The 230,622-nt window shown below is 38.1% G+C and overlaps 9 protein-coding genes across 17 annotated transcripts; 6 read left to right on the forward strand and 3 right to left on the reverse strand.

Annotated features, from left to right (window-relative positions):
• Positions 1-452: 452 nt before the first annotated feature.
• LOC121644522 (collectin-12-like) lies at positions 453-49,338 on the forward strand. Its single transcript, XM_041992523.1, has 23 exons — positions 453-913; positions 5,782-5,832; positions 23,478-23,600; positions 26,804-26,890; positions 27,031-28,074; positions 28,265-28,831; positions 28,920-29,062; positions 29,154-29,263; positions 29,376-29,454; positions 33,336-33,429; positions 35,042-35,126; positions 35,337-35,412; positions 36,448-36,543; positions 36,668-36,814; positions 40,592-40,682; positions 40,881-41,076; positions 41,446-41,540; positions 43,452-43,540; positions 43,728-43,815; positions 43,906-43,960; positions 44,088-44,241; positions 44,617-44,738; positions 46,631-49,338. The coding sequence occupies exons 1-23, from the start codon at positions 907-909 to the stop codon at positions 46,860-46,862; spliced, it is 3,831 nt and encodes a 1,276-aa protein (XP_041848457.1). The 5' UTR covers positions 453-906; the 3' UTR covers positions 46,863-49,338.
• A 1,431-nt stretch (positions 49,339-50,769) lies between these two features.
• Positions 50,770-54,775, forward strand: tmem236 (transmembrane protein 236). The gene is made up of 4 exons (XM_041993122.1): positions 50,770-51,023; positions 51,420-51,492; positions 53,032-53,155; positions 53,914-54,775. The coding sequence occupies exons 1-4, from the start codon at positions 50,770-50,772 to the stop codon at positions 54,549-54,551; spliced, it is 1,089 nt and encodes a 362-aa protein (XP_041849056.1). The 3' UTR covers positions 54,552-54,775.
• A 5,225-nt stretch (positions 54,776-60,000) lies between these two features.
• On the forward strand, positions 60,001-102,642 carry cacnb2b (calcium channel, voltage-dependent, beta 2b). Of its 4 annotated transcripts, XM_041993322.1 has the most exons (15): positions 60,001-60,399; positions 60,626-60,814; positions 89,480-89,545; positions 93,278-93,400; positions 93,793-93,932; positions 94,879-94,940; positions 95,031-95,056; positions 96,090-96,170; positions 96,261-96,319; positions 96,435-96,544; positions 97,480-97,488; positions 98,810-98,961; positions 99,063-99,158; positions 99,514-99,687; positions 101,394-102,642. In XM_041993322.1, exons 2-15 carry the CDS (start codon positions 60,767-60,769, stop codon positions 102,096-102,098), a joined length of 1,851 nt encoding a protein of 616 aa, XP_041849256.1. In that variant the 5' UTR covers positions 60,001-60,399; positions 60,626-60,766; the 3' UTR covers positions 102,099-102,642. The 4 variants fall into 4 exon arrangements, with proteins under 4 accessions (XP_041849256.1, XP_041849255.1, XP_041849257.1 ...); XM_041993321.1 differs by having other exon boundaries at positions 60,001-60,814; XM_041993324.1 differs by lacking the exons at positions 60,001-60,399; positions 60,626-60,814 and adding an exon at positions 73,145-73,848.
• Positions 102,643-104,523: 1,881 nt separating this feature from the next.
• On the reverse strand, positions 104,524-122,733 carry LOC121644726 (macrophage mannose receptor 1-like). 2 transcript variants are annotated; one of them, XM_041992884.1, is made up of 32 exons: positions 122,544-122,733; positions 121,590-121,946; positions 121,153-121,323; positions 120,779-120,934; positions 119,623-119,733; positions 118,022-118,159; positions 117,724-117,900; positions 116,768-116,922; positions 116,089-116,202; positions 115,783-115,898; positions 115,517-115,665; positions 115,226-115,425; positions 114,815-114,930; positions 113,936-114,013; positions 113,539-113,614; positions 113,265-113,418; positions 112,547-112,585; positions 111,650-111,813; positions 111,468-111,529; positions 110,532-110,632; positions 110,277-110,419; positions 109,223-109,328; positions 108,786-108,913; positions 108,603-108,647; positions 108,394-108,496; positions 107,994-108,226; positions 107,638-107,803; positions 106,105-106,269; positions 105,856-105,972; positions 105,522-105,677; positions 105,345-105,374; positions 104,524-105,140 (listed from the first exon to the last, which is right to left on the reverse strand). In XM_041992884.1, exons 1-32 carry the CDS (start codon positions 122,653-122,655, stop codon positions 104,899-104,901), a joined length of 4,380 nt encoding a protein of 1,459 aa, XP_041848818.1. In that variant the 5' UTR covers positions 122,656-122,733; the 3' UTR covers positions 104,524-104,898. The 2 variants fall into 2 exon arrangements, with proteins under 2 accessions (XP_041848818.1, XP_041848819.1); XM_041992885.1 differs by lacking the exon at positions 113,936-114,013 and having other exon boundaries at positions 122,544-122,732.
• A 2,808-nt stretch (positions 122,734-125,541) lies between these two features.
• On the forward strand, positions 125,542-152,598 carry si:ch211-106h4.4 (MAM and LDL-receptor class A domain-containing protein 2). Its single transcript, XM_041993245.1, has 51 exons — positions 125,542-125,569; positions 125,720-125,848; positions 126,076-126,204; positions 126,349-126,451; positions 126,548-126,716; positions 128,228-128,441; positions 128,656-128,787; positions 128,892-129,016; positions 129,125-129,362; positions 129,474-129,742; positions 130,425-130,515; positions 130,622-130,762; positions 131,248-131,379; positions 132,202-132,335; positions 132,439-132,610; positions 132,804-132,923; positions 133,192-133,346; positions 133,428-133,523; positions 134,034-134,124; positions 134,205-134,324; positions 134,509-134,611; positions 136,256-136,406; positions 136,537-136,756; positions 137,900-138,023; positions 138,481-138,610; positions 138,706-138,784; positions 138,868-139,023; positions 139,470-139,595; positions 139,689-139,901; positions 139,983-140,102; positions 140,282-140,443; positions 140,572-140,663; positions 141,248-141,415; positions 141,534-141,725; positions 141,800-141,908; positions 142,911-143,033; positions 143,169-143,268; positions 143,465-143,624; positions 145,499-145,613; positions 145,783-145,926; positions 146,460-146,647; positions 146,987-147,152; positions 149,463-149,681; positions 149,828-150,006; positions 150,759-150,996; positions 151,094-151,253; positions 151,334-151,448; positions 151,827-151,932; positions 152,084-152,180; positions 152,266-152,341; positions 152,416-152,598. Exons 1-51 carry the CDS (start codon positions 125,542-125,544, stop codon positions 152,512-152,514), a joined length of 7,218 nt encoding a protein of 2,405 aa, XP_041849179.1. The 3' UTR covers positions 152,515-152,598.
• A 2,801-nt stretch (positions 152,599-155,399) lies between these two features.
• Positions 155,400-159,021, forward strand: LOC121644107 (peptidyl-prolyl cis-trans isomerase FKBP1A-like). The gene is made up of 4 exons (XM_041991824.1): positions 155,400-155,582; positions 155,675-155,722; positions 156,232-156,344; positions 157,818-159,021. Exons 1-4 carry the CDS (start codon positions 155,546-155,548, stop codon positions 157,941-157,943), a joined length of 324 nt encoding a protein of 107 aa, XP_041847758.1. The 5' UTR covers positions 155,400-155,545; the 3' UTR covers positions 157,944-159,021.
• A 307-nt stretch (positions 159,022-159,328) lies between these two features.
• On the forward strand, positions 159,329-167,351 carry LOC121644106 (plexin domain-containing protein 2-like). Of its 3 annotated transcripts, none has more exons than XM_041991820.1 (13): positions 159,329-159,660; positions 161,301-161,482; positions 161,732-161,875; positions 162,430-162,499; positions 162,624-162,746; positions 162,854-162,972; positions 163,045-163,144; positions 163,230-163,325; positions 163,494-163,575; positions 164,584-164,644; positions 164,764-164,992; positions 165,924-166,081; positions 166,969-167,351. In XM_041991820.1, exons 1-13 carry the CDS (start codon positions 159,573-159,575, stop codon positions 167,182-167,184), a joined length of 1,668 nt encoding a protein of 555 aa, XP_041847754.1. In that variant the 5' UTR covers positions 159,329-159,572; the 3' UTR covers positions 167,185-167,351. The 3 variants fall into 3 exon arrangements, with proteins under 3 accessions (XP_041847754.1, XP_041847756.1, XP_041847757.1); XM_041991822.1 differs by having other exon boundaries at positions 165,927-166,081; XM_041991823.1 differs by lacking the exon at positions 165,924-166,081 and having other exon boundaries at positions 166,969-167,149.
• Positions 167,352-167,801: 450 nt separating this feature from the next.
• On the reverse strand, positions 167,802-194,471 carry LOC121644105 (rab effector MyRIP-like). Of its 3 annotated transcripts, XM_041991817.1 has the most exons (17): positions 194,119-194,471; positions 192,650-192,822; positions 186,129-186,350; positions 183,961-184,097; positions 180,026-180,106; positions 179,128-179,225; positions 178,369-178,449; positions 178,038-178,178; positions 177,550-177,691; positions 176,044-176,597; positions 173,250-175,163; positions 172,723-172,779; positions 172,273-172,452; positions 170,861-171,022; positions 170,580-170,678; positions 170,353-170,413; positions 167,802-169,707 (listed from the first exon to the last, which is right to left on the reverse strand). In XM_041991817.1, exons 2-17 carry the CDS (start codon positions 192,757-192,759, stop codon positions 169,691-169,693), a joined length of 4,056 nt encoding a protein of 1,351 aa, XP_041847751.1. In that variant the 5' UTR covers positions 192,760-192,822; positions 194,119-194,471; the 3' UTR covers positions 167,802-169,690. The 3 variants fall into 3 exon arrangements, with proteins under 3 accessions (XP_041847751.1, XP_041847752.1, XP_041847753.1); XM_041991818.1 differs by lacking the exon at positions 167,802-169,707 and having other exon boundaries at positions 170,330-170,413; positions 176,044-176,585; XM_041991819.1 differs by lacking the exons at positions 167,802-169,707; positions 172,723-172,779 and having other exon boundaries at positions 170,330-170,413; positions 194,119-194,470.
• A 115-nt stretch (positions 194,472-194,586) lies between these two features.
• On the reverse strand, positions 194,587-212,613 carry LOC121644865. Its single transcript, XM_041993109.1, has 3 exons — positions 212,390-212,613; positions 195,927-202,003; positions 194,587-195,743 (listed from the first exon to the last, which is right to left on the reverse strand). Exons 1-3 carry the CDS (start codon positions 212,442-212,444, stop codon positions 195,660-195,662), a joined length of 6,216 nt encoding a protein of 2,071 aa, XP_041849043.1. The 5' UTR covers positions 212,445-212,613; the 3' UTR covers positions 194,587-195,659.
• Between the last annotated feature and the right edge of the window lie 18,009 nt (positions 212,614-230,622).

Below are 230,622 nucleotides of genomic sequence, written 5' to 3' on the forward strand. Positions count from 1 at the left end.
CAGTAGCTACAAAAACAGTAACACTGAGAATATCCTTTGTTATAGCTTTTCAGACCCAGCCGACTCAACTCATTTTTTAGATTAAAAGAAAACCCGACGGATGGGATCACATTTATATTGAGGTACAGCTGTAGACACATTTAATATAATTTATCTTATGTTCACGTGTTCATGACTGTGAAAATTTACCGTATGAATCTCCAGTATCTGCTGTGACAGGGATGCATTATAAGTTTGGACCCATCAAACCCAACAGCTGGCCGGTTGTTCCTCTTTATGCGTGTTGATTTGTGCTGAGCAAATCAATTTATTATTATTATTATTATTATTATTATTATTATTAATTGTGCACACTCATAAAGAAATAAAGGAAGTAGAAAGAGGAGCCAGTGCACACACAGAACCACCAGGGAGAAGAAGGTGCGCACAGATGTGAGGAACACGTGGTTCCTTCCAGCAGCTCTAGGGGTACACAACTTCCTCTCCAGTTTGGATTCCTTCTCTTTGAGCTTCTTCTGTTGCTGCTGTGGGTACCACTACAGTACTGAGCTGGAAAACGATACACTTTCATCTCAGCATCTCTCCAAACTGCAGACGAAGAAGAAAATTAAGTCAATAACTCTGCATCTCCAGTTTTCAGTGAATTACTTTTTCTTTCTGTTTTTTAACCTGCTGCACAAAAGTTACCTGCGCTCTGAAGAAGAAGGTCTCTGGCTTAAAAGTTCACGGCTGGACATCAGACTTATTTCACCAGCGCCACCAGCCCCTCTACAAAGTGAAAATACTGGGATACCCGCAGATTCAAGGTGCCTTGGAGCTCAAAGGGGGCTTTGTGGCAAAAACCAGTGCGATGCTGTGGATGTGACTTCAAACAACGACTCACATCTGAAGATTCCTGAAAGCACAATGAAAGGTAGGATCAATTAGACGCGTTATGACCACAAAAACAAAAACAAAAAAAAAAATCGTCTTTGGCGCACAAACGCCACGTGTCACCGATGACAATCTGGGCTTTTTTCTGCTCATACAACATCCATTTGGCTCTTTCTTTGTCATTTTTCTACACTCTTCTCTTGGTCTGGGACATGAGGAATGTGTGGGCTACAACTCTCACATCTGGTTTCAATTACGGCGCTCTGTTTGAGATTGTTTTGCATCTGTCTACCGATACACATCAGACAGCAACCTACATTTTTAAAAAGCAATACTCCAAACACATGCATAAGACGCATGATTTATTTATGTTTTTGAAATCGTTTTTTATCTTTTTAAATTCCCACGTTGGGTTCTTGTGCCAGCATAAAAGTTTGTCTTGGCTGAAAACACTGGAGGAACTACTGAGTCAGACTTAACTGTCGAATAAAAGCTTTATTGTGGTTGAACTTTTTGCACGCACTTGTGCACCCCGCACTCACTAACTCTCACCCAAAATGCAACGAGCTGCTACTTTTCAACACATTGAACGAAAACACAACAGAGGAAAGTTTATGAATCATGGTGGTCAGTGGCTGACAGCTCATGGATCTGAACAAAAGTTTACACCAAGCTTGCCCGCATCTGAGACGCATGTGGTTCCCTGATGTTTTGAACTTTTCTAAATTAAGACTGAGCATGTCATTCTCAGTCTCAAACAAAGGCCACGCTCCAGAGGTCAGCAGGAATAAAATAACTGACTTCCGCCACCATGTGGTCAATTTCAGACACTGAACTGTGAGCAAAATTATGAGCAACTCTGTGCTCAAATAACTAAATCCTGGATGTTGTTGGCATGCAGGTCATCTCCTGGAGCTCATGTTATTGCAGTAAGAGCGAATGGGAATCCAAGTAGAAAGCACACATGATTTCGGTCCAAGGGTATACAGGTCTTCACTAATAATGTTTCAATTTGTTTATGTTGGGGAGCACTGTGGGAACAATCCTCTCTAGGACTACAAAATATGTGAATTTTAATGGCAACAATGTGAAATGAATTATCCAGCTAGGTTTTCTTCCAGGCTTTATTTTTACTCCAGAACATGAACATGTTTTTATTTTCTAACATTTTGGCAGGACAATGTGTCAGTATTTCCAAAAAAGTTAGCTCAGTCCTTTAATCCATTACAGCCAAAGGCTTTGTTAAGTTATATACTCAAATTATGACTTTTTCTTAATAGGTATATATTTTAAATGACTAATTAATAAAAAACAACAACTAAAAAAGACAAAAAAAAAAAAAAAAACCCCACATGATTCACTACTGGACAAAATTTTCTTTTAGGGTAAAATAAGTCATGTCATAGTGAAGCTAAATGCATTTATATTTTTAAAGTAGCACTACATAACTGAGTTTGAAAGTGTGATTCAGACCCATTTTGATGGTACAATGATATTCATTATGTACATTCCTGGAGGCACTGTCACCCTTGTGCATCACTTTATAGCAGCCTTTCACTTTACAGCATGGCATCACATGCTAGTAACTGGATATCAACACATAGGCCATTTTGAACGCACACTGTGGCTGATTAGTAAAGAAATCCAAGAGGACATTTTTAGAGGAAGTGAGGAAAAGAAGGAATGAAAGGGACAACACAAGAGATAAAACAAGAGTCATCATTGGATTAAACTCTATTTTCTGGAGAGAGCTCAGAGAAGAGACAGTATGGAAGACAGATGCCTAATTAAACGTCATTAGGGGGCACCTCAGTGAGACAATCTGCCAAAGTTCAGCCATTGTGTGCATTCAGAGTGGTATGCTGGCATTCAGTTACTTGTGTGTGACACGGTGCCCTAAAGCAAAATGCATCAGACTAATTTTCCCTGTAATATTGATATATTCTGATAAATATATTTCTTCTTCTGTGATACAATATTTGTCTCAGCAACTCTTTTGTCATCACTATTAACAACTACCTTCTTTCTTTACTTGTCACCAGCCTTGTTCTTTAAACTGTCAAACCACCACCACTTTTTTTTTTTAGGCAACAGAGCATAAACAAGTCCACACACATGCAACCAATGGATGCATGGTATGTTATGGAATAGTAACCATGGGAAATATAATGACACCACTGTCGGTATAAATAACTGAAATGATTTACTTTGTTCATCACCTGCAATACTCAATGATACGTTTTCATTTACACTCACCTAAATTAATTTTAATCATTCAGTTTAATCATTTGGCAGGTGTTAGAGCTGGTTATCAAATCAAATCAAATTGTATTTATAAAGCATTTTTCATGCACAAAGCAACACAAAGTGCTTTACATAATAAAAACAAATTTTGCATATTAAAAACAAAATTTAAAGAGGCGTTCACACACCAGAGTATATAGCTGTGTATCTTGTAGTCTCTTCTCACACAAGCACCCACACGCAATAACACACATACAAACAAAGCACATGTTCACCCACCCACCCACCCATACCCCATTCTACACAAACATGAACTCCCATCCCTAGTTACTGTTGCTTAACTAAATGTAATTATAAAAATATCAATCGAATGAAAACATCTGACCTGATGCTGATGTGAGGAAACTGGATCTTGGGGCTCCAGTCACACTGGAAGCCAGCCCACCCATGACCACAGAGGGTGCCACCACAGGAACCTCCCAGATCAGGGCAGGCCAGGGTCCACACCACAGCCACAGGGCTGCAGTGCAGGACCCCCAGCCACCCAGACAAGGACAGTAACTATGGCAACAACCCTGCAGACAGAGCAAGCAGTGCTACCGGTGTGGACGATGCCCAGGAGGAAAACACTGGAGTTAAAAATTAAAAACAAGACTAAACAAACTTAAAAACAACAGCAACTGATGAGAGTGACAAGAATAAAAGTTAAATAAAACTGTGTACTTGGGTAGAACAAAACAATAAAAACTAAGAGCCACATAAATAGGTGTTATTTTAAAAATAACTAGAAAAGTATATAATTAAATAAATGAAAATCTAAAAGAAAATTATAAAAATTATGATTAAATAAATAAGATAAAAAAAGACTAAAACAAAATCAAATAAAATTGAGCTATAAGCTAACTATAAGCTAAGTTGCTTGAGTGTACTTGGTTTCTAGAAAAGAATAATGTTGACATATTGCCTAACTCAGGTGACTACATGACTTTAACTTTCATTTTCAGATTAGGTTATTTGGTTATGTTTAGGCAGAAAAAAATAATAGGTTGGGGAAATCGTTATAGTTAGGGGTCAAATACAGACCCTTTCCCAAAGTTAACTGCTCCATTTTTAATTCTCCAAATACATTTAATCCCAACAAATCGATTAAAACCCAAAAATGTCACAAATCGTTTAGCAACTTTTAATGTAAAGCAACCTTATTTTGTGCTGTGGACTACTTGATTATAATGAGACTAAGATGTAGACAACCAAATGGACTGTACTGTACTTATATAGCGCTTTTTTTAGTCATCCTGACCACTCAAAGCTCTTTAACGGTACATGTTATATTCACCCATTCACACCCACAGCACTTCTATTGTTATATACTAAGTGTTTTGCTCTATCACACACATTCATTCCCAGATAGACACATCAGGAGGCAATGTGGGGTTCAGTGTCTTGCCCAAGGACACTTCGGCATGTGGTCAGGGGAAGCCTGACCACATTATGCATGCTGTCGACTTTCAGATTTGCCGACAACTGTTCTTCCTCCTGGGCAACAGCCTCCCTTTATTCATTATTAAGCATTGGATGTATGCATGCATAGTCTGACTTTTTAATATGAAGCAGACATCTACATCTTTTTGATCAAAACCAAAGGGGAAATTACTAAACCTGTGCTCTCTGAGATTACAATCAGATCTAAGTGATTCTAAGTATCGCAGCCATACTCCCTACAGAATCCAAATACACTCACTCACACCCACACTCACGCTGACTTATACACTTTTGATCAGTTTCTTGGGTCCCATATGGAACTGCTTTCCCCCGAATAACTCTAGAGCAACCATGTGAACTTAGGTTAACCCAACCTGTGTGATAAGACATGGTTATGTTGCTTGAAAACATAAACAGAAAACAGTTTGTTGGGGTGGTGGGAAGCCTGAATTCCTCTAGTAAGATGAGGTTTCAGATATTTTACGACAGTTTGAATGGTTCTAGTCATCGCTTAACTCACTTTGTTCTTCATTATGTGGTCTTTTCAAAGGTCACCATGTTTAGTTTTAAGGCCATCACCTGGACCATATTTCTCCATTCTTCTGTTTGAAGCTGAAGACTAATTTTATACTTCTTTGGTAGATGGTCATTGCTCATGTCTCCTTATATCCCTTCACTGCTTTTAAACCTAAAGGACATTTTTTTGTCCTGAGATTTTTGAGACATATGGGGTTCATTTCAGTAGCTTGACCTCAGATGTTTGACAGCACTGAAAGGAGATGACAAAGAGGGCTTGTGGTCAGATGGATGCGATCAGAGATAATTTACGTTAAAGAGCTGAGATGATTCAAGTGAGACAGTTTGAATCAGATGTTCAGGACTGAATACAGGGTTCAGATAATTTTTGTATTGTTGTGGAATCAGGTCATTAGGATGACCCGCATGCTCACTGTAGGCTTTCAGAAACATTTTATACTCAAACAACATAAATCTTCAAGAAATAAGGCTAGTAAGTTTTTTTGTTGTTGTTGTTTTTTTTTTTTTACTTTAGTATTTTCATGATCAATGTACTTTGGCTCTCTTGTAATAAGGTAACAAGTATTTATTTTCCCAGTGCTATTCACCTGATTTTTGTCAAAATATTAGGTTCACAACTGATTTATTTCTGTGTTATTCTTTCAGACGATTTTGCTGATGAGGAGGAGGTCCAGTCATTCGGTTATAAGAGGTTTGGTAAGTATCAGGTGACTTCTTAATTTCCAGTTGTGACCACCATCACTGCTACTTCTTCCTAATAGCACACCAGTGATCTCATTCCAAGTCATTGCATATCAGGAATATAGTATTTTGCTTGGCTGAAACCCAACTACAACAATGCTTGAGGTTAAGCGGAGGCTGCGCCTCATTTCCCAGAAAACCTTATTTTTGGCTGCTGCTTTCACTCTCATTTTTTTTGCCTATAACAACAGTAGACGCAGTAGAAATGTAAAACACAGCATCCTGGGTGTTCCTGACCATTTGATGACTTTGCAACCTTATCGGTGGATCGACATGCTTTTGTTTCACTCAGCAAGAAACTCGTTCTTGAACAGAAAGTTGTGTTTTCCAATGGGTCTAGTCATTTCCTTTTCTTTTCTTGAGTGTTGTGGGATTTCACAGCTGTAATTTCTAGACAGATGCATAATATCACACACTCATGAGTTCATAGAAGTTATACCCTCTGATCAGATGTAGGTAGACTATATGGGACATATTCAAGAATGTTAGATTAACATAGCTGTCCTGATATAAACCATGCCCCTCTCCACTAAGCAAGATCAAATTAAAATATGCTTTTAAACATGCTTAAAGAACAAACAGCTGTTGACATAGACTGATCATATGTGTTTAAGGGCATATTATCAGAATACTTTAGTAGGTATAGAGTTGTTTGCCAGTTCAGACACCATAGTAAAAGTGGCAGCACAAATATGGCAGCTGCCTTGTATGTGGACCCACTGCAAATAGATATAAATGACTTATTCTAAGAGAATAAAAATGCAACAGTTATTTTAATGAAGCGATTAGAAACCAATAGAAACTGTTTTTAATGATATTTAATTTTCTTCTGTCATTGACATTACGCTGACATTATTGTTACACATCACACCTTTAATAGTACAAGGTAGGATCAATTCTTCATTTCGTAGATTTACCAAAGTTCTGGAAATATTCCTCAGAGGTTTAGGCCACATTGAGAAGGTCTTCATACAGTAGCTGCTGATTTGTGGGCAACACCTTCCCACTTCACTACACCTAAAAAAACTGTTAGATTTCTATCTAACGACCATTTAACCCATCTGAGCGGATAGATCTGATTTCCAAGAAAGCAGATTTAGCATCTGTAAGTTTTTTTGATACAGGGTTACTAAAAGAAGCCATCAGATGGGTATACTGCAGTTATAAAGAGATGGATCTGATCTGCAGGGTTGTTTTTTAACTTATTCTCAGTTGGTAGTGGGAGGCTAAAAAGCATCCAGCACATTTAAATGGCAACATTAGTTTGAACTGGGGACATAAGGTGGGATGGATTTTCTGCTTCTTGTTGTTTAGACCATTTATGATCCAGGTTTCAGCATGTTCCAACAGAAATTCAGACTCATCAGACCAGTCTTCCGTTGTCTGGTATTTGTGAGGTGTAGCATGTCTGGTTCAAGGTTCAACATTGTGATGCTCTTGCACTAGCTAGAGTTCAAAAGCAAGGGCGCTTAAGCCATAAATAAGCCATTCTTACCCAGAAAACAGAAAAATATTTTTATTTTTTGTAACCATTCAGTGCTTCAACCGTAATCCAAACGGTGCTGCAGTTTCGGAAATACGCCGCCTTTCTGGCACAGGCAACTATGCCATGTTCAGAGCCACTTAAATCATTTATATTCCTTACTCTGGTGCTTGTTTGAACTTTAAATGCTCTGAGTTTCTGTCATGTGACTGACTGATTGCATGCTGGCTTTAACAAGCAGTTTTAAAAGGTGTAACTAACAAAGAGACATCTTTTAGATTATCTCAGGTACATGTAATACCAGACATAATGTGATGTTTTTATGCTTTACACCACTGAAACATCTATGATTTGTTCAAATTACATAAAGCTGTATTTTTCTCTTACTTCAGCATCAGTGTGATGTATTGGCAGCTCCCGTCCCACTGCAACTATCATATTGCATCACTTTAGGTCATCTGGTTTACGAGGTGTTTTAGTGCACTTGTGTGTGTCGTCCAGGAACTCTGCAGCCATTTGTCAAGAGGTGTGATTGTGTCATCACAGTCAAGTTTGTGCACACTTCTTACTGGCTTGACATGACTGCATGCCGATCCACTTCTGTTTACAAGAAGATAGTTTGGATTTACTTGATTCGTAAACCAAACTCTTTTTTCTTATATATGTCTTTGTGTCATTAAAAGAAGGTTTATACAGCACATTATTTATGTCTGTGCTCAACTTCTGGCTACTACACAACTGTGCAGGATCAGAGTTACAGAAACAGTCAACAAAAATGCATATTTTAAGCATCATATAACCTGTGCTTTCAATCTGGACTTTTACATTTCTCAAAACATTTGCACAAACTACTTACTGTGGGAGACATGATATAGGTATTACGGTCAATGGAATACTGTAGATACATATCCCCAAATAGTTCTACTGTAAGGAAAAATAAATTCTCATTAAAATGTGGTTTTGCTGCTTCTCATCTCTTACTAACCAAAGGCGGCTTCTAACATGTAGATCTAATTTTTTAACTCACTGTCCTGCCCATTCTGTGTGTCTTTAATGAAGCAAGGATTGAGCTCTATGACTCATTTTGACATCTGCTGTCAACAAGGGCTCTATTATTCCACTGAGAATCCAAACCTGAGAACTTGCTGATCTGCTTCCTGTGTGCATACTGGAAGTTTATTCAGTGCAAACCTATATAATCAGAGGGAAGGAGTATGTGAGGGGCCTTCAGGTCTGCACTCTGCTGTGTCAGCAAAATTCCAGGGTATTAGACATTCTACTACTGCTTCCCTCATTATTTGGTGCCCCATGGTTGTTTATGCTTTCAGTCATTTTATTTTTGTCTGATTCAGAAGAGAGACATTTGTCAACAGTTTTATTTTGAGCTGAGGAGCTGCATTCCTTGCCTGACTTATTTTTGGGAGCAAAACAGCGAGTGGTTTTAATTTACAGGGACTTTATTACCAGAAAAGAATGTTTTCAGAATGCTTGCCTGTTACTTACAACCCCCTCCAGGGCACGCATGCAGTTTGTGCTCTGTTATCCTAATGAAAGATTACGTGCTCATGTTTTCAATAAAGAGCAGAGGGATTCAGAGGAGAAGGAGAGAAGGCATTAAAGGTTTGCAGAGAAGTGGAAACAGTTAACAACAAGGGCTGATGACAAATGGCAAATGAAAGTAGTACACAATGATAAATAAAGTAGTACAGAACACTGCAGCAGTGACTTGTTTTCCATCATTTCTAAGACTTGAAAAGTATATAGAATTGCTCTGTGACTGGTCACAGGCTGGAGGGCCAGTCCTGGACTGACCAATGAAAGGCAGGTAGGAATGAAGCAGAGACTGGTTGCTTTATCCTGCCAGGGACCAGTGTGAAGCATGCAGCAAGAATTTCTTCTCAGAGGACAACATGCATGGGTTGGCTGCAGGTCAGCTGCACAGAGCTCTGCACTCAAGAGTGTATGAATTAAGGTCAGACTTAATGCAGATATAAAAATGATGCAAAGTGTGCTGCATCACATCTTACAAATCATGAGTAATTTCTTTAAGATGATGGACTATGATGGAATTGGAAAATGATTGTGTTTGTTGGTGAAAATTTGACAAAGTAAACATTAAAAAACATCGAATGGAAACACTACAAATGTTTTTTTTTTTTTTTTGTGTATTTCAATTGAATTAGATTTTTTTTATTACATCATTAATTGTACTGCATCCCAGAATCCCTACAAATTATTATTCATGTTGAAAAACGCTGTTGTATCTGCTGCCAATGTTGGCCCTTAGATTTATAACGGCACGTGACCAAGTACTTTTCCAAACCTCAGACAATCTTGGTTTTATGTAGTTGAGGAGGTAATTACTAACTTCAGGTTCACAAGGACATTGATTTAACTACTATTAGTTCTTGCCATGCTGTTGGCCCAGCTGTTACAGCCATTTTATCATTCATTCATTTCCTATACTGCTTAGTAAATCTCAGGGCTGCAGGGAAGCTGGGGCCAATCCCAGCAATTATCAGGTGAGAGGTAGGGTACACCCTAGACTGGGCCCTGTTACCCATCGCAGGACCCTGTTATAGCCAGGGTAATATACAAAATGCAGTGTGAATTTCCAGATCTTATTAAACAAAAATATAACAAAATTACAATGATTTTTTTTATTATCTATTTAGTCTGTATTTAGTGCAACACTTTTGAAGTAAAAAGCAGAAAAATCTGAAATGAAATCTTGAAATAAGCCTATGTTATCGAAAAATAATTGACTTGTGAAAACATTAAACGTAGTGTTTTGAGCCATGATGACACTAAACACAGGTAATTGTTTCAGTGGAATATGGTACGCTGTCACTGATATTGGTGAGCTGCACCTGTTTCATCCATGCTAGGAAAGTAAATGTTGTTTGTGCATTATTAGTGACCTTGTTAAAAATGGCTTAAGCCTTAAGTTATGTTTGTGTCTACTTCGAGAAAATAGAAAATGTGAAGCTGACATCACATGTCAGATTGTGGTTGTAAATGAAGGTAATGAGAGAACATTCTTTACAAAATGTTCCTTCACATTATCTATTAGCCAAGCACTAATGATTTTCCACTGAAAACTCCCATCAAGGCTAACAGTTTGTATGTCTTCAGTGGTCCTGTGATCATTTTATAAAAAGCTCTCATTGTGAGCATAATCCAATACTTGAGATAAGACAGGCACCTCCTTAATGTTTCGTTATGGACCAACAGATAATTTTGGATTTTCTTTAGTAGCCAAACCTCAACCACCACCTTAAATTCACCTAAGCCATATTTTAATCCTCTTTTAGCTTCTGTCTCTAAATAAATTCTCCTGCAGTGCTTGAAACATTTAAACAAATATGAATACATATTAAGGAAAAAAAAACTAATATATGTAAATCGGTTAGATGTAAGGACAGCAAGATTTGTGTATGTAGGTAAAATGAGAACCAAATTGATGATACTGATTTATGTGTATCAAATGTGTCCCACCTTCTTTGGCTTCCATGTTAATAGTACAGCAGGCTGTTGTAATTCAGACATTGTAGACATTAATGGCAGAATTCCACTTAATGTAAAGAGAGAGGATCTCAGACATAAAATATAACATCTCTGAAGTTGCAGAGTCATTTCTGTTTGTGGGTGGGTTTATATTTAGATCTTGTTGGTTTCACTGAAATCACTTTAACCACCTCATCAAACTTCTTCACACCACTTTGTGTTGCCTTCCGTGGGATACATTGGCCAGCTTCAAAGACACGCCTGTAACCAACTGTCATCTGATAGAGTGTCTTCCCACACATAATGGATGTTTTTCAAACTCTACATTCACACCAGGTCCTGGCTCAACCACAAGATCAACACTCACAATATTGGAAGTGTCTCACTTCATTTTCAGTTAACAGTCTCAGACAGTCTGGGTAAAGAAGTTCTACATGTGTCTGAGCATCAGTGCTAAACTTAATGGAAGTCTTTTGGGCCCACAGAGGGCCGACATCAACCTCCCTGCTTCCTCTCTGAAAAACGGCACAAAGTGCAGATGAAAAATGTGTACTTTCCTTTGTTTTGCTTTGAGTCATAGTTCTGCTCACTATCCGACTCCCAGACCTGGCTGTGCTTTTACTGGCCCACAACCAGCACACTGTGAAGTGTTTTTCTTGTTTATGCTTTGATGCTCATATTTTTGAGATACGGAAAAATATCTGCCATGTAGAGTTCCTTCATTTGCTCAGTTTTCAAGTGTTTCAAAAGATCAAGTCAGACATGTTTGTGTATTAACATCTGTACAGCTGCTGCAAAGGAAAATATTAGAGCCACTCACTCTGCCAGAACAAACGGCTGCTTTTATGTTTGCAGGATTGACTGCAGTGTTCAGTTCAAAACAACATTTCCTCGTTATTTCACCCACAGATTCATAAGATCAAGTCATGTACAGTTGGCTTTGTTTTATTTTTGCCAGGTTTTGGAACATAGACTGTCTTAGTGTTTGGAGAGACTTAAAAGCCCAACTGTACTTTTCAAAACTATATATATATTTTTTAACTCTTGTCTCTTTAAGGCTGCCAGTTTTGATCTTTTTCATATTTATTATTTTGGAAAATTATACGTGCAAGTATTCTTTTTGTGCTTTGGAGAATTTGTACACTGTAATGCATCTGTTAATTAAGAAATCAATTTTTATGATACACATACCTCCTCTACTATAGATCACAGTAAAAACGGCTGTGAGATACCATCTTCTCTGTGGTCAGCATCTTTCCCCCACTAGTAAAGTCAGATTTGGCTGGATGGCTGACTAAACCCACACTTCGTGGTTTTATTGGCTGTGCTGGGCGATGAAGATTGAAAGTGCTTTGTGGGGATGGGATGGAGTACAGCACAAACTCTGATCCACATCAGGCCAGCCGATGAGTGTTGCTGATTCAGTACTGTAAGTGCTTCCACGGCCGGCCACCCAGCCAGCAGGCGTACCCACACAAAAACCCAACTTCACAGATGGTCTGTGGAGTTAACTGCAATATTCAACTGGGCACCCCCGCAGTGGTTTTGGGCTTACGTGAGAATGTAATGAAATATTCTCAACCTACGTGACAAAATATGTCTCAGTTTATTTGTGTGCATGTAGTTGCGGTGAGGTTGAGATTAGTGGGGTTCTGATTTTGAAATGTCTTCCAGGACATAGTAAGCTGTCTGTGAGGGATCTATTATAAATACTAAAATGACCTTCTTCCCAGAATAATGTGGTTACAATTAAAGAATTGTTTGATATTGAACTCATGGATGTATTACAGATTTAATAAACAGAATTCTACACATTTTTCCTGGAAAAAGAGAAATGATGAGATCAGATTTACAGAGGTTTTTTTCTTGTCTCTATGCCAGTGCATTTTGATCTCCATCTTTACAAGACTTTCCCATGATTTGGTGTCCTGTCAGGTATTTTTTTTCCCTATAATGACATAAAAGTAAACATAGACTGAGCTTCAAACCAGAATCAGCATGCGCTGGTATATTATATATAGATGCCACACTAAGTGCTGATTGCTGATGTTTTAGCTTTGCATGCTTATTAATTAATAATTCACCATTTTTCCAGTTAGGGCTTTGTTCATTCATCATCAACGTTACATTTTTTCAGTTTGGTTTTTTTTTCCTGACATTTGTACAAATCCAGGTAACAAGTGGAACCAGATAAATTGTCATTAGTACAGTGGAAGAGCAGTTCTACGTAACTGTAGATTTAGCAAAAACATATACTTTAAAAAGAAGGTTCTATGGTAAATGGTCTGCATTTATTTAGAGCTTTTACCCAAAGCACTTTATCATAGTGGAAGCTGCCATGCAAGGTGCTCAACCATGACCCATCAGGAGCAATTTGGGGTTCAATGTCTTGCTCAGGGACAGTTCGACATCGAAATGGCAACCCTCAGGCTACAAGACAACCACTCTAACCACTGAGCCACGCCGCCCCTAAATATTAAATGCAAATCAATGCAAATTAATGTTGGAGCTGATGTTTATTTTAATCTTTCGTGCTTAAGTTTAATCTTTGTGTTTTAAGAGACATTTAGTCTTGTATTGAATGTCTTTTCTAGGCTCTGCTGTTGGTGAAGGCTCAAGCAGTAATTTGTTTTTGACATTTTGAAAAGTGAAAGTCACAAAGCTGTGACACTACCATTGATTCATTGTATCTTGATCACATTATGACTTATTTGCTGACAAAGAGCCCACAAGGGGCTCATATAAGAAGGCAGATGGTGACCCGCCAACTTGTGAGCTTGGAGCTACAGTACGTTTGCTGGCTGAAAGTTTTGAAATTCTTGTTAAATGATTGCAAAGAAAGGAAAACATCCAGTTCGTTGACTTAAGTCATAACACTAAAGTGTATTGAATTTAATTAGCTTCTCAACAGCAGTTTCACATTTAGACAATAAACTTAGACATTTCACATAGTGTTTTCCCCCAAACCTAACAGTATTTCACAACCAGTTTCCTGTTAATGTTTTGACATTCCCACATCCACACAGCTTACCTTCATCAGGGGTTCATGCTTAATCTAAAGGCTGCTTCTACTGTCAGTGTAATTGTGTCTTCTTTCATATTGTACTCCAACTCACTTTTGCACAAGCTGTAGCTAAACTCTGTTGCATGATAACTTGCTGATTTTTAATCACTATCATAAAATGTGTTGTGGTGTTGCTAGTCATTCTTATAGAGCAAACCTTAAAACAGACTTGCAGTGTTGCTTTCCATCCATTTAATTCTTTTTTCTTTGGACCTCTAGATTAGCAATCTTGGTTCTTTGGAAACCCCAAAACATTAAAAATAAGGGTGAGCTTTCTCTTAGGGGGAAACATTATCCTCCGAGAGAGTTTTGGGGTCAAAAGTATTTTTTACTTGGTCAGATTTTGAGAGGCATTCTGAGTGGGTGGACAAAGGAGAGATGCTGACTCGTGAACATGCAACACTTGCGTTACAAGTCAGCAAGAGACTGGAGTGGAATAGGAATACTTTTGAGAAACATGCAATTTTCAAGCATTGCATGACCTTGAATTCAGTCGTCTGAGTCAGAATCAGATCGAGAATATAAAGTTGAAAAGCCCATCTCCCCACCACTTCCAAGATTACAGTAGGATGTCTCTGTTTGGTAAACATTTTCATCCCCTGCGGCTTTGCAATATTACAGATTATGCAGTCTTTCAGTTGCTCATTGTATTTTTCTTCGACCCCCTATGTTAATAAATGCAGGTGTTCTAAAAGGTTCCTGTTTATACTCAATGTGTGAAGTGCACAAGGGTAGATAAATGCAAACTATGATTGCTTGTGTGAATTTTGGTTACCTAATTAACAAATTTACCAACACATCATACGGTTAGCTCCCTTAGCTGTCTTTACGCTGTTCCAAAGGCTACTCAGCATAATGTAAAGTGTGTGCTGGTGCAGACTGTGGGGAGTGGTGGCATGGGCTGGCCATGTCTGGCTGCTGCTTGCCACTTAATCACTCGACTCCATCCAGTTGGTTTTCAACTTGTGTCCACTTATTTAGTGAGTTCCAGTAACTATTCAGTAACTATTAAGTTAAGTTACTATTCAGTAACTTCTAGTGTCTCCTTGTTCGACCTGCTGCCATCCATCTGGGCAGGACTTTGTGGGTGAGCTGCTAACAGTAGCCAAGAACTGATGTGAACCACTGCTGATGCCTGCATGCTGTCCTGGCTCAGTCCAGATAGATCCTAGCTAGCACCTGCTCATTCAACCCCGTACCTGGAAGAAAAAATAATGGATTTGTACTCTGGATGTCCAACCTATTTTTTATTCTCTTTTCCTCCACCAAAAATGCACTTATAACATAACATAACATAACATAACATAACATAACATAACATAAGAGAGACAATATTGGTTAATATAGGGATATTGTTTTTGAAACTCCTATTTTATTGGTGGTCTACACAAAGATGCCATCTCAATGCATTTAATGATCCATAGGAAATATTGTAAAAATGGAAGTATACAGACAATGTGCTGCGAACAACGTGCCTCTGGGACATCGTATGGTAAACAGGGCAGTTAAATAAATAAATATAAAATCACAACTTCAGCATACTGCTGTAACTTACAGGTAAAATAAGTTTGTGTTTGGTACAAAGGTAGTATAGATCCAGACATAACCATAGTAGAGAAAAGAATGGAAGTCATGCAGCGTGAAAAATTACAGCTTGACATACTCCATGGAAAGAATAATTCCATAGATCAGTATTAGGAACAAAACTTTTGAGTTCAATTTAGCCCCCTTTTAATGTTGATATCATTGAGCCATTTGTCTCTTTCAGACGTCTTTGTTTTCTTTAGTCCAATATAATTCTTAATAATTTGTGCAAATTTCTGAGAGTATCAATATTTATTTCATCTTTATATTTACACTGGTAGCAGTACTTAAAGAAAGCTAAGTTGTGGATCAGTTTAATCAGTGTTTTTGTGAAAGTGAAGAAAAACAGAGGCAGACGATCAGGAAAAATAGCTGAGAGAGAAAGCTGGGGGCCATCCAGTGTGGTATCTGTAAAACAGCTGCACTTCATTTGGATTCTGACTCAGTCGAAGAAAGAAGAAAAAAAAAAAAAGAGGGGAAAAAATCAACCCCCCTTCTATGTACCTGCCATTAGACTTGCTTGCATGCACCATCTCATTCCTGGCTGGCAGTGGAAATTTCCATGGCAACACAAAGAAAGCCTGTACAGCCTGGAGTCTTTTTGGTTGAAGAGGCTTTGTGCAGTGTTAATACTATGTCATATTCAGTAACTGGATGGCCACCACAGGAATCCTTTGACTTTTGACAGCCTTATATTTTGTGTTATGTGAAAGACGAATATGGTCACAAGCCAAATACCAGTAGTCACACAGGCAGGCCATCTGTGTCTGCTCCACCTAGATGAAGTTTGATAGGTTATAATGCTGCATGCGTTTTTCTCTCACATTTCCAGAGAGAAGGCAAATATTTGCCTTTTAAGTAGTTAAACTACTCTGTGGTATCCATGAACACATGTAAAAACCATGATTACATCTATTTGTGGTTCTGTAACTTCTATGATCAGTGTTGTACTGAAACAATTTGGTTTAAAAATGGCTTTAACAAGCCAGAACATACACAAGTAAATGCGCAGAAGTAAATGCCCCTCCTTTTCCTTAGGTCTCTATCAGACATTCCAGCAGACATTAAAGGGTGATACGCTTGGGAGGAATGAAAGATGGGAAAACAAAGATGGTTCCAAGTGACACAAATCAATACGGAGGATAGAAGGTGCATCTCCCCTTTGCTGCCCTTGTCAAATCAATGGATGGCAGAGGAGCTAAAGAGTAGTTGGATCACTAGTTGACCAAATTACTGTGGTTGTGCAGCCTTGACATTGAACTGTTTGCGATGAGGGCTTAGTCCACACAACAAATAGCCAAGATGTTGTTTACAACCCTTCCTTCACCAGTCAGATAACAGCTTATTGTTATCCATCCTAGATGAAACTCTGCATCACCATACTGTTGTAGCATTAGATGTTCTTTATTTTCCACTTTGCAACAACTTTACACATCAAGTCTGACCTGAAAATATGAAAATAGCACAACTCATTAGCTTTTTCCAGTCTCACCTTGCTATCATTAAACACACTAAACAGAATTTTCCCACATATGATATCCTAGCCCGGATAATCTCAGAGATGAGAGCAGTTTCTGAAGAAGAACTATCTTTCTCTTGTGGATGCCCCAGCAGTTGTTGCCTTCTATATTCCTCAAAGTTTGTTACCGGTAACAACAGTTACTACTTGTTCTAAACTTTAGCCCCTGGCAACATTATCTAAAGTATATAGTGCCTTTTGTACCTTGATTTTAATTAACTGAGGAGTGCTGCCTCTGACTCCATTCTTGAGTCCATCTTGAACCTCTAACTGGGCTTAAAAGCTATGCTGGGGTTGTAGTGTCTCCCTCTGGCTCTTACAGTTAACAATCACCAGCAGGAATGTTAACAAGTAAGCACTGTCCAACAGGGGAAGTTACCACTGTGACAAATTACTAAGACATTAGGTTCCTTGAATTGTTGTGCCAGCCTAGTATGCCTGGGCTTTTTCTTACTCCTCACTAACAGGTTTATAGTTCTTTAAAATAACCCCAGTCCTCTGGCACATCTGGACCTTGTTACAGTGGAGCCAAATCAAAGGATGCATGCAAACATTTGATACATCATCCCTTCATGGCAAGCATCATAAGAACAAGGGTCTGAGTCTTGACTTTGCCTTCATTGGGGCTATTTTGAGTGATTTTATAAGAGCCCTTTCACTTCCTCACACTATGGAGATCACTGGTTTAAGCCCAGCTGTGTATTCATTGAGCTGTTAAGAGGATAATAACTTATAAATGGCTGCATATTTGAACGTGACATACACAAATACACACCCACACACACACCCCATACTCACAGACACACGCTGCCAATAGCTGTCAAGGCTGAAGTGGAGTCCAAAATAAGAAAAGGAGTAATTAAAGCTAAATGATTTTTTTATATTAATCATCTTCAATGCCCCTTCTCACCCTTATACATTTATATATGTTGTTTCACATACTTTATAGGAATTAAATGGATTTTGTGAGTTTGCTCTTTTCATTTAAAATCACTTCTTTCATCAATTAAAGCCACAGCAGCAACCACAAAAATCTGTTTAGTTGCAGGTCCATTAAATACACCAACATTTGTAAGAATCCCTTAGAAACAACAGGTAATAGGGTGAAAGAGTCATGCCTTAATTAGGGCCAAACTTGATTTTTAGGCAAAATTTTGTGGAGCATTTATTGTTCCGTGGATAGCATGATGTGCTAGTGTTAAAGATACAAACTGCCCATTTAATTGAAAAACAGTTAGAACCCCTGTTAAAAGAGATTCAGATCCAATGAACGTGGAATTGATTAAATCTCATTTTGTCATCCCATCTGTGCTTTGTTAGAAACAGACAGGCTGTGACAAATGGGTCATATATCGCGATGCTGTGAGACAGACCACGTAAGTTTGCCTCATTAACAAAGCGGAGCCACTGTGTTAGGGATATTTTATGCTGCAGGACTGGATATCAAATAGTTAACATTTTTTTTTAGTTCCATTTAGTTTAGTTTCCACAAAAATCCAGGGACAGCTCTTCTATTCCCACAGAGAATGATGAGATCAGGAGATGTGACGAAGCACAACTTGTGCACTGTAGTGTGCTGGCCAGCGCGGATAAAAGTTTTTTTTTTTTTTATCTAATTTAGATTCAGTGTTCCCAGTGAAAGCTGTAAAGTGCAACTCAAACACCAACTGCATCTCCACCATTTAACAGGAATTTTGAAAAAGTAAGCTTGGACATGTATGAACAGTACCAGTCAAAAGTTTAGACACACCCACTCATTCACGTTTAATAGGTAGGTATGAGCTTTTGACTTGTATTGTATGTTTATGGGCATGAATTAAGCACTAAGAATAACTGATGCAAAACATTTCCACTTTTCTTATATTTAGTCATATTAAATTCATAAAGAAATTTAAACATTTGAAAGTCTGTTTATGTTCTATTTAACAACTAACTAAAAATGATCCTAAATCCACAAGAAAACATTTGCTGTTTTCTTGTGTTGAGCACGAGCAACTTAACATGAACATACCATTAGTTCACTCACATGGCCTAGATAGTCCAGTCCAGTCCAGCCAGGTGATTTATACGAGCACAATCTTGTATCTTAGAAGAAAGAGATTTTTGACAAAGTATTGAATAAAGAATATTGACTGCAAAGCATTATGGTTCAGGCATTTCTTATCTGCAAACACTTCATACTTTATCAATGTATTTCTGGAACAAAACAAAGTATTTAAAAAAAGACATTTTATGTGCACATATTTAGAAAAACATGGAAGCCATAAACTAACTTTATTGGCCTTAGTGGATCTCTGGAGACCTCCTGTCTCCTCCTGCTTATGTTCCAGTGGTGGCATGTTGGAATGAAGTCATTCTCAAGTAAAACAGGACCATGTGAACCTCAGTGAGAGGGAGAGGAGGCTGGTCATTGATCCTCACTTTCATTATGTTACTCTGACCAAACGGGTATCCATTTTCTGGGCTTAGACTAATGACTTGTTAAAATGTAAGTTCGCCTGACCTCACTATGTATGTGTGCAAAGCTATATGTGCAGTAAATATTAAAGACAGAAGAAGCCTTTAAAGGATCCATGGCATGTTATTCAATGTTTTCTGGCTAATCTGTGAGGTAAAACTGTGAGATCATAGTAAACATCACCAAAAACTAAAAGTAAAAGCATGCTTTGGTATTTTATGAAGAAGGTAGAATCTATCCAGCAGTCTCAGACTTTTTTCAACACCCTGGCTGCTATCCCCTCCAAGGCCGACTGCAAATACAAGGCCTGTATAGTTGAATTCTCCAGGCAGAGTATGTTTTTAACAGACACACAAATGCTTGTATGCTCTGAGCGGTGTGGACATGTAGTGGTAAGGTATTCCTCAGTCTTGGGGCTGCCACAGCGAACGCTCGGTCACCTCTGCGTTTTAACTTTGATCTTGGAACATCGAGGAGAAACTGGCTGGTTGACCGGAGTGCTCTCATAGGTGTGTGGGTGTTGAGTAGGTCATATAGATAGGGAGGGGCAAGACCATTTAAAGCTTTAAAAGTGAGCAGTAAAATTTTAAATGAACAGCCGGTGTGTTTATATCCACCTGCTAGAGTACACATTGTTAGGGGGGCAGCTCACTGAGAAAATCTGCAAAAGTTCTATTACATAAGAATATACAGGAAAAAATATATACAGTGAGGAACTAAAAGATGACATAATTAATGTATATACCTGCACAACTGCAGGTAATGAGCATATTTACCAAACAGAGACGTCCTTCTTCTTTGTATTGGCAGTTTGTTATGTAATAGTAAAAGTACAATAAGACTTGATATTATCCATCACATCTCTCATCTTTTAATGTTTTATTGGACACTAATAGTCCTTTTGGGATCATATGGTCCAAATTTAGTCTGTTGATCGAACGGCTTGGCCAACATCCAGTTTTTCAACTCTAAACAGGTCAGTCCTCCCTTGTTCTCCACCAGGCCTTGTATTTCCAGTCAGCCCATGACATGCATGTGTCAGCATCTTCATGAACTGTAAGAGTTTATGTGTGGAAAGCAAGAATTCCCAGCTGTACCATGAAACATGAGCCACTTGCTGAACGAGGGATGTCATGCAGGGGGCTGTAATCAGAAACTCAGAAAGCAGTGGGTGCAAAGGAAAAATGTGTGGCGATTTTTTGGATTTTAGGGCGTATTTTCAATTTACTTAGATCAAAACAGAGCATCCCATTCACTGATAGATTTTCCATTCTCATTTCGTAAAGACTATACATGAACATTGGGGCTGTCAAAGTGTTTTTGGATTAGCATTATCAAAATGAAAGACAGTCCTAGTACAAATTTTGTGATTTGAACCACATTTTTTTTAAATACATTAACAACTTATGGGGAAAACAAGCCACAATTATTTTCCAGAACTCTGGTGCTCATTTTGGTTGCACAAAACACCAAGTAGTTTTATTTTAATTTTGGACTCCATGTAACAGAAAACTGCAGCTTTACTCATCATATTACCACTTAAGACAGAATTGTTGTTAGAGTGAAACTCTTTACAGGAATATAGACAGCATGTCAGGAAGCAGCAGCAGGAAAAAGTTACAACTCTGGAAGCTCTACAGTCACATTGCTCAGCCAGAATTTCCATGCTAGTTCAATGGAAGTCTGACCACTGAGTGAAAAACATGGCAGTCGGGGTTTGTGAGCTCCTGTCAGGTTATATAACGCATGTGTTAAACAGCAATAGTATATTCTGTAATTCTGACACTTTTTTTTTCCTGCTGTCTTTACATAATTTTTCAGTCAAAGCATTTTTCCCTTTGTGAACAAACAGCTTCAACACCCACCCTCTAGGCTTAAATCCCAATGATGACTGAGCATTTTCCATATCTGCCCCTTCATTATAGAGAAGTTTATAAATTTAAGCTTTCTCATATTTTGAATATTTCACATCCTGTCTAGAACTACATCGTTTTGCTTTTGAGTTGTTACTCCCACTTTTTCTCTTTAGCATTTTGAGTTTTTTTTTCCTAAAAAAGAAAGTCTGATTGTCCCCATGATGTTCATCGGTTTGGTGTCCAGCAGGTTTAATGTTTTAATGTTTTAAAATTTTAAAGCCTAACAGAAGGAAAGGGCTTTAATTGGTACAAAGTATACATACCCTGCAAGCATGAGGAGCAAACACGGATACTGCCAGAGAGCAGTTTAAAGCACAAAGGAGACAGAAAAACCTCCCTTGTCTCGCTGCTGACCCAGAACTTGTTTACATGGTTCTATGTTGTACTTTGAGTAGCATGTGGTTAGGACCAGTGGGGGGTTCTCTGTCCATAGCTCCCCTCACTTGTTCCCCACATGAGGCTCTTGGTACACATAAGGACAGCAGTGGCCTGCGTCGTTCACGAATAGGCCCCTTTGGGGTGGCCAGATGTGTTGTTTTCACAGATGTGCGGGTCCAAAGCTGAGAGGCCAAACCCCTGGTGCCCCTCTGGTGGTCTTGGCCCACCACAACAGTGGGAAGGATGGAGCCTTATTTGGCTTTATTCAGTCCCATAACGGGTGACATGACCTAAAGGGACAGAGCTGGACCTCTGGTTCTGTTTGACTGAGGAGTCAGTGAAGATGTCATTCCAGCTGTGTTGTGTTTTCTCCAGTGGAAACAGTTGAACTACCCGTAATGCCAGGGGGTGTGTTTTGAGCAATGGATGGCTTTTCTCAAAGGCATTATCTACTCTACACATTTTCTATTTTCAGATTTAAAAACCAATAAGAACTATTTTTTTCCAGGAAAATGATTATTATAACAAAGGTTATAATATATATATATGTATGTATATATATATATATTTTAATTTCTAAACATGAATGTTTTGAGTAACAGTAAGAGTAAAACATTGAGTTCAGGTTATCAGGAAATTTATGAACAAACTGAAGTTTATCATACCTGAGGGGAAAATGTTAGTTAGGTTCTCCCAAATAATCTACTATACACCTATAAACACATGTTTCACTGGCAAACGTCCTATGTTTTAATTACAAGCATCCAGTTTTGACCTTTGACCTTGTCCGTTTGTGAGATTCCTCTTATCTAAATCTTTTGATGATATTATACACCGTAGATCTTCAAAGTCTTCGCATTTTTTATTTAAAAATCTTTTTCAGAAATTGTTTCATAATTTTTAGATACACTGTGCCCATCTTCACATCTGAGAGGCTCTGCCTCCCTGAAATGCTCCTTTTATACCCTGTATGTTATTGACCTGTTGTGAATTGATCTAATCAGTTATGAAATGCTCCCCCCGTTCTTTTTTTTAATTGTGCCAGATACTTTATTTTTGATTTATAAACTTTTTCTTTTGTAAGTTTTCAGATGTTTTCATATATTCTGACATTTCAATCAAAGACCTTCATCGCCTGTAGTGAATACACACCAGCTGCTCTCTTGCTCTGCTTGCCAGAAGCTGCTTGGTTAGTTTTAATGAACTCAAGTTAACATCTTGCCTTATGCTTATCATTGCATCACTTGATGCTGTTGAATTTGAAGAAATATTGGTGAACATTTGTAACGCGAATGACCAAAAGTTTCACTTCTCCCACGTTGTTGGTCGGACAGCAGTGAGAAATGGTCGTATGGATAGCACATGTATAATGTTTTCAGAGTCTCATAGTGAGTCAACTATGCTGCTCATGTGGCCAAATATTTTCAGTTGATACTTGGCTGACAAAAGGTACAGCATGTCCCTCAGTAGGCTTGCTAGACTAAAATTAGTTATGAAATAAAAGAAAGGTCCATGTGATTTTACTTTTCAATGAAAACTTTGTTTTTCTTTACTTTTGTTTTCCTCTGACAAGTAAAACAAAACATCTTTCAGGAATGAATCACTACTAGCTTTATGTTCTGTTAATATGACTAAGCTGACTTACTGCATGCCATAGACTGATTTGTGACACAGTTCTGTTGTATTTGCAGGGATTCAGGAGGGTACAGAGTGCACCAAGTGTAAAAATGACTGGGCGTTAAGAGCAGCTATTGCTCTCCTTTATGTGCTCTGTGCACTGCTCACCATAGCAGTGGCTGTCCTTGGATACAAAGGTAAGTCAAAACAGAAGTTAAGTTACTTTTGTTATATTACTTTACTTTTTCTATTCCTGTTACAAACCTGACTGGCCTCTTACTGTTGATGGCACACATCCAGGTTTGCCATCTTTTTACAAAAAATAATCTACAAGATTTCGCTTTAACTGCCTGGTGTAGATAGACCATGAGGCAGAACAAGTTGAAACAATAGGATAAAACACAAACAAAACAAAGGGCTTGGTTATGGTTATGGCAGGTTTGTTTTCCATCCACATTTGATGAAACATAATGGCCAACTGACCTGGATGTGGGTGGAGTTGGATGGTCCAACCAGAGGTCTTGCAAACCTTGATGTTCACAGTTCATAATTTGATTATGCAGTTTATAGTGTTTATAAGTTTTCACTGATTCAATGCAGGATTACTTCAGTTATTTCATATCAGACAGGAAAATACTACTTTCTGCACAATAAACCTCTTTCATATTGTACAGTTTCAAGGTTACAGTGTATTGTCAAATGTCTTTTGAGAGCATGATGAATTATGTAGTTCCCTAATTATAATTTAATCAGAAATGTTGACATTTAAAAATAGTCTTTAAGGCATTTTTTAGGTTGTCTGGCAGTAAAGTGGAGCCTAAATATCACTTTCCAATGTACAGACAGTCTCCACCATAGTTCCATAATTCCTATCTTGTTTCTTATTATTAAAATAGAAAATAGAATAAATAGACCAAATTTTTAAAATAAGTACTTAAAAGGTAATTTTCTCTTGTCATTTTGAAAATATTGTTTTTAAGTATTACAGATCATTAAAAATACAATCATTATGAATGTTTTATGTAGAAGAAGCATTATTTTGTGTGTATACATAAACTGATAAAAACGATTTATTCCACATTCCATTGTATGAGAGTAACATACAAATCTAATACATTTAACTCAAAATAATGATAGTAATTTAAAATAAAGAAATGTAAAAGAATACTACTTTCACCATAAAACTTAAACTAATTCCATTATGTTTTTAGAAATTATTTAACACTGCTGCTCTTTTTAGAATTTTTTTCCATTATGATATACTTAATAAAAGTCATGGAATACTTATAAGTCGTTCTAAAATTACTATTATTCTGATTTTGAGTTTGATTAAAAAAAAGCATGTTTTAGTAATATGTGATGCAAGTTTGTATATTTTATTTTAAGCCAACAGGAAACACATTGTGAGACATTGTCCTTACTGCAACCCATTTTCGTGGCTTGAACCACAGTAATGCAAAATAACCACACTGAGAAATTCCAGTTGTTTCAGGTGCTACTGAAAAGGAATGCATTGTGCATATTGCCCAATATTACACATTTGTGGCCCAAGTCGATCATAAGAACCTGTCAAAAAATCATTAGGGAATATTTTGAGAAGTATTACCGGCTCCACAGGCAACAAAAATCTCACTCTGCCAACAGGGAAGAACTTTCTTAAAGTTTAAATTTAAATCAAAATTATGTCTGTCAGGAATATTTTGGTTTCCAGCTTTGGGTCTGTGTCAGCACAGAGCCCATGTGATTTTGATGGTTTGGCTCTAATGTCTACCAGATGACCGTAAAGCAACAACTTTGGTTTAACAACCTTAAGGAGGTTTTACGACTTGGTTGCAATTTGTTGTCTCATGAACCACAGGTTGACTTGAACGACTGCAAGTGTCCAAACAGTTTGAGTTTGCAGGAAACTAGTGCGTGTTGGATTCTTGATTTAGTTTGTGTTTCCTCCATCCATTACATTGCATATACTGTTTGTTGGCCGTAAGATGACCTATTCTGAGGTCTAGAGCTCTGTTTGTGTTACCTGCTGTGTCACTAAGTTTCTGCAGCAGCTCCAGTCTGGATAAGTGTTATTCTCACAAGGCTCAGGTTTGCTAACTCTGCTCCATAATCAACTGCTCATATGCTGTCACAAATAGGCAACCAGTAAGCCTTATTTAGATTTGTGGTCTTAAATGACTTGTATTACTTTTCTAGTAGAGGAATGTTGGTAGGTTTGATCAGGGAAGACAGTGTGGCAGATATTTTTGTTTCATGTTTATTTTTATTTATTTAACCTTGATGTTGTCAGGGAAGTCCCACTGAGATTACAAAACTCTTTCGTTCAAGGGAGCCCTGGCCAAGACAGCAGCAGTCCAGTTCCATTAGAGACAGTGATCATTAAGAATTAAGAAATTAAGAAAAAAAAAAAAAAAACATTAAACAAACAACATAATGTAAATCTATGAGGGCAATAGAACATGAAAGAAAAGTTAGCTGGACAAGCAGTTGCAGACACCCTTTGAATCAGCCCCCCTGCTCTTTAAGACATTTTAAAAGCACTACCTGAGATCAGCTCCTGCAGTTTTAAGTCAGTTTGCAAGCTGTTCGACTGCTGCAGGGACAGAGAAGTTAAAGGCCTTTTGGCCAAGTTCAGTGCGATCTTTGGGGACTGTCAGTAAAAGCTGTAACTTTTTTGTTATTGTTATCAATGATTTAATCTTCAATATTTAAACAAATGTATGTAATATTTCTGTTACAACTGCCTTCACTCCAAATTTAATTAGAATTTATAAAATATCTGTACTTTGTGGGAATAAGAAAGAGCATAGTCTTAAGTTACATAATCCAGCTCTCAGCAGTTGGGCAACAGCTCTTTTAAACTGGGCCCTTGTGTTTTTGTTTGTCCCAAGTACATGTTGTTGCTGCATGTTTTTGTCATTTCTGTAATGATAACATAGAAAGCTTAGGATGTTTTCCAATAGAGGTTTTAGACGCCCACCTACAGGCAGAAAAGCAAACCATGGAAAAGAGGAGTTGGGCTCTCGTTGCAGATCTAAGGAGAGAAATTGGAACTGGAGTTGGAGCCTGTTAGTGTGATATTTGTTATTCAGATTGCGTGCAGTCATGAAGTTTAACTCATGAATGTAGTCTAGACATTTAGATATGTATCAACAGATGCACAGTTGCCTAGTTACAATAAATAAAAGATTATGTGCTCAGGGCTGCTGTTTGACTGTCCAGTTATTTGCTGTGGAGAAATTTACACAGTGGCGCCATCTGCTGGTCTGAGTAAATCCTTCCCTATATAATAAGAGTGTTAGTGGATTCCTCCAAAATGATTGATTGATAAATAAATAAATAAATAAATAATCACATTTCCTTGGTATCTTGTCCCACCTTCTCTTTGATCTTTTCTTAGTGGTCCAGAGGATGGACAATGTCACAGAGGGCATGCAGAATTATGGAGGCAAAATCAATGATGTGGAGACAGATTTAAAGAAACTAGGTAACACCTTTTAACCCAAGATTGTTTCATAAACATGGATAGTTTTAGCGTTGTATAAAATTAGACTGTTTTGCTGATTTGACATTTTTTAATATTTATAAGTTCTGCTGACATGCACATTTTTCGTGTCACCTTTCCAGGTAACCAGGCGGGGGAAAAGTCAGTCAATGCCACCAGTGAAATTAAGACTTTCAAGTCAGATTTGGAGGTGTTGCAAAACCAGCTGAAAGATATTACTGTCAAGGCAACAAGCAACAGTGACATGTTGGAAGAACTTATGATCACAGGAGATGACTTGCAAAATGGCCATGTTTCCCTGCAGAGTTTTCTAGAAGGCAATGCAGCCACACTGCGGGGGGTCAACCAGACATTGGCCTCCTACAGTGGAATCATTGGGGACCTCCAGACCGATACTGCACGACTCCATTCTGACATACAGGGCCAGGTTGAGGTGCAGAGCAAGACCCAGGTTACTATTAGTGCGCTTAATATTACCCAATCCCAGCAGCGCAATCTGCTCAGCACTCTGCAGAAGACAGTTGAAGACACAGGTCAGGCAGTTCGAAAGCTGAAGAATGACTATCAGATTCTGCAACAGACAGCCAGACAGACACAGTCTGACACAGAGTGGCTAAAAGAAAAGGTCCAGAATCTTCAGGTCTTGGCAGCCAACAACTCAGCACTCACCAGGTCCAACGGAGATGCTATTGATGACTTGGGAGCTCAGCTCAGCACTCTAGCTAACCAAATCCAGAATACTTCAACCCTCACTGAGAGCCATGACCAGAGTCTACGTGAGCTGATGGATCACCAGCGAGACCACGATAATGTCACCTCATCAAAGTTTGATGACATGGAAGCAAGATTAGATCAACATGAGAATGACATGGACCGTGTGACTGGAAATGTAAGCTTTGCTGCACAGATTCTAGGGGTCATAAGCACTGACCTGAATGGCCTGAGATCCTGTGCTGAGACAGTGATGAAACACTCAGACTTGTTAGCAGGACTGAATAGTAGTTTAGAAGAGGCCAAGGCAGACAGCAAAGAGCTGCGCACCCAGCAGGATGAGCTGGTTGCCAGGTTGGACAAAGAGGTGAGCAACCTGTCTATCGTGATGGAGGAGATGAAGCTAGTGGACAGCAAGCACTCACAACTCATCACAAACTTCACCATCCTTCAGGGTGAGTAAAACAATATGTGGTTTGCAACTTAAAAATATCTGAGCATATAGTATCAGTTCATTTAATTTCATGATCATGATCAACTGATTTAACTTAATGCTGTCATAAATTACATGCATGTAATTTCCCTGACACTCACGTAACATTCTGTCACACACAGTTTCCTCTTCTGCTCATTTTTATGATTCAGGTCCACCAGGTCCAAAAGGTCCAAAGGGTGACAGAGGTCCCCAGGGCCAAATGGGAAAGTCAGGACAAAAAGGTGATAAAGGAGACAGAGGGACGCCTGGATTAGTGGGCTCAAAAGGAGAGAAAGGTCCTGCTGGACCACCTGGCATGAAAGGTCCAAAGGGTTCGAATGGGATTCCGGGGTATCCAGGACCTAAGGGATCAAGAGGGTCTGGAGGTCGACCTGGAAGCCCTGGTGAGAAAGGTGACCCTGGAGTTCCTGGGCTTCCTGGTAAGGATGGATACCCAGGAGTGCCAGGACTGCAAGGACCTCAAGGGACCAGAGGAGAAGTAGGACCTGCAGGTTTAGAAGGGCCTCGTGGGCCTGCTGGGCCCATTGGCCCTCCTGGTCCACCTGGCCTTCCAGGGTTACCTGCACCAGTGCCTCCTGTAATTATAAAGCAACATCAGCCCCCTCAGGTCCTTGTCCCCACCCTACCGACATCAGCTCCGATACCCACCAAAAAGCCAGATGGTTCTGTGTCCCGCCAGGTCCAGCCCCCACCTGTCACCACCTCTCAGACACCAGGTGAGTTCAGTGAGTACATAACTGCAGAAACCTTTAAATGAGTTCACTGAAAAGTATTTCACTTAAAGTAGGTGTTTAAATCTTCCAGATTGTCCATCTGAGTTCAGAAAATTTGGAGACAGCTGCTATTATTTCTCCTCTGCTTCTCAGAGACTCAACTTTGATGAGGCAAACAAGTTTTGTACCAGCAATTCCTCTCATTTGTTAATTATTAATGACAGTGAGGAACAGGTAAATATAATCTTAGACTACAAACGTTTAAACCAGTTATTTATTTGCTAAATGTCTTGTTAAATATTAGGTTTTTTTTCTATGTCTGTAGCAATTTGTGAGAACTGCAGTAGCAGGAAAAGGTTATTTCTGGCTGGGACTCACTGACAGGGAGGAGGAAAATGTCTGGAAGTGGGTGGATGGAACCATACCAGTTTTCAAGTGAGTTATATGAATACATTTCATTGATGTCTGACATGACTTTTTTGCTTCTCCCATTTCAACACAGATATCTCTTCTGAGTGTAGCTAATTATCCTTGTGGTTGTTATCAGGAAGTGGAAGCCTGGCCAGCCAGATAATTGGACTCATGGCCATGAAGATGGCGAGGATTGCGCTGGCCTCATCCATAATGCCTACTGGAATGACTTCTACTGCACTGACCGCATCGGTTTCATCTGTGAACGTCCAGCTGACTGTCAGTACCTACTTAGTAGAAAAACATTTTTGAATATTATAATCACTTAGTTGTGTGCAGTACCAGTCAAAATGTTGGACACACTTTCCCCTTAGATTGGTGGTAGTGTGTGTCAAGGCAGTGGTGTCTGTTTTTGATATTTCCAACAAATCCAGCTTAAACAACCGAGCCCTTTAACTGTAACATTGGAGTTAAAGCTTCAGTCTAAACATAAATCTTAAAAATGGGCCAGAGTGGTTTGTTAAGCGACTACGCAGTTTTATGTCTTTACATGAATGTGGACCACAACATCATCAAAGGTTTTACACAAGTTCTAATAAAAGATTGAGTTTAAGCAAATAGACTAAATATTTTCATACTTAACACTTTTAAAAAAGTCAGTGAGTTTTTTTCACCTAATATATTAAATACAAATACTTTAGTATGTTTAGGGTTGGGTCAACTTAAAGTTCCTGTTCTCTGTTTAATCTGTTGGTTTTTCCATTAGCTGTTGAATGAACCAGGGTAGGTTTTATGGGGTTTTCTCTCTGATCAGTTTTGTTGTTTGAGTTAGATGTTTTAAGTTTTTCAACAAAACTAACAGAAAAATGACTTCATGCTGAAATAAAGCAATATAATTTTTGTTCAATATGTTTATGTTCTTTTAACAGTTTTTTTTAGTGTGTTTACTGAGAAAATTTTAACTATACCACATATCTGTGAGGGTCTAACTGTATGGGAACCTTTGAAACTAACTGTTCAGTTGAATGTGAAATTAGAGTTAGGTGTTTTCAGTAGATTGTGAAGTTCATTTTTGGTTATTGGATTTTTTTTTATGTGCCAACCTGGATCTCGCTAGCACAGGGGTTGGTATGCAGATACCCTTCTTATAAACCTTCAAGCTCATATGTGATGTACTTAATGTGAGACTATCCTCTTAAATGATGTTTACGTAGTGCTTCAGGTACAGTAAGACAGTCCAGCATATTGATCTGTGCAATTTAGTACTCTCCAAATGGTCATTTTTCCTCTCTAAATTGCAGAATGTATTCCTCACAATATCAGTGTGAACCTAGGCTTCTATGTTATTCCACTAAAGAATGATTTAGTAAAAATGAAATCAGTGCTTGGAAATGTATCAGCCAAAGTCCAAATCTTAATCCAAGAGAAGCAGATGGACCTGCAATAAGCAGTTCCTGTTATGAAACCCAACAAGCACCATCAATAGCACTGTTTGTGCCATCGTTCCATTCTTTTTTTTTTATTTTTGTCCTAATAAACACATTTACTTGCTGCAAAAAGAAAATTCAGAAACATTAATATTGAATCTTTTCTATGAAAATAAACAACAATGCATGAAAACACTTGTAATTGTAAATGTATCAGCTGGTTGGTTCATCTTGTAGGTGCAAATTAATAACTTATGTATTATATTTTTGTATCTTTCTCCACAGTGACGGTTCCGGTTTTATAGCATCTGTCTGAAATGGTGTAAGTGACGTCCAGGAGAAGATGGTGAAGCTGAGGCTGAAGATGTGATAAAACACAGGCCAATTTCTATATAAATGAAGAGCTCGGAAGTCAGCCCAGTTGGGCATAACTGACACCTGGACTGATCTTTGTCTTTAGAGGCACTTTTACTACAGTATAAAGCCCTAAGACTGAGCAAGCACAGAGCCATCCCACCATAGTGCCAGTTTCGATCCGGTTCTGAAGTAACATGAGACTGTAGTCACGTATGCAAGCTGTGTAGGTGCAGCCACTTTTGTACATGTGTATGTGTATATAGTATTTTACAAAGATACGTTTTTGTTTTGGATTTCGTATGAATGAATTTCTTGACCATTTTTAAATCTTAACTGAAAAAAGATGAAAAAGAAAAATATCAGATGAATATTTTATTAATGAATGGGAATTAGTTTGTATTTCACAGATTCAGAAACTGTGACCATCTATAAGCTCCCCACATGAAAATAAATAAATAATCCAGCACCTACTCATCATCAGCAAACGACTGCAACCTCATTTTAAGTAAAAGTAATAAATAATAATTATTATCAGTATCAATGGTGCTGCTGTGTTCTCATGGACAGTATTTTTTAGACTTAAGCCCGCTAGTATGAGTTTTACTCACAGTACACTCTAACAGTGTGTAAATGTTTGTAATGTAGCCTCTTTAAGATGATTTATCAGATATGCTGAATACAATATGTGAAACATGTTATATGTTGATAATTTCTATAATCAGTCATTATAGTTGTATGATATGTCATGTATTGCTAAAGGACAGAATAGCAGTGTGTAACCAGCCTAAAGACTGTTGTATCCTCATTAAGTCATGAAACTCCTATGAATCAGGCCAGAATACTCATAATAATAATAATAAAATGTGAAAGCTAATGTATGTGGACTCAGATTTTTTGTTTTATATGAACTTCAGTCAACGCTTTTTCATTGAGGTATAAAAAACTTATAACTTTAAACTTGCAACTCATTTAAAGACTTTCAAGTTTTTTTTTCTCTTTATTTTATGTGTAGTCATTTATTCAATTTTCATTCTATAAATTAATGCAGTTTATGAAAAAAACAAAAGCTTTGAAAAAGAAGCAATCAGAATAACTTAAATTTTACAGAATCACATTTTCATATGTTAAAGGATTTAAGTGTTATTAAAATATACATTTAAACCATATCATTTCCAATCTCTTATCTCAATTATTTTAGTCAAAGTAGATGTCAAAACAATGTTAGAAACTGTATACTGCAACTCTATTTTAACTGTATATTGTAGGTAACAAATTGTTCTTCTAAATGGTTTCAAAACATCAAGAAAAACATGTATTAATTCCTTTTTCTAATTTCTTACTAAAATAAAAAAGTGATGTTCTTGGTCGCTCACAAAGTTCTTTCATTTTATTTTTATTCAGTAGGCTACATTAGTCCAATAAATGAGTCATGAAAATAACAAAAACATAGTTTAAAGCTCTGCAACTTATTTATATTTTGCACTTATATTAACACGCACACACACACACACACACACACTATAACCAAGATATGTTTTCACAGAGTTGTTGCTGAAATCTTTTTTTTTTTTTTTATTCTCCTTCTTCTTTTTTTAGTTTGTATTCCTTTAGGTGCTTCTTCGGATTTTCTGATTTGTTTTCATATAGATATCTTCTGTTTTTTCCGTTCGTGTTTCGATTGTGCATTTGTTTTCTTTATTTGTCTCTAATGTCTAACGTTATAAATTAAGTAGTGATATGGCTGCATCATATTTTGAGAACTCATAACTTGCCTAGAATGAAGTGAACACAGTTTTAAGTAGTTTCCTTCTGAGACATTTGTAAACATTTATCAAGTCATGAAAGTATACAAGTAGGCTACTCGTTGTGACCGTATTAATAAATCAAATAATTAATAAATCAAATCTAAATTCCATAAATGACATTGAATTTTTCAACCACTAAACACGGAGGCAGAACCCAAGGGCTCTGCACGGGGTTTAAGGCGTCATGTGACTAACGTCACCTGACGATGACATATATAAATATATATATATATATATATATATATATATATATATATATATATATATATATATATATATATATATATGTATATATTTTAATTTTTATTATTATTATTTTTTAACTGCATGGTTGTCGTTGACAGAAGTATATTCCACACCGAACTGTCTACTTCAATTACCCAGCATGCCTCGCTTGTTGCCGTCTGGCGAAAAGGAGTGACTGTGTAGAAAAGAGTCAGCTAGCTATATTTGAAACCCATCAAATTGTTGTTACTATGTATTTTTATTGTATGAAATAAGTATAAGAGGAAAAGAAAATATCTGGAGAAGGCGGAATCTGTTGCTGTTAACACATCAGCGATGCCTCTCTTTACGACCAACCCCTTTGACCAAGATGTTGGTGAGTAATCAGAACTAGGGGGCTATTGTAGCAGGCTCGCTAAAGTAGCTGTGTCCAGACAGCTTTGTTTTTGTTCCCCCAGCGCCTTAGTTAGCTTAGGCTGACATAAAATGTTATAATGTAATTAACTAATATAGAAAATAGCTATTAAGTCCAAATACAAATATAGGTTATTTTATGGTTAGTTAAACTGTAAATAGACGTTTGATACAAATGCTGTCATTGGCTAACTATAATAGCTAGTAAGCTTTCTGCCTAATCATTAGCATTGCCTTTCTGTATCCCACCCTCGATTGACTAACCATTTTAATGAGCCTGACATATTCAAATTTTGTGGAAATGAAAGAGGATGTGGTGTTGAGTAAAACCATGAAGTAACGCCTCTACTCTTTGTTCTGTTTCGAGTGGTTAACCACCTTATTGGCATGTACAGTGTGCAGAGGCGGACAAAATACACAGACGCTTCACTTAATAACATCATATGAAGTTAATGTAAAGCACTCAGACCCAATGCTAATCTAGTAAAAGCTTTTATTGGGTGTGTTAACAGGCTGTCCTGCTCGCAAATGAACCTGGTGTAAGGTGTCTCTTTGTCCTGAAGGGTTGCCATCTTCTAACCTATATAAAGTTCCTAGTTTGGTATTTGTGTCTTGACATTGCTATTTATCTAAAGAACTTGGACTGTATTACATAATCACACTAATAGCAGCATTAATCAGGATGTCCAGATGCACCAGTAGATGTTAAACAAATGAATGTCAAGTGTATGGCAAGTTTTTTTTTTCATTTTCACACCAATCATCATAATTTATAACCCCCAAAGCATCTGTCAGTAGAGTTTTCTGGTCCATGATCTATGTTAATATAAGCATCCACAACAACTAGCTGTGCTTTTAAAATCACATATTTAATGTTGCTGACAGAGCAGCTCACAGACCATGGGCCATGGACCTCTAGGGTTTGCATGAGGTATCACAGCTGATCGCTTGAGTGTTGTGGGTTGCAGGTTGGGGCCTCCCTGGACTGGTTGTTCCAAGTGCATCCTCCAGATGTTCTCTTGGATTAAGATTTGGAAAGTTAAGAGTCCTTTGGCTCCATTCTCAAGCTGTTCTTGGGGATTTTGTTCTTGTGTGGCTGAGAGCATTACCCTGGAAGTGGTATCTGCCATCAAGGAGTGCTTTTGGTCATTGGGACTGTGTCTTCAATAATATTAAGATGAGTGTTACATGCTGGCACATCCCAAGGATATCCAACAGGACATTGTATTGCAGTTGGAACATGAATGAAATTTACTTAATTTGTCAGTGACTTTTCTCTTACAGCTAATTAGATTTCATAATTGTGGTTTAAAATACCTATCAGGCTCCATATTATGTTATGATTATTTTTTTATCTTTGGCACAGAGAAAAATTTAACAAATTTAATAAAATTGTTTTAATTTCTTTCCAAAAATGTTCTTACTTCACCCATGCATCAGATTTCTCGCACTACAACTTTGTGTCATCTTGTTAACCCCACCTCCCAAAAAAAGAAAGAACAATAAAGGAAAAAAATGCCGCAGATATAGTTGAGATTTCTGCTCATGCTATCTATTGTGTTTCTTTCCTACAGAGAAAGCAACCAGCGAGATGAACACAGCCGAGGACTGGGGCCTCATTCTGGACATATGTGATAAGATAGGGCAGTCACGCACTGGGTAACTTAGCCGTCATCAATTCTGAGTTGCTGACAAACACATGTTTGAGATTTTTAGTTTTCTATATTCAAAAATCTGTTTCCATATTTTGATGATTTAATTCAGAGAAATTCAGGTTTTTGGAAATTATAAGAAAATATCTGACATTATTGTCCTTACGTTTTCAGCATATATTTTTTTTTAGAGTTTTCGTTTCTCCTCTTGTTACAGGCCCAAAGAATGTCTCCGCTCTATAATGAGAAGAGTGAACCATAAGGATCCCCACGTAGCCATGCAGGCACTGACCGTAAGTGGATTACAAACACAAAGACATCTTTTTTTATACACTTAAATCTAGAAGTTTTTGGACACTTATTTAATAATTTTTATTTTTGTCTGCTTCCATAAACAAATCCAAATTAAACTTATGTAATGAAGATGCTCTTAAAGTTAAAACTTCAGTGTAAGTTTATAAATAATCATAGAGGAAAGAGTTTTGGAATTAAGACTTAATATCTTCTCTAATAGTAACTCTAATATGTTGCATATGTTTGTTTTTTTATAACAAAAACAATGTATTTAAAAGTTGTTTCTTTTATTTCACAACAGCCAGCCTAGTATAGAACACTTTCCAGGAGGTAGGCATATTAGTATTCACAATTAACAGGAAGAAAATAAACACAGATGGCTCATAAGATAATCTATGCACCAAATTTTAGTATAGGAAAGCTAGACTTTACCCCTGAAAAACATCTCTAAAAAGACATTGCAGTTTGAAAACTTCATTCAGTTGACAAATGAAGCTAAAATCAACTCGTATCAAGGTGACAGTAAGAACCAAAGAAGGCTCAGAGCAGCTCATCACCCAAAGAATCACCTGTTAATTACCTGGAGGCAGTGTGAAGTCATATGCTTCCTCTGGTATCGTCTCTGGAGCTTTTATTTATAATATGACAGAAGCACAAGAGCATCTAGATGAATTCTGAAGTGTGTTAGGATTCACAGTTCAGCCTCAAGGTACAGAGCTGACTGGCTGTTAGGTATTTTTTTTTTATGAGGTGGAATATCCTGCTTTTGAAAAACTCATATTGATTAACATTTAAGTTAAAGCTTATAGTCTGTCAAGCCCATTTTATCTATGCATTAGCAATTTTGTTTTGTTTTTGGTAAAAGCTTTAGTAAGAAATTGTCTAAGTCTACAAATATTTCCTGATCTTGCTAAAACTCTTTATTCAGTTCTTCAGTGCACTGTGCGGTAACTAAGTGATAAGTTTTGTCCCAATAAGTGCTTCAAATGTTTCATTGAGAGCTGCATAAATACTCTGTTCCTTTCTCCTCGCAGCTTCTCGGTGCTTGTGTCTCAAACTGTGGGAAAGTATTCCACTTGGAGGTTTGCTCCAGAGAGTTTGCAAGTGAAGTCAGTAATGTCTTAAACAAGGTTTGTTTGCAAATTTTATTGTCCATATGTTACTCCATGCTTGCCACATTATTTGTGATGGGTTAAATAGCCTCATACTGTATCTTTGCTTTTGTAACACCTGCCTGTTAATGACTCTCTGCAGGGTCACCCAAAAGTGTGTGAGAAGCTGAAGGCCCTGATGGTGGAGTGGGCAGAGGACTTCCGCAATGACCCACAACTCAGTCTGATCTCAGCTATGATCAAGAATCTACGTGAGCAGGGCGTTACTTTCCCTGCTGTGGGTTCCCAGGTAGGTTTATCAGTAGTGCAGTTGACTGGTTTTAAAGTGGACATATGCTTTTAAATCCTTCCATTTCACATGTAAATCATTAATTTATGGTCAACATAAAGTAGAACCGCAATGCTTTGGTCTGAATTCCTGGTTCTTCTAGCTCCACACACCCCTCGTCAACCCCTGTTCTGAGGCTCGTCTTTAGAGTGACTTGCTTTGGTGCGGTCTCTTTAAATGTGAATGAGGCATTTAATGCCCCACCTCCCTCCAGGTCGCAGAGAGTTCCACTCCAACCCATTCGGCTATTTTTGTAGTTTGATAGCAGCAATATGATTATCTGCCGGCACGTTTACTAGAGATGTCAACGGAAAACGTGTCCTTCCAGCCTTACATATTTGAGTCCTCCTCTCTTCCTTTCCGTTCGTCCCTCACTGATAAGTTCCCCAAACACTTCCATGTATTTGTCATCATCCCATGCCGTCTCTACCAGTTGTTGTCTCCCCACCCCCAACACTACTTTTTCCACACTATCACAATATGAATAAGATAAACAAGGCCTTGACATTGTTAAGGAGTTAGCCAACCCGAGCGTCAAGAAAGTCACTGAATGCATTTGGATAATGTGTTCCACTACACACAATGGCAAAAAAAAAAAAAATTATTCCAAGCACACGTTATGACCCACTATAGTGGTATGAGAGAGTGTAACAAATAAGAGTACTGTGGAAAGATATTAATAAAAAGGAAGCTGGAAATGGGGAAGTAACAAATGGTGGTAACAGATAAATGTTGGGGTGAGCGGAGCTGCCCACATCAGAAACACAATATAAGGCAAGGCAAGGCAAGGCAAGGCAAGGCAAGGCAAGGCAGTTTATTTGTATAGCACATTTCATGTACAGGACAATTCAAAGTGCTTTACATAAAACAAAGACATTACAGATATTTAGAATAGTAAAAGGCATCAACACATAATCAACACATAATCACAATAAAATAATAAATTACATTAAAATGATTAAAAGCAAGATATGTTAAAAAAAAAGTTACCGTGCAGATTTCATGCATAGGCGCATGAGAAAAGAAAAGTTTTTAACCTGGATTTAAAAATGTCTACATTTGGGGAAAGTTTAATCTCCACTGGCAGTTTGTTCCATTTGTTTGCAGCATAACAGCTAAATGCTGCTTCTCCATGTTTAGTCTGGACTCTGGCCTGGACTAGTTGACCAGAGTCTTTGGATCTAAGAGCTCTGCTAGGTTTATATTCTCTGAACATATCACAGATGTATTCTGGGCCTAAACCATTCTGGGATTTGTAAATGATCAGAAGGGTTTTAAAATCTATTCTGTGACTGACTGGAAGCCAGTGTAAAGATTTTAAAACTGGTGTGATGTGTTCAGATCTCTTAGTCCTGGTTAAAACTCTAGCAGCAGCGTTCTGGATGAGCTGCAGATGTTTAATGCTCTTTTTAGGAAGTCCTGTTAAAAGACCATTACAGTAATCCAGTCTACTGGAGATGAATGCATGGATGAGTTTCTCTTGGTCTTTCTGGGAGACTAAACTTTTAATTCTGTTGATGTTTCTGAGCTGGTAAAAAGCTGTCTTAGTGACAGCTTTGATATGGCTGCTGAAAGTCAGGTCTGAGTCTATCAACACTCCCAGGTTACGAACTTGGTTGGTAATTTTAAGAGCCCGAGTCTCCAGGTGTTTGCCAATGCTGACCCTCTTCTCTTTGCTACCAAACAGAATAATCTCAGTTTTGTCTTCATTTAATTGTAGGAAATTCTCCCTCATCCAGGTGTTTATTTGCTCCAGACACTGACACATTAAGTCTATTGGACTGCAGTCATCTGGTGACAGAGACACATAAAGTTGTGTATCATCTGCATAACTTTGATAACTAATACTATAGTTTTGTAATATTTTACCCAAAGGGAGCATATACAAGTTGAACAGAAGAGGTCCAAGGACTGACCCCTGGGGGACTCCACAAGTCATGGCCACTCGCTCGGATTCATAGCTGCCGATCGTAACAAAATAACTCCGGCCTTCTAAATAGGACCTGAACCAGTTAAGGACCGCTCCAGAAAGTCCAACCCAGTTTTCCAGCCTGTGCAACAGGATTCTGTGATCTACAGTATCAAACGCAGCACTGAGATCCAACAGAACCAGGACTGATACTTGACCAGAATCGGTATTCAACCTAATGTCATTTAACACTTTGACCAGAGCTGTTTCAGTGCTGTGATGAGGTCGGAAGCCGGACTGAAATTTATCAAGATTTCCACTTTCATTTAAAAAGTCATGAAGCTGGTGAAATACAACTTTTTCAATAATCTTGGAAATAAAAGAGAGGTTAGAGACAGGTCTATAGTTGTTCATTATAGAGGCGTCTAGAGTCCTTTTCTTTAGGAGTGGCTTAATAGCAGCTATCTTTAGTGACTTGGGAAAAATGCCTGATATAACCACAATGGGTGTCTCAAAGTCAGCCAGTTGAAAACAAAACCCAGGGATAATCAAATTAGTGAACGAAAACTGGCCTACTAATCTAAGATAACAAAAGGTGAAGCAGCGCCAATAACTGTGCTCATGTAAAAATTATATACAATTAAAACTACAAACTAAACTAGCCCAACACATTCTAACATTAACAATTCTAAAGTACTTTAACTATACAAAACAACTTAAAGAGAAGCCAAAAGAGCTTTTACTTGTTATCAAAACCAGAAAAGAAAACAAGACTCCTAATCAATAAACTAAACACAAAACAAAGCCAAACAGTTGTAACACTGCTGGAAAAGTACTAAGCTGTCTAACAAAAATACCACCAGCTAAGCACACAATCAAAGTCACCAAGTTCCAACAAGCCAAGGGCAAACTGTCTGTGCCAAACACTTGCCAAATAATTCACAGCTCAGCCGGTTTATATTTCTCCAGAGTGTGGCTGCAACGTTGAGGATTGGCCAGGCAATTAACCAGTCAGCTGGTAGGAGGCAAAGGTGTAATTGGATGGAGTCAAGCCTCAGCAGGCAGAAAGTAGGGTGTTGGGCATAACCAATCTCCAGTGGGTGGTGGCACACAGGCATTTACATGCAAAATGAGAGAGTCATTAGAGAAATGACAGTCAGCCGTAACAACACAGTACAGTTATATCCTCAGGTAAGAAGCTAAAAGTTAGCACACAGCACTAACAGAAGCAGAATGCACAACGCTAATACTGTCAAAATAACGGCCGGTAAATCATATCAACACACAAAATGCATGTCTAAAATAAAGCTTGACGTAATTTTAGCGTTATTTGGAGCTTACCGCTTTGATGTGTCTGTCGTTTCCATAGAGAGAAGAAACTCACCCCTCATTCAGACGCAGTCTTTCTGCAAATCCATCTTAATACTGGTGGAGGTTGCTGAATCACTCATCCTTAAAGTGCTTCGTGCAAACAAAAAGGACTTTTCCCACTGATGTCAGTACATTTCCGTGAAAAATTAAATCCAACCAGGCACCTCGAAGAGGCTCTGATGCCGGGGGGCGATGATACACCCAACAACCGCACATTTTGACTTGTCTACTGGTAACTTTGGCATAAGTAAATGTGGACTACAAAATCGCTTTGAGTAGAAAAAAATTAATATTAATGAAATAATCTAATTTCTAAATCTAATTTTAAAAGTCCTAAAAAAATTAATAAAAACCCACAATAGCATAGTTAAATAGGAAATTCATCCTGTACCTTTATTTTCACCCCTCTATGTCAAACATCATCATAATTTATCTGATTAATAATTATTTTCTTACAGGCAGCAGAACAAGCAAAAGCAAGCCCAGCTTTAGTTGCAAAGGATCCCTCCACCTCGACAAACAAAAAAGAAGAAGAAGACTTGGCCAAAGGTAAAAGAACCTCTAAATATCTTAGCAGTCTCTGGAAATGGCTAACCTGCCTGCAGATGCTTTTCAGTTTCCTGGTGTGCATACCCTTTAGTCATTACTAGTTTAGTCTAACTTGTTACTTGCACTGGATAAATTAATTACAGGCATTTAAGATCTGTAAAATGCACAGCAAACCACATTTGTCCCTGTTGAATGCAGCTATCGAGTTGTCACTGAAGGAGACACGTCAGCAGTCACAGACCTCCTTGTCCAGCCTTTACCCAAACACCTCCAACCTGCTTTCCACACACAAGCCTGATGGCAGAAAAGTCCGTGCCATCTACGACTTTGAGGCTGCAGAGGACAATGAACTCACTTTTAAATCAGGAGAAATCATCACTATCCTGGACGACAGGTGCGCGTTTCCACAAATAGAAACTGTTAATTGTCAAATAATTGTAATATATTATAGATGTTCTTAGTTTTAGTTACATTTCGTTGTGAGACCTGGTTAAATAAAAAAAAAAAATTGCATATCTTCCATATGAAAGCATCATGAACTTAAAGCATCACTGTGTCACATCTCAACCGTGATTTAAACCTGGCCATTTCTGCAATGTCTTTTCAGGATTTCATTAACATTTGGGATGTTTACCTTCTTTAAACTGTCAATATCTGAACTGCTTCATCTTTAGCATGGGATCTGTTTGCATCTCCTGTAAGACGTCTGGCTGCACAGTAGATTCAGTTTCTGCTCACATTTTTGTGGTTTGTTGTTTCTCAGTGACCCCAACTGGTGGAAAGGGGAAACATACCAGGGAATCGGGTTGTTCCCTTCCAACTTTGTCACTGCGGATCTCACTGCAGAGCCTGAGATGAGTGAGTAAAAGCAAACACACAATCAAAACACACACCCCTTTTTTAGTCATGAGTGATGTAGCTTTATAGCTCCTGGACTAAAAGATGTTTGAGTCACTTATGAGCTGGGAAAAAAATAAAGTGCATCAACAAAGACAGTTAGTCAAAATATTGTTGACATCAACAGGAAAAGAAAGACTGGTTCTTACTTCCTTAACAGCTACACTATCTGATAACACTGTCTTTCACTAGAAAAAGCTTCAGACTTAATTTTATATCTAACTTTAAATATCTGCAGTATTGATAGATAACCTTTTTATCTATACAGATTTTTGACTTATTGGTACTGTGATGTGAATGGACCCGTTTCATTTCTATTTTCTTTGCATAATTTCTTTCTCAGGTCAGTATTTCAATTGCTGCCACAGAACTAAAAAGAAATGCATGCACATGTCTACACACGCACACACACACACATTTTTGTTTAAAACTGATGTGTGTGGTAGTTAAATAAGATGTGTAAAGAAATTGCCAAATACTCAAGAAAAGTTCTTGGAGTTAGTCCATTTTCATCTAATTCTTTGTTGTACTTTGTTAATCACTTGCTGCTGTATTTTATCCATTTAAAAAATTACACTAAACAAATACCCTCTAGTTTTTTTGTTTGAGAGTAGACTTCTTGTTTTTCCACTCAAAATGTTCCTGTTTGCAAACAATTATGTTGTGCTCCAACAGAAAACTGTGCCCTTTCTCTCAAATGAAGCCAGAGCAACAGTCCAGTGCATTCAGAAAAACTCCACTGATGAGCTCTGTAACACAAAACTACTAGATATATACTGAAGAAAGCAGGGGTGTGTGATGACGGGATCTTTAAATGGTGAAGAAAAACCTCTTCCCAACAGCCAGCCTACTATAGAACACTTTCCAGGAGGTAGGCATATCAGTATTCACAATTAACAGGAAGAAAATAAACACAGATGGCTCGAATAATATAATCTATGCACCAAATTTTAGGATAGTGAAGCTAGACTTTACCCCTGAAAAGCCTCTCTAAAAAGACAAAGCAGTTTGAAACCTTCATTCAGTTGACAAATGAAGCTAAAATCAACTCGTACCAAGGTGACAGTAAGAACCAAAGAAGGCTCAGAGCAGCTCATCAAACTAAAACTCTAAAAACGCTAAAACTCTTTATTCAGTTCTTAAGTGCACCGTGTGGTAAACTAATAGAGTAACCAAATGACATCAGTGATAAGTTTTGTCCCAATAAGTGCTTCAAATGTTTCATTTAGAGCTGCACAAATACTCTGTTCCTTTCTCCTCGCAGCTTCTCAGTGCTTGTGTCTCAAACTGTGGGAAACAGTGTTGCAGATGCAATTCTCCTGAACTCAAGCGTGAAATTTTATCCTCACACTCAAGATTCCTGCTGTCCTCTCTTGAAGCTTTGGCTCTTAGATATTGTTTTTTCTGTGCTCTTGGGTTGTTGTGAAAGGATCATTAAACTTGCTCCAGCCAATAAAGTTTTTAATCACAACAGCATGTAAGCAAAAACACTTTAATATTTGAAAGAGGGCAGTTATTATTTTTCAGTATGAAAGCAAGAAAGTCTGCTCTCACATCGAAAACCACACTCTTGATTATTGATAGGAGAAAAACACCAATATCCTTCACAATGAAATACTTTGCTCGGTACCGCTTTGTCTAATCCATGTCTCGTGTTGTTGTTTATCAGGTAGCTCAAATTGTGCAGGTGTCTATATACATGTATTTATGTGTGATTAAGTTGTAAGCTGATACAAGCTGATTTCTGCACCAGTGTTCTTTGCTTCGATCAGACCATTACTGGCGATGGAGTCCACTTACTTTCATCTCTCATGTGCTTCTTACTGATCACTGGAACTGTTGTTTTTCCTGCTGTTATCTACACATTTGTAGTGAAGACAGAGAAGAAGACAGTACAGTTCAGTGAGGACATCCAGGTGGAGACAATAGAGCCTGAACAGGAGCCTGTGTATATAGATGAGGTAAGTTTCTTTCTGTGTGCATTTTCATACAATTCAGATAATTCAACATATCATGGTCACATCTATAGAAAACGACCTTGTTTTGATATAATTTAAATGCTTTAACAACTTCCTAACCTAATTAGTTATACCAAGGTGTATTTAGAACAGTATATAATTGAGGCAGTACTTTATTGAAACCTTTCAGGATAAAATGGACCAGCTACTGCAGATGATTCAAAGTGCAGATCCAACAGACAACCAGTCAGACAGCGTTGAGTTACTACAACTGGAAGGTAAACTGAAATTTAAGTGGATATTTTAATGAAAGATAAAAGTTACAAATCTGTTAAGTCTTTCCAGATGAAAAATATTTCCCCCCTCAGGTGCCTGCAATCAGATGGGCCCCCTCATTGATCAGAAGCTGGAGGATATAGACAGGTACATAATGGGAATAATTGAAAACAGTATTTTCTAAGCTCTGATCTGGAATTTTGAAAGATGAACTTCAAGAATTTGTTAAATGTCCTCTGAGGATTTTTTATTGGCTTTATTGTTGTATGATCAGGAAGCACTCTGAACTGTCAGAGCTGAACGTGAAGGTGATGGAGGCGTTGTCTTTGTATGCGAAACTGATGAATGAAGATCCAGTTTATGCCATGTATGCCAAGCTGCAGAGCCAGCAGTACTACATGCAGCAGCCTGCCAGCGCAGCACAGCAGGTGAAGCCAACTCAGCATGAATATGACTTATAAAATTTTCACAGGATTTTGTTTTGGGGTATTTCAGATTAATTTGTGGAATTACGCTGGTGTGAACTGTTTTGGTGTTTAGTGTTTCCTCACACCTAACAAATTAAACTAAAATTGTCTAGTTTTTTAATGGCCTTCAGTGAGGAAAAAACAAGTAGATTCCAGTGTGCCGCCTTAGTGCTGTGGGTATAATTATAATTCAGTGTCTTGCATGTGTTGTGTGGTTTATGTGAACTTTAATACTTGACTTAATTTTCCATTTTTTTAAAATGGTGTTACTGGATTAAATTGACATCAGTTAATCATCAGCTCATAAAGTATCTTTGTTTTCATTTCATGATGAAGGTCTACCCTGGTCAGCCTGCATCAGGTTCATATGCCATGGGTAGTACAGGGGTACAAGGATATACTGTTCCTATAGAGCAACTTCCTACTGGAGCCCCAATTCCTGGTCAACCAACTCCCAGGTGAGTTTCACATCCCCACCGTCTTAGTTTTTTGGTGCACTAAAGCCCTTTACAAGCTGTTAATGCTAATCTTTGCCACCAATTTCTTCGTGTCCCTTTACAGTATTTCCCCTGAGTTTCAATTCATTTTTCTAGGTACTATTTAAGGAGAAAATGGAAAATCATTTAGTTTGTAATTTTTTTTACACAAAAACATAAAAGTAAAACATGTGTTCCCTTCAATGTCGTGCCAAGCTAAAGCAGATTTAAAAATCCACATCAGTTACAGATTCAATTGACTCAAGATTAAATGGTGATTAAACACTGAAAAGGTGAATGATAGTGGGTTTTTTTTTTTTTTGGCCAGTGTAAAACGGGGTTTTAATTTTTATTTATTTAGAGTTTATCTACCCTTAATGTTGCATGACTTTTTGTTGTAGCTGTAAATGGTTTTGTAAGTGGCTTGTGAGATAAAATCAGCCATTTGTCAAAGACTGATCTCTCCTTTTTAATCTCTCACATATTGTGTGTGTGTGTGTGTGGGGGGGGGGGGGGGGGGGGGTGTATTTGAAGAAGTTTGGACATGGTTTATTTTTGTATTTCTTCTCTGACTTTTTGTGGTCTGTGCAAACTTAAATCTTTTCCACTGGTCTAAAGGAAGTCAGTGTAATCGGACTTTGAATGCAACATTCTCACTACACTAAAAATGTCAGTGCCTCTATTACAGTTATCCAGACCCCAGGCAGAGTAGCTACCAGCTTAGTGGCAGCTAATGGGGATGCAAATTTTTCACAATGTTTCAAAGAACTTTACATTAAGAAAAAAAAAAAGATGGTTGATAAAATGAAAACATGACCTACAGAACAGGAACAGAGGAGCAAAAGGTATTAAAATGTGCAAGATGGAAAAAAAAGCTGATATTTCTGTAAGAGTTCACATAGTAAAAAGGGTTTAAGAAGAGATTTTTTTAAGACCGGAGACCGAGTGTGTGTGAGTTCAGTTGGCAGAGCTCCATTGTGTTGGGGCTTTAATGGCAAGAACTCGGATCACCCTGTGTCACAAACTGGTGTGGGAGTAACCAGCAGGGCTCCGTCTACACATTTCAGCAGTTCAAAGAGCTCATAACAGTCCAATAAATCAGAGACATATTTAGGAACAAGTTCATTTAAAGCCTCAGAAGTGAACAATAAAATCCTAAAATATTGACAGAGACAAAATAACTCAGTAACTCAAAACCAGCTGAGTAGCAATTTGTGACTTTTGCTCCTTTTTTTTTTAAATATGGAGTTGCAGACTACAACATTAAATAATCTCTGTCTGAACTTTACTTCTTAGTGGTTCTTTCTATCTTGATCAGGGGCAGTTTTTTAAAGCAATTATGCCAAACAAATGGAAATGAACTACATGTTGTCTATTGTCTTTTGGTTGTATTTATGCTTGAGCTGCAGTCTCAAGAGAACCAAAGCAAAGGGACAGTTGCAACTGATAACCATGCTAATTGTTGTTATTCAGGGCAGATGACTAAGATTCTTTTAATACCACCTATTAAACAAGCTACTACATATAGAAAAGACTTATTTGCAACTGCTATCATCCACTGCAGGTGTGTTGTGTACACTTTGTGGCTCTCTAACATCATGCATATGTCATAGTATGCATGCATAGTATTATACATATTTTTCTAAACTTCAGTGGTGCACAGCAAATGTTGTATGTGAATTGTGGCCATATGTGTCATTGTAATCTATATGAAGGGGATTATGTGCATGAAAGCGACCTTATCTCAAGTGACAGAATGCTGTCATGTGGACTGATCAGTAAAACCAGCAATATCTTATGTCTGAAAACATCCCCTTCCTATTTACTATTTAATCTCAGTAACATAATAAAAACTTCTTCCTTTTTCTCCTCAGTGACGTCCATATGTACATGGGCCAGCCACCAGTCTACACTGTTGCTCCAGGCACTATGGCTCCAGCAGATGTTCAGTCTTACCCCAACCCGGCTAGTGGCTCATGCCCTGCACCGTGCACAACTCCTGCAGGCATGACGCAGACGGCAAACTACAGCACCCCTTCTGGGACGAGCATAGCACCTCCATCAGACGCCCCGCAGGCCCCTTACTCGGAGAAAGCCTTACTATAGGGCCCCTACAGTTAAACTCACACATACAGTATATATACACACAGACACATACACCACACCTGATCAAATAGTTCTTGTAGATTTTTTTTTTTTTTATGTCTTGATTTTTGTTTTTAAATCAAAGAGCATCAGATGGTTTAAAATGCAAACAGAATAGACTAACACTGACATTTGGAGTACTTTGTGTTTAAATTAAGTAAATATACATTGACATATACATTTACTTCACCCCTGGTTAAGATGTGTTCATGGAGCTGACCCATAGTGGGAAAGTATACACCTTATTTGATTAATTACATTTTTACATTTTCACTCTTGTCCTCAGTGTCTTTGCTGTCTCAGATGTTAGACACAGAGCAGCTTTTAGTTGCATACTTCATGCATTTATATGTTGCAGGACTGACATTTTTGAATTATACTGAAAATTTTGTGGTAACATTTGTTTTATGGGTCTGAAATTTCTTAAAAAATGTCCTCTGAAACTTCCTGGAAAGAGCTGCCTGATTTGGTACTAAACATAGCTCTTACAGTTGTAATTTAGCCACACACACACAATACAGACTACAAGCAGGTGTACAGCAGTGGATGCAGACACAAACACATCTGCACTACTTGCTTCACACATTCTCAGCAGTACGTGATAATTCACCCCCATCCACACAGAAACCCAGAAATCCACAGCATGCCACAGCCTTCTCACACGCTAACATCAACTGCGTTGCTTTTTAATGCAGCTGACTCAAATGTACATTTTATTTCCGTTATTTAAATCAAAAAGAGGATTTTGAAATAAGCTGAAAACTTGAGGTGACTGCTACTTAGACAGACTGCTTCACCCTTCACATGTCAAGTTTTAGAAGTACTGAAAACTGAAGCCACTTTGTTTTTTTGGGAGATAAAAGGAACAAGAGGAACTGAAGCATGCACATCACTCTTGTAAATACTGTACTGAGATAATAGTGAAGCCACAGGATGACCTCTTGAGGTGGGTTGTATGTTAGCACAGCGCTGGGTGTCTGTCTCAGACTTTAAAGCAAACTTTGCGGTCAGCATGCTTGCAGTGTGAAAGCCAAAGAGGACAGAACGGAGGCGGAGGGTATGCTCACCTTCCTGGAAAAGTCTGTTTTTCTCTATTACTGGGCCTTTTCTTCATACTGCAGAGTTTGTTTTAAACTGAGAAGATTTGCATCCTGTTGTGGTGGATGCAGGGGTCACGCCGTCTCCATCAGAGCTGTACTAACATGCTGGTACCACAGACTTTGCTACAAAGGGGAAAATTCTCTGAGAATTCCAGTCTTTAAAGCATCTTTTTATTCAGTGTTAAAAAATAAATGTTACTTTTTTCTTTTGGTAGTGCATTTTAATTTATGCTCTGATAATTGTTATATTTTAAATGGAGAAGCATTGCAGGATGTATGTATTCAGAGAATAATGCAGGATATGTGATATCCTGCTGAACTTAGTTGTATATTTAAATTGCTCCCATGCAGTCATGGACATTTCTCTGTTAGATACATTCTTATTGTACTGTAGGGTTAAATGGTAATGTGAGAACTGACTGAACCCCCACATATTTTAATCCTGTCCTTTCTCAGAGCCGTGTGAACACTAAGATGAGTTCAGTTCGAGCAGAACTGAAAATATGTTGCTATGATTGTGGACAGTTAACTTTGGGATTTGTAAACAACTTTTGACCAAAGTCTCCTTAAGTCAGTGTGAGGTGCGAGGCATTACAGATCAAGTTTGGTTGGTGCTTCTCATCATACCTTTCACTTAATTTATTTTTGAGTCTTTGGGAAAGAGCTGTTTACAAAAATTGATCAGATCACATGAAGCTGATGTTATGCAAAATAAATATGTTGTGTATAATACTGAACGAACCTACATGAAGGAATTTTTGAAGTTTTCAAGATGATTTGGGCAAATTTTTGTGTTTGTCTGACAGATTTGTGTCCATAAAATTTCTCTTCAGGTTTTGTGTTTCAAATGTGCTACATCTTACCACCCCTGTGCTGCCTTAAGAATATAAAACCGCTCTCAATTTAAGCTCAGTACTCGGGCACCAAATGCCTCCAGAGATTGATTTTAAGCATTACCCTGATGCCAAGATGGCAAGTCATTATTTTGCTTCCTTCAATTTTAAGTAGGAGTGAAATAATGTTAAAACGTTCGTTTAAAGAGGGTTAAGTAATAATAATAATCATATAGTCAAAGCAGCAGCTATTCTGGGACCATGGGACAAGGAGCCAGTTAATCATCGCACATCTAAATGGAGAATCATGTTGCACCACAGCTGTGGACTGAAGCCCTAATATTACTTTTTCTTTTTGTACAGGATTGACATGCTGCCTGTTTTTAGGTTTTCAGCCAATATTGTAAAGGTTCTGTCTAAAGTTGTACTCTGCTGTTTCTATGTATTCTTTTAACCATACTTATTAATTGGTATTCACAATAAAACAAGGCCAAATGTACATAATAATCTATTTGACATCCCCTTGCTTGATTTTTCATCAACATCTGATAATGTGGTGTTTTAAAACGTTTCATTAGTTAGATCATATTTCAGTGTATTTTACAGGCTTTGGGGTGGCAAAGCTTGGGGATTGAAATGTAAATATAAAAGAATGATATACAAATAATATAAACCCTATAAAATAATAAGATGCCATATCAAATGTTGGAAAAAAAGAAGTTTTAGTCTAATTTTGGATCGACACAGCAAAGAGGAAACGGGAAACATGCGGTAAATAGACTGGGGTCCGAATCAAAACCAGACCTGCTGTGTCAATTACTCTGCCTCTTTACAGAAGGAGCTCACGTTCAGGTAAGGTTTGGAAGCTTTTTGCAAGTGAAAGCTCTGCAAAATCCAGAGATGTTGCTGGCTTTTCTGGCCCTGAGCTAATTTAAGATGAATCAAGATTTAAAATTCTTTATGTCCTCCCATTAGAAAAGAGCCGTTCAAGTAAAGGTGGGGAGAAGTAATTTAAATAGTGGCATTTATTTTAAACACACTTTGCAACCATCTGAAAATTAGTATCTATCAATGAACATCAAGATTCTCCACTTTAGCTTTTGATATTTGTCTTTACATGACTGTAATTTAATATAGTGTTCAGACTATTTGTAAATCATTGAATTATTTGGTGTATTTGTCCAACTGGCAATTTCCAAAACAAATCATTTTCAAACATTTTTATTAATTTACTCTAACTTCTTTATTGGGAACTTATGAGTCTAAGGATATGTAAATCTTTCAAGTTTTCTCATCACAGTTTCACTAACCTATGACAACTAGCAGTAAGGCATAAGAGAAAAGTTTTCTCTTTCACAGGTGAACAACAATAACTTAAAAATGATTTCTTACCCAGAAAACTTTTCTTTTAACAAGTGTTAGACTCTGCTAGCACATGTATTAGTTTTCAAGAGCTTCAAAACTCCTCTTCCTTGCCACTAGATGGAGATCTATGTATTAGTGTAAACATGACAGCTGTAAACGAAGAGTTTATCACTTTGACTTTTAAAGCAGTGGAGCAAAAAGAAACATTTTTATTGACATCCTAACGTTGGCTTTCTACCAACTCAAACTGTGTATTTTGATTTATTCTTTTGCTCATCTGTACACCATCAGAATGTGTGGTTGGTCTTATTTGAACTTTTTCCAGGAAATAGTTGAGACCTTCTTGAATTCTCTCCTTGAAGTTATAGAATAGGAATGCTTTTCTGTCTGTGCTCATAAAAAGATGAGCATGACCACCTCATTACTTCAGTAATAAAAGAATACAGCCTCCACTGCAGTGTAAGCAATGTTAGTGTGCAGAGTCCAACAGCCCTACAGGCTCATTTTGTGGGAGATGATTGTCAAATACTTTAGCTCCAAGTCCAGGGCAGCCACCGGTGTTCAGGGACAATGCTCTCGGGGAAGACGGTCAAGCTCATCCTGTATGAGGTGCTGCAGTTTGCAGCTCTCATTGTGCCCATCTTTGTGGTCATGGAGAGATTTGCCAGTGTCATTCGTGATGTGAGAGGATGGGATGTAACTGCTTACTGGCTCGTGGTGGCAGCTTCTATCGCCTATGTGACCTCTGCGACCCTGCTGGTGTGGGTTCCTCTAAAGTATGCGATCCTAAAGCAGCGGAGGTTCATCACAGAGATCACACAGTGGTGAGTTTGCTGTCACAGTGAAGTTCTGCCCGTGCCATAAAGAGTATTGTAATAAGTATGAGATGACATCACCCAATCAGACACATGTAAATATCAATCTGCTTCTCTCATTGATTTGACAAATTCCACAAAGGCCTCTTTTCGTCAAGTGTAAGATGGTCTTGCTTTATTCAAAAAAGACTGTATGAGCCATAGACAGATGAATGATGAATGTGGTTTAAACTGTAGATTTTGCCTTTGCAGTGTTGTCAAGGACGATTAGTAATTTAAATCTAATTTATTTTTCTGAATTGTTTCTAAGAACGTGGTAATGAGCATATGAAAAGCAGTAGGCATATGTAGGCTAAGAAATTGCACGATCATTATAAGATTAACTTTGTTTTGTTTTCTTTCTAGGAGACCAGTAGCGCTGGCATATCTCATCCTGAGTACTTTGCCATGTTTTGCCATTCTAATAGCCAGTTCCAAGGTAAAGCCATCAAGATAGATTGATCCTGTCAGTAAGGCGCACCTGGTGATGTTTTGTTCTGTCATGCTTCAACGGGGTCCTTCAAGAGGGTTCATACTTATTCTAAACAAGCCATTTTTGGTGTGTAAGGGAAAAGCGTTAAGACGCTGTAATTATTTACTGAACAGCAGTCAACATGGCACATTGCACCACAGAAGAAGAAAAACATTGCTGTTACTGGCTCTACACATTCTTTCCAGCTTCACTGAGAAGCATCCAGATCTTTCTATCTTACTAAAGTACAGAAGCTCTGAGAGTCAAAGCGATTAATTGAAGTAAAATGGATATTTGTTAGATGAATGTTCATTTTTTTAGCCACTTTTTTAGGTAAATTATTTTTTATAAACATAGTTCTTATATTTGGAATTCAGTGTAATTTGTGAGCAGGGGAGTAAATTCTGTTATAATATTTCATATTGATATTTAAGGAGCAACCAGCTGGTGGGTGACAACTTTTTAAAAGCCAAGCATTACAAGCCAACAACAGCAATGTGTTTTTAAGTGAAAAGTAGCAACCATCAGAAAAACAGAGGGCCACGAACAGGATGGTGTATGCTTTGTAATTGTACAAAGTGGTGTACCTATTAGTATTTTGAATTTATACTTGAGTAAAGTATTTGAACTAAGCTATTTAGTTGCTAACCACTGTTTCTAGTAAGAAGGACTTTGACACTGTTATATTTAAAAGGAGGAGGCAGAGAAAATGCCATCACGAGACCATGCTGTCTGTCTGAGGTACTCAGTAACCCACAGTGAACATTATAGGTTGGCCATTAACCCAAACTTTGATAGAATACAACTAAAAACTAAAAAACTACTTGCATGTTACACTGTCCTTGTTCATATTATTCTTAGTCACAGAAATGGATGAAAAACTGTATGTATCTATTGCAAATGCTTCTAACATATATCTAATATTTCTTGACCACATTTTAAGTGCAGTCAGCAGCATTTATTATCATAGGGAAGTAAAATTTAAATGGATTCATAAAACTTAGAGTACTGGAAAGCCTCTTTCTCCGTTCAGCTAAAATTTATAATGAACAGGGTTCAGTTTTGTTTCCTCCTTCCTCATCCTTCATGATTTCAGAGTCAGGTTGGTTTGTTTTACTAGTAAGTTTAAAGTGTAGATCCTCAGCTATTTCATTGAAAAGCCTCTGATGGCTTCAGCCTGATCTACCTTCACTGAGGAAGACATTTGGTGACGTCTTTATCCTTTCCACCAGACCAAGGAGAGATTGACAGTCAATAACTTTAATTTCACTAAATCAAAATAAGTGAATCCCAACAAAGACTCTTCATCATTGATATTATTGAGACTGCAGGTCGGTTGATTGTGCTGCAACAGGAATGTAGAACATCAAATACAACATACATTGTTGTCATTGAGGCATCAGGCAGCTGATGCAGTTTTAATAACTAATTCACTCAGAGACAATTGTGGTGTTTTTAGGGTGGCTAAGGTAACATCTCTTGTTTCCCATTGTTGTCAAACTGCAGGTGCAGTTGGACAGCGGAAAATGGTTCGATCATTTCACAGAGTTGCCTGTTTCCTTGGTGCTTTTCTCCCTCATCTGTGTGGATATCATAGAGAGGATACGTCCCTTCAAGCTCATAGGCAAATGTAAGGTTTTATCTTGTCAAGATCAAGTTTAAAAATAGTTTTTCATTTCTTTAGAAGTATACTTTTCTTTAATAAATCTAAATCCTAGGTCTGATCCGCAGACCTTTTATGGATGTTATCAGGAACTTTCAGATCTGTAAATAACTTCTTTCTCATTGTAGCAGGATTTTGTTTCTTAATATCACATTAATTTAGACTTCATTCCCTTTCATGAACAATCCAAGAGCACCTGCTTTTAAACATAACCACTCTAAAATCATCTTTAAAGGCCACACCTAACTTTTTGTTACAATTCTATGTAAAATGTAACTGAAGATAAAAAATACAATGACTGGCAAGTTATCTGAAGCCTGTATTTATTCATTTTAAAGCAGAAAGAAGAGGATTAGTTTGCAACTGTTAGATTTACATATTATGTGCCCCTCTGAAACATCTGTATGTGGAATTTTTTTCTTACTAAATGCATAAAGTATTTAACAGTGACTAAAACATTATCATACTTTATTATTAAAAATGTGGCTTTTTTTTTCTTTTTAAAGCATAGTCTTTTGGGGGAGAGGGGTAATATTGGTGCTGTTATGCTGATGGTACTACAGGTGCACGTGCCAACATAGCAGATAATCATGTGGTCTTTACATCCTGAAAGTTAGATACCCAATTTTCTGTTTTGATTTACATGACACAAATGTATTTTTTATTAAAAAAACATGGCAGTACCATAACACAACTAGCATAACATCTGGTGTTGTCACTTGCAGCTGTCAGCCTGGATCCTGATCTTGACATGTCAAGCCCTGTATTCACCCACCTGGAACAGGTGAGCACAATATCTGTCCAGGTGCAAGCTGATGAAGGCCAGAACGGTTTGACCCAAGGCCAGCCAGAGCCCAGAAACGGCAGCATCTCTGGCAGATGGCAGGACCACGCTGACACCAGACGTTCGCCTCCCGGCACACGAACATCCAGTGCTACCTACCTGTACTCCACATCCTCACAACCCTGGACTTACTCGGGTCCCCTGAGCATCCTGTGGAAGAAAGATAGAAGGTCAGAGCTTTTTGTGGAGAGTTTCCTCTTCTGGTTAGACACTGTAGAGATGGTGAGAGTTGCAGGAGAGCCATTAGTCTTCTACTCAGCCTGGGTGTTCCCAGTCTACATCTTCGCCTTCCTCTCTGCTCTCCGAATGATCGTAACTCCTCACAGCCCCTTGTTGTCTTTTACTGGAGTTGCTCTGCAGGATCTTCCTTTCTTCATAATTCGGGTTGCTCTCATCGCTGTGTTTGGTTATGTCACACCTGTGTTGTATCCACTGAAAAATGTCCTGGTAACCCTGACTTATATCTACTTTACTTTATTGTCAAAGCTGAGAATTTTCAAAAGGCGCAGCATGTTTTGAGGAGGAGGGATGCAGTCTGTTGTTGATGAAGGCGCTGTTTGGAGTGAGGATGTTTGATCAGTTGGTCTTCATGATCAGAGAATGGCACTAAAGTAAATTCAAGCAGCATGTTGAGAATTTTGCTGGATTGTAATGTGATGAAAAGCATTAAAATCAAACAGTAGAAGTTATTCAGGGTTTAAACTAAACATCCCACGAAGGCCCAATCTAAATATATTTATTAAGTTTTGTGCTACACTGTTTTTCTTTTTTTTCTGTTCATTTGTAACATATATAAAATTGTAATAAAAATTCTTTTTAAAAGTCTTTTTAAGCTGGTGTAAATATCTTGATGCTTGTTATAGCTTCCTTTAGCTTTAATTTTTCACAGTGGGTAAAATTTCACCCAAATAAACCACTTAGCTGTCCAGTTCCTCAAAGATATTAAACTTGTTACAACCCACAACTTCTGTTTTGGTTCAGTTGGTCCACCCTCAAACTCATATGGCCTGATATGAGCCGAATCATATGGTCAAAATGACTTATATTTTCATACAAAGAGTATGCAAACTTTTGTGACATGTATCATGTGACATGCCAAAACAAAACAAAGAAAAAACAAAACAGGTGTCCTTGTAGCTCATGTTGTAAAAAGAAGGTATTTTAGGCCTAACTATGACTGTTTTCTAACCTTGTAGCTTTGATTTCTGTCCAACCAAGTAATGAAAATGTGTTTGAGTAAAGTGCTGTGTTTTTAACTGAATGGAGGTCGGAAATAAAAACCCAGTTTTCACATGTTGGTCTTGATCTCACAAATACATAATTAATTTAAGGTGCTCTATGTTATCACACCACCCAACCCCACCTATAACCTGTGTAGGAGGATTGTGCGCCTTCTTAAAGGGAAAGACTTGAAAATCTGCTCTGATGAGATGTTTGTATTGGTTGTACTTCTCCCTTGCTACCCTTAGGAGGCAGTACTTTACAGGATGCTGTTATGAGTCGTATTTGGGAGTTGAAAAATTATCAATATGATTTTTTTAAAAGGGCTTGAAGCAAAGTTAGCCTGTTAATTAAAATAGTGTATGATTACACAGGATTTCTAATTATTAAAAATAAATGTAACTTAAAGCCAAGGTTTCTAATATCAGGAGGGTACAGGAGACCCCAAGTTTCAAATAAGAAAAACTTCCCAAGGTAGTGGAGAATGACTGAGCTAAAATCTTGTTGGACCCCCAGACACAGACCGACAAAATGATAATGGCCAACCAACTGAACATTGTGATTATTGGTGAGAAGCAGGGGAAAGCCATGATTGATGTAGCAACAGCAACATCAGTAAAAAGGAGCACAAGAAATTGGTGTTTCCCAGATGTTTTTCGCAGCCACCCCCAATCCCATTACCACATGCATCCTGATGGTTACACAAAATAATCTTTAGTTTTTTGGCTGCTGCTTTTTAGTTAAAACCATATCAGTGGCAAATGGAATTATTAATTCCTCTGCTATTGTGTGAGGTATTTTAAACCAGGAACTACTGTAATCAACTTCAGGTGATTTGAGGTTTTGATGAGACAGATGCTGCTTTAATACAACAACTCTGTCATATAAAACAGTTGAGTAGTTTATTTCTAAAGTCATCAACAGACTTTTCTTTGTATTTAGGATAAAAAGTCCCCAAGTAGCGTTAGTACTTGCTTGGCTTCGTACTGTCAGATGTTGATATATTGAGACATACAACACACTGTGGTCTCCCATTACTCACCATTGACCATTACCAGCCTCTAGCTCAAAGAAGAGCTAGAGAAAGCCTGGAAAGTGAAGGCTGCAGTAGTGGCTGTGGTCAATGGAGCACTCAGGACAGTGATCCCCAAACTGGAAGTGACTCCAGGAGATACAGTACCTGGAGTAGCATTAGGGATGTATTTCCATTCCCTGAATATGGCAAACACCTGATGCATGTAGATCTGAATAAGATTCAAATGATGTTTTTAAAAAACCTGCTTGGCCAAAGCATCACAAAACCTGGGGGTTTAATTTTCTCATAAACTAAATAACAGACTATATAATGCCCCTGACTAAAGGGATGTTAATAAAAGCACAGTTAGAACACATACACTCGGTCATCCTCAGAAGTCTTGTTTTTGTAAACAAAAGTCATTTCCTGAAGCGGTTTACTACCAGTATGTATGAGACTCACTGGTCCTGTCTCAAGAGAATGGCCCCACATTTACAACAAATAATAAATATTGTGCAAGCAAATAGATTCATGTTTGCAGATAAGTAGAAATCACCATTCAAAAGAATTTACGTCTGCCTCTAGAACATTACAACACTTTAAATATATGTTTTGGAAGGAAACACCAGTTTTTTTCATAGTGTGAGATTATAGCAGAGTTATGAAAGTGGCCATGCAGAACTCTATTTAGCACTTTTACATGAGTCTATTATGGTAATAGTTGAGTCATTTTACTCAAAATTTTTAATGATCATAATTCTCATTTGGGTTGCGTTTCACAAAAATGAAAAATTACACAGAATATTTTCTCCCTGATTTCAAGCTTATAGTGGGATAATTGGACTCAAACCATATCTGAAAAAAGAACATTACAGGGGCATCTACAGCCTATAGAAAAGAAAAATAGATGTTTCTTTATGTGCTAGAACTTCTAAAACCCCTGCAGTATCCTTGGTTGTTGCATATTAATATCTTGCCCTCATCTTTTGCCTGTATAAAACCATGGAGGTACAAGTCTTTGAACAGATAATTCACTGAACTGTAATCTTGTGATATGAGTGTTACAGTGATGCCAGAGAGATGCTGTAATCTGCAATCCTCCTCCAGGACATGTCTGACAGATTTATACCCACCGTGGAGTGGTCTTTGTTCCCATGATGGATGAGCTGGGTCTGTGGGACAAATCGCTTCAAGGAACTGCCAAAACCAAAAAGCATGAAGGAACTTGAAAAATAGCACCAAACATGTTGATACACTGCCGGTGATAAATTCAGTTAAACCCAGACAGAAATTTATGTTAGAAATTGATTTCTACACTGAGAGGAAATATTGGTTACAGGTCTTATTAATAATGTGAGTAAAGGGATAACCAACAGGCAGCTGTAACTCAAAGTGAATGATTAAAACTGGCTTTGTTTCATTTTCTGGTATGAAAACTAAAATGAACTTCCCATAATTTCCCCACAGCCACACTCATCTGTCTCCTCAATGATTCATATTGTAATCTGCAAAAAGACATTAGTGCAGCTTGAGAAATTATGGCTGTTTTTGCAGTGCAGCATGCTGGTGTGATGAAAACACTTTTTCATTCTTGTGCCACAAGCTAAACACTCTAAATGATCAAAGGAAAACACAACGATCTGCATCCAGGTCTCTTCATGTGATCTGTGTTCAACTACAAAGAGTTCTCTGAGGAAAAGACTCTCGTTCACTTTTTTTTTAAATCATCAAATAAGCCTTTCATGCATGCTGACAGAAGCTCTGAATTAAATCCTCCACTTTTAAATTCCTATTCATGTTAATGAGTTAAACTCTCTTTTCATCATCTGTTTGTCTGCGTCTGAAGTGCTGTGCTTAGCAAGAATATCTGTTCTTGATTTTTCATGGTTAAAACTGAATGAGAAGACTCCTTCCTCTACAACCACTGTGATGGTGACACTGGTTGTGATGATGATTGGCTTGTAACAACATGCAATTAATTTAATTTATGTAATTAATTGTGATTAATGTGCTTGTGCATTCAAAATATTATCACAATGGATTTGGTTATCCTTAAACCTGTTTCCAAAGTTATCAGCAGAATAATCACTCACTTATTTGATGATAGTACACATGTCAGCACAGAGATTTAGTGTTGCCAGAGGATGAATCCCAGTGGGCCACTTGAAGGATGTAACAGCAATTGGATTTCTTGTAATAAAACTTTGGATAGACACATCTTCTGACTTTTGTTTTTTAAATATTTAATTCAGTATTTTTTGTTGTGACACTGAACATGGCTTATAGATGAACATATTCCATGGGAAACATCTGTTGTAGCTGCACCACACATTGTTATATTTATCTTGTTAATGGCAACAACAGAAGATTGCATCAGGTGTCGCTCCTGTCAGCTAAGAATGAGAAATGGAGGCTACAATTCACACAGGCTCACCAAAATTGGACAATGATTGGAAAAATGTTGCCTGGTCTGATGATTTCAGCTGTGACAGTTGAATGGTGGGGTCAGAATTTGATGTAAACAATATGAAAGCCAGGATCCGTCTTGCTTTGTATCAATGGTTCAACTTTTGATTCAGATCCATCTGCAGCAACTGTGTGATGCGAGGAAAGTTTACCTTGTTGAATCTATGTCACAATTACAATGAAGGCAGCTTTGAAGGTAAAAGGTGTTTCAACATGGTACTAGCAAGGTGAGTGTGTATATATGTACATAAAAATCCATTTTCTCACCCAATGTGGATGGTTGCTCTGCTTTCCTCTACCAGAAACATGGAAGCTTGAGAGTTTTGAACTGAACCAGGTCAAATGGATGGAGATCTCTGACAGTATTCCTGGGATCTGTCGCAGCCACCTTCCCAGCTTGGCGATCGCAGCCCTAAGATCTCTGATAAACATTGCCATCAGTCATCTTTTCAACTTCTTCCTTCAGCCCTTGGTATTTTCTGGCTTCTTGTGTTCCTTCTTGATGTTCCTGTCATTAATGATTGCTACATCTACCTCTAATTCCTTCTTCTACCACTGAGTCTACCACCATGATATCTTATCTCTGAATAAAACTACCTATTAGAAATAATGCAATGCACCCCTTTGGCATTACCAACCTTATGTAGCATATCATTGTTTTCTATAAACAATATGAAGAATAAAGACATTACGAGCTTTTGTCCATGTTAGCTTGTGAGGAGTTATTGACTCCTATTTTTTGCTAGCCTGTGTGGACAAAATGAGAGCTGCAAGTTTTAACAGAGAAAAAAATATTTTTCCTGCTACATTATAATTTATATTGGGAAGTGTATTGGAAAAAAAAACTTTTTGAAAGTCTTAAATACAGGCACAGTAGTGCTCAGTTCCCCCACAGACTAAACGAAGAGAAAGCAGGGCAGTAGGGAGAAGAAATTACAAAAAAAGGAAGCAACAGCAGAGGCACTTAGAGCGGACAATATAGATTTAGACGAACAGAACAAGATAGAGGGATAACAAAAGATGTGGAGGAAGAGGAGAGGTGAGGGGGTGCTGTTGAGAAGGGGAGGAGGCTTTGTAGATCTAAGGCTGGAGGCGCATTTAAATTCAGCCTGTGTGTCTTCTGCGCTAGCTGAATGTTACCGGCTCTAGCATGGCAACAGAGAGGGGCAGAGCTTCAGCTGCAGCCTCCACACACACACACTGACACACACGTGCATGCACAGTTACAAGGAGTGACTCAGGTAAGCAGGAATGCGTCTGATGAGACAGGACCTTTGAGACAGGGAAACAGCATGTGTACACAAAGGGAGAGAGAAGAGGAGGAGGAGCTACAGGGCTGGGATTTTTAAGAAGGAGGAGAAGAGGAGTCACAATGAACCTGAAATTCTCCTATTCTGGACTCCCAGGGTGGGCTTACAAGAGAGAGATAGACAGGAAAACAAGCACAATGGATGTGGAGTGATGCAAGGGCTCTGATTGGACAAATGTAAGAGACTACAGAGCGCTGAGCGTTTCAGAGAGAAGAAAATGACATTTAGTTGTAACAGCAAGACTGTTCTGGGGTTGTAAGCTGGAAGGGAGGCTGACAGGGGGAATGTGGGGATTAGTAATGGAAGGACAAATACACAGAATTACAGATGAACCACCTGTCATTTTAAAGATGAGGTGAGCACATACGCACATCAACACAAATAGACACAGAAACCTCGAGCACTCAGACTTCAGGACAGGAGGTGGATAGATCGGATCCGGCTCCCTGCAGAGCACATGATCTTTGAAGATGCTGTAAAACGTCTGCCTTCACGATCACCTAGACCTGGAATCTAGAGAGAGACCAACCTCTTTGCGACAACCTCTGGATATTGTAGATTATATTCTTCATCTTCTGCAGGACCCCCAAACTCCTTGATGGGCTTGGGATCAGGTGGATCACCTGTGCCATGAGGTGTCTGTTTATGAGCCTGTGTTGAAGCGACCCACCCCGGAGGCTCTGTCAGCCTATGCCTTCTTCTCCCCTCAACTTGATGTCTTGATGTATTGCTGTGGGCTGGGACACTGGCGGAGAGTGCAGTCCACCTATGTAAGTGACCATCGCAGCATCCATCCACATCTTTCTCATCCCATAGCAACAGTGGAGTTGTTTAATAGTAAGGGGGGAGGAGGGAGCTCAGTGAGGGATATAGCAGTCATAATTATAATAATAATTTTACATGTGTATTCTCATGTATCACATGTGTATTCAAGCATGATTTTTAACTGCATGGAAACATGCTTAACAAAACAGGTAGTGCATCTTGAGCGTGACTCTTGCAACCTGTTCACTTGCTGCTGAGCTGACTTCTCAGCAACCATGTGAGTTTTCAGCTGGGCTGAGGTTTATCAGGACAGCTTGAATTCAGGATAAGCCTCCCTAAAAACATCAACTAAAACAACTGTTTGATCATCAAGTGAGTGAAGTTTACCATTTTTAATAATAGGTTTTTTTTTTGTTTTTTTTTTGGGAGGAGGATTTGAATACAAGGAAAAGATTATTAAAGAGCTGCTTGCCTCACATCCTGTGTCCTGGCTGAGAAATTGGAAGGAGGAAAGGAGCAGTGAAGGACAGAAGGTGGTTGACTGTCCTCTCAATGACAGAGGGCAGTCTCACCCCAGTCTTCCACCTGTTTCTCTTTATTGTCCCCTTAACTCCCTTCCTTCCCCCTCTTTGCTGCTCCATCACTATTTTCCTTCAAGATTTTTGCTCAGTGTGTCTCCACACATCCTCTGTTAAGAAGCTGATCTTGTGATATTAAAGCTGTGCATTGTGTGATGGCGCTGACTGCAGTGGACCTTATTGTAACCACATTCCCACATGAAATAGGCTTACTGTCAGCCGTCAACACTCAATAGGCTGTCAGTGCATAGCTTCACAGATTACCACATACTGTACTGCTGCATGCCATGCGTGCCCACCTCAGCAACAAGCCAGGAAAGGAGCTTAGAGAATCAGAACGGCTAAAAGCAGTGACACACACCAAGAAGTGGGAGATGGTGGTTTTATCTATGTGTGTGTGTGTGTGTGTGTGTGTGTGCTGGCGTGCATTGTATGGCACAAGTAAAGATCTAGTGTTGAATATAAAAAGTAAAAGCAATTCTGCAATACAAAAATGTAACATTTATATGATCTTTTTCAGCCTAATACCCTTTAAGTCAGGGGTGCCCAAGTTCGGTCCTCGAGATCTACCATCCTGCAACTTTTAGATGCAACCCTTCTCCAACACGCTTGAATCAGATGTCATCTGCATGTCATTCAGCTCTGCAGAGGCCTGGCAACGAGCCAGTCATTTGATTCAGGTGTGTTGGAGAAGGGTTGCATCTAAAAGTTGCAGGATGGTAGATCTCGAGGACTGGACTTGGGCACCCCTGCTTTAAGTGCTGCTGTATCTTGGGTCAGGTGATGTGGGAAAAAATGACTTTCAGGAAAAAACGTCTCCAGACACCAGCTTCATGTATAATAAAAAGATTTATTACAAAAAGTCAGGCATTAAAAAACAGATCTGCAGAATCTGTGAGGTCTCTGGCCAGTTTCTGAGAATCCCACAAAAATATGTGTGAAGCATTTAAAATAGCTTCTTCAGACAAGGACATTCCTCAAATTCCCTGAGTTAACCAATCATGTGGAGACACATATGTTTACATATATTATGTTTGTGTACTGGAGTCCGGTCTCTAAGGCACCTAAGACACTAAGAACCTTATATGGTAAAAACCTGAGTGTACCTTATAGAATTCTTATGCTTGGACACCACAGTACAACAATCATAAACTACTTTGACACATTTGGTCATGTAGCCAAATACAGATGATCATCAATGAAACCCACCCAGGAAGCAGTGAGCCACTTAAAAAGTGGTATCTTTAATTTAAAGCAAGGATCTCAAACTCTTGTCCTCGAGAACATGAGAACAAGCTGTTGGATCTATTTCATTTGAATCCGGCATGTTGTAGCATCTAAAACCAACAGGCTAGGGGCCCTCGTGGTCCAGAGTTTGAGCTAGTTAACTAGTTTATGAACTGATCTGAAAATAATAGTAAATAATAAAATGTTTACAAAAAGATTTTATTTCAGACTTGTTTCCAGTTTTGGATTCTGTATTATGACATACTGGACAGTTTTCTTTCCTCATGATCTACCAATGACATTCATTTTATTGATTCAACTTTTGGTAGGAGGACGATAACAGTTAAATCTAAAGAAAATCTAAAATAATACAAAAACAACATATCAAATGTTGGATTTGGGAAACTTCTGAATTTTTCAAAGAACATATTTACTCAATTCAGATTTGATGTCAGTTACCTGTCTAAAAAAATGGACTTGCTGCATCACTACTCTTTTCTAATGCTCCATAAGGGTTTGGAAACTAAGAATACATGTTGCTGTGATTTGCAGAATGAATTGTTTCCTTATTGTTGTTTTATAATGTGTCAACTGTCTTCAATTGTGCGGATCTGGACTACAATCAAGACTATTTTGGACTCTGGGCTCTTTTATTATAATTATGCAGGTTGAATTGGTTAATTAGTACAGAATGTGGTTTGTATCTCGCAGAAATAAGCAATAACTTCTCTGAAAAAGATGTTCGTATGGCAGCAAATATTGTCCCAACCCTGTACATGTCACTCAACTTAAATGGCATCTGCTGTTGCTTCTTCTTTTTTACCAAGAGACACAGCATCAGTGATTTGCAAAAAGAATAAAAACTGTTTTACGTTGTGACCACATGACAGTCTTTCACTCTTTTGTCCACTTTAAGGAATTACTGAGCCCAGACAAAGTGCTTACTGAAATATATAATTGTATGTCCTTGTAAGGCAGCAATACAGTACCTTAGTTTTCTGAACATTTCAAAGATTCCATGAACTGTAAATTATGTAAAAAACAAAACAAAACAATTCATTACTAACTTAATTGTAAAAGCATTTGGTTTCCACATCTTTTCTTGCAGTGTACAGTTTGATGAACTCCTCTGTATCTTTACTTGTGATGTGATGTTCTTTTTATACCCAGTCAAGTTACTGACCAGTCAGTCTGCTCAGTTGATGATTCTTATAATCACACATTATATATATATATATATATGGAGAGAGAGAGATTTTTATTTATTTATTTTTTTTTACCTTTTTTTGGTTTTTGTTGTTTTCCCTGTTACAGATTTCTGATTTCAAATGAGCATATAATTTGATCCAGGTGTGGTTTATGCTGACAGAGAACAGAGCTGGATTACTTTAAGCCCTTGTCTGGCTCTGAGAGAGCTTTAGACCTCAACCTGTTTTCTGCTTAGGTGTTGCTGTTTTCATAATGCTGAGTGTCCAAACTGCTCAGCTGACAGGCAAAGGGTGGGACCCAGTTATCCCCATCATTTAAAGGGGATAAAGCCTAACAAACTAGAAATGTTCTTGTTGTTGACCTTATAGCTCTTAATTTTATTATAATTGTTGGTTGTCAAATCCATTGAAAGTACATACAAATGCACATGCATTTCAACACATGTACAGTGTATCTATGCTATTTAGATTTTTAGTGAGCCTTGACAATAAGTAGAAGATGATGATAGTTTATTTTTATATTTCTAACAAACATATATAAGCAGGGAAACAGAAAATGTGTTTTTCCACTTTATGTTTGATGATGCATAATGGAAATTTATTTTAATTAGAAGTCAGGGAGAAAGCATAGATCTTTTCCCCTTCAATGTACATTAACTTCTCATTCCTTAAGCATGTACAGTAATACTCACTTTACATCTGCAAGTTTGCAGCAACTTGAGCTTGGCGTGTTGTCTGACTTCATATTGATTGATTGCCATTTATTCTTTTGGAGGATTTTCTTTAGAGTTTTTGTACATGTCTTTAAATGTAAAGCTTATTTTGGCATAATATGAAGTAACACATATGGCTTGTAACACTAGTGAGGAGGGATTTCAACAAGCCATCAAAGCTTTATGGGAAGGGTGTTACAGATTCACAGCTGTGCCTCCCTGCATGAATTCTCCTGCTATCAAAGCTGATCACTTAGTGTAGAGTCTAACTACCCTAACTGCACTCACATCTCACAGGAGAGTCCAGAATAGAGGATAAATTTATCTCATTTCCATTTTAGTCCAATGGTTTTTGGACTGGTACATTTTGCCTTCAGGTTTAGCTCATGTACAGGTTCCTTTTATACCACACAAGTGAATCTATAAGGAGCACTGCATAGATCTGTGCAAGGCTAGAGTTGACATTGATTGTAATGCTTGATCACAACTTTGTGGATTTGGTAAACACACCGCTTGCTGTGGTTGGTATCGACTTGTGTCCACACAAACGCTCACACTGCTATTTCCTACTTCACCGGAGGCAGTGGGATTGGGATGAGTATCTCTGTAGGTATAAAATAACCCTGAAGTTCTTCTCAGTCCGAGCTATTAATATTTAACATATTCTCAACATTTGTAAGGACTGAAAGAAGCTTACATGACCCTTCTAATGTAGACTCATTTAAAGCCTATGAAGGAAATTTGGAGCTGATTTCTGCAGCATGACATATCTGCTGCTTTCTCTAAAAAACTTTGTGATATAGAACAAACATTTCAGCTCAAAAATACACCCTAACCGCCTTCAACAAACACACGGCAAAGTATCTGTATGGGGTTTTAGAAGTAGTTTCATGGTGTCATCAGCAGTTGTACATACACCAGAGGACTGTGGGGAAACCAAGCCATAACTATTTTCAGAGATTGTAAGTCAGTGATTTCAACTCAACTAATCAAAATTTTCACAATAGAGCTTAAAATAAGAGTACCTCAGGCTAACAAGGCTGCTGAAGTAAGATGGACAAATAACAAATCTAACTCTGTATAGGATTAAATATTAATGCAAAGAATGAGAGATATTCTGACTATTTGTAAAGAAGAAGGACACAGTTTAGGCCAAGATAATCCCAAGCCCCAAAGTCCGCAGACCGACAGCTCCCCCACTCAATACCCACTGCTTTAATTTCCTTTGAGGCTTAGCAGGTCCCTTTGTTTTTCAGCACTGAGTTGCAAAGAGTCATAGTCTGGGTCAGTTCTGATGTTAGTGCTTTAATTCTTGGTAACATTAAATATTTACAATTATAGTCCATCCTTTATGTGCTAACTGCTGCATGACTGGAGCTGGGAGCTTGCCTTATCTAATGTGTGTATGGAATATGAGTAAGTGGATAATTTATGATTTTATCAGTGTAAGTAAATGAGCTGCAGGGTCACCAATAAGCCGTAGTCAGCTGGTTAATGATCTGACAGTGAGCTTCAGCATCCCACAGATGCCCTTCACATGCTCTGCCTGCCTCTTTTCTCAGTACCAGCTCATCAGTGCAGAGCAAGCAGTCAGGTTTAAGTCTTTTAAAGTGTGTCAGAAATTTCTTAGGAACATTTATCTCTTTGGCCCAGCCTCCAGTCTTGTGCTTTCTTCAAGATTTGCTTTCCTATTTGGATTTTGGTTCAACTGTGGATTTGTTCAAATATTCAAAAATTATTTTTTTTTGCTAATCTTGACCCTAGTGTGATCTGTTTTAACTGAGGAGTTTAAATGTCCACATTCCTATTAGGGAAATTAAATGATAAACTAGAACGTTTGTGAATTTCTATCTCATTCAGTTGCAAACAACCTCCTTCAAGGGACAGTTTATTAAAGTGTCTGTATATCCAAACAAAGTGTAACATGTTATTATGAGCTATTTTGGCAAATAAAACTGTAGTTAGACCAGTCAGTGATATCCACAAAACTGCAAACGGATATCAAGAGATGTGAAGATTTTATTTTCAGTGTAAATCATTGTTTACATGGACATAAATCAAGCAAACCTCATTTATGAAAAAACCTCATCGTGGTCTCTTGTTTTTGTCAGTGTGTTAATATGTTCTGTTTCTTTTCTTCACCATGACTGTGAGTTCACACGGCAATTAGGTGGTTTCAGAAGAGACACATCAGAGAGCCAAAGCAAAAAGATAATTACCCTTCATGTTTGGCTCCCTCATTACTATGAAAATCACTGCAGGTCTTAGAAGAAACTCTCCTTCAGTCAAAATTTGACTTAAATGAAGGTTATACAGCTTGAAGTTGACTCTCCTACCCACAGGTTAATATAATATTATCTTCTGTTTTCATTCAACTAGAGGAGAGTTCACCTGTTTATTGAAAAACTTAAACAAAGTTCTGACAGAGAATCAGACTCCATGGATGAGAAAATTTTGATTGGAGCAAATCCTGTAGAGCATTTTGAAAATGGACGTCTGATGCAAGATGGAGTCAAGATGATAGTGGGTGCCTGTGGGATGGGCAAGAAGGACAACAAAGGAGAAGGCCTAATGCAGGGGTGTCCAAAGTTGGTCCTTGAGGGCTGCTGTCCTGCAAGTCTTGGATGTTTTCCACTGCAGCACACCTGAATCCAAATAATGGGTCAGCATGCTTGGGCAGAACGTGACAACAAGCTCTTGAGGAGAGCCATATGATTTGATTTGTGTTAGATCAAGAAAATGCTCTGGTTGAATCATTGAGAAAGAAAACAGGATCATTAACTACATGTTTTATCAATATGAATAGCAACTCAAAAAGTAAATTTTGTCCTCTTCCTTTTTCAAATATAACAGTTTCTTTTTCTGACAAAGTTAAGGTGGAAGATGTTTGTTTTACCTTGACATGTTTCGACTGGCAAAATACAAACGATGGATCAAGGAGGTCATAGAAATCAGAAAGCGGGCCAGGGACACCATCAACTGGGATGAGGTAGCCTACGCTCACACACCTGGGACTTTCCTCCAGAGACCATCAAATGACAGGGGGCGTGGCCAACCAGGGGAATCTGTCAGGTCCATGAGGTTGGCCACGCCCAGGAATAACAGCTGATAAATGTAACGCCACAGGGGTCGGATGATGCTTCTGAGGAAGACTGCTGACAGCTGTTGAAACTTGTCAAGGTAAACAAACATTTTCCACCTTAACATTGTCTAAAAGAAGAACGTCAGGAAAGAAACAAGAACAACAGGAAAGTTGACTCGGATGCTGGTTCAAATTGAAGTGTCTTGCATCATAACTTGTAGAGTTTTGCCCAGTACCCTCCATCCTCCGCACAAGGGTTTATTGAGGATACTAAAAAGTAGTAAACATTACTACCTCAACAGTTTTACATAATAAGAGCAGTTACGTGTTCTGGAGTTAAAATGAGTTAGTTTAGTTAGAATTAGTTTGATCCAAACCATCTCTGCCTGTAATATACTCCTTATTGCATAGATGTTAGAAGGAATCAGTCATATCATCATTATTATTATATCACTGTGGCTCCAAAAAGGTTTCCATTGAAACTAAGTTTGGGACTAGCAGAAATAATCTGTAATATTGTCAATCTCTCATTCTGCCAATCCTGCTCTTTGCCCTTCTGACCAATCAGAAACTCACCATCCAGATTATGATCAAAAACTCATAAGCAAGTGAACATAAGCAGGCAACCAATCATGCAGGCTGCAGAGGACTAACCTCTTTTTTTCTTTTTGACTTTGCAGGAAATTAAGGAACAAGTAATAGAGAAAAATACAACATTTTATAGCAACCAGTTTAAAGTATTAAGCTATTTTTCTTTAATATCATGTTAGGGTTCAATGACCTGCCCTCCAATCTGTGCTGATCTGGCGTGTCCTCTGCTGACCAGCCCTCACCCGTTTGTCTCACCTCTCAGTCCCTCTTTTTCCATTTCTTTGCCTCAGCCCTACACTCTCACTATTCTCCCCCTTTCCTACTTTTTCTCTGCTCTACCTCCCCCCACCCTTCCTTTCGCACCCCCTTTCTCGCGCAGATGTTAGGACGGCAGAATTGGCTACTTGCTGGCTCCAGCCTCCAGTGTCACAGAGGAGGGGCATCAGCCAGATGTTTAGCTTCGTATTAGTCTGAGGAGAGCAGACAACCACTGACAAGGAGGAAGAAGAGGATGATTCAGATAGACGACTGACACAACTTTCTGCAAGTTCTATTTTTGCCTCTGACGGGCATTTTTGGAGCTTATCTTTGCTTCTTTCTGGCTCCCACTCCTCCTCCTCCTCCTCCTTGAGTGAGTTTTGGAGCATGTTTAGTCGGGTGTGATGGGCGGGCAAAGCTCCAGGCAGATGTAAATCTGGTGAGGTTTGTTGGCACGGGGCAGACAGCGAAGGATGGAGGATGCTGCTGCTGCTGAAGGTGCTTTGGAATCTTTACATGTACAAGGATACTGAGTGTATCAGGAGCCGGGCTCTTGGCCTTTCCACCAGCAAGCAATGTCAAAAGTGCCTAAGACTAAAAATGTCTCCTGGGTGAGTACTGCCTTTCTGGCTGCTTGATATATTAAAATAAGACTATTAATATATAGTCTTATATATTCCTGTCAGCGCTATATGCTTTGAAACTCGTCCTTGATTCCAGTTTTTTCTAAGGACACTCATTAATTTGAATTACAACATGAGCTATCCTTAATCAAAACACACTAACTCCGTTTTTGGGTCAAATAAGAAACATATGCTAAACTCAGGATTCCAGATTGGAAACATAACAAATAAAACCATTGTCTGTAATGCTTCATTTGCACATCTACTGCGAATTGTCCAACAGCTGTGCTGTCAAAACTAACCTAAAGCCATTTCTGCTGCTCTCAAGTCTGCTCAGTCAGTAACATTTACAATCACATAAAGAAAAGGCTCACATCAACAGGTAACTATTACTGTAAAAATAGTTAAAACAGTTATTCTTAGTTTTCATGGTTACATTTTAAAGTTAAAAATTAAACATACTGATTATATCCACTTCCTTTCAATAGAGATTTCTGAGTCTTTTCTGCTTTTTTTTTTTATTTATTTTTTTATTTTATTTTTTTAAGATCAAGACAGATGTGTGCTTTCCAGCTGTGTGGACACAGTGCATGGCAGAGTGGTAGGTCAGGGTCTGGAGCCCTGCCTGAAATTGTGCGTGCCTTCTCTGGCCTGGCAACCCTGCCCTGCACTACTGTCCCCAGCTGGCAGAACACACACATATACACACACTGGTTGTAAGAAGCTTAGGGACAGATGTTTGTTTATGAATGTGTGAGAACACATGTGCATATGAACACATGTGAGGGGGCGTGGATGATCAGAAAGACGGGAGGCGTGCTGTGCTCATATGTCATAACGGTAGAGCAGTGGAACATAACATTAACACACCTGCAGTCAAGGTGCAGTTACTCCATATTTGAAGCTTGAAACTCAGCTTCACACAGTCCTCATCAACAGATCTAAGAAAACCAGATCATGCGACACATGAATGTAAAAAAGAAGTAGAATTTGGTTCCAATTTTTCTTTTGTTAATTATCAAGCTAAGGAAACTAAATTATTTGTGGAGCTAAATTAATTATTTTTCACACGTTTAATCAGAGAAACTGCTCCAACATAAACAGGTTTTTTTTCTTAATTATCAAATCTATGTTTGTCCGTTTTGAAAGTGTTATACTTGGTCTAAACCTATGTATCCAACAAAATTTAACTACATACTGGCCCCAAATCAGCAGCCTGTGGAAAGAAATCGGTTCAGATATGGTATTGTTGGTACATCACAATAAGCCCAGTGCTTACATTAGGTGTTGCCCAAATTCTGGTCACCACACATGTTCCTATAGATCCTATAAATTAGACAACTGACCACTTCCTACAATTACCTGGAATCCATTTACACTACAGAAATAAAAGCTGAACATTGTGATCAAGAACACAGTTCCTCTAAAGTCCCTCAGTGACTTTTAGGTACGGGAAAGTCAGTCACCTTAATGCTCAAAAACATTTTACCTAATCTTATGTTTGTTATTGCTTATTTGATCTCTTCATTTGTTTTTGTGGGTTTGTGAAGGATAAACTCAGCCGTTCAAATAGCACACACTGCTTCTGACATTTCCGTTTGCAACAACTGGTTTGTTTATTTGGCAACTTTTGAGACAACATGTAGAAGAAGAAAGGATCATTTCAAATATCTGTGCACCATTTGTCATATAGTCATGATTTGTTAGTTTTAGTCTTATTTATTTGTTGTAGTGTTGATCATGTCTTTTGGATTTCCATATTTGGCATTCTAATCAGTTTTGCTTTGACTCCTGATGTTCTCCTGATTTTGATTAGTCTTTGTTTCCTTGTACTGTAATTGTTTCTGTACAGTTTTTTCATTATTTATTCATTTTTCTGTCAGTTTATGTTTTATTCTTGCGCCATTTTGCAACAGCTGTTCCTTTGTTTACTCCTTTTAGTTTTACTTCCTGTCCTTGTTACTCAGGTGGTCTGAATATACTGATTTCTATATATCTGCCTTGTTGCTATTGCATCTCTCATTATAAGTGCATGCGTTTCTTGGTGTTCTTATTTAGGACCTCAAAGTTTTCCTGCATTTTCATTTTGTCTTCTGAACTTGGCAGGTTTTTCCCCTTTCCCATTGGTACCTGTGTGCAGACTCATTTACATTTGGAGGATATGATATAAGCATTTTCCTGCCTTGTAGTACTTTAAATTTAATTTTTTATAAATCCTTTTGTTCATTTTACCTGACTATGTTTGGATCCTCCATCATACTGTTAAATATAAATCAGTGAGGTTCAGTTAGTGCTGTGATTGTAACATTAATGTATGCCTTGGTTGTTTCATATTGTATGGTTCTTGTCAGAGAATAAACAAAAGATCTGCTCCCTTCAAACCAAACGTTCTGTGTGTCAACCTATATGAGAAAATTTGTTATACATTTAAGTCAGGAATAAATATCCAGGCGCATTTTCAGGGAGAAACGTGGATGTAATAGTTCCTTTCAGCAGGAATGGGCAGAATGCTTTATATAACAACTTCACAGTTGTGCTTAGAGGGTCTCAAGTCTGTTTATGTTTGGTTGTCAGTTGTATTGCTGGAAGAGACTTGAGGGGTCATGGAGCAGATTATGGAGGGATTAGTGAATGGCCTGTTGGGCACAAGCTCAATGCCCCAAAGAGCAGAGGCATTTGGTTTAGAGTCTGTTTGAAGGGACTGTAAATACGTCTTGTTAATCAATAAAGCTACCAGAAGGAGAGACTAAAGAAAACTATTACCACAAAAAAAAAAAAAAATCCTATAACTGAATAGCACTACAAAAAAAACTACAAAAAAAAAAACTACAAAATATAGATAATGACAAAGACAAAGAATGACTTTAAACTTTGACTACGCATCTTCAGAAGTTTGAATAACCAGAAAAACACATAAGTGACAGAAAAAAGAAAAGAAAAATAAATCTAAAGAGCCTGAAATTGAATCAAAACATCCAAAATAAGAATCAATGAAACTGCTAAGAAACTCACAGAAACTAACTGACTCAGAAAAATGACAATGACAATTAAAACTAAAAACAAAGATTCAAAAAACATTGTTGGAGGCTTTGACAGATATAAATGACATCCCAAGTCAACTTCAATCCCTGGTTTTAGTTTGAGCATCGTGACTTACAGAAACATTTAGATCTTGTGTCCTGACCAGTAGTCTTAGCTCTGATGGTGATGTCTGATTCCCAGGACATGTGAAGTTCTCTGTCTGTAGTATGTGTGCTCAAGCATGCAACTGCATGAACTTTAGGTCCAGATGTGTGCCTGGCCCAGAGGTCACAGCCAGGCCCGACTCACAGACCCGCATTTTCTCTTCCATTCTGACTTATGTAACACTCTCATCTGTGTCCTTCACCTCCCAAAGCTCTCCATAGAGATTTTGGTACTGCATCATATCGTACATCAGCTGATGTCTCCGGCCTGGTTGTCCAGGTTATAGGTCATAGTGAAGAATGGGTCATGCTGCACTTACCATTAAACAGCTGGGAAGCTGCTAGATCATTTATTTTTTACAAAATCCATAGTATTTGTAATTATTATCATCACTATTACAAAAGGCATAGTATTTAAAATGATCATCAGTGAGATAATCATAACAGAGAAATTGCATATTGTGCAGGAGGTGTCCACTGAGAGTGATGAGCACCATGTGAGCAGCAGGTCTTTTCTTTATATAAAAACATGTTTTCCATCATTTAGTTTTACTTTATTTTTATTTTGATTTATGAAATTACTTCAGTGGAGTTTTCATTTACTATTTTCATTCAGGCAGATTTTATTGAATTTCTACTACAAACACAATAAACTCAGAATCTAGATGTGAGCATAGAAAAGGTTGCTGTTAGATTTATTTGTTTATTTATTTTTTGCTTTTTGTCTCAAATCAGGACTTAGGTTACTAATATCCCGCCACGTGCCGCCAGTGTGGGTGTAACCTGTGGCACAAGAAACAGCCTGGGCTATGTGGCTTATTCTTGGTATAGTTTTAGCGGTGACATAATGACAGTGATCCAGCGTGGTGAGAAAATCTCATGATTACGCTCTCTGGATGATGAATGCTAGGTTTATCTGTAGTTCTGTACTGTAAATCGGGTGCACAAAGGCATTATGTCCTGCTTGCTTTTTAATTCCATCTTTCTTTTCTGGAGCCAGGCCAAAATACTCTCCATTTGTGCAGCCAAACCATGGGAAGTTGTTTTGGATGCGCAAACACAATCATCAGCCATCACAAGCTGTGAGGATGGAATCTGGTCAATGAAGGTTTCCTAATTTTTTTTCAACGACTGGGACTGATGAGCAGCGCAGGCGGGTTGGACAGCCTCTTGGTGTGGTCGGTGCTTGAGGTCAGAGTGAACGGTGTGCGGAGCAACAGATGCCGCACCGAGAAATAAGCCTTTAATACCCATGCGAGTCAGGAAAGGGTAACTACATTCAGCACACAGTGCAAGCTTGAGTAGAACTCATTGTGCAACTCTGTCTCCGGTGCTGTCCTGCACGTCGCGGTTCTCTGGGAAATATCTCACCTTTACGCGCAAAATATCGCTCAGAGAACGAGGTTTTCATTGTTATCAACAGCATCCTGGGATTTATCCACTTGACAACCTTAGAGGTGAACTAGTCTCATGCCATGCTTCAGTCACTGGAGCCAGGTGAACGGTAATTTCAGCTGAGAGCCGTGGAATAACACAAGAAGACCCATTTAACCACAATGCCGCCCAAAAAGAAGGTAAAATAAATTATCTTGTTTTTCTTTTTGGTGTGTTTATGTGTGTGTGTGTTGAACAGGAAGCACAAGAAAATACACCATCTGTTGCACTGGGCGTTAATCCTTGTGTGAGGCCTTTCCACATCATTGCACTCACTATAGCGGGCACAACGCGCAGGGCAGGCGGAGATGCATATCCACATGCTTGTATCATGTCATGTGTTCAGCCAAATGACAGGCTTCAGAGGGGGTTACATAACTAATAGTCTGTGAAGATCAGATGGATTAAATCTCTTTTTTCTTCTTCTCACATATCATGGACATGCAAAGAACTCTTATAACTGTATCTACCTCAGGTAAACTGAATGTGTTAGGCTGATTTATTTCTCCATTTCTTTGTGACGACTTCAGTAATATAACAGCAACAGATTTAGTCAGGTTTCCTTTTAGAGATGGTGAGCAATGCGTAGTTTCAGTGTGTGATTTGCTAAAATAAACTCAAACTCATATTTTGGAATTCAAGTAATGTGTCCACACATTCTCTGGCTTGTCTTGGAAAAATAATTATAATGATTATGAATATCAGAAAACATATTAAAGCCACATGAAGTGAGAACAGTTTTATACTTTGTTACAGATACAAGCTGTCATTTGTGACAACAGTACATACCAGAGCATTCCAAGAATCTGTAAAAATAAAAGATAAATAAATAAAAAATCCATGAAATAAGATAAGCTTACCTATCTCCTCCTTCTACCATGACAACATGAAAATAAATAAATTAAAAATATTCATTTCATTGGTCATGACCTACGATAATTGTTATATTTTCGAAAGAAAACAGGGAATTCCATGAATTATGGCTGAAAGACTTTCTTCTGCTTTGCTTTTTCTCTTTCAGAGGAGTTTCTAAAGCAGCTGTCTGTTTATATTTGAGTCTTTTAGGTTATTGCTGTAGCTAATTGTTGTATTGTTTGGTCCTATTTATATATGTATTTATTTACATGTTTTGCTCAACCCAACTGTTTTAAACAAAAGGCAGAAAAGGTTCAGGGAAGACCTTTAGAAGAGGAAAGTCAAATATTTTACTAAGGTGTTTGTGGAGACAGAAAACAGCAAAAGGGCAGAAAAATGGCTCCCTGAAGGCTGATGTTTCAGTGAATGTTGGTTTCTGATCAGGGAATTATTCACCCACAGGAACCATTATGTATATGAAGCAGCCTGCTTTATCCACTAAAACTACATAAAGACTAAAGAGAAAAAATATAGATATATAGAAAAAGAAATAGATAATATCCCTGACCAAATCTGAACAGCACTAAAGTTAAAGTGCCATTTTAAGTACTTAAACCACTCTCCAATTGAGACTCTAGAACATGTTACAGTACTTTTAACTTTTAAAATGTTTCTCTCCACACTTTTCATTAATAGACATTAATATATGATGGTAAGCCAGGCAGGATTATATGTGGGGTCATTGGAGACATTTTTCAGAATTACCCTCTTACAAGTCATTCACACATTATACAAAAAAAACCCTCTCACAGATCATACTGCAATCATTCGTACATTATAGTGAAACCTCCAATACACTATACTGAAATACTCGTATACATAACACTGAAATATAGTAATTATAATTAAATTTCTGAAATCACATTTCACTAGTGTGTATGAAAGGAATTTTATTAGTGTGTGTGGGAGACCAATTTTACTTGAAAAGGAAGTGGAAAAAAAATGTGCTAATTTTCAAAACAAAGTGAAGAGGAAGAAGTTGGAGAACACTGAAAAATGTTTTACGAAGACTTATGCTATTCTGATATCTGCTTAGCCGACTGGAAGTAATCTCAGTGAAGCTAGGAATGGTGAAATCAAAGCCTCATAAAATATTGTGTCACTGTGATACGACTGGCATGAGATGGACTCATTGCATCAAAATATTAAAGCATTAAAAAAGAGCTTCATCTGCTGGCTCTCTGCGTGTGATGTGTTTTAAGGGAAGTGTTAACAAAGCTTCATTACTCTATTATCTCATGCAGCTCCCTGCCTCGCCTTGACTCAGTGTTTGATAAAGGAAGTTTTCTACCATGTGTTGCTGTTTTCAGCTGTCAGTGTTTGAGTCAGTGTTAAAGCATTCAACTTTTTTTTCTTTCACTTAGGAAAAGTAGGAGAAAAAGAGTGCTTATGCAAGGGAGATAGTAATTGTGTTGCTGTATTCATAAAGTTATATTAAAATTTGTGGCCGGGACACGGACATTTTCAACTTGTCATCTTGTTTGCAGAAAGCATAGTAGGTGTGTTCACTGGCAGTGGAATTTTTTAGTCCAGCTGATGTGGTCATGAGTTTATGATAACTAAGTGAAGCAGCTGGCTTCTTCAATACTATACTGGCCTCAGCAGATGCTATTCTAAGGGTTAGGTCTAACTCGACAGCAACCGGATAATTGACAGAACAAGTCTGAATGAGGACACGCTAACTAGCCACCTAGCTTAGCTTGGCCATTAAGATATGCAGTGCTGTCAAAGGAAGACCTGGACAGCACTGGACAACATACTCTTCATCTGCGTTTGGCGTTTTCTCCAGGATATGACTCACAGTGCTGTCCAAGTCTTTATTTGACAGCACTGCATATCTTAATGGCCGAGCGGCTAGTTAGCATGTCCTCATTTAGACTTACTACTGTCACTTATCCTGTTGCCTTAACCCTTAATAGTCTCTGCTGAGGCCAGTATAGTATTGTAGATGCCAGCTGCTTCACTGAGATTACTTCCAGGGGGCTGAGCAGATATCAGTACAGCATAAGTCTTCATAAAACATTTGTCACATTTGTTCTTCAACTTCTTCTTCTTCAGTTTGTTTTAAAAATGCTCCTTTTTTCTGCTACGTGACTTTTGTTTTAACTAAAATTACTTCCTTTTCAAGGGAAGTTTGTCTCGCACACACACTAGTAGAATACCTTTCATGCATACTGAAACCCGCTCTCTCCTGTTGGACAAAGAGGCCTCGGAGAACCCCCTCTGGCCTCTTAATGTGGTTTCTCTGTGTGTTTAGAGCCAGTAAGCAAGAACTTTGAAGGGAAAATAAACTATGTTAATACATAATAAAATAATTACCCGCATAATTATATTATTGTGCTTTGTATACATAATGGTTCCATATATATATATATATATATATATATATATATATATATATATATATATATATATATAGCATTTTTTACTTTTTACATATTTGTGTCTACAGTCTACATCAGGGGTGCCCAAATCCAGTCCTCGAGATCTACCATCCTGCAACTTTTAGATGCAACCCTTCTCCAACACACCTGAATCAAATGACTGGCTCGTTACCAGGCCTCTGCAGAGCTGAATGGCATGCAGATAACCTCTGATTCAAGCGTGTTGGAGAAGGGTTGCATCTAAAAGTTGCAGGATGGTAGATCTCGAGGACCGAACTTGGGCACCCCTGGTCTACATAATCATTAATATCTGACTGTGAGTCTGGGCAGGATCAGCCAGTGGCAGCTTCCCTCATTTTCAGTTTGGGTGTGGAAGAGATGACATCTCCTACTTTAAGTATAGCTGGGAGGGACTGTGGCACGAGGACAGATGTGCCAAAATAATCACCTTTGCTGTGAAAAACATTGTGTTTTTCATAGAAAGAGTACTTACATCGGCAGAATGCAGAGCCTCATGTATCTGGTTTGAGAGGAGGGGCCTATGACATCACTGTTCATTAGTAAGAGTAAGAGTGAGACATGCTTTCAAGTCAGTCTCCATAAGTCTCTAATATGGACCAAAAACGTTACTTATATGTCACTACTCACTTCTTTGAAAAATAGTTGGTAGAGAGGGTCTGAATTCTTGTTAAATAGTGTAAACAGCAAGGTCACTAAGTTGGCGACACTATCATGGGAGAGGGCCTATTTCCAGTATGTGCCCAGTGGAAGTGTCTATACAATTCTGAACACATGACAAAATCATATCATAGCGGAATTATTTAAGTAATAATAATTTTTTTTGTGGATATCACTGTTTTTGTGATAGTTTGGATCCAAAAAGTAAATCAGAATTTGATATATTGCACAACCCTAATTCAGAATTACAGTAACCTTATGGAAGTGTAATGCTAAGACATTACAGGGAGACACTAGACAAGAAGAAACTCCATAGTCTCTGGATGGCCAGCCGTCTTGGACTGCGGAGTGCTAGCCCACTGCTTGTTACCTAGAATAGGTAAAGCCTCTTAGTAGTTGTTACTAGGGCATTAACTACCTGCTCTACTGCCAAGGAGGAAGTGGAGCAATAAGGTTTCAGGGCTGTCCGGAAGGTTCTAGAAGGTCTCTCATCGCATTTGTTCAATCAGCAATTAGGAATCTTTCCAAGTACACAGCTATGTTGGCTTTAGCAGTATATGTTCATAAATCTCTTTTAATTTTATATTTTTCAAACATGGCAACACCTTTCTGTGTTTTACACTAGGGAGTGATAGTCAGTTCCTGTGACTGGTAGTTCAATTGTGAAATAAGGGAGAAATGGTCACAACAGTATTGGCCGGGAAAATACTTTTTTATAATCCCCATGCCCTCCCCCACCCCAATAAATTGCAGAGCTGCAAGACTTCTGTGGATGAAATGTATCTATTACAGTTGTCAGACAAGTCAGGATTTAAGTCATATCAATACAATTAATGCAGCTCTTGTATCTCTGTCTGACAGTGAAGCTTGAGCTTGAGCACATACAGTCTAAGCAGCAGTGTTGGCTGTCTGAGGAGTTTGCATTTGTCTCTGTCTCTAAATCCTGGATTGACGCATGCTATCTTAATCGCCTTACTCAGAGACAATCATGACCCAGAGAGAGGGAGAGAGCGAGAAGGATCCAGATAGGCATAGCTTTTCTTCCAAAATTTTATTTGCTTATTTATTTATTTTTTAATTCAGTTTCTGGTACTGCTGCTTGTGTTGAGGCTAATACATTTTAACACATCTCTTTTTGATCAATGAGTAGTTTTTAGTAGTAAAATGATGAGGAAATGGTGAAATTGCTTTTACATGTGTCATTACATTTTTAAGCAAAGTACAAAATGGCTAAATAATTGAAGGGGAAGTGCTTACTCCTACACTGTTGTATACTCATTCTTTGGAAGCAATAAAAAGGGAATGTACACTCACAGCCCTGTTTTTTTTTTTTTTTTTTGCGCTGTCTCCTGCGAGTTTATCATTGTAAATGAGAATTTCTTTCTCAATCTGAATTCTCCTCAAATTATCTAATTAAATAAAGGTATTGAAAATAAAACATTGTATTTTTAAAAGTGAGATTATGTTAAGATTACTAAATATAGTAGTTACTCGTCAGCTTCAAAATGTTTGCCCTCATCCACTGTAAAAGGAATCACATGTAGTTGTCACATCATCTGGTTTATTGGTTCCTGTTTGAAATACTTGGATTTAGTATTTTTATTGCCATTTTGGCTTTTGGACTCTCATTTGATCATAAAGTGCTTTAAAAGCTGAACTTCAGCAGATTTACCCCCTTTCACCCCCTAACAGAAGTTAATTTATCATCCTTCTTGCTTCCCGTCTCTTCTCTGAGCTCTCTCTCCAGCCAGTAAAAGTCAGTCCAATGTAGATGCTTGTTTTATCTCTTTCTCTGTCACCTTCTCTCTTTCTTTCCCCGGCTTCCGCCTATAATGTCCTCTTGTGTTTCTTTACTGAATAAGCCATGGTATGCATTCAAATTGGCCAGTATGTTGAAGAAATATGAGGTTTTTTATGATTTTTTTTTTTACTTGTAAAAGCTGTAAGAAATTCTCTACTGTGTTTCTGTACGGGTGTAGCAGTTGGTTGTCTGATGTTAGGTTGAATTGAAGGTTCGTTGCTTCACTCTACTGTATCTTTGTCTCCTCTTCCTTTTTTCTACTTTCTTTTCTACTTTTCTGCATCACTTTCCTTTTTTTTCCTGTCCCCTCTGGTCAGGTCCAGGTGATAATGAAGTTTAAAATAAATTCCATAATTCAAAATAAATAAGTTAAAACAATTTATTTAAAGAAAGAAAGAAATTTACAAATGAAATTAGCAAGAGGAACACATTTGTTCGGCACAACACAGCAGCCAGACCATCATTCTGTTTGCTATAATGCTGGACAGGACAAGTAAAAAAAAAATAGAAATACGTTTTGTTCTATTTATCTAAAATGATGGAAAAACTGTTTAAAAAATTACTGATTTATCTGAATGGTAATGTTGTCATAGTTATTATTTAGAACATTTTGATGAGAAATTTTGTTGATATTTTTTGTGGATGCGTGTATAAATGTCTGTGTTAATAATAGAGCGACTTGCGAACATGTATTATAGGTGTATCATTCAAAGCTCCAGTTTTCTCTCCTTATATGAGGGGAGAACTGTAACTTTATATGGTAAAGTGGAAGGTGGTAGAACGGGATCCTGGTCATCGAACAGTTATGTAATTTCCCCCTTAAACATAAACTGACAGCATCAATAATAAAGACAAAAATATTAACATACTGTATAAAATAATTTACATTTAGTGTGATGTAGATTTAATGCCTCATTCAATCTATAATTCAAGAGCTAAAGAGCTGTGATGCAGCTTGAAACTCCCAGAGTCTTGTGCCAAAGTAAAGGTGGCAGTGCCAACCCGCCTTATCTGTCCCATGGTAGCATCAGTCAGAGGGCACAGAGCCAGCATCTTACAGACAGATGATGCAAAGCAGCTGATTAGACAGGGTTTGGAGAAAAGTGGATTGGCACACACAGAGCATGAAAATGAACAGACTGTTAATGGCCAAGAGACAACATAGCAAAAAAAAACATCTCAGCTTACAGAATAACTCATCAATGTGAATGAATGGCAGACGAGCTGTAAGCGGTTCAACATAATCAGATAAAATTCCAGTATTCCTCAGCAGCAGCGAGAGCCAGTAGAGGAAAAATACTGGAACCTACAAACACCTGGGCTCAGTGCCAGCTGATCGTTGGTGGGGAGACAGGAAATAAGTCACAATTAGGTTAGTGACTCGCTACAAGTAAATGAATGAATGCAATGAACAAATGAATACATAAATGATTTTATAATATAGTTTTTCTGAATCTTTCCCCATATTTTGTAAAACTTGAGCAATACTGTATAACAAGGCTGTCAAAAACATGGCTGTCCACGGCTTTCTAGTAAATTTAGAGAAGGATAAAATGCAGTCTAATTTCCCAATGAGGATTAATAAAGTAAAAATGATTTATTATTCATCATCTTCAGCTAAGACAGATGGGACAAATTAAATCAGTGGTTCTTATAACATTTAACTGCATTTAGTTCCAAAACATATTTTGTTAAAGTCATTTCTTTTAGTGGATGTTTGATGATAAATGGGGTAACCTGGAACGATGTGCTGGCAGCTTTTGAAACTCACAAACTACTCTCTTGTACAATATGTATGTAGTGTTTGTAATGTATCTAACAGAATATTGAAAAGCTTAGAAAATATTGTTGATCCTAGACCGAAGTTAAGGAGAAACCAAATTAAGAGAAAAGTGTGTGATGAAACATTTTTCTGCTATAGCACCACAGAGCTCAGTAGTGAGAATGGTGTGAGGGGACTTTTATTTTTAATTGTTTTCCATCTATTTCTACAATACATTTGTGTTGTCAGCTGTTTCTTGTGTTCATATATCTTTAAAAGTCTTCGCCTCTATAAAGGAGGTTGTGTTTTACACCCGGTTTTAATTGTTTCTCTGGTTGTTTGGAGGATTACTCAGAATGTTAAGGATGGAGTTCTACCAGAGATGGTGCATGGTCCAGTTAGTTAGTTTTAATACAGACTAAACAAGGAGAAGCAGCATTTAGCCGTTATGCTGCCAACAAGTGGAACAAACTACCAGTGGAGATTAAACTTTCACCACATGTAGGCATTTCTAAATCCAGGGTAAAAACATTTCTTTTCTCATGCGCCTATGCATAAAATCTGCATGTTAACTTTTTAACTTATCTTGCTTTTAATCATTTTAATGTATTTTGTGATTTATTGTGATTTTTGCTATTTGTTGCTGCCGTTTACTACTTCTGAATGCTTTCTTTGCACCATCTTTAATGCTTTTAATGTTTAGAGTACTTGTCATGTACATGAAATGTGCTCTACAATAAGCTTGCTTTGCCTTCAATCCATCTTGGATACAGGAAATAGGAATTCTTATTCAGCTTTTGTGAAATTGTCCTGCAATGCAAGATCATGGAAAGTGTCCTACTGTCATATTCATTCGGATGAGAGTTTTTATTTAAATCACTACTGCGTTAGCTAATTTAAATGATTACTGTGTTAGCAAAAAATAAACCTAAGTTTGGATCAGTGGTGAGAAACCTGTGGTGTTTCCAGAGGTGTGCAACACACAAGACGGGTTAAAAAATATCTGCAAACATGATATTTTTTTTATTTATTTTTTTTATGTAGCCCTTGTGTGTTTCTGGTAGAGGTTTATCTCTATATAATAGTTCAAAAGCTGACGCTGCTGTTATTTCAGAACCATGTTTAAGGCCTTAGAGTCTAACTTTCACAAGTCATAAAGATCAGTGAGTCAGATGAACAAGAATAACTTATTCTAACAAACAAACTTCTGCAGGCAGATTTTTCAAGCTGTCCCACTTATGATGTCCCACCCATCTATGTGGACCTGTCAGTTTATTATTTTTAGATCTCATGTTGATTTTAATGTACTTCTCAATCAATGAGGATGGCACTGGGATGTTTTTTTTTCTTCTTCATAGTTCATGAGGATCATGGCTTAAAGGTTAAAATGAGAGATGTATTTTCATCACTGGGTTTTAGTTGTGTTTAGGTGGTGAATTTCTCTCAATGGTTGCTATGGAAACACCTTCCCATTTGTAGAGTGTGTTGCAGAAATCTTTGAACTGATTTCTGTAATAGAGGTTTGCTAAGAGAAATTTGGACTAGAAGATGTTGTTTGTCGTTAAGATCACAGACTGCAGGCTGTTTCTGCCACAGTGAGAAGACAGAGTGAATCATCACTGTTACGGCTAAAAAAGCACCAGTCATGTTTATGTGGCATTGGTCTGATTTGCTTTATAGTTTTTATCATCATAATTATATTGATGGGGAATATAATCTGATTACTGACATTTATACAAATAATGATCAGTGATCTAATGAGGAAGGGAGTTGTACGGGTATGTGTTGGTGCTCAGTGTGCTCTAAAAAGTGACATAAAACTGAGTTTTGACATAATCAGAAGGACCAATTGAAAAAGCTGGGCAGTACTTTGGAATATTGACTTTTTCCCTCCACAGTAACATCTAAGGGAAAAACACATATAAAACCTCAAATAAGCTATTAAATCTTTGTTTTTTTCATCCTTAAACAATAATATTGTGTTTTATAAGAAAAGTTGGACTACATGTAGTACTAGCTTTTATTAGGGAGTTTGTCTCATAGAACATATAAGACATTTTGTCTGAGCAAATCTGGTATCAATGAATAGTGCAACCTGAAGGTTCCTGTAAGTTTTAGATCACCTGTGGATGAGCTTTCTTTATCGTTACAACTAGTGTCCCTACAGGTGACATAAGGCATTACACATCTCAGTATTTTACCAAAAAGGATGTTTTTTACTGCCTCAAACTATAGCAACCGTTTGCACATTTCTAAGTGTTTCCTTTAACAAACCACAAAGTCCTCCAAAGGAGGTGGGAAAGCGAGTGGGGGTACAGATGGCATCATTATGCACAGCACTTCCAGATATGAGATGATTAAAGTTACTAAGTCTACTTGGCAACTTGATTATTAACAATTATTATTAACATGAAATCAAATGAAGCAAGGCTTTGAAACAGTTGGCACGTTGGCACATACTTAATGGGTCATATTACAGTAGAGCTCGACTTTAAAGTATTTTGTTCGTACCAGATCCAAAGTGACAAATATCAGTCACTGTACAGCAAAAATACTCAAATCCAGTGATGAATAAATCTAAAAACATTTGAACATACCACTTCCATTATATAGTTTCTCTACATTTCTTTAAGACCCAGTCCACAGTTCATTTGTACTCTGGTGAATCACAGTTATTCAGGCCAAATGGCTCCTATTTCAGTGGCTTTGATGATTTCAATGTAGGGACAGTGTCCATCTCAACGATCAGAGGCTTCTTTCCTAATGCACTCCCTTAGCACTTGTTGAAAGAGTTGTAGAAATACTTTTGAGCAGGAATAAAGTCACCTTCAGGTAGCATGTGAGAAAGCCAGCCTGCCTTTACTTCCACATCATCCTTGTCCTCCAATTTCCTTTGCCCACGTATTCATAGTAATGGGCTGGTGAAGAGCTAGTAGGAGGAGCACTGGTGACAGGGTTGAAAAGATGGAGGGCCTAATGAATAAGAAGGTTTTGGATAAAACAATACATTAGGAAATAAAACTTAAAAGGAGCTGTTTTGATGGCTGGGAAGAGGTTATTTTATAGAGAAGGGATTTCATGTGTTATTGGTTAGTAAAGTGGAAATGTCACCTTATATCATCACAGAAGATGCTTTGTGAAGCAGTAGTAGTGATCAATTACAGTTAATCTGCAAAATGTTTTCATCTTTGTCATGGCCAGAAAATGGTTGGTTTGAAAAAGAAGGAACAAGAAATTTAAAGTGACTTTGTGTTATGTCCGAAGAAAACAGTCCCAGTTTCCCAGTTGATTGACCACTTAACTAATTGTTTATGCTTTTTTATTAAGATATAATGGAGAAAAGCTAGCACTACAAACTATAATGTAGTTTTTTTTTGTTGTTTTGTTTTTTTTTATTAAGTATTTTGTGAGTATGCTGTTGAAAAAGCTGCTTTTACACAAAAAGCCATTGAGGTTCAAGGCTTAACCCAGCCCAGAAATATTTCTGTTTTTTCAATGAATAATTGTACAATTGTGAAGTTATGAGTAAGTCTGGAATAAGATTAATATTTGATGTGACATCCAGAAAAATATAAGGATTAATATAATGTATGGCTAGTTACAAGGTGCTTTATTCTTTTTTGTCTTAAACCATCCAGTTAGCATATTATTTTGTAACTTTGATGGATTCCTGAATGTTAAAACAACAGTATGTGGCACCAATCAGTGATGATAGTGGAAACATAAATTGGACCTGTGGGAAAGTTGTAATGTGAGGAATTCTCTGCTGGATTCTCAGGATTAACGTGGGATGGTCAGACTGCATAACTGGGCCGATCCAACACCTAATGGCTACATAAGTGTTTTGATTTTTTAGTCAGGCAGTTAAAGACAACTATTTCATCAAATCACATGTAGTATTTCATGTATAAATTTGTGCCCTTTTCTAGCTTCTTCTTTTAATGATTGTTTAATTATGGTTTGATTTTTTTTAAAGATTGGATTGTTTACAAAAAATCAAGGGCTTCAAGGCTTCTTGGGATGCCAGTGTAACAAAACTAATGCATACAGAGTACCATAGCTGTTTTTTTTTTATTGTATATTAAAATAAGATTCGCCTGCAGTAGCTCAACATTGTTTAGTAATTCAGCGGGGGCGTTTTGTACCTTTGGCTGGGTGACATTGGCTTGCAGGAGAGGCGGGTGCTGTGAGAACAGATGTCTACACCAGGCATGGGTAAACAAAAAACCCATGCCTGGGCATTATTGTGACCCCAGGAGATTTACTTCCTTCCCTTCTCAGATTCCTTTCTCATCATATTAAATTCTCAGTTTTGACATCATCTCAACAACATTTGCACATGTTCCAAATACCAGTATCATCCCAGCTTGTCGCTTTATTATGTTTTTTTTTTTATTTCCTTCTACCCTTATATTATTTGAGGTATAATTTTCAGTTTCTTTCTATTTGTTTTTCTCTCAAAACGTTTTGTTTTCAGTTTATTTGTTTAACTTTTTAAACTATTGCATCCTTCTTCTTTTGTTCTAATATTGTCTAATTCTGAGTTCAAGCAGCACAGCAACACAACCAACATTCAACAGTGCTTCTTCCTCTCTGCCTTCTTTTTCTATATTTTCTCCCTAACACATAAAACCTACTGTATGTGGGTTGGACATATTCCCACATATCCAGCACTTAGACTCCCAAACTTGAGGCTGGGCAATAAACAAGTTCTTATTTTGTCAGTTTTGCTAGTTTTCTCAACCTGGAGATGAAACTGGAATCCCCATAAAAACATTATAAATATTTTCTTTCCTTCTTGAAAATGATCACTGTATCTCCTTTATGGAGGTTTAGACTACTTGTTTAAGTTGCATCTCTTTCTGGTTTATACAGTGTGTCTTGCTCTGAACAGCTGATTCACCCACTGTGCAGATTTTACCTGCAACCTAACAAGCAACAGATGTACCAGCTGTGCCTGCTTGTTGTGTTCAGCTCAGTTTCAGACTGAACTCCTGATCTTGTCAAACTCCTGCTTTCCTGTTATCTCCATCCAGCCTATCTCATTGGACTTGTATCCTTGTGACAGAGGTTTACAAATTATGGAGACAAGTGCAAGTGTTTTACTAAAACTATGTTATCTTGTGGAAAGGGGGACACATTTTTTTGTGCCATTATAGTTTCTGATTTGGTTTTCTTCTGTCCTTATCCCTAATTTTCCTCTGTCCTCATACATTTATTTTTCTCTTTGTCACCTCACTTAAACTTCAGTTCTTCCTCCTGCTTCACCAACTGCATTGGGGTCTGAGTACATCATATCTATTGGCCTTTGGTAATGTCCATAATAATCCATCATTTTCAGTGTCTAACTACTGTCAGGCAGCACAGTGTGCACTCATGAAGGAAAGGAGTTAGAGGGAACCTGCTTTCTACTGAACACAGTCTGGAGTGACATTTATATTCACTGAGTATATTCTTATTAGTCCCATGAATGAACATAAGAGTTACCTTAAGTGTCGTCTTGTCTTTGACAAAGATACATTATGGTGTTTTGCTCTGTAGCGACTGTAGCGTAGACATTTTTCCACAGATGTAGCTGCATCTTTATTAAGAGTATGAGTATAAGCAACAGCTAAAGCTTTGGTGAATGTCTACAAAAGAATGACTTTATTCACATGTAAAAAAAACAATATATATAATAAAAAAATCCTATTTTGATTCTACAGTTAATTTTTCCTATACAGTCTTTCAATAAACCTTAACCTGGAGCTTGTATTTAACAATATCTGTAAGAGGTAACACTGACCCAGAAATTCAGCCACACACAAAAGTAAGCATTTAAAAAGGAACAGATTTATTCAAAGGATAGTGAGGATGATGGTTGGCAGAGAATCTCTGCAAAGATGGCCTGATCAATTAGGGAGGAGGTGAAAGTCCAGTGAAAGTTGAGGCACCAGTCCAAAATCCAGAAGCAAGGTCAAAAAGAGGCAATGGTCAAACACAGACTGGCAAATGTCAGGTTACTTGGAGAGTTTGAGGAGGATTGGTGGTCCAGAAACAGAGCATGTCCCAATGTCCTGATACCCAGAAAGGCAAGAGTGGTCTGTTGTGGGCAAGGCAAAAAGTGAGTAAATCAAGGGACACATACTTGGTCGGCAACTTGGAGTAAACATGAAAAGAATGCTGGACTTCAACTGTCACAAGGCTGTCAATAATATGGCTGCGAGACTGGAGAGAGCTTAAGTTGTGCTGCGCACAAGCGAGACAGAGAACGATTGGGCTGAATGAGGCTGATAGCTGAACAGTTAAAACAGACATGGCAGAAATGAGAACCATGATAATCATCGTTCAGCATGCCTTTGTTGCCAGGAGCTTATATGGCAGAAAAGCAAATGGAAAACCATGGCTCTTAATGATCTGTTACTACATTCAATGTAACCTCTTCCCTGTTGTGTCGTCCTGACTCGGCTACAAATCAGTGCAGTCAGCTTTGCCATGCTTCACTAAAACTATCTGATATCTGATTTATCTTCTTGTCAAATACTGGTGACATCAGGTAATCAAAAAGTCTGTTGAATTTGGAACCTGCTGTTTAGTCAATGTGATTTTTTTAACTGCATTGTGAAGAAAAACAGTCAATAATATAATAGTCTATAACATAATTTGATAACTTATAACTCATGTAACGTAGTGTATGAAAACAATGTGAACTAATTATGCCCTACTTTTTTTTTTTTTTACAATCTCTGGCTTTTCAGGTAGCACAAAGCAAGACACTTAAACTCAAATCAATAGTACAACTTTCCAGTCAATACATGCAGCAAAGATCATATCTTTGCAAGAATAATGGTGTATTGTAATAAATGTCCTATTTTGTAAAGCAAAAACAGCATTGTAAGTAAACATTACACATTACAGTAACACGAAACACTTAATTTAAGATGAGATGTGACCACCAAGAACTCACTCTTTTTGTTGAAATGCAACATACTGAGCTGACTGTCTGCAACTAGAGAGCTGATTTGTGACTTTGGGATGCAAGTGTTTATCTTAAGAGCCAGACTGACGCAGGGGGCTGTGCTATCTCCTGGCTATGACACAGAGGGCATTAATTACCATGTCTTTGAGGGGACAATCTAATCTCAGAGACACATGGCACACAAACTTGAATGTCCCAGGAGGCATTTGCAACACTTTCCAACAATTAAAAGCAGGGGTATACTGAAAAAAAAAGGGACAATACAATCAAGCTGAACAGTAGTGTTCTGAAATTCACCAAACTTTTTAATTTGGTTAAGGCCCTGCATAGGATCAGGTTAACCCAGTCTCATACTTTATGCATTCATTGTACTCAAAGGAGGATATGAATTATGCATTTCTTTTCATTGCCGTCAGCACAGTATTGTAATAAATGCATTTGGTGGGTTTTCTTTGTGCCTGCACCAAATTCTGTGTTATGTGTAGGAATAAGTGGCACTTGCCACACAAGCAAGTTTAAAAAATGGACATTTTTAACTTGAAGTTGAGAAACATAGTCAGAGGGTCTATTTTAGGGCTACATAAGTTACATTTTAATATAACTTTGCTGTGCGAATAAATTTTGTGTTCATGCTACGGTTAAAAAATACCCTCTCTCTTTTTTATTGGTCATTTCAGCTTACCTAAGCTGTTTGAAGAGGTAAATCATGGGTCACTGTACAATGTCAAAAGTTTTGGGAACTCTTTCCTATAAAATCCATTGGGAATGTTTCCCAAAACCCGTGACCGGTAGTGTAATAGGAATTGCAGTGGGTTCAAATGTTCAACTTTGAGTCATGTCTCTTTCTGCACACTGCAGCCTGGGATAGTTGGTATGGATAGAGAATTTTCAGTATTTTATTGTATTTTATATTATATTTTAATTTTCTGTTTTTCTAAAATTTTATGAGGGAAATAGCATCTGATTTGCCTGTAGATTATACATGTGGATTTTGCTAAGAATCTAGTTAAAAAAAAGAAAAAATTATATCAAGGCAAGGACCTTAGAAGCAGAGGAGAGTGAGTTGTGCCTTTACCATCCTGAATAAAGCCTGGCCATTAAAAATGGCATTTTTTTAACTCCACTGAGACAAGTAAGATAATCAGCATAGTCAAATGTGGTTCAAAGTCTAACCTGAAGAAAATAATGAGAATATTTTGGTGAGATCTTTATGTGTTTAAGTTTCTAGGCATAGTAATGATTTAATATTGTGTTGCTGCTTTGTCTCTTGCAGGGAGAGCGTCAGGACTCGGACGTTGTTGAGGAAAGAAATGCTCAGGTGCAGCTGGAGAAGGCCAAGGTACTTTTGCACTGTTGCATCATGACCCACAGCAGCAGAGAGGTTGTTCTCAAGGACACGATTACATCACAGCAAACACACACCACAGGACATCGGATTAGTGGAGCAATATTCTGCTTTTAAAACGAGTCATAGCTGACTTTTTCTTTGTTGCACTCCATTCATGTGCTCAAAGAAGAATGTTGAGTTTTCCAGAGTCAGTTCAAGTTAATTCTGCTACCTTTCTCAGTGGAGGCAGTTTGATATATTTTTAGTGAAGGAAACCAGAGTCTAATGCAACAACATTTAAATCAGCCAACTTGAGAAATTAAATCTGGTCAATAGTTTTTCTCTTGCTTGAGCCACAATAAAGATTCAAAGACAACAATCCATAATAAATCTGCAGATTCCGTAATGGAAATCTCTTTAACTCACTTTCCTAATTGTTCTTGCACAATTTTAGTCAAAGTTATCATAATTATATATATATATATATATATATAAGTTTACTGTAGTTTAAACGCTCAAAATGAGTGATCATAACATTATGTTATGTAATGACTAGCCTTTCTCTTAACATACTGCAGTCTTTGCTAATAACTCGCTTGTTAATTTGCAGCATTTGCACTGAAGCTTATAGTATTTTGTGTTATTACTGAGGTTTAGTAATTAATTTGTTTGTTGCATTTACCTTTAATTTTTGTTTTTCAAAGACACTATCAGCAATGTTGCATGTCATGTGGATTACCAACATCTTTTGCTGAATAAAGAAAGTACCCTTTTGGATAAATAAATAATAATAAAAACTGTATGAAGGAAATCAGGTTAAACTATTGTTACAAGTTGAATTAAACTTGTCAGCTTATTGACATACATACAAATGAATGTAAATACAATATGCATTTTTCTGAATGCATGATACCAATGAAGGTCACTAAAAGATTATATAAAAATGTTGTAGCTGATCTCAGACTCCTCGTCTCCTTGCATGTAAAGCAGTTCCTGCTGATACGTACCGTTGAATATTGAATTAAATCCTCCCCCACAGATTTCATGTACTCCCATTGCTGCTGTGTAATTAAGGCAGTAAACATACCCGGCTTGTCCCCTGCTAAACTCATAGCTTCATCTCTCCGAAGTGGAGTAATTAGCAGCTTGAGCAGCATGCCACTGACATTTGACTCTGATAGGATTATAGCACCAGCAGGCATTCAGTGAAGGGGATGCATATAGTGGCTGCCATGCAGCAAAAGAATCATACAATAGGTTCTTTCATAGTGGAAATATTAATTTGTCACAGGGGCAAAAGGACAGGTTAGCTAACAACTTTAGCCATGCCTGAACTGTTCTATTAGGTGAAAGTGAAGTAGATAAAATGAATTCAGCCTTTATTAAGTTAATTATCATGGCACTTCTCCACCCCATGTCCGTGTAGTGGAATTGGTCGGTTTTAGACTATGGATGGATGAATGGTGCTTCTCCAACTCCTCCAAATTATTAAATATTATATAAATATATGTATTTTAAGAGCTTATGACTATATTTTGGATTACAGTATGTAACAGTAGGAATACAGCATGTTTAAAGTAATTTTACAGTTTTTATTCATGTACAATTTCTGAGGGATTAATAAAATCCTCTTTTTAAAAAAAAAAGCCATTTTTTTAGTATAATTTACAACAAGTGGTGGACAACCATGGCTTAGTGTTGGGAATGCCACAGCTAACCAGTTATTTTAACACCACTACACTGAGTTGTAATGGCTGCTCTAATCTATTGTTTATTTCTTCTTCCCTACTTCCTATTGTTTTTGCTGCTTACAGACTTCTTTTGTTATTCAGTTTTACATGTGAAGAATGCACATTTTACTGTAACTTGCTGGTGTACAGCCAACATAAATCTGCAGCCATTCTTAATAGTGTACATGGCATTAGGCCCTAATGGGTTGTTGAATGTCATATGTTACACCACGCTTATGATTAATAAAGTTTGTTTATAGCCTCAAAGTTAAAGTGCTCAGGTATATGCACATTAAAACGTTAAATCTGACCCCTGGTGTTGCCACAATGTTTATAAGAACATCCATGAAAACAAGTTGTAAAATGAGCAACCTTAACTAATGAATTCTTAAGTCTAATGTTATAAAGTTTGTGGAAAGGCTACACCTGTTCACATTTCAGTTGAAAACAGTCACAAACACTACACACTAAGTCCACAGAAGTTTGCAACTTTCTGCCGTCTTTTTAGGCACAGACAGCTCATTGTATGTAAACTGCATGGATCTAATGTACGGTGGCCGGGAAGTGCAAAACAATATTACATTAAGTGAAACACTTTAACATTACACAGTTCATTATAATGCAGACACAGTAAAGTAACACGTTCTGATAACTATCAGAAATGTGTTTTCAATAAAATGGTTCAAGACTTTGCTTGTCTTCTAAGACGTACGTGCAGAGGGCTTCCTGCAGTTACAGATTCTGATGGGTCACAGAGTTTGGTGAAACACCTATCTTTGTACATGTGTTCGGTCTTGTGAACTTGTACACATGCAGAGAAATGTACACTATCGCTCCCCTGTGATCACAGATTCTGATGGATCACAGATTTCGGTGTACAGTAACACATATATTTGTGTTTTATGTGTTGCAGCAAATTTGTGAAAGTGTTTCACTCTAAGTAATATTGTTTTGCACTTCCTGGCCACCGTACTAATGCAATTTGGAGTTTTTATATGCTTCATGTTTCATGATCTTTTATTTTACTTATTTTACTTAGAATTTTTAAACATATAGTTTCCTTTTTTGTTGTTTTGTTATTTATATTCTTTTACAGAGAAGAATTTATACTTTTTCATTGTTTTTATAATTGTTAATATCATTGTTTTACAGTTGTTTTTATAGAAAGTCTTGGTTATAAAATTTTTTTGTCAAGTTTGGACTATTTTGTTATATATTTAGGTGGTTTTAACACTTAATGTAACTGATGCACAACAAAACATTTATATACGTTACATGCAACCCACAGATTATGCATGTATAATACATACACATTTTCCAGGCTGCGCTCACAAATGGTTCGTATGGTTTCCTATGGAAAACGGTGCAGGGATATTTGTACATTTGTCCACGAATTTCTGACCCAGTCAGTTTCCAAGTTACTGATGCTGTTGGCAGCACTTTTCTGGCTCATAAACGTCAACAAAAAAAGCAGAAAAATGTTTTTAATTACTTTTTCATAATTTTACTGAATTAATTGTGGTACACTATGAAAAACTTTCAATAACGTTGAAATAATAAAGTTTTTTCATTATCAGATAATGTTCAATGAAACCTACTGACTCTTGGATTATTGCATTTACTTGACTAAAAAAGATCATTTTATCCTCCTATTATCAGTTCACCGCTAATATTGGACATAACAAGACGTATAGTTGTACAGTGGACACCTAATGAGGCGCTCGCATTGGATGGGAGGCCGATTCAGACATTCTCATTCGACTTAATAAACATTATCATTTTTACATGCTTTGTAGTATTTACCTTTGTCAGTGTTCATGTAGTCACTTGCTGTCCATAAAATTATTTGGTAAAGTACAAGAGCAACTTTCTGTCAGGCAAGTCTTCCTCAGGATAAAAAGGAGGCATATTTTCTCACATACACTTGGCATACATATTGTGATTACATTCTCACAATATGGTTGTGTTGGTGTCACTAATTTAAAAGAAATTAACAAATGTCCTGTGTTCCCAGTACAAGCCTGTGGCATTTGCTGTACGTTGCAACTTCTCTTACACACCAGCTGACGACGACAACGTCCCTGTACCAGGTCAGGCCGTCACCTTCGAGGCCAGAGACTTCCTGCACGTCAAAGAGGTCTGAAACAAACATGTGTCATGCACCATTTACACAAAGATGGTGCCGTGGCGGCTGGTGATGGCATGATACATGCTTAATTACTGCAAGGGTTTCATAATTGCTAGGTATAGATAATACAAAAAAAGATAGATTTTCTTTTTGTAGCTTATCTTTTCTCGGCCTATATTCTTAGCACCTTACTGAACTTGCACCTGCTCAGAAAAAACTTTAGATACAATAATATTTGTACTGAATGTGGGTAGATAAATGGTACAAAAGATGTTATTTATTTAATTAATAATAAATATTATATTACCAAGTTGTGTAATGAATGTTATCAGATTAAATATTGTGAGCCACATGAAAAAAACAAGCTTGTTAATTCACACTTTTTGAATTTCACACTTCAGAAATTTAACAACGAGTGGTGGATCGGACGGCCGGTAAAGGAGGATGGTGTGGTGGGGTTCGTCCCTAGTCCAGTTAACCTGGAAACCATTCTCATCAGAAGGGAAGTTCAAGCAAGGAAAGCTGCCAAGGCCTTAGCCAAGTATGTACCCCTTACTGCTCCCTGCATGCAGGTGTTTTGTTAGTTTTTGTTTTTATGACTTTAAGAAAATAAAAATCGTTCAGATGATAGTAGGACTATTCAGTTGGCTGCTGTGTACAATTCTACTTCATTTACTCATTAGGCCTTCACTGGCTCATTGGGATTTTAAAAGTAGGTTAAGAGCCGTCATTAGGAGTTCACTGACTCTTCAGTCTGTTTGCCAACTATAAGCTCCTCTTAAGCAAATGATAGAGGAATAAGCAAATTAAGCTAACTAATGCGTACAAAGGTCAGGATGCTAAACACCAATTTTCAGCTTGTGGTTTATACTGACTGAAATGTCCGTAAAAAGTGGCCATATTCCCCCACATTAAAAGCAGAAAGTTTGTATATCTATGGACTGGAAAGCTTCCAGCTGAGCCATCCTGATAATTCTACAAGCAGCAACCTTTCAACAGCTGATCTGGATAAACTAGCGTAGTTGGAAACGGTGCTACAGCTCTGCAGGCTATTTACTCCTGTTTATATTTTATATGTTTGTTTCTAACTAAATGTATGCTGTCAGAATTAGTATGAAAGACAATATGTGTGTGCATGCATGTGTGTGTATATTAGTTTTGGCCTGCGATATTTTCTGTTTCTTTTTCTACTGTTTTGAATTGAAATGCAATTAAAAAATATTAGATACTGTATATGGCTGCATGGTGGTGTGGTACAGAGGGAATGATATATATATATATATATATATATATATACATAAAAGTTTGGGGTCACTTCCCTATTGAATCCCATGACAAAGTGACCCCAAACTTTTGAACGGTAGTGTGTATATATATATATATATATATATATATATATGTACATTTTTGTTTTTTTATTAAATTTTTTTTTCCCTAGATTTCATGCTACAAAACCAATTTTGACCAATTTTATCATTTTATTTCAGCAAAGCAGCTTCACAGGCGGCTCAAGATATGAACTCAAAGAAATATACTCCTCCATCACAAGGTCAGTTTGTGTATCAAAACATGTAAAATATATATTTCTGACTTGGATGATCGGGGAGTTAACATTTAGCTCTGTTCTTTGTACAACCAGCCAATCAGCAAGTGAAAAAGAAACCGGTAAGTGACTAAATTTTTACCAGGTTATTGTCTTTGATATTTAAGCCTTTTTGTGCTGCATGCGACATGTGCACATACCTTCTGTAATCTTACATTTTTGCCTTTATTAAGTAACCCTTTATCTATAATAGACTTTAATTGGAGGAAAAATGTGAGATAACTCCACACCACATCATTTTAGACAGATTTAGGATTGCTTGATGCTAAACTAAATACATACAGTAACTGTGACTGAATTGCAGCAATGATTTTAATTCAGTTTAAACTATTTAATCTAGAATTAAATATTCTTTTCACTGTTAAGTAAACTGATGATTTTCTCAATTGAAAGTAAAATATAGAGCATACTGAGGTAAGAACACATCCACTGCACAAGTGCTGAAATCAGATTTCTTTACTAAAACAACCAGAACCAAAAAGAAGGGAAAACAGCTGAACTTTTGTTTATTGTCCAGCTGCAGAAACAGAATGATATGCATGATATGCAACTATGGTTCTATACATAATCCCTGATTATTCAATAAAAATCTATATATTTCTTTTTAATATGGAAAGAGTAAGGCAACGTTACTGACCAAATGATTACATAAAAAAGCTTTTTAAAACCTAAAGCCCTACAAATAAGGACTAGAAGCACTTAGAGAGTGCAGACCTCTGCCAAACCACTGTTATTTATTTATTTATTTATTTATTTTACCAGTGATTGTGGGCGTTATTTTTTTAGTTTAAAACTTTAATGTCAAAATTATCCCTATCTCCCCATAGTTAAGAATCCTTTAAAAAAAATCTCCTAGATCCAAGTAGTGATCCGGATCACCCCCAAAAATCTAATCACTCGTTTCTTATTTTATTTCTGAGATTTCTGGAAAATTCAATCAAAATCCGTCCAAAACTGTTTGTGTTATGTTGCTCATAGACAGACAAACCAACGCCGCTGAATATGAGACCTTGGATTACAGACTTACGGTCAGATATGAATGCTGCTTATTAAAGCACCTTATACATTTTCTCTATTGTTTCTTTGTGTCTACAGGGAGAGCAGGTGGTCATGTATGATGTAGTGCCTACAATGCGTCCTGTGGTTCTAATGGGACCATCGCTGAAGGGCTTAGACGTGAGTTTCATTCAACTTTTGAGGGCCTGCAATACGATTCTGTTAAACAATGTTTTATTTGTACAAAGACATGTTTTTGTATAATTTCAGGTCACAGATATGATGCAAAAAGCATTATTTGACTTTTTAAAACATCGATTTGAAGGCAGGTAAGTAATACTGTAATTCCTCAGTGACACCAACTATTGAGTACTTTAAACTTAAATGAATGTTTCGGGAAATCATAACTGTTAAACAGTGCCTGTTATATTGTCTCTACTCCAGAATTACTATAACACGAGTCACAGCTGACATCTCTTTGGCTAAGCGGTCCATCCTCAATAACCCTGGTAAAAAGGCCTTAATGGACAGGTCCAACACCCGTTCTAATTTAGGTATGCATTTTATCATCCTGCAAGTTTTCTGGCTGATAATCCATGGCGATTCTGTTTAATCACTGAAAAATGTTTGACGTTGACATCATAAGGACAACTAAAATAGCATCAATCACAGGATAGACTACTACATCAATTTCTATTTATCTTCTTATAATTGCTTTGTGGCCCATCTGTTGTCCCTGGTGATAAATGCTGCCTACTTGGAACCATAATTAGGTTAAACTGATACAATGCGACCCAGGTTTAAAATAGATGTGTCACACTTGTAGTTTTCTTTATCTCAACACATTTGTTTGTGCTCACAGGCTTTTCTTGTTTACACTGATAAGTCATCTCATTAAAGCAAAACAGTTCTTACTGTCTTAAGGCCAAGATCCCAAGGTTCCCTCATTGATCTTAGAAATGTAACAAGCTCATCTTAGTGGTTTTATATATGCTACACAGTTATTATCCATCTCTATAGTATGGGGTAAGATGGCCAAAGTGATCAATTAAATTGTCTAAACAATGCAACAGTAAGTAGAGAGCTAAGCCACCAGACTACTAATTTATACCCTTTGTCCTTGTTCAGTTCAGGCTGGGTATTTCCCCCAGTTTACATTTCTTATGTGAGCTAAGCTAGTTAATCAGTGCTTAAGCTAGGTTAACAAGTGACTACAGTAGTTTTGTATTTACAAAACTCTTGAGGAACACACTTGTATTACCTAAAACTATTACTTGCTGGTATTTTACACAACTTAGCTTGGTGATCTTTGTCATTATGACTAATCCCTGGTGACTTTGTACAGTAGGACAGTCAGCCCTCCCACCACTACTCTACCCTATACCTACTCACTTCATTAGAAGAAGGAAAAATTGGTATCAAACAAATAAGGGATAAGTTTTATTTGGTTTTCTCTACTCTTGTCTCTCTCATTGCTGTCTCATCCCAGATGCTGCCGGTACGTATGACTGAAAGCACTGGTAGTCCTTGTGGTTTTGAAAGCTCCATTTCCCTTATGTTCATCCTTTTATTATCTTATAACCATACCAACAACCAAAACTCCTCCAGTCTTATGTACTGTATGTAATATATCTCAGGAACAGCTGACTTTCACTCTGTGCATCAGTTGCATATGCACCTATATAAGCAGGTTAGCAAATATGTTGTTTTTTTTTTTTTTGTGAATGATGTTTAGATGCGAGTAATATAACTTGCTTTAAAACAAAATCTCAATGTCCTGCTTTTATGTGCTTCCTCCAGTGGTCAGTCTTTTAATAACTCCTCCCATGACAGCAGTAAATCTTTACTCACCTTAACTACTATGCACAACAGAATAAAAGTGCATCATTGCATCAGAATGCGCTCTCTATAAGTCTTTGTCACAGTTACAGCTTATAATGTGTTGAATTGTTTTGTGTAGTTTTTCATGTTGTGTAAGTCATTAACAGGTCTGTGCACTATTTTTTTTTTTTTTTTTTCGTCCTGTGCTCATTTGTTTTATGCTTTAACAGTAAGACAGCAAAGTTTACAGCATTTCAAAGGATTTCTGGAACTTTCACTCTGATACAGTACGAGATATGAGATGTGTTTCAGATCTTCAGACAAGTTCATAAAATGTGTTTATTTAGTTGTTATTGTTATGATCTTTTGTATAACAACACAAACAGTGGAGGAATTTTAAATCTTTTTGGTAACTGTAAATTAGTAAATTTCTGAATTGTTGTCATGTTATAGTTAAAAAACAAATATATCATTTACCTGGTTTTTAAAAAAAAAAAGAAATGTAAACTCATCAGTACATTCATTTCTACTGCTGTGCTTATAAAAAAGAAAACATTATTATAGTTTTAGTAGTAGTAGTAGTAGTAGCAATAGTAATGGTGAAGTTGTAGAAGTAGTGTCAGTAGTAATAAAAATAAGATTAAAAATAAGAATTGTAAATTAAAGGACACATGTACAAATTCTCCACTGAAGTTAACCGTGATCTATGATGACATTAAAAATGGCATGTGTTTTACGAAATAAAAAGTATAACAACAATTGTCAAATTTAGAAAATTATTGTAGAATAGTAAGATCAAATGAGTTGCTTTATTTTTTCTTTCTTTCTTAGATTTTTTTAAACACAATACTTAAAGATTTGGTAATATTTAAATTATTTTAAGTGTCTACATACAATGTAAAAAAAAAAAAAAGAAAAGAGAGAGAAAGGGAGAGAGAGCGAGAGAAGAAAAACATCCAGGAGTCTAAAAATCTAGTTTTTGCTACTTGTTTTTACAGCCCAGATCCAGGGGGAGGTGGAGCGTATCTTTGAGCTGGCCCGCAGTATGCAGCTGGTGGTTTTAGATGCAGACACGGTCAACCACCCCCTGCAGGTGTCCAAAACTTCCCTGGCTCCAATTCTTGTCTATGTGAAGATCTCCTCACCAAAAGTAAGTTTAATCAAAAAAAAAATGTGCATGACATGGAAATAAGGTTCTTTATTTTTCTCTACCTTACTTGTGCTCTACCTTTTCCTCCCCGTCATATGAAGGTATTAACGAGATTGATCAAGACCAGAGGGAAATCTCAAACCAAACATCTTAATGTTCAGCTTGTAGCAGCAGACAAGCTTGCTCAATGTCCGCCGGTGAGCGCCATCTAATGGAAATTGTAAATACTGCACAGATGTACTCTCTTTTCTGCTCCTTCTCTTTTTCTGGTTTCAGTCTTTTGCAGATGAATGTAATGTTTTTTACTGTTTAGAACCACTAAGAAATAACTTGAATGTTTTGGGGCTTTAAAATGCCTTTAAGATTTTTCTTTAATGGGGGAAGTTTGTCAAATTTGCTTAATTCTTGTGGCAGTGCATTCCATCCACATTAGATTTACATTACTTTACCTCTAATGTATGAATTTCAGAACTGCCTGCTCACACATCTGCTTTCAGTAACATCACTGTGTCTTGTTGTCTTATTCTTTCCCTTATTTTCAATTTCCTATAGGAAATGTTTGATGTCATCTTAGATGAAAACCAGCTAACAGATGCGTGTGAGCACATTGCTGATTACCTTGAGTCCTACTGGAGAGCCACTCACCCACCTGAGATGGAACCTACTAATGCAATGATGGCACAGCTGGCTGAGAACACGCTTCCTGCAAGTCTGACAGCGACACCGGTGCATAAAACATAGAAGCATTTGGGAAAACAAACCTAAAAAAAAAAAATTAAAAATGATAGGATGTAAAGTCAACCTTTCATCTCATCTCATCCCACTCATGTGTACAGATGTGTGGCTGGATGTGAAAAAAAGTAGTAAATCATCAGCTCTTCAGGGGTGATTCTGTTTGTTTGTAGTGGAATTGTTCACATTGTGCTGCATCTGTTTTTGTTTTCACTGCTCCATCTAACATTTCCATTTCATGTCCTCTCATCCCACCACTCTGCAAAGGTGAGGAGGAAGTGAGATAGGCCTTTCACTGGTGAGTGAGACACTTTCAAAGTCTGCTCCATTTTAGTGTGAATTAAGACAAGTTACAGGACTGAAGATCCAAAAATGATCCTGTGATCCATAAAGGCAAAAACTAAAAAAAAATAAAGAAAAACTAACAATAAAAATTTACACTGACATAAAACTTAGTTACTATATTCTCTTTTTCAAACACATACAAAAACAAAAGAACAAAAACAACATCGACCGGTTTGAGAAAATGTTGGAAATTGAGGCAAAACAAGCAAACATGCAGCTTCCACTTATCCAACTTAAAAAACTTCTGAATACATCATTAACAATCTCCATTAACTTAATATAGTGAATTCACAATACAAGAAAATCAGCAAATATCCACCTTATTAAATTACATCAAATTTAACTTGGCTGTGTTGGAAAAGGAAGCGAGAACGAGGCTGAGGCTTTCAGTAAAGATATGGAGTAGTTCACTTTTCCAAATAATCATTCATAAAATTGCAAAGGATTTTACCATCTACAGTATAGAAGATGAGTAAAAGATACACAGAATCAAGAAAAGCCCTGCAATAGACTGGCAACCTGTCCAGGGCATACCCTGCCTCTCGGATGGATGGATGAATGAATGGATGTATGGATGGATGGATGTATGGATGGATGGATGGATGGATGGATGGATCGATCAAGATAAATCAGTTGGGCTGACAGAAACTGCCCTTTAATAAAAGCAGAAGAACTGAGGAGTTTTCTGTGTCAGCTCAGAGTTCAAAAGCCAGCAAAGCAGACGTAGTGGGGTGCATTAGAACAAATGGCATGCAGAGCCTATACATGATTAAAGCTGAATGATAAATTATCCTTTTGGAGTAACTATCATATGCTGCCATTAAATACCTTTTTCAAGGAAGGCCATACTCAATCAGCAAGATAATTCCAACAATTTTTGTTCATGTATTATAGCAGCATAACTCCGGAAGTTAGATCAGCCCACCTGCAGTTTTTGACATTCTACATTAGTAAGCTTTGTTTTAGAAAAAACTGTGTTTGGTCAGAACGAATCTCGTAAAAGAGGCAACAACGGACATAAATGCACAGACTGGAAGACTTTTAAGACTGGTCTACAAGAAAGAATGAAAAGCATTAAATTTAATTTACCGCATTATCTTTATGTTTACACCTGTGACCACATCACACTACAAAATTTCATTTCTGCATTTTGAGCTGAAATCCAAGTTTCCATCTTGGCATATTGAACATTTTCCACCTACAGCTTTTGCAATTTCTACAATGTAGTCAATACACAGGGCTTTGACATTGATCTGTTTGTATGATCTCCAGAGCCATTTGGAAGCATGCTGTATTTTTAGAGCTTGCAATGACTATTTGTGTGACATTATGCCATTCCTCTTGTTTGTTCCAAGGAGGAGCAGAAGAGTAAAAACTCAGCAGCTCCAAAGAGGAAGGGCTCCCGTGACAACCATCTAGACAAGGAGCCCCCATCAGCCCCAGCTCACGAGCAGAGACCCGAGGAAGGCCAAAGAGAGGATGAGGAAGAGGAGCATCTTTTGAAGACTGAACCAAAGAGACCACAGCATACACACCACCATCATCGCCACCATCACCACCACCGGATGGAGCACCACACTCAGCACAGCCAAACATCCGGTGGGGGAGATATACAATCAAGCAGGGATTACAGCCAGAGACTTTCACGGAGGCACTTCCCTGAAGAGAAGGAGGATGAGGTGGAGGATGCAGCGGAGGGGGATGAGGATGAGACACGCTATAACCACCGTGGCCACAACCACCACCATCATAACAGCAACCACCACCACCATCACCACCACCACCATCATCGTGGGAACAGCCAGCTACATGACAAGGACGACTATGAGCAGGAGCACAATGAACGCAACCGGCAACAAAGACATCACCAGCACATTCCACCACGGACACATCATACAGATCACTATGCTGCACACAGTCATCACAGCTACCACCATTACCACGGCAGAGACAGGGACCGAGATCGAGAAAGAGAAAGACACAGGGACAGAGACAGAGATAGGGATCGAGTTAGAGACAGAGATGCAAGACAGTGGCACAGAGATTCCTATATACACTAACAATGACTTGTTTCCACTGTGGGTTGGCGCACAGTTTTATGCTGCTCATTTTATAATGCACTTATGGGAGCAGATTGTGTCTTCTTTGCAAGCAATTTGTCTCCTCATATTGTTTCCAGTCCTTTTACATCTTTCCCCTCTGTCTCACACACACACTGTCTTTTTCTTGTGCTTCACCAAAAATGATTTAAACAGTTATAGGTTAATCTTTTGTCGTCCGATCCTCTTTGTATGAAAAGATAGATTGCTTTTGTTTGGTTGCATTGTATTGTGTTCTAAGCTAATTACTTCCTTTGCAATTTTCTATGAATCTTTCCTCTTACAATTTCCTACTTTCCAACATTACATCCTTAAAAGCCTGCCATGTTTGTCTATAATCTAATATGTGACATATCACAAATCTCCCAACTCTTTAAAAGAACCATGATTCTGTACAGGAAAAAAAAGTAGATAAATTGAATGAAAACAAAAAAAATAATAATCAGTATCTAAAATGCTGAGCATTTTTCATTCCAACTACAAAGCCAAATGTTTGGCTTTGTAGCTTTATCATGGACTGTGGGCCAAATTTATTATTATCAAATAAAGTGAATTTATTTAAGCGATGGATATTGCTTTTTAATCTAATTAGACAAAAGCATGTTTAGTCTGTTCAGCCATGGGGAGCAGCTACTTTTCTGTGTTTCACTATCACGTCCTCATCTTCCTCTCTTGTGTTTTAGATGGTGCATCATCAAAGGCCAACACTTTCTCTGGAACAGTGGTGTAAAGGGTCTAATTATTTTTCTACATGACTCCAAATGGAAGTTGTATTTTGCTTCCTACTTTTTAGACTGATAATTAAATATATTTACTGACTTATTGACTTGGTCTGTCTGGAAGCATGAAACTCCTAAGGTGACACTGACTTATATGCTGGATATTCTATGCATCTTCTTGTGCTTCTTCTTGGGATAAAACACATTGCTTGAAAAATATCTATGCATTTGTATATACTTCATAATTGCCTTGTTATGTAAATGTAAGGAGAACCAGAGAGTCTGTTGCACTGTTTGGTAGACCTAATATGTATGATTGCTTTGATTTAATAATGTTTTGTACAGCAACCAAAGTTAATTTTGAAAAAAAAAAACTTTCTGTTGTTGAAAATAATTAAAATATAAAATGTTTTTTGGGGGATTTTATTTGAGAATGTCAACACCTGTCTCTCATAATGCTGCAAAGGATTTTTCTGGACATGTCCTCCTGGGAGGACACCCCAGGGCTGACCCTGGATTCACAGCAGGGCCGCCTTAACCTACTGTTAGGCCCCTGGGCTGAGAAGTTTTGTAGGCCAATAATTGCCATTGTCTGCATCTCCAAACCTGTGGCTGTCACCCCTGAAAGCTAGTCCCCGTTCAGCCAAATATTTCACAACAGCAACAACTCTTTGTAGAACCTGTGTCCAGTATTCACATTCTTCATTGAACTGTTTCTTCAGTTCAGAGTCCACTGTCCCACAGTCAGCTGCTTGGTTGATGTAAGCAACCATGGCTTTTCTGTGGATGTCACTGCCTTCATGTTCTGCTAAACGATCACCTGCATGTTTCCAGTCAGAGTAACCCCCATTGACAAATACAGACTTTTCTTTGTTGTCACCAAATATTTTGCATGCAAAACAAAACACACATCCTGCTGATGGTGAGTAACTAAGCCATTCTCTATCCACACACTCTCCATTACTCAGTTTGCGGCTGAAATATGTTTTTGAAACATGTGGTTTTGCATGGTAGCAACTGGTTAATTTGGATCAATCAGCCGTCTCAAATTCTCATACAATGTGATTGACAGGAGAGTTGACAAATTACATAACAATCTCAGTTTTTATGATAATTTAGTCCCAAAATGATAGGCCCATAAACCCCGTGGGCCCCTGGGCTTCAGCCCAGGTAAGCCCGTGCAATAAGGCGGCCTTGATTCACAGATATGATTATAATGTATATACCTTCTAGCCTGGAAACACCTTTGGATCCCCGGGGAGGAGTTGGAGAGCTTCCCTGGGAAGAGGGTGTCAGGGTCTGGATTTCCATCATGAGCCATTTGTCTCAGTGACCCAAACTCAGAGAAATAGAAGAATCGATCTATATATATATATATATATAGATCGATAGATAGATAGATAGATAGATCTGTAACCTTTCCATCTGTAACCTCATGTTAGTACGCAAAGTGACGACATACATACATACATATATATATATATATATATATATATATATATACACACACACACACACACATAGGAATAAGTGGCTCTATATAATCTATAAATGGATGAAAATTAAACAGCGTTAGGGCTTTTGTTTACAATTATCAATTTGACCTAAAGCTTGATGCTAAAGAAATTGATCTTTATATCTTGCATAATGGAGACTTGAGCCGAATCCTTTGTGCCAAGTTTAATGTTTATTCAACAGTGATAAGCAGTGATCTTTTTACACGTCTCAAGAGTACAAGCAATGACCAGCATCAAGGGTATGAGCACCACATTTAACAATTATTTACATTCAATTGTAGGTATAAAGACAAATCCCATGCTAATGATTCCTACTGAGACATCCTAGAGCCTAAATTGTGCTGTTCCGTGAGGTTAGACATTTCCAACGTCGCTGAAACTCAAACTTAGTGATATGCTGTTAAATAACAGAATATATACTGTATGTAGTAAAAAACAAAAAACAAACAAAAGCACTGAAGCATCAGAGTATAGTACATGAGTGTAGTAAATTTCATCTCCCACTAGTTTTTGCAACTTCATAAATCACAGAGTTAGTATAGGCTCAGGGTTTTCTGCATTCTCAATCAGTTTGTTGGTGTCAACTACATCGGGTGGAGATTGTTCGCTGTTGAAGTAGAGTGGATTTTCAAAGGTGGGGAGAGGAAGAGGAGACCTCTTGTAGAGGAAGAATGCAACGACAATCAGCGTGGAAGTTATTGCGATGAGCAGCACAACTATCAAACTTGTGTGGACACGACTGCGATTCTCCGGATCTACCTGAGGTTCTGCACATCCAACAAACAGACGGTCATCAATTATAATATTTGAAAACCAAAACATCTTTTTTTTTCTTTTCTTTTTTCTCTCTTTTTTATTTACTTTAAATCTAAGCACACTGAACTTTACCGCTTTAGATTTGACTTAATGCTGCTAAAGGTGTAATGATGCATGAACTATACGGCTTAAGGAGCTAAAAAAGTTCAACTTACCAGGCTTTGATTTTTGATCTGTGATCGTCACTGTTGGGAAAGAAGGAAAATTGGTCGCATAAACAATTGTCATTTGTTTTCAGTACTGACACACAGTCAGTAAGACTCTAGTTTTAACTTTTTTAGAGATGTTTATCAAGTTACACAAAATGCTTAAGAAGTGATGAGGCATCTTACCTTTGGGTGTTTTACAAATATATGGTCTGTCATGCCATCTGCGACCTGAAGTCCAAGTCCCATCTGAGGTTCTGACGGCTCCATAGTCAGAATCAGGCTCATCTGCAGCCCAGTTAGTGTAGTCCACTACTGTCTTATCTAACCACAACCATGTCCCTAGAGCCAAACAGAAATGCGGCATGACTTTCACTTTGATAGTTAGTTAAAGACTCCTTTTTACATTCTTTTTTATTTGCAAAAAAAAGTTTTATATATATATATATATATATATGTATATATATATATATTTTATTTATTTATTTTTTTTTTTTTCTTTTAAACATTGTGGCCTTACCTTTGTATGTTTTAAAAAAGCCAATCCAGAAAGATCTGTGGCTATCTTGGAATACTTCTATATTGCTTTTGATGAATTGTTGCTCAGATGGTTCTTCTATACTTGCCAGGATTCCGCCTTCAAAACAAAAAGGGAAGATGTAACCATTTATTAGGGATACTTGGTGTTTTTTTTAAGTCATAATTACTGACAATACAGAAAGTTTACAATGGACCCAGAATGGAGTCCATTTTTAAAAGTGTCTCTTACCGTGCCGTACACAGCTGCTTCCAGCATCTGCCCATTCAATTTCATCTGTGATAAACAAATAGCAGTAACCCTTAAATGGCAGCCATGTGTAACTCTGCTGGTACTCCACATCAGTATCTTCTGGACAGCCTCCAGGAAATGTGGTGGATTCTGTTGGTGGCATATCTGTGGAGGACAGTGACTGTTGTGATTATATAATAACAGTATAAAACAAATTAATTGTTCCGTTTTATTAAATGTAGTCACAGTAAAGATTGATATTCTGTGAAACACAGTGTTGTGCTTTAATCCAAATCCTGAATGATGGCCACACTGGGGAATTGTGGGGCCAAACTGAATAGCCCAGCTCTGGAGGAACAATTTGATAGAACAGAGTAACGACTAGATTTTGATGTCATATGATAGCCAGTCATCATTGTCAGCATCGGACATGGTTATGAAGAACAATGTTATACATCTCAATTGAGGATCTATGCAGGGTTTTTAACATCCTAATTTGTAAAATCTGAGCAGACTAAAACTGAAGGCTTCAAGTGATACTTAATGAAGAGCTATATCCAGGGGAAAATGGCTAAACCTATACATTTTTCTATTGACACTTCTAATGTATTTATTACACAGGAAAAAGAAAAACACAACCATATAATTTCAAAATGTGAGGTTGTTGGGTCAAACATATTGTAGCACAGATGAAACCACTGCCCGTGTGTGATGATCACACTGGTACACCTAATCAATTATGTATTGTTGTCACTTTATCAATGAGGAAAAAACTAGTCTGTAGCCTTCTCATTTACTTAGCCCAGAATAATCACAGAATTATTGACCAAGATGTTGGCAGTTATATCTATGAGCACTTGTTTATAGATTCATAAGGATTCGTGTTACAAGGCACACAACAATCAATCAAACACCGATTATAACATTTCTTTACCCGTCGCCATGTCTAAATTCAGGAAATGGAGGCTGAATAAATCTTCATAAACTTCAAAATAACCAAAAGGGGGATGTTTTTTTTGTTTGTTTGTTTTTTTAAATTATATTAACAAACTACGATTGAAGAAAATTTTTTTTCTGTTTCCTAGACAGTCCTTTGTGTAATGTTGCAGTAGTTAAAACAACTTCAGCTAAAGTACCAGATATTTTAACTGATAGAATATAAATACATAAATAAATAATCAATCAATCAATCAATCAATCAATTGTGATGGTGATGAGAAGTAGCTTCCCTAAAGCATCTCTGTTTCGATATGCTAACTAGCCATGTGTTAGTCACTGTACACTGAACACTACGGTTCTGACTTTAAACAACAGAGATTTGGAGATAAGATGTTTTCAGTGGCCCCGATACTGATCATTTAAATAAATCCTGATTGTGAGTCCAATAAAATACTCGCAAATTTGTAAAAATTATGATGCAAGTTAACGTTTCACCCAAAATATTCCCAAGAAAATGACAATATAAACCCAGTACGTCCACTTAAGTTTCAAGAGTAAGTATTATTGATGTGCTTTATTCTTTTCCAGCCATACCTGCTGACCGCATGCAAACGCTGTTCATGGTCTGGTTGCAGAAAGCAGTCCTCCATTTTCCCTCCAAATCTATGTACACACAAGGTCTTTCTCTATTTGGTTCATTTCCAGCCCAGTTGGCCGAGTTCAAGTGCCAACCATCAATATACCTAAAAATGCCATTAGTCTGAAAGCAAAGAAAGGTCACATGAAACTTGTGTGTTGTTTTCAAAATTGCTAAATAAATAAATAAATAAATAAGTAAATAAATACATAAATAAATTTAGTATACTTTTCTGAAACTATGCAGTCCGAAATCAATATTTTTAACAAATGTATTAAGTGTCATGCCACAGTAAGTGGTTGCAGTCTTCTACCTGATTTTTGTTAAGTCCAATCCACAGAGGCGCTTTAAGATTCAAAGCAAGCAGCTCAACATAAGCATGCGTCCATTCATTTCGTAGATTTGCCAGTTTTGCCTGATCCTGTTCACAATGTCTTTTAGCATCATCCCAGGTTAGATTTTGAGTCACAGCTTTGATGCTGTCATTTCCCAGACTTTTGTAGATGTTGGGGTCTATTGGTTCCGGTTGGTCCTGGATAGATGTGTCTGTCCAGAGCAAAGTCAAACAAAATATGCCATGTTTTCATCATTACTGACATTTTTTAAAGGTTTACTAACTTCATAGTAAGACTAGTAAGAAATACTTTACTTAAACATTGTATTGTCTGCCTCTTTTTCTTAGCTTTAACAGAACTAAATAAAAATGGACTCACCAAGATTTTTCTGACAGATAAACCCACTGGTGTCATTGCAAGACTTAATTATCCATTTACCCATCCCATAAACTGAACTGCTGGTCATCAGCACACACTCATCCTGGTAGGGGGTGATAAGATTTTCAGCATGCCATTCAGATTTTTCATTAAGAAAAGTTTATGTTTTCTAATGCAATAATTTTTACAAAAGACAACGTAATATCCACCTCATTCCATCTTTGATAAAATGACCCAGGACGACGCTGGCTTTTCTAAGAAGCAAACCCAGAATAAATAAATAAACAAATAGATAAAAAGCTCCTGACCACAAGATGCAAGCAAAAACAGCATTTACAGCTGGAGGAATCTTTGTAATGAATTTGTGCCACATTTAAAGTGAATCTACTTACAGAATAACCCCAGTTGGTATATTGCCTGGATTTTCCATCAGCCCAGTAAAATCCATCTTGTTTCAAACTGCTCAAACCTATCCACAGCTCTGTAACTGATAATTCGGCCACTTTTGTAATCAGAAATGCTGAAAATGCCAAAAACAATAAATAAGTCACAATTTAATTTCACTTAAATATACAAATTTTCTATTTTCATTTGTTAAAATTCAATCATGCCAACAGAATTAAGTAAAAACTAAATAAACCAACAGCTATGTTAAAACAATTAGATACAGCTAACCAAGGACTGTAATCTTTTTTTGCTTTTTACATTTTATAAATAATGATTCATACCAGTTTGAACAAATTATTTTTTTTTTTTATCATTTTGTGGTCATGTGTTATTTACACTGTACACATGTTAAGTATAATGTACAAAGAGAAGCAGAGCAAACCTTGAACTTGTCTGTTGAGAATGGAGGCTAAATGGCCTTGCATCCCTATGCAATTTTTCCGCGCTTCTTCCCAAGTGGTCTTACGTTCAGTAATGATGTTGTAACACTGTAAGTTAGAAATTTTATATTAAAAAAGTGTAAATAGAGTTGTTGTAAGTTCATATGATTCATCGTGCATGTCCGATATATTCACTAACACACACATTTCCTGCTTTAGCTAATTGTGACAATGCCCTTCACCAAATATGCAACAGAATCCATCCATAATCGACTTATATGTTTAAATGTGGTTAATCAGGTAACACTTATCCACCAAGCTGTGTACAAGTAGTCATGGTCTTGGATTAATAGAGCTGTACCATTTATATTATATTCATGCAATTCATGAAGAGACACCTATGTCAAATGTTAAATTTGAGTCTCTTAAATTCAATTCAGCTTTATTTGTATATCGCCAGCTCACAACAAAGTCATCTCAGGGCACTTAACACACATAATTAATTCAAGCCAGTTCACTGTGATCCCAAACAAATCCACATTAGTCCTATTAAAATAACATCGTCCATGCAAGCCAACTCATAAAAAATAATAGCCTATCTAAGGAAACCATGCACTCACTTACTACTTTATTGGGACAACGTTAGATGGTGGTCTGACTATGTTAAAAAAAATTCATACAGAACCTTCAGTTAATTTTTGCCTGGTTTCATAACTTGACTTTTGGTTGACGCTTTCAGATTGACAGTCACAATTTGATGTCAACAACATGAATCCACAGACCTAAACTTGACTAAAATGTATTGTCTTTTATTAACTAATTGTGGCATGACAATGACATGTCATAAAAGAAACACCTCAAAAATGACCACAATGACTTCAGTGGACATCAGTGGCCTCCACCTGAATCAAGCAGATGTGATTGAAAGGAAGAGTTTTAGCATGAATGTGCAGCAGGCAGATCAGCTGAACTTATCATGGCATCATGTTTACAAGGATAAAAATCTCAGAAAAACATGCAGGCATCTATGTTTATAAGCTGATTATGATTTCTGACCTTTGTGCCAAATTTAATCCATGGTGATGAACAGCCTCCACGAGGAGGAGCTGTTGGGGCTGCGGTGGCATTGACTGGTGGCGAGAGGGTTCGTTTACAAATAGATTGAAGCTCTTTTCCGCAATTAGATGTACGCCAAAAACCTGCAAAAACAAACAAACAAACAAACAAACAAACAAACAAAAAACAGTATTTATCTTAGATGTGCTTGGGTTAATCCAGTTTTTAATCTGTGTGCATGGCCTGGTTGCTCACCCATGTGATAAGTCATAGAAACACAGTTCTCATCATAGACCTCAGAATTAGGCTGATTCTCATCCCACCTTTGAAACGATACAGGAGTGCCATCCATCCACCTTTAATACAAAATAAAATTAATTTGAATTATAATATGCAATTATAAAATAATGTTTGCTTGACATCAGACTTTTTCCACTTTGATGCATGTTTTTGTTTCCGGTGAATAAAGAGAAGACAGATGACAATAAATGCAGTTAAAATGTCTACAATAAAATAACTGTTTTAGATATTTAAAAAACTTTGCACAGTTAAGTGCCCAGTTCAGTCAAACTATTGTGAACGTTATTTAATGCTTATCCCAGCATGCATCAAGAACCGAAGTACATCCACAGTGCAACACCGTAGTCTGGGTGAAAGAATGCTCATGATATTTTGCCACCGATAACTTTCTTTGTGGGAGATTATCATTTATGTATGTATGGCCAAAATCACAGCACAGATGTTGCCTTGAAGATATTTGGATGCTGATTTTGACAGACTAAAGTCTGGATTTTATCAAGCAGAAGGTAACTCTGGAAATACTTTTACCCGTTGGACAAAACAAACAGAATGTGAACAATAGCAATTTTGTTGGCAATTCAGATGTATTAATATAGATTAATTCATCAGTGTTTTTACATGCAGATGGAACTTCAGAGCATGTGCAGAGCGTTTAGGCACCAGTATAGTTGAGTGTTTATACTGTATGTATGAGTGATTTAATCCCAGTATATATAAGTGTGTTAATCATGATTTGAGAGCTTTGATTTGATTTTGTACAATTTTAGTTGGACTTAAATTGACTTGCATGCTGTGACCCAGCTTGAAGTCCTTTGCATTAATACCTATTTAACTAATTTCTCTTTTCTACCCATCATTAAATTGTATTTCCTTTGTAGTATTAGCACTTACCAAAATGATCCATCAAGATCCACAGACAAACCTATATAATATCCCCCATAGCTTCTGGATACCTGTTAAGAAAAAAATATAAATGAAAATAATAAAAACCTTTCTAGCTAATAAACTGTGTCTATGGATCAAACCCTAAATGTGTCCCTTGGCAAGATAAAAAAAAACAAAAAAACACCTACCTGTTTCCACAAGAAGATGCTTTCATCTTTACTGCTGATTGATGCTAAGTCGCTGTGCCTCTGCTGGCAGAAGTGACGAGCTTCTTCCATGGACTTTGACATTCTGTTGATAAAATACTGTTTTCCATTCCACACAATCCAACCATCTGCAGTAACATTATAGTCTGTAAAAGTTTAGAGACATACTGCATTAATGTTTAAATTCCAAAAACTGTTGCATGTTATTAGTTTGATCAGGACATAAAAAAAAAACTACTATCTGCATTTTATTATAGAAATATGAAAACTTTTTGTAACTGGTGTTGTAACATCACATATGCATAGATTCTGTGTTTCTCTGAGTTTTATAACCAGTAACATATAAATATAAACTGATCTGAACTATTTATACACAGACAGAAAATACATGCATTTCTTTAGTTTAATGAGACATTCAAATAGTTTTTGTCTTTAGGCAACAATTTACCAAATCTGTCAGGTCCATTAGACCATTAGATGTATGTCTTAGCAGTACAGTGTGGTAAACAAATTTTCTCTGATTATACAGAAAAAAAGATGAATACGTTTCTTGGATAACTCTTGGGGTCAGAGAAGGAAAATTGTCACCTGTTTTTTGTATTTCATCATGGTTATCCAAAAAATGAAAAATAAATTCACATGAAAACTGATTAATTAAATTGTATAAATAAATAAAAGAGCTTGTAAAATCATATCATCAGCAATGATCAACACTTGATCACATCTACGTATATGATCAAGTGTTGCTCAATAAAAGTATGTAAACTCTCAATATCTTTTCACCACAATCTCAAGTCCTTAGAAAGGCTATTTGTGACGTTCCAGTTTAATTTGAGCTATTCATTTCCTTGAAAGCGTCATCAGTCATTGTGAACTTACCGGCTGCTGTATCATTAGGAGGTGGCTTTGGAGTTACTCCTGTAAGAGTACAAAGAACAGACTTGTGATTGAAGAAAGAAATTTCTTATTAACAGCTGAGTACACACTCATACTGCCAAAGAGATTCTTGTCCAAAATGTCCTCCATTTGTTAGATACTAATTCTATACTGAGTATAAAAGGTAAAATAAATTAAAATTGGAATAAAATTGTAATAATATTTATATGAAATTATTTTTCAGAATTAGTAAACTTGCATCAAATCAAGAATCTTTTCTGGAGATGTATTTTTAACAAAATAATGCTTTTGGGAGTGCTTTGCATTAAAACTTTACAGCCACACATAATTGGTAACCTGCAGTAAACAGTAATACACACACATATTTTATATTTTGTTTTGTTTTCATATAGGACTTGTTTGTTTGACATTAATTTAATTTAATCAATAACATGACGCGTAACCTAAAATTGGTGCATATTTTGGTTTATATTGTGGTGTTATGATTTTTTTGTTTTTTTTAGTTGTTTTATTGGCTCCGTTCCTTGGCTTGAACCTGCAGGTGGCTACGAAGCAGAGCCAGCTAAGTGGAGGAGATTATACTCCAGCATCGATGGCGGGGCGGGCTTGTAAGTTTTCCTTTGTTAGCTCAGTTAGGTTTTTGTGTGTTACCCCTTGTGTGTCTTTTTGTGAGACACAAGAAACATTTCCTCAGCTGTACCTGCTCGGATTTGACACAGCCAGTCATTGTAACTTTCACAGTTCAGGTCGTTCCAAGAGCCTTCCTCGTCCCAGTCGTGTATCACAAACTCAACACAAGATTCAGCATTATTGAAATTGTTCGGTTCTCCGTCCTGCCAGTGCTGGTAGTTAAACTATAAGAAAAAAGAAAGAAATAATTCCATTTTATTTTATATATATATATATATATATATATATATATATATAAATACTAAAATAGGAGTAGAAGATGTTTGCAAAACTGATCAACTAACCGGGCTTCCATCACTCCATGCATAGCCAACGTTTGATTCAGGGACATGAAGTCCTATCCAAGCTTTTCCCGCTCTTCTGTATATTAAAGAAAAATTAATAATACAAATTATCACATGCATATATTTCTTTGAAGGCACAGTGTGCAGGATTTAATGACAATAAGCCCTCAAATGGCTGAATAGGTCTTGTCTCATCCTTCTCTTCCATGGATGTGATAGAAACTGTGGAGGCTGCAACAAGCACCACAATAATAGAAAAAAAGCTATGCTAGAAAAAATGTTCTCTGCTCCTTTAAAATGCACACACATACGTACATAATCATTGCCTTTCACTAATGTACATAAATTATTAATCGCAGGCTGCAAGGTGGTGTGGTGGTTATCATTACAGCCTTACAGCAAGAAGGTCACTGGATTGAATCTTCGCAGGAGGGAGGTTCGAAGTGTGGATTGTCTCAGGGTACTCCGGTATATCCTATAGTAGATATTTATCAGAAATTATAAGATGTCTTTCTTCTAAAGCTCTCGTAACATTTGTGGCTCTAAACATGTTTTATTTTGCTTGGCTAAGGGAAAATGGGTCTTTGGATTGTAAAGGTTGGACACCTCCATCACCTCTACAAGATTCTTCAAGATGTTTTGTGTAACTGGGTGTCACATTAAGCTGCAGACTCTTGACTCAAAAACAAACTTAGCCAAAATCAAAAAGGAAATCTCATTTTAAGAAAATAGTTCACAAGTCCCCATATCTATGGGGGAAAGTATTTCTTCTAATCTTTGGGTTATCTTTGACCATTCTAAATGACCCAATTTCTGTGAACTATTCGTTAAAACGTGTCTGTCTTCTTGTTAAGTTTAGGATGGAGGAAACAACAAGTCCATAATTAATACATAAAAAAATAGACAAAAACTGGCAAGAGCTTGTTTGGATAAAATGTTTGCAAAAATGAATGCTTTTTTCACAGAGGCAGTGGCCGACTCATTACTGTGAAAACCAAAAAAAAATGTTGATTTCTGTGGAGGTGAAATATAATGTTAGCCTCCATAACATAACAAAGTGCATGTTTGAATTGTTTGAGTGTTTTTCTTCCACCTAAAGTGGGACTTCATTAAGTTTTGTTGTATAGATGCCAATGTTGATGCAGAATGGTGTTTGTCTTTTGTTGGTTGGTTTGTTTCTTTCTTTTTTGCATATTAATTAGGGCATCTTCTTTTCTTTTTCTTTTTTTTTCTTCTTTATTTGGGCATCTTTAAACAGTATTTAACCTGTACTCACCGTCCCACATTCAGGTCAGATGCACCATGCATACTCAACAAATCTCCTCCTATGGCTCTGCAGTAATCTCTGGCTTCAAACCAGGTCTTTTCACTTGAGCGAGGCCCTGTGAAAAACTTAAATGGAAGACCAAATATATCTCAATATGAAAATGTATAGTTTATACATTTTTACATACAAAAATAAGTAAAAAGAAGAGGGTGCCAGTATTTATGGATGTATACAGCATACACAGCATGACCAACCACTCACCACTAATTTCTCTCATATAAATAAATCCACTCTTCACTATTTAAAAAGCACTAATATAAAATGGTGAATGTGATGGGACAGTGGTAGAGCAGCAGGTAGGTATTTTGAATATTCTAAATGTTTTCATTAATCTTGATTCAAGTTGATCCTTTTTTGTACCTTAGTGCAGATATTTCTTGTTCCTACTCGAGTCCAACCCGCTGCACACTGGGGAGGAGTTTGGGTTGGTGGTGGTACTGTGGAAACTGCCCCCTCTGCCAGGTGTTTGCAGATGTATTTCTCCTGATTGGTGCATGGCAGCAGATCCCAGAGTCCAGCTGAAACCCCAGTGGCCATGGCAACGCAGCCTTGTCCGTAGCCTTTACGTTTAAGGGAAACAATAGTTAAATTTCAATAGATGGCTGCTGTTTGTGCTTGCACTGAAGGATGGAATTTCATATCTTTGCACACCTGGCATTCCAGCATTCCAGTGAGTAAATCTCACATATTCTGCATTGGTCCATGAAAAAACATCAATGTTATTCATATTTGACAACCCGAGCCAGAAGTGTTTCTCTGGTCTCAGTCCCACCAGGCTCACGAGAAAGGCGTTATCCACCCTGCAAATATTAATACAAATTAATAGGTGTTTTGTTTAATTCAAATTAATATACTCTACATTACGTTATTGTATTTGCATGTGAAGATTTACATATTAACTCATTAAATATTCTTACCCATTAGTTACGTCAGCTAGGTAGGACTCTGACGTCTTGCAGTCCTCTTTAGCCTCATCAAAAGTCTTTGTCTCAGTTCCTACAAAATAGCAATAGGAACCATGTTTTCTCCAACCCTGAAAATAGAATAAACACAGATAAGAACCAAATAGTTTAAATTTAAATTTAACATAATTCATTTCATGTTATTTCTCTGTATCTCTTGAAATTACAAATATTGATTTTTTTTATATTATTTTTTATGTGTCTGTGCGTAAAACTACTTTTAGACCTTAATGAACACAGTTATCAATTAATTTTACTCACAGCTTTGCAGCCAACATCCAGCTCTACTTCATCTTTAGTTCTTTCAGTGGCACTTTGCTTCATACAAATAAATCCATGTTTCTCATCACACAGACGATCTGCCCAGTTCCCCTTCTGCAGGACAAAAGAATATCATAAAAAGCTTATAAGGGTGGACTGGACACTGCAACGTTCTACCTGTTATTAATTTTATGTTTTTTTCTGTTATTTCTTCTCTTAAATTGACTCACTTCATCATTGTACATGCTTTAAAATGAAGCAAAAACATTAATAAAAGGATGTAAAATTATGTTACAACTGCCCTATTTCATGACAGCAGTTTTCTGGGTGTCATGTCTTCGTGGAAAATGACGTCCAGTGAGATGTAAACAAATGTTGTAGTGGGTTCCGTTTTTGGCATATATAAGCAGTGATTGGACAGTTATCTTTTCAGCTTGACTTTGAATTGACTTGAATTCTGTAAAGGTGAATAAGGGCAATCAACTGACCTACTTTGTAAATTTCTAAACAGTTCAGTCTTCTCTCATGCCATGTAATATCAGGTATGTTAAAAAAAAAAACTATGGTACTGACTCTACTGATGGCATCATGAGCTTTAAACAAAGTGACTATAATCAGATTCATTCACATGTATATCTAGGTAGGACAAATAAGCAAATCATATTCACAGTGCTCTTACCTCCTCTCTAATGAGAACACAGTCTTCTCCGTCTGAAGAGACAGATGGTTTTCCAAACTCCCAGCTGGTGAAGCTTACAGTTGAGCTGTCACTCCAGTCAAACAACCTCTCTGTCCTCCTGTCATTCAGTCCAATCCACAGCTCATCAGTGGATGCTGCAAACACAGGCATTTAAAAATGTCCCTTAGCAAGCTGCTTTGTGTGCAGTAGAGTTAAATTAGTTATTTGGTATCATTTTAACATTGCTAGAATCTATGGAAAACAACAAGACATACAGCAGTGTGCAGAGTTCATTATATCTGTCAGGTGTTGTCTGAATCCTGTTTATGCAATTATGGAGAGATGTACTGATGAACTGTATTTAGTCATAATTGCTGGGAACATAATTACAGACTATTATTTTCTCTTACTTATTATTGTTTGTTCTTTTCTCACACAAAATACAAAAAGTATATTTAGGTTGGACTAGTATAAAAATATGATGCAAACAGCTTGTTCTCCTAGGTTTTTCTAGTATATATATTATTAAGAATCAACATTTTCTGTTAAATGAACACATGGACAATTTATAAACTCCATCAGAGTCAGCTGGAGCTAGATAGTGAATGCTCAAATTAAACTAGGCTTTAAAATTCATTTAGTTCAGATAAAAGAAAGATAACAGTTTTGATTAATTGCAAAAAAAAAAACAAAAAAACATCCTGCATCCAGGATCAGTCTGAAAAAAGTTTCAAAATGCCCGGAATCACCACAAGTGGATAACGTTCTGGAAAGTTAAATATTTTGCCTTAAAAGTACAGCATTTTATTGTCAGTAAGCAGCTTGAGGAACAGTAAAAGAAATGGTATATTCTATATATCCATCAGATAAGTTCTTGATACCGACCAATACATGGCCATCCGGGAAAAATCTATAATTTTCTTGTATTTTTTTCAAGGAACGAGGTTATCACAAACCATATCCCAGCTGACTGATGACAAAGCTCTGGTCCTCAATATTACGGATGCTGGCAAGGTCCCCTCCCTCTTTGCGACACTCAGTCAGAGCGTTGGGCCATGTCTGAGGAGAGCGCTGAAGGTGGAAACAGTGGCCATTGTAAGGAATCCATGGATCTGAGCAAAATCCTTGTTCAGCTGATGATGAAAAGAACACACACACATAAATTGTATGGCAGATATCACCCACTAAAATAAAGAGACATTAAAAGTAACCAAATAAAAGTTAAATATCAGAGTAAAATAGATTTTTCTTTACTCTGTGAGGGAGCTGGTTGAGTGCCGCCTTTGTAGCAGATGTAGCCCAGTTTCTTGACACAAGATGAACTCTGCCATGAGTGCTGGTAAGCAGTGTCAAGAAGTGCACAGTTGTGTCCTGGATTTGGAAGGGGGTTAGCTAAAACAAAATGTTGATTTCAGTCAGATTTTATGCTTCGATAGTGGAGCATTCCTGTCATATTGGACATATTGGATATTGGATATCATATTGGACAGTGGAGCATTCAGTCATATCAACATTTTCATGGCAAACAAAAAAACAAAGACAAAATGATTAATATAGCTTTGCCACATCATGAAATATCACAGCATGTAATATTTTAAGTAAAATAAGTTTAAACTGTTCATTTGAATAAACTCAATTTGAGATTTATTGTTAAAAAAGACAAACTGATTGATAGAAAATAGTGTTGGCAGTTATAAAGAAGGTTTTGTTACAAAGAGAAAAATACATAAAACTAAGTATAATGTCACTTTGTTTTTGGCAGTTTGGGTGCAGTAAAGTTTTAAAAACAATACATGAAATATTTCAGGCTTTGACGTATTCTCCACTAGTTATAAAATAAGTGGTATTATTCTATGCATGTGGGCTGAGGTATGCAAATAATAGTGAATAAAGGGATTTGGAATTGTTTTTAAGAAAGAAGGTCTTGAGGATTTTAGTGTTCAAGTCAATGCCTATCTCCTCCAAATTCCACCTCAAACAAAACTACACTGAATCCACAAAGTACTCATTTTCAAGCATTAGCATTCAGTTGAACTATTGTTTCGTGCATAAATGTCAATAATATATTATCGGTTCACAAGCTAGTCACTTACTTTGGCTTAGCATAGCATGTAAGGGTTTTATGTGAGCTTTTCTCTGAATTCAACTTGTATGTAGAAATCATAAATGATAACCTTCCGACTGCAACAAAACAATGTAGTACATGTAGTTTATGCCACAGTCCCAGGGTTTGGGGGTCCAATGTTTCAGTTTCTTAGACTTTAACATAATGTTTTCTCAACTTCTTCCAGTTTTTATTGTATTAGTTTTATTGTAGCTGTACTCCTGTTCAATTAGTGTTTCCATTCACCTGATGCCCAGGTGGCATTAGTCCCTAAGTATAGCAGCTGTCTGTTTTGGTCTCTGCAAGGTCATTGTGCCAGTTTGTTGTAGTTTTTATGTCTCATCCTAATTTTTGGATTTGTGTTTGTAGATTTATTGAATATAGTGGCAGAGCTTTTCGTTCACTGATAAGTGACTTGCTTAAAACCATCTTTTTACTTCTTTCCTTCCAAGTCCTGCATTCAGGTCCTCCATCTTACACCATGTCCTTTAGCTGCCAGTTTCACACTCATGCTGTTGTGTTCATGATGACCCATAATAAAAACATTGTTTTTAACTTGTATGTTTGATTTTGTGTTCTGAAATGCATCAAACAGCACTGTTTTTGTCATAGAAAAAGCTTCAAGAAATCACAGTTACATTATATGTAAAGACCTAGTTACAGAGCTGTACTTACACTGACCCCATGAATTTTTTCTTTTACTTTGATAAATGTTTGTTCTGATAAGATGTTGGAGACAGTGAAAACTTACATGCTGCCCAGTTTAGGTAGCGGAAAGGTTTCCAATCAGTCCACTGCCAGCCATGTTCTGGGTCCAAAACTAGCCCAATCCAAAGTTTGGTTTTGCTTGAGCCCACAAGTGCTGTGGTAGATAAATGGAGACAAAAGGGGAAGAGTAGAGAGTAAAGACTTTGTTCCTCTTTTTTGTTGCTTAATAAAAGCAACAGCAACAAATAATACACCAGGCTAGGGGCAGAAGTTCCTAAGTAGAGAGTGTATGCAGCCACCTAGATGAAAAGCTCTGTTTTTGCATCGCCGCTTTTGGAGCTTCTAAAGTTTCTGTGAACTTGAAACTAACTGAAAAATGCAGGTTACAGCCTAGCATGTAGCACTTAACAGAGTCCTACTTAAAATCGTCCCTTGTTTAACTTAAAACAGACCATGCTCCTTCTAACAGTAACTCTTGCACAAGACTTTAGCATTCATTGTACTGTGACCTCTGGATTGTGTCATATGCTGGCTTCTCCTTGCAACTGTCAGACTGAGCTGTGAAACATTCACCCACTGGCAGTATAAATGGTAGTTATTCCTTTGCAGACACTGCAAATTTGAATGAAGAAACATTTAGCTGCATTTATATTTTAATTAAGAAAGCAATAAGTAGAAATATCAGGCCGCCACATGTTGTCCATCCTAAGGAAGGAAAAAAATGGTGCAGATGCATCTGCAGTGATGAGAGCAGACGTGTGCTGCAGATTTATGTGCTGACTAAGTTGGAGTGGATTTGACTGAAGTGTTTTCTCTTAGTGCCAGAGATAATAAGGAGCAGCTGACAAGGATGTGAAACAGCAAACATGAAGACACTCTGTAGCCTCTTATATCATGATGGCTTCTAAAAAAGATCCCTAACTGTAAGTAAACATCAGTCAAATTCACATTGACCTCTTTTATGATGCTTTTTGTTTAATTAATGATATTCTGAATCATCTTCATTTGATTCAGAGAATGAAACTATGCTTTCTCCTCATTTGCTCTGCTGTAACTGCATCTTTTTAACTCTATGGCTTCATTTGACTCATGACTGTGTTTGCAATGGTCAGTATTTAATAAAAATTATTATTGTACAAGACAATAGACTGAGTTGTGTTACTTTTGAAGTTGCAAGTATCCAGCAGGTGGCACCTTACCTGAGATAAAAGCCTGCTCGTGTGGATCGGTGATGCTGACTAAGGTGGCGGCCTGCTGTTTGCAGCTGATGTCAGCTTGTGTCCAAGTCAAGGCCGATTGCATGTTCACCTGGTAATAGGCTCCAGTTGCAAAGTTTTTGGTCCAGTGGTCTGTGGCTGTACAGTCAAACAAAAAAATTGTGTCTCAAGTCAATCAAATGTTTTATTACTACGTTCTAGCATTGTGTTGTTATACTGTTTGCTTTGTTTAACATCTCGTTTAAATAATTCCTTGGATCAAAAATGCTGTGCATGGTTTGTATCTACAAGATAATATAGGTCATGTTAAGATGGTTCTTATTCACTGAAGTGAAATTTAACATAGACAAACTTACAAGAAGTTGGGCAGTATCCCCACAGCTCATGCTCATATTTGGTTTCAACTGCACACCAGCTGCGCTTTGATGAGGCGTCAAATAGAGTGCAGTCTCCAAACCAGCGGTCTTTGTACATGAAGGGAAACATGCAGGTCCTACCAAATGCATTTCCACCGATGGTGTAAAGCTCTAGAGAGGAAAAAAGGAGGTTGATGATCTTAAATCACAACAGAACTTGTAAAAAACAAAACAAAACAAAAAAATGCCTAAAAAGACTGCTTTACCAAAAACTTCCTGAACACACAAATGTCACTGTAAGAGTTGACCTGATGTTTAGATTCAGTAGATTTTCCCAAACTGCCTCTGATGTGAGTCATCTTAAAGTAAAAACTTTCCTTTATCTTTAGATATATAGAGGCTACATACACACACACACAGCATGTGTTGTTCAGTACCTCTGTGTGTTCTTGTACAGGCACCACTGGATGTTCCTGTGATTGTGAGGTGGTTATTTGGCCCAACAGTTTTGGAGAGAGCGATCGACTCATCAGCTTTGAGTTCAATGTAGAGCTGTTGGCCTTTGAGGGCGAGCAGCGTTCCGTTCCTGCATTCCCACTTCTGGAGGTCGCTTTTTTCATCACAGTCATATTGGTTCACTTCACTGCCCACCGTCTTGCCCTGCGCTCCAAGGCACTTTTTGGTCAAGACAACAAAAATGCGGTTCTTGGATGTCCAACGCATTTCAAGGCAGCGGATAGATCTTTTCATCAAGCAAAATCCAGTGGCTTTGTTAATGAGTGAAAATTGGGAATCTGTAGAGAGAAATACAAAAGAGAAAAAAAATTCTAATTACTAAAAATTACTAATCATGTTATTGGACTGGATCTTTGAGTATAACATTTTTAAGTATCTTTGCTTCAGATCCTGCTGTGAAGGTTCTTCCTTTATCCTGCAAATGAAAACTAACCAAAACGTTTGTTGCTATTATTTATTTCTATACTTTCTCTAATTGTTGATGTTTCTTTTTTACATTTATTTTTTTCTTGCAGTTCTTCTCCCTTCAATACACGTTTTCCTGTTTAACTCAGAAAAACTAAAATTGTGATAACATATCCTTAGAATTACTTTTTAATATAAATGAATGGTGCCAGAAATTAATTGTGAAAGTTTAGATTTTGAAAAAAGAATCTAGAAATATTTTATGATATTTAAAGTAAGCCTTTTTTTTAATCTTTGCATGTTATTGGTGTTTAAAGTCATTAAATAAGATTATTAAAAAGAGTGTGAGAGTAAAAATTATAAAGCTAATAAGGATTGTTGTAATAAATCAACATTAATATCTATTGATGATTTTAAAAAAAATGTTTAATAATATTGTGACGCAAAAAAAGCACAAAGTTATACTTTACCATTTTCTGTTGCTGTTGAATACTGAGGTGCTGGGATAAGGAGCACAAAAGCTGCTAAAGTTATCCTTGGTGTCAACATTCTTCTCATAAGTCTCAGGGTAGCAGACATCATTCCCGCATTGCAAGCGGAGGATATATGAGCATCAAAATGAAAAAGGAGGGAATCTTAATAGCACACTGACATGCCTTTTATTCTCTCTCTCTTCCTTTTCATTGAAAAAATGTCCTGCTTCAGATTGGCATATTTCAACATTTTGGTTCAGGATTGGGTGGGTGGAGTGTGTTGTTGGGAAGGAAGTAGTGGCAGAATGCACACAAACACACACAAACACGTGCTTTTTTGCTCGCACGGATGTCACTCTACAGAAGTAAAGGCGCCACAGTTACTTCCCATCTAGTGAAGAAAATTCATGCTGTATAGGAATCATGAAACATATCTGATGTATCGCATTCACCCTCACAGCTTTGGCATATAATAATGATTCATAATAGCCTATAAGTCAAAATACACAAGATTTTACTCTCTAGACAGGTAGATACAGTGGTCTACCTGTGTAAGTGTACATTACTACACAGTAGGATACATGTAGACAGATACAGCACAAAGATAAATATGGCTCAAAGATAGATTTATATACAAATAGCTCAACAAAGACAATTCAGGTCTCAGGACAATATCGTAACTTTAAGGCAGCATTAACATAACCTTTTCATTTGGTTGTGTTTAGGTTGTTTTTGGTTGCAGGAGCACTCCCCAGGAGATTATATAGATTGTCATATAGTTCATCAGAAAAGCTTTTGTCATAGAATGTTAATTTAAATTCAATGCTTTGACTCCACAAACCTTTTCCAAGTGTTCCTAATGCAGAAAACCTCCAGCAGTGCATTCAGAATGTTCCAGTTTGACTACAGTAATATTCTCCTTTTCATTAGAAACTCACATAATAACGAGGCATCACAGTCATTTGGATGTCATTCAAGAAAAGAAATTTAAGAGACTGAATGAAAAATTTCATTTTGGATTGAAATATGACAAAATGAAATTTTTGTTTATCGTTTAGATAGATAGATAGATAGATAGATAGATAGATAGATAGATAGATAGATAGATAGATAGATAGATAGATAGATAGATAGATAGATAGATAGATAGATAGATAGATAGATAGATAGATAGATAGATAGATAGATAGATAGATTTGAAAACAAGTCACTATTTGGTGGATTTGGTGGGAAGTGCTTAAACGTTTTGTGCTGCAATGTTGCTGCAATTCCAAAACATCACCATCAGCAAGTTGGCACTTAGCTAATGAGTCTGGACTACATGTACGTTCATAAAAGTTGTTCAAACTATGCATGCTTGTATAGGCGCTATAAAAATATGCAGTCTCTGATACATGTATGAACACATACACTCTTGGGATGCAAGTTTGTGTACTTTAATATTTGATATTATAGATGTAGAAAGTTTCCAATATGTTATTTTAATTTTGCTGATGAAAAGAACATCCTGAATGTAGCAACACAATATCCTGTGTTGGAGTGGAAGCGCTGAGATGTCGAACTCTTCCTTTACATTTATCATAGCATGTTGTATTTTCACTTCCTCTTCAAGTTTTCTCCTTTTTCAGCTTGAGGGCTCAGCTGAAATCTGACTCTGTGTGGCTGTAGTGATTGTATATGAAGAGGCCTGTACGAAGCTGTTGCACCGTTAAAGCCTGAGAGAAAGGGGAAAACCTATTTATTTTGCATAACTGCAACATAAATGACACCAAATACTAATCAAATTTCACCAAACATGGGAATCTAGAGAGAACCAAAATACCCAAATGATGATGACTTGCTTTATTACTCACCAAGGACACAGAAGCCAACTAAGTTTCCCAAAAAAGAAGTTTTTGGTAGATATGGTTAAATTGTGGGAGCTGAAAATCTTTACCATATGTTGCTATTTAAATATCAGCTGACAGATATTCAGGCTAAAGTGAGAAACACCTGCTTCCCCAAAACAGGCCTCTGCCTTCTTCTTTCCGTCAGCAAACTCATCACTGATTCTTTTTTCTTTTGATCTGATTTTTACTGAAAACACACAAACCTTTGCACCTGCATGTTGATGTCCTGCTGTTCTCTCAAGATGGTGTCGTCGCCTCTAGTTTTATTTTCCACATGCATGCATGCATGAGTCATCAGGTGTAATCTTAGATATTTTGATAGAAGATGGCTTATTACACCTCTCAAGGAAAGTGCAGAGATAAGTGACTGGATTGGAAAGAAAAGAATGATTATTTTCATTAGCTCACTATAAATTAATCTATTTCTAAGTTATTAACCTCCAACCCCACCCCCCAAAAAATGGTTTCTATAAAATAGTTTGTAGCGATTTGGGTTCAAGAGTATATATTAGGTGTGGCCTTCTAACGTCCTCCATGCACTGTGTCTGTACTGTTTAACAAAGTAAGGTTTTTATGATCCACTTTAACAGAGCACATGTTGACCTCACACAGAGAAGCTAGAAGATGAGGTGTCTGATTTTCCTGGTATTTTTTATCACCTGGTTGCACAGTCAGATAAAAAAAAAAAAAAACCACAAAGATTAATGTTTCTTATGGATAATACCTCATATCTCAAGTTTATCATAACTACACTCACTACTCATTACTGAATGTCAAAGTTCATCCACATTAAACACTAGAACCTATTTTAGTTTGTAAATGTGTTTATAACAGGACATTGTAAAAGTCTGGATCACTTTTATCTTCTAGAACTTGTATCAGTATGTGTTTTATAATCTGGAGCCCTGCTGGACTAAAATGAAAAAAGTAAGCATGCAGTAAAGTTAAGTGATTGAAGTGGCAGGTTACTGAGTACGTGCTGGACTTTAAACGGGGGTTGCAAATAAATCTTGGACCTTTACCTCAGTTGAAATAAAAGTGACATTCTGGTTATTCAAGCACATGGTGTTAATCAGAGGGTTAGCTGGGTACATGAGTCTGTAGGCATGAAGCATTTTTTTGTGCTGTTGTCAGGTAAGAGGCATTAAAGTTAAATATGTAATTTTGTGACACTGTAAGTGCTGGTTAGAGGAGTGTGGCAATGACAAAGATGTTACAAGAGTTCTCACCCATAAAAAGTACAAGATTATCTTTTCTGTGTCTTAATATTTGATGTTATTGCAGTTTTGTTGGTTATTGTGTCACCTTGTCCTGACGGAGAGTTTAACTGCACATCTGGAGAATGTGTTCCTGCTCAGTTCATCTGTGATTTTAAGAAGGACTGTAAGGATGGCACGGACGAGGAGTTTTGTGGTATGCTGGCTTCTGTACAAAACTTTAACTTATATTGTTTATTCCAATTTAGTTGTCATGTTGTATACAGTTAACAGTCTGTTCAGTGCAAGCAGCTGTGTCTCAGGAAATGCCACTATGCAAGAATGTGTATCAGTGAATTTACAGTTTAAACATTTCTCAAGTAATGTGTAGAACAGCTTGTCTCTGCATGATGTGCAGTATTAACACATATGATTATGATATAGGCTCATGTGACTTTGAGGATCATTCCTGTGGTTGGCATGACACCAGTGAACCCCCTTACCACTGGATGTGGCAGTTGGCAAACATCACCTCCACACCTGGACATGACCACACCACAGGAACCCCCAATGGTATTCATTATTATTATTTACTTCTTTTTATAACTCAGCCAGTACTTTGTTGAAATGTAACTACAATTTAGATGTTTCATTATATAATAAGATCCTGTCTGTGATTGTGATCCCATAACTGGATTTTTTTCCTGCTGGACACAGGACATGTCATGCATATAGATGGTAAACAAGGAGGTGGCATCTTTAGGAAGGCTATTTTGGAGTTATCTGTTGATCACCTGGCTGCTCTGGGATGCCAGATCAGGTAATAAGAGGAGAAATTTAAGATATTTGTTGCCCAGCTGACAAATCTTCGGTTAATGGTGCATGTCTCTATACCCTTTGCGATTATATTTTTCAGCTTTTGGTACCATTTCAATGACGAGACATCATCATCATCATCATCATCACTTACAGTAAACATGGTCAGAGGCACAGATGAGAGAAGCCTGCTTGAGATTTCTAAAAGAAAAACAAATGGCTGGGAGAATGCCACAGCCTTCATTGGTAACCAGCCAGGGGGATATAAGGTCAGTAAAGACTCCTGTGAAAAAAAATACAGTTTCTTAGCAAACTTTTTTGTGTATTTTTGTGTGTATCTTTTATTCTATTACATTTGCATGCCACATTCTTTTAGTTTTATTGATTTTTATTTGGTTGTCATGCATACTTGTAATTTTTATAACACCTTATTTTCACAACACTAATCATAGATTGTATTATTTAATTCACATTATCTTTGATCAGGGTGGAATGAGCTCCCAGCTGCAATTAGAACAAGGAGACCCATCCCTCCATGCTGGCACATATTCCACTTTTACATGGTTTAATTTTTAAAGAGTAAAAGTGTATATAGTCTATATTGGAGGGAGGTACTCAGCAAACTCAGAACATTTAGCTAGCATTCACACATCCTCTAAGGTTACATTAACAAGACTCCTCAAGCAATGTTTTGACAACAGCAACACAAAGTTTTGTAGTACCAAAACTCCAATGTTTTTGTTTTTTGTTTTTTTTTTGTTTGTTTGTTTTTGGTTCCTTCTCTTTTTCACACATCACCCTAATTGACTGTAATATGTTTTTTTCTGAATACAGGGAGAATGTTCCTGAAACATTGTACAGAGATATTAGGGCAAAAGAATTATATTATTCAGAAGTAAATATAGAAATCCTGAAAAACAAACAATTTAATTGCAGAGCCTGTGACAGCAAAAAAAAAAAAGAAAGAAAGAAAGATTAGGTAAGCATTAATACAGCTACAACACTCTCCAAAACAGTTCCCAACAACTTTGCCACGGAAACCATATGACAACCAAAAAAAAACTTCATCTAAAAGTTAATGTGTCTGGAATACTCTGGAAACAGACATCTGTCAGCTGGGTTGGTATTTTTCTACAGCTCATTTTCTAGGAAGAGCCAAAAAGTGGGTTTATCTTTGGTGTGTAGATACATCCAAGGATGTGCTGGATCACATCATCAGTGATGTTTCCTGAGGTCATTATGTGTTTTGGGTCTTGCAACGTCATACACTCTTGCTCAGGCGACCCAGCTGAAGTTGCGCAAGCCCCGACTTGTGTCCCAGTGCATTTGTTCTGTTTTTGGACCATTTAATCCACCCAGAAGATGGGTGGCTGTAGCTCAGGAGGAAAAGCAGTCATCTGCCAACTGGACGGTTGGCGGATCAGTTCCAGGCTTCCCTGACCACATTTAGTAGTGTCCTTGGGCAAGACACTTAACCCCACGTTGCCCTCCCGATGTGAATGGGTGAATTTGATTTGTAGTGTAAAGCGCTTTGAGTAGTCAAGCTGACCGAAAAAGCGCTATATAAGTGACTGGCTGCTTAGCTCAGTTAACAGGGCATCAGTCACCCATGCCCCTGTGGGTTCGAATCCCACAGTGGGAATATGAACACCTTCCAGCTGGGTCCTCAAGCCTACTTCATGAAGACTTTATAGTTTTCTCTTGTTACAGTAAACATCACCTGTTGAGATAAAAACAAATTATTGACCTATTTTGACTTGATGTTCATCTCTTTCTACAGCTGCAGTTTTCATACGACCCTTTATTTCACGATGCCAAGGATGTTATGCTGGATGACATCAACTTTGAGTACTGTGGAGAAGAAGGCATCCCAGATGAATCAGACCACCTCTCATGTGATTTTGAAAATGATACTTGTTCGTGGTACCATGACTACACAGCTAGTCTTCTATGGAAAAGGACTAAGAGCATGTTTGCTGACATAGCTGGGAATGGTGAGCATCCTGCTGACTGGAGGAGAAAAAGCATTTTGTAATGGTTGTTCTCAAAAATATTGTGCAAATCCTTTGCACTACTTGCGACCATCTAAACTAATTCCTTTTATAAACAACTGCATATTTTTCCCTAAAATGTTTATAATCTCTCTGATTACGATCTAGATTATTCGAGAAGTAATCTAGATTACCTCTGTTTCTCCTCCTTCCACAGGCTACTTCATGCTCATACAATCTGCATACAACTTAAACATATCATCAACAGCCAGACTCATCAGCTTCCCTCAGCCTGCTGGTAGAGTCTTATGTGTCAGCTTTTGGTACCACATATTTGGAAACAGCATTGGTAAGAGCCTCGTGCACAACTGCACTTCTACACAAAGTGAAATCCCAATTTTTCACTTTTTTGTCCATAATGTACAAGTTCTATTGATATTCTCTTGTTATTAGGCTCGTTGAAGTTTATTACAAAGCTTTCTGGAGAACCAGAGACAGTTGTGTGGATGAGAAGTGGCACTCAGGGAAACAAATGGCGATTTGCAGACCTTACCTTTAACAACGACAAAGCAATACAGGTATTCTCACTGCTCTTTATTGTGCACATTTAGACTTGTGGTTTTATTCCTAGTTGACTTTTTGAAGTCTTTATGTGGTGAAATCAACACTAATGAGCTTCTCTCCAGTTTATTATAGAAGCTGTGATAGGAGGTAATCAGGGGAGCATAGCCATTGATGACATAGTGGTAACCAGCAGTGTAAATGGCTCTTGTCCAGCTGAGAGAGAGTGCACCTTCCAGGGCTCCCTCTGTGGCCTTCTGCCCCAACCGTCTGCAAGCTTCAGCTGGAACCGCATCACCGGGGCAACCCAGCCAGCAAACTCATCAGGCCCCTCCATGGATCACACTCTAGGGACAGCACAAGGTTCGATACTCTATGACATAACAAAACTAAAAATCTACACCTGATCTGGACTAGCAGAGGTGCAGGCTTTCAGCACTTTCAGCATTTTGTATAAAACCAGCTTTTTTGTAGGTTATTACCTGAGTGCTGAGTTGTGGAAGCACCCTGTGGGGTCCAGAGGCGCTATGATGACTGCAGAAATGGAGCCCACCCCTTCTGATGGGGAATGCTTGATGTTCTGGTACTACATGGAGGGAAAAGAAGTGGGTGAACTGAGCATTTATCTTCAAACTGCTGACAGCCACAAAACCGCCACTAAGCTGTGGACCAGAAGAGGAGATCAGGGGACGCACTGGAGGCATGGAAGAGTGACCCTTATCAGCCCTGATGACAGATATCAGGTAAGCACACTTACCAATGTGGAATCAAGTTATCACATGATAATTTCAGAATAGCTTGATAATTATTTTTGTCTTTGCTCAAACTTTATTACTATATATTTGATGGTTTCTACAGTTTTTGCATTTTCTTTCTATTGTTTGAGAAGAGCTACTTTAGTTTTATTTTATTTGTGTGACCTGATCTGTCCCATTGGCTCGTCCTGGATGTCTCAGTGCTATTGTAGTTTCACTGTTGTTTGTGTCTTTTTTACACTGGGAAACTGCTAAACTAAATTGCCCAACAGGGACAAATAAAGTTGTTCAAGCTGAACTGAACTGAATTGAATTGCAATAAAAACTTCATTGAACTGTTTTCACATGGGAATAATATATGTATCCTTTAAACCTTCCGTAATGTTTGTCTTCATTTTCTGCATCTCACTTTATGAGATGTAAACTGGATTTATTCCAGATCATTTCAGCTTGAAAACATGACCATTGTCTTTTTGATTTGTCTATTTTCTCATATGTAAAATCTATTTTGATGCATAGATGAACATCAAATAATGAATCCATAAAAAGGGCATAAGAAACAAACATTTGCCAACACAACATATGTGGCAAAGGAATTGCACATCACTGACTTCAGAATCAGATATTTGGAAAAACTAAAAATAATTTAGTGTGCTATTCTGAATAACAGGTGATTTTTGAAGCCATGGCAGGGGATGGCGTGAAGAGAGATATTGCTATTGATGACCTCACTGTCATGAATGGTGCCTGTCCTCCAACAGGTTAGTTGACCCCTTTAAATGTCTTCTTTTTTTTTTTTACTTTAAAGTAAATATGATTGGAAGCTATGTGCATATGTTTATGGTTAATCTGTGTTATTTCTTGAAGGTTTTTGTGACTTTGAGATGGACTTCTGTTTCTGGGTTAACAGTCCTCCAGTGGAGTCTGGAGTGGAATGGGACTGGCTTTCAGGTGAAAGTAAGGGTCAGTTTGTTCCAGGGAGAGATCACACCACAGATTCTGCTTTAGGTGAGTCAAGCCACCACATATTTACATTAAGTTTAGTTGAGCAGGATAACTTTAGTTTTATTCTTTTATCAATCGCTGTACTGCATCAGTCAACCTTTAACTTTAAATTCTCTGTGTCTGGGAGCAGTTTTGTACAGGAGTTTGAGCTTTGGGTTAGCTCCCTCATGGGGTATGAGAGCAACCCCTGCATTATTTGTTTTACTTTTCTATGTACGTGTGTTTTGTGAAATGTTTTATTTGTATTATAAATTTTTGTCTGTTTTGTTTTCTTTTAGTGACAAAAACAAAAAGAATGAAGAAAACCCATCCCCTTAAATTAATTGACAAGTCTGGAATAAATCAACAAGGAAACTGTGTGCACTACTAATTTAGCGCACACAGAATCTGTGATTGTTTCTTCAGTGGGAATGTGGAACGTTGCAGCTGTGTGCATGCACAAAGAAATAATGTTCTTGAATTTTTTATTATGTGCTTTGTCTCCACAGGCCACTTTGTATTTTTTAACCCCTCTGAATCCAGTGAAACAAAAATTGCCCGACTGGAGAGTGAGTCTATGGAGGCTGTAGACCAAGCTTGTCTGGAGATCTGGCACTTTGCCCAAGCGTGGTCTTCTTATAGTGAGTACAGTCTTTAGTCATTCAACATTTTATTTATGAGCTCATTTTAAGTTTATTACACGTTTTTCATGGGGCAAGCGAGGTCTTGCTTGGTATCAGTCAGCATCAGAGAAAGGTAAACAAATACACAGTTTTAACATTACCTACCACAGAAAATCATCTTTCAGACAACAAGTAAGAAACTTAATGTTTAATATGGATTTTCTTTAACCAACTTTACTAAGGTGGAACCTCTTCTTAAAACCGATATTGCTGAAGTCAGCAGGGAAAGGCATGAAAGCAAGTTGCTGTGAATTAAATTTTTTTTTTTTTTTTTGAGAAAATGATTCAGCTGCTGCTTTTAAGATTCTCAGAAATTATACAGTCATGTGCAAACCTTTCTTTTGGATATCTGGAGTGAATTCTTGGAAAAGCAATAACTGCAGCTTAGCATTGCTATTGAAATCTTGGGTTATATGTTGGAATATGTGTAAGACAACCCAGAACATAATTTCTATTTTTCTATTTAGCTTCACACATACATTATGTCAAAGCATTCTAAAATACCAGCGTCTTTAATTGGTAATTACTTATTAGTAAATGTGGTCTTGTCTGCCATCCTACAAATATTGATTCAACTTTCAGTCACACATAAAAAAAAAGAAAAGAAAAGAAAAACTTTTCTTGTTCTTTAGAAGGTGGCAGCGTGCAGGCTCTGTATTTAAAGAAAAAAGTAATCATTTCAAATGTTGTTTGAAGTTGGTAGTCTTTGTTATCAAGAAAAAGGTTGTTAAAAATGTTGAAATATTGTGCTCTACTGATGATTGATTTTGGTGCTTTCAGGGCCATCATACATTACACTAACAGTGTTTATCAACGAGGCTGATGAACTGCGTCCTGTATGGAATACAAGTGGTTACACAAACAGCACATGGATCCTAGACAGGGTGGATTACAGCGCATCAGGTCCACACCAGGTTGAATTGATATGATTTCATTATACACCATTTTGATTTTGATAGGAAGGCATTTTCATTGAAAGAAAAACAGCCCAAATCAAAGTGTCATCCTTAATTTCAGATTATTTTACAAGCAATGCTTCCAGCCTCGAGAGAAGGGAGTTTTGCGCTAGATGATGTCCACATCATCAGGGGCATGTCTTGTGATAACACCAACCCAAACACCACGCCCAGCACTCCTACCACAACCACTGCTGCTCCTCCTTCTGCCATGGACTGCACATTTGAACAAGGTGAAGCTGGGAAATAGTTTTGCTAGATGGTTTAATCTCAATCTGTATTTGTTTTGTAGTTTCTAAACAGTATGCAAATAAACTGGCTTTTATTTGGATACTGTAATTTGATAAATACATACTTTTGAATCTTTTTATGCTGATATTGCTCATATAGTACTTTACAATTTAAATGTATTTCTAATAAAAACAGGTCTGTGCAACTGGGTCCAGGAGGGCAGCAATGACAGTAATTGGAGTCTCAGCAATGGACTTCAAGTAAATGGGCCATGGGATGGGCCACAGTATGATCACAGTCTTGGAAATAATCAAGGTATTGACTATTGACAATGAAAAAAAAACACACATAAGCTACTATACATAAGAAGAATGCATTTAAAACAGACAACAGGTAAGAAGCTCCACCACATTAGAATGACTGTTTTATTTCACGTGTATGGGTTGTGCTGTTTATTCTTTCATTTTTGAGCATTTGAGTATTAAAGACTGCACAGTTTGCACATTATGGGGAAAAAGTAACGAGCTGTTGAGAGAGAATAATGTTACATGTAGTTTTTTCTCTGTATTTTCACTCTATCAAGGTATCTTTTTACTGCTGAATGGATCTGGATCTAAAGATGGCGAGAAAGCAGTCATCTCTGTTCCTGTCATCGAGCTTGGGTCACAAACCTGTGCTGAATTTTGGTATTACATGCTTGGGCCTTCAGTATCCAGCCTGGATCTGCTGGTTCAGACGGTATGTATGCGAGTTACACTGCTACAAAACTTATGTTACAACATTTTATCTCAGAAGTGTTAATTTTTTGTGTTGTTTTAGAAATCCTCTGAAGTGTTACTCTGGACTCGTCAGGGGACTCAAAATCCAGAGTGGATAAATACACAAGTAACCATCAGCATAAACGAAACACTTAAGGTAAAGATTAAATCTTTGAACATGGTTTTGTCTCTTCTCTACATTGGGGCTCTGCAAAATTGTGAGGAAGCTAGAGCCTATCCCAGAAGTTAGCAGGTGAAAGGCAGGATACACCCTGGACAAGTCGCTAGTCCATGCAGGGCCAACACAGAGAGACAAACAACCAATCACGATCACTCCTAGGAAGAATTAAAGCTAAATCAGTTGCCTTTGGGGGAAAAAATGTCCAAAGATATATTTTTGTTCTTTTTTAAAATAGTAGCAGTGTTTTCCCAAACACAAACAAATCTCATATATAGGAAGAATTATCCACTATTTTTGTAACTTATTGATTATTAAAGCTTTTCATTGAGCTGATTTATCATGACACAAAATTGAATCCAAACAGAATAAAATTTACTTTTCAATGTGTCTGTATTGACATTTTGAATTTTTTTATATGACAAAGAATGTCTTCATGTTGGTTTTCTGTATTAGATTTTACCTTCTTTTCTCCTTCTTCATCCACAGATAATGTTCAGTGGCCACAGAAACATCCACAGCCAAGGGTTCATAGCTATAGATGACATAACAGTGAGGCAGGGAGCCTGCAATAATCAGAGTATGTAAGCACTGATGTAAACAGGAGGCCAGATTATGCTAGAGATTGCTATATTTTGCTGTTTTCTTTCTGCATCTTAGACATTTGTGGATTTGATTGGGACTCGTGTGGCTTTGAGAATGGTGTTGATCACATAGGTCGTTGGAGTCGTAGAAGGGGAACAAAACATCATGTGGATCACACCTATGGAACTGAAAATGGTAAATATAAAATATTTTGCAACAAAAACACTTTTATACACCTAAATACTTTCAATGAATGTTAGCAAATGTTTGCAGGCTAGTTCTACTGTGTAACTGAAAGCAATGATAAGCAGCCTAATAACACCTATAAGAGCAAAAAAGGAAAAAAAAAAATTTTTTTATACAATATTTATTTTTGTAGGTTTTTACATGACTGTGATGACCCCAAGTTCTGCACAGTCTGAGATAGCTGAGCTGCTCACACCAGAGTTCACCTCAGCAGCAGAGATGTGTATACGCTTTTGGTGAGTCTAGTCATTTATACATGGCTGTCTGATTAACATCTTAATGTCCATCCATCCATCCATCCATCCATCCATCCATCCATCCATCCATCCATCCAGCCATCAATTTTCTTGCCAGAAGGGGTGTTTAATCCCTCCAGCAAGTTCTGAGTCTCCTCCCAGTAGGATGTTTACTGCAAGTGACCAGTAAACCAATTGACTCCTTTAAATACAGAGGAGCAGCAGGTCTATCTCTAGCTCCGTCTGATGTATTAGCTCCTCACCTTTTGGGCTGAGCCCAGCCACCTTCCACCGAAAGCACATTTCAGCTGTTTTATCCAAATCTCATGACCATAAACGAGGGCTGGAAAGAAGATAGACTAAAGTGAGAGTTTTGCCTTTCTGCTCAGCTTTCTTTTCGCCACAACAGATTGGTGCAGCGTCCTCACTACTGCTAAAAAAACCTTGATCCATCTGTCCCTTTCTTATTCCATCCTACCATCACTCATTAACAAGATCCCAAGATAACTAAACTCATGTGCTTGAAGTAATGATTTGTTCCCAACCCAGAGGAAACACTCATGGTTGAGAGCCCTGGCCTCAGACTTAAGACCCATTTATGCTCCCTTCATGTATATAAATGGATACACCCATTTCAAACGTTTGTGTCGTCATACTCCTGTGTGTCCTTTATGTTGGCATGGTTGTTAGGCAGTATATCCTTCAGAGGGCAGTGCAGAGTTCACATCTAAGTTCGGCTTTCCATTTCAGACAAGAGCAAATATTGGTGATGGTGGAGGAGATTATAATAATGTACATTCACAGAGAAAGATATAAAATAGGCAGTGCAGTAGACAGCGGTGGTCTGTGTAGTTATTAAATAAATTGCAGCTTCTTCTTCTTCTTTGTTCCTTTTGCTAGTCACACAAGAGCTACACCACAACACTGCTCCCCTGGTTTACAGTGGTACTACTACATTTGCTATGCTAGCCTATGCATCTATAATCTCTCTGAAAATAGACCAAATTACGCACAAGATGCAGAAGACGGGCGCAAGGTTCTGTATCATTCTTTAGTATTGAGCATAAATGGGATTCATCATCATTGACAGCTGTATCATTGACCTTTGACCTAAGATGCTCTGGTTTCAAGTAAGTTTAAGAACCACCTTATGCTCAAGCATGGTATTAGTTATGGATAAGCCAGGACCTGCACAGAAGTCCAACAACAGAGCACCACTCGGGTTCATATCTAAGAGGCTGTTTTACCCAGTCATGCCTGTTATTCTATCATTGCCCACATGGGCATTAAGGTCCCACAGAAGAGTAATGAAATATCTAAGAGTGACTTTCTTCAGGACACCATTCAGGGACTCCAAAGTGGTTGGGTACTCACAACTGCAAGGAGTTGAAATTCTTGTTTACTTGGGGGAACTCCAACACAAAGGCTCATGATTATCCCCATACATGCCCATACATGCCCCACTCCTCTTCCCTTGGGCAACTTTGTAGCTGTGAGTATGAGAAAACAATTTGCCTTGGGAGACCCTTCCAGGGGCTAATGTCTCCAACATCCCAGCCCGATCACAGTATTTCCCAAACTCCTCCACCACGAAAAAGGTGGAAATTCTTAATGTAAAATAAATTTTGCTCTTTGTTTTTTTAGGTACTGGTTATCCACAGATTCCTCTAACACCCTTAGCGTCCATGTGCTGAGAAGCGGGGAGCTGGGCAATGCCCTTTGGCAGCGGCCTGGATCCCCTTCTACTGGTTGGGAGGTGGCAGAGGTCACCTTTTCCTCGCCTGCAAAATTCTATGTAAATCCATCTTCTATTAATAATTTTGTTTTCTACCCATTAAACTGGCTCTTACACAGCATGCCTCTAAGATGCACATTATTTTTCTATCTTTTGTGAGGCTGCTACCTAAACCAGGTTCTTTCTCCAGGTTGTGTTTAAGACCATCCATGTGCCCGGAACCAATGATACCATAAAAATAGATGATGTTTCTGTGATGGATGGGGCCTGCAGTCCTCCAGGGAGCTGTGACTTTGAGTTTGGACAATGTATCTGGGTCAACATCCATAGAGAAGATGGACATGAGTGGGTCCTAGCTCATGGAGAGTCCCATGGTCCACCAACAGACCACACCACTGAGACCCCAGAGGGTACAATCTTTGTTATATGGCTCTGTAAAAATATTTTAAGGCTAGGATGCTTTCGGAGAAAGCGCCAAGGATGCTTATTTATCCTAGATAAATACTTAATGTTTCAATGTGCTTTACAGGTAGCAGGTAAATTGTTCCTAAAAGTTTAGGACATTTCTGGAGTTTATTTCTGGATTAAGGCTTTATTTAAGATTATGTTGAGGTCAGGGCTCTACTGTTATCTGTTGAAGGACAAGCAGGACCTGTTCTCATTTACACATCATATATGCACAAGCACATCAATCAATCAATCAATCAATCAATGATTTCACACAGAAAATAATAATCTTCAAAAACAAAGGGTAAAGTATTTAAATTTAAAATCAGAAGGCAGATCTGTTCTCTTCTGAATTTTATTTTTTCACTTTCCACCCTGCCATGGACTATCGTATTTTTAATTTTATACTCGTAAACGTGCTCTAATCCAAAATTCTAATCATGGAAAAATTACTTTTTACAAATATAAAAATAGAGGCAACTCACTGGACATTGTTGACTAGCAGCGGTACCAGCCCACTCACACTATACTGCTCTCATCAGCCTCCAGAAACATGACTGAAATCACAAATTGTATTTTGCTGAAGGCAAAAATAGATAAGAAACAAAGTTGGAAGCTCCACTGAACACATCCTAAGTCTAGGATTGATGGTTGAATGTATGATAGATGGCATCTCAGAAACTGTCAGTGTTGCACCGTATTATTAATAGTAATCAAAGCTGATGTTGAACTAACGGAGCATGTTCCTTCTGAACATGACTTGTGTCCTAATGCCGGCATTACCTCCTTCCTGTCCTGCAGAGAATTTCCTAATATCTGAAACTTGTTTTGAGATAAACAGAAAATCTTGTTTCCATCTAACACTGTTCTTGCTGAAGCCATACTTTGAACTATTAGAACAAAGAACTAGTACTAATTTAGTACCACTACATATTTACAACTGGCAGCTTTTACTGAAAATAAATACCTAATGAAACACTATTCTTCTGTCTTATCTAAGATTATGACTATTGAGCACCTAATATTACATTTGTACTGAAAAAGAAACAATATTTAACAAATATTTTTTCATAATGCTTCATATTTTGTTTCTTATTTGCATGTAGGGTGGTTCCTGTTGAGCTCATCGCTTCACCTAAATCATCCCAGTGTAGCACAGGTTGTGTCTGAATGGATCCACCTGAAAGACGTCTCCTCTTGTCTCACCCTGTGGTACCACATGGACAACAGGTCAGCAGAAAATTACAGAAAAATGGACAAAGTCATGTTTTTTTCCACAACATACAGTATGCAACAATGCTGTGTAGGGATGCACTTTATCCTGTTCAGTTTCCTCACTGACTTCCTCAGGAAGTGTGTACAAATGTCATCTAGTCATGAATCACCTGCTTCACTTTGTGCAAGACTGAAATTTCTGCTGTAGAGTTGGCTTTTTATACTATTTTTTAACAAATATTGAACCCTGAAAAAATGATTTTATTGCAAACTAAAACAATAAAATGTTATCAAAGATTTTATGAAATTGAAATTCCAAAAATTATCAATTCAAATGTGTAAACATCATTTGAGAGGATCAGTATTACTGAGTACAAACTGAGTGCTGCTGTTGGAGAATGTTGGAGAACTACTAATTGTTAAAAAAAAAAAAAAAAAGTCTAAAACATGATATTTGCTTGTTGGTTTTCAGTGACTCTGGAGCACTCCGGATCTTCTTACGTTCAGGCCCATCAGAGGAGAAACTCTTGTTTCAAACTAACAGCAGTAGCAACAGCTGGAACAGGTTCTCTCAGTCTATAGAGATGTCCAAACCTTTCCAGGTACCTAAAAATTTACCTAATTTTTAAAACAAATGCAAGTATTTAAAGAGAAAAATGGTGTTTTTTTGATCATGTTTACATATTCTCAACAACAGCTACTAATTGAGGCAGAGACTAACATCAGAGGATTTATTGCTATTGATGACATCAGTATTACACCAGGTCTTTGCCAAGGTACTGGTCCAGATTTTGTTTTTGTTTTGTTCCTTTACTGAAGTTTGCTTCTTAACAGAAGTGAATAAATAAATATTTTCTAGTGAATGAAACCAGTTCAGGATTTGTGGGCTGTTCGTTTGAAAATGGGACCTGTGACTGGGAAGATGTAAGTGTTGGCCAGTTTCAGTGGACGAGAGGAAGGAATGCTACTGGGAACACAGGACCCTCTGTGGACAACACACTGGGCACTGAGCTGGGTGAGGTTCTAAGACTCCGGATTAGAAGATACTGACCCCATAGGTTATGTGAGACTGTTCTAATGTCTTTATGATACATAAAACTACAAAAATTAGAACCTAGATGTTAACAAAGTTTTTTTTAATCAACTTGCTTTTTATTTATTCTTCTGCCAGGCAAGAAATCTACACTTTTTAAATGTAGACTAGTTTTTAAAGTCCAAAGTACATTTTATAGTCCTAGATGTAAAACGCATATCTAAATAAATATTTCACAGATGATTTCAAAAGCAGGAAAACAGTATTTCCTGTTGCCACCAGTCTGGTTTTAGGGCCCTGCCTCTATTTTACCACTACATGCGAGCGTATTAATCTGTCTGTTCTTCATTTTTTACACAGCAATAAAAGTATTTGCACCGTTGTGATTTTATACTATGGTTCAAATGAATTTGCACTGATTATTCCAGGTTGGTACATGGTTGTGGAGGCTGATCAGGGAGAACAAATAAGCCCTGCTGCCCTGCAGAGTCCTATCATGAAACACTCCAGCACTACCTGCACAATACACTTCTACTACAACATGTATGGAGAGGGTAAGTTTTGTTTTTGTATGTGCTGGAATTTAAAAGAAAAATCGTAATTTCAACCCTCCTTTCTACACGTTTTCCCCTGGCTTTGTGTTACAGACGCAAAGCTCAATGTGCTGCTAAAGGAAGGATCCAGGACCACCACACTGTGGTGGTTATCTGGTTCCCATGGAAATTTGTGGCAACATGGTGAAGTTGTTCTCAGTCGAATTCCTCATGACTTTGCCATCCTGTTTGAAGCCTCCAGGAACTTGAACAAGCCTGGACATGTTGCTATTGATGATGTTGGCTTTGCCAACTGCTCCCTGCCTGGTAGGCTACCAACTTTTTTATGCTCTTAAGCTTTATTAAGCAGATTCCCATTAATGAAACAGTTTTTGGGTTCCCATGTAGAGCCCCAGCCATCGTGTCCTGGAAGTATGTTAAAGTGCAACAACAGCGTGTGTGTTGACCCCAACCTGGTGTGTGACTTCAGCGATGACTGTGGGGATCGGTCTGATGAGAATGACTGTGGTGAGATATCACAAATGTTAAATTAATTAGATTATAGACTGATCTGGTTAATACCTACAGTGTTTGCACACTTTGCTCCATATGAGAGTTTCCGTCCAGTGACTTAACAATATCAACTTTCACAAAAAAAGATGGCTAATTGCCAGCCACTTTCTTTGCCTTATATGCTAATACTGTAGATAAACATGGTGTTGTGGAGCGTTGCGACTTTGAGCAAGGCCTGTGTTTCTGGGAGGAGAGTGATGTCGACACACCTGAAGCTGAGTGGACGCGTCAGAAAGGACAGGAAGTCTGGCCCGACTATGGGCCTCCTAGGGACCACACCCAAAACTCTGCTGCAGGTCTGAGACTCTCACCTGTAGAATATTGCTGAATGACTCCAGATTAACCTCCTCTGCTGCAGTAATGCTTTTATTTTCATTTATTTATTTATTTTACTTCATCTATGTTCTGTGATGTGATTGCACAGGTCATTATGTTACACCTGCGACTCACCTGACTACAAAGGGCCAGACATCTGAGATTCTCTCTAAAACTTTACTACCCAGCTTCAACTGCACTGTGAGTTTACTGTTCAATAATCAGCATGTGAAACACCACATCAATAATTTCCTTGGTCATTATTGTTTTCCACTAAATGTTTGGGGGTTGATTATAAAAAGAGAAACAGAGGAACTAAAACAAAATAAATTAAGTCACAAGTTTAAAAAAAATACAACTGCTACATCATAACAACTGAATATGCAGCAATGATGGTTCTGTATAAAATGGTCTTTTTGAATTTGACTCAGAAATTATTATTCGTAACTTATAAAAGTTGTTCTTGAAATCACACACTTAAATCCTTTTAAGTCAGCATGGTTGCTACGATGACAGGCTGTGTAAATCAGTTAAAAATAGGAATGATCTTTGTTGCAGAACTGCATGTAAAGCAGTTTTGTAAAAGTCAAAACAAAAAAACAGCTTCCAAAAACTTTGCTTTATGCAATTCTGCCCATCTTTATTTGCTTTTTTTTTTTTTTTTTTTTTTTTTTTTGCTTATTTCTGCTCAGGAAAGGTGCTCATTAACCAGCTCTCTTTAAGTTTATAGGACTATTTTAAGAAACATTATTATCCTGTCCTTTTCTGTGTTTGGATCTTTGTAGGTGAGATTCTTCTACTTTAGTATGGATGATGCTGCAGGTAGACTGACAGCACAGTCCAGGACACTGACTTCTGGTAGTGGCGACAGATTGTTGTGGCTCAGGGAAACAACCCAGAACTACAGCTGGCAGAGAGCAGAGGTCATGTTCTCCTCTTCAGCCAGCAGCAAGGTTTGTGAGAACCTCGCTCATGAAAATGCTGGTTGATTTCAAAAGAAATAAGTCAATAAGAAAAATAACCTCAAATCAGTTGGCATGGTTACATGTATTCAATTTGTCGTCTCCTTAGGTTGTTTTTAGATACGAGCTTGAGGAAACTAACCTTCACAGGGGGCTGGTTGCACTGGATGACATCTCATTCTCAAAAGAATGTGTTTTTGACCCTGAAAACAGCAAACTACCTGACACATCACCAACTTCTCCCCCATCAACATCCTCTGAAACACCCTCAACCTCAACTGCACCCGTTAACCCCTGTCAGGTATGAGGAGCTTAAAAGTGTAGAAGCTAGTCTCAAGTTTCCACAAAGTGTAACTCAGTTCTCCCGTGTTGCAGGATGGTGAGTTTTTTTGCCAACAGTCAGCTGGGAAAGTGTGTATTTCGGCCACATTACAGTGTGATTATCATCCAGACTGCCCCCAGGGAGAGGACGAGGTTGGCTGTGGTGAGACTTAAAGATGCATTTACTGTATTTATTCAGGCTACACAGTCACTTCCACAAGTGTGTATACCTCCAGTAATGGAGGGGGTTCAGGCCTATCAAGTGACATTTCCGATAGTTTCAGGTAAATAAATACAAACATACAATAAACATCATACAATAAAAAAATTAAGGAGAAATCAACCTAACGGGATGTTAGGTACATTGAAGTGAAAGTTATTTAGGTCTTTCAAATGTATTTAGTCTATTAAATGCAGTCTTCCACATATGGCACATAAAAACTGAAGGAACTTCTGTATGTTTAGTTTAACCATGGGGACAGAAAGTAAACTTGTCCTGGGTAGCCTAAGATCTCTGTAAGGTCTATGACAGACTTAACCATTTAAAGCATTAGTGTCTCTAACAGACAAAGAGCCACCAGGGACCTCAAAACTGGAGTGTTGTGATTCTCTGCAGCTGCAGCTGTCTGATCGAGTTTCTAGCCACACCAGGCAATACCCTGTTCAATTAATTGAATCTACTAAAGATAAAAACTAGCTTTTCTAAAGCACTGAGATGTTTTTGAAAAAGTATATTACAAAATTAAGCAAAGAATCCTGCCTTTTTGGAGGTTAAAATGTTTTATTGATGTGGAATCAACTCATTGTAGAGGCTGCAGTTTGTGCTGCTGTTCTTGGAGTGATTTATTGAGAAGACTTTTTAAAACTCAAAGATGTAATAACAGCGTTCACAAACAATCATCTTTGCAGCTTTTTGTTAACATTATTGGTTTTGTATAAAGGCACTGTGATATGTTTTTCTTTTTTTAAGACAGAAAGTAGCAGGAAGTAGAGACAGATGGTCGCTTCCTTGAGAAATTTCGAAGCGTGGCTCATTTCTACATTACTGCTCAGAGTCAAACTGCCTTATAACCCTCTTTCTCTCATATAAGAGCTTTGTAAAACCACTGTTCAATTCCCTTCTTTCCACAGTAGTTTTACTTATTCCTGTACTTATCATTTTCAGGTCCTTGCACATTTGAGACTGATCAATGCCAGTGGACGGACACCAGTGATGGACAGAGGATGTGGCAGAGACAGAGAGCCAGTAACAAGACAGAGCCACCAGCAGACCACACTACAGACACTGGTGACTTTAACTGTTTATTGGCTGATTAAATAGTTAATTGATTTTGTGAACCTCTAATATGTGAAATGATCATAGACTCCTCCCTCCTGATGCACAAAGGCCAGCTTTGTTCATTCTGTTGCTTTTTGTTCTCAGGCTTCTACATGACAGTAAACATCAGTCAGGAGTCCTCCTTGAGAAACGCCAAACTCCAGAGTCCTCAGCTACCCCCTTCATCCCCCTACTGCCAGATGCTGTAAGTGATAACCACAGTGAATTTCCACTAATTATTATCACAAATCCATTTAATATATGTGTTCACACAGAAAGTTAAATATTTTAGGGCACAAATTGCTCAATGCTTCCTCCCCACAGCCCCTGTCTTTCTACCATGCAACTCTGCTCCTAATCTGACATTCTTCCTTTCTTCCTTCCTTCTTTCCTAAACCCAGGTTTCACTTCCACATCAGTCCAGCGAGTACTGGGTCACTCAGAGTGCTTATGCAGCAAGCTGAGGGTGGTGAAGCAATCCTGTGGTCACGCAGTCATAATACTGTCTCCCACTGGACCCCAGAGCATCTGCCTCTAGGCCAGCACCAGCAGCCTTACAAGGTGTTTGTTCCTACAGCTCCTCAACATTTCAGCTATTAGATGTGAAAAAAGTGCTTTATAAAGAAACTAATGCTGTCTTTTCAGTCGACTAATATTCCAAGTACCGCCTCCTGTATTGCATAGAAATTCTCAACATATATATATTTTTTATTGTATTCTTTGTCCTTGTATCCATCATATATAACATATTTTAAAGTGATAAAAACATTTATTTTCTAAGAATATTATTAAGTGTGTCATTTGGCCTGCATAGTACTTCATACTCTATATTTATGAAAACTAATAGAAAAATGTTCCATGCTTTTTTTGTGCATCAGTGTCAAAAACATCAGCCGTCATAAACCTGGTTGTTTTGGAAAAAGAGGGTTATACAGTTTTTTTCAATAGTTAAAGTGGTTTGTTAAAGAAAAGCAGCAACAAAGAAAACAGGAGACTTAAGTAAGGCTGTCAAAATTAACGTGTTAACACAAAGAGATTAATCTGTGGAATTAACGTATTAATTTTTTTTAACACATTATCACATAAACAACAAAGTTGTTACTCGTGTCGTATCAGCTCAGTAAGAGAAGCTGATTTTGAGCATGTAGGTGCCTTCTCACAAAGGTGAACCAAATCAACCAAAATCCACTTTATTCTGCTTATTCATGAGGATTCTTATAGTTTTAAGCCTTACATTTAGAGACAGATGACTCATTTGATATATTACACAATTAACCACCCAGTCATTGCATCTGACATTCTGGTCCACACTCATTACCAGTTGGTGATGGTGATGCACCAAATTACAACATTTCCACTGCCAAGAAAACAAGAAAAATAACAAGTAATTGCATCTACTGTGTGACCAGAGCACGATGGAAGATTCAGAATAAAATGACGGCCCTTTGGACGTGAAGTTTGAGAATTAACAAAAACAAGGACACTTTCAGAAAATAGGTTTTGAATCACGAAAGCACCTCTATCTCAAAGTCAAGCACACACTTGGTGAGGCTGCAATTTCAGGTTTAGCACCTACTGTAGCCTTTAACAGACTGTAAACTAGGTGTTTACATTTTGAAATGTGATTAATCATCAACTGTTCTGTGATTTATCAGATTAAAATCTTTAATCTTTTCTTAGCCGTAGTGAAGTAAGTATGAATATTGTGTTCATATAAGTTATAAAGTATTTCACATAAAAATGCAAGAAACATTTAAAACGGTGAGCTCTATAAATAATTGCAAATTGAAATTCAGCAGATTCCTGAACCAGGACAGAGAAGAGATGAGTTTTCTAAATAACCCAAGAGACTCTGCTGACCTGACTCCCAGAGAATGACTGTTCCTAAATCTAGCACCACATGTTCAAAATCTCCCGAGAAAAGACTAGAAGCCCATGATCAGAAAATCTGGATTGGATATAAAGCCTTAAAAGTTCACTGGAGCCTGATTGTTGGGGGCTTTAAAAAGAGAAAGAAGGTTTTGGACTGAATCCTTAATTTGAATGAAAGCCGGTGTAGTGACGTAAGAACTGCAGTGATGTGAAGACAATACAGTCTTGGTGAGAAGTTTTAGAACAACTGCAAACAGGAAACAGAGTCTTGGCTTCGACAGAAATAAACTAAGTTACATTAGTCTAAGCAAGATGACATGAGCTACTGTTGCTAATTGCTCGGAAGATAAAAGAAGGTGTGTTTTTGTATTTCTAAGGTGAGAATAGTTGGACTAAATAACTGAATTAACATCCTTATCAAATTTCCCTTGTTATGGAATGGCATAAAAGCAATGTCAGTGTCATATCTGCATCACATTTCTCAATATTTGTCAATAGATAGTTGTATGTTTCATACAAAATTCATTGTTTTATAGGCAACTGATCTTTTGTGTCCCATTCAGGTTTGGTTCAGTAGCATCAATAATGCAACAGAGGAGGTCACAGCTACGGGAGACCATGTTGTTGCTGTGGACGACATCTCTTTTATTAACTGTGAAAAATCCTACCAGCCACCTGGTAAATGCAGTTTTATTAAAGTTTAATACTCATGAACTGATCTGAAATTAATTTCAAGCATTGGTTTTTCTGCTTGTTTTATTCTCCATCCTCCATATTTGCACCTTGTTACAGTGAACTGCAGAGGATGTTTGATTTGTTTGGTCATTCTCTGTGTCCATATCTTCAGCTTTCCCCTCTTTCGGCTGTACTTTTGAAAATGGCCTGTGCGCTTGGGTGCAGGGAGCTGAAGATGAGCTGGACTGGCTTAGCAGGTCTGGCCCCACTGAAACCCCCAACACTGGACCTGCAGGAGATCACACCACTGGCAAAGGTCAGTACTGTGACACATGCTGTTTTCTTGTAATTTTACAAATCAGTGAGCAGTAATGCCATGTACTCATGGATTACCGCAACTTCTTTATTACATGTCTGGACTTTTGAGACGTTTTGTCAGTTTTCTAAGCAGCGGTCACTGTATCCATAAGTCAGCATTACTGAGAAACCATTTCTACATAAGAACAAAAAGATGGGAAAAAACATCAAAACAGAGTTAGCAATGCCAGTGACACATCGTAACTTAGCAACCCTGGTCAACCAAGAATAAAATTTCATGATGAATCAGTCTTTTAGCTAGGCATTGGCAGTATAAGAGCTGTTATCTTCAGTGCTTATGATCATTTTTGCACTGTTTCCCATCTTCAGGCCTCTAAATCTCAAAACAGTCTGAAAGGAGAAAATCACTCCTCACAGATCATGGCAACCTATGAGCAGAAGTAGAAATTAGACATCTGTTTGTAATTTGGGTCAGAGACCGTCATGTTTTCTTCTTTTCTTTTCTTTAAGTATCATTTGTTTGCTTCACAGGGAAATACCTTTACATCAACAGTTCCCACCCAAGTGTAAAAGGAAATACAGCCATGCTAAAGTCCTCACTGCTGCCACATGCTGGTGAAAAGGGGTATTGTTTCACATTTTGGTACCACATGTTTGGCCCGACTGTCGGTTCCCTGAGGATGCTTCTACAAACAGCTGATCCATTGGAGAGAACAATGGTAAAAACATTCATAATGCTAGTTTTCTTGGTTTATTTAATGTCTAATCAAGCAAAGAAATTACAGACCAGAAAAGGACACCCTTGTTGCATTTATGTTTTAGTCTGGACACTTTACTTCCCTTTGCTGTATTGTGTGCAGCTGATTGAGAAATTTGCGGCTGGTTCCCCTTGAATTTTCTCTATAATATACTTTTCTCATAGTTGTGAAATACTGATTGCAAAATGGCATTAATACACGGTTTAATGAGTGCAAGCTTGCACAGTTTCAGAGCATACCACAGTATTGCAAAATCTTCCCTATTGGGACAAGTGAATCAGCCTCTTTTCTTTCCTGTAGGTGTGGCAAAAATCAGGAAACCAGGGGGATGAGTGGCTGGTGGCTCAGAGCCACGTGACCTTGCAAAGAGTCCACCAAGTGGTTCTGGAGGCGACAGTGGAAGGAGAAGCTGGAGACATAGCAATTGATGACATCTCTCTCATCTATGGACTGTGTCCTTCCAATGGTAATAAGAATGAAACTGAATAAACAGGTTAAAAAAATCAATTTCACACGTTTACTGCGGTAAGATTTGGTGATTGAAAAGCCAACATGTGATCAATATTATGGCTAAATGTGATACACTGACAGACTCAGTTAACTGACTAACATTTATTCAATACCAATTAAGTGCTTTAAGTTTTCTGCCAGACACCATTAGCCCTGTAAAGACAAGGATTTTTTTTCCTCATCTGAAGTCTTTATTTGGCCTTTTAACCAAAGGTAAAACAAAATAAATAATATTTTGTATATATGTACGGTTTATTACTGTCAAAATTATTGTAGTGCAACAGGTATCCATCAGGTGACAGGAAACAATTGTCAGATTGTATACAACAGCGTTTGATCATAAGATGATGCAATAGGTCTCAGAAATTATGTATCAAATATATCATGCACAGCGTTAAAGGTTTAGACTGTGAATTGGTGTAATGGCGATTAGGGCTCAAATTACACCGGAGGTTTTGGGGGAGCCTTTGTCAAGCGTGCACAGTGACTTTGCACATCATGTGCATGCGCATATACATTAGTGCACATAACGCGATCAAAAATATGGTTACACCAAAAAAAAAAATAAATAAATAAAATAAAATAGACTCTGCTGCTGCTGTATGCAGCTTGTTTAATCAGAATCAGGGACAGGAAGTTCTTTTAACAACTACAAAAGAAAGCATATAAAGTGTTTTTTGTATCGTAATCGAACCCTGATGGTGGTGGTTTTTCCACTGAAACCCCCAACACTGGACCTGCAGGAGATCACACCACTGGCAAAGTTTAGTACTGTGACACATGCTGTTTTCTCGTAATTTTACAAATCAGTGAGCAGTAATGCCATGTACTCATGGATTACCGCAACTTCTTTATTACATGTCTGGATCAGTTTCCTTGAGACGTTTTGTCAGTTTTCTAAGCAGCGGTCACTGTATCCATAAGTCAGCATTACTGAGAAACCATTTCTACATAAGAACAATAAGATGGGAAAAAACATCAAAACAGAGTTAGCAATGCCAGTGACACATCGTAACTTAGCAACCCTGGTCAACCAAGAATGAAATTTTAAGATGAATCACTCCTTTAGCTAGGCATTGGCAGTATAAGAGCTGTTATCTTCAGTGCTTATGATCATTTTTGCACTGTTTCCCATCTTCAGGCCTCTAAATCTCAAAATAGTCTGAAAGGAGAAAATCACTTCTCACAGATCTTGGCAACCTGTGAGCAGAAGTAGACATTAGACCTCTGTTTTTAATTTAGGGTCAGAGACCATCATGTTTTTTTTTCTTTTCTTTTCTTTAAGTATCATTTGTTTGCTTCACAGGGAAATACCTTTACATCAACAGTTCCCACCAAAGTGTAAAAGGAAATACAGCCATGCTAAAGTCCTCACTGCTGTCACATGCTGGTGAAAAGGGTTACTACAAAAGAAAGCATATAAAGTGTTTTTTTGTATGGACACTCACAGCACGCTACAAACAACGCTGCTGTCCACTGTGCTGAAGGAAACAGAACGGATCACATTTGGAGGATTTAATTAAATTAAACAAATAAATAAGCCACAAAGCTGACAAATGAATGCTATTCTTTTGAGGACACATCAGGAACCTTTTTGAAAATTTAATGTCACCTGAAAGTGAACAACTTTTAGGGCTCCCCCTCAAAGTATCAGCTGAATGTCAGCTGAATGGGGAAGCACAGGGGAGCTTCTGTGCCTTTCAGGGGAGCCGAGCTCCCCTTAGCTCACCCTGTAATCGAACCCTGATGGTGGTGGTTTTTCAGGCAGTTCAGTCTGAAATTATTAACAAAGACTTTTCTGGAGCAGTTTGTAAATTCGGCAAAATTGTCCATGGTGGTTTAGTGAGGTTAAAAGAGAGTCACCTTTGTCACACTCAAAACTGAGACTTTCAGATCAGCATAGATTGCAGAACCATTCATCCCGCTTCATACTTCCCCCCTTAGATACTGATCTGCACAATATATATTTTTGTCTAAAAACCTTTAGGAAGTGTTTTACATTTTTTATTATGTGAAAGCAATAAGGACACAATCCAACAGTGCTAGTTTGTCTCTGCAGCCAGTTTATGATTTGAAAACAGATCAGTCAGCCACATCATCACACTGATTGATCTAAAGACCATGACTCACTGCTGAGGCCTTTTTTCTCCTGTTAAATTACCACAATCATTTTCTGAGGCACAACTCTTCTTCACCATTAAGAACTAATCTGGGAATGAAAAAAAAGGTATTTACACATATCATATCATGTCAAATTATCTTGTAGATTTGTGTGACTTTGAGGAAGACAGCTGCAACTGGCAGCAGGAGACAGGTGATGACTTTGACTGGGTCAGGCAGTCGGGTCACACCCTAAACCCTAACACAGGACCAGACAGTGACCACACCACCAACACAGCCACAGGACATTACTACTACCTGCCATCTTCTATCAATGACCAAACTGGCCAGAAAGCTTCTATATATTCACCACTGTATCCTGAAGGTGAGAGTCATCAATGCTCTTATTTGATCTTTAGTAAGTTGCTCCGTATATGTAGGCAGGAATGCCTTTTAGATGCTGACAAAATACTTTTTTTACAGGAAGAAACATATAACTGCATCTCAGATTATTTTTTTCTCTTCCCTCAGACAAAGGCTCATGTGTGCAGCTTTGGTACCACATGTATGGCAAAGGAATGGGGACACTGAATGTTTACCAGCAGGGCAAGGATGGAAAAGTAGCCATGATTTTCTCACAGACAGGAGATCAGGGCCGACTCTGGAGGTTCGCTCAGGCTTCACTCCTGCCCCGACATCATCCTTACAGAGTAAGTCATACGAATTCACCCAAAATAGGCTATTTGGTTTTGTTATGGGGAAAACACATACTGCTGTAACACAGCAAAATTACGCCAGGAAACACCTGGCAATCTCTCTGCTTCTTGATCTGCTTAAACTGCACCTCACACATGTACTTCACTAATTTCACTAAGTAATGTGGCAACAGCTTGGTGGGAAATGTGGTTCAGTTTGAAAAGCTTTTTTCTCTCGAACATAAGACAACAGATTTAATCTCTGGTGTTGGTTTTAATAGACTGTAAAGTGTTGTCTTTGGTGCCTGTATTGTAGTCTGCATTAAATTCTGGTGTCAGCTCTTATGAAATTCACCTGAGAGAACAACTGGGCCAACATAAAATGCACTTCTACTAATAATAATTTTCTAATGGACACATGTTAGCTGTAATTTTTTATCATGGTTTTAGTCTATTTATAGGATTTAGAGTAATAATTTCAGCTCCATCACTGTACATGGATGTAGATATCATGGGGAAAAATCCAACTACTAATACTATTAAGAATATAAAGAGTATCAGGAACTTTTTCAAACTTTGAAAGAAATATTACAACTCATCCCTTGGTGTGTAAAGTCTTTTACATATGGGCTCTGGGTCTAAAGCTGTCAGTACACTCTTGACAAAAATGTGGCTTAATGAGGCTAAAGCGACATCTGAGAATATGTGATTATAAAAGATTTTATAACATGTATATTCAGTCTGTAGTTACACACTGTGTGTTTCAGATTGTGGTGGAAGGGGTGAAAGCTGGCCCGACTCAGGAAGGAGACATGGCCATTGATGATGTACAGCTGACAGACACTCGGTGTCTTCCTCATGGAATCTGTGACTTTGAGAACTCTTTCTGTAGCTGGAGCAACCTGGGTGGAGGAGTTGACCAGGGGGACTGGCTGCGCGGCTCAGGAGCCTCCCCAAACCCCAACACTGGCCCTACTGTGGACCACACTACCAACTCTACACATGGTTGTGACACACTACACAAAATTAGCTGCTGTGTCCCACCTGATTAAAACAATTTAAGAGCGACTGTTTCTGACAGGATTTGTCATGTCCCCACCAGGTCACTATGTTTACGTGGACAGCTCTGTGGGTGAGTGGGGGGACACATCTTTCCTGATCAGTGACGTGTTCCAGCCGTCCTTTAGAGGACACTGTCTTACATTCTGGTACCACATGTTTGGTGACTCCGTTGGGACTCTTAAAGTCTACATAAATGACAGGTCTGAGGATCATCAACATTAAACATGAATTTTTCATTAATTAACACTTTCAGTGAATTAATTTGTTTCCTGTTTCATAGGAAGATGCATGCAGGTGGTGATGAGGAAGGACTTCTGAAGTGGATCAAATCAGGAAATAAAGGAAACATGTGGCAGCTGGCTTCTGTGAGAATCAAACATGAGGATGCATTCTGGGTAATCACAAGATTATGAAGGACTAAGATGATAAAGTTTATGCTTTAGATTGACATGAATTTTTACCTGCTGCTATTAGTATTTATTTTCTTATTTATCACTTGCACTGCACACTGCATGTCTGCATCAGAAGTATAAAACTAATTATAGATATGCTAAATTAAATTATTTTCTACTGTATTTTCTACAACAGAGAGAAATTATATGTGTGGGCAGATGAATTAGAAAAACATTCACAAATGTTCATGTCAGAAACAGAATTTTCTGAAAAATAAATAAATGTTTCTAAAAGCATTTACCAGTCACAGGACTGTGTGAGTCTGTTGAATTTTTTGATGGTTGTGCTGATTAAACATCTGTCTTTTGCTTATTCCACAGTTTGTGTTTGTGTATCAGAGGGGGATGAATACAGGCGATGTTGCTCTGGATGACATCACCATCTACCCCACAGAATGCCCATCCATCGACCCTCCTGATGATAAAAGTAACCCTCTTTAGACACTTGAAGTGTTAGCAGCGTGATCCTTTAAAAAAAGTTTTCATTAGAGTAATAAAGTTAGTGAATACTTTGGAAATCTTTACATGTCAGCCTCAGTGGCAGGTGTTAGCGATAACTTGGTTCCCTGTGTTTATAGATACCTCGTCCATTGGCCTTATAGTTGGTCTGACTCTACTGGCTGGATTCGTCATCGTCATCTTTATCTTTGTGCTGAACTGGAAGCATAAGAATAAGTACAGACTGGTTTTATCCATAAATGATTAACAAAATCTGCATAATAACACTGAATAACACTATGTTTATTAACTTGTGTCTAAGGAACCTGCCGACTATTATGAGTAATGAAGAGATGGACCGAAACTTTGATTTCGACCTCTCTAACTGCAGAGCAGATGTGAGTAAAAAAAAAAAACTCAACAGCTTACAGAGTTAAATATATCAGATAATTTAATAATTGTTTATTTTCAGGCCACGCATGAACCTGAATCTGACTTTTCCTTCTTCAACAAACTTTATGATCCATCACCACAAATGGACGGAGACACTCTGGCCTCATCTGATGCTTAATCCTTTCTATTAAGATGCCAATAAAATGTATGAATTATTTGTTGCTTAGCTGGTTTAACTTGAATTTGTTGCACTTTTAATAAAACAAAAAGATTAAATTATCATGTTTATGTGCCATTTTTCTCAAGAAACAATGTCAAATCAAATCAAATAAAACATTTCTGATATTACAAAAGCCTTGAATGCTAAAGAATAATTCTCTGAATTAACACTATTTTTTCTAAATTAGAGTATCTTTTGATCAATTATTTGATATTGTTAATACAATTTTGCTGTAAAGCTTGAATCAGTTCTGTTTTAATTAAGTTTAAGATTTTTTTTTCTTTTTAAATCTTCATAGAGATATGTTTCATAAGTTCAACCTGAGCACAAGCAAACAAAATGTGTAGGATTGTAATGGTAAGTCATGACTGTGGTGCTGGAACTATACCTGCTATATGAAACGTCTGTCCACTGGAGCAAATCAAGCACCTAGAATGTAACAGGATGAATATTAGGTTGTCTCAGTGGCAGCCGCAGTCTGCGTTTAATGGAGCTGACATCAAACACTTGTCTCTTGTGGAGATGCTCGAGTTGATAGACGTGATGCATGACTGAGTGTGTCAGTCCTGGACCAGTTCCAGTGAGGTTTCCAGCCAGGAACTATTAAGTCCCTGAAGTCAGGAAGGCATAGTACCAGCTGCTTGTCATCTAGTTCCAGCACTCTAGACAAGGATTGTGGTGATGCGCACTGAACATCACTTTATTCTTGCACCTTTTCCATTACCTGCCTCCAACATTGCCAGTCTTCCCCTTTTACAGATTCTGTAACAATTCAGATTCCCAACCATTCAGGAAACTAGTTATAAGAAAGCCATCACAAATGGTTGCAAAAACGTGCTAGGGTGCTCATTCAATCCAATCCAATCCAACTTTTTTACACAGCCTTAGGCTTAATAACTATTACAAATATCATACTAAACAGTAAAAAGTAAATATACTATAAAAACTAATAAAATGATTAGTAACAGTAACACACAATAAAACATTAAAATAGAATAAAATAAAACATGAAAAAAGTCTACAACTCAAGCTGTGTTAAAGGCCAATGATAAAAGGTAAGTTTTAAGAGAGGATTTAAAAACAGAAAGAGACCCAGCCTGTCTAAGGTGCAGTGGTAGTGCATTCAAAAGTTGGGGGCCAGTAACTGGAAAGGAGAGGTCCCCTCTGGATTTCATCTTAGATTCAGGGACGACTAGCAGGGAGTGATCTGCCAAACTGAGAGAGCGTGCAGGGGCTGGAGCAGGTTGGACAGATACTGTGGAGCGAGGCCATGTTGACATTTTAAAACAAATAAAACTAGTTTAAAATCAATACGGATGTCCTCCTGTTTTTGGTACCAGTCAAAAGCTGAGCTGCAGCGTTCTGAACAAGTTGCAGTCAGGCATGAGTTGACTGACTAAACCCGACATAAAGTGCATTGCAGAAATCTAGGCGATTTGTAATAAAAGCATGAATTAAATCTCAAAAGCGTCTGCTAAATGACTGTAGAATAAAATCGTGACGATGAACAAACAGCTTGGCTTTGGACAATTTTTTCTGACAATTCAGAGCTGGTGTTGGCACATCAGGTTGCCATCAAATGAATGGAAAGGGGTAAATGTCTAAAAGAGGCTGGAGAAACACTGATTAACCTCATCAACCCTTTAAAAGCATGAAGAGAAGTGTCTTTTTATATGTTGAGTGCTATTAGGCAGAGATTTGAATTTCACCACTTCCACTTAGCTCCTTTTTGTGGTCCCCTAACACCAAGCATTTTCTTGATGTTTCCTTTCCTGACATGTCAATGTAGTTTAAACATAATGGAACTAAAGGTTTGGTGTTGCACTGACAGCCCCACAGGTTACTAGAGCACAAGAAAAGAGGCTATAAACAGAGCACTCGGTGTCACTCCTTTACTTTTGATGTCAAGAAAGAATGGTCTTTGCAGTTCTGTAAAAAATCAAGCTGCCATCAAACACCTCAGATAGAGCATTTTCATCTGAACAAAACTGTAGCTGTCTGCACAAGGAGCACCAAAACAAGGGCAGTAAATTTTAGTTTTTCCAAACCTGACCTGCCTCCAATGATGGTATACTCTAAACCTGACACGTCTTTGTCAGACATAGTATGATGCTACAACACTGTGGTGTTACTGTGGGTGGAAACAGTACAGCCTCTCTGGCAACAACATCCTGTTGTGAGAGAACTGATCAAGGAACAAGATCAAGAAATCAACAAGGATGAGCAAAACAAAGGGAGTTACACTGTCACTGTAACTGTGAAGATATTACACACCCTTCCCAGTGACCTATGGCATTGTAAAATTATCAGTATCGCATACATTTTGCAAGTTTGCACACATAAGTAGCTCTCCAGAATACGAAAGAACATTTTAGTCTGCAAATCACATATGCTTTTGCAAGAAAAACATAGAAACCATACTATTCTTTTGTTATATTTGTGATGCTTTTAAAAAGAAGAATGAAACCACAGGTTAAAGATAACAATGCTAAATATTTATTATACATTTCACTATAAATTTATTACATTTATTGTAAGTACAAAGGTGGAATAATAGTATTTAGCTTTCACCACTAAATATACCAACAACATGCTGTGTAAATACTCCATTAAAGATAAAAAAAAAATTTTAATTTAAAAAAGTAAGGTGGGTTCGAAGATTTAAGGTAATTTTGCGTCTGTTCTTCATTTATGTGTCATTTAGCATGTTTTCGAAGTGTACTTTTATATCTCTTCTGCAGATCTGTATGGCTGTCTCTTCAGGGATATACATTAGTGGAGTAACAAAGGGTGAGTCTTAGCTCTGCGGGAGCCCCTGGGCCTGTGCCCCGCAGGCCCGCTCAGTAATCATTCCATACATTAACGAGCCCTCCAAACCACGTGAGACATGTTCCACGTCCTGCTTCTTTGAATGAGCCAACCCCGTCGCATGAACTGAACACACAATTCACGCACTGCTTCAGGAAGTGTGAAGACTGCACCAAGAACAATGGGAGTTGACGTGGAAACCATTAAACCCGGAGACGGTAAAGATTTTTAATTCAAAATGGGCTTGATTTAAAAGTCGCATTTCCTTAAATCGTTTATGAATCCAATTTATGGATTTTTTTCCCACCAGGAAAGACTTTTCCGAAGAGAGGAAATACGGTTACTGTACACTATGTTGGTGAGGCTCCTTTCATTTTTGTCAGCTCAGTGGTTATTTCATAATTTCACTTTTAATGAAAGGCAGCAGCATACCTAGCCTTGAATGTAGATTACAAAAAAGAGTATAAAAGATGTTAAACAATGCTGCATTTTAGGGAATTCCTTGAGAGATGAATAATAAAGGTTCGGGCTAGCGGCGGTACGCCGATGCAAAGCTAATGTGACAGCTAGCATGCGCTTAGCTTAGCACAGAGCTAGGAAACACGGGGGCGGATAGCTCGATTCCTCCTATTAGTTAAATCAAAATATACCCACCCACGCATCTCTAAAACAAATCAGTCACTACATACAAAGAACAGTCAATCTTAAGACAAACTGGGGATTTCTTTATTCCCAATTTTTGCTAAATGATGCTAGCCATTTCCTGGCAGCAGCTTCATGTTTAATGCAGTTGTGTGTGCCTCGTAACGTCGAGCCCGTGCGAGTTTTAATATCTTTGGTTCTTTATTGTTTGCTGCTACTAAACAGGAACGCTGACAAATGGAAAGAAGTTTGACTCTTCCAGGGACCGAGGAGAGCCCTTCCAGTTCAAACTGGGAGCCGGTGAAGTCATTCGTGGTTGGGATGAAGGTGTAGCTCAGGTACGGACAACTGGAAAGCTGTTACGAATATCAGTATTTTTTTTAAAAAAAAAAGTAATTTATCCCATATTAGTTGATACGATTGTTCCTTTTACCAATGTTGATATAGGTTGCAAAGCAGCCAGTAGCGATTTCAAATACGTAATGCAGAAATTATTTAGCTTATTAGCAAGATGGCTGGTCTTTGTGAAGTATAACATGTCTTTCTGTTTACATTGATTTAATGTGATCTGTATTGCACATTATTTTAGTAAAAAAAATCAATCTATCCATCTCTCTCTCTCTATCTATCTATCTATATAGAGGTTAAATGTTTCCTTTAATTAGCAGAAAATATAATTTTTCCCCTCTTTTTTTTCCTCAGGTAAGGAACATTTTTTTTTTTTTTTTTTTTTTTATAACCTAAAACATTGTCTTACCTGTGGATTCAGTTACATGTTCACTGCAGATTATGTCTGATGTGCATATGTTTATCTTACCAACTTTACCAAAAGAATCAGTGGCCATTGCAGATTTTCTCAAAACTGGCATTTAATCAGCAAATTGGAAACCCAAGACTTCAGTTAAGCAGATACATTCAGTGTTATAAGTCTGCCTGCCCACTAATTAGTCCACTACTTGTTTTGTAGAGTCATAACATGAGCCTGATCCCTGCAGACATCTTGTTGGCTTTCAGGCAGGAGAGGTTACACATAACATCTCATTAAGAGACTATCAAAGCTGCAGTTAAGTATTAAACGTTTCCCTTCAGTCTTTGTCATGTAGGTGGAAAGCCAGAGCCAGCTGGCCACAGGGAGAGTTGACATGCTGCAGCAGGTGCACATGGTGAAACTGGTCAAGTTGCACTTAACAGGACAGTTGTGAAATGTTATAGCAAATGTAACTTCATGAATTATTTTGGTATACGGACCAGCTGTACAGTGAAAGCAGTTGTATGATGTCCTTAGCTCCTTTGGACATCTCCAAAACCAGAACAAGTATCACAGATTGTTTTCATGGTTGGTGCAGATTGGGCTTAGAGACTTTGTAACCGCTTTTAAGGTCAAAATAAGAAATCAGTTACACAAAATTTTCTTTAATGAAGTGGAATTATGATTTTTTTTTTATACATATAAATAGAAGATTTCATATTGGAAAAAATCCTATATGTATAAATTATCTTAAAACTCATAATAATCCCACTTCATTGAAGAAAAATTAAGCCGGTCATTGTGTCATGAACTTTGTAATATACCAGTTTTTAACATTGTGTCCCTTTGAGAAACTACTTTTGTCTGTATGTAATTTGAATTTTACTGCAGTATTTACATTTAATCTATAACCTGAGGATGCATCATATCCACTGTATCTGGAGATTGAATAAAATTTGCAGCATTGATATTGACCTGTTTGTATATTTGTAACAGACCAGCTATCAAATATAAGAATGGTTTCAACACATCTCTATAACGTTTGTATTTGCTGCCTCCATAGATGAGCGTCGGCCAATTGGCCAAGTTGACCTGCTCTCCAGACTACGCATATGGCAGCAGAGGATACCCACCCATCATCCCTGCAAACTCCACCCTCATCTTTGAGGTGGAGCTCCTGAAATGCTGAGAGTTTAAAGTGAAAGCTACTTGCCTGAGTTTTTTTCTCCCTTTTCATTCCACCCACATGTGTCACAAAATGATTTGATTAAAAGTGCCGATAGAAGCAATTATAACAGTAATTGTAGAAACAAGGCTTTAATCTTGGCTTAATTGGCATAAATGACAAATGATTGAAACCCTTTTGATGCCAGCTGTATAGTCGAAGTAATGCTCAGGCCTATGGACTTAAAATCAATACTGTGTGGGGTTAGTTGAGCCACACTAACAGTTGCTGGTTGTACCTTCATATTTAAAACTTCATTGGTATGAAAAGTGTTTCTCTTTCAGTAGGAAATTACTCCTAAATACTCAACTGAATCCTGTAAAAATCAAAGGTTTCGGTGTAGAATTTAACCTTGATATTTAATCTGAGTGTTTCCAATAAGCAGTTTTCTTTTCACTGCAACTCTCAACCTTAAGTAGAATTAATTTTGCATTCATTCACCTATTTGCCTATTAAATCTCAAATTTCAGCAGTTTTTCTGCAAAAGGCACACAAAGAAATAAGAGCAAAAAAAGAACCTTTGAAAGACATAAGTGGCACTAAACATGTCTTGATACCAGTCTTCTCAGCGAATCTCACTTTTTCACAAGTGTTATTTCCAGTGTTTTAAAAGTAGTGTGGTTATTAATGTTAAATGCACATGTAACACCTTTTAGTGAAATAACATTTTTTTTTCCCTGCGTACATTTATCCCTGCCGTAGATGCATGTAGATTACACTTCAAACAATGAGGAAATAAAAAAGGTTGTATGGAAACAATCGTGACTTGTGACTAAATTAATTTTTCACTACCTTTTGTCTTATTTTAGTCTTAAGACCAGATTTTGACACCTTTATTCCTTAACCTCAGTCTTAGGTCACTAATTCATGCTTTTAGACCTGAAGTGTCCTTGTGTTATGTCACAATGATTTTTTTTTTCTCTCCCTGCATTGTAACATCTATTAGAAACCTTATCTGTGGTTAATGCAGTCTTACATTAAAACCTGAACACTGCACAAATGCTTCCTTGTGTTTTATCACTTGAATACATTTTTGTGACTGAAGGAGAAGGAAGTTTGGTGAAGGTTTTTCTTTTAGTTCCTGAATGTTGCATATTTGATCTTTTCAAATATGGCTGAGTTCGGTCAGCTTGGAATCACTGTGCGAGGTTTGATGTCACTCTAAGTTAAACAAAAGCACATAAAGAAAATTATTAGAAGTAAATTAACCATGTTACTGTTAATTGATTTTTGTATTAAATTGTTGTAATAATTACAACTGTCCCTGAACGCAACGTTTTCTCGGGTCCACGCGCTCATCAACGTCTCATCACAGAAAACCAAACTGACGCACACAAAGGTTGCGGACAGCCTGAAAGTTCAGAATGGGCTTTAACATAGCTACAAACTTGTCTGTAGCTACGAGCGTCTTTAGCTTTGCATAATTTATAAATATACCCTTTTTATCCTATTTTTTATCATTTAATGCTTTTTTCTTTCTTTTTTTAGCTCCATAAAAGTAAGACATTGAAATTCTGTTTGTGGTGCAAACCCACCTCTTCCTGTATTTGAGACAGTTTAGGTTTGCGCTCTGGGGCTGAAATCAGTGGAGGGATGGCGACGATTAAAGAGGTACATATCATTACGGGTCTGGTCTTTGCCCTTCAGTTTCACACAAGTTTCATGGAGCTACGATCTGCTGGTAAGTACATTAAATGCAACAAGGTCTGCCTAGAAAATGAACTACATCCTCTACATAGAGAAATTTAACGTTGATTTTATGTCGGCATTATTGTAATTATGTCACTGCTAGTTCGATATAAGCTGGTGCTATTTGAATATTTCCCTTTGAGCATAAATAATTTATAAAAACTTAAAGAATTACTTATGGACTTTTGAGTTAAATATGTTGCAGAATGTATGTGCAACGTTTTCATCTGCTAATAGCGTCCGATAAATTGATAATGAATTATAGCACTGAATCAGCTCACTTAAAGCGGCTATGTAAAAAAAAAAACGAACACTCGTTAATCTTAATGCTTCCAGTCACTGTTCAGTCCAGTAATTGCTGGAGTCTGATTGGAGGTCTAATCAGGTTCAGGTGTTTTGCTGCTTTGCATTAAGAGTGGCACACAGCTTTGGCTTTGTTTTTAAGAGCTGGTTTGTTTACAGTTACATGAGAATATATTTTGCAAAAGCATGTAATGAGATGTTTGATAAACCTGATTTTTGCTGCAATAGCAGGGAATTTCACCTCAAGTGTACACAGGCGCAGTAGTACTGCATGTCCCTCTATAAGTAAAAAAAAAACATCTCAACATCTGCACCATGTTACTGCATTGCAGATCACATCAGTACAGTGACTAAGTCATGCTTTGGTTGTTGTTGTGAGACCTCTGCAGCCAGCGTGGACACAGTGTATCAGATATATAGACACAACACCCACTGCTGCTTGGCTGCATACTGTATGCTTGGTCCTGGAGCTGCTGGTGTGAAGAATGTGAAGCATGCTTTCACCCTCCTCTGTGAAGAGAAAAGATAGGACATGCAGCTGTCCGTGGTGGGAAGGAATGACCACACATGTTTACTACATGGCACCTACTGAGGAATTGTTTACATCCTGTTGCATGGGGATGATGTTGGAGTAGGTTTCTTGTTGCCAGACTTTAAATGCATTAAGCTGTTTTTTTAAGATGTACATTTCACTTTACAGTCTAAGCATAAAGTTGCAATTTGACTCATTCATTGTTCCTCTGTTTTAGGTTTTTTAATATTGGCATTTATTTTATTTGATTCATTTATTTATTATTCTTTCATGTTTTTTTATGGACATTATCCCAGGCCTTAGAACAGATGAGTACCCATTTTTATGGCTGTGCATTTGTATTGTCCTTTTGTGTCTGTTATTGTGTTTTGTTTTTTGGACAAAGGATTACTTCTCTTTTACTGCAAATCCAATCTATCTTCCGGTACCAATAAAGTTACCTTACCTTGCTTTAAAGTTGTTTAATGAATCTTTATGCCATGTTCTGGCTTCTTCAAGGACATTCCAGCAACATTTATCTCCAGTAAGTTGTGTAACTATGAGGTACAGCTATTTGATCAAAATGTTTATGCAGCAGATTCTTACATCATGAAGATTACAAATTTAAATTTAAGTACACTGGATACTGGACTTATCTCAAAGTATAACTCAGACAACCCAACAGGACTCAAGGAGGAAGATTATTTTGAAGCTCAGCTGCCTTTTCTTTTCTTGGTTTGTTTTTATGTCACTGAATTGTTACATCCTCTTTAATTAATGAAAAATATGAGACCTCAAAAACAACTTATCTCTCTCAGACGGAAGGTCTCATGTAGGTGCAGAGCATAACAAGACCAGAGAGCAGAGGTGGGCACCTGGTTCTGGGACTGGGGTCCCTGACTGGGCTGCACATAAAAGGAGCCACTACAGAGACCAGCACCAAGTAGAGGAGTCAGATCTGCTGATGGAGGAGAGACATGATAACTCCACACAGATTGTTGTAAGATTATTCTACACTTAGTATTTAACATGAAACTAAAGAAAAAAGTGAAACTAAATATAAGCAGTATAAGTTATTGGCTTCTTTGTAAACAAGATTCTTAACGAAACAGTCGTTTTATTTGTTTACGTTAATAAGTGAAACTTGACCAAATATACAGCACAGGCATTTTCTCTGTGAGATCATCATATGAAGAAGAAACAAGATTAAACATAAAAGAAAATGTATTGATATTCATGAATTTTGTAGGACATTGATCATGTCTATTATACATCTAAAATCCACGGTCCGGGAGTTGCAGCAGGTAAAGAGCTGTGGGTTGACATCGATGAGATGGAGGGGGAACAGTGGAGGGTCCTCGGCTTCTTGTCCAGCACACACAGACAAGCAGAGGTAAAACACTGATCTGTGTAAATAAATAGAACCGTTAGGAATTGATTAAAATGACTCTGAGCTACTTTCAGCTCTGACCACCAGAGGGCGACAGCTCTGCTAAGGAAGGCAGATTAAAAATATCTTGGAAAATGACCATACCTTTTTTTTTTTTAAATATTACCTCAGTTAACATTTTACAATATGTGTCTGTGGCTCCTGTTCTTAACATGAAAAGTTTGTTGTTTTCTATAAATGGCATTATCATCTGTATTAAAATAGGCACTAAAGTGGGTTATGGTCTAGGGTGGCCCTACTGAATGATTGACACTTTAAGTACAAACAAATTTTCCAAGGTTCAAGCCTTGCTCGTAATTTCTGTTAAAACAGCAAAAATCAGTGAGTGATGTCACAGTGATTACAGTTTGTTTACTGTACAGTGTAAGAAGGTGAAAGCATTTCTTAATAGAAAAAAAAAATTCTATTGTGCCCATGTATTTTTAATGGGTGGATGTGGATCATCTGTTATGAGAAACCTGCGCTTACATCAGAAACATCTGTTTCTGTGTTTACAGAGAGTGAATTTGTCCTTCAGCTTTCCTTTCTATGGCCATCCACTGAAAGAAATTACAGTTGCCACTGGAGGTGAGGGTTTAACTTCGGTACTCTTCTCAGGAGTCGTCAAAATGCCGACGTCATATCTGGTGAATTGTATTTGTGAATTTCTCCCAATGCTACAAATTACCGTCTGCATGTCTTCTTCTTCCAGGTTTCATTTACACTGGAGATATAATCCACAGGATGCTTACGGCCACTCAGTATATTGCTCCTCTGATGGCTAATTTTGACCCAAGCCTGTCCAAAAATTCCACTGTGTTATACTTTGATAATGGTAGGTGAAATTAAGATTTATTAATAGTATTATCATCAGTTGTTTCTTTTTATTAGTGAGCTTTCTGTCTTATGAGACGTCACTTTGTGTTCATGTCTGCCCTTCAGGAACTGCAGTGGTGGTTCAGTGGAACCACATCCACCTCCAGGACAACATCAGTCTGGGAACTTTCACCTTCCAGGCTGTTTTGCACAGGGATGGGCGGATCATCTTTGCTTACAAAGAGGTGATGTTTCTTTCTAGTTTTTGTTCTTTCATTGTGAAGGTAACTGTATTAATACAGTTTTTCTTGTATTAGATTCCTGTTGACATCAGCGACATCAGCTCTGAAAACCATCCTGTCAAAGTGGGCCTGGCTGATGCTTTTGTGGTGCTTCATAAGATAGAACAAATTCCCAGTAAGAAGTTTAAAATCATTCCTTTAAATTTCACATCATGTTGAGCAGCACACTTTTGGCATCTTTCTTTTCTGACATGCTTCAGATGTTCGTCGAAGAACCATCTATGAGTATCATAAAGTGGACATCCTCAAGTCAAAAATCTCAAGTTCTACAGTGATTGAAATTCTTCCTCTGCCCAGTGAGTTATATCTATTTAATCAGGTTAGATAAAGACTAAAGCCTGTACAGTAAAAGGGCATGAGTAGCTGCTGTAAGTCAACTCTGCCCTTTAGATAAAAATAAATTCCAGTTTTATTTAAAGAGGACTAAATGTTCTCTTCCTCTTCACCATTTTCTGTATTCTCAGCATGTCTGCAGTTCTCCAGCTGTGGCCCATGTGTCGCTTCTCAGATTGGCTTTAACTGCAGTTGGTGCAGTCGGCTACAAAGGTAAGATGGAAAAAGATGCAGAGTGCTCCAGCAGAAAGTAGTGAACATACTTCAGTGAATATTCTAATTTGCATTAGAAAGCTTATAAAAACAAATTAATATGCATCTCAATTTTAGATTAATTTAAGTACTTACATTATGGGCACTGTATGCTAAAACACCTTGCTATCATTGAGTTTGACCATGAACTCCTCTGTATACCAAAATGTTAAGTCATGTTTTGTTTTGTTTTTTGCTTTGCTGTTGATGTCAAATTCTCCTCAGTACCCATGGTTACTGTTGATACTTTACTGCTTTATATCCAGACTGAAAATCCAACTTTTAATTGCCATGCTTTAATTTCTTTTCCTGTCCAAAGTAGAAAATTCCATTTTAAAATTTCCATTTTATCTCAAGCGCCATTCTCCACCATTGGAAATACAAACTATTGGAAACACAAATTTGTAGCAATAATTTAGTGACAATAGTGAAATGGTAAAAACTTCAAACATTAATGGGATAAAAAATAGTTACTTGTAGCATCACATACCCAAACCAAGTGGTAAAAATGGCTCCAGCAGGTTTACTGCCATAAGCTTTTAATAAGATTCATTACAGTCACTGAAAAATGTGCTCTACCAGAGCATTTTTGTGTCAGTTTGGTCAGTGAACTGGATTTGTTCTTCATTCTACTTTTAGCTCTCAGGCTATGTACTGCTTTTTACATGATTAAAACATACCACACATACTCAGAGGACTTTATAATGTGTTTATATTTACAACAATGATACACACAAAAGCATGCCTACGACATGCTGTGTCATCTGAATCTTCCAAAATGCCAGCAGATACCTCTAAATGCATTCTTACTGTTCAGCAACTACTGTTTGCTTTCCAAAGTGCTTTATAAATAAAGTTGGCTTGGCTAAATGTCTTTTCACAAAATAATAATTAGGCAGTGACTGACTTCAGTCGCTGTTTTTTTTTTTTTAGCAGTGTAACAATGATAACCATTACGTCCTTTCTCAGATGCTCCAGTGGCTTTGATCGTAACCGACAGGACTGGGTTGATCTCGGCTGCCCAGAGGAGGTTCTCCATATTTTTGCCTTTTAGTAAACTACAGAAAGTTAAACTGAGTCAGACCTTTGCTGCACATGTATCCGTCTAAACAGAGGAGCTGATTTTTTTCTTCTTGTTTGGTTTCACAGAGACGGGATCCGCAATGTCACCAGATGGCAGACGTCTCAAACAGCACATCATTCCACTCGACTCACACAACCCCTCCTGTTACAGCCACCTCAAAGCCACAGAGGACCTTAGATGTGACCCCATCACCTAGCAGCAAGACTTCCTCTGTCATCGATCTCTCATTTGACAGCAGCATTAGTTGGAAAAACAAATCAAGTGTGCAGCAACCAACCAGCCAATCTGCAGATGGTAAACTCATAAATGCTTATTGTTTGAATCTATTAATGTTTGATTTATAAAAACTATCAACAATTGATAATATGCTTATGTTATATGGGAAGCTTTGTTTTATCACATTGTTTGAATTAATTTAGCTTTGAGTTGTTTTTCATAACAGACCACTGGTCTGTGCAGAACAGTTATCATTACCTATATAGACACACTGGTTGTTGTTGCGCAGTAGCCATCCTAGTGTATTCTGTAAGGTCTGACAGTAAGCGGGTCAAGTGGTCAGCTATTTCCCAGTCCTCTGTGATCTCATGGCTGCACATATACAGCGCCATGTTAAATACTGCATAGCGTCCTCAGCTGCTAATGTGATGTATGTACATTGCTCAGAGTATAGGACTGTTTTTTACTGTAATGGCTTGTTCATAAGTTCAAAGGTATCCAAAGCCTTACTTAAACAGAAGCTTTGTTGTTGATCACAAAATGTATTACTCCTGGGATTTTCTACTATCCTGTATACCTGCAATTCTCTGACACGAGAAGTCAAGTGTATAAGACCTTGCCTAAAGCTGAGTATATACAACACGGTGCCTCAGTTAAGCTCTTAAAGAATTTGGATGGTCACATGTATAAAAAAACAAAACATGACTTAATATTTATAAAAATTGAAACATAGTTGATGTTTTTATTTTGTTTCATAGATGAGACAGCCATCTCTTTCCACATTAATGAAGCACTTAAGTCATTCAAAAATCACTGAGTCTGATTTTATTGTAGCTTCATGATATTTAGGACTTTACATTTAATGGTATACTACTGCTCAAAAGTTTGGCATCACTTTCCATTAAATCCAATGAAAATTAATCACAGCCACTGAGGATAAAGGTGTTTGTGTGTGAGAGAGACTACAGCGTTAATAAAACTGAGTAATTCCATTCTCACCTCTACACAGCAGGAACTGGTGAAAACGGAGGTGAGAGTGATGTGGGCTTGCAGATTGGTTTCCTGGCAGGCATCGTTATGGTGATGGTAGTCATGGCAGCTGCCATTCTTACATCCATCTATATGTACAATCACCCCACCTCAAGTGTCAGTCTCTTTTTTATGGAGGTGAGTGTATCTTAACTCTATTAAATTTTGCATGAAGGAACACAAAGGAAAAAGACTTTTTTTTTTAGTTTAGAGACAGAAACAGTAAGGTTTTAGGTTCCAAAGAGTTTTGAACTTTTAGGAATGATTCAGACCTTAATTAGCTTTATGGTGCTGTGGCCCATTCAGTCATTGTTAGGAAAGATCAGCTAAAAATTTCAGCTGTATAATGTTTTAATCTTGTTCACTTGATCAGGAACCATGAGCGTCTCAGAACAGCTGCCTAGCAACACTAATTTATTAAAATACTCGCTTTTAATTAATTAAGCAACAACAGGGTTTTAAGGCAGATGATGGAGAATGGCAGGTGACCATCAAAGTTAATTTCCCAAGACTAAGAAAAAATCTGGAGAAAACAGTTTTATTAGCAGAAAGTTCAATCAGAATCGCCGTTTGAGCGAAGGAGACTTCCAGAAAGTTTCATCAGTCATGGTGCACTTCTCTAATAATTCGAAAAACCAAAATAAAACTACCACAATCTGGAAGAAGACTAATAAATAAATGGGAAGATAAGAAAGACTAAAGACTCTACTGGCCACAAAAGGCATTTACATTGTGTCTAAGGTGGCGTTTTTACTAGTTCTTTAGAGTCCATTTTGTTGTTTTTGTGTAAAAGGTTTAAAAGTAAATTGAGTCAGATTCATTTAGCCATAGTTCTGCAATTAAAAGGTTCATGAAACAAAAATGAATGTCAGAGCAGGTTTGGACCACATTACAATATAAAGTGGCAAAAAAATGAGGATGTGATTCACGAAGGATAAGATCGTTCCCAAATAGTATGTTAACATTCAAAATTATGTGAAATTTTACTTGACCTGTCCCACTTAATCTCTCTTAACTTCCTACAGCGACGCCCCACCCACTGGCCAATCCTGAAGTTCAGACGGGGCTCTGGTCGACCTTCGTACGCTGAGGTGGAGGCTCCCGGTCAGGACAGAGATGGCACAGTTGTCATTGACCTTAAACAGTCCTTTGTCATGTCAGACAGAAGGGAGAGTGAACAGAAGGAGGGCTTCATAGTTCCTGACCAAAGGGAGTGCTTCCTTGGCTCTGAGAGCTCCTGACCAACAACATCATGTCCCATGAATCTTTGGGGCAGAGCTGGTTCTCTACATGAGTTCTCCATTTTTTTATTTAGCTGAAGCACAAGTTCACTTTATGGACAGAATCTGAGCTTTTTAGAGACACAAAAACATCAACATTCAATGAGGAAATTGTAAAAACATATTATGTGCACCTGTAGGGTTTCCTGTTTGCATTGGCTTGATGAGCCATAGCTGTTTAAATAAAGGAAAATGACACTTTTTTTATTCTGCTCAGGTCATTTGTTGTGTTCATAAAGAGCACAAGGTGATGCTGCCGAATGTTTTCAAACCATCTCTTTCAAAGATGTGCTTCATTTTCCAGAGCCATCCCTCCCACACCTTCTTCACAAAGAGGAATGTCATATTTGGGTGTCACTTCCTCATCTCAAAAATACTAACTAAATTCCTCACCCCAACACCCACCTTCATCTGACAAGCAACAAGGTGTGCAGTGTTTTCAACCCTGTTTACCTCAGAGTGTAACATTTCCACACTGGAAGCAAGTGTTTCCAGCTTACACCTTTTTCTTTATTTACTATTTAAGAGGCAGAAAACATTTGCAGCTTGCATTGCTGAACACAATTTACAGAACCAGGTTTACATTACCCATCTTTTTTATTTAGTAATCATTTTAAACATACTACAGTTTTACACATGATACAACAGCTCCTTTATTTGTGTGAAGCCAAGTTCACACTGCAAGATTTTCATTGTTGGATCAGTGTGTTGTTCACACTCAGCAGCGTGCTTGTCTCGTCATTGGGAATTTTGACTTGCTAGTGCTTGCTACATCATACAAGTTACCCGCATTAGGAGGTCACGTTCTGCAGGATTTATCATGTCTGACTAACCTCTGATTTGTCAGACGGTTTTCTTCTTTTCAATCTTGGAGTTCCAGCTCTCATGCATACAATTTTGTGTTTCCTTACAATGAACTCTTTCATTATCTGTTTATTTGGGATTTTCCCATGGGTTTCCCCCTTTCATGTCTCTTCTTCTGTCATTGTAGCTTCTTACTAACCAACTTCTACTCACATTATTTCCCTCAGAATATCAAGATTCAAGAGTTTGTCACCCTGAATTACTCCTAAACGGTGCATATTTTATAACAGCAGAGGGTTAAGAAATAAAATCTAAAATGAACCAGTGTAATAGAAAATACTGAAAATATAATTATTCTAGAAATATACATCAATAAAGTACACTAAGCAAAACAAATCTATTAAGTAGACAAATAAATAATAAACAATACCCAACAACAAAACAAAGGAAGACAAGCAAGCTAGAAATTTAAATGGGATGTCTCTGCTGGCCTCATGAATATAGTCTTGCTGGCATTAACACATGGAAATTGCTGAATGCTGAAGAAACCAGAGTTGATTCAGATCTGGGTTATTTGTCTCTGAGGTAAAAATCAGACAGAAAATCTTGGAGTGAACTTGGCTTAAACAATGTACCAGTCAGAATATTAAAACCATTAACAGGTGTACTGAGTACTACTGCTCATTTTCTTACAGTAAATCTGCATCTCGACAATCACATGAATGTTAATTTGAAAATGACCACCTATCTAAACATTTTAACAAACATCCTCACCAACAACACTCCTCCCACAGGAGCGGCCTCCTGTTTAGGAAGAACTCAAAGAACACAGCCTAGCCTCCAAACTCCTCTAATACCAATGTGATAGCATCTGTAGCATGCCCACAGATGTGCCCAATCTACAGAGTCACTGTCCTGAAGGATCTTTTGCTAACATTCGTTGGAGTAGGATTTGTCCCAAAGAAATGGGATCAAACATCCCATTTTCCAGGGTGGTTCCGGTCCCCCACACAGTCCACGGCGCCCTCTGAGTTCTGAAGTTGCCCAACCCTTGACTGGTTAATGCTCCTTTTGACAGCATGTACTCAATATTAGACGCATGATCACAATGTTATGGCTGATTGGTGTGCATTTGATTTAATGGAGTACGTTTCAGCTTTTATTTAGTAGCTGCTGCAGCTACTGCTGTTAATGTATTGTCTGTCATATCTCTAAAGTTTTATTAAACAACTTTAATGGACAACAGTGTTAAAATTAAATCTATAAAAGTATTCTGATTAAAATATTTTTCTACACTCGCTGTATTGGTGTAATTATTTGATTGTTCTTGCGTGTAGGTGTAGGGAACTAAAGGTTTTTGTTTCTTCTTTTATGAAACTGATGAGTGAGGATAAATTCCCCACAACATTCAGTCTACAGTCTGAAAATGAACAGGATTGATCTGCTATTCACTTCTGATTGAACACAACAATCAGTTCTGTGCATTGTTGGTGACTGCATTAAATACATAGAGTATTAAAGTCCCATGTGAGGCGTGCTGAGTTTAAATTTAAATTAAGGCAAATGGTGACTGAATGGATTCTTTAAAACTGGCCTGTAGGCTGCAGCGAGATGGGGTGGTCAAGGCACGTCTGTATTGGAAGTATTGCAAAGGTCCGATGGCTCAGGTTTCCTTATTTTCTAAGACAAAATGAAAGAAAATTAAATGGAAGCACATTATTAATCTGAAGCGTGACCATGAAATTATACTAACATTGAAATAATAATAATAGAGCATTTTATGACCACATTGTGGTTTATGTCAACCAGAATTTTGGAAAACTATTAATATAATAATGTACTCAAACATCTGAGGCATATCAGTGCATTCTGCACTGCTTTGTGGAAATCTTTCAACATCTGATAATTTGCATAATCCAAGCAGCACAATAATTTGCATTCACATGGCCCTGAGATTTATACCAAGTTTATTCAAATTAAACTACATCCAATAAATAAGTCATGGGTATGAACTATTTTCTTACACTTTCTCATGTAATCATTACTTTGTTGATGGACATTATTGACCCATAATGCATTCTAAGTAGAAAATCGTCCGGATCAGAGTTAACAATTAAAAAAAATCATGTTCTAATTAGAAAACAAACAAAAAAAATAGTCAACAGAAGGTTAAAAAACAAAAGAGTCAAAACTTAAAATCAAAGCTTAAGTGACCATCATCAACTCCTGTTAGTAAAAAACACTTCAGTGTTTGGCCTTTTAATAAAATTAAAACACAATATGGTTTACTGTGAACAGAGAGTCAGAACTGAGACATACTGCTACCTTTCACAGGTGGTGCAGGTAATCGTCTTCTCTGCTGTTTGGACGAGTCCAGAGTTACAAACTGTGGAAAGATGTACGTAGTTCAGCATTATGCTCTCCTAGTTCCCTCTACTGGGTTCAGTACAATGTTATTCTATACCGATTTTTTTAAATATATTTTTTATAGATTTTGTAATTTCCCTATGGAATTAATAAAGTAGTTTTCATTTCATTTTTTTTACTCATACCGTATCTGGGTGAGTCTTGGTCTTAGCGAACCGTGACTGAGGATCCACATTAAGGCCCGCACTCTTCAAAGCAGCAATTCTGGCAGAGATGTCACAGATCTACAGTTGATACAGAAACATGTAAAATGTGTTTTTGAACTATTAAGTTGCAATTCAAGTTTTTTTCAAGATCAGCTCTTTTGTCTGTCTGAACAAACTTCTTTTATCTTTATTGACTCAGCGTGTGGCTCAGTGTTCAGATCTACATAAGTGAGCCAACACCACACTGAAGTCCAGCTCACTTGTAGCTCAGACTGATGAACCTTGGCAGCTGCTGCTGCCACCTGCTCCTCCAGGAAGGACAGCTCCATGTCGGACGTGGAGCTGCAGATTCCTCTGGCACACTCCTCCAGGTCACTCAGCTCTGCCTCCAGACTGTACACAGAACCAGCTGCTACATACACCTACAGAAGAAAAAATCATAAAAATCATATGGTAATTATATTACCATATGAAAACAAGATTTATTTAGGATTTTATAAGAACAAGTTTCTAAGCTTTACAGAGAAATAAGAGACACGCAGAATGCAGTGGTTGGCACTGCGGCCTCACAGCAAGGTCACTGGTTCGAGCCTCGGCTGGGGGGAGGTTAAAAAAAAGTGGCCTTTCTGTGTGGAGTTCGTTCTCTCCGGGTACTCCAGCTTGGAGTCTAAAAACATGCACCAATGATCACTGATAAACAACCAGTGACCTCTCTGTGCTGGCCCTGCAGCCTGTCCAGGACGTACCCAGCTTCCCCACGACCCTGAACTGGACTATATGGTATATCAAATATGAATGAATGAATTAAATGTTTTGTAAAATATTAATATGTATTTGTTAAATATTAAATACTAAGCAATATGACCGAACAGTAAATGAAATCCAACAACTTCTAATGACATCCGATGAACAGCTTTTACTCTAGAACTGAAATTTTTAGATTTATCGAATAATCAAGCAGCTTCAATGTAATTGAGATTGTATTAATTGAAGGATTTATTAAGCAAATGTCACAGATCCACTGGCCTCTGCCGCTCAAAAGTGAATAGCTGCTAATTTCATAGTTTTCAATGAAGAAAAATTCACCAATGTTCACATAAAAAAGGATTCTATTCATTTTATTTGATTTAGCTTTGACCTCAGGGGATAATGTTGGATCTTTTTTTTTTTTTTCCAATTTTTGCATAATTCCTTACACTAGCCAATTACTGGTGGATGAAATGTCGTCCTTGTATTGGAGAAACTCACCGATATTGTGAAAGGGTCTGGAGACCCTTTATTAGATTTTCTGAAATAAAACAGTGCATAATTTATTGGACATTAGTGGGCTGTACCTTTTTAATATTATTATTTGTTTTGTTTTTCTTTATCTTTTTTTTTTACTGTGTCAATGTGTTTGCTAACTCAGGATGAGAGTTTAAAGTGTTATAAATGAGAATAAAAACATAAAAGTAAAAAATAAAACCACATTTTTTCTTTTGTTGTGTTAATATCCCTTTTAAATATTTGCCCACATGCACTCATTTATTTTGTCAATATCTAATTACACTGCTGTTCTATGTAAAATCACACATTAAAAAAAAAAAACAGACTATGGTACGCTACTAAACAACAAGTGCAAACAAGCATTGCTATTTACAGTACAGTGTGCACAAATATTAACTGAACTGACGTTTTCCTCCAGTTTGCAGAACTGTTGGTCCAGTTTTTTGGGGTCCATGTTGGGAGGCAGGGAGAAGGAGGACGGTCTGGCATCAGCTTCTCCCTCCACTCCCTGCAGCAGCTCCTCTGTGGCGTTCAGGACCTTCAGCACTTCAGTGGTGATGCTGCGCAGAGACACTGCCGAGTATCTCTGCAGCACACAAACACACACAGCTCGTTTCTAACTCCTGACACATCACAAAATCTTTTAGATGGATAAATGACCAAGATTTAAATTCCTGATCTCAATTATATTCTCTTAATGGCCTCTGATGTTTGACCATGCAGAATGAAAACCGCTAACATGCAGAAACATTTTTGTCATGTTTCAGGATCCTTCCAGTTTTAGTATGCTGCTTTGAACAAACCTTAAATCTGAGTTTAAGGGTTTGGGGTTAAAGGATAACAAGTTCACTCTCACCTGCTGCAGCAGAGATGATATTAAATCTATAGTTTGGTAAAGCTCCACATCTCTACCCTACAGTTCACACAGCACATGAGAGAAGAAAACAGCACATACACAGGACAAGGTGTAAAGAGGTTAGCAGCTTTAAAAACAAGTATTGAGAGGAAGCGTTTATCAGACCTAAGACAAAGTGAGCCCATGTGACCTCGCTTCATTTACAGGGTAATAGTTTAATTTCAAATTAGGCAGCAATAATGCAGCAAAACGAGGCATAATTTCAAAATTTAGAACAGGTCGTAATGTCTGGGATTTTTCCATTAACAGATCATCCTCATCTGAATTCTGCTGATGCAGGAACTGATATAAAACCAACATATTTTTATAGAAAAGCATAACATTGCAGTCTTTAAACCTTCTGCTGCAGTTTAGACAATGCTCATGTAGAAGTGGCTCACTACAGACTCACTCTATCAGACGACTGTTAGTAGAAAACAAGTTTCAGACACTGGCTTTTGAAGCTCCATCACAGCTGGAGTACTTACGTTGTGAATCTGCTCTGGTGACAGAAAACCCTCCTGAGGAGTCGAAGTGCAGCTCTGCTCTAGGTCGTCAGCGTTTTCTTCTGTTTTCTCGTATTTTTCACCCACATCTGTCTTTTGAAAGCCTGCAGTATCTCTCTGTGTCTCCACATTTTCCCACTTCTCTGTCATGTCTCGTTTCCCCTCATCAAACACTCCAGTTTCTGAACATGTCAGCTGGATTTCATTTGTCTCAGGTGTCTCACTGATCACCATTTCTGGAGATTTTTCTTCCTGCACATTTTCATTAGTATCGGTTATGTCTCCATCCTCCTGCTTACCACAAGTTTCTCCTTTAATTCCCTCATGTGAAACTTTGTCTGTTTCCTCTGAAGCATCTGTGATTTGTGCATCTACTGTCATCTCTTGAATCCCGGTTTCTCCTCTTGGACTGTTGTTCTTCATCTCTCTGTTTCTCTCTCTGTTGTCTCCAGCTTTTTCCTTAACTGTTTCCACCTGCATGTCTTCCAGAGTCATCATCAACATGCTGCTGATTATTCTGTCAAATTCAGTGTCATCTTCCTCTTCGCTGTCAGCTGTTGTTCCCCATCTCCTCTGAGTCTCTAAGCTTTCTTTCAGAAACTTTTCTTCTTCATCTGGCCTGCTCGCCTTTGGCTCGTTTTGCTGTTCACCTTTTTTCTCATATGAAGCTCTTATTTCCTCTCTTCCCTTTGCCTCCACCCTTGTTTCTAACTGAATCTCTCGCCTTTCCTCTGCCTCTTTTTCTTTCTTAGCTTGTGATATTTCTACTTTGTCGCATGATTGCTCATTTGCTGTTGTTAAATCTTCTGCTACTCTCTTGTCTATGAAACCTCTATTTTCTTCTACAACAGTTTCATGATGTTCGGCATCCCTACCTTTTCCTCGACTCTCTAGAACATTCTTACTTGTTACTTTTTCATCACTTCTCACTTTTCTTGCCTCAGCTTCATCCTTCAAATCAAACATCTTCATGTCTATGTCTTCCATAGACTCTATTCCCTCCCACATCTTCTCTATTGCACTGCAGCCTCCAATTTCCTCTTCATTCACCTCATTCTCTCCAACTCTGTCCAGCTCATCCTCAGTGGAGGAAAACTGGGAAGCGCTGACCAAACTGGCTAAATCACGTAGCCGAGATTTCTCTGGCTGCAGCTTCCACAACATCTCGTCACCTGTGTCCTCTCCGTCTTCTACTCTGCCCATTCTGTCCAACTCATCTTCTGTGGATGAAAACTGGGTGGCGCTGACTTGATTAACTAATCTGCACACTTTCACAGCCAGGTCCTCATCTTCCTCTTCCTCTCCTCTGTCCAGCTCGTCTTCAGTGGATGAGAACTGTGTCAGTCTGACTTCTTTTTCCAGCTGACAAAGTCTATAGGTGAGTAGTTCTGTCTTTTCCTCCTGCTCTTCATCGTCCTTCTCCGTGTTCTTGTCTTTGTATTTGTCCAATTCTCCTTCACTTTTTCCCAATCTGTCAAGCTCATCTTCAGTAGATGAAAAATATGTGAGGTTGGATTGTGCGACAAGCCTGTACAATCTATACTTCATCTCTTCATCATCTTTTTCTGTCTCTTCCTCATCCTTTGTTATTCCTCCTTCCAAATCGATATCCATCTTGAACAGCCTCTCATCCTCATCATCTCTGTCCTTGCTTCCTTGTCTCTTTTCTTCCCCCTCTCCATCATCACCACCATCTCTCTCTATATCAAGTTCTTCTTCTCGCATCCAGGAGTCAGGAGCTCTGCCTGTGAGCTGATGCAGCTTTAAAGTTAACTCTTCATTAATCTGATTGGCTCCATTTCCAGTGATGTCACCATCAGAGTCAAGAGGTTCTGGGGTCGTGCCTCCTTCAGGGGACATAGAATCAGATGGATGTAGATCTTTTTTGTTTAAATCCTGCAAATGAAAGGAATTGTACAGATAAATAGAAATTTTATTATCTTTATGGATGCATGTCTATGTCTTCCATAGATTCTATTGCCTCCCACATCTTCTCTATTGCACTGCAGCCACTCATTTCTCCTTCATTTACCTCATTCTTTCCAACTCTGTCCAGTTCATCCTCAGTGGAGGAAAACTGATGTAATTCACTATTTAATATTTTCTGTTTCTTTGACCATTTGTAGCACATAATCCATTAATAAATGTCTCAGTCTTCTGCATTATTAGGAACATCTCACTTTAAAACTGAAGTCGGCAGTCCTGCAGTGAAGCCTACCTTCGTGTCTCCTTAAGACAGTGTTTTCCAATCCAGGTCATCGGGACCCACCGCCCTGCATGTCTTAGATGTGTTCCTACTCCAACACCTGATTCAAATTAATGAACTTCCTCATCAAATTCTTTACAGCCTGTCAACAAGCCATTCATTTACTTCAGGCGTTAAAGTGGGGTTACTTCTAAAACATACAGAGCAGGGGGTCCTGAGAACCTGGATTGAGAGACACTGCCTCAAGAGAAGAGTTTAAATTTTAAAGACTACAACATTAAACCAAGAGGTAAATGAAGTCACTGCACTTTACAGTTATAAAGATATGAATGAATATTTTTTTGTGTGGTCAAATTTACAGATGCCAAATTGAGACCTTATTGTTTTCTGTTGAATATATGTATGAACATAAGAAAATCTTAATGTTTTAAAGGCTTTATGCAGAGAATTTTTGCCATTTTTCCCTGATTTAACAACTCTAAGTTAAATTATTGCCAATCCTTATCTTGTAGGTTAAGTATTGAATTGTTCACCTCATCAGTTTGTAGTTAAATGTGATTTCCTTCTTACCGACACAGGAGACAATGATGTTGCCGCTTTTGTACTTTTCTTCTTTTTCCGTGATTTCCTCACTTTTCCCACATCCGGCTTGGAAGCTACTTTGACCTCCTCCTCCTCTTCTCCCACTCCCTTCAGATTAAAGTTCATATCAATGATGCTGGTCCTGCGGGACGATGAAGGTTTCCTCATCTCTGCAGGCACCTTCCGCTTTAGAAGAGCTAGTATCTGTTTGTTAGTTTTCAAGTTCGCCTCAGTGTCTGAAAACAGATTCTCTCTGCTGCCTTCGTGGTCCATGTGAGGCGATGTGCGTTCAGGCAGGTTGAAGTTTGAGTCAGTCATCTTTCTGTGGATCTCCTGCAGGACAGCTCCCCAGGTGCTGTCAGGCTCTTGTTTGCTTTCGTTATCAGATCCCAGGCCTTCGTAGGCAGACACCGCTCCAGACTCCCTCTCCAAGGCACTGTAGACCAGGCTCTTCCTTTTAGTGAGGAGGCTGGGGCGAGACAGCTGGGCACTCTGCAGGGCGATCCAGTTCCCATCTGGGCTCTTTAGCACTGAAGACACACCTCCATATCAGAGCATGCACATACACACACACATCAACACAAGTATCATGCAGACAAATAGAAGCCATGTGCCAAAGACATGCAGTAACATAAACAAAAAGTGAACGCAGGTAATAGCTGACACACCAGAGCCGAGAAGTGTTACCACAGCACATTTCAGCCTCCTTAATAAGAATCTCAGTATGACTTTAATTACTGTCATCTCAAATTATCAGTAATTACCTTTTAGACAGCACTGTTTCTAAGATTAGTTTGTCCCTCAACAAATGTCCTTTATTCCACATTTCTGATCCATGTGATCATGCAAAGCCAAGTTTCACGTTTACAGCTGACAGTAACCAAAGTTATTTCACTTTGAACTAGCCCAATTATTCCTTTCTGATTTTTTTTCCATGAACAAAGCATGTTTGTTAAATAATCAAACATGCGTGATCATACAATCAGTGAACAAAAAACCTAAACCAGGCATCAGCATTTATAGAATAATCTGGGTCCCTAATTTACCATTCTCACTGCCTTCTGATGCTTAGAAGGCAGCGAGAATGCCTTCTAAGCATCATTACATTACAGGCTGATAGATGTTTGACTTAATTTTAAACACAAAGTGAAAAAAAAAGGTTCTTTTACATGGAGCAACAAATAAAACTAAACAATTCCACAAGACTGACAGAAAAATAAATGCGGTTAAGAAAAAATATCAGTTGAGGATCCTGACTGTGAAGGAGGCTTATGTAAGACTTTGGTGCAGAGGCTTTTAAACACACAGGGGAGACCAAGAAAATAAAAAAAAAATTAAATAAAAAATTCAATATAAATTAATTTTGCAACAGATAATAGATAATTGCAGAAATTGTACAGAAATTGATGCATTTCATATACATTACCCAAAACTTCAACCTGCTGTATTCTTTATCCTTAAAATTTTGTCCCTAAAATCTGAAAAGAACATTACCAGAGTTGTCCAGTCGATCTACGCTCTTCCAGGCAGTTACAGCCGACCCGGCAGCCTCCTTCTTCAAGGCCAGAGGAGAGTCTTGTATCAGAGCAGGTGGGTTGTCGTCATCATCCAGCAAGGTGAAGGCCGAGTGTGACCTCTGTGTACACACATGGAACTTTTGATAGATTTCTACTGAACACTGGTTTTTTTTATCGTTATGGGAGACATTTAAATTTGCAAGTGGCCCTGCAACAGGTTAAAATGCAGCTAGTTTTCATCTAATTTTCATCTACTGGCAGTATAGAACCTGGAGTTAGGGCTCCTTCAAATGTTTCAAACATCAATATCTGTGACTAAAAGATATATTTTAATATATTTTGGAAACTTATTAGAAAGGTTGCAACAGTGTTTTTAATGGTTAATTAATTTATTTAGTTTAATCTCAACCTAAAAGATTGTGAACTGTTTCTATAGTAAGAAAAGTGATAGCGATGTGTTTCTACCCAGAGGTTTGGTTGGTGTTTCAGGGAGCTGGAGGTTTGATCGCAGGCAGATTGATGATGACAGTCAGTGTTACGCTCAAGGGACCAGTCGTGGTCATATTCTGCCCTCATCTCAGCCAAAGTCTTCCTCCTGCTAATGATCTTAAATGCACAGAAATCAGAATTAGCTCTATACAGCTCTGATCCCACACAGAGATACAAATAAAGGGGTTTGGTTTATCATTCTCTTGTTTATATTTGAGCATTATTAACTAGCTTCACACAAAGAATGAATCAACCTTGGTACCACAGTAAAACATTGTTGTTATGTATAATTTAATTCTGCTTTTACTTTTTGCACAATAGTTTTGGCCAGTTCCTCGATGAGCTCTCCTCTGTTCTCCCGCAGATAATGTGCTTCATTCTGCTTCTCCTGGAAAACACACACAAGTAAGAAAATCCTTCAGCACCACACACATTCACATTGTAAGCTGATTACTCCCCTAAATATATACACTTTGAATATACCTATGATCTGTGCTGAGTTCAGAACAGATTTGTAATGAGGAAATCTTTCCTGACACAGATTTAGAGAAGAACTGCAGAACCAATGACAATCTTTGGGATTTAGATAATTAAATATAACATCCATGTACAAGATCATTTTGGACTGGAATAATTTACCTTTTTACAGATCCCATCATATATAAAAAGGTTCTGGTGTTGAGTCAGTCTTTCTTTAAAATCTGTTTTGTAAGACCACATCTTCTCTTACTTACACAAACAACTGTTACTTAATGGTTTTTCACATATTTTTAAGGGTAAGAACTGTTAAATACTTCATGATTTTTCAGCTTCTTGTGAACCATAATCTTACACGAAGTCAAAGCCCTGCCTTGTATTATAGTATTAAAAGGCCATTTAAACTACAGCATAATCCTGATGGTTTTACACAACCTGATCCAAACTCACAGAAAGAGCAGATACATCAGATTACAAAGTATGGATTATATACCATACTGAATGGGTACACGGCAATGCTAACAATAAGTAACTATTATAACTAATGCAGTCTACAACATAATGTGTATATGAAGAGACTATGAATAACCTGAGTGGAAGTGTCAAACTCTGCCTTGGAAATGGCCTCGTCTATGGCTTCCTCTGCCACCCGCATGGCCACACTGAGCGTCTCTGCCATGCTGTGCTCTGAACACAAACGCAGTAATCTCTTGTTATTCATTGTTAAATAAAATAAAAATCAAAGCAGAAAACAGACCACAGGTTTTGTTGAAGGCATGCAAAAAGTGCAATATCCTCTTTAACTTTTCATTCCTCTGCTCATGTTTCCAGGGTTCTGCAGATGCACCAGGTCTGTACAGCTTTTCATTCATGTTTGCAGTCACTCATCTAATTAGTGCAGTGAACCGTAAGTAAGCAGAAGTGAGGGCAAAGCAGGAGAATACACAGAGAATGCTATGCTGATTGCTCCACCCACAGGCTAACATTTTTTTAGTGGAGGTGGTGTAATGGTGTGCTGGTTGTGCCAGACTGACCAGTACAACCACAATGATTGAATTGTGACAAATTCTGGTTGAAGAATGGGATGCCATCCCAAAGCACTGTGCAACTAAGCTGGCGATCAGCATGATGAGGAGATGCCAGAGTGTTGTAGCTGTGTGTGGATCTTCCACATGCTAGTAAGGCCTCTGTTAAATCAATAAACTTCCAGTATGTCTTGTTTCTTCAGACGTCAATCATCCAATCTAAACAAGAGCCAGCAGCAGAATAAGCTGTTTGGCTTTGGCAGATGGGAATTTAAGTTAGTCATGGACACAACCCACTTACTCTACTCTGCTGGTCATCACACAAAAGCATTTTCCTTACAAAAGTGGTACTATTTAAAAGGCAAGTACACAGGCTTTCCAATGGTACAAGATTTGTTGCCAAGAAGCACTGTTACAACAAAGAAATAATCAAACACATTCCACAGCAAAATATGCACGCACCTTCGGTTTGTTTGTAGAAAGTAGAGTCACTCCCACAGATGCTCCCCTCATTGCAGATGCTCTCCTCATAGGCGCTGCCCTCTGCGGACACATTCATTCATTTTTAGCATGCTTATACTACCTGAAATATCAGCACAATGATAGAAATAAATTTTATAAATGCTTCTATTAGATGTTACAAATTTAAATAAGATTTGTTTTTTTTTTCCTATGCAGCTATGTCATAGTTGATTTAAGTGTAAGTTTGGTCAAATATAAACCTAATGCAATGTGGATGAAGTACTCAGAGATTCGTCCCATTTTTTGTAGTAACTAAGATCCAACCATCTGTCCATTAAACAAAAATATTCAACAACAAAAATCTGTTAAAATGCTAAAGTAAGGCTAGAAAGAAAAAAAAACACAAATAGATTAGTAAGTAGTCTGTGTTTTCTGTAAACATGGATAGCAGGACAGCACGTGTTCACTGCACAGCAGAGTTCTAAGTCACACTGTGAAAAATATCTCCACCTTTGAGCTTTTTTCACGTCATGTTAATATTCCTGCAACAATGCAGCCATTTGTGGTTACATAAGTGCATTAGAGCAGCCTCGTGTGTGGCATTACCAGGCGACCAAAGCTGTGCGCAGCAGACCCACGTTCATAACACAGTGTAATACAAAGGGTCACCTCCAATCATTTTAAGGGGCAAAGATAGCACTTAAACTAAGTGGTATTAACTGTGTCAGTATTTTAAAAAGTGCAGTGAGCACGTCACCTAAATTCTAATTCCCTCACTGCTGTGAAGTCTAAAGAAAAGCCAGTGGGCAGTGGTGTGAAATATTCTTAAACTAAGGATTTTTATTTGAATCTCAGGGATGGGAGGAGGGATTTTGTTTGAGGTGTTCTACTGATGTGTGAGCAGATGTAACTGTTGTAACATTCGATGAATCTGTACACATCTGGCCTCAGCACCGAGGCATGGTAAAGACTTGGGACTAAAGCAGCAATTGAAGGAGATTGTAACCCTGAGGGTACCAAATTATACTACCACAGTCCTATAAGAAGCTAATTAAACATTTTTGTGTGTCTCTTTTATTCTCCTTCAGTGTGTTAAAAAAAAAATTTTGCTCTTCCAATTAAACATTCTGCAAAGTTATAGTCCACGCTAGGATGAGTTAAGCTTCGGTCACACTGATGCTCAGGACACTGTTCTTGCCAACACAGATGCTAGTAAAGCAGAAGTGATGTGCATTAAATGCATAGTGACTGTGATATATTCCATCTACTGCAGTCATCTGACTCCAGAAGCACGTTTTTCCCATTTGAACCCTTGTACTTCTGCACTGAATGAATCTAGGGATGTTTCCAGACATGGGCTGATGTCTCCAGCTTGTCCTCTTTGCAAATGTGCAAGTTGTGCCGTAACAGCCGGGCTACAAAAAATTATTGCTGTAGTTTATGCTTTGATTACTTTTCTTATTTTCATCACCATGGATCACATTTTGGCTGGCTTGTAAGAAATTTGGACAACAAGACAAGACTGAATTTACAACATCTGCAAAGCCGCGTTTCCTGGTTTACTTTCATGCATATCTCTGGTTATTGTCTCATCTTGTTATAAACATCACACCTAAGCCTCTCTCTTGTCCGATTAGATATGATTAACCTCTACATCTTAGTATGTCTGCCACGTGTTGATGGATACATCAAGGGGTTGTAAATGTGACTATGAGTTCAAGCTGAACTTGAAAATGGAAAGGCACAAAATGATGATAATTATAAAAGTAAACTATACTTCTTAAAAACAATAAAAAAGAAAGTAAAACATCTTAAAACTGAAAAGCAGGTGGAAATTATATCATCAGGTAAAATGCTGTTATTTGGATATTTGTCTTAAGTACATTAAGTGCTGTACTTTCATACTTCAACCTGTGACTCTGCTGATACTGGTGCCACTCATGCAGCTCACACTGCTCTTATACAAGCAGCATCAGCAGGACCTTCCATGAGTCACACTATGTAGATCCGATTTTGTAGTTGAATAAACGCAGTTTTTTAGCGCAAGTTAGTCATACACAAATGAAACTATATGATACAGTGTGTGTGCGTGAGTTACCAACAGAGGAGGAGGTGGGGGTTCTGATGTCAGCCCACATCAGTCCTCCTCCCACAGGGACCACAGCTCTGCATCATCTGCAGCCAGTGACCTCTCTTCCGTAAAATGCAAATAAATCTCTGAAATCCTCTGTCAGTTCAATCAGATCAGAAAATGGGAATTGATGGTCCATAGATGCACTGCGGCTTTGTGCCCGTCTGGATCTACATGTTGGAACAGATGCTGCTGGGTGAACGTCGTACAGAGCCACAAATACATTTTCATCCAGCTTGTGTTCAGCTGTGAGAAACTCTGCCTGCAAAGGCCTCCCTGGAGGTCGACTGAATGTTTTTCATTACGTAAGAAACCAAAGCCTGTTCACTTGCTGTCCACTGGTGGAACGTAAACAGGTTAAGGTTAAAGCATGCTGGCAAAGGGTCCACTTTGTAAAAGTTACAGAAAGCAGAAACTTTTAAATGGTTTTGTAGGAGAACAATCTGTAAACTTAAAAGTAACTAAAAATGATCATCTTAAATAAGGATGCATATTACGGTTGAATCCCATCATGAGCAGCTTGTGTTTCAATATTTAAATGGACTTGATACTCTGAATCCTTGTTAACGCATTATAGAATTACTGAGCTGCAGCAGATGCCCTACACCAGCCTCACATATTAATTGGTGAGTTGAACTCTAAATACATTTTTATTAGCTTTCAAATGTCTAGAAGTGCTTATTGTTCATGATTGACAGCCAATTTCACAACTATTTTAGGATTTTTCTCCTTTTGTCACACATATGCACATTATTAATAATTTGATCCAATCATATTATTTAGTAATATCAATCAAAACAGATAAAGAATCTAGTAAATCAAGGTCTTAGGTTAAAAGTGTTGCTGTGGTATCAGGTATCTATTATTTGCACCCACACCTGCTTAATTATGCACCTAAATACAGCAGCAGTGACTCCAAGCTGGGTGAAAATATGAAGGAGGCAAACAAACATGTTTATATTTGGAGTCTGGCCACAGTGACTGTAATCTGCCGCAGTTATGAGGGCTGAAAGCCAAGAGCTTAATCCTGTTTTCCCCTCTTCCTAACTTCCTGTATTCCACTGCTTTGAGATATCAAACAAATTCAAAACAAATTTAGGCTCATGTAGCTGAAAGACACAGTATCATCCCTCCTTACAGTAATCCGTCCACAGCATTTGTGGGATTGGGCTTGGAGAGAAGTTTGGAAATGATCACATGCAGGATTGTAAAATGCTTTCAGGTGTCATGTTTGTTTTCATGCTCATTATTCCAACATGTGTCGCATGTGAGAAGTTACACAGTGTTTTATAGGTTCAGTGTTCAACAGTGTAAAAATCTGGAACCAATCCTTAGGATTTTCATATTTTACCAGTAAAGTATGATTCTTTGCTCAGTTGTCCTTCCACCCATCCATTTTCCACACAGCTTAATCCAATTCAGGATCACAGGAAGCTGAAACCAGTGATGTTCGTGATGTGAGACAGCAGTGCTACCCACCAAGCCATCGTGCAGCCTGTGTGGAAAATGTCTAGATATATAGCTATCTGTAGAAAAACACTGAGTCAGTCCTTAAGTTAGGTGCCTTTTTATACTTAAATGATTCAAGGTAAAAGACAGTGGCTTAAATAAGAAAGCCATCAGAAAATGATCAGGAATAAGAACTGGATTTAAAATTGACTGAAAGACCTTCAGAAAGCCTGGAGAACTCCTGCTTAGGCCACTTTACACAAAAAGCATGGCTCTTTGAGAGCGAAATATAAAAAGAAAAAGAGAGGGGTGGTTCAAAAAGTTTGCACAGTACTGTAAAATAACAATGTTTTACCAGTAAGCTCTGAAAGCGCGCTGTGCTCTGCTAGGTGTTTCCTGTAGAGCGTCTTCAGCACTTTGGCACTGCCAAACCTCTTGAAGCGCCTCTTCACATTGGTGTAAAACCACTCCAGCGACTGCGTCTTTAACAACCTAAAAAACAGAAGTTTCATTTTTAATATGCACCTCATCTTAAATATGTAGCTGCATTTTGCTTTGTTTATTTACTTATTTATTTTTGCTATAAAATTAAGATTTCAGTTAAAGTGATCATCAACTTCAGCAACATAATACATGATACACATAGTACTGGGCGAATATCATTCCTGCTGTGTCGTGTTCTGACACAGTTTTCACATCTCATCCATCCTCAGGTTTCTTGGTGCATCTTCAAAGCACCACTCTTTGCATCCACTTGGTACAGCGAGTGACGGATGCACATTTTGTTTGGAGCACTTGTTTAGATTTATGATAGAATAAGGTGTGAATTGTCACTTTTTTAATAATCCACTTTGTTAGTGGATTTTAACAAAGCCGCGTGTGAAGCTAGAATGACTTCTGCTTCAAAGAGCTACAAACTAAAGAAACCATAGAAAGGTTTGATTTCAAGATTTTCTGGTGAACGATGTTTCTGCTGTAAAAATACTGGAGATCAACATGTTTAAAATTTCTCATATACAGAAACAAACACAACACTGACTTCCTTTATGTTCTTGTTCATGTCTGGGACAAAACCTCAAAACCTTGATTAGAAAAACCTAATCAAGCTGAGAGTAACGAGGCATCAGATATGTCTAATATCAGGAAAACAACACCAAGCGGGTTTTTGCTGAAAATGAATTAATGAATTATATCTTAGAACTTCAAGAGGCAAAGAATGAAGCTTTTTCAGATGCCATAAGCTTGCAGCAAAGGAACCTTTTCCAGTCCTGCGTAATGTATCTGACATGTACGTAACTTTTCATTTGTTTAGAAGTGACAAAGGTGCCTCTGTTGTGTAGTATTGTATGAAAATATGTTGTTATATTTTGGGATGGTGTATTATATCTACCTACTTTGTAAAATGATATATATCCAATTATGTTTGTTAAAAGAAATCACAAAGAAGCTGCATTTTGTTCGATTAACTACAACTTTACCACAAAACCACACTAAATCCAATGGAGTAATTATTTTAGTTTCAATTATTACCTATTTTTTGGTTTTATCTAATACGTAATGTTAAGTTCAGAAGGAGAGTCAAGTAAAAAGTTAAATAAATTAAAGCTAATCATTTTATACCTTATATTTTGTAAATTTGTTTGTGATAAACTTTTGCTGAAGCAGTGACCACAGCCTCCAAAGTGTTATTTTCAAAGATGCAGGATGTCCTCTTAAGGCAAATTTTATATTTGAGATGAGCCTATGAGTCTTCAATAAGATTTACCATGAGCTAGGTGAGGAAAGAGGTTATTATTCAGTCACTTTTCAGGATGGATTTCAGTCCATCTTCAACCTGAAAAGCATCTGTCTCGTCTCTAATGACAGCAGCCCATTCCCTGATTTATTCTGTCAGGATGTGGTATTATATTCTTAAAAAACTTTCTTTAGGTAGTTTTTGGAGCTTCAGGGTCTGATTGGGTACCAAACCTCTATGTCTTGACCATGTCTATGAGAACATAACATCTGGCAAGTCTAATGAAGTGCCACTAGAGGATGAGGAGTTCCTCGGGGCTTCGTGTTCACTACTCTTGATCTAATGAAGTTGTCTAAATTTACACACCACCTAAGTTAAGGCGGATGTGTTACACCGATACCTAAAACATAAATTTACAAGGTTTGGAGTGCAGAGAAAAAAGATAGTGAAATAATGATGCATCTAATACCAGGATGTGTACAGTAACCATTTAAAAGAACTAAAGCATTAAAGCCTCTCGTGAGTTGAAAAAGAAAAGCTGCCACTCAAAGAAATGCATTGTTTGTCACTTCTTATCCTCGTGTTGCAGTAGCACAAATATTAGAGACAGAGGAGACGTTATTATGTACTACATCTGGGCAGTGAATCATCTCCAGCAAGATTGTAAGACCTTAATAACCTCTGACTTCACTGCCAGCATCTCAAACATAACTCAGCCTCCTTCTGCATCACATACACACACAAACACACCATTGCACACCCAGTTGCCACCACCCCGCCGACCTTACCTGCTCTTTTGGCAGGCAGAGCAGAGCCAAGCTTTGTCCCGCTTGTTATAGACCCGGCAGGACTTGCAGACGTTGTAGCTGCAGTCCCGGCACCGACGCTTGGGGTTGAGCAGGAAGGTGAAGGGCGAGCAGCAGCGGATGCAGCAGCGCTGGTTGAAGCAAGTCTGCCGTGACAGCAGGAGGCAGCGACTGCCCTCCTCGTCCAGCTCCTGCTTCAGTTCACTGTGGGAGGGGGAGGAGGGAAGAGAGGGAGGATGGTTAAAAGCAGCGAGATGGAGAAACTAGGAGTGTGTGTGTGTGTTTGTGTGTGTGTGAGAGGATGAGAAGGGGAGGATGTGGTTTGTTTTTGTGGATAAAGTCGTGGGTTTGCTATGTCAAATGGGGTGATTATCAAAATGAGGACACAGAATACACACACACACAGAAACACACACTGATCCTCAACCTCCATTTAATGAAAATGGGGCAGAAATTAAAGTGGTTTCATAAATTCAGTCATTTCATTTCATCATTTACTAAATAACATCCCAGTGACAGCTTCCCCTTTAGACAGATGGCAAATTTGAAAGTGAGCATGAGCACTGGAGGCATGTCAGACATAAAATGTTCACATGTATAATCATCTGACTGAATATTTCATCAGCATTTCAGTTTCATTTAAAAGATGCACACAGAGGTTAACGGAAGCGGCTGATCTGAATAATACATCAGCATGTTTCCTCGAATGCAGCAGCAGCGTTTCCGTGTAAAAGGCCACAGATGGAAAAGAACCATAAACACTCATCCCTGCTTGATAAAACCACAACACAATACAAGGTCAATTACATAAGTGGATGTGCTGCAGCTTTTTCTGGTGTGTGAAGGTCAACGTCCTCACATTCTGTACATGTGAAAAAGCAACTCATCAACTAATGCAAACATATAAAAAACATAAATAAGCAGTAACTTATTAGCTGTAAATATGTGAAAGAAGTTCATTTAACTATGTTTTTATTCCTTCTAAACTTATGATTGAAAGGTTAGTGCTATCAGCTTTCTTCAGCTGATACCAATAATGAGTGTTGTGATATTTATACGTGAGGATTTTATGAGAGAAGAAGAATCTAAAACCAGGTAGAAATGAGGCTAAAAGGTTCTAACTGAACTTTAGAGTTTATCCCTGGTGTTAAAACCGGAGGCTGTTTACTCGCCAAAAGGATGAAAATAGCAAAGATTCCTTTTTAATAAAGGCTGTCCTACAAAAGAGCTTTAAAACAACAATGAAATCTTTAGAAATCAATCCTGTAACAAACAGGATGTCAGTGGAGTGAAGCCAATGTTAGTGCTAGAGAACATATTTTTCTCCGAGCGGCTGCAATTTGTACCAGCTGCAAATGATTTTTTTGCTCAGATCTCTTGATCAACTTCTGTTCTGATCAAAAATAACAAATATGTAATTGTTTAAGTTATTTTAACCCTTTAAATGCTTGTTTGATTAAATGATTACACAGTTTTTTAAAAGAAAAAGAAAGAAAATTAGTTACTTTCCATATAATGATATTAAGTAAGGTTAAAATAAGTGTTTCCACTCATTTTTAGCAATTTAAAATTGATTAAAAAATCAACCCCCAGCTCCCAAGCATGTATTTTATGGAAAATAACTTGTTTCTTTTTTGCGTGTTTGTTTTCTTTTGTTTTTTTGTTTAGTCTTTTTTGGGAGGGGGGGTGTTGTTTTTTTTTTTTAACAGTGAAATTTCATAATTAAATTATCATTTAAGGTGTTAAAGTAATTTGAATCATTACATATTCAGTAGTTTTGATTATGACTGAAGTTGATTGACAGTTTTAAGCAAACAAAGTTAAATAAAACATTAAACTGTAAAGTTTTCTGGACGTTTTGGGAGAGGACTTTGCTGTCCTTTAACTTGTAGGTTTCAGTATTTGCATATTGCAGTATGAACAATATCCTGCTGGGTCGTTTAGAAATGAAATATAGTACTTCTTGCCTATAGCAATGCTTATTTTAGATGCTGCTGCTATGGGTTGGATTTTACATTTTCAAGTTCAATATGAAACAAACGATGAATGTTTGTGTTGAACAGAAATAGAGCTGCAGTCTGCTTCTTCTGTGGTGGAATTAAAGGATTGTTGTTATTCACACCATCTGTTAGCCTGCCATCTATTTGTGTTTCAGAGAACAAACTGGCTTAAAAGCTGTGTGTGAATTGTATGAAATGAAGTCGTGGTATTTAACTGATGATCAGTCAGTTGTTTGGCACAGTCAACTCTTTTTTCACGGTTCAGTTCATGTGTGGACATCAGTCATTACTTCTTACTCGTGTGACGGCCTTTTGCATGTGGCGTGGTAACGGTGTTTTTAGCTGTTGCAGGAACTCAATGCTGTGATTGGCTAACTGGTACAATTCAACCTGATTTGGAGCGCCTGCATCCTGGGAACCTTAAATTATAAAAGCTCCAGCATCCAGGCAGCTCTCTGTGCCCTCTTCCCTCAGGGCTTGGTTTCTTTTTTGGGTTGGGTTGGTTTAGTTGGAAACAATACTTATACTTGGTTTCATATTACTTTTGCTTTACTAAATTACTTTTAATTTGCTTTTGGTGTCCATTCCCATTTTCGTCTTAACCCGTGAGCCAGATTGACACTCGTTAATATTTAGTTTTATTTAAATGCTGTTTTGACATCAAACTTTAACCATCAACAAGAAAAATATCTTATAGCTGCTTGTTGTCTTACTGAATTTAAAATAGTGTGTTAATTCATGCTGAAAGGTTGTAAAGAATCTCCTGTTTTTGTTTTGTATATTTTTTTCCATTTTACTTCTAATTTCCCTGCTGATAAATGTTAAAAAAAATACAGACACAGCAACATGAAGCTCAACATTTACCTCAAGCAGAAAGAAGATGAAATAATAAATTAGAAAAACATGAGTGATTGCAGACTGATGTAAGTCGCACCAGAGGGGAAGTGTCAAAAAAGTCATGCCAGCAGGAGCACCACCACTGACTGAATCATTTATAAGCGATTACAGCTGGAGAATGATGAAGTCTGACAAGATGGGGTCACAGACAGAAACAAGAAGCATCTGCAGGTAACAACTGGGTTTCTTTCAGTTTCAACTGGTGGAAGTTTAGTCTTTCAATCTTTCATAAAATTACACTTATAATGCTGTTTAAAACTAGGTTTGTTTTGTTGAAGTAACGTCACGGTTGTGAGGAAGGGAAGAAAGAAAAGTTCAGCTATATTTGAGAAGATGAAATCTGTGAATTTTGAACATCTTTAAATTAAACTTGTAAACATCAAACTATAAAAATTTAAAGACGTCTGACACAGAGAGCTGCAGCATCACATCCATTACCGATGCTCAGCTCGCAATAAAAATAACTCCCAGACACAACACTCTCATACACTGACACAGTGAGATGCTGCAGCCAGACAGTGAAGTAACAAGCAGAAAAACCACTTAAAAAAACAGAACATGTACCACAAAATCGTTGTGAATGCACAACTGATCCTTAGCAATGCAGTGTATGTTTTTACAATGATATTCATACATTATCATTAGAAGAAACTTTTCAGCTTCAGACAGAAAAGGGAGGTAGAGGAGAAATCTAAACTGTGTTTAAAACCCTTAAAAAACAGCTTATCATGGTGAAACGCTGGCTATTATTAATGTATGCAAACACAGATTTATTCATCTTATTATTAAGATATAAATAACAGCATGACTTACTATACTTAATTCAGAGTGTAATGAGGTATCAAGCTGAGAAAATATCCCTGCTGTGCTGCTTTTGAACAGTAGGGGGCACCTTGAGAACCTTTCAAGCATAATGTGAGTTGAAAGCGTTTTTCTCTCAGATATTCTAGCAGAGGGTAGGTTTGGTAAATGTGTTGGTTAGATTTTATATTCTGCCAGACATCCACACAATTACTTTTACCCCACTAAAATGATTTTAATCTCCTAATTTAACAATTATTAAACTGCTTTTGTTTATTAAAGCAGGATTAAGTATTACTTGAGCCTCAAGTCAATATTGTAGTAAATATTAGTCATTTAGATGGATAGGAGAGGTCCTTACATAAAAAAAATCTAAATACATTCAACATTTAAACAATGACAAAGAAACACAACTTTGTACTAATCTATTTTAAAAATCTCTTGATCACTTATTCTTATAAATATCCATGTTTTTCTTTGGGTTTCACATAACTTTCAATTATTATTGCAGAGGATCAAAAAGACATATTAGGCCTCATCTTGCTGTCTGTTCCGGATCAGCCTTGCTGAGGTTCAGCTGGTTTCACCTTCATGCGACAATAAGTGCTTTGTTAGTCACTGACAGTTTGTCATTTTGTGAATAACGTCTAAAATAAATATCACCTTGGACTTGCAACTGAGAGGTTTTACAGAATAAACTGTGCCTTTATCAGGAATACACACCATTTTAGTTGATTACATGTTAATTATTTTCCAAATGTCAGCTGTAAACATAGGTTTCTCCCCTGTCCTCCATCTATGAATCAGCACTGATGGGCATTCAGTGAGATGTGCAGGTTTTATCTTGTGGGGAGATTAAAAAACAGGATGTGAAAAGTGAGAGGCCACTAAACGACTTCTGAGAGTTATGAAGGAGAAAAATGAATGATCCACAAACAGCATTCACCTCTATGAAGTGAGGACGGATCCAACTTCTTGTAAAAGTTTACTTAAAGAAATGAAGTCGTACATGGGTCTGACATCAGCTTTTCAAATTTTATGTAAAAGATATCTTTATGCTGCAGGGAATATTCCCTAAGAGTAAATCATCTTAACAAGTGGAAAAACTGGCGTGAATGTATTAAAATATTTGAGCAACTCAGACAAATGCCGTCATGTCTAATCACAGCTGGGAAATAACCAAAGATTAGCTGTGCACTTAGTTGCAGCAAACTCACAGCTTAACGTGGCTCATGTCCCATGAAGCCTGAAGAGAAAAAGCAAGTAAAATAAAAATAAGTTAACACAGAAATCCACAAGGATACAATAAAATGAAGCAAAACTAAATATCCACATGATTTTAGAAGTAAAGAGCTCCTCGTAATTTTTTAAACTATCAAATTAAGTTATAGATGCCTGAGTGATTTTTAGCTCTTCTTGAGTTCATCGTGTCAGTTTAAATTGATTCCAACTTTTATACTGTGATGCTTCAGGAAACACAAATATAATACAAGATACTATATATGCCCACATAATGAGTCTATAACATATATCTATGTTAAAACAAATTCTCAAAAACCCCTGAACTAATTCAAAGAATTCAGCTATGATTCTAAAAAAAAACTAAAGGAAAATAATGGATATAAAGATTTAACAGGCTTACAGATGCAACATGTACCAGATGCAGACCCTGCCAGAAACCCACTGCTTTAAGTAGACCATATGCAGATGCAGATAGAAAGGCTCACTGCATCTGTGACAACATAAGTTATATCATCTACTTTTTGATGCAGAACGTGCTTACTTCATTTAATGAGTCCAGTCTGCATAATCTCCAGGACACACACATGCTATTAAGCTGCAACACATGACTGAACTGACACAAACTTTTCTTTACTGACAAAATTTCCACATGACAACTTTTTGTTACTGGAACTTGAAGAACATGACATCCATTAGGGTTTATCTTTGATCGGTATGGTACTTTTCATTGGGCTCCTTCATCACTTTATTAAACTTAGCAAAGGCGTCAAAAGAGCCAAAAGTTCTGTAATAGACTGGCAGGGAAATAATATAAGCCTGGTATTCTCAAAGTAGGCAAACTGACTTTGGCTAGCAAACCATTTCCTGCTTCTGTACTTCTCAGACTTAAATCTGCACCACAGACATTCAAATCCACCTAATTACTGAATTATTGCGTCTTTGTATGTTTTCATATTGTGTTTGGACTCCAGCAGCAGCATTACTGAACATTTTCAGGAAGCTGGTCTGAGTGCAACAGGAAGGTGTTTCACTTCCTGTCCAGTATTTCCAGAACTTACATCAGAGAGGCAGGAAAACCCCACCAAGGTCTAAGAATTCCTTGAATTCAAATTGAGCTATAGAACAAAAGGGTGCAGTAAAACTCCTGCAGATGCAGCCTGCAGATTTTATTCATAAAATGTGTTCATTGTACAAAGTTTTCCCTGCTTTAATTTCTCACAAAGATGCTCATCAGTAAGCTGTAAGAGAAAGATTTTCACCCTCTTTTCAGAACTGTTTGGACTCAACTTTGGTTTTTTGGGTTCAATCTCTAGATGACACATTTATTATAATGGCACCTTAAGTACAATCTTTCTTTTTTTTTTTACTTTGCTATTGAAAAAAAGTGCTTTTCTGTATTTGTTTTTAACTAGAACAGGTTAAGGGTAAATGGTTAAAGAGGCAGGAATAAGCAAATGTAACATGATTCTAGAGTGAAAAAACTGTAAATGATTAAATATGTGGCTTCAGGTGATTTGATACAGCTTTCAAACCAACACATTCATCTTGGAGGTCAGAGGTTACCTGAGTCGCTCCTCCTCCTTCTTGCGCAGCCTCATGTCTCTCTGCACCACCTGCAGCACATGTGCCGCCTCGTTGTCCGACAGTCCTGTAAGGTCCAGCTTCCGATCCATCTTCAGTACCCCTCCAGCTGTCGCTCAACCCTTCAGTCAACCCTGTCACTGAGTTGTTTACATCTAAATAAAATCACAAACAGCCTCATGATATAATACATGCCAAAAAAACAATCATACTCCAATTGTTTAGGCTTTATAACTTTACTCAAATTCTAAAAGGAGTATGCTTTTCTACATCTGTATACAAAGTATAAGAGAACTGTGTAAAAGGGAAATCAAACAAGTGTTCTTCAACCTTTTGAGCTTGTGATATTACAAGCTAAAAGCTTTATTATAAATAGAACACTAATCAGAGACCTTTTAACCTCTAAAATACCACATCTATCAACTTACACAAAAGAAAAACAGATGGAAGACTGAATGAATACAAACATAAATTTGTGAACAAATACTTTACAGTACTCATAACATCAAATAAATACCTTAAGAACGTGTAACAGGTCCAGGACTAAAATCATAACACTGGATTTAACCAAAAGTTCGTAAAGACCACAAACAGTTTTTAATACTATAAATGAGTTTAGACTGCAGTTTAAAATACAGAAACTCTGTTATCATCTGATGAAAGATTTTCTTGTCATCTTTTTAAATTGTCTTGAACACAAATTCTCCAAAGTTTCTGGAGGTATTTAAAATATCTACATATTCTGGCTGCTTTTTTTCAATGTAATTTGTAGGTTAGTGGTAGTTTTAATATTGTGAAAGATATGAGCCCCTTTTCCCAACGGCAATACAAAATCTGCCAAAAAATCAGTGACAAGAACATGCTGGAATAAGTTGTTGTAAAAGACTATAAATTAAGCTGAGGGGATATAACTTAACACTTAATTCTTTATGTGTCATCAACCACCTTTGCCAAGTCTTTGCATTAGAAAGCTCAACAAATGTTGGGACAAGCAGCACGCGCTGTGTGATGATTCTCTAATTGCATGATCTGAATTGAAACTGGCAGATTTCACACATCATTTTTCTGGTTGCCATTAAATGGACCAAAACTTTGCACACAAAAGTTTAAAAGCGGCTGATGTCCTGCACCTAGAAAATGAGGCTTTGACAAAGACCAAGATTTGGATTTTTCTGCATTAGCATTCCACGGAGGAAAAATCCCCAGACTAGAAAGAAACTGAGTAAAACTTGTAATCACTTCAAGCATAAAGACAGACTGCAAACAACCCACAGCTGTAGTTTAAATAAAATGATTAAACACACAAACTAATATAATTAAGAAATAGCAACTTTCCAAGCAAGTTTAAATGGTTAGAAATGATGTATCTTGATAAGGAGATGTGGAAAAGTTGAACCTCAGGCAAAAATGTCCAGAAAAAAACGAACTACAGAAACAACAACAAAACTCACCTGTGTCTGTCTGACGTGTGTGTGATGTCTGCAGGGTTGAGCACCTTCAGAGTCGCGCCGCAGAGAAACGATATTTAATCTAATCGTGAGATAAATGTAACCGGGACTAAACATGGAACACCTTCAGTTTAAACACATGAAGACTTCCATTTGTCATTTTAGTTTACGCACATCAGTGGTAAAGTTGAGGGAAAGTGTTGGTCATTGCTGCGGGTCCGATCATTGTAGCTGCTTTTGCTCTCTGAGAGAAAATCAGGAATTAGCTGGATTATAGGTCAGGTCCACTTCTACAGTTCCCCTGCTGTCCAAAATTATCCTGCATGGGTGAAGATCGAGTACTTTATGCCACTTTATAAAAGGTAAAAAAGGAAATAAACCTAAAAATAGAAGTCATGGAAAATACATTCAATATTGTTTATATTTATAGGACAATAAATTATTCCTGCCTTCACCTGCAGCTGGAGGCAACGTGCTGTCAGTGTGCAACTTACTTCATATCTGCCACTGTAGAGTTATTACTTCAGTAATATGGAACGCATGTTATTTTGTGATCAATGTTTACTTAAATTTATAAAAGGGACAAGTAGGTAAACTCAGAACTAAAACAATAAAAAACGTGGTTAAACGCAGGAGGAATCGTGCTGATGAAGGTGGATGACTGAGGCCGCCTGGTGGACAAAAGGAGAACTACAGCTTCTTCTGGATGTGGAAAGAAAAGAAAAGCCTCACTTTTCAAGCACACGATTAATGCTTTATTTGAAAGTAACCAATTAACGAAAACACAGATTACACTGTTAATCATGAAATCAGTAATAAAAATGATGAATAATTAAACTTTCTCCAATAACTGATCTATGCTGCTATATTACAAAAGAATACAACATCTTGACTCCATTCTGCTGCCACAGCTTTAATATAACACCCAGCACCCAGTTGTAAAATAATTTGAGGAAGACATTGCAGCTTTCTGCTTAGTTTATGTAGATAGCAATATATCTGAAAGAAGATTTTGTACTATTCATATCATGACCATAGAATTACAGAAGGTAAGATGTAAAATATTAAAGTAAAACATGCAACGCCACACAGAAATGTCCCACAAGGAAACTTCTTGTTTTGGGATAACAATGCTAACACAATCATATCAAATTAATATAATTGAACCCACCAATGAAAAGAAAAAAATCTAATGGTAAATTCATTTAATTGTTTAAAGAAAAAATTTGAATTATAAAAGTTGTACAAACTTTTTTTAAACTTGACACTTGGACCACAGCGGCTGACAAGGATATCTCTTTTACATCTTTGAAATGTGAGAAAACATAAAAACATGTTGGAAAATATAAGAAACATAAAATATCAAGAGTCTCATTTCCATTCAAAGCTGCAGGTTTACTGAAACTCTCAGTAGTTTTAAATCAGGGTTAAAAACTTTTTTATTTGCTGTCTATTATGATAACAAATGTTAATTCCTCACACTGGAACTTTTATTTCTTACATTTTATCTATTTTATTTTAGCATTTTTCTTACTGTTCGTTCTTTAAAAGTTTGCTTTTTTTGTCTTGTTATTGCTTCTGGCACCCCTCATTCTTCTTGTTTGTTGATTTATTTCTCTGGTCTGAACCTTTAACAGAAAAAACAAATCCAGTCTGGTCAGTTCCTCACAAATTATGAGAAGTATGCAGTAATAAATAAAATTAATGTCTTCATTCATTCCTTTTCAGTAAAACAGGGTATTATGGATTTAAAACAAAAATGATTGTATCGCTATTTGCTTAATTTTTGTATAAAATTAAAGGTACGTTACCTTAGCCAAGGAGTTGACGACTTTCTTCCTGTATTCATCGTTTTGATCGTTGTAGCCCTCCTTGTTGATCCATGTTTTGATGGTCTCACGATCTTTGGATGACATGACATCTTTGCCTTCAAGCTGACTGAACCAATGGTCAACCATCTCTTCACTTTGTTTCGGAAACCTCTTCTTAAACACATCCAGCTTGAATTCCAAGTCACTGTCTTTAGTAAAGTCCTTAAACTTCGGGTTGTTATCCAACATGAATCTTGGCATTGAACCAAGGATTGTCAGTTTGAACGTGCCCACAACATCATCCTCGTTTATGGTTCTGGCTACCAACTCTCTGTACTTTTTTGATTTTGTACTGGGAAATTCACAATGCATTTCAGTGGGAACATTAACAGTTGGAAGTTCAGGGCCGTGCTTTTTCTTCACATCAGGAATAAGTTTCTTGTCTAGAGGAGTTGAGTTTGTTGCCACTTCAAGCATGGCTGTCGCCAATGTGCTGTTCTGGTCCAAATCTATACTTTTTAATATAGAGCTGAGAGCAGGCTGGTGATCAGCATTGATAAATTGCCCCATTTCATTGTTTCGGTTTTCTTGTTGCAATAATTTGTATTTTCCTGTTTTTCCAACCGTTTTCTTAAATTTGTCTTTCTGTTTCTTAGTTACTAATGGTGCAGCTCCCTCTGCCAAGTACCAGTCTCCTCCTCTGATCCTTTCAGTCCACTCTTTGCTCTTAATGAAATGCTCCCATTGTCCTGGGTGGCCGAGTAGAGTCTTACTCTCCACAACTCGAAGGCGGTTTGCTTCCAAGACGATACTTTCTTCACTGGCTTCTGGTTTCATGCCTCGTGCAAAAGCATGAAACAGACAGTTATTACCCTTGCTGTCTATCTGGACTGTCTTGTTGTTGATGCAAACATCATAATGGCCATCGGGGTATTGGGAACTCTTTGGTCTGTATATCAGTGTCACAGTCTGAGTGCTTGATTTCGTGCTTGGATTCATCTCCTGCATTTTGTTAAGTCTGCCACCTTTGCCCTCTGTTAGGATGACAACCTCGGTACCAGTGGCCTCTGACAAGACTCTGACATCGAGAATGGTCCCCTTGGCCTTGGGGTCCTTGATCTTTTCAGCATGTGATCTTGAGCGTTTACCAGCACCTCTTCCCAGTTTAGAACTCTGATTTATTGGCATGTATGCAATGTATCTGTTGTTCTGTCCAGCTCGGAGTTTCTCATGTGTTCTCTCAGTCTTTAATCCGCTTCTTACATGGTTCCGAATGACTCCATTTACTGTGTGTTGAAGACGAGACGTTATGTGACTGGAGAACTTTTGGTGGAAAACTTCTACCAAAGCATCAGCTACTGAAGCACTGATGGCATCGGCTAATTCCTCCTTGAATGCCTTCAACATTTCAGTTTCTGAGGAAGCTAGCTCATTTATCTTCACTTTGTCTGAAAAACCTTTCTTTTCTTTAAATATTTTCAGCTGTTCTTGAAGGTTTGAGAAGAATTTGTCAGAGAGGCTATGGACTGCCCTGATAGCATCTCCTGCTAGTACCAGGTAGTGGGTAGTTTGTATGGCTGTTAGGATGAAAAGCAATTTTCCTTTTGCCTCAGCTTTAGCTGCATCAGTCACTGTTATGAGGGTTGAGTTAATCTTGTTCTGCCAGCTGAGGTCTTTATAGAATGGCTGCGCTGCAGTGTTGGATAATTGTCTGAAAATGGTCAGCAGGTCATTTCTCCTTGCTTTGTCTTTCAGGAGATCATGGAGTTGTTCCATGTCCTCAATGTGGGACAGGATAATGGAGTCCACTAATTTATTCAAAGGCTCCTTTTCCATGTTGGATTTCACATCATCAGTTATTCCCTTCTTCACCTCACTTTTGATGTTGTCTAGAATTGTTTTTAGGATTTCCTCCTCTGCTTTCCCAAACCCATACATTATAACTTCCTCTATTACTTTTTTTGTAGAATATTTTGCAGCATTCTTAATGGTTGTTTTTGTGACAACACTTAAAGTGTCTTTTGCCTGTCTGGTGAGAAACTTTGGCAATGCCTTTAATTCTTTGCCCAAACCTTTGAGTTTGGTTAGCAGTTTGCTCATTTGGAAGCCCTTTGACACCAGCTTCCCAATTCCAAATGTTAAAAGGGAAACTCCAATAGAAATGGCTTTGTTTATAGCCCAGGATTTCCAGCTGAACTCTCCTGTCACCATGGCCTCTATGCCATAGATGCAGTCTGATACTCCTTCAGCGATCAGCTCTATGCCAATTTGAGCTGCTGCACCAAATGTAAATGCAGTGATCAATGCTCCTCCAATAATCTGCAAAAGTCCAAGACCGAACACCAGCAGACTTTCCCATGAAAAACGAGGCTTCTCTTCCACAGCAAAGACATATTTCAGACCTCGTCTGTAGAGGTTGTAGGCCTCCTCTTGGAGTTCTTCATCATGTTTTGGCACCAGAAAGAAAACTGGTGATTTTTTGACCGGTGCATCTCTGCCTCTTTCTTTATTTTCATCCAGCTTTTGGATGGCCTCTGTGATGTTTTTGTTAAAGCAATTGTACATGTTGCACCGAGTTGTTAACTGTTTTTCAATGCTGGTTAAATCAGATTTGGTTGAACCTGCAGAGGTCATTTTTACAAACTGCAAACAGAACACAGATTCCTCTCTGAGATACTGAAGAGAATTCTGTGCTTTCTGTAGGTCTTCTCTGGCATTAGTGAGGTAATCTCCCTTCTGCTGCTTTATAGTGCAGTACGCATGACTGTAAAAAGCTACAGCAGCCCAGCTTTCATCATTCTTCATGGCTTTTTCAAAGAGCTTGGCACCAAGGTCCCATTGTTTTTCATCCAGTGCGACGTTTCCAAACTTGATGTAGTGATAAATGCTAGAACATGGTGAAGTCTGACTTTCAGACTGACTTCTTGCTTTTGCCAAATCCAACTTCAAACTCTGTTTCAGTTCATCTCTTTTCAGCTGGTCAATTTCCTCTGATTTTGTTTGCAGCCAGATCCCCCAGAACTCATTCATGATGGCAACGACAGCTCTTCTCTCATCTCCATCTGTGTCCTTGTAAATTTCTTGAAGAGATTCGCAGTACTCTGAAAACAGCTCCTCCCGCAGACTCATCTCTGTGACATCGTTCATCATGTAGTTCATCTTTTCCTCTGCAAGTCTAACCCTTGTTCTCTTAGCTTCCTCCAGAGACGTCACTGTTCTGAAATCCTGCTGCATGTGTTCAGTGGACACGATGATCTGAGCAGATCCAAGTTTACCTTTGCGGGCTGTTCGACCAAAAGCCTGGAGTTCTACTCTTGTGTTTTCAGAGAGGAAGGACAGGATCACAAATAATCCTCCATTATTGTTCACCTGTTTGGAAACTTTAATGTCTGTGCCGCGTCCAGCAAGGTTTGTGGCAACAATAACATCACCAGGAAGCAGTTCCTTTTTTATTTTGCTCAAACTTTCTTTGTCACTGCGGCAGTAGAGAATGATTTCACCTGGGATGATGCTTTTCAGCTCTTCATAGATCTCTTTGGCTTTGTTGATTGTCTCACAAATAACAAGAGCTGCTCTTCCATCTCTGCATGAATTTGTGGAAATCTGAGCCATGACCACACGTTTTATTTCAGACTTCCACTCTTCAGATGAATGTGTCATGATACCTTTGACCTCAAATAACTTTTTCCTGTTGAATGTTGGCATTTTGCAGGCAGACAGATTTGGATACAGTTCCTGCAAAAACAGAAGGTCTTGTTTACTGCCAAGTGTCCCTGTTGTTCCATATATCTTCCCCTGGTACTTTTCAAAGAAGGAGATATTAGAAATGTAGTTTGTCACTATTGAAAGTGTGCTCAGTTTGGTTTGATGTTTAATCTCAATAAACTGCTGCAGACCATCACCCCATTTCTTATTCAGCTCCACAATACCAGTAGATCTGAAGTCCACAGGACAGATATTGTCATTTTCTACAACATAGTCTCGTCCTTCTCTCAGCTGCGTTGCCAGAAAAGCGTTCTGGACCCACACTGACACTTTCTTCTCTATCAGATTCCTCAAGAATCCAGGAATGCTGATTTTGTCTTCATTGTTTGTACATGGGGTGTACTGAACCTGGTCTGAAATGAACTCTGCAATGGACTTAATGAGACTTTCCTCAGAGTCATAGAGAGCACAGCACAAGCCGTCATCCAGGACAAGAAACTTCAGCTCTGGGATGTGGGGGTTGTTGTAAGGGCTGAGTTTTCTGAGACAGAGCAACAATTCATCGTTTAAAGTGTACACAGTAAATCCATAGGGAACATAGTCCTCCATTTTTTCAAAGAAATCCACCACATCGTCCTGACTCACAGTCTTCAGTTTCCCAAGAAGTTCATCGTGTTTACTTTTGTAGATTTCCTCTGTAAAGCCTTTTGGCACAGTGTTGGTTATTTCAGCGATTCTTAAAATGTCCATGGGATCCTTAATTTCACTGTCTTCTGTGTTAATTGAGTCAAAGATGGCCTTGAAGAACAAAGCAGGGGGACCCTGTACAAAAGTCTGGTGTCCTGAAGACAAGAACCCATACTGGCTGACATGGGCCCAGATCATGGCCAGAATAGAGTTCAGGTGTTGCATGGAGACCATCGGGCTGGCAAGATAGGTCAACTGCACTCCCTGATCCAGCAGCAGTGAGTCCACCTCATCGATTATGATGCACTGATAACCTCGCTCAGGCCTCACATCCTTCATCTCAAATGTCTGGCGAAGGTGATCAGCAGCAAATGTTTCAATTGTTCCATAGACCACATCCTTCTGGTAGCATTTCTTTCTATCCTCGTCATCAGTCTTATTTGTGTTTGTATCAACTGTGATGCTAAAGTACTCGTAGAATTCTCTCCATTCTTCTGCATCTCTTTGACACAACACTGAGGACGTCGACATCACGTCTACTTTTTCACCTCTAAGCACACGCAATGCTGCAAACATTGCTATGACACAAGACTTCCCCTCTCCGGTGCCCATTTCCAGGAGCTTCCCAGTGTCAGACAAGGCCAACAGGCACCAGCTTATCATCTGAGTGCTTCTGGGCCACCACTTCCCTCTAGCCACACGAAGGTGAACAGCATTGCATAAGACTGCCAAGAGCTTCTGAAGGTCTTCTGTGTCCAAGCTGGTACTCAGATCCTTTAACTGCTGAACATCTGTGTGTTTTTCAATTTCACCAGTTTTGATCAGGTTTGTTACATGAGATACTACACTGTAAGCTTTATTCAGGGTTTGTTCATCAATGTCTTTCATCTGAAGTATTTCATCAAAAATAGCATCAATGTCTTTATTCTTCTCATCTCTAAGGCTCTTTTCTAAATGCTGGATCAGATTCTCAGTTCGACATGAACCTAAAAGCTCGAGGAGGGGTCGGTTGCTCTCATCTCTCCACTTTGAAGAAACCTGGTATGTTACCATCAAATGTAAAATCTTCATGATGGAAATGCAGCCTTCATCATGATGGTGGTCAGTTAATGCTCCAAGAAGGTTTAATGTCTCTTCTGGTGACCAAAGTGTTTGTGCTCCAAGGTCTGAAACCATCCAGAAAACCTCTTTTCTCTGGTCATTTGAGTAATGAATTTGCTTTGCAGAAGTAAATAAAGTCTCCAAACACCATCTGTTAGTAGATGCCATGTGTTTCACAGCTTCTGTGTCACTAGTACACACTCTCAGGAGATTCTCAAGAAAGGTCAGAATGAAGATTTCATTAGAGGGCAATTCTTTCCCAGTCATTTTCTCCAAGATATTGATGATTTTAGTCTCTGTGTTTTTGTCTTTGTCTAACTTGGTGCTGAGAACTTGAAAAAGTTCCTTCATCAAGCTGAGTCTTTGTTCCATTTCCTGACTTTGGAAATGATGCATGAGGTTCTGCAGGACTTCTGCAGCAAACACCAGCGAATCATTGTTCTTGAGCCTTGAAAGTTCCAGATTAGGAGATACGTTCAGACTTCTTTCATCAATAATAAACTCATGTTGAAGTGGAGGGATCCCTGTTTCCATCACCTCTATGCCATGCTGAAAGTAATCAGACACAAAGTTTTCCAGTGTACCATAAACAATGTCTGCCTGATACACATTTTTGAGTGATGCATCAGTTCTTTGCATGTTGTTGCATGTTGAAATTCCAAGATTCCCGAAGAAGTCAGACCACTCCTTAATTTGCTCCTCTGAATGACAATCAGAGCTCAGCACAACGCCCACTTTGTTTCCCATGTAGACTTGTGAAGCTGAAAACATGGCGATGATACATGAGTCTTTATTCACATCAACCACTTGTGGCACGCCAGTCATCATCTTCCATATCAACACACAGCACTCCAGCATGTGTTTCACTGTGGGCCACCAGCCTTTTGTTTCAAAAACCGCTCTGCAGAGCTGAGATAGGCATTTCTGTAAGTCATCTGCATTAAAGGTGCAACATTTCAGGTAATCCTTCTGAAGTCCATCTTTTGGTACATCTTCTGAATACTTCAAGATGTCAGTAGTGATGTTTTTTAACATATCAATCACAGCATCGTCCAAGTCATGTGACCATTTTAATTCTGCCAGAGCTCCATCTAAACTCCTCTCATCATTCCTTCTGAGCATCTTTTGGAAATCTTGATTAAAATTTTCAGGGTCAACAAAGTCAAAAGTCTGAATGAGAGATGATCCAGATTCATCAGTCCAGTCAGGTGATATGTTATATACCTGCACCAGTGTTAGGACTTCAGTTATTGAAACATCCTGTACACATTTCTGTGACAGGGCTTTGAGCAGAATCAGTGCCTCTACTGGGGTCCATTGGCTTGTTTTCACGAGACTAAGGATCATTTCAGTGGATTCTGAGTGTGTTTCTTTGTCATTTACATGTTTAAGTGTGGATAACAGCAATGTCAAACACTGGATTTCCATATCTAAAACGAACACAGATGTAACTGCATCATCCAGTGAGGATGTGAGGATGCTCAGGAATTCTGTAGCAAAGAGGCGCTCAGAGGAGAGTTCATCTTCCGCCCACTGTTTGGCTATGAGGACTGCATCTGTGTCAGAGTTTTTGCTGTCAGTAATAAAATGCATCAGGGTAAAGAAAAGAGCTTGAGTCAGCATGAAATTCTCAGAGAAGCTGCATGCTGATTGGCTAATGGACATGACCAGGGACTGCACATGGTTGCAGATGATTTCAAGGGAAACTTCCTCAGATTTCTCCATAGACAGGCCACACAGCTCAGTGATGCACACTTGAGCATGCTGCAGAGTGCTGAGAGATGGAGGAGCACTGATCCATTCATCAAACAGAAGGTTGTCCAGAGCTGAAAGGATCTTCTCCAGCTGATCAGTTGTCACCTCAGTGAGACTGAGATCGGAAATCTTAACATTGCATTTCAAAGAGAGGATTTCTAGAAGTTCATCACTGTCTCTGGTTGAGTCATGGACGTTCTCAAATTCATCTAAATGATCTTTCAGAACATTTTGCTTGGACTCATGTTCCTCCAGCATATTGCTGCTCTGCTTCTCACACTGCTCTTCAGCTTGTTGTTGAGATTCTTGGAGTCTCTGATTCAGTAGTTCTTGTTGTTTCTGTCTCTCTTCCTCTCTTCTTGCTTCTTCTCTCCTCTGTTCCTCTTCCTGTCTCTTTCTCTCTTCCTCTCTCCTCCTTTCCTTCTCTTGCTTTTGTCTCTCTTCCTCTCTTCTTGCTTCTTCTCTCTTCTGTTCCTCTTCCTGTCTCTTTCTCTCTTCCTCTCTCCTCCTTTCCTTCTCTTGCTTTTGTCTCTCTTCCTCTCTTTTTGCTTCTTCTCTCCTCTGCTCCTCTTCCTGTCTCTTTCTCTCTTCCTCTCTCCTCCTTTCCTTCTCTTGCTTTTGTCTCTCTTCCTCTCTTCTCGCCTCCTTTCTCTTCTGCTCCTCTTCTTTTCTCTTTCTCACTTCTTCTCTTTTTCTTTCCTCTTCATCCCTAAATGGCTTATGGAAGCAGTATGCACACTCGTATAACAAATTGTTATACGGTCTGTAGTATTCTCCTCGGTTGAACACATATACATATTGTCCATGAACAGTTTGACAGTAGAGGTCTTTAAAGGAACAGCATGGAGGAAGGACATTACCACACTTGCTGCATCTCAGACTGTCACCCATGTTACGTTCTCTTGGTTTTTCTTTTGTGTTTCCCATTTTTGAACTGTTTTCCTGAAAGGTGAGAAAAAAAAATCATGAGATGAAAATGCAAAATTGTATTTTGTATAGAGCAGAAAACAGGATTTTAGAAAGTAGAAAAAATTATTTTATATAGAGTAGAAAAACTGAAAAAACTTTTTTTTTCATTGTTACTAAAACACTATGTCCCATTCTCTGAACCCAAATCTGAACGCCCTAAACTAATTTCTCAAATCAAACACTTTTTTAGCCAAACTTTTTACTTTATACAAAACTCATCCAATTTTGTTTGCTAAACCTGAACCACATTACAGCCATGAACACATTTTATACTGTGATACACTTCTGTTGTAAAAAAACACTGCCATGAGATGTGCACACAACTCCTACATTGCTGTCATTTTTTCAAGGCCTCATAGGTTTGATTTTGACATTGGTAGTAACGAAGTCGGTCCACAGAGGGCCCTGGACGACAAGTGGTTTGTTGTGTTTATGGTAGACGTTTATTTGCAATATTATGTAATTGAAGATTAAATCTGACCAAGCTTAACTTAACAAGTGTATAATGTAAAATATACTATTCAGCGATAGCTGAATAACTGTGAGAACAAACTGTAAACTTCATGATCTCTCTACAAGAGGGTTAAATTATGGAATAGCTGAGCAAATTCTCTTCTAAAGTCCCCAAAACTCCTTTATTTTTTCAAACATTTTCTTGGCTTCACACACATTTAGCAATTTAAAATGGCACTCTTTAAATACACTGAACACTTTGCATAACAACAATATGACATAATGTCACATGTTTGTCATTTCATAACACTGCCATTCAAAGTGATACTACATGAGATAATTACCCAATATATGTGCCACTCTCCTGATCCTCCACACCTGTCCCTGATCCTCTCACTCCAATCAAGCCAACCTGTCACACCTGTCTCCCATTGACTCACCAGCCCTTATCTGCCCCAGCACCACCGTCACTCCCTGTCGGACCTTAACCTATACTGGACTCATCCCTTCTCCTTCCCTTGTTCCCGTCCCTCCAGCCGACTCCTGCAGTGTCTGTAAGACCAGTTCCTTGCATTCTTGGTGCAGTAATAAAGTCTATTAATCTGTTAATCTGTCATCTGTCTCCGTGGGGTCCATGCGTAACACCTGGCCAAACACCTCAGTGGTTAATTGTTACCACTTTAATCAGGAAGTCAGCACTATAAATAGACCATGGACTATGGACGAGGCATGTGATGAATTTTTTGTGGGTGCCATTCAGAGATGGATACGCCACTCATGGTGTTTCTTCCCTCACTGTTTGTTGAGGGAAGATATTGCTGTGATGTGGATGAGCCATTGCGGCTGGATCCAGCTGTGTGGCAAAATGCTGCCTAATTATTTTTCTTGCTTTTTTTTCTTAAGGACTGTCAAGTGATTAAAAATTTTAATCAGATGAAACCACAGCTTAGAAATTATTTAATCATGATTAATCACCATCTGTGACTATGCCTGAAATATGTTTGTTTTTACTGTATTGTATCAACAGAATGAGCACGACAATGCTCACTTGGGTTTTTCTAAGCTTTTTTTAAATTATATGATCACTTTAGTTGTAATAATCAGTTCAATATTACATAAAACCAAAACCCTATCTAATTTAATCCAGCCTTTTCCTGGTCAGTGCCACTGCTTGGCCCCCCAATCAAAACTTTTGTAGACCTGCCCCGGCATTGCTGAAGCATCAGTCCTTTCTAACACCTGTCAACTAGTTTGTTATTGACGGGTCCTGCTCTGATTTGACAGAAACGACCGGAACTATGATGTTTGTACAATACTACGTGCAAAGTAGTTAAGTAGTTTTTGTTTTTGTTTTTCTTATGTGTGAAAAGTGCGGGTGATGAACTTTCTTACTAGGAAAAGTAGGTGTTCAAAGCATCCTCATCCCCCACGGGTGTGATGCTTTCAGATCCATTCATAGAGCCAGCCAGCTGATCGCCTCTCGCAGTCATGAATGACGGATTCTGCGCATGCGTTAAATGAATAAAAATTTTTAACGCAACAATATATATATATATATATATATATGTGTGTGTGGATAAATATATATATATATATATATATATATATATGTGTGTGTGTGTATGTATGTATATATATGTATGTGTATGTTTATATATATGTATGTTTATATAGGCTATATACTGAGTTGAAAGATATGTCCAGCTCTTTGGCTCAACTCAGCACTGATTAAGTTGCGTGCACTCATGCCCTAGATGATATTGTTCGATGGAATCGTGATCTTATATTTAAACAAAATGACTTACAAAAAACTAAACAAACAAAAAAATTACATGCACTGCCTCTAGCACTACATGACAGCACCTGGGTCCAACTGGACTCACAGCAATCTGACTTCCACTTAATTATGATGTCCCATCTTGTTTGAATTCTTGCTTGTGTTGTTCTTACTCTCAAATGTAAGTCGCTATATATATATATATATATATATATATATATATATTCTTTTTTGTTTGTTTGTTTTGATTTGTTTTTTTGTTTTCCAGTTTAGTATTGTTTGTGAACATTTTAGAGTTCAGTCCAATGTAAATATATCTGCTGTGCATATGTTGCACTGACTTGTTTGGTGAAATAAATAAAAGTTTCAACAGCATGTGTGTGTATCTGTATATATTTCTGTGCATGTGAACAATATGAAGAATCTTCTACAATTTGAACTATTTTAGTGTTATGGCAAAGCATACTATATAAAAATGAGAGTACTTTTCAGTATGCCCAGCACTGTGTAGCTGGTTAGACAAATATCTGGTGTTATAAATGAAGTGTGTGTCATTAGGGAAAAAGTCTGACTATGATAATGCTATATCTAATTTTAGTTGCAGTGCTTCATTTTGTAGAACATATTAGGTATTTTGCAGTTTGGGTGTGAGATTTTGTGAATTGGTTTCTTTTTTTTTTTTACTTGTTCTGTCCAATATTGTAGCAAACAGAATGGGTATAAAGCTCCTCTTAATAATCTCATTTGGTTAAGCATATTGTTTTATCTTATTTACATGGTATAATGGAATTTATGTAATCTTGCTGGACCTGACTGGAGGGGACAGAAAAAAGGGACAGTAATGGAGAGAAGTAAAAAGGAAAGTAGAAAAAAGGAAGAGGAGACAAAGATACAGTAGATAGTAGACAACAACAACCGATGTACTAAAGACACACACATAAGAAAAAAATTTAAAATCTAAACAAAAATACTTTGCGTATAAACCCACTGGACAACTCGTGAATGTGTCAGCATGAAGAATATGAGGAATGGCGAGTGATCAGAGATAAGTGTGATCGTGCAAATGTGACCATGGCTAGAGGCAGAGGGTGGCCCAGATCGGCGTCGCCAGACCCATAAATGTTACAATTAATTTTCGACAATAAATATTTATCAAACATTAATTCAGATAATTCAGACGGGAAAAGATATATATTTCAACTCAAACATGTAGCAAGAGCGTTCCAGAAACAGCTCTGGGGCACATTCTCTCTCTGTATGTCACCGTGCACGAGCAGCAGGTGAACCACACACACATCACGCAGCTCTTCCATGTGTAGGGAGAGCGGTGAGCGCACAACGCGGTTTGAGGTCTATTAACGTGTCAATAGTATGTCACAAAACAGTCAATTTTAGATTTTTTTTAAAATGCAACCAAATGACCTTATACTAACTGAAATATATTATCGCATGACTCAGATGGATATCAGGAAATTCTTCACCCGAAGCAGAGACAGGGAAGCAGCAAGGAGAGATGAGAGAAAGGGAGGAACCGTGGTGAAATCAGTTTTAGGTTGGATATTCAACAGATTTGCACTGGAGCGACCAGCATCTCGTTTAGGGACTATCAACACATGACAGGCTTTCCGTGAAACAAAAATTCTCATAAAGGACATAAAACAATATTTTCATACTAAAGAAAAGTGAACTTCTGGCGTAAACAGAGAGAAATAACACATACTTTGTTTTTCATACAGGGTGCCAAATCTTTTGAATTGCTTCAAATTTTAATTGAGACTTTAATAATTTCTTAGAAGAGAAAAAAATCCAATAGCTTTTAAATCAAGTGACCCAGTAAGTTCAAACCAAAGCTGAATTGAAGCAGATGACAGTCCAAACACGATACAACTCTTCCTGACTTTCTTAAAGCTGAGTCACAGTCAAGTGATTGGCCACTTTGTGGAACTGAAATATAGGCAGTAGGCTTTAATGCTCAAAAATTAAACAAACTGTTCAGAATGAGTTGAACTATCACCCTGAAAACCAAGTAATAACCATTACTGTGGAATGTGTATAAAGAGAGTTCTGACTTGCCATTGTTTGTTATGGCATTTATGCTTTGCTGCCATGTTAAAAGTGTTCATGTTTGTTAAATATGTACTTACACTCATTAACATCTCAATTAGTATTTCCATAGGAATGTGGCAGTGGCACATAGGAGTGTGTGTGCGCACGTGTGTGTGTGTGTGTGTGAGACGGGAGATATGTGGTAGGGGGCCAGTGCCCCAGTAGAGCTTTATGCCTAGCAACGCCCCTGCCAGAGACCCAGACAATCAGCAGCAATCCGGAGCATGAACCCAAGGCACCCCACCACCAGTGTTGGGGGTAACAATATTACTTTTTTGGGTAACAAGGTAAAGTAATGCACTACACTTAAAATATCGGTATCGAAATTACTGGACTACAGTATCACGTTTTTCTGCGTTACTCGAGCCGTGTTTGCCTATGTGTAAAGTTCTGATCTGTTTTAAGTGGTGCACACATGCTGCTGCCTGTGTATGTGCTTGCCTGGGCACGTTGCCATAGAGATCGATTTGCGTGACGTAGCTCATTGTGCAGCAACTGACAAAACAGAAAAACAAAGCTGGAGACGGTAGATACTTCTGGTCAGTGGCGATAATCGCATTATTTTAAGTTCAGTCCAGTTTCAGTCCAAACTTGTGGTGAAAGATCCTGCTGGCCGGTCAGTGGAAGGAGTCCTTCAGCAGCCCACCGGCTTAAACAAGCTAAGCTTTTTTCAATGTTTCCTGGAGCGCAGCAGCCGGTAACACAGACAGATAGCTAGCTGAAACAAGGAAATTGCCATATTTAGGCTTATTGGTAGGGCCTATGTAGATATTTCGAACGTGTGTGTGGTTTCTGAAGCAGAAACATAACATGACAGCACATTAGCCATACATAACCATTAGTTTGCTGTATAATTCACAACCAACACTATAATAATTGCAATAACATATTCAGCATGAAAAAAACAGCCGAGGTTATGGAATAGCATGATAGCAATATAATATAATAAGCTACAATATAAGTTAACATACGAAAATCGCTCTGGCAGACTGGCATATTGCAGTAACAGCCTTATCCACTTTAATAAACATAATGTTAAACTGTAGCAGGTTAAACATACTCACTGTCGCATGAACGCAAACGGTCACAAATGAAAACAAAAACCAACACAGCAGTCACTCCTTAACACAAACTTTTGCCACTACACTCTGTACATCTACTTTTCCCCTTTTTATCTGGCTAGGGACAGCTCAGTGAGGCTCCGCCCGTCTAGTTAACAAGGAATCTATTAATCTGCAAGTAACAGACACTCTTTGTTACATGTGCCAACTGGTCAAACACCTCAGTGGTTAATTGTTACCACTTTAATCAGGAAGTTAGCACTATAAATAGGCCATGGACTATGGACGAGGCATGTGATGAATTTTTTGTGGGTGCCATTCAGAGATGGATAAGCCACTCATGGTGTTTCTTCCCTCACTGTCTGTTGAGGGAAGATGTTGCTGTGATGTGGATGAGCTACTGCGGCTGGACCCAGTTGTGTGGCAAAATGCTGCCTAATTATTTTTCTTAAGGACTGTCAAGTGATTAAAAATTTTAATCAGATGAATCACAGCTTAGAAATTATTTAATCATGATTAATCACCATCTGTGACTATGCCTGAAATATGTCTGTTTTTACTGTGAATGAGCACGACAATGCTCACTTGGGTTTTTCTAAGCTTTTTTTTAAATTATATGATCACTTTAGTTGTAATAATCAGTTCAATATTACATAAAACCAAAACCCTATCTAATTTAATCCAGCCTTTTCCTGGTCAATGCCACTGCTTGGCTCCCCAATCAAAACTTTTGTAGATCTGCCCCGGCATTGCTGAAGCATCAGTCATTTTTAACACCTGTTAACTAGTTTGTTATTGACGGGTCCTGCTCTGATTTGTATTTTAGAACATGTTCATAATTTCTCTCACCACATTCATAGCCCCTTAATGATCAGACCTGTATCTCCAACATCTGGACAGCACCAACAATTAATACAAGACATCCCCTTGCTTCTTTTGCTGTTTAACTCACATATCTTAACCTGATGTGTCTTCATAGATTTGTGCATAGCCGTCTGATGACTAGTAGATTTTACAGGTCTGTCACTAACAAACCTCATTAATACTGAAAAGTTATATAAAATAATGGCAAACAATATCTAACTGAGTGTTATTAACATTTGTTATTCTTTAGCTTCACATGACAGTGACATGAGACTGATAAATTTAGCTTACTAATGCAGCAGGAGAGGGAGGGGGACTGGGCGAGGCTGCCACGGTGCGCTGCAGCAGACAGAAACTATGACGTTTGTACAAGATTACGTGCAAAGTAGTTAAGTTCTTTTTTCTTTGTGTGTGTGTGTGTGTGTGTGGGTGTGTGTGTGTGTGTGTGTGTGTGTGTGTGTGTGTGTGTGTAAAAAGTGCGGGTGATGAACTTTCTTACCAGGAAAAGTGGGTGTTAAAGCATCCTAATCCCCCACGGGTGTGATATTCAGATCCAGCCATAGAGCCAGCCAGCTGATCGCCTCTCGCCGTCATGAATGACGGATTCTGCCCATGCATTAAATGAATAAAAATTTTAACGCAACATACCTATCACGTTATAACGTGATAGGTTTCATGTTTGTACAATAAACTTATCACGTTATAATGTGATAAGGTCCCCCCTTTTTGTTTCTGGTGACAGCTCCACGCTGTCACAAAATAGTCAATTTTATACTATTTTTTTAATAAATGAAACCAATCAAGCTAGTTGCAGGGTTCATTGTCGGAGACATGCCCCCCCCTATCGAGTGTTAAATCGCCCAGGTTTAGAAAAATACTAGATAAAATGATTATGAGACAAGTGTGCCCATTTCTTCCCATAGACAGGGATGTTGTTCTTGTGGTTTTAAAGTCATTTTGTTTACAATATACAGTAAACACTCTGCAGACAGGCAGAGATGATTTGGCTACGATGTTTGTCTATGTCTACACAGTGAATTAAGAAATGGTGAAGTAATAAGTAGTCATACTTTTCAAATTCAGTTGTAATTTCATTACAATTTACAGATGTAATGAGTAACTAGTAACTAATTACTTTTTTAGAGTAACTATCCCAACACTGCCCACCACAAAAACTACCCTGGACCCACATGGCAGAGGAAGGCCACAGCCAGAGCACCCCCATGGCACTGGCCATCCAAGCCAACCAGAGCAAATTGCCCCAAGCCCCAAGAGCCCAGAGGCAGCCACACGCATGCACTCACACACACACACCTCTCACTCACACCCTTAATCCTACCCCAGTGTCTCCCCCGCTACGATCCCCCAAGCCCCACTCAGCCTCCTTTCATACCTTACACCCCTCCTGCCAAACCCTGAGTTCCGGGGCGGCAGCCAGACACCAGGGACCTCATTTATCAAGCTGGCGTAGGAACAAAAACTGGCGTACACCAAAAATAGTCAGCTTTTGGGATTTAAGAAAACCAAACTTGACGTGAAAATGATCCTACCTCCATGCAACTCTGACCCAGGCGTACGCATATAATCTAGAAAAACGGGAAACGGCTACACCAACGGTGTAGCCCCAATGGGGGGAACAGGATTTTCAAGAAAAAGGGAGATGATATTAATAAGAACCCCAACCACTAAAATATGTTCTGTCATTGTGAAACAAACCTTACATGTTTATAAAACCCATCCAGCTAAATAAGGTGGACAGTCTGCTGCCAGCATATAGCAGACAGTATGAAAAGTAAGCTTTGGTCCTTCATTCCAGCAGAGCGGGACACAGACTGGAGGCTGGAGGTCTAAGTGATGTAATGCTAATGAAACACACAAGAGGTGGGTTTCCTTTTATTTATTTATTCTTACACAGTGCTTTTTTGTTGTTGTCCTAATTTCTGTCCAGACGGTCTTTATTACCCGCAACTCCTTGTCAAGTGTACCATAAACAATGTCTGCCTGATACACATCTTGGATTGATGCATCAGTTCTTTGCATGATGGTGTTTAGAGAAATTCCAAGATTCACGAAGAAGTCAGACCACTCCTTAATTTGCTCCTCTGACTGACATGGCGATGATACATGAGTCTTTATTCATATCAACCACTTGTGACTTTTTTAAATTTAGTTGCTAAAACACTAAGCCTCATTCTCTGAACCCAAATCTGAGCAGCTTAAAAGAAATTCTGTTAAATGAATGGTAAGTTACAATTATCCTACAGAATGTGTAGAAACTCAGACCCACTCGCACAGTATTCACATGCTGATAGTTATATTTATTTGCTTACACTTACAATGCTGGTAACTGTCATGCTTTCAACTTTGAACAAAACTCCATTTTGTATTAACAAGGGTAAAATGGCTCACCTCCCACCAGTATCTGTGACTGCTATCTAACCTTATTTATTAATTTTTTTTTTATTGTTTTACTGATTTTATTGTCTTCTCTTTTATTATTTAATGTTTTATTGTTTTTAGTTAATTTATGTTCAGCACTTTGTTCAATGGCTGCTGTCCTAAAGTGCTTTTTAAATAAAGTGGCTTTGCTTGTCTTGGCTATAAGAAGCAGTGTTGTTAGCATTCAAATCTACCACAAACCTGTGAACAACCAAGGAGAAGAGAAGAACAAGGAAACCCAGTTGGACAGAGGTTTGCTCCCGGCTCAGTTGGTCAACAAGCATAAACGTATTTTGTATTTTCCAAATCAGAACTTTTAAAATGACTCCCATTGTCTGACCTAACCACTCGGGGAAGGCCATGTCTGGGAATGTGCTGGTTGATTAAATATTTGCACACAGAGGCAGAATCTTCTTTTTTCGTGGGTATCGCTTCTACCCACTTAGTAAAGGAGTCAGTAATAACCAGCAAATATCTGAATCCTTTTGTCCTCTGATCCGGCCCCATATCTGTGTAATCTATTACAATTTCCTGTCCTGGGGCTGTGGGGACAGGATAAGTTTGCATTGTAGGCCTGTAGGACGCTTTTGGATTAAATGCTAAACAAACTGTACATGTATTTACATAATCTCCTACCATTTTCTTCAGATAGGGATGGCACCAGTGAGATAAATTGTGGAGAGTTTGAGCTTTTGAAACATGGGATGGGCCATGTGCTTCCTGGAGAGCTTTGCAGCCAGCCCTGCTGGCAGCACTGGTCTACCATCAGAGGCTCTCCATAAGTTTTCATTTTTTCTCCCCCCATGTTCTAGCCAGACCTGGTGTTCATATGGTCCTGCCCGCTCCTGAAGAAGTTCTAAGTTCCCTCTTACTTCCCGCTCTCTCTGTCTCACGCACACACACACGTAGGGAGTTGGGAGGCGTGGGGCCATGAGGGGTGGAACGGAGGAGACCATTCAGTGGTCTCCTTGGATGCACCCCGTGGCTGCTCGCCTCTCAGTTTTAATTGCACCAAGACACCAAAACACAAGAAACACAACACACAAACAACACTTGGGGGGCATGGCATGCGGTGCATGGCGGGCGGGGCCACTTAGGTGGCCCGGCTCGCGGCTCATTGCAGTCACTGCCCCTCAATTTTAATTGCACACAACACACACTACATAAACAGTCAGGAGCGGGGAGGGAGAAGGTATTGGGGACCTCTTACGCCCCTGCTCCTCCTGTGGGTGGCTGGGGGCGGGCAGGGGAGGGGGTTGCCCTGGGGCCGGGTCCCGGGATGGCTGCGCTGGTGGGCTGCTGGCTCTATGGGGGTTGGGGCCCATTGTCTGCTGGTCCGCCTGGGGTGTCCCCCACGGGGCATGGTGGGAGGGTTGTGTGTGGCGTGATTGTGTGGTGGTGAGCGATTGTGGGTGCGGCACGGGGGAGGGTGTGAGTGTGGGGTTATATGGGATGCAGGTTGAAGTAGATGGGGAGTGGGGGGAGGGGGCCGATAGCACCCTGGTTCCCGGGGTGTGCGGCTGGAACATCGGGGTGTGTGCTGGCCTACGCCGGGTGGCTGTCTGGGGGGGCCTGGTCCTCCTGGGCATGTTGCGGGCCCTCTGCCTTTGGGGGGTGGGGCGGCCGCCTCTGGGCTCCTGGGGCCCTGGGCCCTTCGCTTGGGCTGCCCTGGGTGGGCCGGTCCCTGGCGGGGCCGGCGGCTGCTGATCTTGGCCCACTGGGGCCTGTGCCCCGGGACCGTGGGGGGCTCTTGCTGGGGCTCTCCTCTGCCGCCCTTCGGGTGGGGCTGGAGTTGTCTTTGTGGTGGGGTGGCATGGGTTGGTGCTCCGGGTCTGCTGCTGAGGGCCCAGCCCAGGCCCTGGTCTGCCTCTGGCCTCCGTGGAGGCGAGGTCGCATTTGCATGATCTCACTCACCACTCTTCATCACTGATCACTCCTTGTTTCTCATGCTCTGCATGCTGACACAGTCACTGAGTTGTCTAGTGGGTTTTTAATATTAAGCGATAATTATTAAAAAAAAAAAAAAAAAAATTTGTATTTTTCCTGTGAATTAGTATCTGGTCGCTGTTATGTCTTTTTGATTTGATTTGGTTATTATTTAAAAACTCTTAATGACTGGCAGCCCTGTTTTTTTTTTTGTTTTTTTTTTTTGTTTTTTTTTTTTTTGTTTGTTTGTTTGTTTTTTTTTTCTGTGTGTGTGTGTTTCTGCTTTTCTAAAGGTTGTAGGAAATTTTCTGGTGTGTTCATGTACAGGTGTAACAGTTTGTTGTCTGGTGATGGTGTGAATTGAAGGGTCGTTTTCCTTCTGTCTGTGATCTTTTTGTCTCCTTTCTTCTTTCTCTTTTGCTCTTTTTTTGCTATTTTCCATCTTTTTCTGTCCCCTCCGGTCAGGTCAAGCAAGATTACATAGATTCCGTGATTCAAAGTAAATAAATAAATAAATTAATCACATTATCAAGAGGAGCATTACCCATAGGCCTCCCTTTGGCAGAGCAAATTTGTTCAGCACAATACAGCAACCAGATTATCATTTTGCTTGCTATGATGCTGGACAGGACAAGTTAAAAAAAAAAATAAAAAATTCTCAGAGAGCTCCTAACTTAACCTAAAAAATTTTCTATCAAGGAGTCTTAGCTTAAGAGTGATTCTAGAACATTTCCAGAGAACTCTGAGCAAGGAATGGACAGCAACTCCTGTCTTACTGAAGAGATGTGGTTGACCCCATTGCTAGATACGAGTCATCATTTCAAGAGCTGTGATTGGTTGAGCCTAGAAGCTAGACACACCTTCGGTATTAATGGGCATAGGATGGACTGTCAAATCAATTCACTTAATCATAGAATCTAATCTATTTGAAAACTGTAATTATAAATATTATTGTTCATAAAAAGAAATTCTGTTAAATGAATGGTAAGTTACAATTATCCTACAGAATGTGTAGAAACTCAGACCCACTCGCACAGTATTCACATGCTGATAGTTATATTTATTTGCTTACACTTACAATGCTGGTAACTGTCATGCTTTCAACTTTGAACAAAACTCCATTTTGTATTAACAAGGGTAAAATGGCTCACCTCCCACCAGTATCTGTGACTGCTATCTAACCTTATTTATTAATTTTTTTTTATTGTTTTACTGATTTTATTGTCTTCTCTTTTATTATTTAATGTTTTATTGTTTTTAGTTAATTTATGTTCAGCACTTTGTTCAATGGCTGCTGTCCTAAAGTGCTTTTTAAATAAAGTGGCTTTGCTTGTCTTGGCTATAAGAAGCAGTGTTGTTAGCATTCAAATCTACCACAAACCTGTGAACAACCAAGGAGAAGAGAAGAACAAGGAAACCCAGTTGGACAGAGGTTTGCTCCCGGCTCAGTTGGTCAACAAGCATAAACGTATTTTGTATTTTCCAAATCAGAACTTTTAAAATGACTCCCATTGTCTGACCTAACCACTCGGGGAAGGCCATGTCTGGGAATGTGCTGGTTGATTAAATATTTGCACACAGAGGCAGAATCTTCTTTTTTCGTGGGTATCGCTTCTACCCACTTAGTAAAGAAACAGCCACATAACACTTCCTTTGAATTAAACATGTGGTATAAGTACATAAAATACATTGTTGGAACACAGAATAAGACAGACTGTTGTGTGTTTATCAGGATGCCCATTGCCAGCAGAAATTCTCACATCGTTCCTCAGCCATTCACTGATGTCTCTACTGTTTTTTTCAGACATCCTGACTTCTGCAGTTAGTGGTACTGCCTTCCTGAACCAGCCTCTGCAGATGACCATGGGGGCACACCTGAGGCCCATCCCTCCCTATACAGGACAAAATGTTTCTTTCCTTTTGAGACAGAACTAATCAGATAATACACCTGTCCAGACATTTGAGGGCTTCATGAATACTTTTACTCTCACCTGGGGTGATGTAGAACACTTTGGTATGATACCAACACAACACTGTTCATCTATCTACACACCTTGTACCACCTACGTATCTAACAACACCCTGAGAAGTATACAGGCTTCTTGGGGAACTCAGCATAAGTGATATTTCACTATGCCAGATGTTATAAGAACCTTAGCACAGACAGATTTTGTGTGGCTGTGTGGAGCATATATCCATAAGTTCCTGCCACCAAACTGGGTGGGTCGTTGTGTGACTGTGGATTCAACTGACCACTCTTATCATTTCAGCACATCTGTAGGCGAACCAACCACACCTAAAGAGGAGGCTGTACAAACCACATGACCCAGTCTGGGGCTCTGACGTTCTCTCCGATCACAAACTGTGGTCCACTGGTGCTAAGGTGTTGTATTCTCTCATTCCATGGGTTGGTAAAGGTAAAATGCTATTAAGGATGGAAAAATTAAGCTACAGATTTGGAGGATTTGTGAATACCACACTGGGAGCCTTGACTAGAATTAAGGACAAATTGCTGGCACTCAGGTTAGTGGAACTACAAAACAGAATGGTTCTGGATCAACTGGCTGCTCCTATGGGGGTGTGTGTGTGTTATGGTCAGCTCTTCATGCTGTTATTTTGTCCCTGTCAATGATGAGGATGGTGGTGTTTTTTCCCAAGCTACTGCTAATCTTATGGCTCCTATGGTAGTAGTATACAATGACCACACCATGGGAGAGAACCTGTGGAGCTGGCTGACTGCGAGTTCCTGGCAATATATCCTTGCAAAATTTCTAATCCCATTTCGAATAATATTTCTGCTCTTTATCCTGTTTGTTTCATGCATGACCTTGTCTTCGCAGCAAGGTCACTAGGCTGGTGTCTGGATCAGTAACCAAAGTGCTACTACTGAAGAACATTGAAAACAGTTATGATGATGCAAAAAATTCTATTTAGGCTTTCAGACCACAAATTTATGAAGGTGATAACTTAATGATGCATAAATAGAAAATCAAATGAAGTTATGTATGTTGACAAATGTGTTATAAGATATAATAATAAACAGGAGGAAAATGTAAGAAAAATCATTTATATAATTAATTATCATTATGTTTTCATATAGCCTTCATTGTATTATGTATCAAGATTTAGAAAATGTACTCAGCATTATTCTTTGTGCATGTGTGCTCGTTTCATGCTTGAGTCTAAAAGTAAAGGAAGGCCGTGGAAAGGATGAAAGAAGAACCACAACGCAATCGTGAAAGAAAGAGACCAGCTGCTAAACTACCCAAGTGCACCTCAGAGGCAAAAAGTTCATTGCTCAGCTGAATGGCGAAGTAATGTTATTTGAATGTCACCATGCAATCGACCCTACAAGGGCACACCCTGAATTTTTTCCACCTAATGGTGGAACATCCTGGAAATTGTCATTTTTCTCCAGTGTGCCAAGCTCATCTGATGAGTTTTTACAAAAGTCTCTCAGGCTTTTAGAAAGTGAAGGTAAATCCTTAAATGGCCTTCAACTCCTACTTGATAATGCCACTACAACACAAAAAGACGACTCCCGTACTGCTATTATTCGTGCTGTAGGAGAGCTTTTGGAAAACACTATGTGGCCCAACCCCAAAGAAAATTATGCCTTTTGCAGATTGCAGATTTTTTCAGGAATAGTGCCTACTCCAGCAGGGGAAGAGACCCTGGAGAACTGGATGGAGCAGACACAGCTTCTGATTGATGAATGCGATTGCTCTTGGAGGGAAAAAAGAAAAAGAATATTGGGACGTTTTAAGGGACCTACTCTTGAGATAATACAAGCTATAAGATGCAATAATAAGATGCAATAATCCTTATGCAAGTCCTGAGGATTACCTAACCGCACTGGAAAATGAGTTTGGGACCTCAGAATCAGAAGACCTGTATTTTGCTTTTAGATCTATGCAGCAAAAATCAGGTGAGTGCTCCTCAGATTTTTTGAGGAGTTTGGAAAAGGCACTTACTAAGGCAGTTCAGAAAGGTGGCCTTACCCCTAGTAGGAGGGATGGAGCTAGGGCTGAACAGCTGTTTAAGGGTGCAGTCAATTCTGACATAATGCTATTACAGCTGTGTTTGAAAGAGAGGCTGAGTAACCCTCCCTCTTTTATGAACCTATTAAGTGAAATCAGAACAGGGGAAGATCAGCAGCTAACCAGACGAAACCTAACTACAAGTATTCGCCAGGTGCATACCACTGAGGAAAATATCACTAAATCTTCAAAGATTACTAATCTCATCAAAGAACCATCAAAGAACAAGTAGCTCATCATGTAAACCGGGACACTTTGCCAACCCCGTCATCCAAGCACAGCCTGGAGTTTTCTCCATGTCAAAGTGGGAAGTTGGTCTGGCTAAAGGGGTTGAGCATCACATCAGGCTTAAAGACCTAAGCCCTTTCCAAGAGCGGGTGAGGTGGCTAGCGCCAACCGATATTAATGATGTTCGCCGGCATTTACAGGAGCTCCTAGCGGCTGGGGTGATCAAAGAATCTCGCAGTCCGTACGCCTCACCTATTGTGATAGTTAGAAAGAAAAACAGGAAAATTAAGATGTGCATAGACTATCTCAACTTTAATTCAAAAACTATACCCGACCAATACACCTTACTTCGAATTGAAGAGGCATTGGATTGTCATACTGGAAGCTGTTGGTTTTCGGTGTTGGACCTCTGTAGTGGCTGTTACCACATTGCCGTGGTGGAGGAGGACAAAGAGAAAACTGCATTCATCTGCCCGTTGGGTTTTTACCAGTTCGAGCGCATGCCACAGGGTATTACTGGAGTCCCAGCCACCTCCCAGCAACTCATCTAAAAGGCTGTCAGGGACATGAACTTGTTGCAGTGTTTAGTCTACCTGGACGACCTGATCGTGTTTGTTTGCTCCTTGGAAGAACACGAGGAACGTCTGTAAAAAGTGCTGGATCGCTTGGAGGAGTGTGGTTTGAAACTGTCTACTGACAAATGCCAGTTCTGCCTGCCATGATTTAAATGTGGGACACATTGTGTCAGAAGCTGGCATCGCCACTGACCCAGATAAAATCAAGGCTGTGGCCAGTTGGAAGCCGCCTACTAACCTAAAGTCTCTGCAGTCCTTCCTGGGGTTCTGCGGCTACTACAGAAAGTTCATAGCAAACTATTCTGCCATAGTTCGCCCACTAACAAATCTGACAAAAGGATACCCCCCTGCACAGAAGGGGAGGAAATCCAGTAAAAGTAGAGTTGACCAATATCACCAGCCTTCTGCTCTTTTTGGTGATTGCTGGACTTCAGCCTGCTCTGAGGCTTTTCACAAAATCATCCATTGTCTCACCCATGCCCCTGTACTGACATTTGCTGATCCCACCAAGCCCTATGGATGGGCTTTTCTCAACCAAGAGTACCCAGAAAGGTTAATTCCAGTGGCCTTTGCTAGCTGTAAGCTAGGCCCATCAGAGAAGAACTACCCCATAAATCAGCTTGAGTTTTTGACATTAAAGTGGGCTGTGGTAGATAAGTTTCACGACTACCTGTATGGTGCCCAGTTCACGGTGAAAACTGCCAACAATCCGCTCACCTATGTTCTGACCACCGCAAAGTTGAACGCTACTGGTCACAGGTGGTTAAAAACAGATGAAAGACTGAGTGAATACAAACATAAATTTGTGAACTAATATTTTTCCATATTACAATACTTATCAAATAAATACCATAAGAACCTGTAAAGGGCCCGAGATTAAAAAAACATAAAAAAAAAAAAAAAAAAACACTTAAAAAAACATTTAACCAAATGTTCATAAAGACCACAGTTATAAGTACTACATGAGTTTAGGCGGCAGTTTAAAATCTAATGAAAGATTTTCTTGTAATCTTTATTTATCTTTATTTTTCTACCATAGCATTCCACGGAGGAAAAATCCCCAGACTAGTAAGAAACTTAGAAAAGACGCACCGTCTGCGATCAATTGTTGCAATCAAATAATTAAACACGCAAACTAATACAATTAAGAAATAGTAACTTTGAAAACAAAGTTAAATGGTTAAAGTTTAAACAACAAAACTCACCTGTGTCTGTCTGACGTTTGTGTGATGTCTGCAGGGTTGAGCACCTTCTGAGTCGCGCCGCAGAGAAACGATATTTAATCTAACCGTGAGATAAATGTAACCGAGGCTAAACATGGAACACCTTCAGTTTATACACATGAAGACTTCCATTTGTCATTTTAGTTTACGCACATCAGTGGTAAAGTTGGGGGAAAGTGTTGGTCGTTGCTGCGGGTCCGATCATTGTAGCTGCTTTTGGTCTCTGAGAGAAAATCAGGAATGAGCTGGATTATAGGTCAGGTCCACTTCTACAGTTCCCCTGCTGTCCAAAATTATCCTGCATGGGTGAAGATCGAGTAATTTATGTCACTTTATAAAAGGTAAAAAAGGAAATAAAACTAATAATTACAAGTCGTGGAAATATGGTCAATGTCTTTTAGTTTATATCTACAGGACAATAAATTATTTTGCCTCCACTTATAACTTTACTTTAAATGTCTTTTATTATTTCTTATTTGCCACTGTAGTTTATTACTTCAGTAATGTGGAACGCATGCTACTTTGGGACCAATGTTTATTTAAATAAAAAAAGGACAAGTAGGTAAACTCAGAACTAGGACTAAACAAACGTGGTCAAACCCTGGAGGAATCATGCTGATGAAGGTGGATGACTGAGGACACCTGGTGGACAAAAGTAGAACTACAGCTTCTTCTGGCTGTGGAAGGAAAAATCACTTTTTTAAAAACACTCGATTATTTGAAATTGATTGATTTATTTGAAAGTAAGCTTTTGATAAACACCAAAACACAAATGACATTGTTTAACAACCAACAATCATAAATCAGTAATAAAAATGATGAATAATTAAACCTTCTGCAACTGCTGATCTTTGCTGCTGTATAAAACTAATAATAATAATAATAAAAACAAACAAACAAACACAGAATAACCATCCAACATCTTGACTCCATTCTGCTGCCGCAGATATAACACCCACCACCCAGTTGTAAAATAATTTGAGGAAGACATTGCAGCTTTCTGCTTAGTTTATATAGATTGCAATATATCTAAAAGAAGATTTTAGATTTTAGACTATTCATGTCATGACCAGAGAATTACAGAAGGTAAGACATAAAATAATAAAGTTAAACATGCAACGCCACACAGAAATGTCCCAAAAGACAACTCTGGAGCAACAATGCTAATACAACCATATCAAATAGACATAAATAAACCCAGCAATGAAATAAAAAAAATAAATGTAAATTCAGTTAATTAACTTAATTAGTTAATTAAGTTAAAAAAAACAAGAATTTGAATTTAAAAAATGTACAAATATATATTAAGCTCCAAAAATAATGCAAATCTAAACTGTGGGCTCCGAAACAGAAAGTTTTTCTCCAAGCTTGACACTTGGACTAATGGCTGACAAGGGTATCTCTTTTACATCTTAGGAAAAATAGGAAAATATATAAAATGTGTGGAAAATATAAGAAACATAAAATATCAAGAGTGTCATTTCCATTCTACGTTTTTCTTTTTTTGTTTTGTTTTTTGTCTTTTTTTGTTTTTTTTTTTTGTTTTGTCCTTACTCTCCATCAGTCACCCTGCCTCCCCCCATCCTCCCCACCGCTCCTGGATTTAACCACACAAATGAAGGAACTGGTCACTATTTCGACCAAACTAACCCCATACCCCAGTCCCATCTTTTCACCCTGAAACATCCCATTTCATCCTCCCCCACTTTAAGCTTCTCACATGTGGAACAAACTCCCAGAAAACTGCAGGTTTGCTGGAACTCTCAGCAGTTTTAAATCAGGGTTAAAACTTTTCTAGTTACATCTGGAACTTTTATTTCTTGCATTGTATCTATTCTATTTTTGCATTTTTTCCTTTCTGTTTATATTTCATTTATTTAATAACTTTACCTAAGTTTAATCTTTAATTTTGTCTTGTAGGTGAAGTTAACTATACAAATACACTTGCCTTGGCTTTAATTCAAACCACATATCAGTGTGGTTTCAAGTATTTGGTTTTCTGCTATATCATGGTAATAGACAGTAATATATATATTAATGATGTTTACTAATTTAAACTGTCATGGGGTAAAATAGGTAAAACCTCTGTCGTTAAAAAGTAGAAGGGTCAAGTACAATTAAAATGTTCTTCGGCAGGATAAACTCAGTTGTTGTCAAATTAAAGGACAAGAATGCTCATGATACATGCAGAGAAGTCTCTTGGTGATCATCATGCAGATGGACGATCTCCATTGTTTTCATTCTTCTTGTTAGCTGATTATATTCTCTGGTCTGAACCTTTAACAGGAAACACAAATCCAGTCTGGTCAGCTCCTCACAAATTATGAAGAGTGTGCAGTAATAAATAAAAGTAATGTCTTCATTTATTTATTTTATTATGAGTTTAAAACAAAAAAATATTGTATTATTTGCTTTATTTTTGTATAATACTAAATTTACATTACCTGTTACAAGGACTCAACGACTTTCTTCCTGTATTCATCGTTTTTATCGTTGTAGCCCTTGTTGTTGATCCATGTCTTGATGTCATTACAATTCTTTAGTGACATGACGCCTTTGCCATTAAGCAGACTGAACCAATCATCAACCATCTTTTCACTGTGTTTCAGAAAACTCTTCTTAAACACATTCAGCTTGAATTCCAAGTCACTTTTATTCTTAAAGTCCTTAAAGCCCTTGGTGTTATCCAACATGAATCTTGGCATTGAACCAAGGACTGTCAGTTTGAACGTGCCCACAACATCATCTGTGCTTATGGTTTGGGCTAGCAACTCTCTGTACATTGGTGATTTTGTACTGGGAAATTCACGATGCATTTCAGTGGGAACATTAACAGCTGGAAGGTTGAGACCTTGCTTTTCCTTCACACTATAATTCAGATTCTTCTTCAGAGGAGTTGAGTTTGTTGCCTCTTCAAGCATGGCAGTCGCCAATTTGCTGTTCTGGTTTAAATTTCTAGCATCTACTATACAGCTGACTGCAGGCTGATGATCGGCATTGATAAATTTCCCCATTTTCTTTTTTTTTTTTGTTTATTGTTCGAATTATTTTGTATTTTCCTCTTTTTTTCAACAAGTCCAATAAATGTGTCTTTCTGGTTTTTTAATAGTTTGCAGCTCCCTCTACCAGGTACCAGTTTCCTCCTCTATTGAAAGTGTGCTCAGTTTGGTTTGATGTTTAATCTCAATAAACTGCTGCAGACCATCACCCCATTTCTTATTCAGCTCCACAATACCAGTAGATCTGAAGTCCACAGGACAGATATTGTCATTTTCTACAACATAGTCTCGTCCTTCTCTCAGCTGCGTTGCCAGAAAAGCGTTCTGGACCCACACTGACACTTTCTTCTCTATCAGAGTCCTCAAGAATCCAGGAATGCTGATTTTGTCTTCATTGTTTGTACATGGGGTGTACTGAACCTGGTCTGAAATGAACTCTGCAATGGACTTGATGAGACTTTCCTCAGAGTCATAGAGAGCACAGCACAAGCCGTCATCCAGGACAAGAAACCTCAGCTCTGGAATGTGGGGGTTGTTGTAAGGGCTGAGTTTTCTGAGACAGAGCAACCCTTCATCGTTTAAAGTGTACACAGTAAATCCATAGGGAACATAGTCCTCCATTTTTTCAAAGAAATCCACCACATCATCCTGACTCACAGTCTTCAGTTTCCCAAGAAGTTCATCCTGTTTACTTTTGTAGATTTCCTCTGTAAAGCCTTTTGGCACAGTGTTGGTTACTTCAGCGATTCTTAAAATGTCCATGGGATCCTTAATTTCACTGTCTTCTGTGTTAATTGAGTCAAAGATGGTCTTGAAGAACAAAGCAGGGGGACCCTGTACAAAAGTCTGGTGTCCTGAAGACATGAACCCATACTGGCTGACATGGGCCCAGATCATGGCCAGAATAGAGTTCAGGTGTTGCATGGAGACCATCGGGCTGGCAAGATAGGTCAACTGCACTCCCTGATCCAGCAGCAGTGAGTCCACCTCATCGATTATGATGCACTGATAGCCTCGCTCAGGCCTCACATCCTTCATCTCAAATGTCTGGTGAAGGTGATCAGCAGCAAATGTTTCAATTGTTCCATAGACCACATCCTTCTGGTAGCATTTCTTTCTATCCTCGTCATCAGTCTTATTTGTGTTTGTATCAACTGTGATGCTAAAGTACTCGTAGAATTCTCTCCATTCTTCTGCATCTCTTTGACACAACACTGAGGACGTCGACATCACGTCTACTTTTTCACCTCTAAGCACACGCAATGCTGCAAACATTGCTATGACACAAGACTTCCCCTCTCCGGTGCCCATTTCCAGGAGCTTCCCAGTGTCAGACAAGGCCAACAGGCACCAGCTTATCATCTGAGTGCTTCTGGGCCACCACTTCCCTCTAGCCACACGAAGGTGAACAGCATTGCATAAGACTGCCAAGAGCTTCTGAAGGTCTTCTGTGTCCAAGCTGGTACTCAGATCCTTTAACTGCTGAACATCTCTGTGTTTTTCAATTTCACCAGTTTTGATCAGGTTTGTTACATGAGATACTACACTGTAAGCTTTATTCAGGGTTTGTTCATCAATGTCTTTCATCTGAAGTAGGTCATCAAAAAGAGCATCAATGTCTTTATTCTTCTCATCTCTAAGGCTCTTTTCTAAATGCTGGATCAGATTCTCAGTTCGACATGAACCTAAAAGCTCGAGGAGGGGTCGGTTGCTCTCATCGCTCCACTTTGAAGAAACCTGGTATGTTACCATCAAATGTAAAATCTTCATGATGGAAATGCAGCCTTCATCATGATGGTGGTCAGTTAATGCTCCAAGAAGGTTTAATGTCTCTTCTGGTGACCAAAGTGTTTGTGCTCCAAGGTCTGAAACCATCCAGAAAACCTCTTTTCTCTGGTCATTGGAGTAATGAATTTGCTTTGCAGAAGTAAATAAAGTCTCCAAACACCATCTGTTAGTAGATGCCATGTGTTTCACAGCTTCTGTGTCACTAGTACACACTCTCAGGAGATTCTCAAGAAAGGTCAGAATGAAGATTTCATTAGAGGGCAATTCTTTCCCAGTCATTTTCTCCAAGATATTGATGATTTTAGTCTCTGTGTTTTTGTCTTTGTCTAACCTGGTGCTGAGAACTTGAAAAAGTTCCTTCATCAAGCTGAGTCTTTGTTCCATTTCCTGACTTTGGAAATGATGCATGAGGATTTGCAGGACTTCTGCAGCAAACACCAGCGATTCATTGTTCTTGAGCCTTGAAAGTTCCAGATTAGGAGATACGTTCAGACTTCTTTCATCAATAATAAACTCATGTTGAAGTGGAGGGATCCCTGTTTCCATCACCTCTATGCCATGCTGAAAGTAATCAGACACAAAGTTTTTCAGTGTACCATAAACAATGTCTGCCTGATACACATCTTGAATTGATGCATCAGTTTTTTGCTTGTTGGTGTTGAAAGAAATTCCAAGATTCCTGAAGAAGTCAGACCACTCCTTAATTTGCTCCTCTGACTGACAATCAGAGCTCAGCACAACGCCCACTTTGTTTCCCATGTAGACTTGTGAAGCTGAAAACATGGCGATGATACACGAGTCTTCATTCACATCAACCACTTGTGGCACGCCAGTCATCATCTTCCGTATCAACACACAGCACTCCAGCATGTGTTTCACTGTGGGCCACCAGCCTTTTGTTTCAAAAACCGCTCTGCAGAGCTGAGATAGGCATTTCTGTAAGTCATCTGCATTAAAGGTGCAACATTTCAGGTAATCCTTCTGAAGTCCATCTTTTGGTACATCTTCTGAATACTTCAAGATGTCAGTAGTGATGTTTTTTATCATGTCAATCACAGCATCGTCCAAGTCATGTGACCATTTTAATTCTGCCAGAGCTCCATCTAAACTTCTCTCATCATTCCTTCTGAGCATCTTTTGGAAATCATGATTGAATTTTTCAGGGTGAACAAAGTCAAAAGCTTGAATGAGAGATGATCCAGATTCATCAGTCCAGTCAGGTGATATGTTATATGCCTGCACCAGTGTTAGGACTTCAGTTATTGAAACATCCTGTACACATTTCTGTGACAGGACTTTGAGCAGAGTCAGTGCCTCTACTGGGGTCCATTGGTTTCTTTTCACAAGACTAAGGATCATTTCAGTGGATTCTGAGTGTGTTTCTTTGTCATTTACATGTTTAAGTGTGGATAACAACAATGTCAAACACTGGATTTCCATATCTAAAACGAACACAGATGTAACTGCATCATCCAGTGAGGATGTGAGGATGCTCAGGAATTCTGTAGCAAATAGGTGCTCAGAGGAGAGTTCATCTTCCGCCCATTGTTTGGCTATGAGGACTGCATCTGTGTCAGAGTTTTTGCTGTCAGTAATAAAATGCATCAGAGTAAGGAAAAGAGCTTGAGTCAGCATGAAATTCTCAGAGATGCTGCATGCTGATTGGCTGATGGACTTAACCAGGGACTGCACATGGTTGCAGATGATTTCAAGGGAAACTTCCTCAGATTTCTCCATAGACAGGCCACACAGCTCTGTGATGTACACTTGAGCATGCTGCAGAGTGCTGAGAGATGGAGGAGCACTGATCCATTCATCAAACAGAAGGTTGTCCAGAGCTGAAAGGATCTTCTCCAGCTGATCAGTTGTCACCTCAGTGAGACTGAGATCAGAAATCTCAACATTGCATTTCAAAGAGAGGATTTCTAGAAATTCATCACTGTCTCTGGCTGAGTCATGGACGTTCTCAAATTCATCTAAATGATCTTTCAGAACATTTTGCTTGGACTCATGTTCTTCCAGCATATTGCTGCTCTGCTTCTCACACTGCTCTTCAGCTTGTTGTTGAGATTCTTGGAGTCTCTGATTCAGTAATTCTAGTTGCTGTTGTCTCTCTTCCTCTCTTCTTGCTTCTTCTCTCCTCTGCTCCTCTTCCTGTCTCTTTCTCTCTTCCTCTCTCCTCCTTTCCTTCTCTTGCTTTTGTCTCTCTTCCTCTCTTCTTGCTTCTTCTCTCCTCTGCTCCTCTTCCTGTCTCTTTCTCTCTTCCTCTCTCCTTCTTTCCTTCTCTTGCTTTTGTCTCTCTTCCTCTCTTCTTGCTTCTTCTCTCCTCTGCTCCTCTTCTTGTCTCTTTCTCTCTTCCTCTCTCCTCCTTTCCTTCTCTTGCTTTTGTCTCTCTTCCTCTCTTCTTGCTTCTTCTCTCCTCTGCTCCTCTTCCTGTCTCTTTTTCTCTTCCTCTCTCCTCCTTTCCTTCTCTTGCTTTTGTCTCTCTTCCTCTCTTCTTGCTTCTTCTCTCCTCTGCTCCTCTTCCTGTCTCTTTCTCTCTTCTTCTCTCATTCTTTCCACTGCATCCCTAAATGCCTTATGGAAGCAATATGCACACTCGTGTAAGAAAATGCCATACGGTCTGTAGTATTCACCTCCGTTGAACACATATACGTCTCGTCCATGAACAGTTGCACGATGAAAGTCATCAAAGGAATAGCATGGAGGAAGGACCTTATCACACTTGCAGCATCTTAGACTGTCACCCATGTTATGTTCTGTTGGTACTTGGTTTCCCATCTTTGAACTGTTGAATCGTTGTTGTTTTCTTCAGTATTTTCCTAAAAGGTTGAAAAGAAATTCATGAAATGGAAATGCAAAAACGTATTTTGTATAGAGCAGAAAAAGGGATTTTAGAAAGTAGATAAAGGTGATTTTATATAGAGTAGAAAAACTGTAAAAACTTTTTGTTGCTGCTAAAATGCTACGTCCCATTCTCTGAACCCAAATCTGAGCAGCCTTCAACAAATTTTCTAAATCAAACACTTTTTTTCACCAAACTTTAAATGGTCTTCAGAAACTTAAACACAATTCATAAAACTCATTCACTTTTATTTCTAAACCTGAACCAAATTACAGCCAAGATCACATTTTACACTTTGATACACTTCTGTTGCAGAAATGTGAAAACTGGCATCAAATGTGAACACAACTTCTGCTTCCTGCGTCCTTATACACTTGCTTGCTGCTGCTCTTGCTCTTTGCTTTGATTTTCATTGATTTTTATGCAATTTTTTTTCATTTTTTTTACTTACAAACCCACCCACAGTAGTTTTTAATACTTATAAATAACTGGGACCAAAGCATTTTTAATAGAAACGGCAACATTTTTCTTAGTTCTTTTGTCTTCCTTGCTCCATGTGCGTGACCTTATCTCTTAGAAATTTTACTTCTTTTGAATACGTGGGTCTTCAGTTGAAAGCCTATTTTAAAATAATGTATTTAAATATTTATAGACCACTGGGGCACTGCACAGCATTTTATGATGAGTTTAATAAACTACTGGATATAATCTGTGTAGATTTTGACTGTGTAATTATTATTGGTGATTGTAACATCCATGTAGACAACCCTCAGTACAAAGGGACTAAAGACCTGAGTAACAGTCTGATCAACTTTGGGCTGACTCAGCACATAAGAGAGCCCACACACACTAAAGGACACACTCTAGATTTACTGATTTTGAAAGGTTTGGACGTTTCCAAGGTTACTGTGTGTGATGTGGGCCTGTCTGATGATTACTGTGTTTTCTTTAAGAGTACAGTTCCTGCTCACTTAAATTTCTCAATGGAGGTGATCACAGACGACAGATAACTGAAACACAAGTGGGATGTTAAACCAGGTCTTCTCTTTAATACCTGCCCTGTCAGGGGGTTCAGTCAATGACTTGTCATTAGTTTTAATGCTAAAATGTTAAATATTATTGATGCTATTGCTCCTATTAAAGTGAAAGTTGTTTCTAAAAGGAAAAAGTCTCCATGGATAAATTCCACACTGGTGAAAAATGGAAAAAGAGTGTCGGAAGGCCGAGCACAGATGGCAAAAAACAAAACCTACAGGTTCATTATGACATGTATAAAGACTGGAGGACGTAGCATTTCAGTATAGGCGACTGTACTGTTTGTGTGCAATTTTCAGCACTCAGAGAAGATATGTTTTATAAAAAAAATCATTGTGATCTGTTATATATTCCTCTATTGGTATAATAGTGATGCTAATGGCATTAAAGGTGGAAGGCATCAGTCTGGTTATAGTAACAGTTAAATGTCAGAATATTTTCATTCATGTTTGTGAATACACATGCTAGCTTCTAAACATTACTGTAGCAATGCAATTTACCCATATTGAGAGTGCAGTGCCCATTTGAATCTGTGTTTGCATGGAGAAAATTTGGCAGTTACAATACAAACATTGTATTGTTGAAAATGGTGTTCTTGTGAGAACATTACAACACTGGACATGACAGCAGTAACAAAGTGTCTTGTGTCTGTTCTACATTATTCCCCTTTTAGGGGTGTAATATTAGCAGCTCGTTAAATTAGAAGTTAGCTCACCTGTAGCCACAGGTGTGTGTATGTGCTTCATGGAGACTTTAATTGGCTGTAGTTGGGCCAAGCACAATGCAGAGAGCAGAGCAAACATTTGATTTTTTTCTATGAAGTCTAGAAGTGACTGCAGCACAAAGCTGGAAAACAAAACGCAGCTGGTCTAATCTGCTCTGGCTGGGACTTCTAAATAGCTTTTTTAGCCTCATAGTAAATAGTGCAGAAAGGTATTACAGTAGCTTATAAATATTTTTGCCTTCTTTGCATGTGCATGTGCTACTTTGCACACTATGCAGCATGCATATGGTTTACAGGTGTGGAGAGAAGGCAAGATTCCCTTCATAAACTCTGCTAGATGTTCCTCTGCAGAAACTCCCTTGAGTTTTGTGTTTTTTTGTTAGTGCACTTCTAGAT

Source organism: Melanotaenia boesemani, chromosome 8, assembly GCF_017639745.1.
Source record: "Melanotaenia boesemani isolate fMelBoe1 chromosome 8, fMelBoe1.pri, whole genome shotgun sequence".
Lineage (NCBI taxonomy): Eukaryota > Metazoa > Chordata > Actinopteri > Atheriniformes > Melanotaeniidae > Melanotaenia > Melanotaenia boesemani.

Coding starts and splice junctions, on each gene's coding strand:
- LOC121644105 (XM_041991817.1), bottom strand. CDS start 192,759: ATGGATCGGAAGCTGGACCTTACAGGACTGTCGGACAACGAGGCGGCA. Junction 186,351..192,649: donor AAGGAGGAGGAGCGACTCAG/GTAACCTCTGAC, acceptor CCCCTCCCACAG/TGAACTGAAGCAGGAGCTGG. Junction 170,679..170,860: donor TTCATCAGTCTGAGCTACAA/GTGAGCTGGACT, acceptor TATCAACTGTAG/ATCTGTGACATCTCTGCCAG.
- LOC121644107 (XM_041991824.1), top strand. CDS start 155,546: ATGGGAGTTGACGTGGAAACCATTAAACCCGGAGACG. Junction 155,583..155,674: donor AACCATTAAACCCGGAGACG/GTAAAGATTTTT, acceptor TTTTCCCACCAG/GAAAGACTTTTCCGAAGAGA. Junction 155,723..156,231: donor GGTTACTGTACACTATGTTG/GTGAGGCTCCTT, acceptor GCTACTAAACAG/GAACGCTGACAAATGGAAAG.
- LOC121644106 (XM_041991820.1), top strand. CDS start 159,573: ATGGCGACGATTAAAGAGGTACATATCATTACGGGTCTGGTCTTTGCC. Junction 162,973..163,044: donor TCATCTTTGCTTACAAAGAG/GTGATGTTTCTT, acceptor TTCTTGTATTAG/ATTCCTGTTGACATCAGCGA. Junction 163,145..163,229: donor TAAGATAGAACAAATTCCCA/GTAAGAAGTTTA, acceptor GACATGCTTCAG/ATGTTCGTCGAAGAACCATC.
- LOC121644522 (XM_041992523.1), top strand. Junction 5,833..23,477: donor ATTCGGTTATAAGAGGTTTG/GTAAGTATCAGG, acceptor TTGTATTTGCAG/GGATTCAGGAGGGTACAGAG. Junction 44,739..46,630: donor CCTGGTCAACCAACTCCCAG/GTGAGTTTCACA, acceptor TTTTCTCCTCAG/TGACGTCCATATGTACATGG.
- LOC121644726 (XM_041992884.1), bottom strand. CDS start 122,655: ATGATGTCTGCTACCCTGAGACTTATGAGAAGAATGTTGACACCAAGG. Junction 121,324..121,589: donor CTGTACAAGAACACACAGAG/GTACTGAACAAC, acceptor TTTCCTCTCTAG/AGCTTTACACCATCGGTGGA. Junction 108,227..108,393: donor TATCTGTCAGAAAAATCTTG/GTGAGTCCATTT, acceptor TGCTCTGGACAG/ACACATCTATCCAGGACCAA.
- cacnb2b (XM_041993321.1), top strand. CDS start 60,767: ATGTATTGCTGTGGGCTGGGACACTGGCGGAGAGTGCAGTCCACCTAT. Junction 93,933..94,878: donor GCTGCCAAGGCCTTAGCCAA/GTATGTACCCCT, acceptor ATTTTATTTCAG/CAAAGCAGCTTCACAGGCGG. Junction 95,057..96,089: donor AGCAAGTGAAAAAGAAACCG/GTAAGTGACTAA, acceptor TTGTGTCTACAG/GGAGAGCAGGTGGTCATGTA.
- tmem236 (XM_041993122.1), top strand. CDS start 50,770: ATGCTCTCGGGGAAGACGGTCAAGCTCATCCTGTATGAGGTGCTGCAG. Junction 51,024..51,419: donor ATCACAGAGATCACACAGTG/GTGAGTTTGCTG, acceptor TTTTCTTTCTAG/GAGACCAGTAGCGCTGGCAT. Junction 51,493..53,031: donor TTCTAATAGCCAGTTCCAAG/GTAAAGCCATCA, acceptor GTCAAACTGCAG/GTGCAGTTGGACAGCGGAAA.
- si:ch211-106h4.4 (XM_041993245.1), top strand. CDS start 125,542: ATGAAGCATTTTTTTGTGCTGTTGTCAG. Junction 125,849..126,075: donor CACGGACGAGGAGTTTTGTG/GTATGCTGGCTT, acceptor ATTATGATATAG/GCTCATGTGACTTTGAGGAT. Junction 150,997..151,093: donor CACTACCAACTCTACACATG/GTTGTGACACAC, acceptor TGTCCCCACCAG/GTCACTATGTTTACGTGGAC.
- LOC121644865 (XM_041993109.1), bottom strand. CDS start 212,444: ATGCAAAGAACTGATGCATCAATCCAAGATGTGTATCAGGCAGACATT. Junction 202,004..212,389: donor TCAGGCAGACATTGTTTATG/GTACACTTGACA, acceptor ACATTGTTTATG/GTACACTGGAAAACTTTGTG. Junction 195,744..195,926: donor TCGTCAACTCCTTGGCTAAG/GTAACGTACCTT, acceptor TTTCTGTTAAAG/GTTCAGACCAGAGAAATAAA.